General features: G+C 44.5%; 2 protein-coding genes across 3 annotated transcripts; both read left to right on the top strand.

The window, feature by feature from the left end:
* The first annotated feature begins 14,549 nt into the window (after nucleotides 1–14,549).
* Nucleotides 14,550–230,279, top strand: DHX40 (DEAH-box helicase 40). Of its 2 annotated transcripts, XM_069757182.1 has the most exons (18): nucleotides 14,550–14,627; nucleotides 17,423–17,623; nucleotides 30,110–30,255; nucleotides 35,197–35,316; nucleotides 35,998–36,228; nucleotides 39,263–39,329; nucleotides 83,768–83,899; nucleotides 129,268–129,367; nucleotides 135,961–136,047; nucleotides 136,126–136,308; nucleotides 157,481–157,561; nucleotides 160,254–160,411; nucleotides 205,474–205,588; nucleotides 210,628–210,736; nucleotides 215,747–215,841; nucleotides 220,818–220,887; nucleotides 221,674–221,902; nucleotides 228,804–230,279. In XM_069757182.1, exons 2-18 carry the CDS (start codon nucleotides 17,443–17,445, stop codon nucleotides 228,938–228,940), a joined length of 2,241 nt encoding a protein of 746 aa, XP_069613283.1. In that variant the 5' UTR covers nucleotides 14,550–14,627; nucleotides 17,423–17,442; the 3' UTR covers nucleotides 228,941–230,279. The 2 variants fall into 2 exon arrangements, with proteins under 2 accessions (XP_069613283.1, XP_069613284.1); XM_069757183.1 differs by lacking the exons at nucleotides 14,550–14,627; nucleotides 30,110–30,255 and having other exon boundaries at nucleotides 17,496–17,623.
* On the top strand, nucleotides 142,918–144,637 carry LOC138672132 (uncharacterized). The gene is made up of 2 exons (XM_069760165.1): nucleotides 142,918–143,415; nucleotides 143,550–144,637. The coding sequence occupies exons 1-2, from the start codon at nucleotides 143,081–143,083 to the stop codon at nucleotides 144,433–144,435; spliced, it is 1,221 nt and encodes a 406-aa protein (XP_069616266.1). The 5' UTR covers nucleotides 142,918–143,080; the 3' UTR covers nucleotides 144,436–144,637.
* Nucleotides 230,280–262,307: the final 32,028 nt, after the last annotated feature.

Genomic DNA, 262,307 nt, shown 5'->3' on the forward strand with positions numbered 1-262,307 from the left:
TTCCTCTCCGACTCACCGCCAATATTTGTGGGGGGCTGTCTATCCTTTGGGGATTTTCTCTGAGGCAAGATAGTTTTCCTATTTCCATCTTTAGGGGTAATTAGTTCTCAGGCTGTGACGAGGTGTCTAGGTGTGTTAGGTACACTCCACGGCTACTTCTAGTTGCGGTGTTAAGTTCAGGATTGCAGTCAGTACAGTGGCTACCTTCTCCAGTGAAAGTTCTCATGCAGCTCCAAGGTCACCGGATCATAACAGTACAACTGGCCAACAATGAGTTAAATGCATCTCAGAAGAAGGGAAGGAAGCTCTTGAGCCATTTTTTTTTCTCCAGTATGTTTTGTGTTCTTGTCCCTCTTAATATCTGGGTGGCTGAGGAGCCTGGTGCAAGCATGAATGTTCAGGATTTAGCTTCTCATGTAGACCAGATTGCTGCTAGGGTGCAAGGTATTTCTGATTATATTATTTGGACTCCTGCTTTAGAACCAAAGATTCCTACTCTTGATTTGTTTTCTGGTGACAGGTCTAAATTTTTGAGTTTCAAAAACAACTGTGACCTTTTTTTTGCCCTGAGACCTCGATCCTCTGGTGATTCCATTCAGCAGGTAAAGATCGTTATCTCACTGCTGCGTGGCGACCCGCAGGATTGGGCGTTTTCCCTGGAATCTGGGAATCCGGCTTTGCTTAATATTGACTCTTTTTTTCAGGCTTTAGGATTATTGTATGATGAACCTAATTCTGTGGATCAAGCTGAGAAGACCTTGTTGGCCCTGTCTCAGGGTCAAGAGGCGGCAGAATTGTATTGTCAAAAATTCAGACAATGGTCTGTGTTGACTAAATGGAATAATGATGCTTTAGCGGCAATTTTCAGAAGGGGGCTTTCTGAATCCGTTAAAGATGTTATGGTGGGGTTTCCCACGCCTTCCGGTCTGAGTGAATCTATGTCTCTGGCCATTCAGATTGACCGACGCCTGCGGGAGCGCAGAACTGTGCGCGCTGTGGCGTTATCCTCAGAGCAAATTCCTGAGCCTATGCAATGTGATAGAATTCTGTCTAGAATGGAACCACAAGGATTCAGACGTCAGAATGGGTTGTGTTATTATTGTGGCGATGCTTCTCGTGTCATTTCTGTCTGCCCTAAGCAGACAAAGAGGATCGCCAGTTCAATTACCATCAGTACTGTACAACCTAAATTTTTGTTATCTGTGTCCTTGATCTGCTCATTGTCATCATTTTCTGTCATGGCGTTTGTGGATTCAGGCGCCGCCTTGAATTTAATGGACTTTGAGTTTGCCAAGCGTTGTGGTTTTCCCTTGCAGCCTTTGCAGAACCCTATTCCTTTAAGGGGCATTGATGCTACACCCTTGGCTAAAAATAAGTCCCAGTTTTGGACACAGGTAACCATGCGCATGGTGCCAGCCCATCAGGAAGATTTTCGATTTCTGGTGTTGCATAACTTGCATGATGTTGTCGTGCTGGGTTTTCCGTGGTTGCAGGTACATAATCCTGTGTTGGACTGGAAGTCCATGTCTGTGACTAGTTGGGGTTGTCAGGGGGTTCATAATGATGTTCCTTTGATGTCAATCTCCTCTTCTTCCTCTTCTGAAATTCCAGAGTTTTTGTCTGATTTTCAGGATGTATTCGATGAGCCCAAGTCCAGTTTCCTTCCACCGCACAGGGACTGTGATTGTGCTATTGACTTGATTCCAGGCTGTAAGTTTCCTAAGGGTCGACTTTTCAACCTATCTGTGTCTGAACATACCGCCATGCGGAGCTATATTAAGGAGTCTTTGGAGAAAGGGCATATTCGACCATCTTCTTCACCGTTGGGAGCGGGGTTCTTTTTTGTTGCTAAAAAAGATGGTTCCTTGAGACCCTGTATAGATTATCGCCTCTTGAATAAAATCACGGTCAAGTTTCAATACCCTTTACCTTTGCTTTCCGATTTATTTGCTAGGATTAAGGGAGCTAGTTGGTTTACTAAGATTGACCTTCGAGGGGCATATAATCTTGTTCGTATTAAGCAGGGTGATGAATGGAAAACTGCGTTTAACACGCCCGAAGGCCATTTTGAATACCTTGTGATGCCATTCGGACTCTCTAATGCTCCATCTGTTTTTCAGTCCTTCATGCATGATATTTTCCGGAGTTATCTTGATAAATTCTTGATTGTATATTTGGACGATATTTTGATTTTTTCCGATGATTGGGAGTCTCATGTGGAACAGGTCAGGATGGTATTTCAGATCCTTCGTGACAATGCCCTGTTTGTGAAAGGGTCTAAGTGTCTCTTTGGGGTGCAGAAAGTCTCTTTTTTGGGCTTCATTTTTTCTCCCTCGTCTATAGAGATGGATCCGGTTAAGGTTCAGGCCATTCATGATTGGATTCAGCCCACATCCGTGAAGAGCCTTCAGAAATTTTTGGGTTTTGCAAATTTTTATCGCCGTTTCATTGCTAATTTTTCTAGCGTGGTTAAACCCTTGACCCATTTGACGAAGAAAGGCGCTGATGTGGCGAATTGGTCCTCTGCGGCTGTCTCTGCCTTTCAGGAGCTTAAACGTCGATTTACTTCTGCTCCAGTGTTGCGCCAACTGGATGTTTCTCTTCCGTTTCAGGTTGAGGTTGACTCTTCTGAGATTGGGGCAGGGGCCGTTTTGTCTCAGAGGGATCCTGTTGGTTCCTTAATGAAACCGTGTGCCTTCTTTTCCCGTAAATTTTCGCCTGCTGAACGCAATTATGATGTCCGCAATCGGGAGTTGTTGGCTATGAAGTGGGCGTTTGAGGAGTGGCGATATTGGCTTGAGGGAGCTAAGCACCGTATTGTGGTCTTGACCGATCATAAGAATTTGATTTACCTCGAGTCTGCTAGACGGCTGAATCCTAGACAGGCTCGATGGTCCTTGTTTTTTTCCCGTTTTGATTTCGTGGTCTCGTACCTTCCGGGTTCTAAGAATATTAAGGCTGATGCCCTCTTTAGTAGTTTTTTGCCTGATTCTCCTGATGTCTTGGAGCCGGTCGGTATTCTGAAAGAAGGGGTGGTCCTTTCTGCCATTTCCCCTGATTTACGACGAGCTCTTCAGGAATTTCAGGCTGACAGACCTGACTGCTGTCCTGTGGGGAAATTGTTTGTTCCTGACAGATGGACTAGTAGAGTGATTTCTGAGGTTCACTGTTCCGTGTTGGCTGGTCATCCTGGCATTTTTGGTACCAGAGATTTGGTTGGTAGGTTCTTTTGGTGGCCTTCATTGTCACGTGATGTGCGTTATTTTGTGCAGTCCTGTGGGACTTGTGCGCGGGCTAAGCCTTGTTGTTCCCGTGCTAGTGGGTTGCTTTTGCCATTGCCAATTCCTGAGAGGCCCTGGACGCATATTTCGATGGATTTTATTTCTGATCTTCCGGTCTCCCAGAAGATGTCTGTTATCTGGGTTGTTTGTGACCGGTTCTCTAAGATGGTTCATTTGGTGCCCTTGCCTAAATTGCCTTTCTCTTCAGATTTGGTTCCGTTGTTTTTTCAGCATGTGGTTCGTTTGCATGGTATTCCGGAGAATATTGTGTCCGATAGAGGTTCCCAGTTTGTTTCTAGGTTTTGGCGGGCCTTTTGTGCCAGGCTGGGCATTGATTTGTCTTTTTCTTCTGCATTTCATCCTCAGACAGATGGCCAGACCGAGCGCACTAATCAGACCTTGGAGACTTATTTGAGATGCTTTGTGTCTGCTGATCAGGATGATTGGGTGGCTTTCTTGCCATTGGCCGAGTTTGCCCTTAATAATCGGGCTAGTTCTGCTACCTTGGTTTCGCCTTTCTTTTGTAATTTTGGTTTTCACCTCATTTTTCTTCTGGGCAAGTTGAGCCTTCTGACTGTCCTGGTGTGGATTCTGTGGTGGACAGGTTGCAGCAGATTTGGGCTCATGTGGTGGACAAGTTGGTGTTGTCTCAAGAGGAGGCTCAACGTTTTGCTAATCGTCGTCGGTGTGTTGGTTCCCGGCTTTGGTTTGGGGATCTGGTCTGGTTGTCCTCCCGTCATGTTCCTATGAAGGTTTCTTCTCCTAAGTTTAAGCCTCGGTTTATTGGTCCTTATAGGATTTCTGAGATTATTAATCCGGTGTCTTTTCGACTGGCACTTCCGGCCTTTTTTGCTATCCATAATGTCTTCCATAGATCTTTGCTGCAGAAATATGTGGAGCCCGTTGTTCCCTCTGTTGATCCTCCGGCCCCTGTGTTGGTTGATGGGGAGTTGGAATATGTTGTTGAGAAGATTTTGGATTCCCGTTTTTCGAGGCGGAAGCTTCAGTACCTGGTCAAATGGAAGGGTTATGGCCAGGAGGATAATTCTTGGGTTTTTGCCTCTGATGTCCATGCTGCTGATTTGGTCCGTGCCTTTCATCTGGCTCGTCCTGATCGTCCTGGGGGCTCTGGTGAGGGTTCGGTGACCCCTGCTCAAGGGGGGGGTACTGTTGTGAATTCTGCTCTTGGGTTCCCTCCAGTGGTTGTAGGTGGGAATGCAGTTGTCTCTGAGTCACAGCCCTGGCCAGGTGTATCTGATAATTACAATTCGGACTGGGATATTTAGGTGTGCTGGATCCTTTAGCCCTTGCCAGTTGTCAATGTTCCTTGTGAAGTGATGGATCATTTTCTGGCTTCTCCTGCCTGCTGCCAAATTCAGCAAAGATAAGTTTTTGGTTTTTGTATCTGTGGCACACTGGATATTTAGGTGTGCTGGATCCTTTAGCCCTTGCCAGTTGTCAATGTTCATTGTGAAGTGATGGATCACTTTCTGGCTTCTCCTGCCTGCTGCCAAATTCAGCAAAGATAAGTTTTTGGTTTTTGTATCTGTGGCACACTGCTGTGTGCTTGTTTCAGTTTTATTCCTGCTCTGATTGTAGGATTCACTGGAGTTGCAGATTTACTCTCCTACATCTATTAGTTAGATGTGGGAAGTTTTTGTAATTTCTGCTGTGGATGTTTTTGAAGGGTTTTATACTGACCGCACAGAACTCTGTCCTATCCTGTCCTATCTAGCTAGTGTGGCCTCCTGTGCTAAATCCTGTTTTCTGCCTGTGTGTGTTTTTTCCTCTCCGACTCACCGCCAATATTTGTGGGGGGCTGTCTATCCTTTGGGGATTTTCTCTGAGGCAAGATAGTTTTCCTATTTCCATCTTTAGGGGTAATTAGTTCTCAGGCTGTGACGAGGTGTCTAGGTGTGTTAGGTACACTCCACGGCTACTTCTAGTTGCGGTGTTAAGTTCAGGATTGCGGTCAGTACAGTGGCCACCTTCTCCAGTGAAAGTTCTCATGCAGCTCCAAGGTCAACGGATCATAACAAGCAGAGCTCCAACAGGCCGGGTCACCTCTAGTCCCTGTATCAACTAGAACAGTTTGCAGGATCCTGTCTCGAAATGGCCTCCTTGGTCGAATCAGTGCCCTGAAGCCAGCACTAAACAAAAGGCAAATAAAAAACCGTGTGGTATTTGCAAAGTCCCACAGCCTGCTAAACAGATGGACGCTGGAAAAGTGGCAGAAGGTGGATTTCTCTGATGAATCGTCAGTAGAATTACACCACAGCTGCAGCAAATTTGGTGGTGAAAGATCATGGTCTGGGGTTACATTCAATATTGGGGTGTGCGAAACATTTGCAAGGTGGAAGTCAATATCAATAGCCTAAAATATCAAGAAGTATTAGCTACCTCTTGTATTCCAAATCATAAAGGGGTCACATTCTGCAGCAGGATGGTGCTCCATCTCATACATCCATCTCTACAACAAATTTCCTCCAGGCAAAAAAGATCAAGGTGCTCAAGTACTGGTCAGCCCAGTCACCAGACATGAACATCATTAAGCATGTTTGGGGTAGGATGAAAGAGGAAGCTTGGAAGACAAAACCAAAGAATCTAGATGAACTCTGGGAGGCATGTAAGACTGCATTCTTTCCTATTCCTGATGATTTTATTACCTGCTGTTGTCTTCGGTCAAAAACGACCGACCTTGAACTTCAATATTCTTTTAAATATTCAAGATGCGGCTCTGAAACCCGTGGCCGACCGACCCATCCTCATTTAAGTCAATCAGCCACAAGTTTCAGAACCGCATCTTGAACACCCCAAAAAATACCAAAGTTCAAAATCGTTCTCCCCAGACCGAAGACAACAGCAGGGTTAATAAATTGTATGAATCATTGTTGAACTGCATTGATGCAGTCCTTCAAGCTCATGGAAGTCACACAAAATATTAAATATGACTCTAATAGCACAACAACTTCATTCACCAATGTTATGCAACATATATTTGTATTTTAAGTTACTTATTTGTTTGAATATCACATTACATTCTGTGGGCGACAAAACTTTTGTCTTGAAAATCTGACCATTCTGTGTCCATAAACTGATCAATATTTCTGCAGTGATGCCAATTTATTTTCTTCACCTAAACCATATTTCGGAGGGTTTCAGCTTTCAAAAGAATAATTTATACAACCAATGGATGAATTTAACGTCAGGTTATAAGTTTTTATTTACATAACATGGATAAGCGACATAACTTCTGTCAGGGAGTGTATCACCTATATAGCCTAGCCACCTCCCCCACAAATAGCCTATATACAGTATACTATTACCCCCTCCCACACATATAGCCTAGTCCCCACTTTACATGTAGCCTAGTCCCCCCTTAACATATAGCCTAGTCCCCCTCACATATAGCATACATATCCAAGTCCCCACTCTCCTAAAATTGATGCATATGGATCCATTTTTATATTATACAGTTAAGTCCATATATATTTGGACAGAGACAACATTTTTCTACTTTTGGTTATAGACATTACCACAATGAATTTTAAACAAAACAATTCAGATGCAGTTGAAGTTCAGACTTTTTAGCTTTCATTTGAGGGTATCCACATTAAAATTGGATGAAGGGTTTAGGAGTTTCAGCTCCTTAACATGTGCCACCCTTTTTTTAAAGGGACCAAAAGTAATTGGACAATTGACTCCAAGGCTATTTCATGGACAGGTTTGGACAATCCCTTCATTATGTCATTCTCAATTAAGCAGATAAAAGGCCTGGAGTTGATTTGAGGTGTGTTGCTTGCATTTGGAAGGTTTTGCTGTAAAGTAAACATGTGGTCAAAGGAGCTCTCCATGCAGGTGAAACAAGCCATCCTTAAGCTGCAAAAACAGAAAAAAAACCATCCGAGAAATTGCTACAATATTAGGAGTGGCACAATCTACAGCTTGGTACATCCTGAGAAAGAAAGAAAGCACTGGTGAACTCATCAATGCAAAAAGACCTGGGCGCTTACGGGAGACAACAGTGGTGGATGATCGCAGAATAATCTCCATGGTGAAGAGAAACCCCTTCACAACAGCCAACCAAGTGAACAACACTCTCCAGGAGGTAGGCGTATCGATATCCAAATCTACCATAAAGAGAAGACTGCATGAAAGTAAATACAGAGGGTTCACTGCATGGTGCAAGCCACTCATAAGCATCAAGAATAAAAAGGCTAGAATAGACTTTGCTAAAAAAACATCTAAAAAAGCCAGCACAGTTCTGGAAGAACATTATTTGGACAGATGAAACCAAGATCAACCTCTACCAGAATGGTGGAAAGAGAAAAGTATGGTGAAGGCGTGGTACAGCTCATGATCCAAAGCATACCACATCATCTGTAAAACGCGGCGGAGGCAGTGTGATGGCTTGGGCATGCATGGCTGCCAGTGGCACTGGGTCACTTGTGTTTATTGATGATGTGACACAGGACAGAAGCAGCCGAATGAATTCTGAGGTATTCAGAGCCATACTGTGTGCTCAGATCCAGCCAAATGCAGCCAAACTGATTGGTCGTCGTTTCATACTACAGATAGACAATGACCCAAAACATAAAGCCAAAGCAACCCAGGAGTTTATTAAAGCAAAGAAGTGGAATATTCTTGAATGGCCAAGTCAGTCACCTGATCTCAACCCAATTGAGCATGCATTTCACTTGTTAAAGACTAAACTTCAGACAGAAGGGCCCACAAACAAGCAGCAACTGAAAACCACCGCAGTGAAGGCCTGGCAGAGCATCAAAAAGGAGGAAACACAGCGTCTGGTGATGTCCATGAGTTCAAGACTTCAGGTAGTTATTGTCAACAAACGGTTTTCAACCAAGTGCTAGAAATGAACATTTTATTTAAAATGATTAAATCTGTCCAATTACTTTTGGTCCCTTTAAAAACAGGGTGGCACATGTTAAGGAGCTGAAACTCCTAAACCCGTCATCCAATTTTATTGTGGACACCCTCAAATGAAAGCTGAAAGTCTGAACTTCAACTGCATCTGAATTGTTTTGTTTAAAATTCATTGTGGTAATGTCTATAACCAAAATTAGAAAAATGTTGTCCCTGTCCAAATATATATGGACTTAACTGTACATATCAGTTTCACATAAAATAGTATTTAATAATAAAGACTGCTTCTCATACCAGTCTTCTGAGCTCCATGAAGGAGTCTTGTCGATTATAACATTAGCCACCGAAGAGGAAGGAGAGGAGGTCCAGACAGCTGCTGCCATCACCCAGCACCAATCACATCACAGCCTCACCAAGCTCTCACTCTGAGGTGCCGAGGGCTGTGACGGTGTGCATATTGCCCCAGCAAGTGGCTGCTATGGTAACCTCACTGAATCCCTCCCCCCACCAGCAGTCTTATTGCGCAGGGGGAGGGGGGGGGGTCACTGGGGACAATTAAGCTGGTCAGATTGACATCTCTGCAGGAGAGGTGATGTTAGCAGGTTGCGGGATGCAGTGACAGACAATTGGCAGGGCAAGGGTTAACATGATGTAACAATTTGATAAACAAGGTATTCACACCTCACAGGGAGGTTAATGGTTAAAGGAGGGATAATAGGGATAACAACTGTAAAACAATGGCAGTCCAGCGAAAAAGCTTATCGTGTCCTGTATGGTCCTCTGCAGCAGATGATCCCGCAGGAGGGAAGGTTGTAGAACCGTCAGCGGCCAGGCGATGTCTTCAGATGGGGACCTTTAAATGATGGTCTGTCTTCTGGAGGCAGCGGTCGGTCTCTGGTACCTTCCGCTGACCCCTAGTCCATAAGCACGTGCGGCCGAAACACGGCACTCTCAGAGTAAAATGTAGACGGGAGGGAAGCAAGTGGCAGGCTAGGCCGCAAAAGTCTGTCTGGTACTCGGCCTTCCCTCCTCTGCACGGGCGCGGTACTCACAGTTACTGAGCGCATGGCACTTCTGTCTCTGGCAGCTACTGATCGCACGGTACTTCTCTCTGCAGCTACTGAGCGAATGGTACTTCTCTCTACAGCGGTCCCACTGGAGGAGGTAGGGCCCAAACAACGCAGCCCGTCGTGGTGCCAGTGCTCAGAGGACAGAGCATGCTGCTCACCCAGCTGCGCGCTGCTGCAGATTCACGCCGATCTGCCTGCGGCTGCGCGCGCTTTTCTTTTTAAGCTGCCCCTCCTACCCAGGTCATGAGGTCAGTCCGGCTCCTCATTTCTTCCCCCAGGCAACAAGGGAGGCAGCCTCAACAGTTCCGGACCTGGCTCGGTACAGGTACCCGCAGCCCGGTCTTCCTCCTTACACTCCCCCTCTTCTTTAGCTCGCCATTCCACAGGCGAAAGTTCTTGTAGCAGTTGTTGACATTCCTCCATCTCTCGAATGATCCACTGCCAAATAAACTGGACTTGTTCATAACGGTTGGGAGGTATTCCAGCTGTCGTTCATTCGGTGCGACATAAGTCAGGCTGGGTAGTAGAGTCAGGTTGGGCAGTTGAGGACGGGGACGTATTCGGGATCGATGGAGCAGCCATATCAGGAGTTTCAGGTTCTCACACTTCCCCTGTGTCAGTGGGTAACAGACCATCCAGGTCAGAGGGTAATGGAGATTCTTCTTCTTCCTCACAATCGAGGGTTGCTGGAATGGACACTTTGGGAACACTTGGTGCTTCTCCTTCTCTTTCGGGATCTTGTGGCAGGCACGGACATAGCATGCTTTGGTGGACTTACTCGTGTAGGGCCCCCTTCTTTTCCCTCAGGCTGGACTTCATAGACGGGTCCATCAGTTCCAATTCGGCGTTTCTCTCGGTACGGAGTTTGTTCCCATCAATGCTCTAACTTGCCTTGAGGTCGCTTGTCTCGGATCAATTCTCGGTCCACAGCTTTGAGAGCTGTCCCTTGCAGAGGCGTTGTCATGATTTAGGATGGGGGGTTTTCTCCCATCCTGGTTTGGTCGAGGTTAACTTTGTATGGTCTGAGTCAGTGATACTGTCACACTCGCACCCAGACTGGTTGGCGCGGGCGTGCGGGGATGTGGCCCCACTGTGCCACAGACCAGACTACCCTGGAAGGGGTGTAACTAAGTAGCTTCCTTGGTATTCGCTCGAGCCTCTGATGGTGAGGTCAGGCTTGTGCGTCAGGAAGCTACCAGGTGCCACTCCAGGGTGGTGTCTGGCTGTAGCTGCTGATGACACCGGGGAACGGAACATAGACAGGCAAGCGGGCACGGCTGGGACACAGGTAGGCAGACGGGTACAACAGAGACACTGGCAGGCAGGCGGGCACAGCTGGCTCTCTGGTAGGCAGGCAGGTACGGCTGGCACTCTGGCAGGACAGGCTGGTACACTGGAAGAACCGGTAGGGATTGGTCTGCAGACAGGTATGTAAAACAGGTAAGAACCTGTTCAAACAGGAGGACTTAAGAATAGGTAAAGAAAGACCGCAAGAGCAGATGCAGAGCAAAAGCACAGGAGATAGAGCCAAGAACAGAAATGCAGGAGGCGGAACCAAGAGCAGGAAGCGGAGCCTAGCACAGAAATGCAGGAAGTGGAGTCAAGCACAGAAACACAGGAGGCGGAGCCAAGAGCAGGAGGCAGAGCCAAGAGCTGGAGGCGGAGCCAGGTGCAGAAACTCAGGAGGCGGAGCCAAGAGCTGGAGCAAAGTGCAGAAATGCAGGAGGCGGAGCCAGGTGCTGGAGGCGGAGCCAAGTGCAAAAATGCAGGAGGTGGAGCAAAGTGCAGGAGAAGTAGAACCGCAAGGAGCGGAGCCAGGTAGAACCGCAAGGAGCGGAGCAAGGTAGAACCACAAGAAGCGGAGCCGCAGAGCGAGAGCTGAGCGGAGCCGCAGAGCGAGAGCTGAGCGGAGCCGCAGAGCAGGGCCACAGAGTGCAGAGCTGAGAGCAGAGCAAAGTGAGAGTACAGAGCAGAGCTGAGAGCAAAGCCACAGAGTACAGAGCAAGGTCACAAAATGCAGAGCAAGGAGCAAAGCAAGGTCGCATAGAGCGGAGCTGAAAGCAGAGCAAAGCAAGACACAGAGTGCGCACAGCAGGGAAAGGAAACCAAGGCAGTGATATATACGGACACAGGAACAGGACTAGGCTAAGACAAAGCCAGGAACTGGACAAGGCACAGAGACATGGACACAAGCCAGAGGGTACGACGCCCCTCTGGGTGGCAGACATAGGCCAGGGTAGGAAGCCCCGCTGGGTGGCTACACAAGAACATAGGCCAGGGTACTAAGCCCCACTGGGTGGCTACAAAGGACACAGACCAGGGTACAACGCCCCCCTGGGTGGCGGACACGAGAGTAAAAGAGACAGGGCCTGGCACCTCAGCAGCTAAAAACTGACTGAGGGAGTAAGTTGCACAGGCCCCCACCAATGGGTGGGGATGTCTTAAATACAGGAAGCCTCATGGCGATTGGCCAGGGACACCTTAGCAAGGTGCACACAGTCTCAATAAGACACAGGAGTTGCCGGGTACATAGGTTACAGGGATTTGAATGCTGCTCTTAACATCTTCACCAGCCGGACACATGGAAACTGGAAACCTTCTCATAGGGTTCAACTTTTGCCCGACAGGTAGCAGAGATGTTCTTAGGTATGGAACACAAGAAAAGTCATTGGTGATGAGTGTGAAGAACAACACCTCCACCGGGTCAGAGAAAAATTGAGGTGAACAAACTTCTGTTTTGAAATCTTCACCAGCCGGCAGGGGTGGATTAAGGGTAGCCAGGGCCCCGGGCTGTTCAGACACTGTGGGCCCCCCCGGTCATGTCACGGGGGTCATGTGACGGGGGTCATGTGGCGGGGGTCATGATATACCCGAACCAGATTATTCCAGAAAAATGGCCGGGCCCTACTCTACTGTAACCTATTAAATATTTGTTAAAATCAGCAATACAATTTAGGTATATTTTGACCAATAATATCACATACAAGGAACAAATACCACCGCACCATGTCAAGACCACATATTACCACCACTTGGTGACCAAATAGCACATACAAGGGACAAATACCACAACACCATTTCCAGACCACATATTACCACCACATAGTGACTGAATACTACAATACCGATCAGTAATAAAAACAAAACAAAACACAATACTATCACCATAAGTGCCAGTATTCACAGGAGCTCTGTACTTAGTATGCAGTGTCTGTGTAGAGGTAATACAGAGATCACTGGTGGTATTATACACAGGAGCTCTGTATATAATGTATAGGTAATACAGTGATCACTGGGGACATTGTACACAGGACCTCTGTATATAGTATACAGTGTATAGTGTCAGTGTATAGATAACACTGACTCACCAGTGACGTCTCTAGGTGAAGTCCTTCATCTTTCATCCAGCACAGACCGCCATCATTTCTTCCAGCCAGGACTCGTTTCTGCAGGAAATAACAGTTATCTCGAGCTCCGCTTGCAGAACACATTACTTAATTTTTCACAACTTCTACATTACACCACACGAAGAAAAAAAGGCGATATAGTGTCACTCTACACAGTAACAGGACCGCCCCCCCATTTAAAAGTGTCCTCAAAAAATAAAATAAATACATCACTGCAGTAATAATATCCCTTAATTAGCCCCTATGGTAAAAATTTTCCCCACCCTGGTCCCGTTTATCTCATTCCTGGCTCCAGCCATATGTTCTCGCATCCTGCACTCATGAGTATCCATTCTACATTTCTACCCCATATGATCTCCCCATCCTGCCCCATCTGTCTCCATCCTGCCCCATGATCCAATCCTGCCCCATGTCTCCAATCATGCCCCGCATCTACATTCTGCCCATGCCTCCAGTCCTGCCCCCAGTGTGTCCAGCAATCTGCCCCAGTGTGTCCAGCATTGCCCCCAGTGTGTCTGACTCCAGCATATTGCCCCAGTGTGTCCAGCAATCTTCCCCAGTATGTCAAGCATATTGCCCCAGTGTGTCCAGCATTGCCCCCAGCCAGTGTGTCCAGCAATCTGCTCCAGTGTGTCCAGCATATAACCACCAGTGTGTCCAGCAATCTGCCCCAGTATGTCCAATTGTCCAGCATTGCCCACAGTGTCCAGCAATCTGCCCCAGTGTGTCCAGCATTGCCCCAGTGTCTCCAGCATTGCCCCAGTGTCTCCAGCATTGCCCCCAGTGTGTCCAGCAATCTACATCAGTGTGTCCAGCAATCTGCCCCAGTGTGTCCAGCATATTACCCCCAGTGTGTCCAGCAATCTACCTCAGTGTGTCCAGCATATTACCCCCAATGTGTCCAGCAATCTGCCCCAGTATGCCCAGCATTGCCGTCAATGTGTCCAGCAATCTGCCCCAGTGTGTCCAGCATTGCCCCAGTGTCTCCAGCATTGCCCCAATGTCTCCAGCAATCATCTGCCCCAGTGTGTCCAGCAATCTGCCCCACTGTGTCCAGCAATCTGCCCCAGTGTGTCCTCCAGCATTGCCCCAGTGTGTCCAGCAATCTACCCCAGTGTCTCCAGCATTGCCCCCAGTGTGTCCAGCAATCATATACCCCAGTGTGTCCTCCAGCATTGCCCCCAGTGTGTCCAGCAATCTTCCCCCAGTGTCTCCAGCATTGCCCCCAGTGTGTCCGTTAGCTTATAAAAAAAAACAAAAAACGAGTCTCCTCACCTGACCTGGCGCTCCAGCGGCGAGCTCCCTCCAGCAGCGCACACTCGCCGGCGACTGACAATGACGTCAGACGCTGGCGACGTGTACGCTGCACCTGCAGCCGACTTCAGCCGCCAGCCTCCAATTGGCTGGCGGCTGTTGTTGTTAACTATTGACGTGCGGGTGCGCGCCCACACGTCAATAGGAAACCGTCGCAGCGCCGTAAGGGGCACGGTGAGCAGACGAGACGGGGCCCGATGCGGGCCCCCTCTTTCTGCCCACCGGGTCCGGGAGCACATAAACGCCAGCGGGTCATACAAAAGCCACTAAAAAAGCAGCAAAACGCCTAAGAATTGGAGAAACTGCATTGACGTGTAGGGGCCAAAGTCACCTAAACTGCATATAAAAGTCGCCAATCGCCATGAAAAGTGTTTTTCCCTCTGGTTTAATATGACATGCAAAATTGAGCGTGAAGTAGCCTATAAAAAAATAATAAGATTGTCAAGGTTACACTAAAGCGACACCATGTGTGTATGTGGGGAAAAAAACACTGCGCCCCGTGGAAGCCTTGGAGACATTTGCTCACGCAGAACCTTTTAAATGCCACTAGGTGGCGCTATCGGCTTGTTTTCATCCCCAGCACGGAGCACGCTTCCATTCTCCAGGAAGTGTTTGCAGTGTACGGATCCCCGTGGGGGACAAAAAGCTTCAGTCGCTCCGCAGCCTGGAAGGTGGGTATAACTGATGGGATGAGGTTAGGGTTCATCATTAGTGCATCCATTAGTGGTGGGTGAATGTAGAAGGCGTCGTGCTGTTATTATTAGCTTGTTCAGAGGGACCGAGTGCTAGTATCATATTCTGATGGCAGCCAACATGGCTTCTTCCAGTCATGGCTAGCTGTTATAGGAGCTGTGCTAAGATGAACACTTGGGAGATTTCTATGCAATGACTGGTGAGTGGGATAAACACTCGTGACATTCTCACTGTGTACTGTATAGGCAGGGCTTTGTTGTGTAGGCAGGTAATCTGCTGCAATAGGCTGTTGAACTGTGGCTTTCCCCCCCCCCCCCCATAGACTTCTGTGGGGAAAAACAATGTAAAAAACAAACTTGCCGTTTTTTAATGCAGAATCTCAGCGTTTTTGCAGGAAGAAAACACCATAAGCAAAGCGGATTGCTCCTGCATATTTTAGCGCGGACACGCACAGAAGAAAGCAGTGTTGCACATGGGATGTGACCTAACGGCGAAGTTCTTACAAGGAGTATTTGGTGCGTTTTTTGAAGCTACATATTTTCTTTTCAGCAAAGCGGAGCGTTTTACAGTTCCAGCAAACTATGGGATTCCTGTAGCTCTCAGGCCTTCAGTCTGTTATTTTTTATTTTTTTTGCATCATAAACAGAAATTTGCGATATGTCGATATCTCTTGCAGTAAATGTGTTTTATTTGTGGACTTTCCACATCAAATTGAAAGAAGTTCATATTAAATGCTAGTAATGGTTTACCTCACTATTCCCTGCAGTGGACATCTATAATCTATACAATTCATTGTGGTTTTCCAATATGTCCTTACAGGGGTTGTCTGTGATTTTAAGGATAAGTGGTCCAGAAAAAAAAATCCAGTTAGTAACCATGATAACTAGTGATGAGCGAGTGTACTCGTTGCTCGGGTGACCTCCGCTCGGAGATATAGTTTTCATCGCCTCAGTTGCATGATTTACGGCTTCCAGATACGCTGAATACATGTGGGAATTCCCCAACAAACAGGCGTTCCTCACATGTATTCAGTGTATCTGGAAGCCGTAAATCATGCACCTGGGACGATGAAAACTATATCTCCGAGCAATAACAAATACTCGGAGGTCACCCGAGCAACGAGTACAGTCGCTCATCACTAGTGAAAACCACAGCTTAAGGTTATTAATGGTTGTCTGAGGAATGTCTTGAAATTCTGAATGCACTTCAGCACACAAATCATCAAGATCCACTGATGGCAGCTCCATTTTTAATTACCGATCAATGATGTCACAGAGGTGCTCGATGGGAGACCAGTCCAGAGTCGTTTAGGCCATGCAAGCTGTTTACAGTACCACAAGCATTTGACGTGATAAAAAACAGCTCCTGGGACCCTGTAGAGAAATGGCTGTACCACTGGTTCCAGAACCAAGGCAATGTAACTATGAGCTGTTAGTGTGCCTGAAATAAAGACTTGAGGGGTCTGGCTACCGTATGTTCTGTCACCCCACACCATAATTCGGGGAGTGGGACTGGTGTGATGTTTTCTCTTGAAGGTTTCTTTATAGCATTACGGACGTGCATCCAAGACAAACACAAAACTAGTTGAAGAGGATAGACCTCCATTCCACTCTCCATTACTTTTCTGCTCTGCAGTATAATAGTCTTTGAAAGCAGTGGCGTGAGGTCAGTGGAACTCCTATAGCTGAACATCTGGACTGTAGCCAAATGTTGTGAAAACTTCCTTCTCATGGTTTGCGTAGATCAGGGGTGTCAAACTGCATTCCTCGAGGGCTGCAAACAGGTCATGTTTTCAGGATTTCCTTAGCATTGCACAAGGTGCTGGAATCATTCTCTGCAGGTGATTAAATTATCACCTGTGCAATACAAGCAAATCCTGAAAACATTACCTGTTTGCAGCCCTCGAGGAATGCAGTTTGACACCCCTGGCGTAGATACTTTCACACCTTCGGCTTGGTATGTGATGTACAATTTCACATGTAGTGGATCAATTGTGGAACCAGTGATTCTACCATTTCTCCAAAGTGTCCAGGAAGCCATTTTTCAACTTGACAACACTAGGCCACATGTTGCTCGTGCTGCTGTGAGCAGCCTGTGTGCCTAAACATGAAATCATGGCCGGACTTGTCTCCCATCAAATACATCTGTGACAACATTGGTCTTCAATTTCAAAGGGTGCTGCCAGCAGCGGATCTTGATGATTTACGTCCCCAATTGCATTCAGCATGGCAGAGCATTACTCAAACAACCATTAATAATCTCATTGATAGCATATCAAGACTTGGAAGTTCAGTTATTTCTGTGCATGCTGCTCAAACTAAATACTGAATCAATTGAGATGCTTACAAAATTTTGTTTTCATCTTCCCATCATTAACATTACTATCGATCCTGTGATGTCCATGATTCCCCAACTTTTACTTCTTGGTTTTACAATTTCAGTGTTGAGCAGTGTGTTATTATTTGGTTGGTAAGAGAATCATAATACTGTGTCAAGGAGCAGAAATAAGGTATTTTAATCACAAATGAATCCCTCCTACCAGAATATTATTGCTGATATGATGAGTATGATTTGTACTGTTTGTGTGTTGCTCAGTATCCCTGCGGTCCTGTTGAATTCTAGCCAGGATCATTGAAAGGACTCTATGATATAGTTCTCTACATGCTGCTAGGTTTTGCTAAAAGTGCACAGCTGGTACTTTACCGGATCACCTACTTATTGTGTGGGCGTTCTTAACAGCTGAGCTGATGAAATGTTATTCATTGTGTTACAGAACATTTCAAAGCAAGTGCAATGGAGTGTAAATCCAGAGCTTATAAATCGGACGGTCATGGGCACTATTACCCCATTCTTCCTATTCACGAATGCAAAGATAAGCTTCTTCAGGCTGCAAGGGAGCATTTGTTTTTTATTGTGACAGGAGACACCGGTAGTGGGAAGACTACTCAGCTGCCCCAGTATCTCTACAAAGCAGGTAACTCTATTTTATAATTAACGCACCACACATCATAATTAGAGATGGGTGAACTCGAACGGTAAAGTTCAGGTCTGTATCGGACACCTAGTGACTGTGCATGGACCCTGAGCACAGACTTCTCCCGGAAGTCTGTGTTACTTTTGGGTTCAGCAGCCCGAACAAAGCTTGTTGAAAGGCTGGAAAAAAAAGACTTGCTTTGTGGCGCTTTGTCTGGCTCTTCCCACATGCCCTGGTGTGGTGACAATTGAGGTAATATTTTTGGGTTGATGTCAGCTTTGTAATGTTAGCTTACTTAAATCCTAGGGGTTAGTAATGGAGAGGTGTCTATCAAACACCCCCATTACTAACCCAGTTGTCAAATTTAATAGTCACACACAGAGAGAAAAGTCCTTTAATTGAAATGAACACTCCCCAACCCTCTTTTACCCATTTATTATTATTAAGAGCAAAATAAAAAATCAAAGTTATACTCACCTCTCCACTGATATTCCATATGTCCCATGATGAGCTCCAACTCTTCTACATCTGGTTGCATTGCTGAGCTGTGACAAACGTTACCACTCAACCTGCAACCAGATCACAATGAGCTGAGCGTGAGAACGCGGCTGCGAGTGACTGGCCGTTACATATAGTCAGATTTGGAGCTCGTCATGAGACATATGGATTATTAGCAGAGAGGGGAGTATAGCTTTGACGTTTTATTTTGGTCTTCATAAATGGGTAAAAGAGGGTCGGGGAGTAATTATTTCAATTAAAGGACTTTTCTCTGTGTGTGTGTGTCTTTATTAAATTTGACAACTGGTTTAATAATGGAGGTGTCTGATAGCTACCTCTCCATTTCTAACCCCCTGGACTTGATGTTAGATGACATTACAAAGCTGACATCGACCCTAAAATTATTACCCCTCTTGCCACCGCACCAGGGCAAGTGGGAAGAGCTGACCAACGTGCCAGAATTGGCACATCTAATGTATGCGCCATTTCTGGGCCAGTTATGGGCTGCTATTTTTAGGCTGGGGAAGGAAATATCCATGGCCCTTTTGAGTCTGAGAATGCCAGCTGTCTGCTGTAGCTTGGCAGGTTGTAAAAATGGGGGTGACCCCCACTCCATTTTTTATAATTATTTAACCAGCCAAGATAAATCTGACAGCTCAGGGCTGCAGCCCACAGCTGTCAGCTTTTTCTGCACTGGTAATCACGAATACAGGGAATCCCAGTCCAATTTTTTCTTTATTTATTAGCTTATTTGACAGGCGACGGCTGGTGAATACTCTCATCAGCGTACACCCGCTCTTGCTGCTACCAGCGAGACCTGGCATACGATGATGAGTGGTGCTCTCATCAGCCGACACCTGTGAACGGCGGTAACCTTTTCACTGCCGGTCACAGCTACAGGCTCACACACTGTCATCTGTGTGACAGCGTGGGAATCGTAGCTCTGTGACTGGCAGTAACATGTAAGGTACTGCCTATCAGAGTCTGTGTTTCTCGTGCTGTCATAAAGATGACAAGTAGGGAAAAGCCAGATGTTCGGGCCCTCCGTGCATTTCAATGGGTTCCAGGTTTGATTTCGGTTATTGTTCTGGAACACAAACCATACTTTTTGTTAGGCCGGCGTCACACTTGGCGTATGAAAATACGGTCTGTTTTTTACAGGCGTAATACGCAGAAATTATCCCAAAACAGTGTTCCGTATGTCATCCTTAGGCAGGGTGTGACTGCGTATTTTACGCATGTCATCCTCCGTATGTAATCTATATGGCATCCGTACTGCGTTTTTTTCTCACAACCTTATGAATAATAATAATATAATAATAATAATTTTTATTTATATAGCGCCAACATATTCCGCAGCGCTTTACAAATTATAGAGGGGACTTGCACAGACAATAGACATTACAGCATAACAGAAATACAGTTCAAAACAGATACCAGGAGGAATGAGGGCCCTGCTCGCAAGCTTACAAACTATGGGGAAAAGGGGAGACACGAGAGGTGGATGGTAACAATTGCTTTAGTTATTCGGACCGGCCATAGTGTAAGGCTCAGGTGTTCGTGTAAAGCTGCATGAACCAGTTAAAGGGAAGGTACCGCGTTTGTAGATCATTAATTAATCAATGTAATGTAGCATAACATGCTGTTATAACCCAGATATGAATGCATGTAAAACAGATTTCGTGTGTTAAGGTACCGTCACACTTAGCGACGCTGCAGCGATACCGACAACGATCCGGATCGCTGCAGCGTCGCTGTTTGGTCGCTGGAGAGCTGTCACACAGACCGCTCTCCAGCGACCAACGATCCCGAGGTCCCCAGTAACCAGGGTAAACATCGGGTAACTAAGCGCAGGGCCGCGCTTAGTAACCCGATGTTTACCCTGGTTACCATCGTAAAAAAACAAACAGTACATACTTACATTCAGCTGTCTGTCCCTTGCCGTCTGTTTGCTGCACTGACTGCTGGCCGCAAAGTGAAAGCAGAGCACAGCCACAGCGGTGAGTCACCGCTGTGTGACTCACCGCTGTGCTGTGCTTTCACTTTCACTTTGCGGCCAGCAGTCAGTGCAGGAAATAGACGGCAAGGGACAGACAGCTGAATGTAAGTATGTACTGTTTGTTTTTTTACGATGGTAACCAGGGTAAACATCGGGTTACTAAGCGCGGCCCTGCGCTTAGTTACCCGATGTTTACCCTGGTTACCAGTGAAGACATCGCTGAATCGGTGTCACACACACCGATTCAGCGATGTCTGCGGGGAGTCCAGCGACGAAATAAAGTTCTGGACTTTCTTCCCCGACCAGCGACAGCACAGCAGGGGCCTGATCGCTGCTGCCTGTCACACTGGACGATATCGCTAGCGAGGACGCTGCAACGTCACGGATCGCTAGCGATATCGTCTAGTGTGACGGTACCTTTATATGAGTAGAAAGAATGCACTGGGGGCTGACATCTTGGTTTTGCAGCAGTAGTACGTCACTATCCGTGTCAGATTACGGCACCCCATGGACATAGGAGATAATAGACCGGCTCGGACCCTATCTGTAACATTGCAGCAGCATTAGCAGTGAGCTGGGCACGCCTCTGTGGGCTGAACAACTCACTGCTGTAGGTGTGACTAGCTGCCATTTTATTAGAGCCCTGTGCTATCTGCCGAGCTCCACTTGCTCTCTATCACAGGAGAGAAGAAGCCCTCACTTCTCTGTACTCCAGGCACTGCAGGTTCTGGGCAGACATCCTCTGCTCTCACACGCTGCCGTGTACTTCTCCTGCTCTGTCTCCGCCTCCCCACTTGCACAGAGTCCCAGTGATCTCCGGTAAACTGCACTCTCCCCCTGTGTCGCTCTCCCTCTCTGTGCGGCGTGTTGGGGTCTCTGTGCGGCGTGGGGAGGTCTCTGTGCGGCGTGGGGAGGTCTCTGTGCGGCGTGGAGGGGTCTCTGCGGCGTGGGGGGGTCTCTGTGCGGCGTGGGGGGGTCTCTGTGCGGAGTGGGGGGTCTCTGTGCGGCGTGGGGGGGTCTCTGTGCGGCTGGGGGGGGTCTCTGCGGCTGGGGGGGGGTCTCTGTGCGGCGTGGGGGATCTCTGTGCGGCGTGGGGAGGTCTCTGTGCGGCGTGGAGGGGTCTCTGCGGCGTGGGGGGGTCTCTGTGCGGCATGGGGGGGTCTCTGTGCGGCGTGGGGGGGTCTCTGTGCGGCGTGGGGGATCTCTGTGCGGCGTGGGGGGGCTCTATGCGTGTATGCAAGCATCGTCCGATGGGACTACAAGTCCCATCGGACGATGCCTGCTACAATGACAGTGATTGACACATTAGCCAATTATGGGACAGTAATAGTCCCATCATCCGGCTAATGTGTTGAATGAAAAAAAAATACTCCATACATACATGCCACATACATGCCACATACATGCTACATACAATACAGTCATACATTACATACATATAGACATACAGTACATTAAACATAGATTTCATACTCGCCATTACTTGTCACTTTGTTCCCCGAAGCCAGTGTCATCTGTAAAAAAAAATATTAAAAAAAACAAACAACCAATATACTCCCTGTCCGCAGAAATCCATGAGTGTCCCACGACGATCTCCCGTGGAGAGCAGCAGCATCAGATAATGCGACTGCTCTCTAGGGGCTCCAGGAACACAATGACAGCAGGAAGGTATCCTTCCACCACTGTATTCCTCCGCCACTGTAAAAAAAAAAGTCCCTAGTCTCACTTTATGCCATTGCTGTATGAGAAATTTTCCCAGGCAGCAATTGCCATAAAGTGAGACCTTGTCCTAAGGTAACCTCTCAGTGATGCACTGCAGGAGCCATTGTCTCCTGTCAGTGTGTCACTGAGGGTCCTATAGAGTGGTGACATCACCTGATGTCACTGTTCTATAGGGGAGATCGTCGTGGGACACTCGATATTAATTGGACTACGGCGGATAGGTAGTATACGGTTTATTATTTTACGTTTTTTTGCAGGCGCTGAAGTATGGTAAGTATGGTGAAATGAAGAATATTAAAATACTTTTTTCCTAATGTGTGCGTGTTTTTTTTTAACCCTTTCTTACTATTGGATTAATAACGGATAGGCGTCTTATTGACGCCTCTCCGTTATTAACCCGGCTTAATGTCACCTTACAATAGCAAGGTGACATTAACCCTTCATTACCCCATATCCCACCGCTACACGGGAGTGGGAAGAGAGGGGCCAAGTGCCGTAATTGGCGCATCTTACAGATGCGCCATTTCTGGGGCGGCTGCGGACTGGTATTTGTAGCCTGGGGGGGGGGGGGGGCAATATCCATGGCCCCTCTCTAGGCTATGAATATCAGCCTGCAGCTGTCTGCGTAGCCTTTCTGGCTATAAAATATAGGGGGACCCCACGCAATTTTTTTTTTTGGGGGTCCCCCTATTTTAATAGCCAGTAAAGGCTATACAGACAGCTGCGGGCTGATATTCATAGCAGGCTACAGATATTGGCCCCCGGCCGTTGGCTTTCCCCCTCTGGCGCAGAAAATTGCACGGGCGCCCACGCGTTTTTTGTTTTTTTTTTTAATTCAACCCTCATAAAGGCCTCTTTCACACTTGCGTCGGTACGAGTCCGTCGCTATGCGTCGGGCCGACGTACCGACGCACGTTGTGAAATTTGTGTCCGACGTGGGCAGCGGATGCAGTTTTTCAACACATCCACTGCCCATTCTGAAGTCTGGAAGAAGGGGGCGGAGTTTTGGCAGCGCATGCGCGGTAAAAAATGGCGGACGCGCTGGACAAAAAAAGTTCACTTGAACGTTTTTTCGTGCCGACGGTCTGCCAAAACACGACGGATCCGTTGCACGACGGACGCGACCACGCAACGTGTGGCCATCCGTCACGATCTGTCGCTAATACAAGTTTATGGGAAAAAAACGCATCCTGTGAGCACATTTGCAGAATCCGTTTTTTTCCGCCAGATCCGTTTTTTTCCACCGGATCCATTTTTTCCCGCCGGATCCGTTTTTTTCCGCCGGATCCGTTTTTTCCCGCCGGATCCATTTTTTCCTGCTGGATCCGTTAATTCCCGCCGGATCCGTTTTTTTCCACAATTTCCTTTTTTTTCTACCAGATCAGGGTTTTTTTTCCATCGGATCCTTTTTTTCCCGCCTGATCCGTTTTTTTCCCACAATTTCCTTTTTTTTCTGTCAGATCAGTTTTTTTTCCATCGGATCCTTTTTTTCCCCGCCTGATCCGTTTTTTCCCACCAGATCCGTTTTTTTCCACAATTTTCTTTTTTTCTCTGCCAGATCAGTTTTTTTCCATCGGATCCTTTTTTTCCCGCCTGATCCGTTTTTTTTCCGCCGGATCCGTTTTTTTTCCACAAGTTCCTTTTTTTTCTGCCAGATCAGTTTTTTTCGCCTGATCCGTTTTTTCCCGCCAGATCCATTTTTTTTCCGCCTTATCCGTTTTTTTCCGCCTTATCCGTTTTCTCCCACAATTTCCTTTTTTTTCTGCCAGATCAGTTTTTTTTCCATCGGATCCTTTTTTTCCCGCCTAATCCGTTTTTTTCCGCCGGATCCGTTTTTTTTTCCACAAGTTCCTTTTTTTTCTGCCAGATCAGTTTTTTTCGCCTGATCCGTTTTTTCCCGCCAGATCCATTTTTTTTCCGCCTTATCCGTTTTTTTCCGCCTTATCCGTTTTCTCCCACAATTTCCTTTTTTTTCTGCCAGATCAGTTTTTTTTCCATCGGATCCTTTTTTTCCCGCCTAATCCGTTTTTTTCCGCCGGATCCGTTTTTTTTTCCACAAGTTCCTTTTTTTTCTGCCAGATCAGTTTTTTTCGCCTGATCCGTTTTTTCCCGCCAGATCCATTTTTTTTCCGCCTTATCCGTTTTTTTCCGCCTTATCCGTTTTCTCCCACAATTTCCTTTTTTTTTCTGCCAGATCAGTTTTTTTTCCATCGGATCCTTTTTTTCCCGCCTAATCCGTTTTTTTCCGCCGGATCCGTTTTTTTTCCACAAGTTCCTTTTTTTTCTGCCAGATCAGTTTTTTTTCCATCGGATCCTTTTTTTCCCGCCTAATCCGTTTTTTTCCGCCAGATCCGGTTTTTTTTTCCACAATTTACTTTTTTTTCTGCCAGATAAGTTTTTTTTTCGCCGGATCCGTTATTTTCTCATTGAGTTGTATAAGCGCCGGATGGCCACACGTTTCATCCGTTTTTTGCAGGATCCGTCAAAACAGCTGTTTCCGCCCGACGGAAAACACATACAGAGGAACGGTTGAATCGCGATCTCACCCGCCGCTATTGCGGGCACATGTCAGTCATGTTTTTTTTATTGACAGATTGGGCGATTCTGAACGCGGCGATACTAAATATGTGTAGGTTTGATTTTTTTATTGTTTTATTTTTGATGGGGCAAAAGGGGGGTGATTTAAACTTTAATTTTTTTTTTTTTTTCATATTTTTAAAAACATTTTTTTTTTACATTTGCCATGCATCAATAGCCTCCATGGGAAACTAGAAGCTGGCACAACTCGATCGGCTCAGCTACATAGCAGCGAACATCAGATTGCTGCTCCGTAGCTGAATTACAGGCTCGCTATGAGTGCCGACCACAGGGTGGCGCTCACAGCAGGCCGGCATCAGTAGCTATAGAGGTCTCAAGGACCTCTATGGTTACCATCCTGACGCATCGCCAACCCCTGATCATGTGACGGGGGTGGACGATACGCCCATTTCTGGCCGCGCGGCTGGAAGCGGTAGTTAAATGCCGCTGTCAGCATTTGACAGCGGCATTTAACAGGTTAATAGCGGCGGGTGAATTGCGATTTCACCTGCCGCTATTGCGCGCACATGTCAGCTGTACAAAACAGCCGACATGTCGTGACTTTGATGTGGGCTCACCGCCAGAGCCCACATCAAAGGAGGAGACACGACATGCGCAGAACATGTTGCGTTTTTTTACTGCGATGTGTTTTTCCCCCAGAAAAAATGCAACATATGCACAAAAATTGCGGAATGCATTATAAATGATGGGATGCATATGTATGCATTTTTAAATTGTTTTTATCACATTTTTATAGCGAACAAACGCAAAAAAATGCGAAAAATCCTGAAAGTGTGCACACAGCCTCAATGTGTATCTCCCCATCACACTCCATATGTGTCTCACTCATCATACTTCGTCTCTTTCTCTCCCATCAGTCACTCTTAGGCCGGGGACACACACAACGTATAAAAAAAGGTCCGTTTTTGATGGACGAGAATCGCACAAATGTTACCAAAACAGTGATCCGTGTGCAGTGCGAGGATGCGATTTTCTCGCATCCAATGATCCGTGTGACATCCGTATGGTATCCGTATGGTGAGATTTTCTCACACACTTGCAAAATGAGCAAATAATGGCTGAGCCTTTCCTGTCACCTGCCCAATGCCTGAGAATTTCTCGCAAGTCACACGCATGGTCCGTGTGCTGTGCTATTTTTTCTCACCCCCATAGACTTTCATTGGCGATTCTCGGCCTAGAAACGCTGACAATCGCAGCATGCTGCGATTTCACTCGGATCCTGAATACGGCCGAGAAAATATCGGATGATGGGAGCTGCCCCATAGATTAACATTGGGACGAGTGCTATGCGATTTTTTTTTTTTATCACATTGCACTCGTCCGTATTGCGGTCTAGTGTGACCCCGGCCTTAGCCATACAATGCATCTCTCCCCTCCCTCCATAATGCCTGGCTATTCACTGCAGAGCTGGAGCTCCCAGACAGCTCCTAATGCTGCTCCATGCACACCACACGTCTTCACTCTTCTTGGGTCCAGATGCTGCTGAGCCCACTGTGTTCTGCTCCTCTGTAAACAAGCTGTGCCTCTGATGCAGTAACTGCAGGTGACAGCAGGTCACAGGGCAGTCACACACAAAATGGCTCTGCCCTGTGATGCTGCTCTTCATTCTTACTGTTGGGGCAGTAACTGCTGACATCACCATTTCCCTCCCCTTTTGGGTGGTCTAATATCCCTGGGGCAGAGCTGCTAAATCTTACTATAGCTGCTTGAGGTCTAAAACGGAAAATGCTCCCCCTAGTGGTAAATATGTATATTTGTAGAAAAATATATAATATTTTTCATATAGAAATGTTTGCAAACAGTGCAAACATTGCATTAATACATTTTAATTACTATTTTAAGCTTAATTTCACAAAAAAACAAAATACAAGAAAACTGGTGGCACCTTCCCTTTAACTGCCTAAGTATGTAGCAGTACAGACACAGAGGGCTATTAACTGCATAAAGTGTATGAGAACATGTTGCGAGGAACCTGATTTTTTTTTTTTTTAAATAGGCCACACATGGATCGTTAGGTTAATGCATTGAGGCGGTAGGCCAGTCTGAACAAATGAGTTTTTAGGGTACGCTTAAAACTGTGGGGATTGGGGATTAATCGTATTAACCTAGGTAGTGCATTCCAAAGAATCGTCGCAGCACGTGTAAAGTCTTGGAGACGAATAAAGATGAATAAGCGATAAACCAAGGCGCACCACACAGATATGAGCATAATATACCAACAGTATCAAATATAATACGGGGTGCAAGTGAGTGATAAACAGCTATATGGTACCAACAAAGAGACAAGTATCACTCCAGAAATGCACTCCACATATAAAAATAAGAAACATAATATTGAAAAAATACAAGATTTTATTGAAACACTACATTAAAACATAATTAAAAACAGCAAACAAAAAGCCCTGTCCATAACAATCAATGCAAGATACAATAATACGTACAGGCTATAATAAATGTTATGACATGCAATGCTGTAAGCCTGCCTATACCCTAGATAGAGTAGGGACTATATATGGTCAGCTGAGAAACACCAAGCTAGCCAGACAAAATGCGCCCTACACAACCCTATACATAGCGATTGGGAATATGACCCAAACAGGTACCTAAACGTAAGGTAATGCGATAACCTGTGCGGATCATGGGACACTTATAAGCATGTGACCCAAACTTACTGGGCTATAAAGAAGATCCCAAAGTGACATGCTAACAGTGGGACATAGCCCAAAGACCGCCAGACAGGGCCCCCAGAAGATACTGGGATGAAAATTACCCAAAGCAAGGTGGTGACCAGGAAGAAGTCTGTGGGTAGACCAGCAAACCTGCAGGACTAGGGCCATTGCAGCCCCACACGTATCGCCCTCCCAAGTAGGGCTTCGTCAGTTCCGGTTCCGGTCCCAGGGTTGGTATTAGCGCAGGACCTGTGATGACTTCGCGGTCACATGACCATGACGTCATGGCAGGTCCTTCTGCCACCGGAACCTGCAACGGAAGATGGCGGCCGGCGCGAGCTGCAACGGAGGGTGAGTATAGCAGGTTTTTAAATTTTTTTTAAAATTATTTTTAACATTACATTTTTTACTATTGATGCCACATAGGCAGCGTCAATAGTAAAAAGTTGGGGACACACGGGGTTAATAGCGGCGGTAACGGAGTGCGTTACCCGCGGCATAATGCGGTCCGTTACCGCCGGCATTAACCCTGTGTTAGCGGTGACCGGAGGGGAGTATGCGGGCGACAGACACTGACTGCGAGGAGTAAGAGCGGCCATTTTCTTCCGGACTGTGCCCGTCGCTGATTGGTCGTGGCAGCCATGACAGGCAGCTGGCGAGATCAATCAGCGAATGAATAACCGTGACAGAAAGACAGACAGACGGAATTGACCCTTAGACAATTATATATATATATATATATATATATATGTGTATGTGTGTGTGTATATATATATATATATATATATATATATATATATATATATATATATATATATACACACACACACAGATATATATATATATATATATAATCTGTGTGTGTGTGTATATATATATATATATATATATATATATATATATATATATATATATATATATATATATATATATATATATATATATATATATATATATATATATATACACACTAGATGGTGGCCCGATTCTAACGCATCGGGTATTCTAGAATATGCATGTCCACGTAGTACATTGCACAGCCAAGGTAGTATATTGCCCAGCCACGTAGTATATTGCCTAGTGACGTAGTATATTGCGCAGCCACGTAGTATATTTCCCAGTTACGTAGTATATTGCCCAGCCACGTAGTATGTTGCCCAGTGACGTAGTATATGGCCCAGTGACGTAGTATACAGCACAGAGCCACGTAGTATATTGCCCAGCCACGTAGTATATTGCACAGCGAAGTAGTATACAGCACAGAGCCACGTAGTATATTGGCCAGTCACGTAGTATATTGCCCAGCTACGTAGTATATTGCCCAGCCAGGTTTGTCACAGGTGAAAAAATAAACATGTACTCACCTTTCCAAGGGAGCCCTTGTAGTCCACGGCAGGTTCCGGTCCCAGGGTTGATATTAGCGCAGGACCTGTGATGACGTCGCGGTCACATGACCGTGACGTCATGGAAGGTCCTTCTGCCACCGGAACCTGCAACGGAAGATGGCGGCCGGCGCGAGCTGCAACGGAGGGGGAGTATAGCAGGTTTTTTTTTTTTTTATTATTATTATTATTTTTAACATTACATTTTTTACTATTGATGCCGCATAGGCAGCGTCAATAGTAAAAAGTTGGGTACACACAGGGTTAATAGTGGCGGTAACGGAGTGCGTTACCCGCGGCATAACGCGGTCCGTTACCGCCGGCATTAACCCTGTGTTAGCGGTGACCGGAGGGGAGTATGCGGGCAACAGGCACTGACTGCGGGGAGTAAGGAGCGGCCATTTTCTTCCGGACTGTGCCTGTCGCTGATTGGTTGCGGCAGCCATGACAGGCAGTTGCCGAGACCAATCAGCGAATGAATAACCGTGACAGACAGACAGAAGGACAGAAAGACGGAAGTGACCCTTAGACAATTATATAGTAGATAATGTCAGTGAGACTCATACTGTATTTACATATTTATATTTCATACAGCGCTAGATAGCAAAAGCCGGCAATTGAATTACCGGCTTTTATGCTATCTCCTTATCAAACCCAACAGTATATGAGACATGGTTTACATACAGTAAACCATTTCATATCCCTTTTTTTGGCATATTCCTCACTAATAATGTTAGTAGAGTGTGTGTACAAAATTTGTGGGCTCTAGCTGTTAAAATAAAGGGTTAAATCACAGAAAAAACTGGCGTGGGCTCCCGCGCAATTTTCTGCACTAGAGTGGGAAAGCTACTGACTGAGGGCAGATATTAATAGCCTAGAGAGGGACCATGGTTATTGGCCCCCCGGCTAAAAACATCTGCCCCCCAGCCACCCCAGAAAAGGCACATCTGTAAGATGCGCCTATTCTGGCACTTTGCCACTCTCTTCCACCTCCCGAGTAGCGGTGGGATATGGGGTAATAAAGGGTTAATGTCACCTTGCTAATGTTATGTGACATTAAGCCTGGTTAATAGTGGAGAGATATCAATAAGACACCTATCCAATTATTAATCCAATAATATTAAAGGGTTAATAATACACACACACACGCATTAAGAATAAAGTATTTTATTGAAATAAATACACACATGGGGTAGTAAAATCTTTATTGTACGCTCAATCCACCTGAAGACCCTCGTTCTGTAAAAGAAAAAAAAAAGAAAAAAGCAACAATATCCCATACCTTTCCGGCACTCAGTCATGTCCCACGCTGTAAATCCATCTGAAGGGGTTAAATAATTTTACAACCAGGAGCCTGCTAATGCAGCTGTTGCTCTTGCTTGTAAAATCTGGGGAATGAATTGAAAGCAGCGGAACGTAGCATCGTAGACTTTTGGTGATGCGCCCCCTGCTGGCATAAACTCATATGAACTCTAGTGTGGGAATTTTTATGAATATTTTCTCAATTCTAACCTGTCAGTGTGATTTTACTGTAGAATCTTAATATGTGATGTATACAGGTTAAATCTTTCTTGCCTTTTTGACCAGAGACTAATTGTTTAAATTACCCTGCTTTAAGGTTTTGGAAAAAACGGTATTATAGGTGTCACCCAGCCACGACGAGTAGCAACAATTTCTGTGGCACAAAGGGTTTCAGAAGAAATGGATTGTTCGCTGGGGAGTACAGTTGGTTACCAAGTGCGTTTTGATGACTGCACTTCACATGTAGGTCTTTTCAGTTTCTTTATCAGTCATATGCCGTATTGTAATTAAACTTGTCTCCAAGAGAATATACAGTGTTTGATTATTAAAGGTATATTCCAATTTTTTTTTTAAATATCCTAAAACCTGGGAATGTCTTAACTGTACAAACTAACACAATTTAACACTGAAAGGTACGAGCACAGGTCTATTTTAAACTTAGGCAGACTTGATGAACTTTTTGGGTATGTGCACACGAGCGGAAAGGTGTGCGGATTTTTCCTCACTGATTTTGGTAAATCCGCAGGTAAACCGCACTGCGGATTTACTGTGGAATTACCGTGGTTTTTCCGCATTTTTTTTGTGGTTTTTGTGCGGATTCCACTTGCAACGTTCTTATCAGATGGCTTCGTGGACTCTGTCAGGTTGGCGGCAAAAGCAGCGGGCCTCTCAAATGCTGTTTGGAGAGCGTTATGGCTGAAGTGCTAGTTCGGAGATATTCAGGCCAGGTCTAGACTTTGTACTTTTCCTTGCGAGGGGGATTACCTCTTTGGACCGGTCCTGGATGAGCTTCTGGAAAAGGCAGGGAATGGTAAAAAAAGAAATTTCCCAGTCTGTCAGCTCCTTTCTACAAGTGTCCCTTCAGTATTGTGGAAAGCCTTCCAGGGACTGTGCCAAGTGGGATGAGGAAAGGTACAGGGTTCATGTTTGGGAGCTCACCGTGAGAGCGTAAGAAACCACCCCAATGACTGCAGGCCCAGGTAGGCGTGGTATGGACAGATACTCGAGTATCTTCTTGGGAACTCTGCTGCTCCTTCAGGGTTACCTTTGGTCTTTGTGCTGCTCCTCTGAGTAATGCCATCCTTGCCCGGGCTGAGAGTTATGGTGAACTGCCCTCACTTGCCATTTTTGTTGTGGTACCTTGTTCTTTCCATTTCATGATAATGGATTTGATAGTGCTCCAGGGGATCATCAGAGATTGGGATTTTTTATCTGTATAACCCAAACTTGTACTTCTCAATAACTTTGTCCCTGACTTGTTTGGAGATGTCTTTGGTCTTCATGGTGTTGTTTGGTTAGTGGTGCCTCTTGTTTAACCCCTTAACCCCGGAGCTTTTTTCGGTTTTGCGTTTTTCGCTCCCCTCCTTCCCAGAGCCATAACTTTTTTTTTTTTCCCGTCAATATGGCCATTTGAGGGCTTATTTTTTGCGGGACGAGTTGTACTTTTGAATAGGGTTGAGCGAAACGGGCCGGCCATTTTCAGAAGTCGACGACTTTTGGCAAAGTCGGGTTTCATGAAACCCGACCCGACCCCTGTGTGGGGTCGGCCATGAGGTCGGCGATCTTCTGAATCTGGTATCGGAATTCCGATACCGAGTTCCGATATGTTTGCAATATCGGAAATCGGTATCGGAATCCATATTTAAGTGTAAAATAAAGAATTAAAATAAAAAATATTGCTATACTCACCCTCTGACGCGCCCTGGTACTAACCGGCAGCCTTCCGTCCTTAGAATCAGCGCGTGAAGGGCCTTAGATGACGTCGCGGCTTGTGATTGGTCACGCGACCGCCCATGTGACCGCTCGCACGACCAATCACAAGCTGCGACGTCACCGAAGGTCCTTCAAGCGCTGATTCTTAGGAAGGAAGGCTGCCTGAAAGAAGCAGGGCGCGTCAGAGGGTGAGTATAGCAATATTTTTTATTTTAATTCTTTATTTTACACTTAAATATGGATCCCAGGGCCTGAAGGAGAGTTTCCGCTCCTTCAGACCTTGGGAACCATTGGAAACCCAATGCACTGCATTGGGTTTCGTGTTTCGGCCGATCCCGACCCCGACTTTTTTATAGGATCGGCCGATCCTATAAAAGTAAAAGTCGCTCAACCCTACTTTTGAACGATACTATTGGTTTTACCATGTTGTGTGCTAGAAAACGGGAAAAAAATTCCAAGTGCGGTGAAATTGCAAAAGTGCAATCCCACACTTGTTTTTTTGTTTGGCTTGTTTGCTAGGTTCACTAAATGCTAAAACTGACCTGCCACTATGATTCTCCAGGTCATTACGAGTTCATAGACACCAGACATGTCTAGGTTCTTTTTTATCTAAGTGGTGAAAAATGTTTTTTAAAACTTTGCTTTAAAAAAAAAAAAAAATTGCACAATTTTCTGTTACCCGTTGCATCTCCATTATTCGTGACCTGTGGTTGGGTGAGGGCTTATTTTGTGTGAGCCGAGCTGACGTTTTTAATCATATCATTTTGGTGCAGATAAGTTCTTTTAATTGCCCGTTATATCATTTTAATGCAATGCTGCAGCGACCAAAAAAACTTAATTGTGGCGTTTTGACCTTTTTTCTCGCTGTGCCGTTTAGCGATCAGGTTAATTATTTTTTTTAATTGATCGGGCAATTCTGAATGTGGCGATGCCAAATATGTGTAGGTTTGATTTTTTTTTTTTTTTTAATTTCATTTTGAATGGAGTGAAAGGGGGGGTGATTTAACCCCTTTCTGCCATCGGACTTACTATCCCGTCCATGTGATCTGGGACTTAATTCCCATGGACGAGATAGTACATCATACTATGTAGATTGTAAGCTCTCACGAGCAGGGTCGTCTTATTTTGCTTTAATTATTGTATTGTTAACGTTGTTACTTATGACTTTTGTGTTTGAAACTGTTAAACTGTAAAGCGCTGCGGAATATGTTGGCGCTATATAAATAAAGATTATTATCATACGTGATCAGCCACGCTCACAGGGGAGCGCGGCCGATCGTTGCTGGGTGTCAGCTGATTATCACAGCTGACATCTGGCACTATGTGCCAGGAGCGGTCACGGCCCGGCACTTTAACCCCTGGAACACTGCGATCAAACATGATCGCAGCGTTCCGGTGGCATACGGAAGCATAGCGCAGGGAGGGGGCTCCCTGCGTGCTTCCCTGAGACCCTCCGAGGGTCTCCGCTTGTCTCCTCCCTGCAGGCCCTCGGATCCAAGATGGCCACGGGGTCCTTCTGGATCTTGCAGGGAGGTGGCCTGTCAGTGCCTGCTGAGAGCAGGTGCCAGCAAGCCTCCTGCATTGCCTGTCAGATCGCTGATCTGACACCGTGCTCTACAAAGTGTCAAATCAGTGATCTGACACTATATAGTGATGTCCTATCCTGGGACAACGTAAAAAAAAGTAAAAAGAATAAAATTAACATGTGTAAAAATATTTTGTAAAAAATTCCTAAATAAATATTTTTGCAAAAAAAACTTTTCTTTATGTAATTAAAAAAAACAATAAAAGTACACTTATTTAGTATCGCCGCGTCCGTAACGACCCGGCCTATAAAACTGTCCCACTAGTTAACCCCTTCAGTGAACACCGTAAAATAAAAGGCAAAAAACGCTTTATTTATTATCATACCGCCAAACAAAAAGTGGAATAACACGTGATCAAAAAGATAGAAATAAATAAACATGGTACCGCTGAAGACGACATCTTGTCTCGCAAAAAATGAGCCGCCATACAGTGTCATCAGCAAAAAAATAAATGTTATAGCCCTCAAAATAGTGATGCAAAAATAATTATTTTTATAGAAAATGTTTTTATTGTATAAAAGCGCCAAAGCATAAAATAAAATGAGGTATCGCTGTAATTGTACTAACCCAAAGAATAAAAGTGCTTTATCAATTTTACCACACATGGAATGGTATAAACTTCCCCCCCCCCCCCCCCCCCCACAAAAGAAATTCATGAAATACTGTTTTTTGTTCATTCTGCCTCCCAAAAATCGTGATAAAAAGCAATCAAAAAATGTCATGTGCCCGACAACAGTACCAATAAAAATGGCAACTCGTCCCGCAAAAAACAAGACCTCACATGACTCTGTGGACCAAAATATGGAAAAATTATAGCTCTCAAAATGTGGTGATGCAAAAACTATTTTTTGCAATAAAAAGCATCTTTTATTGTGTGACAGCTGGCAAACAAAAACACGCAATAAAAACCCACTATAAAAGTAAATCAACCCCCCCCCCCCCTTCATCACCCCCTTTATCACCCCCTTTGTTAGGGAAAAATCGTAAAATACAAAAATTTATTTATTTCTATCTTCCCATCAGGGTTGGGGATAAAGTTAGGGTTAGGGTTTGGATTACATTTACGGTTGGGATTAGGGTTAGGGGTGTGGTTAGAGTTATGGTTGGGATTGGGGTTAGGGGTGTGTTGGGGTTAGGGGTGTGGTTAGGATTAGGGTTAAGGGCATGTTGGGGTTAGGGGTGTGGTTAGGGCTAGGAGCATATTCAGGTTAGGGGTGTGGTTAGTGTTACGATTATGGTTGGGATTAGGGTTAGGGGTGTGTTTGGATTAGGGTTTCAGTTGTAATTGGGGGGTTTCCACTGTTTAGGTACATCAGGGGCTCTCCAAACGAGACATGGCGTCTGATCTCAATTCCAGCCAATTCTGCATTGAAAAAGTAAAACAGTGCTCCTTCCCTTCTGAGCTCTGCCATGCGCCCAAACGGTGGTTCCCCCCCACATATCATATCATCGTACTCAGGACAAATAGGACAACAACTTTTGGGGTCCAATTTCTCCTGTTGCCCTTGGGAAAATAAAAAACTGGGGGCTAAAATATCATTTTTGTGGGGAAAAAAAAAAGATTTTTTATTTTCACGGCTCTGCGTTATGAACTGTAGTGAAACCCTTGGGGGTTAAAAGTTCTCACAACACTTCTAGATAAATTCCTTGGTGGGTCTAGTTTCCAATATGGGGTCACTTGTGGGGGCTTTCTGCTGTTTAGGTACATCAGGGGCTCTGCAAACGAACGTGACGCCCGCAGACCAATCTGTAGTGTTGAATATATGTGAAATGTTTTTATGTGCAATATTTGTTTTAACTAACCACAGTTAGTTACTATGCCCGGGCAACGCCGGGCTCTTCAGCTAGTATATAATATAATATGAAAACATGTGCCTTCCTCTAGAAAACTGGAATCATGTACATGACTGATGGATGTCTGCTGAGACACACACTGACTGATCCCAACCTCACAAAATTCAGCACAGTTGTCTTGGATGAAGCTCACGAGCGTAGTTTAAGTACTGTAAGTGCAGCTTTAGATACTTCTTGGTGTAAAATATGTGTAATACTTGTCATTGTTTAGCTAAGATGTTTTTGGGCGAAGTAGCAACAAACTACTTTTTCTTTAAGCTCTTCTTGCCTTGCAGGTATATGAAGCTCCCTATACATTGTGGGTGTTGGCAATGTTATACAGCCACCTTCTGTTGCTAACAGATGAGGTCAGATCTAGCTCCGATCTGTGCTGTTTAGCCTCTTAAGACTCCCCAAACATATTAGTTGATAGTTGGTTGAACCCATCCTATTTCAGTGTCACCAAATAACCATCTGATTTGTATGAGCGTCTCCCATCTCTTCCTCGACAGGTGATGTAAAGGGAGAAGCAGGTTTTGGGCATTTTGAATTTCTATGCATTATTTTAAAGGGAGCCTATCACCAGGTTTCCCCAATATAAAGAATGGCCACCACCAAGTCAGCAGTTCAAAAGTTTTGCCTATGTTCTCCTCATAAGGTGGAAACTCACACATAGCAGACAATCTCCCAGAAGGGAATACTGTTTTGTTTTTGTTTATCATTTGCGATTGGTACAATATGATAATTTGGTGCTTGAACCAGGAAATGTTGCACACCCCTTGTTTATAGTATTACAGTTTCTTCACTTGTGACAGACACAATTGACCAATCTGCTTGTTTTTTTTTGTTCCAGGACATTTTGTTTGGTCTTCTGAGAAAACAGTTCCTGACGAAATCCACTTCAAAAAGGAAACACCCTCTCCAAGTTATAGTAATGTCTGCCACTCTGGACATCGATAAACTGTCTGAATTCTTTGGCAGTTGTCCAGTGTGCTCAATTCCAGGAAAGGTATTTCCAATTAAAGAGAAATTCCATAACCTTATTGGCCCCAGAGACCGAGATGGCAGTGCATATGTTACAGAGGTATGTGTTTTAAGTTCTCCTAATTAACTGGTAAGCCTAATTAAGAGATTGTGGGATTTCCTGAGTGTCATGAAAATATACTCTAAGGACAGTTATACCTGCATTACCACTGCACTTTATCGTCAACTCTAGAACTCTATATAGTGCCTGCACCCCTGTGGTTCTACTGAATTAAACTTGGATAACTTTTGGGTACGATTTAATGTGGCATTAACAGCCACCAGTGGAGTGGAGCTCCACCTCAGCTGATAACCTTTTAAATTCCACTGTCAATCTCTGGCTTGATTTAACACGTGCCAGCAGTTGATGCGCAATTCCGTACGCCCACTGTCGAACCTGTGACATGATCGCGGGGTGCCAATTGGTTGCCATGACAGCCAGGGGGCTGTTGATGACCCTTGTGCCTGTCAGTACGATCCTCCTGTGAAAGCCAGCCCGTGCCTGGCGTTCATAGTAACATAGTAACATAGTTAGTAAGGCCGAAAAAAGACATTTGTCCATCCAGTTCAGCCTATATTCCATCATAATAAATACCCTCATAGGAGATCGTTATTTTCTTTCTAAGTAGCAGTGCTGATGCACTATTAGGTATAGCTCAGGCGGTCACAGCTTCAAGTACTATTAATCCCTTCCCGACATTTGGTATAATAGTACTCCAATATCGGGCTCCCCATTCAGCAGACATGGGCCTGTAACAGCTGCGGGTGGAATCGCGATCCACCCATAGCTGTTAACTAGTTAAATACCGTTGTCAATCTCTGACGGTGGCATTTAACTTGCGCTTACTGGAAACGTGTCAAAAATCCTACCCATCAGTGACCCCGTCACATGATCGCGGGTCACGATGGGTTCGCATGACTAGTTCCAACCAGAGGTCTCCAGCCGACCTCTATGCTTGTCATTGCCAGAATGCTGTGAGCGCCATCAGCGCTAATAGCAAGTGAGCATTTTTGCTACACTCAGGCGATCTGATCATCACATGTGTGTAGCAGAAGAGATCAGAGTACTGCAACTTCTAGTCTCCCATTGAAGCATGCAAAAGGTAAAAAAATAAAGTTTTTAAAAATAAAAAAAATATAAAAGTTCAAGTCCCCCCCCCCCCCTTCGGCTCATTCAAAATAAAACAATAAAAAAGTCAAACATACACATATTTGGTATTGTCGCTTTCAGAATCGCCTGATCTATAAACAAAGAATTAACCTGATTGCTTAATGGCGTAACGAGATAAAAGTTCAAAACGTCAGAATTAGGTTTTTTGATCCCCTCTACGGTGCAATAAAATGCAATAACGGGCAATCAAAAGATCACCAAAATGGTATCAGTAAAAATGTCAGCTTGGCGCGCAGAAAATAAACCCTCACCCAGTCCCAGATCACGAAAAATGGAGACTCAATAGGTCTCGAAAAATGACACCATTTTCTCCTTCGCCTCATTGGGGGACACAGACCGTGGGTGTATGCTGCTGTCACTAGGAGGCTGACACTAAGGCTACTTTCACACTAGCGTCGTGCACTGCACGTCGCAATGCGTCGTTTCGGAGAAAAAACGCATCCTGCAAAATTGCTTGCAGGATTCGCTTTTTCTCCATTGACTAACATTAGCGACGCATTGCGATGCTTTGCTACACGTCGCAACCGTCGTGCGACGGTTGCGTCGTGTTGTGGCGGACCGTCGGCAGCAAAAAACGTTACATGTAACGTTTTTTGCTGCGTTGTGTCCGCCATTTCCGACCGCGCATGCGCGGCCGGAACTCCGCCCCCACTTCCCCGCAACTTACAATGGGGCAGCGGATGCGCTGGAAAAATGCATCCGCTGCCCCCGTTGTGCGGCGCTTGCACAGTATGCGTCGGTACGTCGGGCCAACGCAGCGCGACGGCCCCGTACCGACGCTAGTGTGAAAGTAGCCTAAGTGATACAAAGAAAGTGATCTCCTCCCCTGCAGTATACACCCTCCTGCTGGCTCTCAGCTAACCAGTTCTTGCTTCGTGTCCGTAGGAGGCACACGGACGGGTCTGCTATTCAGACCCAAAACTCTTTTTATTATTTTATTTTTATCTTTTACATTTTTGATTTTTACCTTCTACAACGAAGGGGCGACTGATCCTTTCAAGGTTCTGATCTCCCTGAACCATCAACAGGCGAGCACGGAGAGTGTTGCTTCTCCGTATCCTCTCCTGCGACATGCCACACCTGAGCTGATTCTTACTGTAGGGGTGACGGGCCCCTTCATATATATATATATATATATATAATCACAAGTTAAATTTCCCCTCTTTTGCTCCATTAAAAATAATACAAAAACCACCCTCATATCTTGGTATCTTTGCGTTCATAAAAGTCAAATCTATGAAAATATAAAGTAAATTTCATCTTATCGGTATACGGCGTAGTGAAAAGCAAAAGTCCTACAATTATGTATTTTTGCCAAATTGCAATAAAATGTAGTAAGAGGTGATTAAAATACCCCAAAAATGGTATCAGTAAAAACATCAGCTCAGGGTGCAAAAAATAAGCCCTCTTGCAGCCCCAGATCCTGAAAAATGAAAATGTTATGGGCTTCTTAAGATGACGACAAAAGCAGCATTTTTACTCTGACTGATTTCCCCCCACCCCCCCCCCCACCCCAATTTTTAAACACTTAAATTAAAAACTACAACTACGGCCTGCAGAAATCAATCCCTCATATTGCTGTATCAAAGGAAAAATAAAGGGGTTGTAAAGTACTTTTAGGGTGCAGTCAGACGGCCATATAACATGGACCTCTTTGTCTTAAAGGGGCCTCATTCATATTTTCCCGCTGGGCACATGCAAATGAGATGACTCTTCATTTCAAATATATACACACAGATGATGTCAAAAACAAAAACACAACACACAAACTCTTATGTCATACATTCGACGAATATGTAGAAGTGATCAACATAGTGTGTCAGTGGACAGCAACATGATTGTTCAGCTCTTAGTGACATACTGTTAGCCAAGGATTTTTAAATGTTCTTGTTAACAAGTTTTTGTTTTTTTTTGTATACCTCAGACTGTGAAAATAACACTGCAGACACACTTAAATGAACCATCAGGGGATATTCTTGTTTTTCTTACAGGTAAGCTATTCTCATAATTTTGGTTTTGGCAATCAAAACATTTTACAGTCATAAAGTCATAACAATTCTGTTGTAATGTAGTGTGTCTCATCCCACCTAAGCTAAGTGCCCCCTGCTCAAATAAATTAAACAAAAGTACCCTCAACGCTGACCATGCACCCGAAATTCATGGTAAGTACCCACATACCACTTTGGATACAGCACTGTGCAATACTTTTGGCCACAAATGGAAAAATATGCTGGTTTCTAAAAATGCTGTGTGAAATAGAAGTGTTAATTAGTTTTATTTTTATCATTTAGCAAATTGCAAAGTGAATGAACAAAAGAGAAGTGTAAATCACATCAATCTTTAGTGTGACCACTCTTTGCCTTCAAAGCGATATTGATTCTTTTAGGTACTCTTCCATACAGTTTTTGAAGAAATTCAGCACAGCCTTTTGTGGAAGTGATGATATTGCCCCCCAAAGAACCCTGATTTCAACATCATCAATTCTGTTGGGGACAAGATGAAGAGCCAGAAGGATTTGCTCAAGCCTACATCCACAAATAATCTGTACTTGGTTCTTCTATATGTTTAAAACAACCTCCTTGTCAAGTTCCTTCAAAAACTGTGTCTCGAATCTGCAGGAATTGATGCTGTTTTGAAGGTGCTGCCATATATTGATTTGATTTACATTTCTTTTGTTCATTCACTTTTTGTTAGTTGATAAAAATAAACTATTAACACTTTCATTTTTTAAAGCATTTTTACTTTGCAGCATTTTTTCTCACTCCTGCTTAAAACTTTTGCACATTACTGTAGATGTAGTGTAACTGCTCGTTTGGCAGATATCCATTCCTGCCATCCCTACACATCTTGTTCAGTGCAGCAAAGATGGTATGTATTCGGTAATGGCAGCCAATCTTCCCGGAGAACAAATTTGGATTGGACATGTTGAAATGCAGCAATCCGATCATTACCTCCTACTGCCCCTGCCATCTGGTGTCAGAAAAAAAGTGGAGCACACACATTATCTGGTTGTCTGATATGTCCAAAATCATCAGGTTTGGCGAACATTCCTTTTTTTTTTTTTTTTTTAATCAAAAAAAGTTTTTTGTAACTATTTGTCAGGGTTAACAGTATTCTAAAACCTTATCATTATACATCTCATACATGTGTGCTACAAATATTTGCATTTTCCTTATAGAAAAATTAAAAACTGAAAAACAAGCTACCACCTCCCCTCCCATGTTCCAACAAATCCCCCTCCGTTCCAGATGTGCAACCTTAAACAAGTTCAGTTTTCATTTAAAGTATTAGCAAGTTAAAAAGCACATCCCTCACCAACTCCTCGGAGACTAGAGCATCTAATCCAATTGCCCCATTGTTTACCAAATTTTGTCATTTCTTCCCTTTTAACTCCTTCACCTTGAAGCCAGTTTTCACCTTCCTAACCAGGCCAATTCTGACCAGAGTCATGTCACACAAAATAGTTAACAAATAACATTTCCACATGTCTACCTTACATCGGCACAAATTTTGAAACATAATTTTTTTGTTAGGAAGCTAAAAGGGTTAAAAGTTTATCAGCGATTTCTCATTTTTCCAACACAATTTATAAAACCATTTGTTTTAGGGACCACATCACATTTGAAGTGACTATCAGGGGTCTATATGACAGAAAATAAACAAAAGTGACACCATTCTAAACACTGCACCCATCATGGTGCTCATAACCACATTCAAGAAGTTTATTAACCCTACTGGTTCTTCATAGGAACTGAAGCAATGTGAAAGGAAAAAAATGAATTTAACTTTTTTCACAGAAATGTTCTTTTTTTTTTATTTTCACAAGGGTAACAGGAGAAAATGGACCCCCAATCTTGTTGTTCAATTTGTCCTGAGGACGCCGATACCCCATATGTGGGAGAAAACGACTGTTTGGGCACACAGCAGGGCTCGTAAGGGTAGGAGCAGCGTTTGAATTTTTTAACACAAAATTGGCTGGAATCAAGAGCTGACGCCATGTCGCGTTTGGAGAGCCCCTGATGTGCCCAAACAGTGGAAACCCCCCCCACATGTGACCCTATTTTGGAAACTCCGCCCCCCCCCCACAAAAAAATGTTTTTTTAGCCACAATTATTCTTTTTTTAGTTTCACAAGGGTAACAGAAGAAAATGAATCCCAAAAATTGTTGTGCAGTTTTCCATGAGTGCGCCAATACCCAATATGTAGTGAAAAACTACTGTTTGGGCATCCGGCAGGGCTTTGAAGGGAAGGAGTGACGGTTTAGAGCGCAGAGTTTGATGTAATGGTCTGCTCGCACCATGTCACATTTGGAGAGCCCATGATGTGCCTAAACAGTTGAAATCCCCTACAAGTGACTGGTTTTTGGAAACTACACCCCTCAATGAATTATCTAGATGCATAGTTATAGTAATGATGATAATAATTTTTCTCTTTCCTCCATGACGGCACCACGGAGAGCGGAGATCCGCCCCACAGGGACAGGAAACCTACAGATAACCTCTGTCCCGCATCAATTGGTTTCCTGTCCTTGATGGGGAACCTTTAGTCGACATACCTGTAAGAGATCGTGGAAGGCTCACCAGTCCGATCCAGACAGCGGGGGGGGGGGGGTCCCTGCCTCGGCTGGGGTGGTTGCCCGAAGCTCCACCACTGGGGTCAGGAGACTTTGAGGGTGTGCGAGGAGAGGCAGTGAAGGAACAGACCAAAGCCTGCCTCTCCCGAATTTATTACAGCAAGCAAAAATCACCGGGTGCGCTGCAGAGGTGGCAGGAGGCGAATAGGGGATAGCGGTCGCCTCCCTGGAACGCCGCCGGTCTGTGCACAGCGAAGCATGGCTACAGCGACGGGGGCGACCAGGTGATAGCGGTCCCCTTAATTGGAACGCCGCGGGACTCTCCACGTGTGCCAGCGTGGAGCTATGCACACGCGTCAACTGACGCCCCCCTATGACACGAGCAAACCGCAAAGCACTACTGCGAAATTAGTAATGCGCATGCATGGGGGCCAATGATGCGATTAGTGCAAAGCATTACTAGGAAATCCAGTAATAAGGTTTACTGCATCGCCAGAAGTAGTGGGTTGGCCCTGAAGGGGATTTAAACAAACAGTCACGGGGAACAGTGCTTCAAAGAGCTGATCACTATGAGTGATCAGGAGCAGCTAGAGGAGCAGGTTTCACAAATCCAGTCCCCTCATCATGGGAGCAGCTAGAGGAGCAGGTCTCACAAATCCAGTCCCCTCATCATGGACATCAACCACAGTGGCAGTGCCAACAGCAGCAGCGCCAGTACCTGCAGCGGCAACAGCGGCAGGCGAAGCAAGTAGGAGAGCCTTCTTCCCAGCAACGCAGGGGCGGCAGTCATTTGGGGTCCCAGTGCAGCAGACGCTCCAGTGGAGCCACCATGCCAAAAGAGAATCCATCCGTGAAAACGGTCCTGGGCACAAAGTCGGTATCTTTCTTTCTACAGGAGGGTAAGTGAACTTTGTGAAAGTCTGCTCTTTGATCAGGGCCTGTTGTCTTCTCTCATAAGGGAAGAAATGTATGGCAAAGTCCAAGCATAGGATGTGTGCGCTCAGCACAGAGGAGCTACCCACCACGTGGGAAAAGAGGCTCTGTAATACCTGCATAGAGCAAACAATTTTTGAAGAGACTCCAAAATTTGCATCAGACCTGAGAGCGTTAAAAATCAGGTAGAAGACACCTTCAAAGCCCTTAAAGGAAAAAAACCCAGATCCAGATCCAGGCACAGGTCCCCTGAATCAAGTGCTAGTGAGGGGGAGAGTGATTTGTCTGACTCAAATAACTCATCATCTTCCCTTTCCTCTTCATCCTCAGAAGGGAGTCGCAGCTGCTTCCTGATAGCTTTAACAAGGGCGTCTGTCTCTTCTATAAAAACAACCATGGGCCTAGTAGACTCACTGCCCAAGAAATCAGTTCAAGACTTAATGTTTAGTGGTCTAGAGCAGAAAAAGCGGAGAGCATTCTAAGTGAATTAAAAAATCCAGTCCCTAATTAAAAGGGAGTGGAAGAGACCGGAAAAAAAAGGGCCTTCTTACCCCAAAAACAAAATACCCCTTCGAAGACCCAGCATGCTCTTTTTGGGAAAAGCTCCAAAGCTGGATGTGACGATAGCAAAAACCTTCAAGAAATTTGCCCTGCCTTTTGAGGACATGGGGACATTGAAAGACCCCATGGATAAAAAGGCAGAAGCATTCCTGAAAGGCTCCTGGGAGTTATAGCCGCCACATATACAGTCACAATTGAAAGAAAAAGTCCCTAGAGAGACAATTCTAGATTCGGTCCCTGTAATGAGGTGCAGCAGCATTTCTAGCACATGCATCGGCGGACTCGGTCAGGCTAGCGGCCAGGTCCGCTTCCTTTTCTAATGCTGCAAGGCGAGCCCTATGGCTCAAGTGCTGGCCAGGGGACCTGCAGACAAAATCAGAATTATGCTCCATCCCCTGCGAGGGCGAATTCCTGTTTGGACCTACACTAGATGGCATTTTGGACAAAGCAGGAGATTAAAAAAAAATCTTTTCCTGGGTTCTCCAGTCAGTCCTACAGACGGCCTTTTCGGAGCAGAAGGTTCATTTGGAGAAAACCCAAAAAAGGCCACAAGGATGAGTGGGAGGATAAAAAAAATAGAGGCAAGGGGCTCATGTTCAACAGACCCTTTGACAACAAAAAACAACCCTAATGAAGGTGTTCCCCAGATTGGAGGGAGGTTGGCTTACTTTTTCCCGGCCTGGGAAAAAATATCCAGAAGTATGTGGATCCTGAATATAATAAAACTAGGTCTAAAACTAAAATGTCATTCTCCCCAAACCCCCTTCCTTCATAGTAACTCCACAAAGATCAGCAAAAGACAAACAATTAGTCCTTCAGAAATAAATTCTAGGTCTTATAGAGAAGGACGTGCTTCAAGAAGTCCCCACCCAAGAAAGAGACAAGAGTTTTATTCCCCTCTTTTCTTGAGGAAGAAACCAGATGAGATGTTCAGGACAATTGTAAATTTAAAAAGTTGAACAAATTTCTGGAAACACAACACTTCAAAATGGAAACAAGAATATCATCTGTAAGAATGCTTTTTCCGGCCTGTTTCTTGACTGTGTTAGACTTAAGGGATGCGTACTACCATGTACCCATCCAAAAGGACCATCGCAAGTTTCTCAGGGTGGCAGTCAAATTTCAGGGGGAATTAAAACATTACCAGTTCAGAGCTCTCCCATTCGGCCTGGCCATCGCTCCAAGAGTATTTACCAAAATAATGGCGGAAGTTATGGCCCACATAAGAGAGCAAAATATTCTAATAGTTCCATATCTGGACGACCTCCTGGTAATAAGCAATTCCCCTCATCACTGCAAAGAACAACTAGACAAAGTTATCAGGTCACTGATGAGTCTGGGATGGCTACTAAACTTATCCAAATCCCGAATCATATCGAGTCAGGTGCAAGGGTACTTGGGAATAATTCTAGACTCGAACAAACAAGAATGTCTTCTCCCACAGGGAAAAATTCAGAACATGATACAACTGGCATCACTTATGAGAGACTCCCCTGTCACTACCTTACGGAGGGCAATGTCACTTCTGGGATCAATGACAGCTTGTATTCCGGCAGTCCAGTGGGCTCAAGCCCATACCAGAGAACTACAATGAGAAATATTAGCAGCAGGAACATCTCTAGGCAGAAATTTAGAAGGACGGTTAAACATCTAGTCAAGAACGGCCCGATCTCTAGAATGGTAGATGGATACAAGCAATTTAGCCAGAGGCGCTCCCTGGGTATGGCCAATATCCCAAATCCTAACCATGGATGCAAGCCCCTGAGAGATCAGATAGCCCAGGGACATTGGTCAGAAGAACAAAAATTAGCTTAATCAAACATGAAAGAGCTGTTAGCGGTAAAACTCACCCTTGTTCACTTCAAAGCTCCCTTCAGTCCCACCATGTAAGGGTGTTCTTGGACAACCGAGTGGTAGTAGCATATCTGAACCACCAGGTGAGCAACAGATCTCGGTCTCTGATAGACGTGACAAAGTCCATCTTTCATCTAGCAGAGGCCAATTTAGACTCTGTCAGCACTTCACATAAAGGGTACAGAAAATTGGACGACAGATTTCATAAGTCGAACATAACTGAGACGGGGAGTGGGAGCTCAGCCAGACAGTATTCAATCAGATCGCAGAACATTGGGGTTGGCCAGAAATAGACCTTTTCACAAACAGCCGGAACCGGAAAGTAGAGGCTTCTGCTCGATCGATCCCTTGGGGAGCACAGTTGCTCTAGATGCCTTTACGATACCTTGGAATTACCATATAGCTTACGCCTTCCCGCCAATAGCCTTGATTCCCTTAGTACTGAGAAAAATTTGGGAGGACAACACGAGGGTGATTGTAATAGCCCCTTTCTGGCCGAGGAGGACATGGTTTTCGTGGCTGAGGATGATGTCCATCTCAGACCCTTGGGTTCTCCCTGACATACCGGATCTGCTGTCCCAAGGGCCGGTGGCTCATCCGCATGTAGAAAACTTTCATATGACAGCATTGAACTTGAAAGGTCACTTCTGAGAAATAAGGGGTTCTCTCCAAACTTAGTTGCCACTCTAATACAAAGTAGGAAACCTGTAACTACTAAGGCGTATGGGAGAATTTGGAAAAAATTTATTTCGGTCTCAGGTGCCAATCTAGTCTGGGAAGTTCCAATAAGCAAAATCTTAGAATTCCTACAGAAGGGTTTAAAGCAGGGTCTGTCCACAAGCATCCTGAAAGTTCAGGTTGCAGCGCTAGGGGCCCTACACAACCATGACCTGGCCGGGAACCGTTGGGTACCAAGGTTTATTAAGGCTTCAAGTAGATCCAGACCTATTTCCCTTCACTCTACTCCACCCTGGGACCTAAATTTAGTCCTTACTGGGCTAACTAAGGCGCCCTTTGAACTCCTGTCGAATCCCCACTGAAAATTATATCTCTTAAAACCTCCCTGCTCGTAGCTTTAACATCAGCACATAGAATTAGCGATATTCAGGCTTTGTCAGCATACCCACCTTTCACACAGATACTGGAGGATTTTAGTTGTCATTAAAACCGACCCAGCCTATCTTCCGAAAGTGGCATGACTGTTTCACAGGTCACAAGAAATATCCCTGCCTTCTTTTTGCCCCAATCCCAAAAATAAGGGAAGTCGTCCATATGATAGATATAAAGAGATGCCTAATCCAGTACCTGGTAGCTTTGAGGGAGTGTAGGAAGGATAGGTTTCGTATGCTTCCAGGGTGGATGGAAAAGACAAAAGCATCGAAAGCCACGCTGGCAAGATGGATAAGAGATGCTATCACCATATCATATTCCTCATGTGGGGCAGCCATTCCGGAGGAGATAAGGGCCCATTCAACCAGAGCAGTGGCGACTTCCTGGGCAGAGAGAGCCGGTGCCTCGATAGAGCAGATATGTAGAGCCGCCACTTGGTCTTCTCACTCTACATTCTTTTTCCATTATCGGCTAGACCTGGCCTCTTCTTCAGATCTTACCTTTGGGAGAAGGGGTTCTGGAGCCAGTGGACCCCCCCCCTTCCCCAATGTACTAAATTGTGTAATTCTCTCCGTGGTGCCGTCATGGGGGAAAGAGGATAACAGTATTTCTCTGAGCCCATGACGGCACCCGTACATTCCCTCCTTTCACGTGTGGATGTGCACACCGAAATTAGGTAGTTAGTTTGGAAAATAGCCCCGCGGTGCCTCTATTAAGCTTATATTAACGTTAAATATTTTGTGTCGCTGTTCATATTGCCAGTCTGAAGTTCGGTTAATGATCTGTAAACCATCTGATGCGTTAGAGAGGTACAGCCTTTTTCTCTGTAGGTTTCCTGTCTCTGTGGGGCGGATCCCCTCTCTCCGGTGCCATCATGGGCTCAGAGAAATATCGTTATCAGTAAGTAAGTATGTTTTTGTTTTAGTGGTGTATGAATTTATAATGGGGTGGTATGTGTAAGTTGTGCGAAACACATCAGATTTTAAAAGTGTGTTGTGTTAACAGGGTGAAAACAAATTTTATTTTGTGGACGTGTGGTACACTTTGAATCAATCCTTAATGCAAAGGCCAGGTTTTTCAGGGCAGTTTTCAAAATGCTAAATTGTGTCGTTTCGGATTACGCTCTTGGAGCATATTCTGCTCTTTTTTTTGTTACAGAGGAAGATTTGTGGATTATGTCCGCGCTGCTAACCAATTCAAAGCCAGTCGTAGTGAAGGTATTAATGGTGGTTTATTCAACGAGTTTCAGAGTATATGACTCCTTCTTCAGGATACCACATCAACACCAGAGTAGAAAGAGAAGTGGGAGACTGCACAACTGAACAACAAGACAAGTACATTAGAGTCTGTATGAGAAATCGATGCCTCACAGGTCCTCAACTGGCAGCTTCATTAAATAGTACACGCAAAACGCCAGTGTCAATGTCTACAGTGAAGAGGCGACTCTGGAATGCTGGCCTTCAGGGCAGAGTGGCAAAGAAAAAGCTATATCTGAGACTGGCTATTAAAAGGAAGAGATTAATATGGGCAAAAGAACACAGACATTGGACAGAGGAAGATTGGAAAAAAAGTGTTATGGACAGACGAATCCAAGTTTGAGGTGTTTGGATCACACAGAAGCACATTTGTGAGACGTAGAACAACTGAAAAGATGCTGGAAGAGTGCCTGACACCATCTGTCAAGCATGGTGGAGGTAATGTAATGGTCTGGGGTTGCTTTGGTGCTGGTAAAGTGGGAGATTTGTACAAGGTAAAAGGGATTTTGAATAAGGAAGGCTATCACTCCATTTTGCAACGCCCTGCCATTCCCTATGGACAGCGCTTGATTTTAGCCAATTTCATCCTACAACAGGACAATGACCCAAAGCACACCTCCAAATTATGCGAGAACTATTTAGGGAAGAAGCAGGCAGCTGGTATACTATCTGTAATGGAGTGGCCAGCGCAGTCACCAGATCTCAGCCCCATTGAGCTGTTGTGGGAGCAGCTTGACCGTATGGTACGCAGAAAGTGCCCATCAAGCCAAACCAACTTGTGGGAGGGGCTTCTGGAAGCATGGGATTAAATTTCTCCAGATTACCTCTGCAAATTAACTGCTAGAATGCCAAAGGTCTGCAATGCTGTAATTGCTGCAAAGGGAGCATTCTTTGATGAAAGCAAAGCTTGAAGGAGAAAATTATTATTTCAAATTAAAATCTTTTTTTCAAACCTTGTCAATGTCTGGATTAGATTTTTAATTCATTTGGCAACTCATTTGATTACTAATGGTATGAGTTTTCATGGCAAACACTAAATTGTCGGGGTGACTCAACTTTTGAACGGTAGCATATTATAATCCAAGAAACAATCTGGCTTTGGGACTTTTGTGTGGTACCTTGGACAGTGACAAGGGAGCTGTTGTCACTGTGTATGGTGGTCAAGATAAGGACATCCCTCTTGTCCTTATACTTGACAACCAGCATGTTGTCACTGTATTGGACCCTGCTTTCGCTCCTTTCTCAGCGGTTGCCCAATTAGCGGCTTATCCCCTTCATGACCTAGCCTATTTTGACCTTAAAGACCTTGCCGTTTTTTGCAATTCTGACCAGTGTCCCTTTATGAGGTAATAACTCAGGAACGCTTCAACGGATCCTAGCGGTTCTGAGATTGTTTTTTCGTGACATATTGGGCTTCATGTTAGTGGTAAATTTAGGTCAATAAATTCTGCGTTTATTTGTGATAAAAACGGAAATTTGGCGAAAATTTTGAAAATTTCGCAATTTTCACATTTTGAATTTTTATTCTGTTAAACCAGAGAGATATGTGACACAAAATAGTTAATAAATAACATTTCCCACATGTTTACTTTACATCAGCACAATTTTGGAAACAAAATTTTTTTTTGTTAGGAAGTTATAAGGGTTAAAATTTGACCAGCGATTTGTCATTTTTACAACGAAATTTACAAAACCATTTTTTTAGGGACCACCTCACATTTGAAGTCAGTTTGAGGGGTCTATATGGCTGAAAATACCCAAAAGTGACACCATTCTAAAAACTGCACCCCTCAAGGTACTCAAACCACATTCAAGAAGTTTATTAACCCTTCAGGTGCTTCACAGCAGCAGAAGCAACATGGAAGGAAAAAATGAACATTTAACTTTTTAGTCACAAAAATTATCTTTTAGCAACAATTTTTTTATTTTCCCAATGGTAAAAGGAGAAACTGAACCACGAAAGTTGTTGTCCAATTTGTCCTGAGTACGCTGATACCTCATATGTGGGGGTAAACCACTGTTTGGGCGCACGGCAGGGCTTGGAAGGGAAGGAGCGCCATTTGACTTTTTGAATGAACAATTGGCTCCACTCTTTAGCGGACACCATGTCACGTTTGGAGAGCCCCCGTGTGCCTAAAAATTGGAGTTCCCCCACAAGTGACCCCATTTTGGAAACTAGACCCCCCAAGGAACTTATTTAGATGCCTAGTGAGCACTTTAAACCCTCAGGTGCTTCACAAATTGATCTGTAAAAATGAAAAAGTACTTTTTTTTCACAAAAAAATTCTTTTCGCCTCAATTTTTTCATTTTCACATGGGCAGTAGGATAAAATGGATCATAAAATTTGTTGGGCAATTTCTCCCGAGTACGCCGATACCTCATATGTGGGGGTAAACCACTGTTTGGGCACACGGCAGGGCTCGGAAGGGAAGGCGCGCCATTTGACTTTTTGAATGGAAAATTAGCTCCAATTGTTAGCGGACACCATGTCGCGTTTGGAGAGCCCCTGTATGCCTATGCATTGGAGCTCCCCCACAAGTGACCCCATTTTGGAAACTAGACCCCCCAAGGAACTTATCTAGATGCATATTGAGCACTTTAAACCCCCAGGTGCTTCACAGAAGTTTATAACGCAGAGCCATGAAAATAAAAAATAATTTTTCTTTCCTCAAAAATGATTTTTTAGCCTGGAATTTCCTATTTTGCCAAGGATAATAGGAGAAATTGGACCCCAAATATTGTTGTCCAGTTTGTCCTGAGTACGCTGATACCCCATATGTGGGGGTAAACCACTGTTTGGGCGCACGGCAGGGCTCGGAAGGGATGGCACGCCATTTGGCTTTTTAAATGGAAAATTAGCTCCAATCATTAGCGGACACCATGTCACGTTTGGAGAGCCCCTGTGTGCCTAAACATTGGAGATCCCCCAGAAATGACCCCATTTTGGAAACTAGACCCCCAAAGGAACTAATCTAGATGTGTGGTGAGGACTTTGAACCCCCAAGTGCTTCACAGAAGTTTATAACGCAGAGCCATGAAAATAAAAAAAAAAAAAATATTTTCTCAAAAATTGATCTTTTAGCCTGCAATTTTTTATTTTCCCAAGGGTAACAGGAGAAATTTGACCCCAAAAGTTGTTGTCCAGTTTCTCCTGAGTATGCTGATACCCCATATGTGGGGGTAAACTACTGTTTGGGCACATGCCGGGGCTCGGAATTGAAGTAGTGACGTTTTCAAATGCAGACTTTGATGGCAGAGCCCCTGATGTGCCTAAACAGTAGAAACCCCCCACAAGTGACCCCATTTTGGAAACTAGACCCCGAAAGGAACTTATCTAGATGTGTGGTGAGCACTTTGAACCCCCAAGTGCTTCATAGAAGTTTATAATGCAGAGCCGTGAAAATAATAAATACGTTTTCTTTCCTCAAAAATAATTATTTAGCCCAGAATTTTTTATTTTCCCAAGGGTTACAGGAGAAATTGGACCCCAAAAGTTGTTGTCCAGTTTCTCCTGAGTACGCTGATACCCCATGTGTGGGGGTAAACCACTGTTTGGGCACACATCGGGGCTCAGAAGGGAAGTAGTGACTTTTGAAATGCAGACTTTGATGGAATGGTCTGCGGGCGTCACATTGCGTTTGCAGAGCCCCTGGTGTGCCTAAACAGTAGAAACCCCCCACAAGTGACCCCATTTTAGAAACTAGACCCCCCAAGGAACTTATCTAGATATGTGGTGAGCACTTTGAACCCCCAAGTGCTTCACAGACGTTTACAACGCAGAGCCGTGAAAATAAAAAATCATTTTTCTTTCCTCAAAAATGATGTTTTAGCAAGCATTTCTTTATTTTCACAAGGGTAACAGGAGAAACTGGACCCCAGTAATTGTTGCGCAGTTTATCCTGAGTATGCTGGTACCCCATATGTGGGGGTAAACCACTGTTTGGGCGCACGTCGGGGCTCGGAATTGAGGGAGCACCATTTGACTTTTTGAATACGAGATTGGCTGGAATCAATGGTGGCGCCATGTTGCGTTTGGAGACCCCCTGATGTGCCTAAACAGTGGAAACCCCTCAATTCTACCTCCAACACTAACCCCCCCACACCCGTAACCCTAATCACAACCCTAACCCCAACACACCCCTAACCCTAATCCCAACTGTAGCCATAACCCTAATTCCAACCCTCACCCTAAGGCCATGTGCCCATGTTGCGGATTCGTGTGAGATTTTTCAGCATCATTTTTGAAAAATCCGCGGGTAAAAGGCACTGCGTTTTACCTGCGGATTTTCCGCGGATTTCCAGTGTTTTTTGTGCGGATTTCACCTGCGGATTCCTATTGAGGAACAGGTGTAAAACGCTGCGGAATCCGCACAAAGAATTGACATGCTGCGGAAAATACAACGCAGCGTTTCCGCGCGGTATTTTCCGCACCATGGGCACAGCGGATTTGGTTTTTCATATGTTTACATGGTACTGTAAACCTGATGGAACTCTGCTGCGGATCCACAGCCAAATCCGCACCGTGTGCACATAGCCTAATTCTAAAGGTATGTGCACACGCTGCGGAAAACGCTGCGGATCCGCAGCAGTTTCCCATGAGTTTACAGTTCAATGTAAACCTATGGGAAACAAAAATCGCTGTACACATGCTGCGGAAAAACTGCACGGAAACGCAGCGGTTTACATTCCGCAGCATGTCACTTCTTTGTGCGGATTCCGCAGCGGTTTTACAACTGCTCCAATAGAAAATCGCAATTGTAAAACCGCAGTGAAATGCGCAGAAAAAAACGCGGTAAATCCGCCATAAATCCGCAGCGGTTTAGCACTGCGGATTTATCAAATCCGCAGCGGAAAAATCCGCAGAGGACCAGAATACGTGTGCACATACCGAAACCCTAACCCTAGCCCTAACCCTACCCCTAACCCTACCCCTAACCCTACCCCTAACCCTAACCCTATTCTAACATTAGTGGGAAAAAAAATATTTCTTTATTTTTTTATTGTCCCTACCTATGGGGGTGACAAAGGGGGGGGGGTCATTTATTATTTTTTTTATTTTGATCACTGACATATAATCTATCTCAGTGATCAAAATGTACTTTGGAACGAATCTGCCGGCCGGCAGATTCGGCGGGCGCACTGCGCATGCGCCCGCCATTTTGGAAGATGGCGGCGCCCAGGGAGAAGACGGACGGTACCCCGCAGGATCGGTAAGTATGATGGGGTGGGGGGGAGCACGGGGGGGGGGGATCGGAGCATGGGGGGTGGAATCGGAGCGCGGCAGGCGTGGAACGGAGCACGGGGGCGTGGAACGGAGCACGGGGGGGCTGGAACGGAGCACGGGGGGGGGGGGGGGGTGGAACGGAGCACGGGGGGGGGGTGGATCGGAGTGCAGGGGGGGTGATTGGAGCACGGGGGGAGCGGACAAGAGCACGGGGGGGAGCGGAGCACTGGACGGAGGGGGGCTGGAGCAGTGTACCGGCCAGATCGGGGGGCGATCGGTGGGGTGGGGTGGGGGCACATTAGTATTTCCAGCCATGGCCGATGATATTTCAGCATCGGCCATGGCTGGATTGTAATATTTCACCCGTTATAATAGGTGAAATATTACAAATCGCTCTGATTGGCAGTTTCACTTTCAACAGCCAATCAGAGCGATCGTAGCCACGGGGGGGGGGTGAAGCCACCCCCCCTGGGCTAAACTACCACTCCCCCTGTCCCTGCAGATCGGGTGAAATGGGAGTTAACCCTTTCACCCGATCTGCAGGGACGCGATCTTTCCATGACGCCACATAGGCGTCATGGGTCGGATTGGCACCGACTTTCATGACGCCTACGTGGCGTCATGGGTTGGGAAGGGGTTAATGAAGCCTCGCTGATTTTTTTTTTTTCATACTGTGATGCATGCAACCATATTTCTGACAATGTTTTGAAGAGTGGGATGCTGGTTTAAAAGTTATCTATGTAGAAGTGATAACCCTTATCCAACATCGAGTGCATCAATTTCCACACAATTTTCCCACTCATCCCTAGGACAGGGCGGCATTAGGGGCTTCAATCTGGGTGTCCTTCCCTGCTTAGACCCTAAATCTGTGGTTGTACCCTGAGTTACTCTCGCACAGCTTGTACAGTTTTTAATTCCGTACCTGGCCCTCTTACTGGCCAGGTTTTTTTTTTAATTTTAGCCTCCCTTTGCAATGAACCAGAGATTCACCTGTACAGATGTCCCTTTGGGAGTTGTACGCCTCAGCAAATTTTCTGCTGAAGTGGTCAACTACTGGCCGAATTTTATATAGACGATCAAGGTTAGGATCGTCTCTAGGAGGACACTGCATTATCACTATAATGCAAAAATTTTTGGATTTGTTTCAAATAGTGTCCTTGTCATGGTCACATGGAATACCGATGTGCTGTTGAGTATATCAGTACTCCAGTATTGCCAAACCTCTGGTTTTCTAATTATGGCCATATGCAGCACAGTGCTCCAAAATTGCTGCTGCATTTACAGGGCTCCTTCTGGCGTATGATGACGTGGGATTTTGGGTGAAAAATTGATGGACATTCAAATTTGTCTGGCCAACAAGAAGATTTATTACTTCCTCGCCGAAAAAGAATTTGAAAAAGTCAATTTCAGTGAGGCCAGTAGTGTCAAATTGGATTCTTTAACTGCCGATGAAATCCGGAAAAACAAGCTGATAATTTTTGAGGGGTGGTGGAGTCCATATGGGATCAATTGCTGAAGGAGTTGCCTGGTTATTAGGGCACCTTTCTGGGCTGGGGTCCTTCCTCACTGGATGAGCAGGACGCAGAAGAGAAATAGAAGAATGTGGGTTCTTCTTCACTGCCTGCATTTGTGTTGGAGGCAAGGAAAGCTTATTTCTCCTAGGCTGAATAGCGTCTTCTTGACAAATGTTCCATTTTTATTTTATTCTTCAAAACACTGGGATGTGTGTGTAAGTGGTGCTTTTACACATGTAGTGTAAGAGGCTTGAGTAAAGGGTACTATTTATTATTATCCCCCCATTTCCTTGTAGATTGTAAGCTTGAGAGCAGGGACCTCACCCCTAATGTCACTGTTTAACCCCTTCCCGACCCATGACGCCACGTAGGCGTCATGAAAGTCGGTGCCATTCCGACCCATGACGCCTATGCGGCGTCATGGAAAGATCGCGTCCCTGCAGATCGGGTGAAAGGGTTAACTCCCATTTCACCCGATCTGCAGGGACAGGGGGAGTGGTAGTTTAGCCCAGGGGGGGTGGCTTCACCCCCTCGTGGCTACGATCGCTCTGATTGGCTGTTGAAAGTGAAACTGCCAATCAGAGCGATTTGTAATATTTCACCCATTATAACGGGTGAAATATTACAATCCAGCCATGGCCGATGCTGAAATATCATCGGCCATGGCTGGAAATACTAGTGTGCCCCCACCCCACCCCTCCGATCGCCCCCCCACCCCCCCGATCTGGCCGGTACACTGCTCCGGCTCCCCTCCGTCCAGTGCTCCGCTCCCCCCCCCGTGCTCGTGTCCGCTCCCCCCGTGCTCCAATCACCCCCCCGTGCTCCAATCACCCCCCCTGCACTCCGATCCACCCCCCCCGTGCTCCGTTCCACCCCCCCGTGCTCCATTCCAGCCCCCCCGTGCTCCGTTCCACGCCCCCCGCGCTCCGTTCCACCCCTCCCGCGCTCCGATTCCCCCCCCCGTGCTCCGATCCCCCCCCCCCCCCCGTGGTCTCCCCCCACCCTATCATACTTACCGATCCAGCCGTGGTCCCGTCCGTCTTCTCCCGGGCGCCGCCATCTTCCAAAATGGCGGGCGCATGCGCAGTGCGCCCGCCGAATCTGCCGGCCGGCAGATTCGTTCCAAAGTGCATTTTGATCACTGAGATAGATTATATCTCAGTGATCAAAATAAAAAAAATAATAAATTACCCCCCCCCCTTTGTCACCCCCATAGGTAGGGACAATAAAAAAATAAAGAAATTTTTTTTTTCCACTAATGTTAGAATAGGGTTAGGGGTAGGGTTAGGGTTAGGGGTAGGGTTAGGGCTAGGGTTAGGGCTAGGGTTAGGGGTAGGGTTAGGGTTAGGAATGTGCACACGTATTCTGGTCCTCTGCGGATTTTTCCGCTGCGGATTTGATAAATCCGCAGTGCTAAACCGCTGCGGATTTATGGCGGATTTACCGCGTTTTTTTCTGCGCATTTCACTGCGGTTTTACAATTGCGATTTTCTATTGGAGCAGTTGTAAAACCGCTGCGGAATCCGCACAAAGAAGTGACATGCTGCGGAATGTAAACCGCTGCGTTTCCGTGCAGTTTTTCCGCAGCATGTGTACAGAGATTTTTGTTTCCCATAGGTTTACATTGAACTGTACACTCATGGGAAACTGCTGCGGATCCGCAGCATTTTCCGCAGCGTGTGCACATACCTTTAGAATTAGGCTATGTGCACACGGTGCGGATTTGGCTGCGGATTCGCAGCAGTGTTCCATCAGGTTTACAGTACCATGTAAACATATGAAAAACCAAATCCGCTGTGCCCATGGTGCGGAAAATACCGCGCGGGAACGCTGCGTTGTATTTTCCGCAGCATGTCAATTCTTTGTGCGGATTCCGCAGCGTTTTACACCTGTTCCTCAATAGGAATCCACAGGTGAAATCCGCACAAAAAACACTGGAAATCCGCGGAAAATCCGCAGGTAAAACACAGTGCCTTTTACCCGCAGATTTTTCAAAAATGGTGCGGAAATATCTCACACGAATCCGCAACGTGGGCACATAGCCTTAGGGTTAGGGTTGGAATTAGGGTTGTGGTTAGGGTTAGGGGTGTGTTGGGGTTAGTGTTGTGGTTAGGGGTGTGTTAGGGTTAGGGTTGTGATTAGGATTATGGCTACAGTTGGGATTAGGGTTAGGGGTGTGTTGGGGTTAGTGTTGGAGTTAGAATTGAGGGGTTACCACTGTTTAGGCACATCAGGGGTCTCCAAACGCAACATGGCGCCACCATTGATTCCAGCCAATCTCGTATTCAAAAAGTCAAATGGTGCTCCCTCACTTCCGAGCCCTGACGTGTGCCCAAACAGTGGTTTACCCCCACATATGGGGTACCAGCATACTCAGGACAAACTGCGCAACAATTACTGGGGTCCAATTTCTCCTGTTACCCTTGTGAATCTAAAAAAATGCTTGCTAAAACATAATTTTTGAGGAAAGAAAAATGATTTTTTATTTTCACGGCTCTGCGTTGTAAACGTCTGTGAAGCACTTGGGGGTTCAAAGTGCTCACCACACATCTAGATAAGTTCCTTTCAGGGTCTAGTTTCCAAAATGGGGTCACTTGTGGGGGGTTTCTACTGTTTAGGCACATCAGGGGCTCTGCAAACGCAACGTGACGCCCGCAGAGCATTCCATCAAAGTCTGCATTTCAAAACGTCACTACTTCAATTCCAAGCCCCGGCATGTGCCCAAACAGTAGTTTACCCCCACATATGGGGTATCACCGTACTCAGGAGAAACTGGACAACAAATATTGGGGTCAAATTTCTCCTGTTACCCTTGGGAAAATTAAAAAATTCTGGGCTAAATAATTATTTTTGAGGAAAGAAAACGTATTTATTATTTTCACGGCTCTGCATTATAAACTTCTATGAAGCACTTGGGGGTTCAAAGTGCTCACCACACATCTAGATAAGTTCCTTTGGGGGTCTAGTTTCCAAAATGGGGTCACTTGTGGGGGGTTTCTACTGTTAAGCCACATCAGGGGCTCTGCAAACGCAACGTGACGCCCACAGAGCATTCCATCAAAGTCTGCATTTCAAAACGTCACTACTTCACTTCCGAGCCCCGGCATGTGCCCAAACAGTGATTTACCCCCACATATGGGGTATCAGCGTACTCAGGAGAAACTGGACAACAACTTTTGGGGTCAAATTTCTCCTGTTACCCTTGGGAAAATAAAAAATTGCAGGCTAAAAGATCATTTTTGAGAAAATAATTTTTTTTTTTATTTTCATGGCTCTGCTTTATAAACTTCTGTGAAGCACTTGGGGGTTCAAAGTCCTCACCACACATCTAGATTAGTTCCTTTGGGGGTCTAGTTTCTAAAATCGTGTCATTTCTGGGGGATCTCCAATGTTTAGGCACACAGGGGCTCTCCAAACGTGACATGGTGTCCGCTAATGATTGGAGCTAATTTTCCATTTAAAAAGCCAAATGGCGTGCCATCCTTTCCGAGCCCTGCCGTGCGCCCAAACAGTGGTTTACCCCCACATATGGGGTATCAGCGTACTCAGGACAAACTGGACAACAATATTTGGGGTCCAATTTCTCCTATTATCCTTGGCAAAATAGGAAATTCCAGGCTAAAAAATCATTTTTGAGGAAAGAAAAATTATTTTTTATTTTCATGGCTCTGCGTTATAAACTTCTGTGAAGCACCTGGGGGTTTAAAGTGCTCAATATGCATCTAGATAAGTTCCTTGGGGGGTCTAGTTTCCAAAATGGGGTCACTTGTGGGGGAGCTCCAATGTTTAGGCACACAGGGGCTCTCCAAACGCGACATGGTGTCCGCTAACAATTGGAGCTAATTTTCCATTCAAAAAGTCAAATGGCGCGCCTTCTCTTCCGAGCCCTGCCGAGTGCCCAAACAGTGGTTTACCCCCACATATGAGGTATCGGCGTACTCGGGAGAAATTGCCCAACAAATTTTATGATCCATTTTATCCTACTGCCCATGTGAAAATGAAAAAATTGAGGCTAAAAGAATTTTTTTGTGAAAAAAAAGTACTTTTTCATTTTTACGGATCAATTTGTGAAGCACCTGGGGGTTCAAAGTGCTCACTATGCATCTAGATAAGTTCCTTGGGGCGTCTAGTTTCCAAAATGGGGTCACTTGTGGGGGAGCTCCAATTTTTAGGCACACGGGGGCTCTCCAAACGTGACATGGTGTCCGCTAAAGAGTGGAGCCAATTTTTGATTCAAAAAGTCAAATGGCGCTCCTTCCCTTCCAAGCCCTGCCGTGCGCCCAAACAGTGGTTTACCCCCACATATGAGGTATCAGCGTACTCAGGACAAATTGGACAACAACTTTCGTGGTTCAGTTTCTCCTTTTACCATTGGGAAAATAACAAAATTGTTGCTAAAAGATAATTTTTGTGACTAAGAAGTTAAATGTTCATTTTTTCCTTCCATGTTGCTTCTGCTGCTGTGAAGCACCTGAAGGGTTAATAAACTTCTTGAATGTGGTTTTGAGTACCTTAAGGGGTGCAGTTTTTAGAATGGTGTCACTTTTGGGTATTTTCAGCCATATAGACCCCTCAAACTGACTTCAAATGTGAGGTGGTCCCTAAAAAAAATGGTTTTGTAAATTTCGTTGTAAAAATGACAAATCGCTGGTCGAATTTTAACCCTTATAACTTCCTAACAAAAAAAAATTTTGTTTCCAAAATTGTGCTGATGTAAAGTAAACATGTGGGAAATGTTATTTATTAACTATTTTGTGTCACATATCTCTCTGGTTTAACAGAATAAAAATTCAAAATGTGAAAATTGCGAAATTTTCAAAATTTTCGCCAAATTTCCGTGTTTATCACAAATAAATGCAGAATTTATTGACCTAAATTTACCACTAACATGAAGCCCAATATGTCACGAAAAAACAATCTCAGAACCGCTAGGATCCGTTGAAGCGTTCCTGAGTTATTACCTCATAAAGGGACACTGGTCAGAATTGCAAAAAACGGCAAGGTCTTTAAGGTCAAAATAGGCTGGGTCTTGAAGGGGTTAAATTGTCTTAACTTGTACTGAATTTGTCTGTACATGTCCCCGCTTAATTGTAAAGCGCTGCGGAATTTGTTGACGCTATATGAATAAAAATTATTATTATAATAATTATTATTATTATTATGAAAAGTAGAGAAAAAAGTAAAAATGAAAAATTTAGAAGAAACACTTAGAAGAAAAAAATGAAAACAAAAATCAGTAGATGGGGGGGAAAAAAAAGTTTGTCTAAAACAAAGTTTAGTGTCATTCACTACACTAATGCCCTACCTAAAAATGTACTCAGTGCTATTATTTTGTTTTGCAAAAGAAAAACAGACTTCACTAACACGACTTGCGCTCCCCTAGTGCAATAGCTAACAAATTACCCTGTGATAAATAGTTTTTTGGGGATTTTTTGCAAAAGATAAATGCCACCTCCATACCTATAAAGCTACCCTGTACGAACTATTTTTTTTTTTTTCTAAAAAAAAAAAAAAAAAAATCAAACGACACTTACAATACTGCGACGTCCGCTACTCTAACTTGCTAAAAAAGAAAATATCTCTTGGCGCAGACTCTAATCAGCAGCAATGCTGATCACGGCGCTGCGGCCATGGGAAGAGTACAGATGCTCAGGGCCGGACCCCACGTATATGAAAAAAGTGCAAAAAATACAATTGAGTGGAAGGGATTGGGGGTGGGACATTGGGAGGGAGTTAGAACAGGGATTGGGGAACTGCTGCTGACAGCAGAGATCGCAGGAGACACAGCACAAGAGATGGCAGGAGACAGATCGCGGGTGGATCGCACTGGTCACCAATGATTTTTTTCTTTCTCTCGGGTAACGGGGGGGTATACAACCACTCTACACGCCAATACTCAGGTAAAGACAGCGTGCAGAGTAGTGATCTCTATTTTAGATTAACCCCTTTGGTGCTGGTTGCTGAACAATAGTTACTGACCAATCAGCGCCAAAGGGGTTAATGAAGAGATGTGACGTTGCGATTACGCCATCCATTATGACTGCTGTGATTGGTGCTGTCTCAGACAGCACCAGTCACAATGGATGGAACAATTGAAACAGGACCAAAACATATGGATTAACCCCTTAACGACCGCCGACACGCCTTTTCACGGCGGTAGTTAAGGGTATTTAAACCTCAGCGCCGTTAATTAACGGCGCTGTGGAAAAAGTGTATAGCACCCTGTAAGACTCATGCTGGTGTGGTAGTTGGAGGCAGGTATATCTCGCCCAGGTGTTTGTCCTATGTGAATTAGGCCACTCAGTATCTTCAGGGTGCTAATGGGTTAATGATTGCAGGAATAAAAGATGACCAGCTGGGGGTTTCCAGCGTCTGCCTGGGGCACACAGATTGCCTGTATGTGTGAGACAACCGTGAGTGAGAGCTCTGCTCAAGAATTGTGTGATGTTAGCTGGGTGGGAGAAGCCCCCCCAGTTGTTAGTTAGCAACGTGTTTGTTTAGTTAGTGCCGGACAGGCTAGGATTTATTTTTATGTTTTGTTTTTCTGTGTTGCTTTCACTTTGACCTGAGGTCAGCCTACTTGGAAACCTGCTGTACGCCTCAGAAATTCAATGCACAAACCACATGACCTTTGACCCCAGCAAAGGCGATCCCGGAGTGTTTTGTCACATTGTGGTGGAGAACGCGGGCATACCGTGGCACAGGCGACAGCATGGAAGACGTGGTGAAAGCCTTAGTACAGTCCACTGCCGTACAGCAGCAGGCCACTGCCGCACAGCACGAAGCTAATCGCTTGATGGCCGCACAGCTGAAGGAGTTAGTGGACATGACGGTTGCAGACCGCCAACTTCTCCAACAGGTGGCGCAGCGCCTGGTGAGCATGCCTGACGCTGACCCGGAAGCAGAGTCCAGAAGGATCCATGTGAGTCGGTACTGGCAAAAGCTGACTGCAGAAGATGACGTCGAGGCATACCTGACAACGTTTGAGCGGACGGCATTGAGAGAGAAGTGGCCGAAGGCACGATGGGCCGATTTGATTGCCCCGTTTCTCTCCGGCGAGGCCCAAAAAGCTTACCATGATTTGGATCCGGAGGTTGCTCAGGACTTTGAGAAACTGAAAGCTGAGATCCTGGCCCGGCTGGGTGTGACGACGGCTGTCCGGGCACAGAGGGTACATCAGTGGACATACCAGCAAGATAAACCGGCGCGGTCTCAGGTGTTCGACCTGATCTACTTAACAAAGAAATGGCTGCAACCCGAGGTACTGACAATACCCGAAATAATCCAGCGGGTTGTCCTGGACAAGTACCTGAGAGTACTACCCCCAGCGCTGAAAAGGTGGGTAAGCCAAGGAAATCCCACGACAGCGGATCAACTTGTGGAGTTGGTCGAGCGTTATTCCGTGGCAGAAGGACTTCCCGACGACACCGCCAACCCCCGGTCTGTGCCTCCTCGTGGAACCGGTAAGACTGTTCCAGGGACTACGGGTGAAGGAAAATTGCTTAAAACTGTGGGGGAGGAGTCCGGGACTGCTCGCACTCTGAGACCAAGAGTATTGGACGGTGGTCTCAGTAGGGGACCTGTTAGGTGTTTCCGCTGCCATGAGAAGTGTCATGTTTCTGCGAACTGTCCTGTTACCGCTGAACCCATGCAGTGCGACGTTATAGACTCTAGAAAACGCATGTCTTTGGTTACACAGCTAGTGAGTGTGAATGCGGGTCAAAATGATACAGCGAAACACCTGTGTGAATTATCTGTTGATGGGAAAAATGTTGTGGCATTACTAGACTCTGGAAGTGTGGTGACTCTGGTGAAAGCTAGTCTGGTGGCACTTCCGTCTGGTCCGTCTGACAAGTTTTCTGTGACGTGTGTGCATGGTGACACCCGCTCGTACTTAACAGCGGTCATATGGATTTCTACTCCCTATGGGTCAGTGCAGCACAAAGTGGGACTCGTTCCTGCATTGTTACAGGATGTAATCCTGGGCAGGGATTTTCCCTATTTCTGGCAGTTATGGGAGAATCAGTTGCTCCTTCACGGTAGCTGTACCCGTGAATCTTCTCCCATGCCATCTGGAGGTCCCGAGTCCCTAGAGGAGACCCCACAGGAAGATGTTGCTGGGGAGGTTAGTGAATCTAACCTTCAGTACCCCTTCTCCGTCATGGCGGGGAAAACAGAGGAAACTGAGGAACCTCAGCGAGAGGCGGAGGCAGACAGCCATCCGGCACCCTGCCTGCCAGATTTGGGAGTCCAGGTGGATGACTTCCACAGCGAGCAAATGAAAGATCCTACCCTGACTCCGGCTAGGAAAAATGTAAAAATGATAGATGGGGTACCCGTAGAACCTGACACTAGGCTAGCGTACCCGTATATGGTTCTTGAAAATGATTTGCTCTACCAGGTAGAAAAAAAAGGGGAAGACACAGTGCAACGGTTAGTGGTACCCAAACCTTATCGGCGGAAGGTACTGGATTTGGCCCACGGACATATAATGGGTGGACATCTGGGGGTACAGAAAACCACAGAAAGGATATTGCATTGTTTTGTGTGGCCTGGAATACATTATGATATGCGTAACTATTGTGAGTCCTGTCCAGAGTGCCAAATCGCGGCCCCTAAATCTCAGTTCCGTAGCCCTTTGGTACCCCTTCCTATCATCGGGGTCCCGTTTGAGAGAATTGGGATGGATTTGGTTGGGCCCCTTCCCCGATCCGCACATGGGCACCAACATATCCTCGTCATCGTGGACTATGCAACTCGTTACCCGGAAGCCGTCCCTTTGCGTAACACAGCTACCAAGACGATCGCCAAGGAATTGGTACAAGTGTTTAGTCGGGTGGGAATTCCAAATCAGATACTCACCGACCAGGGGACTCCCTTTATGTCGAGGGTAATGAAGGAGCTCTGCAGGCTCTTACAAATAGACCCGTTGCGTACGTCTGTCTATCACCCTCAAACAGATGGCCTGGTTGAGCGCTTCAACAAAACCTTAATACAGATGCTCCGGAAGGCGATAGACAAAGATGGGAAGAACTGGGATTACTTGTTACCCTATTTGCTGTTTGCCATTAGGGAAGTTCCCCAGTCTTCCACAGGGTTTTCGCCTTTCGAACTGTTGTAAGCCCGTCGTCCCCGGAGACTGCTGGACGTCGCAAAAGAAACCTGGGAAGGTCAAGTCACTCCCTTTAAAACGGTGATTGACCATGTAACACAAATGCAGGATCGTATTGCCGCTGTCATGCCCATTGTTAGGGACCATATGTTACAGGCCCAGGGAGCCCAGAGGCAAAGTTATGATAGAGGCGCTAAGGTCCGTACATTTGCACCCGGCGATAGGGTGTTGGTCCTAATCCCTACGGTGGATAGTAAATTCTTGGCAAAATGGCAGGGCCCATTTGAGGTCCGAGAAAGAGTTGGTGAAGTGAACTATAAAGTGTACCAGCCGGGTAAGAGAAAACCGGAACAGATTTATCATGTGAATCTGATAAAATCCTGGAAAGACCGCTCTGCCCTAACGGCGGATCTGCCCCGTCCGGTTTGTTCACCTACTGTACCGGAGGTGCAGGTTGCCGAGACTCTCTCAGAACGACAAAAATCTGAGGTTAAGCAATTTTTGTTACAGAACCGACAGTTTTTCTCCGAAAAACCTGGCCGGACTAAGTTGGTGAAACATGAGATTGTCACAGAGCCTGGCGTCACTGTTCATGTGAAGCCCTACCGGATTCCGGAAGCCCGCCGTGAAGCCGTCTCCCGGGAAGTGAGGGCATTGTTGGACTTAGGAGTCATTGAGGAGTCGCACAGCGCCTGGTCCAGTCCAATTGTGTTGATACCTAAATCGGATGGCTCCATCCGGTTTTGTAATGACTTTAGGAAACTGAATGCAGTTTCTAAATTTGATGCGTACCCTATGCCCCGGGTCGATGAGTTGATCGACCGGCTTGGTAAAGCCCGATACATTACGACCCTGGATTTAACAAAGGGGTACTGGCAGATTCCTCTGGCCGAGGCGGCCAGAGAGAAGACGGCATTTGCTACACCGGAAGGTCTGTTCCAGTATGTCTATATGCCGTTTGGACTTCACGGAGCTCCCGCAACGTTCCAGAGATTGATGGATCGAGTCTTGAGGCCTCACAGACAGTACGCTTCTGCCTACCTGGATGACATCGTAATTTACAGCATGGACTGGGAAACTCATCTCCAGGAGGTACAAGCGGTGATTGATGACCTGCGAGATGCAGGTTTAATGGCAAACCCCAAGAAATGCCACATCAGGCTTGAAGAAGCCCGATACTTGGGCTACGTGATTGGCCGAGGAGTGGTTAAACCCCAGATCGACAAAATACAGGCAATTCAGGGCTGGCCACAACCAGTGAACAAAAAACAAGTACAGGCTTTCCTGGGGATTGCCGGCTATTATCGCCGGTTCATACCCAATTTTGCAGCCATGGCTACTCCCTTGACGGATCTTACCAAGGGGAAGGGTTCCGTCATGGTAAAATGGACCTCAGCTGCTGAAGAGGCCTTCCACAGCCTGAAACGGGCTTTGTGCTCTCAGCCCGTACTAGTGACTCCTGATTTCAGCAGCGAGTTTGTGGTACAAACTGATGCCTCTGATACTGGTGTCGGAGCTGTACTTTCCCAGGTGAGGGACGGAGTCGAACACCCGGTCCTCTATCTCAGTTGGAAACTGAATGTACATGAGCAGAGGTATGCGGTGGTTGAAAAGCGTGCCTAGCCATTAAATGGGCTCTCGACTCCCTCAAGTATTACCTGGCCGGTAGGAAGTTTAGGCTGGTCACAGACCATGCCCCTCTCAAGTGGATGCACCTCCACAAAGACCGTAATAGTCGGGTAACCCGGTGGTTCCTTGCCCTGCAGGCTTACTCTTTTACGGTGGAGCACCGACCTGGTGTGCAGATGGGGAACGCCGATGCCCTATCCCGAGTGCACTGTTTCAAGAGTGTTCTTACTCGACCGGAGTGGTCTGAGCAAGGGGGGGGATATGTAAGACTCATGCTGGTGTGGTAGTTGGAGGCAGGTATATCTCGCCCAGGTGTTTGTCCTATGTGAATTAGGCCACTCAGTATCTTCAGGGTGCTAATGGGTTAATGATTGCAGGAATAAAAGATGACCAGCTGGGGGTTTCCAGCGTCTGCCTGGGGCACACAGATTGCCTGTCTGTGTGAGACAACCGTGAGTGAGAGCTCTGCTCAAGAATTGTGTGATGTTAGCTGGGTGGGAGAAGCCCCCCCAGTTGTTAGTTAGCAACGTGTTTGTTTAGTTAGTGCCGGACAGGCTAGGATTTATTTTTATGTTTTGTTTTTCTGTGTTGCTTTCACTTTACTAAATCTGACCAGAGGTCAGCCTACTTGGAAACCTGCTGTACGCCTCAGAAATTCAATGCACAAACCACGTGACCTTTGACCCCAGCAAAGGCGATCCCGGAGTGTTTTGTCACAACCCCCCCCCCCCCAGAGTCGTATTTTCTCCGGGGTCTCCCGAGACTCCAGTGAACATGATTCGGGTTGGTTTTTACCGACCTCGCGGTTGTGATCGCCGTTATTAACGGTATAACAGCGACCGCAAAAAAATGTCAGGTTTTGCATTTAACTTCTCTCTCCTCTGATGTGATTGCACATCAGAAGGTAGAGAAATAGGGTCCCCCCGAGCCGCCCACGGTACTTTATGTACCGGATGAGCTGTCTCCCGGCCCCCCCTCTTTCCTTTGCAGAAAGAAAATGGCGGGCGCATGCAAAGTGCGCCCGCCAAGATCTGCCGGCCAGCAACCAGTGAGATTATTCTCATTGGCTGCTGCGTTTTGATTACTGTAGTAGACCCCATCACATTGATCAAAACCCCCAATATTTGATAAACATGGCAGCACTTGGGCTGTACCTCTCTCTTCTCTCCTTGTAGTTTTTCTGCGAGAGATAGACTACAGTTGAAGTGCTGCCCTGTCAGTCATAAAACATAATTTCTGCGTCCGCAATCATCCTATTTACCCACCCCTGTTCTCTGCAATCCCTACATCATCGTCAGAGGATTATAAGAAAAAAAAAAAATTTATAATTTTTTAGAGTTAGCAGTTAGATTAGGGTTAGTTTTTTGTTAGGCAGGGAAAAAAATAAAATGGCCCGCAGAAGTTTCAGGGTATGTGCACACGTCAGGATTTTTTCCTGACAAAATCCGGAGAATTCTGCCAGAAATCCACGTGCTTTTTTCGCGCGGATTTCTCGTGGAATTTGTGCATTTTTGACGCGTTTTTTGCGCGGATTTATTTGCGGAATTTTTGCGGATTTTTCCGGAATGTCCATTTTGATAGGAAATCCGCAAAAAGATAGAGCATGTCCGGATTTTTTGCGGTATGCGTTGTTTTTTGCGGAAAAAAACGCTAACATATGCACAAAAAATGCGGAATGCATTATAAATGATAGGATGCATAATGTTAGCGTTTTTTTAGCGGATTTATAGCGTTTTTATGGCGAAATTCCGCAAAAAAAAAACCGCTAAAAATCCGGACGTGTGCACATACCTTTAGAGCGGAGCAAGCTTACAAGCCTGCTTTGCTCCAGAAGTGAAAAAGAATCTGTCCCTGAAGCAGATCAGTTTTCAGACAGTGAAGACGACTCTTCCTCCATGGGATCCCCCGGCCCAATGGTAGCGGAGTCGGTCGTCACTGCTGAAGCTTCAGAGGCAGGACCAAGTACCGCAGTTCCCCCTCCGCTGTGGTATAATGACACCTCATTTTCCCCTCAAATTCCCCCTTTTTCTGCAGTCCCTGGAATAAGAGTAGATATCTCCAATGTTACCCCCATTGTTTTTTTCCAAATTTTCAATCCTTCCGAAGTCCTAGAATTTCCCACCAAACTAACCTATATGCCTGACAATATATTTCCCAAAAACCCAGTGCCTTTCATTCCCGTTTCTGGATCCCACAAATGTCCCCAAAATAAAAAAATTTTTATGCCTTACCCTGATTATGGGTTTAGTAAAAAAAAAGCACACACCGCTCTTACTGGGCAACAAAAGCTGTCCACAGCACCCCTGTATTTGCAGCCGTTATGTCCTTAGTCCGTTACGAAGCCCTGATGAGATTCCTCCACTTCAGTGACCATTCCCAAGCCCCCCCAAGAACTGACCCCAACCATGATTGGCTAAATAAATTGAGACCCCTAATTTCCCTCCTACAAACTTCATTTCTAAATTCTTATACCCCAGAAAATAATCTGGCAGTCGACAAGCCTTGATGAGCTGCAAGGGTCTTCTGTCATTCCTCCAATAAATCCCCTCCAAGCTTGCCAAATACGGTGTAAAATTATACAAAACTTGGGAGCGCTCATCAGGGTACACTTCCACCTTCCTAATTTTAAGAAGGTAGGGACCACCAAATAAACCCTTCAAACTGCCCCCAGACACTTGGCATCCCAGGCAAAATTGTCTGGGGAGCTAATGACGCCCTTTCTCCATCAAGGGTACCATGTCTATATGGACAACTATTACTCAGCAATCCCGCTATATAAATCCCTCCAAGTTGCAAATACAGTGGCCTGTGGGACAGTCAGTAAAAACAGAGTGGGATTTCTGTCACAGTTGGTGTCCAGACGTTTGGAAACGGGGGCGTCATTCTCACTCGCAAGTGAACAACTTTTTGCAGTGAAGTGGAGTGACAGGAAGGACGTCTACATGCTGACCACACTGCATGCGGACACTACTGTGACGGTCAGAGAAAGGTGTGCCACCAGGGACACGGAAAAACCGGTCTGCGTCACAGACTATAACAAATACATGGGTGGGGTTGACTTGTCAGACCTGGTTCTGCAACCATACCTGGTCAAGCGGAAGACCAGGGCCTGGTACAAACAATGGCAATCTACCTTATTCAAACTGCCACATACAACAGCTTTTTCCTTTTATAAAACAATCCCAAGGACCACTTGCTTTCATCCAATTTCAGGAAAAAATTGTAGAGGGCCTCATGTTTGAGTCAATGGCACCGGGGAAAGCCTTCGAGTCTGAGGATTCCCGGAGACTTGCAGAGCGCCATTATCCTCACCTAGGCCCTGTCACTCCCACCCAAAGGTAGCCTCAAAAATGATGCCGGGTTTACAGGAAGCACGGCAGACTGAATAATTCCCGCTACTATTGCCCCACGTGCCCATCCCAACCAGGCCTTTGTATCTCCCCCTGTTTTGAGACCTATTACACCATCTACAATTATTAGTTGGGTTTTTTTTTTTTATAATTTTTATTTTCTGCTTAGTCGCCCCAGTAGAGTAATTTAGAACAAGTAATAGAAAATATTTTCATTAGTAGATCCCATTTTACCCCGTTTCACAATTAATTCCAGGACTTGATCAATCCCATACCAAACTACTATTCCAACAAATTCTCATCCACGTACCCACGTCTGTACACCCCAGAGTGTGGACCCCACAAATGTTCTTGAAAAGTCAGGTCATCTAAAAATTCTAGTGCATGTAGAAAAGCCGTGGAGACACCATCACGTGTTTCTCAACGTAAGCAATAAATAGCCAGGTCTTTCACCGGGAAGGAACAACCACGGGAAGGGCAGCATCCAAAATGGAAAACCACCTATGCCAAAACATGGTATCCATCAACAGACAGCTGTTTCGGGGTATTTGCCCCTCATCAGTGTGGAGTAGGAAACTGGCTATTAGGAGCAGTGCCTAGTAAAAGGACTATAAACATAAGGATGAATGACCTCGGGGAGATTAAAACATCCAACACCGCGGAGACACCATCACGTGTTTCTCAATGCAGTGATCCAGAACACTGCTCCCATCCCTTTGGCATAGGTGGTTTTCCTTTTTGGATGCTGCCCTTTCCGTGGTTGTTCCTTCCCGGTGAAAGACCTGGCTATTTATTGCTTGCGTTGAGAAACATGTGATGGTGTCTCCGCGGCTTTTCTACATGCATTTGCATATTTCCCATAAGGGAAATTCCTTACGTATTTTTATTTTTACGTCTCTACGTTATAAATTTCTGTGAAGCACATCTAGATATGTTCCTTAGGGGGTCTAGTTAACAAAATTGTGTAACTTGTGGGGGGTTTCCATTGTTTAGGCACATCAGGGGCTCTCCAAACGCGACATGTCGTCTGATCTCAATTCCATCCAATTCTGCGTTGAAAAAGTCATTGCACAACAAATTTTGTGGTTCATTTTCTCCTTTTACACTTGTGAAAATAAAAAATTTGTTCTGAAGTAAAATTTTTGTGAAAAAAAAGTTCATTTTTTTCCTTACACATTGCTTTAGTTCCTGTGATGCACATAAAGGGTTAATAAACTTCTTTTAATATGGTTTTGATCAGCTTGAGGGGTGCACTTTTTAGAATGGTGTCACTTTTGGGTATTTTCTGCCATATAGACCGCTCAAAGTGACTTCAAATGTGAGGTGGTCCCTAAAAAAAAAAAAAAAAAAAAAAGGGTTTCTCCTACGCCTCATTGGGGAACACAGGACCATGGGTGTTATGCTGCTGCCACTAGGAGGACACTAAGTGAACACACAAAAAATTAACTCCTCCTCTGCAGTATACACCCTCTGTCTGGCTAAGATTGAACCAGTTCTTGCTTAGTGTCTGTAGGAGGCACTTGGGTCTGCTTTTAGACCCCAACGTTTTTATTTTATTTTTACTTTTCTGTAAATTTTTATTTTTAAATTAACGGAGTGAAGGGGGCGACTGATCCTTTCAAGGTTCCGATATCCCCCGAATCATCAACAGGCGAGCACGTGGAGTATACCTCCCCGTACCCTCTCCTGCGATGTGGGATGCCATACCTGAGCTCACTTCAGGGGCGACGGTTCCTTCACGGTCCCGATCTCCCCACACTAGCAACAAGCGACCACATGGAGTGTCGCCTCCATGTATCCTTTCCTGGAGCCAGGTCTACAGCCAGATATTTTGCCCAATACAGAGGCCCCCACTATTGCGTCTGTGCAGCCCCCACTGCATCACCACTGACAGAAAGCAGGTGATGGAAGGAGGCAGTCCGTCCCTCCCCACCTCCCTATCAAAGCGATGGTGGATTGAGTGGTCTAAGAGGCACAGCACCCTTTTGGCTCTGCTACATCTGCGCTGCAGCATCTGACTGTGAGTAAGCTCAGCGTCCAGCGGCGACAGGAGGGCTCTCCTCAGGCACAGTGAAGGTCCTGACCCCTGGGGGTGGGTGTCCCGTATGTCCGGCGGCATTTTCGCCGCTTCCACGCTCTCCTCTCATCACGCGCCGGCTGGCGCCGGACTAGGCCGCGGTTACCTCTTACTATGCCCACCCGGGCGCCTCCGCCCACGGCCCAAAAATTGAGTCCCCGGCTTCTGTCAGGGCTAGGCCCGACTCTGCCCTTAATTCCACCCACAGGGGCGGACCTCTCTGTGCTTCAGGCACTTCTCATACCAAACGAAAAGCGCCACTGTAATCTCGGCAGCCATCTTGGACACACACGTGTGTCACTGCGTTTTTTCATTGCGATATCTGACACAGCAGAGCGGGCAGGAACAGCAATAAACAGCGTGGACAAGGGACACCGACCTTGGGGGCACAAGACACAGGACCTGGGTAAGCTACAAAACTGCGCTTAACCCCTTCTCTGCTGTACACTACACTTTCTGCGCAGCCTGTCATCCGGCATGCTTCCGTCAGCCAGCACAGGTCGTTCCCTAGCAAGATCCGCACAAGATTCTAGGAAGGGGACCCATACTACGCCTCCCGCACACTCTTGTGCTTCAGGGTCCGTGAGTCCCATTTCCTGCTCCCCCTCTGAACGGGTTCACAGCAAATATGACTCAAAATAGAGTCTGACGTCTCCATAGATCCGGACTCAGGAGTGTCAGGAGACGGTCGATACCCTCATCGAGGCAGTCAACAAGACTCTGAGGGGGAAGGAAAACTCTTCCGCTATACCACATCACGCGGTGTCCTTCAAAAGGGCTATCATCCCCATAGGGTGTTTGTCAATCACCCCGAGTTTATGGACATTGTTCAGGGACATAAGAATCAGCCGGACAAGCGTTTTCACCTGGGCAGAAGCCCCTTGAAACAGGAAATCCCTTTGCTCCTGATCTAAGGAAGAGCTGGATAGTTCCCGTCAGTAGATCCTCCCATATCGCGCTCTCATCGATTTAAAAATCCTACTAACCGACAGATTAAAAATCTTGCTCGGTCAGCCTTTGAAGCCTCCAGCTCTGCACTTTCTCCATCCTTTGCTGCGATGGGTGGCTAAAGCTATGGCCATTTGGGCAGAGGACCTTTCTAAATTGATTCAAGAGAGTAACCTCCCTCCTGAAGCAGCCAGTCTAGCTAATCAGATTTCCCGACCAGGCGATTACTTGGAACACGCCTCTCTAGATGCAGCCAATTGCGCTGCGTTGGCAGCTGCAAATGCCATCAGCATCAGGAGGGCATTGAGTCAGAGAGTGGCGCGCGGATTCCGCTTCAAAAAAGTCCCTAACCTCTCTGCCTTTACAGAGCGGTCGTCTATTTGGAGAGAAACTAAATCAACTTACAGTATCTCCGATGCTACTGGAGGGAAAAGTAAATTCCTTCTCCAGCGTAAGCCTAGCCGGCCTTTTTCGGAGTCAACAACAGACTCGGTTCCGGACTTTTCACGGCAACATGAGCTGGCCCTCTACGTCTGCTTCTTCCGGCTCGGGACGTCCTTCGCGTAAAGACAGGGGCTCCCCAGGTCTCATATAGACCCAGTCCCTCATGGAAAAGCAGACGAAAACTGTCTAGCCCCTAGGGAATTTTCTGCGCAATGACTCCTTTCGGTATCAGACGGACACCAGCAAATTTAAGCGGCCGTCTGCTTTTTGTTCTGTCAGACCCGGCTGTCGGCCGTTCACGACATGTGGGTCAGGGACCTGGTGTCTTCTGGATACAAAATAGAGCTCTCTTTTTCCCCGCCCCCACTTTTTTCCAGTCTCGTTCCCCCAAAATAGAATCGCAGGTGACGGCTTTCTACCAAGCCATAGACACACGCCGCAAAAACGGAGTCATCATTCCAGTGCCCAAAGACGAAGGGTTCAAAGGGTTTTACTTGAACCTGTTCGTGGTTCCAAAAAAGGACGGAACAGTGCGCCCCATACTGGATCTAAGGCTCTTAAACTAATTTGTCAGAGTTTGTCACTTCCAAATGCAGTCCCTCTGCTCGGTGATCACCTCAATGCAGAAGTGGAAGTTTTTCGCATCTATGAACATCCGAGATGCTAATCTCCATATCCCGTTTTATTCCACCTCACAAAGATTCCTACGTTTCGTGATTCACGACGAACACTTCCAGTTTACTGCTTTGCCCTTCGGCCTCGCCACTGCCCGAAGGGTGTTCACCAAGGTCATGGCGGCAGTCATATCCTTTCTTCATTCTTGGGGCATGGCTGTTCTACCTTACATAGACGACCTATTAATCAAAGGTCCATCTTTTCAGGCCCGCGCAGACTGCGTAAGCATCACGGTGGATACTCTTTTTATCAGCTGGGTTGGATGATGAACTTAGACAAATCGTCGCCGGTACCAGCTCAGCAGATACCCTTCTTAGGCATGATCCTAGACACCTCCCAGGGGTTGGCGCCCCTTCCTCCAGAAAAAAAAAATTGTAGCTTTACAACAGGGAGCACTCATGCTCTCCCGACAGCCTAGGACAGGACCCCATTCTCTTTAGACCGTCGGATCCGGATGTGTCAGCGGGTCAGACTGACCCTCAGACGGTGGACGGTGAGGTCTTCTCTGGACCAGAGAAAGTCCTTTTTTTCCAGTACACTGGTTGGTGTTGACCACTGACGCCAGTCTCCTGGGTTGGGGAGTGGTCTTCTGTCATCACACAGCCCAGGGACGCTGGGCTGCTCTGGAATTGCGTCTCTCAATCAATCTCTCGGAAATACGAGCAATCAGATTAGCCCTTTAGTGGTTTTTTCATCATCTTCTGGCAGGTCACCCCATCTGCATTCAATTGGACAACGCCACAGCTGTGGCGTACATCAACCGTCAGAGGGGGCACCCGCAGCAATCTTGCGATACTTTAAGTAAAGTTACATTCCCCGATGGGTCGAGAGGAATCGCTCGATCATCTCAGCACATCCCGGGAGTAGAACATTGGGCGGCAGACTTTCTCAGCCATCAGGGTCTCACCTCGGGAGAATGGCCTCTTCATCTCGAAGTCTTTCAGCATCTCTGGGGGACGCCGGATGTCAATCTTATGGCCTCAAGGCTGAATGCGCAGGTTCCAAAGTTCATAGTCTGTTCTTGCGATCCGTTAGCCATCGGGGTGGACGCACTAGTTCTCCCGTGGCATCAGTTTCGCCTTCCTTATGTGTTCCCCCCCCCCTCCCATTACTCTGAGGGTCATCAGGAAGATCAGAGCGGAAGGGATCCCGCTGATTCTGGTCGCGCCAGATTGGCCCCGTCGAGCGTGGTACACGCAACTGGCACAGCTCGGCGCCGACGTTCCCTGGAGGTTGCCAGATCGTCCCGACCTGCTTTACCATGGGCTGATTTACCACCAGAAATCGGGGGCCCTGCCTTAAACAGCTTGGCTGTTGAAACTTGGGTTTTTAGCCTAAACCATTTTTTCCCAACAGGTGGTTTCCACCCTGATTAGCGCTCGGAAACCTATGTCAATGCACGTTTATCATCGCGCTTAGAACACTTTTTTTCTCATGATGCCAGGACCGTGGTCGGTTCCCCCTCGTGTTTTTCAATTCCTTCCATTTTGGAATTTCTCCAGACTTGTCTCGGGTCAAGTCTAGCGCTTCGTTCTCTGAAATGCCAGATTTCTGCTTTATTCGTCCTAATGAGATGAACGAGTATTTCAATAGATTTAGCAGTACATGTGCACTGCCAACTGATAGTGGATGGGAATTGGGTGCAAATTCTGCAACATCGATATTGAAGGATGAGCAGACTAAATTTAAAGTATCCGGAAATGATGTGAGGGGGCAGTTTAAATCACTTAACATTGGTAAAGCAGCAGGACCTGATGGACTCAGCTCACGTATCCTTAAAGTTTGTGCAGACCAGCTGTGTACTGTCTTTACACGCCTATTTAATGGAAGTATACAAACACAGAGGGTACCTGTATTATGGAAAACTTCCTGTCTGGTGCCGGTACCCAAGACTTCTTCTCCTGCAACCCTAAATGACTATCGTCCTGTAGCCTTAACATCTCACGCTATGAAGGCCTTGGAAAGATTAGTGCTTGCTCACTTAAGACCAAGGGTCAATGCTTTTATCGATCCCCTTCAGTTTGCCTACCGACATAGATTGGGGGTGGATGATGCTATTCTTTCTCTGTTACATAGGGTACACTCATTTCTGGAGACTGACGGAACCATGGTGCGAGTGATGATCTTCGATTTTGTCGAGTGCATTTAACTCCCTGCAGCCACTTTTACTACACAAAAAGATGACTGATATGAAGGTTGAGGAGGGGATGAGAAATTGGATAACTGACTACCTATCAGATCGGCCACAGTTTGTACAGATGGGAGCAGTGGTGTCAAGCAGATTATTGAGCAGTGTAGGTGCCCCCCAGGGAACGGTGCTTGCGCCCTTTCTATTCACACTGTATACTTCAGACTTTCAGTATAAATCTGAACTTTGCCACCTTCAAAAATTTTCGGATGACTCTGTGGTTGTGGGATGTATTAGGGGAGATCGGGGGGATGAGGAATACAGAAGGGTGGTGTCGAATTTCGTGGATTGGTGCAATGGTAACTATCTACAACTAAATGTTAAGAAAGCTAAGGAGTTGGTGGCCAACTATAGCAGGCTAAAGATAGAATGCTTACCGATCACTATTGCTGGTCAGGAGGTAGAGCAGGTGGAGAGTTACAAATATTTGGGGGTCCATTTGGATTGCAAACTGGACTGGAGATGCCACTCAGAGTTTGTCTACAAGAAGGGGATGAGCAGACTGTATTTCCTAAGGAAACTGAGGTCTTTTAATGTGTGTAGCAAAATGTTAGAAATGTTCTACCAATCTGTAGTGGCAAGTGCGATCTTTTTTTGCAATCACGTGCTGGGGTAGTAGTGTGCGGGCCTCTGATGCTAATAAGCTGAATAAGATTATTAAGAAGGCAAGTTCTGCTGTCGGCTGTAATCTGGACTCTTTTGGGGAGGTAGTGGAGAAAAGAACTCTGAAAAAGTGTATGACAATTATGAACAATAATGCACATCCACTATATGAGCTATTCATGAGACAGAAGAGCACCTTCAGCAACCGGCTAATACTTCTGAGGTGTAAGAAGGAAAAATATAGGAAATCGTTTGTGCCAACTGCCATGGGGATGTACAACAATAACATTAGGGTTAAACCACCAAGGTGAATGTCTACTTATTTCTCTACATTTCAGTTCACTCGTTGTGTATGTCCTATTCTAATGTATAATGTTTTTCTGTCAACAAACTGTCATGTCAACTATGTAATTCCTTTATGATTTTTATGATTTAAGTTGTGCTGCTGTGATACCATAATTTCCCACGGGATCAATAAAGTGTATCGTATCGTATCGTATTCCAACGCAGGATAGTGACCAGATTGCAGGTGAAGACCTACATTCAGGAGGTAGTCTACATGGTACCTCCTTATGAAATACCATTGGAATCCTGGGATCTTAATATGGTCATAGGTGTTCTTCAGGAGACTCCTTTCAAATCATTGCAGGATGTATCACTAACCTTGCTTTCTTGGAAGGTAGCGTTTCTGGTGGTGGTAACGTCGGTCAGACGGGTCTTGGAGTTAGCGGCTCTATCCTGCCGAACTCCGTTCCTCATTTTCCACCAAGACAAGGTAGTCTTGAGAAAGGCTCCGTTCTTCCTACCGAAGGTCGTCTCTTCTTTCCACCTAAACGAGGACATTCTCTTGCCTTCGTTTTGTCCAGTACCTGTCCATCGTATTTAGAGGGCTCTTCACACACTCGTTGTGGTGAGAGCTCTTAGAAAGTACGTCTCACGGACGGCGCCTTTCCGCAAGCCGGATGCCCTGTTTGCGCTTCCAGAGGGGCTCAGGAAAGGTCTCCCTGCTTCTAAGGCCACACTAGCTAAGTGGATACGCCTGGCTATGTAGGAATCCTACCATGTCAGGAACACTCCTGTCCCAGCAGGTATTAAGGCACATTCGACTCGGGCAGTGGGCGCCTCTTGGGGCATTCGGCACCAGCATCAGCACAACAGGTCGGCAAAGCTGCAACTTGGTCCAGTTTGCATATTTTTACTAAACATTACCACGTTAATTCTCAATCCTCAGCAGATGCTGCCCTTGGCAGGCACATTCTGCAGTACCTCAGCTACAGGTCCTTCTCAAAAAATTAGCATATAGTGTTAAATTTCATTATTTACCATAATGTAATGATTACAATTAAACTTTCATATATTATAGATTCATTATCCACCAACTGAAATTTGTCAGGTCTTTTATTGTTTTAATACTGATGATTTTGGCATACAACTCCTGATAACCCAAAAAACCTGTCTCAATAAATTAGCATATTTCACCCATCCAATCAAATAAAAGTGTTTTTTTAATAACAAACAAAAAAAACAACAAATAATAATGTTCAGTTATGCACTCAATACTTGGTCGGGAATCCTTTGGCAGAAATGACTGCTTCAATGCGGCGTGGCATGGAGGCAATCAGCCTGTGACACTGCTGAGATGTTATGGAGGCCCAGGATGCTTCAATAGCGGCCTTAAGCTCATCCAGAGTGTTGGGTCTTGCGTCTCTCAACTTTCTCTTCACAATATCCCACAGATTCTCTATGGGGTTCAGGTCAGGAGAGTTGGCAGGCCAATTGAGCACAGTAATACCATGGTCAGTAAATCATTTACCAGTGGTTTTGGCACTGTGAGCAGGTGCCAGGTCGTGCTGAAAAATGAAATCTTCATCTCCATAAAGCATTTCAGCCGATGGAAGCATGAAGTGCTCCAAAATCTCCTGATAGCTAGCTGCATTGACCCTGCCCTTGATGAAACACAGTGGACCAACACCAGCAGCTGACATGGCACCCCACACCATCACTGACTGTGGGTACTTGACACTGGACTTCAGGCATTTTGGCATTTCCTTCTCCCCAGTCTTCCTCCAGACTCTGGCACCTTGATTTCCGAATGACATGCAAAATTTGCTTTCATCAGAAAAAAGTACTTGGGACCACTTAGCAACAGTCCAGTGCTGCTTCTCTGTAGCCCAGGTCAGGCGCCTCTGCCGCTGTTTATGGTTCAAAAGTGGCTTTACCTGGGGAATGCGGCACCTGTAGCCCATTTCCTGCACACGCCTGTGCACGGTGGCTCTGGATGTTTCCACACCAGACTCAGTCCACTGCTTCCTCAGGTTCCCCAAGGTCTGGAATCGGTCCTTCTCCACAATCTTCCTCAGGGTCCGGTCTCCTCTTCTCGTTGTACAGCGTTTTCTGCCACATTGTTTCCTTCCAACAGACTTACCATTGAGGTGCCTTGATACAGCACTCTGGGAACAGCCTATTTGTTGAGAAATTTCTTTCTGGGTCTTACCCTCTTGCTTGAGGGTGTCAATGATGGCCTTCTTGACATCTGTCAGGTCGCTAGTCTTACCCATGATGGGGGTTTTGAGTAATGAACCAGGCAGGGAGTTTATAAAAGCCTCAGGTATCTTTTGCATGTGTTTAGAGTTAATTAGTTGATTCAGAAGATTAGGGTAATAGGTCGTTTAGAGAACCTTTTCTTGATATGCTAATTTATTGAGACAGGTTTTTTGGGTTATCAGGAGTTGTATGCCAAAATCATCAGTATTAAAACAATAAAAGACCTGACAAATTTCAGTTGGTGGATAATGAATCTATAATATATGAAAGTTTAATTGTAATCATTACATTATGGTAAATAATGAAATTTAACACTATATGCTAATTTTTTGAGAAGGACCTGTATAAGCTAGCGGTACATGGGGTATTAGCAGTTGTGTTATTTCCCACCCAGGGACTGCTTTAGGACGTCCCATGGTCCTGTGTCCCCCAATGAGGCGTTGGAGAAATAGGGATTTTTGTGTACTCACCGTAAAATCCTTTTCTCCGAGCCAATCATTGAGGGACACAGCACCCACCCTATTAGCCTATTTGCTTGTTGTTAATCCTTCAGTTTTGACATAGTTTATTGTCTTTTGTTTAATGCTCCTACTGCTTTGCTACCAAACTGGTTCAATCTTAGCCAGACAGAGGGTGTATACTGCAGAGGAGGAGTTCATTTTTTCTGTGTTCACTTAGTGTCCTCCTAGTAGCAGCAGCATAACACCCATGGTCCTGTGTCCCCCAATGATTGGCTCGGAGAAAAGGATTTTACGGTGAGTACACAAAAATCCCTATTTTGTAAAGTTTGTTGTAAAAATGAGAAATCGCTGGTCAACTTTTAACCCTTATAACTTCCTAACAAAAAAAAAGTTTCCAAAATTGTGCTGATGTAAAGATGACATGTGGGAAATGTTATCTATTAACTATTTTGGGTGACATATCTCTCCGATTTAAGGGGATAAAAATTAAAAGTTTGATAATTGTGAAATTTAAAATATTTTCACCATATTTCCATTTTTTTTCATAAACGCAAGTCATATGGAAGAAATTTTACCACTGACATGATGTACAATATGTCATGAAAAAACATTCTGAGAATCAGCGGGATCCGTTAAAGCGTTCCAGAGTTATAACCTCATAAAATGACAGTGGCCAGAATTGTAAAAATTGGCCTGGTCATTAAGCTGCAAATTGGCTCTGTGACTAAGGAGTTAAGTCTGCTCCTTCCTCCCTGCATCTTGGACAGGCATCATCTCCTCTAAGGCCCTTCTTACATAATGCTTTGGGGGGTCCTGTAAACTCTGTACACTTTAAATAATTGAGATCTTTTCTGTGCCATATTGATCGAGATCTTCCCTGTCAATGGAAGGACAACCTCCCATTCCTCCATAGAAAATTCTTCCCACGTCTCTCTACCATCTATCTTTAACCGAGACCATGGGGTCTCCCAGAAGTTTTAACAACAAAGATGTATACAGTAGTGAGAGCAAATGTTTAAAATTAACAGAAATACCCATATTTCTGTATATAATTGTTACACATATTCAAGCTTTTCTTTTCCTGTTGCCAAATTCTTCCAAGTGCAGAAGTTCCTTCACATAAGGTTATGCCATGTAGGGGTATATTTAGAGCACACTTTCATTCCTAGCAAACATTTACGAGTCCTCCATATATTTTGTATAAGTAATAGAGCTTTTGGAATGTCATTCATCTGAAGGTAGTTTAGGACAGTTTCCTACTCTAACAGGTTGCTCACTTTCACCCAGGTATTTCAACACTGATATCTCTGCCTCATGTGTCACCTCCAGGGTCCACCGTGTAAAGCAGGGGTGTCAAACTGCATTCCTCGAGGGCCTCAAACCATGCGTGTTTTCAAGATTGCAGGTGATTAAATTATCACCTGTGCAATGCAAGGAAATCCTGAAAACATGACCTGTTTGCAGCCCTCGAGGAATGCCGTTTGACACCCCTGGTGTAAAGTGTAGGAATTAGGAGGCAAAAAAGTATCCCCATATATGTGGCATTGCTAATTTCACTGATCCTTAGGTAGCTATAACATTTCCAACTTAATTATGGGAATGCCCCTCTTCCAAACAAACTCTCTAAAAATGTAATGCATTTTTCGAAACCAATGTTTAGGAATCCATAATGAAGAGTTATGGAAAATGTATAGAATTGAGGACTAAAGGCACATTTTAATTAAGTTTGTTCTACCTAGCGCCAACAGCGGTAGTTTTTCCCCAGGCACTAACTTTACTCTTCATTTTAGTCACCATAGGCCTGAGATTTAGGGTGATATAATCATGCGTTTTCCTTGTAATGTGAATACCAAGATATTTAAATTTATGGACTTCTGAAATATCTGAAATATTTTCAAGAATTAAGGTGTCTCTGTTTTCTAAAGGAAGTAAAGCTGATTTGGACCAGTTAATATTTAATTCCAAGAATAACCCAAATCTCTCTATAGCTTCCATTATAACGGGGAGTGAAGTATTAAAATTAACAAATAAAGGTAGATCATCAGCATATAATGCAATCTTTTGTTCCCTATCCCCATATTTAAAGCCTTCAATTCCAAGATGTCTTCTAATAATGCAGGCAAGAGGTTCAATCGCTAAGACAAAAAGTAACGGTGATAGAGGGCATCCCTGCCTTGTACCCCTATGCAGTATTTGACAATCAGAAATATTTCCATTAGCCCTTACTCTAGCTGTCAGAGCCATATATAGTAGCATAATCAATTTAATGAAATTAGGACCAAAGTTAATTTCTTTTAGAACAGTCCATAGATAACCCAACCCCACTCCACTCCACACTATCAGCAGGCCTTAGGGGCATGAAAGAAAAGAATAGCCCTATTTCTCAGTTACGCCTGGAACACCTGTATATGTAGGAATAGCCTACATCAATTAATAGCTGTAGATTTATAGGGCATAAAGCATGCAAGATCGGAGTGAGGTTATAGCTGTATTAAGTGTTGTTGTGAGGATCTGGCACAGAATCTTGACATCCAACATCAATAGCGAGATAGGCCTGTATAAAACCGGTACTTCCTTATTCTCTTTGGGTAGCGCCACAATCACAGTCTCCGGTAAGGATCTTGGATGTTCTCCAGGCAGAAATGTACTACACCACTCAAAAAAATAAAGGGAACACTTAAACAACAGAATATAACTCTAAGTAAATCAAACTTCAATGAAATCAAATTGTCCACTTAGGAAGCAACACTGTTTGACAATCTATTTCACAAGCTGTTGTGCAAATGGAATAGACAACAGATGGAAATTATTGGCAATTATCAAGACACAGTCCATAAAGGAGTGGTTCTGCAGGTTGGAACCACAGACCACATCTCGGTACCAATGCTTTCTGGCTGATGTTTTGGTCACTTTTGAATGTTGGTTGTGCTTTCACACTCGTGGTAGCATGAGACGGACTCTACAACCCACACAAGTGGCTCAGGTAGTGCAGCTCATCCAGAATGGCACATCAATGCGAGCTGTGGCAACAAGGTTTGCTGTGTTTGTCAGCATAGTACCAGAGGCTGGAGGCACTACCAGGAGACAGGCCAGTACACCAGGAGACGTGGAGGGGGCCGTAGGAGGACAACAACCCAGCAGCAGGACCGATACCTCAGCCTTTGCGCAAGGAGGAACAGGAAGAGCACTGCCAGAGCCCTGCAAAATGACTTGCATCAGGCCACAAATGTGCATGTGTCTGCACAAACGGTTAGAAACCGATTCCATGAGGATGGTCTGAGTGCCCGACGTCCACATGTGGGGTTGTGCTCACAGCCCAACACCGTGCAGAACGCTTGGCATTTGCCACAGAACACCAGGATTATCAAATTCACCACTGTCGCCCTGTGCTCTTCACAGATGAAAGCAGGTTCACACTGAGCACTTGTGACAGACATGACAGAGTCTGGAGATGCCGTGGAGAGCTATCTGCTGCCTGCATCATCCTTCAGCATGACCAGTTTGGCAGTGGGTCAGTAATGGTGTGAGGTGGCATTTCTTTGGAGGACCACACAGCCCTCCATGTGCTCGTCAGAGGTAGCCTGACTGCCATTAGGCACCGAGATGAGATCCTCAGACCCCTTGTGAGACCATATGCTGGTGCGGTTGGCCCTGGGTTCCTCCTAATGCAGGACAATGCCAGACCTCATGTGGCTGGAGTGTGTCAGCAGTTCCTGCAAGATGGAGGCATTGAAGCTATTGACTGGCCTGCCCATTCCGCAGACCTGAATCCGATTGAACACATCTGGGACATCATGTCTCGCACCATCCACCAACAACACGTTGCACCACAGACTGTCCAGGAGTTGGCGGATGCTTTAGTCCAGGTCTGGGAGGAGATCCCTCAGGAGATCATCCGCCGCCTCATCATGAGCATGCCGAGGCATTGTAGGGAGGTCATACAGGCACGTGGAGGCCACACACACTACTGAGCATCATTTCCTTGTCTTGAACCATTTCCACTGAAGTGTAATCAGCCTGTAACTTCATTTTTCCCTTTGATTTTGAGCATCATTCCAACTCCAGACCTCTGTGGGATATTAGTTGTGATCTACTTTGATAATTTTTAGGTTTTATTGTTCTCAACACATTCCACTATGTAATGAATAAAGATTTACAACTGGAATATTTCATTCAGTGATCTAGGATGTGGGATTTTAGTGTTCCCTTTTTTTTGAGCAGTGTATTAATCATTTCTGAGTAATGTTGCAGTAGTTCGCCCTCAAAAAGCTTATACATTTCTATTGGAAGGTCGTCTGATTCAGGGGCTTTTATCATTAGACATTGACCCCACCGCTTGTTGGATTTCTTTCAACGAGATCGGCAAATCCAAGAAATCTTTATTTTTAACCCCCTGAGAAGCGGGGCCAATCCCTGTTAAGCAGGGGTGTCAAACTGCATTCCTCGAGGGCTGCAAACAGGTCATGTTTTCAGGATTTCCTTGCATTGCGCAGGTGATAATTTAATCACCTGCAGAGAATGATTCCAGCACCTTGTGCAATGCTAAGGAAATCTTGAAAACACGCATGGTTTGAGGCCCTCGAGGAATGCAGTTTGACACCCCTGCTGTTAAGTACTCTGAGAATAGTTAACTCTAAAGGATTATAAAGTAGAGAAGAATCCAAGTACAATTTGCAATATTCTAGGGGTTTTAATAATGATATTGCACTTTGTTAGTTGATAAAACATTTTCTCTTTGTGCATGTGCTTGCTTACCTTATAATCGTCCAGTAGTTTCTCCTTTGTCAGAAAATTGTTGCTTTAAAAACGTGTTTATTACCTGTTTGTTCCAGTAGAAATGACCTTAGATGTTTTTGGACATCCTTCCACCGTGACAAGTTTTCAGGGCATTTTTATTTTTATTTTGCATAGAGCCCAGTTCAGTTGTCTGATATCTTTCCTCCAGCTCCACCCCCCTGTTTCTGCACATTATCTTTTACTATGTTTATTTTGCAAATTAGCGCCCCCATCAAAAAGCTGTTATAGCGTCCATCACTACATTACTCTTGTAGCAAAAGAAATCTGTGGCTAGGTCTGGGCTTCCATTAATAGAATGCTGATCTGACATTCTGCATGAACGACGTTTCATCAACCATACTCAACAACAAATAAACAAAGCAAACAAACATCTGCCATCGGTCAGTGTCTATAACACCTGATAGTCTGGCAGAATGCTATCTAAATTAACTTTTTTGAATGTCCTAAATCTCTGTTGTATAGAATACTTAGTAACACTCATTATCAATATCTTCTTCTTTTTTTTTTTGCCCAACTGAAATTGTGTCCAATCTCATTAAAGGGTTCATTCCAAGTATTTTGTTTATGTATTGCAGGACAGTCAGAAATTGAGAAGGCTTGTGATGTATTGTACCAAAAAGCTGAAATGATAGACTACCGGCATGATGTATTTGACTCTACTGTGGAAGGGCTTCTTATCTTGCCATTATATGGTTCTATGCCAACAGGTAAGACATTGTTTTTCTGTTATTTTTGGTGTAGATACATAAAGAAACACATAATAGCCATATTTTACATGTGAGAGGGTTATATGTTGCTTCTTATGGCCTCGCATACCTGCCAGGACACATGTACACTCAGCAGGTATTATGCTAATTTCGCTTTCATTGTGCATTTGTCTTGGCAGCTAAGTGAGGTCTTAAAGGGAACCGGTCACCCCCCCACCCCAGGCGTTTTTTACTAAAAGCCACCTTGTGATGCACTAATGCTGCATTCTGACAAGGTGGCTCTTTTAGTTCGGGTCCCTGCCACTGCTGAAATAATCGCTTTTATAATTTGTCCCTGATATCTTGAAATAGACTTGGGGGCATGTCTTTTCCCTGGACAGAAACTCATCCCAGCCATCACTCAGGGCCTCTGCGCGCCGGGCTCCGCCTCCTCTGCCTTCACTAACGTCTCACATGGGGGTTCCTGGATTTACCGCTTTGTCAGTGACCACCGCGGTGCGTCCCTCGCTCGCCAAACGACCTTCCACGGTCGGAGCAGCAGACGCAACAGCGACCAATTTGAGGAAGTGAACACACAGCAGTCTCCGTGTGTTCTGCTGCCGCCCTGGCGCCTGCGCTGTAAGTTTTTTTTGTCGGGCATGCGCAGTTTGACAGAATGCAGCATTAGTGCTGCACAAGGTTGCTCTTTTAGTTAAAAAGCCTGGGGGGTGACAGGTTCCCTTTAATATAATCAACACAGCTCACCTCCAATACGGAAGTTATCAGCACTGGAATATCACTCTAAAACTTTGTTATATATTAATACCAATTAGATACCTCTCTAATGATTGACAGTGGCGTTCAAATTGCTTGCTAGTGTGTATGTGGACCGGCAACTTTCCTGCTCACTCCACAATACGGTACCGATAAGTTCCCTTGGTAGCCGGGGGCCTACTGAAGACACTCATTGCTGCTATCTTTGTCATACTATGAGCCAAGTCTTTGATTAGGCTTCAATGAAGAAAGTGAATTTCACAGTATACACCGTGTTCCAAATTATTTTATTTAAATAGATTTTTATTAACAATATAAAGAACATCAGAATGCCATTTACATTGCAATATATCACATACACATTTTCTTATTTAATAAACCCCAACATTACCCCAACTACCCCCCTCCCCCCTAAGACAGCTCAATCCCAATCTTCACCCCACTGAGGCCTTCTCTGCCTCGTGCAATTTATCCTTATCCAGGTCTTAAGGTACCTTCACAGTAAGCGACGCTGCAGCGATACCGACAAAGATCCGGATCGCTGCAGCGTCGCTGTTTGGTCGCTGGAGAGCTGTCACACAGACCGCTCTCCAGCGACCAACGATGTCGGTAACCAGGGTAAACATCGGGTAACTAAGCGCAGGGCCGCGCTTAGTAACCGATGTTTACCCTGGTTACAATCCTAAAAGTAAAAAAAAACAAACAGTACATACTTACCTACAGCCGTCTGTCCTCCAGCGCTGTGCTCTGCTCTCCTCCTGTACTGTCTGTGTGAGCACAGCGGCCGGAAAGCAGAGCGGTGACGTCACTGCTCTGTTTTCCGGCTGACCGACGCTCACAGCCAGTACAGGAGGAGTGCAGAGCACAGCGCTGGAGGACAGACAGCGGTAGGTAAGTATGTACTGTTTGTTTTTTCTTTACTTTTAGGATGGTAACCAGGGTAAACATCGGGTTACTAAGCGCGGCCCTGCACTTAGTTACCCGATGTCTTCACTGGTAACCAGGGTAAACATCGCTGAATCGGTGTCACACACGCCGATCCAGCGATGTCAGGAGGAGTCCAGCGACGAAATAAAGTTCTGGACTTTATTCAGCGACCAACGATCTCCCAGCAGGGGCCTGATCGTTGGTCGCTGTCACACATAACGATTTCATTAACGATATCGTTGCTACGTCACAAAAAGCAACGATATCGTTAACAATATCGTTATGTGTGAAGGTACCTTTAAGAAACTCGACGTCTATACTCCTCAATCCAATTCAAGCCAAGGAGACCACATCTTATTAAACATTTCTATTTTCCCCCTTTTTTTGTACACCCCCTTTTCCAATTTTAGACCATGTTGAACATATTGGAGAAATTCCCTTCTCGCAGGTGGTTCCGCATTTATCCAATTTCGTGCTATTACTTTCCTGGCCATGTATAGTAGCCTAGCGATTGCAATCTTCCAAGTATTGTCAACTCCAATTTCTTCCACATATCCCAGCACGCATACTATCGGCTCTCTAAGAACTCTACACTTATACGCTACTTCAACCCGGCTCAAAACCACCACCCAAAAAGCAGCCAGCCTAGGACACGTCCACATCATGTGATATATTCCTGCATTCTCACTCGCACACCTCAGGCACTCAGAATTGGCACGCAATCCCGCTTTGTATAGCACTTCCGGAGATTTATATACTCTATGCAGAATATATAGCTGCGAGAGTCTATATGGTTCACTCAAGGATAGTCGCGGAACCCACTCCATCACCGATTCCCAGGTTTCATTCTCCATCGGCCCCACGTCCCTCTCCCACTTAGCTCTCGCCTTTATAGGGAAATCTAGCAAAAACGTGTGCATAAGGTCCTTATACAGAGTGGAAATAACTCCCCTTGTAGTCCCGTCACCACACACATACTCCAACACTATATCATCTTGAACACTGATATCAACCTTTTTATTCTGAGCTCTAAAGGCATGTCTCATCTGCGCATACTGATATTCCCCTGTGGATCGCAGACCAAATTCTACCTGCAGTTGGGAAAAGGACTTCAATGCCTGCTGCTGGATTATCTGGTGAACAAAGCAAATTCCCTTATTCTGCCATTCCATCAGTCCCCCCAAGGCCTCAAATTCCTTTAAATTGTTGTTAGACCATATCGGTGTGAATCTAGTCAACCCTGTAACCCCGCGAATCTGCCTTAGTCTATTCCATCATTTGCGAATCAGGAACAGGGTTGGGTATACTCTCCCCAAAGCGCCCAAGGAGCCATCCTCCAAACACCTGACCACCGGTCGTCGGTCCGTCACCTCTTCCATTAGATGTTGTACTGCACTGGATGACGCCCCTCGCGCCCAGCCCTTCAAATGCTGGCTCTGGGCCGCAAGGAAGTATATTTCCGGGATGGGCAAAGCCAATCCACCATCTTCCTTGGGTCGCTGAAGCGTCTCCGGGCTAATACGTGAATATTGTCTTCCCCATATCAAACTTCTAAAGAGGGCATTAATCTGCCTGAACTTCCCCCGAGGGATCCAAATTGGTGCGTTATGTAGAACATATAGAATTTTTGGCATCAGGACCATTTTAATAAGGTTTACCCTACCGACGACCGATAGATGTAGTTTATTCCAGGCATCTACCTTCGCCTTGAGTACCCCCATAACAGGAGTCAAATTCCTTTGCAGGAACTCCTCAATTGGCACCGAAATCCATATTCCAAGGTATTTAAATTGGGAAACCACCTTTAGCCTCTCATCCCCAACATCCTCACTCACATTCTCTCCTACGTCATCCACCCTAAAAAGAACCGACTTATCCCAATTAATTGTTAGTCCCGACACAGTACCAAATCTCTCAACAATTTCAATGGCCCCTCTTAGTGAATCGTCTGGATCCGCCAGGAACAGCAAAACATCATCCGCGTATAACGCTATTTTTTCCTCTGCTTTCCCATACCTAAACCCAGGGACCCTATCAGACTGCCGAATCTTAGCAGCAAGAGGTTCTACAGCCAACGCGAACAGGAGGGGTGAGAGCGGGCATCCCTGCCTAGTGCCCCTAGCCAGCTCTATAGGTCGAGACAGCTCCCCGTTTACTCTAATTCTAGCCGACGGTAATGAATACAACAGCTCTATCCAGGCCACAAACTGCGGACCAAACCCCATACGTTCCAGCACCTGCCAGAGGTATCCCCATTCAACACTGTCAAACGCCTTATGCGCATCTAGCGATGCAATCACTCTTCGACCACAGTTATCAGACTCTACCTGCAAATTTACATATAATCTCCGCAAATTGATCGCCGTTGATCTATCAGGCATAAAGCCAGATTGGTCCGAGTGCACCAGACTCTCAATAACACTAGAGAGGCGGAGAGCCAACACTTTGGCCAGAAGCTTGACATCAATAGTAAAGAAATTGGGCGGTATGACTCCGGTTTCCCCAAGTCCTTATCCTCCTTTGGAATAACCACTATTATGGCCTCTGTCATAGAGGCTGGCAAGCACCCACAGGACCTAGCTTCCTCCAGTACCATTTTTAATCTAGGAATCAACACTTCTACCAAACCTTTATAGATCTCAGCGGGTAGCCCATCAACCCCAGGCGCCTTCCCATTAGCCATGGACATCAATGCCCGACTCAATTCCTCCTCAGTGATAGGGGCCTCAAGGCTCTCCCTATCTGCCTCATTCAGTCTCGGCAGATCCAGACCCTCCAAGAAGGTCAATGTGTCCTCGACCGATTCATCAACCCGAGAGGAATACAAATCTGCATAGAAGTCCGCGAAGGCCCTCAAGATTTCAGGCGTTTCCGTTATTCTACCTCCACTTGCAGATTCCAAGGAGTGTATATATGAAGACCCTCTCTGAGCAGTAGCCACTACCGACAGCATATGTCCCACTGTTTCTCCCTCCTGATAAAACAATACCCTTTGGAAATCCCGTTTCCTCTCAGCTTTGCCTAACAGAATTTTTTCCAAATGATTTTGTGCGTTTTTCATCCTTCTCTCTGCCTCAGGGGTTCCCAGTGTGGCCATCCCGTCTTCTGCTTCCTTCAACTCCTCAATTGCCGCTTTTTCTGCCTCCCTCGTCCTCCGCTTACATCTACTAATGTCCCTAAACAGTAGTCCCCTCAGATACGCCTTCATTGCATCCCAACGTGTTCCAAATTATTATGCAAATGATATTTTTCTCGGATTTTCCTAAATGGTCGATGCAAATGACAGTCAGTCTAATAAAAATCATCACCCGTTAGAGTATACATCAAATTTTATTGAAGACACCTCCCAATGATAACAGTATAATCTCCAAAATAAATAAAAACTCGAAATGCACTGTTCCAAATTATTAGGCACAGTAGAATTTCTAAACATTTGATATGTTTTAAAGAACTGAAAATGCTCATTTGTGGAATTTGCAGCATTAGGAGGTCACATTCACTGAACAAAAAGCTATTTAACTCCAAAACCTCCTAACAGGCCAAGTTACATGTTAACATAGGAACCCTTCTTTGATATTACCTTCACAATTCTTGCATCCATTGAATTTGTGAGTTTTTGGAGAGTTTCTGCTTGCATTCCTTTGCATGAAGTCAGAATAGCCTCCCAGAGCTGCTGTTTTGATGTGAACTGCCTGCCACCCTCATAGATCTTTTGCTTGATGATACTCCAAATGTTCTCTATAGGGTTGAGGTCAGGAGAAGATGGTGGCCACACCATGAGTTTATCTCCTTTTATGCCCATAGCAGCCAATGACTCAGAGGTATTCTTTGCAGCATGAGATGGGGCATTGTCATGCATGAAGATGATTTTGCTCCTGAAGGCACGTTTCTGCTTTTTATACCATGGAAGAAAGTTGTCAGTCAGAAACTCTATATACTTTGCAGAGGTCATTTACAGATCTTCAGGAACCTTAAAGGGCCCTAACTGCTGTTTTCCACATGATTCCGGCCCAAAACATGACTCCTCCACCTCCTTGCTGACGTCGCAGCCTTGTTGAGACATGATGGCCATCCACCAACCATCCATTACTCCATCCATCTGGACCATCCAGGGTTGCTCAACACTCATCAGTAAACAAGACTGTTTAAAAATTAGTCTTCATGTATGTTTGGACCCACTGCAACGTTTCGGCTTGTGAGCACTGTTTGGGGGTGGCCGAATAATAGGTTTATGCACCACAGCAAGCCTTTGAAGGATCCTACACCTTGAGGTTCGAGGGACTCCAGAGGCACCAGCAGCTTCAAATAACTGTTTGCTGCTTTGTAATGGTATTTTGGCAGCTGCTCTCTTAATCCAATGAATTTGTCTGGCAGAAGCCTTCCACATTATGCCTTTATCTGCATGAACTCTGTCTGTGCTCTGTTTCAGTCACAAATCTCTCAGTATGATGATCACTCTTACGTTTTCGGGAAATATCTAATGTTTTCATATTTCGACCAAGGCATTGCACTATTTAGCAGTAAAAAGATCCTTTTTATTTCCCATATTGCTTGAAGCCTTTGGCCTGCTTAATAATGTGGAACATCATTTCTAAGTACCGTATATACTCGAGTATAAGCCGAGATTTTCAGCCCAAATTTTTGGGCTGAAAGTGCCCCTCTCGGCTTATACTCGAGTCACGGTCGTCGGCGGGTGAGGGGGTGAGGGCGCTGAGGCATACTTACCTGCTTCCAGCGATCCTGGCGCTCCCCCTGCCGTCCCACGGTCTTCGGTGCTGCAGTTCTTCCACTGTTCAGCGGTCACGTGGGACCGCTCATTAGAGAAATGAATAAGCGGCTCCACCTCCCATAGGGGTGGAGCCGCATATTCATTTCTCTAATCAGCGGTGCCGGTGACCGCTGATAGAGGAAGAAGCTGCGGCACCGAAGACAGCTGTCCGGGAGAAGGAGCCGGACGCCGGGACCAGGTAAGTATCGCATATTTACCTGTCCACGTTCCAGCTGCCGGGCGCCGCTCCATCTTCCCGGCGTCTATCTGCACTGACTGTTCAGGTCAGAGGGCGCGATGACGCGTATAGTGTGCGCGGCGCCCTCTGCCTGATCAGTCAGAGCGGAGAGACACCGAGACCAGACGCTGGGAGCTGCAAGCAAGAAAGGTGAGTATGGCATTTTTTTTTTTTTTTTATTGCAGCAGCAGCAATGGCACAGATTTATGTGGAGCATCTATGGGGAAATAATGAACGGTGCAGCGCACTATATGGCACAGCTATGGGGAAATATGAACGGTGCAGAGCACTATATGGCAGAGCTATGGGGCAATAATGAACGGTGCAGAGCACTATATGGCACAGCTATGGGGCAAGAATGAACGGTGCAGAGCACTATATGGCAGAGCTATGGGGAAATATGAACGGTGCAGAGCACTATATGGCACAGCTATGGGGCAATATGAACGGTGCAGAGCACTATATGGCAGAGCTATGGGGCAATATGAACGGTGCAGAGCACTATATGGCACAGCTATGGGGCAAGAATGATCTATTTTTATTTTTGAAATTCACCGGTAAATGCTGCATTTCCACCCTAGGCTTATACTTTCCCAGTTTTTTGTGGCAAAATCGGCTTATACTCGGGTCGGCTTATACTCGAGTATATACGGTAGTTTTCCTTTATTTAGAATCACCTGGAAAACTAATTATCACGTGTTTAAGATTGATTTCAGTGATCCACTGAGCCCTAAGACACAATACTATCCACGAGTTTATTTGAAAAACAAAACCATTAAATGTTTGACACCTAAATCCAATTTGCATAATAATTTGGAACACACTATACTGTAGAACTGTAGTCTTGCAGTACCTTAAAGAATGAATCGAACTATCCTTAGGAGGACTAAAAATAAATTGTAACTTAAAATTAAATAATAAAGAAATAATACTAAAAAAGTGTTAAAATAATATATATAAAACGCCCCTTTTTCCAGTAAAAAAAAAATGTAGGCATATTTGCTATTGTCGTATCCCTAAGGATTCATGCAATGACCGTATTTGCGGTCCAAGTGCTATCTATTGGAGAAAGCAGATCGCCCTTTGACCAATGTTATTCAATGCAGCAGTACAGAAAAACCATTGTTTTCACAGACTAAATCTGTTTTGCATGTGAAAAAAGTGCAGCGTACATGATTTTCCTCCAAAATTTGGATAAAACTCACCCATTCAAGTCTATGGGTGTGAGAAAAAAAATCTGATGTTTTACAGAGCAACAGTATGGCATCCGATTTTTATGGATATATTGCAATTCTGTAACATAGAAAACTGTAAATGTCCCTGTAATTGATTAATAGCTGCAGATGTAACAAAAAAAACAAAAAACGGATTGTATACAGAAAGCACACAGATGACCAGTGAGAAAAAAGTCATCCCACTTTTCTGAATTCAACGCTAAACTATTTTTTATACAGTCATGTGAACCTGCCCCTGATGGTTCTAACTATCAAAATATAGAATATTTTAACACTTTCTTGTCCAGGCGATTTACTCATTTTTGCTCTTTTTTATTTTTGTGGGCCGAGGTATAGTTTTAAATAGCACCATACATTTTAGCATTCATAGTAGTGGAAAATGTGAAAAAAAAAACCTCCAAGAGCAGTGAAATTAAAAAAAAAAACAATAACAACAACCTGCATTTCCGCAGTTTTTTTCTTTATAGTATAGTAAGGGCTTGTGCGGTAGTTTTTGTTCCAGTGCAATTCATCAAAACGTCGGATCACACTTGGACCAATGTTATTCAATGAGGAGTGCACATGTCCGATCCTTTCTTTTTCCTCAGACCAAGTAACCTGAGGAAAAAAGTTGTGGCATGCACGATTTGCCTCTCATATCGGATGGCACTCACCTACTCATGTCCATGGGTCCGTGCAAAACATATGACTGCACTCGGATGAAATCTCGCTGTCCCATATTCACAGACAGATTGAACAGAGAGGAGAAGATGGAAAAAGGTGTTTTGGTTTTTTTGTTTGTTTTTATAATTACCGTATATACTCGAGTATAAGCCGAGACCCCTAATTTTGCTACAGAAAACTGACTTGAGTATAAGCCTAGGGTGGAAAATGCAGCAGCTACCGGTAAATGTCAAAAATACAAATAGATACCAGTAAAAGTAAAATTAATTGAGACATCAGTAGGTTAAGTGTTTTTGAATATCCATATTGAATCAGGAGCCCCATATAATGCTCCATAAAGTTTATGATGGGCCCCATAAGATGCTCCATACAAAATACGCCCCATATAATGCTCCATACAGTTTATGAAGGGCTCCATAAGATGCTCCATATTAAAATATGTCCCATATAATGCTGCACAAATGCGGATTATGGCCACAAAAGATGCTCCATAAAGATATTTGCCCCTCCACAAACATTTATTATGGCCCCATAAGATGCTCCATACAGACATTTGCCCCATATAATGCTGCACAAATGCTGATTATGGCCCCATAAGATGGTCTATACAGACATTTGCCCCATATAATGCTGCACAAATGCTGATTATGGCCCCATAAGATGCTCCATACAGACATTTGCCCCATATAATGCTGCACAAATGCTGATTATGGCCCCATAAGATGCTCCATACAGACATTTGCCCCATATAATGCTGCACAAATGCTGATTATGGCCCCATAATATGCTCCATACAGACATTTGCCCCATATAATGCTGCACAAATGCGGATTATGGCCCCATAAGATGGTCTATACAGTCATTTGCCCCATATGCTGTTGCTGCGATAAAAAAAAAAATCACATACTCATCTCTCAGGCCCCCGACACTTGCTATATTCACCTGCTCCTCATTCCACCGCCTCTGGGTGCCGCTGTGTCTTCCATCCTCTGCACTGACGATCAGGCAGAGGGCGCACACTAATCGCTTCACCGCGCCCTCTGACCTGAGCGTAAGTGCAGAGGACGGGGAAGACGTGGCGGCTGGCGGCGGTACGAGGAGCAGGTGAATATCGCGCACTGCGTTATATTCACCTGCTCCTGGCGCGGTCCCTGGTTCCCCCTGGCGCCGCAGCTTCTTCCTGTAGTAAGCGGTCACATGGTACCGCTCATTACAGTAATCAGTATGTGGCTCCACCCCATATGGGAGTGGAGTGGGGTCCATATTCATTACTGGAATGAGCGGTACCATGTGACCGGTCACTACAGGAAGAAGCTGCGGCGCCGGGGGAACCAGGGACTGCGCCAGGAGCAGGTGAGTATTATTACACAGCTGCTGCTCCCCTGCCGACCCCTGGGTATGACTCGAGTATAAGCCGAGAGGGGCATTTGCAGCCTAAAAAAATGGGCTGAAATTCTCGGCTTATGCTCGTACGGTACTCTCCACATTCAAGAAACACGGATTCCACTTTGTGTGATTATCATAATCGGACCATTTTTATTGGATGGCGAACATACGGTCGTCTGCACCTGCCCTAAAAGTGAATTGTCAGCATGATTCTCCAGGTCGGTACAATTATGACAATGGGAAAAAAATACAGGGTCCTTTGTAGTGCAGATATCCTTATTAAATGAGTGGTAATTAGTGATGAGCGAGTGTGCTCGTTACTCTAGTTTTCCGAGCATGCTCGGGTGTTCTCCGAGTATTTTGGGCGTGCTCGTAGGTTATGTTTGTGTCCCCGCAGCTGCATAATTTGCGGTTGTAGAAATCCTGAATACATGTGGGATTCCCTAACAACCAGGCAATCCCCACATGTGTTCAGGTTGTCTAACAGCCGCAAATCATGCAGCTGCGGGGACACAAACATAATCTACATAATTGTCCTCACACTCCATTGTCCACTGTCCCACTGCTTAACCGAAGATGTTTTAAAGGTGACTAAATAAAACATTGGATTTTATTCTGGTGAGTGTCACCCTTTACGAGCATGCCCAAGATACTCGTGAAGAACACCCAAGCACGCTCGAAAAACTTCAATAGCGAGCACAGTCACTCATCACTAGTGGTAATGGCAAAACTATCAAAGGTGTAATGTAATATGCTCGCCTTATGAGGATGTCTTACTACCAAGGACAATGCAGTTTCAAGGTCAAAGTATGTATATATATATACCGTATATACTCGAGTATAAGCCGACCCCCCTAATTTTGCCACAAAAAACTGGGAAAACTTAATGACTCGAGTATAAGCCTAGGGTGGAAAATGCAGCAGCTACCGGTGAATTTCAAAAATAAAAATAGATGCTCCATACCGTTCATTATGGCCCCATAGCTGTGCCATATAGTGCTCTGCACCGTTCATTATTGCCCCATAGATGTACCATAGAAAGGTGTGCCATATAGTGCTCTGCACCGTTCATTATTGTTGTGAATTCTGTGGCTGAGTTCACTTCTGTGGTCACAAGTGGTATTGCAGTCTCTGGGCTTCCTCCCTCAGGTGTTTTGGTGAGCTCGTTGGCTGCCTTGCTATTTAGCTCCACCTGAGTCTGTCTTCCTTGCTCCTTGTCAATGTTCCAGTGTTGGATCTGAGCTACTGCATCTTTCCTTGGGCCTGCTGCTCTGCTAGATAAGTGCTTCTAGTTTGTTTTCTGTTTTTTCTGTCCAGCTTGTTATTATCTTTTGCTGGAAGCTCTGAGAAGCAAAGGGGTGCACCGCCGTGCTGTTAGTTCGGCACGGTGGGTCTTTTTGCCCCTTTTGCGTGGTTTTCGTTTTAGGGTTTTTTGTAGACTGCATAGTTCTCTTTGCTATCCTCGCTCTGTCTAGAATATCGGGCCTCACTTTGCTGAATCTATTTCATTCCTACGTTTGTCTTTTCATCTTGCTAACAGTCATTATATGTGGGGGCTGCCTATTCCTTTGGGGTATTTCTCTGAGGTAAGTCAGGCTTGTATTTCTATCTTCAGGCTAGTCAGCTCCTCAGGCAGTGCCGAGTTGCATAGGTAGTTGATAGGCGCAATCCACTGCTGCTTCCAGTTGTGTGAGGATAGATCAGGTACTGCAGTCTACAGAGATTCCACGTCTCAGAGCTCGTCCTATTGTTTTGGGTTATTGCCAGATCTCTGTATGTGCGCTGATTACTGCACGCTGTGTTGCCTGATTGCCAGCCATAACAGTACAAGGAGCCCTTCAATGATTTCCAATAGAGGGAAAAAAGAAATCCTGACATCATTTTTTTTTTCTTCTTAGCTCTGTCTTCAGTCTTTTTTTTCCCCTAGACATTAGAGTGCTTCAGGACACAGCTGTGGACATGGATATTCAGGCTCTGTGCTCCTCAATGGATAATCTCGTTGTAAATGTACAAAAGATTCAAGATACTATTGATCAGAAATCGATGCTAGAACCAAGAATTCCAATTCCTGATTTGTTTTTTGGTGACAGAACTAAGTTCCTGAGCTTCAGAAATAATTGTAAGCTATTTTTGGCCTTGAAACCTCATTCTTCTGGTAATCCTATTCAACAGGTTTTGATTATTATTTCTTTTTTGCGCGGCGACCCACAGGACTGGGCGTTTTCTCTTGCACCAGGAGATTCTGCATTGAGTAATGTTGATGCATTTTTCCAGGCGCTGGGATTGCTTTACGATGAGCCTAATTCAGTGGATCAAGCTGAGAAAAATCTGCTGGCTTTATGCCAGGGTCAGGATGATGTAGAAGTATATTGTCAGAAATTTAGAAAATGGTCAGTACTCACTCTGTGGAATGAATCTGCACTAGCGGCTTTGTTCAGAAAGGGTCTCTCTGAAGCTCTTAAGGATGTAATGGTGGGATTTCCTATGCCTGCTGGTTTGAATGAGTCTATGTCCTTGGCCATTCAGATCGGTCGTCGCTTGCGCGAGCGTAAATCTGTGCACCATCTGGCGGTATTGTCTGAGAGTAAGCCTGAGCCTATGCAGTGCGACAGGACTATGACTAAAGTAGAACGGCACGAACACAGACGTCTGAACAGACTGTGTTTCTATTGTGGTGATTCTACTCATGCTATTTCTAATTGTCCTAAACGCACTAGGCGGTTCGATAGCTCTGCCGTTATTGGTACTGTACAGTCCAAATTCCTTTTGTCCATTACCTTAATGTGCTCTTTGTCATCATATTCTGTCATGGCGTTTGTGGATTCAGGCGCTGCCCTGAATCTGATGGATTTGGATTATGCTAAACGTTGTGGATTTTTCTTGGAGCCTTTGCGGTGTCCTATTCCGTTGAGAGGAATTGATGCTACACCTCTGGCCAAGAATAAGCCTCAGTACTGGGCCCAGCTGACCATGTGCATGGCTCCTGCACATCAGGAAGTTATTCGCTTTTTGGTACTGCATAATTTGCATGATGTGGTCGTGTTGGGGTTGCCATGGCTACAAACCCATAATCCAGTATTGGATTGGAACTCTATGTCGGTAACCAGCTGGGGTTGTCAGGGAGTACATGGTGATGTTCCATTTTTGTCTATTTCGTCATCCATTCCTTCTGACATCCCAGAGTTCTTGTCGGACTTTCAGGATGTATTTGAAGAGTCCAAGTCTGATGCCCTTCCTCCGCATAGGAATTGTGATTGTGCTATCGATTTGATTCCTGGTAGTAAATTCCCTAAGGGTCGTTTATTTAATTTGTCCGTACCTGAACACACCGCTATGCGCAGTTATGTGAAGGAGTCCCTGGAGAAGGGACATATTCGCCCATCGTCGTCACCATTGGGAGCAGGGTTCTTTTTTGTAGCCAAGAAGGATGGTTCGCTAAGACCGTGTATTGATTACCGCCTTCTTAATAAGATCACTGTTAAGTTTCAGTATCCCTTGCCATTGATTTCTGACTTGTTTGCTCGGATTAAGGGGGCTAGTTGGTTTACTAAGATTGATCTTCGTGGTGCGTATAATCTGGTGAGAATCAGGCAGGGAGATGAATGGAAAACGGCATTTAATACGCCCGAGGGTCATTTTGAGTATCTGGTGATGCCGTTCGGACTTGCCAATGCTCCATCTATTTTTCAGTCTTTTATGCATGACATTTTCCGTGAGTATCTGGATAAATTCTTGATTGTTTACTTGGATGACATTTTGATCTTCTCAGATGATTGGGAGTCTCATGTGAAGCAAGTCAGAATGGTTTTCCAGGTACTGCGTGCTAATTCCTTGTTCGTGAAGGGATCAAAGTGTCTCTTCGGTGTGCAGAAAGTTTCATTTTTGGGGTTCATCTTTTCCCCTTCTACTATCGAGATGGATCCAGTTAAGGTTCAGGCCATCCAGGATTGGACTCAGCCGACATCTCTAAAAAGTTTGCAGAAATTCCTGGGCTTTGCTAATTTTTATCGTCGCTTCATCTGTAATTTTTCTAGCATTGCCAGACCATTGACCGATTTGACCAAGAAGGGTGCTGATTTGGTTAATTGGTCTTCTGCTGCCGTGGAAGCTTTTCAGGAGTTGAAGCGTCGTTTTTGCTGTGCCCCTGTGTTGTGTCAACCTGATGTTTCTCTTCCGTTCCAGGTCGAGGTTGATGCTTCTGAGATTGGTGCAGGGGCGGTTTTGTCACAGAGAGGTTCTGGTTGCTCAGTGTTCAAACCATGTGCTTTCTTTTCCAGGAAATTTTCTGCTGCTGAGCGTAATTATGATGTGGGCAACCGAGAGTTGCTGGCCATGAAGTGGGCATTCGAGGAGTGGCGTCATTGGCTTGAGGGTGCTAAGCATCGCGTGGTGGTTTTGACTGATCATAAGAACCTTACTTATCTTGAGTCTGCCAAGCGCTTGAATCCTAGACAGGCCCGTTGGTCGTTATTTTTTGCTCGTTTTGATTTTGTGATTTCATACCTTCCGGGCTCTAAAAATGTGAAGGCGGATGCTCTGTCTAGGAGTTTTGTGCCCGACTCTCCGGGGTTATCTGAGCCGGCGAGTATCCTCAAGGAAGGAGTCATTGTGTCTGCCATCTCCCCTGATTTGCGGAGAGTGTTGCAGAAATTTCAGGCTAATAAACCTGATCGTTGTCCGGCCGAGAAACTGTTCGTCCCTGATAGGTGGACTAGTAAAGTTATCTCTGAACTTCATTGTTCGGTGCTGGCCGGTCATCCAGGAATCTTTGGTACCAGGGAGTTGGTTGCTAGATCCTTCTGGTGGCCATCTCTGTCACGGGATGTGCGTGCTTTTGTGCAGTCCTGTGGAATTTGTGCTAGGGCTAAGCCCTGCTGTTCACGTGCCAGTGGGTTGCTTTTGCCCTTGCCGGTCCCGAAGAGGCCTTGGACACATATTTCGATGGATTTCATTTCTGACCTTCCCGTTTCTCAAAAGATGTCTGTCATTTGGGTGGTCTGTGATCGCTTTTCTAAAATGGTCCATCTGGTGCCCTTGGTTAAATTGCCTTCCTCCTCTGATTTGGTGCCTTTGTTCTTCCAGCATGTGGTTCGTTTACATGGCATTCCTGAGAATATTGTTTCTGACAGAGGTTCCCAGTTTGTCTCGAGGTTCTGGCGAGCCTTTTGTGGTAGGATGGGCATTGACCTATCTTTTTCCTCGGCCTTCCATCCTCAGACTAATGGCCAGACCGAACGAACCAATCAGACCTTGGAAGCATATCTGAGATGTTTTGTTTCCGCTGACCAGGATGATTGGGTGTCATTTTTGCCGTTGGCTGAGTTCGCCCTTAATAATCGGGCCAGCTCGGCTACCTTGGTCTCTCCATTTTTCTTCAATTCTGGGTTCCATCCTCGTTTCTCTTCAGGACAGGTTGAGTCTTCGGACTGTCCTGGTGTGGATTATGTGGTGGACAGGTTGCAGCAGATCTGGACTCAGGTAGTGGACAATTTGACCTTGTCCCAGGAGAAGGCTCAGCTTTTCGCTAATCGCAGACGCCGTGTGGGACCCCGACTTCGTGTTGGGGATCTGGTTTGGTTATCTTCTCGTCATATACCTATGAAGGTTTCCTCTCCTAAATTTAAACCTCGTTTTATTGGTCCGTATAGGATTTCTGAGATTCTCAATCCGGTGTCTTTTCGTCTGACCCTCCCAGACACCTTTTCCATACATAATGTATTCCATAGGTCGTTGTTGAGGAGATACGTGGCACCTATGGTTCCATCTGTGGAGCCTCCTGCCCCTGTTTTGGTGGAGGGGGAATTGGAGTATATTGTGGAGAAGATTTTGGATTCTCGTGTCTCTAGACGGAAACTCCAGTATCTGGTCAAATGGAAGGGTTATGCTCAGGAAGATAATTCCTGGGTTTTTGCCTCTGATGTCCATGCCCCAGATCTTGTTCGTGCCTTTCATGTGGCTCATCCTGGTCGGCCTGGGGGTTCTGGTGAGGGTTCGGTGACCCCTCCTCAAGGGGGGGGTACTGTTGTGAATTCTGTGGCTGAGTTCACTTCTGTGGTCACAAGTGGTATTGCAGTCTCTGGGCTTCCTCCCTCAGGTGTTTTGGTGAGCTCGTTGGCTGCCTTGCTATTTAGCTCCACCTGAGTCTGTCTTCCTTGCTCCTTGTCAATGTTCCAGTGTTGGATCTGAGCTACTGCATCTTTCCTTGGGCCTGCTGCTCTGCTAGATAAGTGCTTCTAGTTTGTTTTCTGTTTTTTCTGTCCAGCTTGTTATTATCTTTTGCTGGAAGCTCTGAGAAGCAAAGGGGTGCACCGCCGTGCTGTTAGTTCGGCACGGTGGGTCTTTTTGCCCCTTTTGCGTGGTTTTCGTTTTAGGGTTTTTTGTAGACTGCATAGTTCTCTTTGCTATCCTCGCTCTGTCTAGAATATCGGGCCTCACTTTGCTGAATCTATTTCATTCCTACGTTTGTCTTTTCATCTTGCTAACAGTCATTATATGTGGGGGCTGCCTATTCCTTTGGGGTATTTCTCTGAGGTAAGTCAGGCTTGTATTTCTATCTTCAGGCTAGTCAGCTCCTCAGGCAGTGCCGAGTTGCATAGGTAGTTGATAGGCGCAATCCACTGCTGCTTCCAGTTGTGTGAGGATAGATCAGGTACTGCAGTCTACAGAGATTCCACGTCTCAGAGCTCGTCCTATTGTTTTGGGTTATTGCCAGATCTCTGTATGTGCGCTGATTACTGCACGCTGTGTTGCCTGATTGCCAGCCATAACAGTACAAGGAGCCCTTCAATGATTTCCAATAGAGGGAAAAAAGAAATCCTGACATCATTTTTTTTTCTTCTTAGCTCTGTCTTCAGTCTTTTTTTTCCCCTAGACATTAGAGTGCTTCAGGACACAGCTGTGGACATGGATATTCAGGCTCTGTGCTCCTCAATGGATAATCTCGTTGTAAATGTACAAAAGATTCAAGATACTATTGATCAGAAATCGATGCTAGAACCAAGAATTCCAATTCCTGATTTGTTTTTTGGTGACAGAACTAAGTTCCTGAGCTTCAGAAATAATTGTAAGCTATTTTTGGCCTTGAAACCTCATTCTTCTGGTAATCCTATTCAACAGGTTTTGATTATTATTTCTTTTTTGCGCGGCGACCCACAGGACTGGGCGTTTTCTCTTGCACCAGGAGATTCTGCATTGAGTAATGTTGATGCATTTTTCCAGGCGCTGGGATTGCTTTACGATGAGCCTAATTCAGTGGATCAAGCTGAGAAAAATCTGCTGGCTTTATGCCAGGGTCAGGATGATGTAGAAGTATATTGTCAGAAATTTAGAAAATGGTCAGTACTCACTCTGTGGAATGAATCTGCACTAGCGGCTTTGTTCAGAAAGGGTCTCTCTGAAGCTCTTAAGGATGTAATGGTGGGATTTCCTATGCCTGCTGGTTTGAATGAGTCTATGTCCTTGGCCATTCAGATCGGTCGTCGCTTGCGCGAGCGTAAATCTGTGCACCATCTGGCGGTATTGTCTGAGAGTAAGCCTGAGCCTATGCAGTGCGACAGGACTATGACTAAAGTAGAACGGCACGAACACAGACGTCTGAACAGACTGTGTTTCTATTGTGGTGATTCTACTCATGCTATTTCTAATTGTCCTAAACGCACTAGGCGGTTCGATAGCTCTGCCGTTATTGGTACTGTACAGTCCAAATTCCTTTTGTCCATTACCTTAATGTGCTCTTTGTCATCATATTCTGTCATGGCGTTTGTGGATTCAGGCGCTGCCCTGAATCTGATGGATTTGGATTATGCTAAACGTTGTGGATTTTTCTTGGAGCCTTTGCGGTGTCCTATTCCGTTGAGAGGAATTGATGCTACACCTCTGGCCAAGAATAAGCCTCAGTACTGGGCCCAGCTGACCATGTGCATGGCTCCTGCACATCAGGAAGTTATTCGCTTTTTGGTACTGCATAATTTGCATGATGTGGTCGTGTTGGGGTTGCCATGGCTACAAACCCATAATCCAGTATTGGATTGGAACTCTATGTCGGTAACCAGCTGGGGTTGTCAGGGAGTACATGGTGATGTTCCATTTTTGTCTATTTCGTCATCCATTCCTTCTGACATCCCAGAGTTCTTGTCGGACTTTCAGGATGTATTTGAAGAGTCCAAGTCTGATGCCCTTCCTCCGCATAGGAATTGTGATTGTGCTATCGATTTGATTCCTGGTAGTAAATTCCCTAAGGGTCGTTTATTTAATTTGTCCGTACCTGAACACACCGCTATGCGCAGTTATGTGAAGGAGTCCCTGGAGAAGGGACATATTCGCCCATCGTCGTCACCATTGGGAGCAGGGTTCTTTTTTGTAGCCAAGAAGGATGGTTCGCTAAGACCGTGTATTGATTACCGCCTTCTTAATAAGATCACTGTTAAGTTTCAGTATCCCTTGCCATTGATTTCTGACTTGTTTGCTCGGATTAAGGGGGCTAGTTGGTTTACTAAGATTGATCTTCGTGGTGCGTATAATCTGGTGAGAATCAGGCAGGGAGATGAATGGAAAACGGCATTTAATACGCCCGAGGGTCATTTTGAGTATCTGGTGATGCTGTTCGGACTTGCCAATGCTCCATCTATTTTTCAGTCTTTTATGCATGACATTTTCCGTGAGTATCTGGATAAATTCTTGATTGTTTACTTGGATGACATTTTGATCTTCTCAGATGATTGGGAGTCTCATGTGAAGCAAGTCAGAATGGTTTTCCAGGTACTGCGTGCTAATTCCTTGTTCGTGAAGGGATCAAAGTGTCTCTTCGGTGTGCAGAAAGTTTCATTTTTGGGGTTCATCTTTTCCCCTTCTACTATCGAGATGGATCCAGTTAAGGTTCAGGCCATCCAGGATTGGACTCAGCCGACATCTCTAAAAAGTTTGCAGAAATTCCTGGGCTTTGCTAATTTTTATCGTCGCTTCATCTGTAATTTTTCTAGCATTGCCAGACCATTGACCGATTTGACCAAGAAGGGTGCTGATTTGGTTAATTGGTCTTCTGCTGCCGTGGAAGCTTTTCAGGAGTTGAAGCGTCGTTTTTGCTGTGCCCCTGTGTTGTGTCAACCTGATGTTTCTCTTCCGTTCCAGGTCGAGGTTGATGCTTCTGAGATTGGTGCAGGGGCGGTTTTGTCACAGAGAGGTTCTGGTTGCTCAGTGTTCAAACCATGTGCTTTCTTTTCCAGGAAATTTTCTGCTGCTGAGCGTAATTATGATGTGGGCAACCGAGAGTTGCTGGCCATGAAGTGGGCATTCGAGGAGTGGCGTCATTGGCTTGAGGGTGCTAAGCATCGCGTGGTGGTTTTGACTGATCATAAGAACCTTACTTATCTTGAGTCTGCCAAGCGCTTGAATCCTAGACAGGCCCGTTGGTCGTTATTTTTTGCTCGTTTTGATTTTGTGATTTCATACCTTCCGGGCTCTAAAAATGTGAAGGCGGATGCTCTGTCTAGGAGTTTTGTGCCCGACTCTCCGGGGTTATCTGAGCCGGCGAGTATCCTCAAGGAAGGAGTCATTGTGTCTGCCATCTCCCCTGATTTGCGGAGAGTGTTGCAGAAATTTCAGGCTAATAAACCTGATCGTTGTCCGGCCGAGAAACTGTTCGTCCCTGATAGGTGGACTAGTAAAGTTATCTCTGAACTTCATTGTTCGGTGCTGGCCGGTCATCCAGGAATCTTTGGTACCAGGGAGTTGGTTGCTAGATCCTTCTGGTGGCCATCTCTGTCACGGGATGTGCGTGCTTTTGTGCAGTCCTGTGGAATTTGTGCTAGGGCTAAGCCCTGCTGTTCACGTGCCAGTGGGTTGCTTTTGCCCTTGCCGGTCCCGAAGAGGCCTTGGACACATATTTCGATGGATTTCATTTCTGACCTTCCCGTTTCTCAAAAGATGTCTGTCATTTGGGTGGTCTGTGATCGCTTTTCTAAAATGGTCCATCTGGTGCCCTTGGTTAAATTGCCTTCCTCCTCTGATTTGGTGCCTTTGTTCTTCCAGCATGTGGTTCGTTTACATGGCATTCCTGAGAATATTGTTTCTGACAGAGGTTCCCAGTTTGTCTCGAGGTTCTGGCGAGCCTTTTGTGGTAGGATGGGCATTGACCTATCTTTTTCCTCGGCCTTCCATCCTCAGACTAATGGCCAGACCGAACGAACCAATCAGACCTTGGAAGCATATCTGAGATGTTTTGTTTCCGCTGACCAGGATGATTGGGTGTCATTTTTGCCGTTGGCTGAGTTCGCCCTTAATAATCGGGCCAGCTCGGCTACCTTGGTCTCTCCATTTTTCTGCAATTCTGGGTTCCATCCTCGTTTCTCTTCAGGACAGGTTGAGTCTTCGGACTGTCCTGGTGTGGATTATGTGGTGGACAGGTTGCAGCAGATCTGGACTCAGGTAGTGGACAATTTGACCTTGTCCCAGGAGAAGGCTCAGCTTTTCGCTAATCGCAGACGCCGTGTGGGACCCCGACTTCGTGTTGGGGATCTGGTTTGGTTATCTTCTCGTCATATACCTATGAAGGTTTCCTCTCCTAAATTTAAACCTCGTTTTATTGGTCCGTATAGGATTTCTGAGATTCTCAATCCGGTGTCTTTTCGTCTGACCCTCCCAGACACCTTTTCCATACATAATGTATTCCATAGGTCGTTGTTGAGGAGATACGTGGCACCTATGGTTCCATCTGTGGAGCCTCCTGCCCCTGTTTTGGTGGAGGGGGAATTGGAGTATATTGTGGAGAAGATTTTGGATTCTCGTGTCTCTAGACGGAAACTCCAGTATCTGGTCAAATGGAAGGGTTATGCTCAGGAAGATAATTCCTGGGTTTTTGCCTCTGATGTCCATGCCCCAGATCTTGTTCGTGCCTTTCATGTGGCTCATCCTGGTCGGCCTGGGGGTTCTGGTGAGGGTTCGGTGACCCCTCCTCAAGGGGGGGGTACTGTTGTGAATTCTGTGGCTGAGTTCACTTCTGTGGTCACAAGTGGTATTGCAGTCTCTGGGCTTCCTCCCTCAGGTGTTTTGGTGAGCTCGTTGGCTGCCTTGCTATTTAGCTCCACCTGAGTCTGTCTTCCTTGCTCCTTGTCAATGTTCCAGTGTTGGATCTGAGCTACTGCATCTTTCCTTGGGCCTGCTGCTCTGCTAGATAAGTGCTTCTAGTTTGTTTTCTGTTTTTTCTGTCCAGCTTGTTATTATCTTTTGCTGGAAGCTCTGAGAAGCAAAGGGGTGCACCGCCGTGCTGTTAGTTCGGCACGGTGGGTCTTTTTGCCCCTTTTGCGTGGTTTTCGTTTTAGGGTTTTTTGTAGACTGCATAGTTCTCTTTGCTATCCTCGCTCTGTCTAGAATATCGGGCCTCACTTTGCTGAATCTATTTCATTCCTACGTTTGTCTTTTCATCTTGCTAACAGTCATTATATGTGGGGGCTGCCTATTCCTTTGGGGTATTTCTCTGAGGTAAGTCAGGCTTGTATTTCTATCTTCAGGCTAGTCAGCTCCTCAGGCAGTGCCGAGTTGCATAGGTAGTTGATAGGCGCAATCCACTGCTGCTTCCAGTTGTGTGAGGATAGATCAGGTACTGCAGTCTACAGAGATTCCACGTCTCAGAGCTCGTCCTATTGTTTTGGGTTATTGCCAGATCTCTGTATGTGCGCTGATTACTGCACGCTGTGTTGCCTGATTGCCAGCCATAACACATTATTGCCCCACAGCTGTGCCATATAGTGCTCTGCACCGTTTATTATTGCCCCATAGCTGTGCCATATAGTACTCTGCACCGTTCATTATTGCCCCATAGCTGTGCCATATAGTGCTCTGCACAGTTCATTATTGCCCCATAGCTGTGCCATATAGTGCTCTGCACCGTTCATTCTTGCCCCATATCTGTGCCATATAGTGCTCTGCACCGTTCATTCTTGCCCCATAGCTGTGCCATATAGTGCTCTGCACCGTTCATTCTTGCCCCATAGCTCTGCCATATAGTGCTCTGCACCGTTCATTCTTGCCCCATAGCTGTGCCATATAGTGCTCTGCACCGTTCATTATTGCCCCATATCTGTGCCATATAGTGCTCTGCACCGTTCATTCTTGCCCCATATATGCTCCTTATAAAGCTGTGCACCGTTCATTCTTGCCCCATATATGCTCCTTATAAAGCTCTGCCATTGCTGCTGCTGCAATAATAAGAAAAAAAAAAGCCATACTCACCTCTCTTGATTGCAGCTCCCGGCGTCTCGTTCCGGCGTCTCTCCGCACTGACTGTTCAGGTAGAGGGCGCCGCGCACACTATATGCGTCATCGCACCCTCTGACCTGCACAGTCAGAGCGGAGCGGCGCCGGGAAGACAGAGCAGTGCCGGGAAGATGGAGCGACGCCCGGCGTGTGGAACGCGGACAGGTGAATATAAAATACTCACCTAGTCCTGGCGCTCCTGACGCTGCCCCTGCCTGTCACACTGTCTCCGGGTGCTGCAGCTCTTCCTGTCAGCGGTCACTGGCACCGCTCAGAGGAATGAATATGTGGCTCCACCCCTATGGGAGTGGAGTCCATATTCATTTCTCTAATGAGCGGTCCCACGTGACCGCTGACAGGAAGAGCTGCGGCACCCGGAGACAGTGTGACAGGCAGGGGCAGTGTCAGGAGCGCCAGGACTAGGTGAGTATGCCTCAGCGCCCTCACCCCCTCACCCGCCGACCCTGCCGCCCACCGTGACTCGAGTATAAGCCGAGAGGGGCACTTTCAGCCCAAAAATTTGGGCTGAAAATCTCGGCTTATACTCGAGTATATACGGTGTCTACTATATAATTGTCTAAGGGTCACTTCCGTCCGTCTGTCTGTCTGTCCTTCTGTCTTTAACGGTTATTCGTTCGCTGATTGGTCTCGGCAGCTGCCTGTCATCAGTGACGCGCACAGTCCGGAAGAAAATGGCCGCTCCTTACTCCCCGCACTGACTGCCCGGCGCCCGCATACACCCCTCCGCTCACCGCTCACACAGGGTTAATGCCGGCGGTAACGGACAGCGTTATGCCGCGGGTAACGCACTCCGTTACCGCTGCTATTAACCCTGTGTGACCAAGTTTTTTACTATTGACGCGGCCTATGCAGCGCCAATAGTAAAAACATCTAATGTTAAAAATAATAAAAAAAATAAACGATTATATACTCACCTATGCCGCCTTTCCCGCTCCTCGCAACCGCCACGTTCCATTGGCACAGATGGTCTGGCAGAAGGACCTGCCGTGACGTCACGGTCATGTGACCGCGACGTCATCACAGGCCCTGCGCGCCTGCGTGAGCAGGACCTGCCATGACGTCATGGTCATGTGACCGCAACGTCATCACAGGCCCTGCGTGCCTGCGCGAGCAGGCTGGGGCCGGAAGCTGCCGCCTGTACCTCGCACAGGCGACAGAACTACAAGTATGGTGAGTATGTTACAAGTACAATGGGCCCTCGGAACGGAAAGTGAGTATGTTTATTTTTTTTTTTTTTTTGTTTAAATAGTTTTTTATTGAAAGCAAATGTGAACAATACAATTTATGCATTTTCCAGTATTTTGCAAAATTTTAACATTTTCCAAGCCCCCAACAATCCCAACAAAACCTAACCCCCCCCCCCTCCCCTGACAGCTCATACCCAGTTATACTTTTGTTACCAGTATTGATGGTTCTTTGAGCCATTTGACTCACTTATGTCCGCTTGTTCCTCTAGCACTCTCTTCCTTTCAGAGGCCCTCATCCTCCCATTTCCCATAACTACTCATCCTAGCTCGAGCCACGGAGACCACATTTTGTCAAATGTTTCTATTTTCCCACGTCTTTTATAGACCCCCTTTTCCAAATTGAGACCATATTTAACATAATTCAGGAATTCACCCCTTGTAGGCGGTTCCTCTTTGATCCAGTTCCTTGCTATTACCTTCCTTGCCATATATAATAGCCTAGCTATTGCTATCTTCCAGGTGTTATCCACTCTGATTTCCTCTACATGTCCCAGTATACACACTATCGGATCCCTCGGCACTCTGCATTTATACGCCCCTTCCACACGGCTCATTACCACCAACCAGAAAGCAACCAGTCTTGGACATGTCCACATCATGTGGTATATTCCTGCATTCTCAGTCCCACATCTCGGGCATTCGGAGTCAGCACGCAACCCCGCTCTGTGCAACACTTCCGGTGATTTATAGACTCTGTGTAAGATGTACAGCTGCGATAGTCTGTACGGCTCACTCAGTGACACTCGTGGAACCCACTCCAACACCGACTCCCAGGTTTCATCCTCCATTGGGCCTAAATCTCTTTCCCATGTCGCTCTCGCTTTTAAAGGGAAGTCTAGCAAATGTGCATGTAGAAGGTCCTTATAAAGGGTGGTAATGACTCCCCTTGTGGACCCTTCCCCACACACGTATTCCAGAACTATGTCCTCCTGGATCTCAATACCACCACCCTTGTTCTGAGCTTTAAAAGCATGTTTCATCTGAGCATATTGATATTCCCCAGTCGGTCTCAGTCCAAACTCCCCTTGCAGCTGCGAAAAGGACTTTAATCCTTGTTGTTGAATTATCTGAGCCACCAAGTGGATTCCTTTGGCCTGCCACTCCGCCAGCACTCCAAGGGCCGCAAACTCAACCAAATTATTATTAAACCATATCGGTGTAAATTTAGTCAGCCCCGTGACCCCCCGAATCTGTCGCAGTCTGGTCCATAATTTATATATCAAAAACATAGATGGGTATAATTTCCCCAATGCAACCAAGGAACCATCCTCCAGACACTGCGCTACCGGTCGTCGGTCCGTCATCCCCTCCATCAAGTGCTGTACCGCACTGGAAGACGCCTCCCGCGCCCAGCCCTTCAAATGTTGGCTCTGGGCTGCAAGAAAATATAACTCAGGATTAGGTAAAGCCAATCCTCCATCTTCCTTGGGTCGCTGAAGCGTCTCCAGGCGAATACGTGGGCACCGCCTCCCCCATATCAGACTTCTAAATAGAGCATTAATCTGCCGGAACTTCCCACGTGGAATCCAAACTGGCGCATTATGTAGGACGTAGAGTAATTTGGGCATCACAACCATTTTAATGAGATTAACCCTACCTACCACCGATAAGTGTAATTTATTCCACGCATCCACTTTTGCTTTAAGAGCGCCCATGAGAGGTGTCAAATTCCTATATAAAAACTCTGTAACTGGCATCGAGATCCATATTCCCAGGTATTTGAAAAGGGATACTACCTTAAGCCGCCCCTCTCCCAATGGCTCACTTCTACTCTCCTCCACCTCATCCACCTCAAAGAGGACCGATTTATCCCAGTTTATCCTCAATCCCGATAAGTCTCCAAATTTCCCAACGATCTCGATAGCCCCCTTCAAGGCTTCATCCGGGTCCGCCAGGAACAGTAAGATGTCATCTGCATATAATGCAATCTTCTCCTCCACACTCCCATATCTGAACCCAGGGACCTCCTCCGATTGCCGGATCTTGGCGGCCAGTGGCTCCACAGCTAAGGCAAACAGAAGGGGCGACAGTGGGCAACCCTGCCTCGTACCTCTGGCCAGCTTTATAGGCTGAGAAAGCTCCCCATTCACTCTAATTCTAGCTGTTGGTAGTGAGTATAACAGTTGAGTCCACGCCACAAATTGCGGGCCAATACCCATACATTTCAACACCCGCCAGAGATATCCCCACTCCACACTGTCAAACGCCTTATGGGCATCCAAGGATGCAATAACCCTTCGGCCACAATTGTCAGACTTCAGCTGCAGGTTCATATGCAGCCTCCGCAGATTAACCGCTGTAGATCTGTCAGGCATAAAACCAGATTGATCCGGATGTACAAGGTTAGCAATGACGCTGGACAAACGGGTAGCTAACACCTTGGCCAAGAGCTTGACATCGATGGTTAACAGAGAGATTGGCCGATATGACTCAGGCTTCCCCAGATCCTTATCCTCCTTCGGAATAACCACTATATTAGCCTCCCTCATAGATGCTGGGAGAAACCCTTGGCATCCAGCCTCCTCCAGTACTAACTTTAATCTGGGAATCAGCACTTCCTCCAAACTTTTATGGATTTCGGCTGGTAACCCATCAACCCCAGGTGCCTTCCCATTGGCCATAGACTTCAGCGCCCGACTCAGTTCCTCCTCGGTGATAGGGGCATCGAGGCTCACCCTATCCTCCTCACTCAATTTCGGAAGACCCAGACTCTCAAGGAAAGTCTCCGTTTCTCCGGCTGACTCATTGACCTTGGAGGAATATAAGTCCGCGTAAAAGTCCGCAAAGACCTTTATAATATCCGGTGTTTCAGATACCCTGCTCCCCCCATCCGAAACCAACGAGTGTACATACGAGGTACTACGCTGAGCCGCGGCTACCACCGATAGCATGTGTCCAACTGTCTCTCCCTCCTGAAAATAAGCCACCCTCTGAAACTCCCGCTTCCTTTCAGCTTTCCCCAGCAGAATCTTTTCCATACAATTTTGCGCTGTTCTCAATCTTTTCTCTGCCTCGGAAGTCCCCAGCACAACCATCTCGTCCTCCGCGGCTTTCAGCTCCTCCAACGCCACTCTCTCCGCTTCCCTCGTCTTCCTCTTACACCTACTAATGTCTCTAAATAGTAACCCTCTCAGGTACGCTTTCATTGCATCCCAAACGGTTAGAGCATCTGTACTCCCATCATTTAACGCAAAGAATTCCGTCACCTCCTTCCCTATACCGTCCAAGTCAATGCTCTGTAACCAGTTAGGATGGATCTTCCATTCTCTCCCGCTTGCGGTCCGTGTCCCCAACAACCTAACCTCTACCTCAATTGGACTATGATCCGAAAGGGCCCTCGGCAGATAACGCACCTCCCCCACCATTGTGTCCAACAGGCGATTACCCAGTGCCATATCAATTCTGGATAGCGTAGCATGAGCCGGTGAATAGCACGAGTATCCTCTCTCCCCAACATGTCTGACTCTCCATAGATCAATCATGCCTAATTCACGCACATAGGTTCCAAATGTTGTAGTGTGCCCCTCCGACCTATTCTGGGTGTTCTTATTTTTATCCCAAAAGTCATCACATATATTGTTCAAATCCCCAATAATTAAGATTGGCAGTGGTTCCCATCGTCCCACCCTCTCCAATACCTCCCTGATCTTCTTACTTGAATATGGAGGTGGAATATACATTGCCGCAACACACAATCTCACTCCATACAATATACATTGTATCACCACATACTGACCCTCAGCATCCACGCATACTTTCACCTCTTCATATTGCACTCCCACCGGCACCAACACTGACACACCTCTTGAGTACGTCGAAAAGGTAGAATGATACCCCTTCTGTATCCAACGTCTATTCAGTACGTCCACTTTCTCCTGTATCAAGTGCGTCTCTAGCAAGCATATCATAGAAGCCCGTTGATCCTTCGCATATTGCAAGCTCGCAGCTCTCCTAGACTTATCCGCCAGGCCTCTCACATTCCAGCTCAATATCTTAAAGCGGTCCCCTATTATGTGACTCATCATCTTTAGTTGTGTCGTTACTCCCGGTTCTGAGCTGTCTAACTTCCCTTCCCACCCTCACCCCACTCCCCCCTCCCCCACACCCCCCAATACTATACATTCTGCCTCTTATCAAGAGTGGGGCACCATCACCCATTGCGAACACTCTTGTTAACGTAACCTTCTCCTTCCGCCTCCCGCTACCGTTTATAACAGAATTCGGCGCAATTCTTAGAAGAACAATATAATTGAACCTGTATTGTATTACAACTGCAAGAAACTAAATAAACTTTTAGTACGCTGCACACCCTTCCTCCCTCGTACTTCGCCGCCGCATCAGCACTCCCAGTGCTTTCCCTGAGTAATACCCAACTCCACCCTCCAACCTTCACATTTCAATTACCAGTGTACTGTCAATCAATCTCTTTTTTTCCCCCCTTTTTGAAAGATTTAAGATATCTCCCGACCAACCCGCCTCACATTTTCAATCTCCTTTCCCTTTAAGTTTTTTAGCGTTAAGATCTATCCACTGGGTAGCGTCCTCCGGCGTCTGGAAAAAATGAATCTTATCCAACGCTACCACTCTCAGTCGTGCCGGAAACATCATGGAGTATTGCACTCCCAGTTCTCTCAGCCGTCTCTTGATACCCGTGAACATCATCCGTTGTTTCTGTACCAGGGCGGAATAGTCAGGGTAAATAGCAATTCTTTGACCTCCAATTGTCAGATCCGTCATGTCTCTAGCCTTCCTCAGGATAATGTCTCTGTCTCTGTAGTTTAGGATTTTGGCAAGCACGGTACGGGGACTTGCTCCAGGGACAGGTGGTTTCGGTGGGACCCTGTGGGCTCTCTCTACCGCAAATACTTTTGTCAGTGCTGCATCACCAAAGGTCTCAAGGAGCCAGCTTTCAATATACTCCGTGGGATTCCTCCCCTCAGTTTTTTCAGGGACACCCACTATACGAATGTTATTTCTTCTGGACCTATTCTCCAGATCCTCATTTTTTGCAGCTAGCTCCGATATTGTTTGAGCAAACTTCCTCTCCGCTTTCTGCAGCTGCACTATATGGTCTTCTGCAGTGCTCACTCTTTCCTCCACAGCCCCCACACGTTTGTCAATCTTCTGCAGGGCTGCATTTATCTGGGCTGTATCCCCTTTAACCTCCTGTAGCTGCTGGGTCAGGGATTGTTTGCAGGATGATACCAGTGCAAAGACATCTCTAAGGGTGGGCTCTGCTCCTGACTCCTTATCTTCAGGTCCCCCCGCTACCACCGCCATGTCACCATCCCCACTCTCCTGTTGTACCTCCTGCTCCTCTGCTGGGCTTTCCTCCTCTCCTTCTGTGTCTGTGTCCCCTCCGGCGTCCTCTGCTTTTCCTGTGTTCCCTGCGGCTTCCACTCTAGCAAACTGCTGGAGCTTTGCCGCCACCGCCATTCTTTTCTGGCATGCCGCGTTGTCCTTCTCCGCCTTCTCCCTGGCGTCGGCGCCATCTTGGCCGGTCCCTGCCTCGCCGGCTCCGGCGTCTCTTTGTCTCCTCCTGGTCATGTTTGCCGATCTCGGGGCCGCCGCTATTCACCGCCGCACTCCCGGGACTCTCCTGCAGCCGGTAAGCGCTTTGAATCGCCGCTCAGCTGCGGCTTATCAGGATAAACTCAGCGTTAGCAGCGGGAGCGCTCTGTCACGCGTCCGCTTACATGGACGTTCAGGCCACGCCCCCGAGTATGTTTATTTTTTATTTCCAGGACGTCCTCCTGACAGCACCCTGGAGGACGTCCTCCTCCCCTTGCTGGGACAGGAAACACACGAGTTTAAAAGGTCAAGTCCCACCCACAGACCTCAGTGTTTTTCCTGTCCCTCCAAGGAAGGGACGCACGAGTGAGAAGCTGCGCAGGACTTACCGGAGCTCAGGGGGATCGTGCGGCTTGCCAATACCCTTCCCCCTGTCAAGAGGCTCAGGGCAGAAACCCTCCGGTGGGGGGTCCCTCTGCTCCAAAGACCAGGAGTGGGACGAGGCTCTCGGCTGCGGACGCTATCCACGCGGTGTGCGGCCATCCTGGGCAGCGTGGTATCCAGAACGGCGTCTCCAGGCAGGAAGTCGTCAGAACACGTCACTTCCGGTCCGTCGGCATTTCGTTACCGCTACTTCCGGTAACGCTGTATGTGCGGGGGAAAGCGTGCAGGGAATCGCACAGCGGCAGAAGCGCTCCTGATCTGGCGCTGAGAGCTGCGGGGACCTGCTACCCTCATCATGGAAGCGAGCACTCCAACCGAGGAGGGGGTAAGTGCGCAGGGCGCAAGTTCCCCTATCTATATGCAGAAGCAGGCTCACCCCAGTGCTTATCCCTTCTTATGTCATTTAAGGACAAGGGAAACCCCGCGGGTCCTCCTGTTCAGATTAAGAAATCCGGCAAGGCATCTGGGAAATCCTTTAGATGTCCCCTTTGTAATATGAAGCTCCCGGACTCCCATGGGAAATCCTTATGCGGGGACTGCACAGCTAAGGTCGTAAGGGACGAGCAACCCACACTGCTGGCTGAAATGAGATCCCTTATACGCGAAGAAGTACAAGCTTCTTTGTCCACCATGGTGCAGAAATCCAGTCCTATCCCAATCCGTAAGCGGGCCAGACGGGAGCAGGATTTAAGAGAACAGGAGGTTACTTCTGAGGACAAGTCTAACTCAGAGGACTTTGTCTCAGAGGAAGAGGGAGAGCTTCCGTCAGGAAGCCAAGATTATCAAAGAAAATACCTCTTCCGGGCAGAAGACACAAATGATCTGGTGCAGGCGGTGCGATGCACTATGCAAATAGAGGAGACATCTAAACCACAAACCAGGCAGGACTTGATGTTTGGGGGACTTATGTCACGTCAGCAGACAGTATTTCCGGTTAGCGAGCACATTAAGGCCATGATTCTGGAAGAATGGAAAGAGGCAGAACGCCGGCTGGTGTTATCCAAGGACTTTAAAGCTCGTCTACCTTATGAGCCTGAGGACATAAAATTATGGGACGAAATTCCCAAAATAGACGTTCCTGTGGCAAAGGTGGCTAAGAAAACGGCCATACCTTTTGAGGACTCATCAAACCTGCGCGATCCTATGGATAGGAAGGCTGACATATTGTTAAAAAGAGCCTGGGAATCTTCTGCGGCTCTAATAAAAACAAATATAGCTGCTACTTCGGTAGCTCGGTCTATGTACCTATGGATGGGTCAATTGGAGGAGCACCTATCCAATAAGACCCCGAGATCCGAAATCATAAAGTCTCTTCCTATAATGAAATCTGCCACGGCTTATCTGTCTGATATGACTGCTGAGTCAGTCAGATTTTCGGCCAGATGCAGTTCCTTATCTAATGCGTCTAGGAGGGCGGTCTGGCTAAGGTCCTGGTCAGGGGATAATGCTTCTAAATCTAAATTATGTTCAATTCCCTTCTCAGGTGAAAGGGTTTTTGGACCCTCTCTGGATACTATTCTGGAGTCAGCCTCCGACAAAAAGAAGGGGTTTCCAGAGGAGAAATCTAAGAAGCCCCAGTCCTTTCGGAGAGGATTCCCCTTCAGAAGGCAGTCTGAGTTTAGAGGAGGCAGATCCAATAGAGGATCTTATAGGGGCTCCCGTAGCCAGGGCTATAGAAACAGAGGTTTCTTCTTCAGCCCTTCCTCAAAATCTAAATCGCAATGACGCCAGTCTTATAGGGGGTCGGCTCCGCCAATTTTCGCACAATTGGGCCCGGAGCACCCAAAATCAGTGGGTCCTTCGGACCATCTCAGAAGGCTACAATATCGAGCTCTACTCCCCCCCACCAGACAGATTCATCAGTCCTACGGTAGTATCGCGAGACTCTCCCATGTTGATAGACCTAATGGAGATGCTCTCCTCAGAGGTCATAGTTCCGGTACCATCTCTGGAAATAGGCCTGGGGCATTACTCCTCCCTTTTTTCCATAATGAAACCATCCGGCGAATCTCGCACTATAATAAACCTGAAACCTCTGAATGCCTGGGTCAGGTACAAGAGGTTTCGTATGGAATCCATCCTTTCGGCAATACTCCTAATAGATCAGAATGCTGTGATGTGCACTCTAGATCTAAAGAGTGTCTATTATCAGGTTCCCGTTCACCCTTCTTCTCAGAGGCTTCTGAGGTTTGCGGTAGTTCTGCCGTCCGGGACCTGTCACTTCCAGTTTCAGTGCCTTCCATTTGGTCTTGCCTCAGCACCTCGTATCTTCACAAAGCTGGTGTCGGAGATTGTCGCTTTCCTAAGAAATCAGGGGATCAGAATAATCCCTTATCTCGACGACTTTCTCCTGGTGGCAAGAACGCCAGAAATTCTATCAGACCACAGGAACCGAACTATTTCGGTGATGGAAGAACTTGGTTGGGTCATAAATTGGCGGAAATCCGATTTAACTCCAGAGTGCAGGAAGACTTTTCTGGGAGTATGTCTGGATTCAATGAACAGAATATCCCTCTTACCCGAGTGTAAGCTGATGGCAATACAGTCTCAGATTCGGCTCCTGCTGGAGCACAGGGTGACAACAAGGACGGTCATGTGAGTCCTCGGCCTAATGACGGCCTGTATTCCGTGCGTAAGATGGGCTCAGTTCCATTCAAGACCACTGCAGAAATTGATTCTTGCCAGATCGGACAGGAGTCTGTCTTCTCTGGACAGTACTTTAGAACTATCACATCGTGTAAGAAGGTCTCTCCTCTGGTGGACAGAGCCAGAGAAGTTAAGAAAAGGAGTGTTATGGTCCGCAGATCCCTACGTAGTAGTTACTACAGACGCCAGCGCTTGGGGCTGGGGAGCTCACCTAGAAGACAGGATCCTTCAGGGGAGATGGCCGGAAGACGTCATCCACAGCTCCTCCAACTTCAAGGAACTATACGCGGTCTGGGAAGCCTTAAGAAGGAACCGACACATCCTGGAGAATCGGCATGTCAGGATAATGTCCGACAATGTGACAACAGTCTCTTTCCTGAAACATCAAGGAGGTGCAAAACACCATGCGCTCCAGGAACTGACAGAAGATATTTCGTTGGGCAGAAAGATCGGTCCTTTCTATCTCAGCAGTCCACCTGGAGGGCTCCCAGAACGTTATAGCGGACTATCTCAGCAGAAGAAAGGTGTCGGCAACAGAGTGGGAACTCAACCAGGACGTCTTCCAGGACTTATGTCTTCGCTGGGGAACCCCCTGTATAGACCTATTCGCAAGCAGGAGAAATTCAAAGGTCTCAAAATTCTTCTCTCTGAACCCGCAGGATCTGCCGGAAGGGATAGACGCTCTGAGCCAGGACTGGACGGAACCTCTCTCGTATGCATTTCCCCCTCCGGCGTTAGTTCCGGCTGTTCTCAGAAAAATCAAGGAGGATCGAGCTCTTGTCATATTGATCGTTCCATACTGACCAAGAAGGAGTTGGTTTTCCCTTCTACTAGAGCTAGCAATCGAGAATCCAGTAGAGCTCCCTCTCAGAGCGGACGTAATCCACCAGGGTCCGGTATTCCACCCAAACCCAGAGAAGCTCCATCTCTCGGCATGGATCCTGAAGGGTCCATCTTGAAGGCAAAGGGTCTATCAAGCCAAGTAATATCTACTATGAAGTCTAGTAGGAAGCCTGTTACGTCAGCAATTTACTTGAAAATTTGGAGACGGTTCTGTCTGGAGGGTGGCAGGTCTGAGGTTACGGCAGGCACTCCCGACTTACCCAGAATTTTAGATTTCTTGCAGGCTGGGTTTGACAAAGGTCTTAAACCAAGCACATTAAAGGTGCAGATCTCGGCACTTAGTTCTTTCCTTGACTATCCCCTAGCGTCACACCCGTGGATAGTTAAATTCATCAGAGCCACCCAGAGGTTGCGCCCCACTATCAGACATATGTCACCTTCTTGGGACCTTAACCTGGTCCTCAGATTTCTCTGCAAAGACCTCTATGCGTCAGTGGATAATATGCCCATTTCCATTCTTACATGTAGAACGGCATTTCTGGTGGCAGTGACTACGGCTAAAAGGGTGGGGGAAATTCAGGCCCTGTGTACTAGGGACCCATACCTCCAAGTTAGAGAGGATTGTATAATTCTTAAACTCGACCCCTCTTTTATTCCAAAAGTAGGAACAACTAAAAATAGAAATCAAGAGATCGTGTTACCATCTTTCTGCAATAACCCTGCTAATGCTAAAGAAATGGCCCTTCATTCGCTGGATGTCAGGCAGGCAGTTCTAGACTACCTGGCAGCCACCAACGCTTGGCGCATTGACCCAAACCTATTCATTTTGTATGGGGGCAAGAATAGGGGTAAAAAGGCCTCTAAGGCCTCTATTGCACGGTGGATCACGTCGGTAATCTCTGAGGCCTACCAATCTGAAGGGCTCTCTCCTCCGGAGGTTTTCCATGTACATTCGACTAGAGGGATAGCTACTTCTTGGGCAGAGAGGGCAGGTGCCTCTCTAGAACAGATTTGTAAGGCCGCGACATGGGCTAGTGCCAATACCTTTTGCAAACACTATAAACTTGATGTTTTGTCTGGTCAGCATACTGCATTTGGGAGAAAGGTTCTCCAAGCGCTAATCCCACCCTGAGGAGGTGCTTTGGTACTCTCCAGGGTGCTGTCAGGAGGACGTCCTGGAAAATAAGTATTAAGCTTACCGTTAATGATGTTTCCAGGAGTCCATCCTGACAGCACGGGTAGTTCCCTCCCTGTATTATTATATTATGCATGGTATTCTAGCATGTTTGTAACCTATTCCTAGCATATGAGGTAATATGTTCCTGGTTATAATGTAATATGTTTGTTACCATTAAACAAAATTTTTTCTGCATTTCCTTGAGGCGGTTCTTGTTACAACACTGAGGTCTGTGGGTGGGACTTGACCTTTTAAACTCGTGTGTTTCCTGTCCCAGCAAGGGGAGGAGGACGTCCTCCAGGGTGCTGTCAGGATGGACTCCTGGAAACATTAACGGTAAGTTAAATACCTATTTTTTTAACCTGTGACATACGTGGCTAGGCTGTTATGAACAGGTAATTCAGAACCACAATGGACATAGAGGTACTGAGCACACAAAGTGACCTGACAATTACCAAAAACAAAGGACGAGCTCTGAGACGTGGGAACTCTGCTGACCGCAATCCCTAATCCTAACACACCACACTAGAGGTAGCCGTGGATTGCGCCTAACGCTCCCTATGCAACTCGGCACAGCCTGAGAAACTAACTAGCCCTGAAGATAGAAAAAAAAAGCCTACCTTGCCTCAGAGAAATTCCCCAAAGAAAAGGCAGCCCCCCACATATAATGACTGTGAGTAAAGATGAAATACAAACACAGAGATGAAATAGATTTAGCAAAGTGAGGCCCGACTTACTGAATAGACCGAGGATAGGAAAGATAGCTTTGCGGTCAACACAAAAACCTACAAACAACCACGCAGAGGGGCAAAAAGACCCTCCGCACCGACTAACGGTACGGAGGTGCTCCCTCTGCGTCTCAGAGCTTCCAGCAAGCAAGAAAAACCAAAATAGCAAGCTGGACAGAAAATATAGCAAACAAAAAAATAACACAAGCAGAACTTAGCTTATGCAGGATAGAGAGGCCACAGGAACGATCCAGGAGGAAGCAAGACCAACACTAGAACATTGACTGGAGGCCAGGATCAAAGCCTCAGGTGGAGTTAAATAGAGCAGCACCTAACGACCTAACCTCATCACCTGAGGAAGGAAACTCAGAAGCCGCAGTACCACTCTCATCCACCAAAGGAAGCTTATAGACAGAACCAGCCGCAGTACCACTCATGACCACAGGAGGGAGCTTGGCCACAGAATTCACAACAGTACCCCCCCTTGAGGAGGGGTCACCGAACCCTCACCAGAGCCCCCAGGCCGACCAGGATGAGCCACATGAACGGCACGAACCAGATCAGCAGCATGGACATCAGAGGCAAAGACCCAGGAATTATCTTCCTGACCATAACCTTTCCACTTAACCAGATACTGGAGTTTCCGTCTCGAAACACGAGAATCCAAAATCTTCTCCACAATATACTCCAATTCCCCTTCAACCAAAACCGGAGCAGGAGGATCAATAGATGGAACCACAGGTGCCACGTCTCTCCGCAACAATGACCTATGGAACACGTTATGGATGGAAAAAGAGGCCGGAAGAGTCAAACGAAAAGACACAGGATTAAGAACCTCAGAAATCCTATATGGACCAATGAAACGAGGCTTAAATTTAGGAGAGGAAACCTTCATAGGAATATAACGAGATGACAACCAAACCAAATCCCCAACACGAAGTCGGGGACCCACACAGCGCCTGCGGTTAGCGAAACGTTAAGCCTTCTCCTGGGACAAAGTCAGATTGTCCACTACATGAGTCCAAATCTGCTGCAACCTATCCACCACAGTATCCACACCAGGACAGTCCGAAGACTCAACCTGCCCTGAAGAGAAACGAGGGTGGAACCCAGAATTGCAGAAAAACGGCGAAACCAAAGTAGCCGAGCTGGCCCGATTATTAAGGGCGAACTCAGCCAAAGGCAAAAAGGACACCCAATCATCCTGATCAGCAGAAACAAAACATCTCAGATATGTTTCCAAGGTCTGATTGGTTCGTTCAGTCTGGCCATTTGTCTGAGGATGGAAAGCCGAGGAAAAAGACAAATCAATGCCCATCCTAGCACAAAAGGCTCGCCAAAACCTCGAAACAAACTGGGAACCTCTGTCAGAAATGATGTTCTCCGGAATGCCATGTAAACAAACCACATGCTGAAAAAACAATGGCACTAAATCAGAGGAGGAAGGCAATTTAGACAAGGGCACCAAATGGACCATCTTAGAGAAGCGATCACAAACCACCCAAATGACCGACATTCTTTGAGAGACGGGGAGATCCGAAATAAAATCCATAGAGATATGCGTCCAAGGCCTCTTCGGGACTGGCAAGGGCAAAAGCAACCCACTGGCACGAGAACAGCAGGGCTTAGCCCGAGCACAAATCCCACAGGACTGCACAAAAGAACGCACATCCCGTGACAGAGACGGCCACCAAAAGGATCTAGCTGCCAACTCTCTGGTACCAAAGATTCCAGGATGACCAGCCAACACCGAACAATGAACCTCAGAGATAACTTTATTCGTCCACCTATCAGGGACAAACAGTTTCTCCGCTGGGCAACGGTCAGGTCTATTAGCCTGAAATTTTTGCAGCACCCGCCGCAAATCAGGGGAGATGGCAGACAAAATTACCCCCTCTTTGAGAATACCCGCCGGCTCAGGCAAACCCGGAGAATCGGGCACAAAACTCCTAGACAGGGCATCCGCCTTCACATTTTTAGAGCCCGGAAGGTACGAAACCACAAAGTCAAAACGGGAGAAAAACAGCGACCAACGAGCCTGTCTAGGATTCAACCGTTTGGCAGACTCGAGATAAGTCAAGTTCTTGTGATCAGTCAAGACCACCACACGATGCTTAGCTCCTTCAAGCCAATGACGCCACTCCTCGAATGCCCACTTCATGGCTAGCAACTCTCGATTGCCAACATCATAATTTCGCTCAGCAGGCGAAAATTTCCTGGAAAAGAAGGCGCATGGTTTCATCACCGAGCAATCCGAACCTCTCTGCGACAAAACAGCCCCTGCTCCAATTTCGGAAGCATCAACCTCGACCTGGAACGGAGGCGAAACATCTGGTTGGCACAACACAGGGGCAAAAGAAAAACGTCGCTTCAACTCCTGAAAAGCTTCCACAGCAGCAGAAGACCAATTGACCACATCAGCACCCTTCTTGGTTAAATCAGTCAACGGTTTAGCAATGCTAGAAAAATTAGCGATGAAGCGACGATAAAAATTAGCAAAGCCCAGGAACTTCTGCAGACTCTTCAGAGATGTTGGCTGAGTCCAATCATAAATGGCCTGAACTTTAACAGGGTCCATCTCGATAGTAGAAGGAGAAAAAATGAACCCCAAAAATGAAATCTTCTGAACACCAAAGAGACACTTTGACCCCTTCACAAACAAAGAATTAGCACGCAGGACCTGGAACACCATTCTGACCTGCTTCACATGAGACTCCCAATCATCCGAGAAGACCAAAATATCATCCAAGTATACAATCAGGAATTTATCCAGGTACTCTCGGAAGATGTCATGCATAAAGGACTGAAACACTGATGGAGCATTAGAAAGCCCGAATGGCATAACCAGGTACTCAAAATGGCCTTCGGGCGTATTAAATGCTATTTTCCATTCATCGTTCCGTTTGATACGCACAAGATTATATGCACCACGAAGATCTATCTTGGTGAACCAACTAGCCCCCTTAATCCGAGCAAACAAATCAGACAGCAGCGGCAAGGGGTACTGAAATTTGACCGTAATTTTATTTAGAAGGCGGTAATCAATACAAGGTCTCAGCGAACCATCCTTCTTGGTCACAAAAAAGAAACCCGCTCCCAATGGCGACGATGACGGGCGAATATGACCCTTCTCCAAAGACTCCTTCACGTAACTCCGCATAGCGGCGTGCTCAGGTACAGATAAATTAAACAGTCGACCCTTAGGAAACTTACTACCAGGAATCAAATCGATAGCACAATCACAATCCCTATGCGGAGGTAGGGCATGGGACTTGGGCTCATCGAATACATCCCGGTAATCAGACAAGAACTCTGGGAACTCAGAAGGGGTGGATGATGAGATAGACAGAAATGGAACATCACCATGTTCTCCCTGACAACCCCAGCTGGACACAGACATAGATTTCCAATCTAATACTGGGTTATGGACTTGTAGCCATGGCAACCCCAACACGACCACATCATGCAGATTATGCAACACCAGAAAGCGAATATCCTCCTGGTGCGCAGGAGCCATGCACATGGTCAGCTGGGTCCAATACTGAGGCTTATTCTTGGCCAAAGGCGTAGCATCAATTCCTCTCAATGGAATAGGACACTGTAAGGGCTCCAAGACAAACCCACAGCGCCTAGCATACTCCAAGTCCATCAAATTCAGGGCAGCGCCTGAATACACAAATGCCATGACAGAATAGGAAGACAAAGAGCAGATCAAAGTAACGGACAAAAGAAATTTCGACTGTACCGTACCAATGGTGGCAGACCTAGCGAACCGCTTAGTGCGCTTAGGACAATCGGAGATAGCATGAGTGGAATCACCACAGTAGAAACACAGCCCATTCTGACGTCTGTGTTCTTGCCTTTCAGCTCTGGTCAAAGTCCTATCGCACTGCATAGGCTCAGGTTCATGCTCAGATAATACCGCCAAATGGTGCACAGATTTACGCTCGCGCAAGCGTCGACCGATCTGAATGGCCAAAGACATAGACTCATTCAGACCAGCAGGTATAGGAAATCCCACCATGACATCCTTAAGGGCTTCAGAGAGACCGTTTCTGAAAATAGCTGCCAGCGCACTTTCATTCCATTGAGTGAGCACGGACCACTTTCTAAACTTCTGACAATAAATCTCTATCTCATCCTGACCCTGACACAGAGCCAGCAAATTTTTCTCTGCCTGATCCACTGAATTAGGTTTGTCGTACAGCAATCCGAGCGCCAGAAAAAACGCATCAATATTACATAATGCCGGATCTCCTGGCGCAAGGGAAAATGCCCAGTCTTGAGGGTCGCCACGTAATAAAGAAATAATGATCTTAACTTGTTGAACTGGATCACCAGAGGAGCGGGGTTTCAGAGCCAGAAATAGTTTACAATTATTTTTAAAATTCAAAAACTTTGCTCTATCGCCAGAAAATAACTCAGGAATAGGAATCTTGGGTTCCAACATAGGATTCTGAACCACTAAATCTTGAATATTCTGTACATTTATAGCGAGATTATCCATCAAAGAGAACAGACCTTGAATGTCCATGTCCACACCTGTGTTCTGAACCACCCTGATGTAAAGGGGAATAGAGAGACAGAACACAGTGCAAAGAAAAAAGCATGGTCTCAGAACTTCTCTTTTCCCTCTACTGAGAAGCATTAGTACTTTGGGCCTCCAGTACTGTTATGAACAGGTAATTCAGAACCACAATGGACATAGAGGTACTGAGCACACAAAGTGACCTGACAATTACCAAAAACAAAGGACGAGCTCTGAGACGTGGGAACTCTGCTGACCGCAATCCCTAATCCTAACACACCACACTAGAGGTAGCCGTGGATTGCGCCTAACGCTCCCTATGCAACTCGGCACAGCCTGAGAAACTAACTAGCCCTGAAGATAGAAAAAAAAAGCCTACCTTGCCTCAGAGAAATTCCCCAAAGGAAAAGGCAGCCCCCCACATATGACTGTGAGTAAAGATGAAATACAAACACAGAGATGAAATAGATTTAGCAAAGTGAGGCCCGCTTTGCGGTCAACACAAAAACCTACAAACAACCACGCAGAGGGGCAAAAAGACCCTCCGCACCGACTAACGGTACGGAGGTGCTCCCTCTGCGTCTCAGAGCTTCCAGCAAGCAAGAAAAAACAAAATAGCAAGCTGGACAGAAAATATAGCAAACAAAAAATAACACAAGCAGAACTTAGCTTATGCAGGATAGAGAGGCCACAGGAACGATCCAGGAGGAAGCAAGACCAATACTAGAACATTGACTGGAGGCCAGGATCAAAGCCTCAGGTGGAGTTAAATAGAGCAGCACCTAACGACCTAACCTCATCACCTGAGGAAGGAAACTCAGAAGCCGCAGTACCACTCTCATCCACCAAAGGAAGCTTATAGACAGAACCAGCCGCAGTACCACTCATGACCACAGGAGGGAGCTTGGCCACAGAATTCACAACACTAGGCAATATACTATGTGGCTGGGCAATATACTACGTGGCTCTGTGCTGTATACCACATCGCTTTGCAATGTACTGCGTGGCTCTTTGCTGTATGCTGCGTCACTGGGCAATATACTACATGGCTGTTTTCCAACAAAATTTCCAAAACCATTTTTTTTTTTTTTTTGAGGGACCACATCTTGTTTGAGGTGACTTTGAGGGGCTTATATGACAGAAAGTACCCAAAAGTGACAACAATCTAAAAACTGAGCCCCTGACGGTGCTCAAAATCACATTCTAGTAGTTTAACCCTTCTGGTGCTTCACAGGAACTGAAGCAATGTGGAAGGAAAAAATGAACTTTTAACTTTTTTTTAACCAAAAATTTACTTTAGACCCAAACTTTTTTATTTTAACAGGAGAAAATGGTCCCCAAAATTTGTTGTGGAAGTTCTCCTAAATATGTTGATACCTCACTTGAGGGACAAATCTACTGTTTGGGCGCATGGCAAGGCTCAGAAGTGAAGGAGCGCCATTTACCTTTGTCCGTGTAAAATTTGTTGAAATAATTAGCGGATGCCATGTTGCGTGTTGAGAGCCCCTATTATGCCTAAACAGTGGAAACTGCCCACAAGTGACCCCATTTTGGATGCCACACACATCAAGGATTTTATCCAGGGGTATAGTGAGCATTTTGAACCCATAGGTATGGCACAGAATTTATAACATTAAGTCATATTGAATATGTTGTCATTAGTGTTGAGCGCAAGTGCTCGCTACTCCAATTAGCATAGGGGGGTTGGGTATGCACCGAATATCGTGGTTGCTCGAGTGACATGCTTGAGTCCATACCCGCACGTTTCACAGCTGTTAGATACCCCCTAATAAATATGTCGGGATCCGCTAAACTCTGTGCCTACCGGGGCACCCATTGTAAACTCGAGTAGTGAGCACTTTGCTCAAAACCAGCTGTCATATTGGTTTTTTTTTTTTCATTGTTGAAAAAAACAACCAATCCTAACCCTAACCCTAACCCCAACTGCAACAAATTAAAAAAAATAATTAAAAAATATTTTAGCATTTTTATTAGTGATGAGCGAATATACTCGTTACTCAAATATTTTTTTTGTGCTCGGAAATTGTTTTTTTTTCTGCAGCTGAATGATTTACATCTGTAAGCCAGCATAAGTACATGTGGGGGTTGCCTGGTTGCTAGGGAATCTCCACATATACTTATGCTGGCTAACAGATGTAAATCATTCAGCTACGGCAATAAAAACTAAATTTCCGAGCACTAAAAAATACTCAGAGGACACCCGAGCGTGCTCGGGAAATCTCAAGCAACGAGTATATTCGCTCATCACTAATTTTTATCTAACTAAGGGGGTTACAATGGGGGGTTAGATATACTATTTTTTTATTTTAATCATTGTCATAGGGTCTATCACAGTGATCAAAAGGAACTAATAGGAAAAATTTCCTATTGTTACCGGGCAATGCACATTCACCCGCCATTTTTCTTTCCAGGAAGATAACACCGGGGTGGGGGACGAATCAGGAGGGATTGGGGGATAGCGGAGCTCTCAGGGGGCATCATGTCTCTCTCCCCTGACATGTATATCATGTCAGAAGAGAGAGAACTCATTATCACAGCCAGCACACTTACTTTTTTATTGTGTTCACCGTTCTTCGCTAAATAACAGCAATCACCGGACAATCTGGCCCTGATCATGTTCTCCTGGGTCTCAACTACCCCCAGTAGCCAATACCCCAGAGATTTTCGAACTCTTGGTGGCTTTATTCCCGATCGTCATTTTAAAATGGTAATGAGGGAATAAGTGCCCTTAGCGAAACTCTCTTTTTATTGCGTATTGGCAGTTGCTAATGTGTTAAATAAAGCTACTTTGTTTTCATGCTGAAGACACAAAAGAGAATAGTAAAACCAAAAACACTCAGTTTGAAAAAATGTTGCAGTAATCCGCAAGTGCTAGTAAAAGATGTAAAAAACAGGGTATTTGGTTGATACGTATTTTGCAAAAAATGTATACTAAGCTGCTCTACCAATCTTCACGGTATACCCTTATCAGAGCAGTCCTAACTAATGTATGCAATCCCTATCTGATGTATTTAAAAACCTGATCATCTGTATATAACCTGTGTGAACAGGGTTCAGAGAGGAAAAATCCATGTGTGCATACAGAGTAGAACAGCTTTTGTGCAGATAGCCCAAGAGGAGTGGTGGAACTCCCCAGTCTTGTAGACACAAGAGAACAATTATGGAAACAGGAACACATGGGCTACTTGCACAGTGAACAAGTCTGTATGATCATGTTCACACACCACCAAGAAACCTGAAGACACAAAAGAGAATAGTAAAACCAAAAACACTCAGTTTGAAAAAATGTTGCAGTAATCCGCAAGTGCTAGTAAAAGATGTAAAAAACAGGGTATTTGGTTGATATGTATTTTGCAAAAAATGTATACTAAGCTGCTCTACCAATCTTCACGGTATACCCTTATCAGAGCAGTCCTAACTAATGTATGCAATCCCTATCTGATGTATTTAAAAACCTGATCATCTGTATATAACCTGTGTGAACAGGGTTCAGAGAGGAAAAATCCATGTGTGCATACAGAGTAGAACAGCTTTTGTGCAGATAGCCCAAGAGGAGTGGTGGAACTCCCCAGTCTTGTAGACACAAGAGAACAATTATGGAAACAGGAACACATGGGCTACTTGCACAGTGAACAAGTCTGTATGATCATGTTCACACACCACCAAGAAACCTGAAGACACAAAAGAGAATAGTAAAACCAAAAACACTCAGTTTGAAAAAATGTATACTAAGCTGCTCTTTTTCCTCTCTGAACCCTGTTCACACAGGTTATATACAGATGATCAGGTTTTTAAATACATCAGATAGGGATTGCATACATTAGTTAGGACTGCTCTGATAAGGGTATACCGTGAAGATTGGTAGAGCAGCTTAGTATACATTTTTTGCAAAATACGTATCAACCAAATACCCTGTTTTTTACATCTTTTACTAGCACTTGCGGATTACTGCAACATTTTTTCAAACTGAGTGTTTTTGGTTTTACTATTCTCTTTTGTGTCTTCAGGTTTCTTGGTGGTGTGTGAACATGATCATACAGACTTGTTCACTGTGCAAGTAGCCCATGTGTTCCTGTTTGTTTTCATGCTGCCTGGTATTTGGCGTTGGCAAGGACTGGAGCAGATCACTCAACAACCCGCAATACTGGGTACATACTTGAGCACCCAACGCAAACTGGAGTAGCGAGCACTTGCGCTCAACACTAGTGACGACGTATTCAGTATGACGACGTAATGTTATTAAATTCTGTGTCGTACCTGTGGGTTCAAAAAGCTCATTCTACCCGTGGATCCTTTAGGGATTTCGTTTCCAAACTTGGGTCACTTGTAGGGGGTTTCCACTGTGTAGGCACATCAGGGGCTCTCCAAACGCGACATGGCGTCTGCTCTCGATTCCAAACAATTTTGCTTTCACACAGTTAAACAGTGCTCCTTCTTTACAAGCCCAGACGTGCGCCCAAACAGTCGATTTTCCCCGCATATAAGGTATCGGCGTTCTCAGGAAAAATTACACAACAAATTTGTGTGGTCTGTTTTCTCTCATTTCCCTTGTGAAAATAAAAAAGTAAATTTTTTTGTGGGGGAAAAAAAAAAAGTAAAACGTTCATTTTTTTTCCTTCCATGTTTCTTTAGTTCCTGTGAAGCAACTGAAGGGTTAATAAACTTCTTGAATGTGGTTTTGAGCACCTTGAGTGGTGCAGATTTTAGAATGGTGTCACTTTTGGTTGTTTTCTGTCATATAGACCAGGGGTCCCCAACTCCAGTCCTCAAGGCCCACCAACGTCATGTTTTCAGGATTTCCTTTGCAGTGCACAGGTGATGCAATTATTACCTGGGCAAGACTAAGGAAATCCTGAAAACATGACATGTTGGTGGGCCTTGAGGACTGGAGTTGGGGACCCCTGATATAGACCACTCAAAGTCAGTATGTAATGTAATGTGGTCCCTAAAAAAAATGGTTTTGTAAATTTTGTTGGAAAAATGACAAAGTGACTTGTTGATCAACTTTTAACCCTTATAACTTCCTAACAAAAAAAGTTTCCAAATTTGTGCTGATGTAAAGTAGACATGTGGGAAATGTTATTTATGAACTATTGTGTGTGATGTAACTCTATGATTTAAGGGCCCAAAAATTAAAAGTTTTAAAATTGTGAAATTTTCAAAATATTGGCCAAATTTCCGTTTTTTCCATTAATAAACACAAGTCATATTGAAATTTTTTTACCACTATCATAAAGTACAATATGTCAAGAAAAAACAGTATCTGAATTAGTGGGATCCGTTGAAGCGTTCCAGAGTTATAACCACATAAAGTTACACTAGCTAGAATTGTCAAATTTGTGCTTGGTCATTAAGGTCAAAATTGGCTCTGTCTCTAAAGGGTTAAGGATTTACACTTTTACCCCTTATGTAATTATTTGAAATGCCACCAATTGATGACTTGTTAATTACTGTGGAAGCCTTGACTTGTTGAGATGGTTGTATATTGCTAGACAACAATTAGCATTCCCTGAAACTAAAGAAAACTGCAGAATCCCATTAAAGCTATTCATTAGGCAAACCTTCACACTCCCTAAAGAATCATTTTCTGGTTCTGCAGTTACTTGGAAAAATGTTTGCTCAGTTTGAGAGCAAACTGCCTCAGTAATTGTGTTTTTTAATATTTAAATGACCCAGGGTATTTCTCCACAGTTATATTTGGTTATCAAAGTTTGTGGATATTCACATACATAAGTTGTAATGTGATATACACATTTTTGTCTCATGCCACCTTTTAATGGGCTTACTTAAGTAATAGCAGCAGTATAAGCCTATATTGATTTAAGGACATTAATGTATAAATATAACTGCAAGGGATATGTTTATTACTATCTGAGACAGTATGAATGTTTATGTAGTTTTGAAGAGGGGATATTCTAATGGAATTTGTGTAATAAAGCACTGAACTACATTTCCTGTTTTTATATCCTGTGTCAATTTGCAGATCAGCAAAAAAGAATTTTTCTCCCACCTCCAAAAGGCATCAGGAAATGTGTAGTAGCCACAAACATTGCTGCAACATCGGTAACAATTGAAGGCATTAGGTACATAGTAGTTTACAAGTTGTGTATGTTGTTACAAATTCCCTTATTTATGTGCTTGCTGGTGTGGTATTTCTTTATATTCCTGGCTTTTTCCAAGGTATTGTTTCACCAAGATGGCATTGAGTCCTCTGGTTTCTGCGTTTGGTAAAGGCCCTCATAGATATTAGATTGAAAGGGTTGTCCATGCACAAGATATTGATGTAAGTACAATAAAAGTGAGACTTGTGCTTACCTGGTAGTAATTTGAAGTTTTCAGCCGTTCATCCTTATCAAACAGAGCCTGCAGGCGCTCAGGACATGAAGCAAATTGGATACATCCCATCACACAATCCAGTGCTTCTTTAAAATACCCATTTTTATAATTTCATAATGATAAATGGGTGTTTTGAAGTCTAACAGTTTTAACTCCTGATATGATTCATTATGAAATAAAGCAGTTATCAATTTTAAGAAGTGCTGGATTGCGTAATGGAATTTATCCAATTTACAGGATATTGTTGACCTATCCCTTGGATTCGTTATGAATATCAGATCATGTGGGTCTGACACCTGACGCCCAGACCAGTCACCGGATTTAAGCACTCAGTGGAGCAACAGTGTGAAAATCTTTTGTGTGTAGCAGCCACTGCTATGTACTACAGAGCAGCTCATTTTGACTTGAATATGAGCTCTTCTGCAGTACTCAGCAGCGGCCACTACACATTGAATAGAGCTGCAAAGTGAAGATCTGTTCAATGTCTTCAGGGTTATCAATATTTTGTTACTGGACAACCCCTTTAATGTTGGCTGACTCCCAACTGTGTGTACATGGGTTTTTTGACTGTACTCCGACGAAAGATGTCGGGTGAGATAAGAGTGGTCAATTTTGATTCAGGTGCTAAATCTTTTTACGCTCCCTAATGAAACTTAAAGGGACACTGTCACTTGAATTTGGAGGGAACAATCTTCAGCCATGGAGGTGGTGTTTTTGGGTGTTTGATTCACCATTTCCTTACCCGCTGGCTGCATGCCATAGGACACGCCTGCGCAAGGCAAGATTGCACTGTGCAGGCGTGTACTACGGAGGACAGAGAATGAACTTCAATCCAATATTGCAGCCAGCATGCAGCCAGCGGGTAAGGAAAGGGTGAATCAAACACCCCAAAACCCGCCTTCATGGCTGAAGATTGTTCCCTCCAAATTCAGGTGACAGAGTCCCTTTAAATGCCAAGCATTCATATGTGAGGGAGTCTGGAGGGGTAGCTATCTCAGACCTACTGCAATGGTGTGTTTCTCCCACAAAATCATTGCCATTGCACATGTTTTGTTATGCACATGTTTATTTCCTTTGTGTGTGTTGAAACAACACAAAAACAGCGAGGGACAAATGGCAAATTGGACATAATTTCCCACAAAACTCAGCCAGGTAAAATTGTTGGCACGCTCAACTAAATATTTGGTTGCACACCCTTTCTAATAAATAACTGCAGTCGATCACTTCTTATAACCATCAACAAGCTTGAAGGAAAAGCTGAAGTCCAGCGTGGGTGATGTCCATAAAAAATACCTTTTATTCCATTTTCGTTAAAAGCACATAAATCCAAAGTCCATCTTCATATCCATAGACACAAAACACGGGTGATTCATACCAGTGACAGTCACAGGCTTAAAGTGCATTAAAATCAAACGCGTTTCAACGGTCGTGCCGCCTTACTCATTGTGATAAAAATAAAATGAAAGAGGGCTGCCATATAGGACTAGGCCCATTAGGTTACACCCCCTGATCTTGCAGACAACAGAAACAGGGCAACACCTATAGGTAATTAATGAGTTTAGCCTGAAATTTGCATGTACAAATACTATGCTTAAGGCAGGAGAAAGAAAGAAAGAAGAAGAAAAAAAAAAAAAGTCTATGGACTTTTATATGGATGTTATATACACAAGAATTATAACTTATCATTCATAATAATTCATAAGATCCTGCCGGATATTCATGCCTAGGGGGGCTCTGGACTTAAGTTGATACATCCACCATATCTCTCTGTTGGTTATTTTTCTTTTTATATCTCCCCCTCGAAATGGAGCTTTAACCCTTTCAATCCCGCGGACCTCCAATGAGCTGACATCCCCATTGTGTTTATGGATGAAGTGTTTGGATGCAGCAGAGCTCTTATGAGTAATTTTATTCACTGCATCAGACCGGTTCCCTGCTTATTCTCACCTTCAGGGGACCCCCTGTGCACCCCACATATTGCTGGTCACAGGTGGTGCAATTAATCAAATACACAACATTGGAGGTGTTGCAGGTAATGTAGTGGTTAATTTTGTACGTCTTTTTAGTGACAGATGAGTGGAATTCCTTACTGTTCACCATATATTTACAGCAGGTGCAGATATTGTGCCCACATTTGTATGTGCCTTTAGTACTAAGCCAGTTTTCTTTCTTTATCTAAAAGAATCCCTATGCTGAGCCAGGATAAAAAGCTGAACCAAATCCTGTCCAAACCAGTGCGCTATATCGCTAAAAAAGCCCCTAGTCTGAATGACATCTTATCCCCCAGCCTTTTTGTTAGTGAGGACAAAAGGTTAAAAGCGAAAGAAAACTGGCTTAGTACTAAAGGCTGTCTCTTGGCAATTTGGAGCTTTATCTCCCTCCATAAGTTTTCTATGGGATTATGGTCTGGAGACTGGCTAGGTCACTGTATCACCTTAATGTGCTTCTTTTTGAGCCACTCCTTTGTTGCCTTGGCTGTGTATTTTGGATCATTGTCTTGCTGGAAGACCCAGCCACAACCCATTTTTAATGTCCTGGCGGAGGAAAGGAGGTTGTTACTCAGGATTTTACGGTACATGGCTCCATCCATTCTCTCACTGATGTGGTGAAGTAATCCAGTGCCCTTAGCAGAAAAACACCCCCAAAACATAATGTTTCCTCCTCTTTGCTTGATAATGGGGACAGTGTTCTTTGGGTCATAGGCAGCATTTCTCTTCCTCCAAGCACAGCGAGTTGAGTTAATGCCAAAGAAATAAATTTTTGTCTCATCTGACCACAGCACCTCCTCTCAATCACTCACAGAATCATCCAGGTGTTCATTGGCAAACTTCAGACGAGCCTGCACATGTGCCTTCTTGAGCAGGAGGACCTTGCGGGCACTGCAGGATTTTAAACCTTTACGGCGTAATGTGTTAGCAATGGTTTTCTTGGTGACTGTGGTCCCATGTGCCTTGAGATGATTAACAAGTTCCCCCCGTGTAGTTTTAGGCTGATCGCTCACTTTCCTCATGATCAAGATTACCACACGAGTTGAGATTTTGCATGGTGCCCCAGATCGATGCCGATTGACAGTTATTTTGTATTTCTTCCATTTTCTTACTATTGCACCAACAGTTGTCTATACGAGGTTGGGGCAGGCAGCATGGGTTCACAAAGCTAAGCCGAGGTGAGGAGTGGAGAGGTAATAACGGGTTAACAAACAGGGTTAAGGTACCGTCACATTTAGCGACGCTCCAGCGATATAGACAACGATCCAACCTAAACTAGATTGCTGGAGCGTCACTGTTAGGTCGCTGTAGAGATGTCAAACACAGCAACTCCAGAACGATGCAGGAGCGATCCAGTGACGTACTTATCGTTCTCGCTGGTTGTTAGCTCCGTGAAAAAACATTGCAGGCATCGTTGCTTTTGCTCTCAAACATGACCAATCACGCCGACCTGACGACCAAATAAAGTTCTGGACTTTCAGCTACGACCAGCGATGTCACAGCGGGATCCTGATCGCTGCTGCGTGTCAAACACAACGAGATCGCTATCCAGGACGCTGCAACGTCACGGATCGTTGTCGTTCTCGTTGTAAAGTTGCTCAGTGTGAAGGTACCTTTAATAACAGGATAAGACGAGACAAAAACACTAGACTGTACTCTGGAGACGGACAAGAACAGGAACCTTAGTTCAGATGGGGAACAGGAGGAGCAGCCCAATGTATCCCCTACTGGCAGGGGATAGGCTGGGAAACCCATACTCTATAGAACACCGCATGGTTAAATTCCTGCAGGATCTGGCTGTGCCTCCCTATAGGCAGGTGTAGACAGCAGGAATATGTAACAGCATGCAAGATACTGCTGTGACAGGTCCCCCCCCCCCCACCTTATGCCTATTCCTTACTTGGCCAGATTGACAGAGAAACCTTTCTAACTTGACTGGCACAGATGTTTTCGCAGTCTCCTCAGGACCAAAGCTCTTCCAGTGCACCAGATAGAAAGTCCTCCCCCAAACCTTAGAGTCGAGGATGTCCCTAACCTCAAAGACATCTGAGGAACCCTCAGGAAAAGAGGTAGCGGAAGAAGATCGGGGCTTTCGAAAAGCGATTCAGGACCACCGGCTTAAGGAAGGAAATATGAAAGAAGTTTGAGATACGTACATTAACTGGGAGTTAAAGACAGTATAACACTAGATTAAGTTGCCTGATGATCTTGTATGGAGGTATCCCAGTATCAGGGGGCGAACTTGTAAGAAGGCACCTTCAGGTGAATATTCCAGGATGACAGCCAGACTTTTTGTCCAAGTTGATACTGGTGCAGAGAACCTCTCTTCTTGTCCACATGAGTCTTCATCCGAAAAAATGGCCTTAAGGAGGGAGACCTGTGTTTGTCGCCAGATCTTCTGGAAGTCGCCATAAGAGAAATCGGCTGTTGGTACCTGGATAGACTGGGGAAACCAAAGCCTACCTGACACATCAGAGATATATTCTTGTAGGATCTGGCCATGCCTCCCTATAGCCAGGTGGAGATAGCAGGAATATGCAGCAGAGTTGGAAGATCTGTATGAGGTACTCACCGCTGCAGTCAGACACGGGAAGGCGCAGAGCAGCAAATACAGTGTGTAGCATGGTGTTAGGAACAAGGTACAAGTTACTGCCATGACAGTAGGATTTTCTTGACCTTTTCTTAGTTGCATTTTACAGCAAAAGCCACGGTCTGTAAACAGCTTACAACACAGCAAAGTATTGTAATCTTATTGCTAAAAGTAATTAGGTGAAGGGTACAAAATAAATTCCAAGGCATTAGATATACCATGGAGCACTGTGATGATGATGATCATCAAGATGTGGCTTAACTTTGGTGCAACAGTGACATTATCTAGAACTGGATGTGCTTAAAAAAATTAACAAAGAGGCCAGAAGAAAGTTGATCAAGGAGGCTGCCAAGAGACCTACAGCAACATTAAAGGAGCTGCAGGAATTTCTGGGAAGTACAGGTTGTGTACTGCATGTGACAACAATCTCCTGTATTTTTTATATGTCTAGCCAGTGGGGTATGGTGGTAAAAATAAAAGCCTCTGCTTACAAAGAAAAACATCCAAACCCAGATAAATTTTACTAAAACCTACATCAAGTCTGGCAAGTGCATGTGGGAAAACAGTGTTCTGGGCTGATAAGTTCAAGAATGAACCTTTTGGCCATAATTCCAAAGGGTATAGTAAAGCATGGTGGAGGTAGCCTTATGCTTTGGGACTGTTTTTCCAGCTGGAATTGAGGCCTTAGTCAGGTGGAGGGGAATATGAACAGTTCAAAATGTATGTCAATTTTGCTTTAAAACCTTCAAGCCTCTGCTACAAAGTTGAAGCTGAAAAGGGATTCCAACTTTCAGAATGACAGTAGCATACATTCAAATCAACAAAAGAATGGCTTCCCCAGATGTAAATTACATGTTCAGAATGGCCCAGACCCAAATCCAATTTGAAATCTGTGGGTTGACCTGAAAAGAGCTGAACATAGGGGATGCCTTCATCATCTGGCAGATTTGGAACACTACTGCAAGGACTAGTGGGTAAAGATTGGCAGTTCTAGATGTGTCATACTAATAGATTCCTACCCATGAAGACTGAATGCTGAAGAAAATTCAAAGTTACTTCAAAAAATTAAGGGTGTCTTTATTTATGGAACCCCATTTTTTTAGTTGTTAATTTTCAACACAAAAAAAATTCAGTTTTGTGTGCCATGAAAAGTGGAAAAAATTCTGAAATGACCGTCTTTGGTGCATTTTTTATTTACATGGAAAAAAACACTTTGCACTTTAACAGGGGTGTATATAGCCGTGTGTGTATATATAAGTCCTTCACCTATCAGACATTTATGACATAGCTCGTAAATATGCCATAAATATCTGAGCATGTTTGCATCTAGTCTTGGCCACAAATATGTACCGCTGAAACCCTGAAAAATGGGATTTGGACGTTACATCAGTGGAGCCATAGACTTACATTTTCAAATGAAGTGACAAGCATTCAGCTTTATTTTTGGGGGGTTGTATCCTTCCTTGAAGTTTGAAATATTAGTGCAGTATACTATATTATTGTTTCTAACCTATAAGATGAATACAACTAAAAAAAGCTCAAATGTAGTCCTCCAAAGTTGAATTTTTTTGGAATCCATTTGCTAATTTATGTCTATGCTCCTTTGGGGACACGAGAATCCTGTTTTTTTTGTGGTTTCAGACAGAAACCCTGACAGAATGACAAATGTGTAGCTGAAAGGTGAAGTGAACATGGCTTAATGTAGATTTTAGATATATACCCTGTTATTTAAAATTTGAGAACTTCATCTTTTTCTTTTCAGGTATGTAATAGATAGCGGATTTGTGAAACAGTTAAACCATAATCCTAGAGCTGGTCTGGATGTGTTGGAAGTTGTGCCTATTTCAAAGTAAGTGAAAATGAATATCATAATGTAACTTTTTATATTATGAGCAATTTTTTAAAATGTTTATTTTGTTTTCTAAAGAAGTGAAGCAGTACAGAGAGCCGGCAGGGCTGGTCGGACAGCTCCTGGAAAATGCCATCGGATTTACAGTGAGGAGTTCTGGGACAAATGTATGCCAGACCACATGATCCCCGAGATTAAGCGAACAAGCCTAACCTCTGTCATTCTGACCCTTAAATGCCTGGAGGTAAATGATGTAATCAGGTAATCCAATGTTTCCTTAAACTTATGGTACCTTAGGGTACCGTCACACTATAACATTTCGATCGCTACGACGGTACGATTCGTGACGTTCCAGCGATATCGTTACGATATCGCTGTGTCTGACACGCAGCAGCGATCAGGGATCCTGCTGAGAATCGTACGTCGTAGCAGATCGTATGGAACTTTCTTTCATCGCTGGATCTCCCGCTGTCATCGCTAGATCGGTGTGTGTGACACCGATCTAGCGATCTAGCGATGCGATCCAGCGATGCGTTCGCTTGTAACCAGGGTAAACATCGGGTAACTAAGCGCAGGACCGCGCTTAGTTACCCGATGTTTACCCTGGTTACAAGCGTTAAACTAAAAAAAAACAAACAGCACATACTTACATTCTGGTGTCCGTCAGGTCCCTTGCCGTCTCTGCTTCCCGCACTGTGACTGCCGGCCGTAAAGTGAAAGCAGAGCACAGCGGCTGTGCTTTCACTTTCACTTTACGGCCGGCAGTCACTGAGTGCGGGAAGCAGACTGCAAGGGACCTGACGGACACCAGAATGTAAGTATGTGCTGTTTGTTTTTTTTAGTTTAACGCTTGTAACCAGGGTAAACATCGGGTAACTAAGCGCGGTCCTGCGCTTAGTTACCCGATGTTTACCCTGGTTACCCAGGGACCTCGGCATCGTTGGTCGCTGGAGAGCTGTCTGTGTGACAGCTCCCCAGCGACCACACTACGATTTACCTACGATCACGGCCAGGTCATATCGCTGGTCGTGATCGTAGGTAAATCGTATAGTGTGACGGTACCCTTAGACTGGCAGGCTTGTTGTAAGATTATCCCTGGAATGTTATTATGTGACGGTGGCCGCTTTAATGTAAATATTGTCCTGATTCATTTAAGCTTGAGGACCACTATTATAGGTTCAGGACCATTTATTCCTAATATTTTTTTACAACCCCAATCTAAAAAAAAAAGTTGAGACACTGTAAAATGTAAAAAGAACAAGAATGCAATAAATGTTTTGGAAATCCCTTACAGCCATATTTTATTCAGAACATTGAACACCGATCAGAATTTGAGTCAGACATTTTTCAACTTGCCGTATATACTCGAGTATAAGCCGACCCCCCCCCCTAATTTTGCCACAAAAAACTGGGAAAACTTATTGACTCGAGTATAAGCCTAGGGTCGAAATGCAGCATTTACCGGTGAATTTCAAAAATAAAAATAGATCATTATTGCCCCATAGCTGTGCCATATAGTGCTCTGCACCGTTCATATTTCCCCATAGCTCTGCCATATAGTGCTCTGCACTGTTCATATTGCCCCATATCTGCCCCATATAGTGCTCTGCACCGTTCATATTGCTCCATATCTGCCCCATATAGTGCTCTGCACTGTTCATATTGCCCCATATCTGCCCCATATAGTGCTCTGCACTGTTCATATTGCCCCATATCTGCCCCATATAGTGCTCTGCACTGTTCATATTGCTCCATATCTGCCCCATATAGTGCTCTGCACCGTTCATACTGCCCCATAGATGCTCGATATAAATCTGTGTCGCCGCTGCTGCTGCTGCAATAATAAAAAAAAAAAAGCCATACTCACCTCTCTTGATTGCAGCTCCCAGCGTCCGGTCCCGGCGTCTCTCTCCGCTCTGACTGATCAAGCAGACGGCGCCGCGCACACTATATGCGTCATCGCGCCCTCTGACCTGAACAGTCAGAGCGCAGATAGACGCCGGGAAGATGGAGCGTCGCCCGGCGGCTGGAACGCGGACAGGTGAATATGACATACTTACCTGGTCCCGACGTCCGGCTACCCCTGCCGTCCCACGGTCTTCTGTGCCGCAGCCTCTTCCTCTATCAGCGGTCACCGGCACCGCTGATTAGAGAAATGAATAGGCGGCTCCACCCCTATGGGAGGTGGAGCCGCTTATTCATTTCTCTAATGAGCGGTCTCACGTGACCGCTGAAGAGGGGAAGAAGCTGCAGCACAGAAGACCGTGGGATGGCAGGGGGAGCGCCAGGATCGCTGGGACTAGGTAAGTATGCCTCAGCGCCCTCTCCCCCTCACCCGCCGACCCCACCGCTACCGTGACTCGAGTATAAGCCGAGAGGGGCACTTTCAGCCCAAAAATTTGGGCTGAAAATCTCGGCTTATACTCAAGTATATACGGTAATTTGAAAAAAATAACTCATTTAGAAATTTATGGTAGCAAAACATCTAAAAACTGGGACAGAGCCATCTTTACCATTCTACAGCAACGTCTTTTCTTTTAAGGGTATGTTACCACGGTCAGGAATCGGCAGCGCATTGGACGCCGCACATATTTGCTGCGTCCAAAGCGCTGCCGGCTTTTGAACGCTGGTGATCCCGCATGTGTTCATTGTTGTTTTACTGGTAGCATATTTTGTTCTAAAACCTCTATGTAATGCTATCATTGATGGTGCCTTAAGTTTTAAGATGTGTAAGCTGTCCATGTCACAGGCGCTAAGGAATCTCCATTTCAAATTTTGTTTCATCTCACCACAGAATAGTTTTCAATTTTGTCTCAGTCATTATTAATTGAGCCTTGGCCCAAAGAAGTCTATTGTGTTGATTGATATATGGCTTCTTCTTTACATGATAGAGCTTTAACCCCTTTATGACCTTAGGCATATCCATGCGTCCAGGCGCCTGGTACTTACCGACCTTGGACATATGGATATGTTCTGGCAATTTTGTGCTCACAGAGGCTGTGCGCACATGATCTCCACCAGGTGTCAGCTGATTCTGGCAGCTGATACCCGATACTTTAACCCCCTAAATGCTGCAATCACAACATTTAGGGAATCGGCAGAGGGAAGAAAACCCCTCTGCCTTTGGATCGGCACCGATCGTTGGCATGGTGGCCCAAAGTTGTCATGATGACATCTGGGTCACCTGGCACTAGCAAGTTAGTTACATCATGCACAGTGCATAATCTAGCTAACTTGCACTGACCCGTTATAAGGTATAGCATTGCTATGCCTTATAACTGCGATCAGACTGTAGAAAGTGAAAGTTCCATTGTGGGGGGGCCATCAACCTTTATGGAGCAGCGTACAGGGCATATGGATGGGAGCAGCACATGACAGGATGGGGGCGCAGGATGGGAGCAGCACATGACAGAATGGGGGCGCAGGATGGGAGTAGCACATGACAGCATGGGGCGAAGGATGGGAGCAGCACATGACAGGATTGGGGTGCAGGATGGGAGCAGCACATGAAAACGGAGCAGGATGGGAGTAGTACATTACACCATGGCGGCGCAGGATCGGAGCACATGACAGGATTGGGGCGCAGGATGGAAGCAGCACATGAAAACGGGGGCACAGGATGGGAGCAGCACATTACACAATGGCGGCGCAGGATCGGAGCACATGAAAACGGTGGTGCAGGATGGGAGCAGCACATGACAGGATTGGGGCGCAGGATGGGAGCAGCACATGACAGGATGGGGGCGCAGGATGAGAGCAGCACATGACAGGATGGGGGCGCATGCGCCATACTGCTTTTCGGCTTTGCCCGCAATTGGGCAAAGCATACTGCGCACGCGTGAGGTCTGTACACGCTCTGCGAGATTCACAGCGAAGCATGCGTACAGCAAGCCGAGGAGGGGTGGAGTGAGGGAACAGAGGCAACGCCCATCGGACCGGACCAAATAGATTAACACAGTGCGGGACAAATAAAAAAGGTTTTTATGGGTGATGCATGTGGTGTCGGGGGATTTCAAATGTAGATGTGGAATGCATACCTGGCAATCAATTAAATGATATTATTAGCTGGAAGAGCAAAAAAGTGGTGACAGGTTCCCTTTAAATTCGGACAGTAAGATGGACCCCCATCTTATAAAAATCTTTTTTCTGTTATTTTCCACCCAAAATTTGGGGTGCGTCTTATGGTCCGGTGCATCTTATAGTCCTAAAAATATGGTAAATAAAAAATGGTATCACTGAAAATGTCATCATGTCCCACAAAAAGCAAACCGCCGTACAGCACCATTAGCCGAAAAATAAAAAAGTTGTAGCTCTCAGAATAAAGCGATGCAAAAATAATTATTTTTTCTGTAATATAGTTTTCATTGTGTAAAAGCGCCAAAACCTAAATAAAATATAAATGTGGTATTGCTGTAATTGTACTGACCTGAAGAATAAAGCTGCTTTATCAATTTTACCGCACAAAAAACGGCATAACCCCCCTCCACTCACCCCCCCCCAAAAAAAAAAATCCTGTATTGTTGTTTTTTGTTTATTTTGCCTCCCAAAAATTGGAATAGAAAGCTATCAAAATATATCATGAGCCCGAAAATGGTACCAATAACATCAACTCCCGTAAAAACAAGCCCTGAATTTGTCAGCAGAAATATGGAAAAATTATAGCTCTCAAAATATGGTGATGCAAAAACTAGTTTTTTTTGGGGGAAAAAAAAGTATTTTCGTGTGTGACAACAGGCAATCATATAAACCTTATATAAATCTGGTATCACTGTAATTGCATCGACCCTAAGAATAAAGAAGTCTAATCACGTATACCACACGAGGAACAGCGTAAAAAATAAATAGAACCAATTCTTCATCTTTTTCTTCACATTTATCTTGCGCTCTACGCTGAGCGCTTACATTGGGGTTTCCGTGTACATCTCTGAAATACGTGATTCTGACAGAACCCCCTGGCGGAAGTTTCCCTATAATCTGGCATATGAAGGCACTGTGGATGCTGTCTGACCTGTGATCCGGCAGTGTCCGCCTTTTTATTAAGAGTGCATAAGAGTGCCGTCGGCCAGCGTTTTGTACACCTCTGAATAAAATTACACGGTGAACAGAGACCAGACGGAGTCCTGAGTACCTCAGCTGCTTCATTATAGTGAATGGATCCCTCGGGGGCTTCTTTTGAATTACATCACTTGGAGATTTAGGCTATGTGCACACATTGCAGATTATTTGCGGTTTTTTAGCGTTTTTGCGCTATAAAAACGCTATAAAACCGCAAACAATCTGCATACATTAAGCATCCCATCATTTATAATGAAATCCGCAATTTCTGTGCACATGATGTGCGTTTTTCCGCATGAAAAACGCATTGCGGAAAAATAATGAACCTGTTCATTAATTTGGCGTTTTTTTTTGCGTATTTCCCACTGTCTAATTCATTGGTAAATGTCTGGGAAAAACCGTGCAAAAAATGTGCAAAAACCGCGCAAAAAACGCATGCGGATTTCATGTGAAAATCTGGCAGAAATGTCCGGATTTCCACAGGAATTTTCTGCATGAATTCCTGAACGTGTGCACATAGCCTTAAAGGGAAACCCCAACATAAGTGCTCAGCGTACAGTGCCAGATAAATGTCATCCAAGATGTTATGTAAAATGTTCCCAATAAAAGCTTCAATTCAGTCCACCAAAAAAGCAAGTGTTCACACAGGTCCATCATCTGTTAACGGAAATATAGGGGTCTTCCACGTTACTAGTAGCACAAAGGCTCTGGAAAAAGCTAAAGGTACCTCGCCCCCCACAAAAGAAATTAGGCAAATTCTGTGCTCCCAAATCCAAATGTGCCCCAGTGTGTCTATCTAAACTGCAGTTAGTGTCCACATTTTTGGCATATATGTAGCGATGAGAGCCCGCCTAATTTACATGTGCATGAGCTTCGGCACAATGTACTGGTCACTACAGCATATTGGTCACTACAAATGCAGTTTGCAATTTTCACTCTGCAACATCCACTGCTATTTGTTTCTGGAAAACATCCATGGAGTCAAAATCATCATGACACCTGTAGATAAATTCCCAAAGGGGTATAATTTCCTAAATGGGGTCACGTGAGGGGGGTTTCTTTTTCTAGCACTTACGGGCTCTGTATGTGGAGTCCGCAAACTATTATTGAAAATTCGGCCCTCCAGGATGTTTCCTGTATAACAGTACTGCTTAGCCATACAGCGAGACTCGGGAGGGAAGGAGTGTTATTTGCCAATAGCGCTCCATCCCTCCCGAGCCTCACTGTATGGCTAAGCAGTACTGTACAGCCACATATTGGGTATTTCCAGATTCAGCAGAAATTGTAGTACAAATTTTGGTGCGTTTTTTTAATTTTTTTTTAACCCATTTCCCAGTGTGAAAATATAAAATCTGGGGCTAAAACAAAATTTTGGTGGTAAAAACGTAATTATTTTGTTCTTCATTGCCCAATGGTATAAAACCCACCTGTGGTGTCAATATGATTACTGCACCCCTAGTTGAATATATTGAGAGTTGTAGTTTTTAAAATCGATTCTCTTATTAGGGAGTCTGCTGTTTTGGCACCTCAGGGGCTCTGTCAATATGACATGGCATCCTCCAACCAGTCCAGCAAAATGTGCCTCAAAAATAGTGTTCAACCACATATGGGGTGTTGGTGTACTCAGGAGAAATTGCACAGTTAGGCTAGTTTCACATTTGTGGTAGAATCCGCAGCGTTTAATCCGCAAGTGCAGGAAAAAACGCATAGAAACACGTACAAACGCGGCGTTTTTTAGACACATGCAGGGAACGCATGCAGTTAAACTCCGCGTTTGTACGTGTTTCTATGCGTTTTTTTCTGCGTTTGCATTTTTGGTGCGCAGGGTGAAAAATTTAACAGGAGAAAAATCTAGATAACCAGACAGCGCCAATGGGACTGTAGAGGGCGTGTATTATGGGATCTCTATATATAGACCCTTGAACAGCTGAAATCTTCAGATTTTACTCCTGTATGCTGTGTCATAATAGATCTTCGCATGGAGAGCTTTTATTTCAACCTGGATTTAAGCATCAAGCTGTTTCTTGCATGTGCGTTTGCTTGGGAGCAAGACAGAAATCGCGAAAGATTGAGAAGGAGACGGCGTAGGCGTTTTTGGAGACACCCCATTATTGAATTACGTGAGAGACGTGGAGCTTATCACACTCTGTATGGCGAGCTTAATGCCACCCCGGAGAAATTCCAAGAATATACAAGGATGTCGCAAGACTTGTTCCGGGATTTGCTTGCTCGTGTCCAAGGAACCATATGGAGACAGGACACCCAGCTCCGTACAGCGATTCCACTCGAGGAACGTCTGCTGGTTACATTAAGGTACGTTCCAAATCTAAACCAATGACAGTCCAAATTTTGGGTGTTCAGACATGTATTTTTGAGGTATTTTCCTTTCTGTCTTTAGCATAACCACACCATAAATAGAATAGATTGTAATTTTTTTTTTCTTCCAGATTACTGGCAACCGGAGAGAGTTTATCATCCTTCCACTTCCAATACCGGCTTGGAATTTCCACCCTGTCTGGAATAGTTGCGGACACCTGTCTGGTTTTGTGGAATGTTCTCCGGGATGAGTTTATACCCCTACCCACCTTGGACATGTGGCTTGAAATTGCTGAAAAATTCTGGAGTGTGTGTGATTTCCCCAACTGTTTGGGAGCGGTTGATGGAAAGCACATCCACATTATAAAACCAGCCAGAACAGGATCGGAGTACTTCAATTACAAAAAATATTTTTATGTTGTGCACATGGCAATAGCCGATGCGGACTGTCTCTTCATCTCCGTGGACATTGGAGCTTTTGGCCGTGGCAACGATTCCCAGACTTTTAAGAACTCTGATATGGGCTGCCGTGTGTATCGCAAAAAGTTTAATTTTCCACGGCCACAACCGCTCCCCAACACTCAAGGTGCACCGATGCCATTTGTTATGGTTGGGGATGAGACCTTTCAGATGTGTGAAAACCTACTGAAGCCATATTCCAGTTGGGACTTGAACCACACTAGAGGGATCTTTAACTACAGACTGACCAGGGCCCGAAGAACAGTAGAGTGTACCTTTGGCATTCTAGTCTCAAAATGGCGCATTCTTGCATCAGCCATTAATCTAAAAATGGAGACCGTCGACGAGGTGGTCAAAGCCTGTGTGGTTCTGCACAATTACATAATGGCTAAGGAGCGACCCAACATTGAACTGGATGAACCAGTTGCACACCCACTGCCCGATTACCATCATCACCCGCTGCGGTCAACTGCTGAAGTTGGTCACATGCGGGACCAATTTGCCGCCTTTTTTGATTCTGATATTGGACGTGTGTCATGGCAGGACAATGTTGTGTAAATGTCCTGTTGTAATTTAATCTGTACCAGTAATTTTCTTAAATGTTAATAATATTTCTCATTAATAAACTTTATTTTTTGTTGTCTTGACCGTGTCTCCTATGTATTTCCTCTACAAACCAAGGCTGTCCTCAAACTAGCAGTATTTGGTCTGTATTTAATATCAGTATTTGTAATCCAAAACCAGGAGTGGGTGATAAAGGCAGAGGTGCTAGTTATGTTAATATTATAATTTACCTCTAATTGTTTCACTCCTTGTTTTGGTTTACAAATACATATTATATATGTAAAACACTGACCACATACTGCTATTGTGACGGCAGCCATGTTGCTTTAGTGGTAAGGTTGTTGACGTCATTGCGTCCTGATTCTGTTCTGCTAAGCAGTATCCATTGGACACAGACTAAAGAGACAGTGACTGTCATACAAAACAGATCTATGCTCATCAAGTCAGGTGTCAGAAATAATGAATTCATGATGCACGTATAACAGCCTCATGAATTAACTATTTCTGACACATGTCCAGGTGAGCATAGATATGCCGTGTTTATGACCACCATCGTCCCTTCACTTTGTGTGGAATATTACGTACACAGACGAGAAAATGGAGGTTATACAAGGCAGTTCTCTACTCACCAGGTCAGGTGTCCTAACTAATGAGTTTTTGGACACCTGACCTGTTGAGTATAGTTCTGCATTGTATTTCCGCCATTTTCTCTTCAGTCTGCAACACTAGTCACAGACTAAAGGAAGAGATTATGGAGATAATACATGAATTATTTTTTTGGCCCACTTCATATCTCTATACTAAAGACAAACAAAGCTGCAGTCATTTATTTGCTAACTACTGGAGCTATGATGTGGCCAAAAAATTAAGTGTTTGGCGCACGGTGTGTGTTGATGGCGACGAAAGACACAATAAACCACACATAATTGGGGGCAAAACATAATATTATTTTTTTTTTTTTTACACAAACTTTAAATTTAACTGCGCCTGCTTGGTGTAGAGTGATGTAAACGGGGGGTGTGAGGCCTGGCTAACAGTGGACGACGCTGGGGTGGCAGGAGAAGGGGCAATGAAACTTGAGGGGTCTGGTAGTTCGGGGATAGGGCTTAACACATGAGAGGCTTGAGACGCACTGGATGGGTGAGACAAACCTGACATTACAGACACACTGGGAGGTGAAGGGGGAGGAATACTAAGAGTCCGCTGTTTTTTTTTTGTTTTTTTTTTTACTTTCTGGGATTGCCGTGTTCTGGGAAGCCTCGGAGGACTCATTTGTTGTGGCATGGTCGTGGTGGGTGACCTTTTAGGGTCCGGCTGCACTGTGCCAGAGTCCATAGTGCTCGTAGAGCGTGCAGCCATGCCAGAGTCCATAGAGCTCGTAGAGCGTGCAGCCATGCCAGAGTCCATAGTGCTGGTAAAGCGTGCAGCCATGCCAGAGTCCATAGTGCTCGTAGAGCGTGCAGCCATGCCAGAGTCCATAGTGCTCGTAGAACGTGCAGCCATACCAGAGTCCATAGTGCTCGTAGAGCGTGCAGCCATGCCAGAGTCCATAGTGCTTGTAGAGCGGAAGGCCATGCCAGGGTCCTGCTGCATCGTGGTGGTTGAGGTATGGAAGGCCATGCCAGGGTCCTGCTGCATCGTGGTGTCAGTGGAGGAGGTCCAAGCAGGAGCAGCGGTTGTCATGATGGTGGCGGTGGGCTGTCCAACAACACTCGGCATGGTGGTGGTGCTGTACTGGTGTCCGGCAGTGCTAGGAATAGAGGTGGCCGTGCAGTGGTATGCAGCAGAGGTCGGCATTGAGGTTAATCGTGACAGTGAAGGCACAGGTGGATATGCTGCCACTGTCTGCTGAAAATACTGGCTCTGCTGCATAGCCTGCACGTAAGCAGCATTGCAGGCCTGCATGACACTCAGCTGGAGATCAGGAGTAAGGTGTTCCGACATGCCCTGCTCAATTTGGTTAAAAAAATGATGTGCTGGCCTCTGGAGGTTGGCTTTTACTTGGTCAAGGCTTTTGGTGACCTCCTGGATACGTGTATTCATCTGGCTAAGGGAAATATCCATTCAGTCACCCAAAGCCATGAGTCCTTCGTGAAAAACCGAGCTCAAGTGTAAAAACTCGGGCATGAGGGACCTGTCCGATGCCCTCTGCCGCTGCCGGGAGGAGCCCCCAAAAAATGGGGCATTGGCAGAGGACTGGGAAAGGGGAAGACCTGGTGGACCAGCTTCCTGGTCTCCAGTTTGTGTGGCAGGCCCACTTGCTGCAGCGCTGCTGGATGGCTGGGACGGGTCCGTGGCTGTTTGATGAAGGACTACTCCAGAACCTGGGCCAACAGTAGTGCTCTATGTGCTGTGAAAAAAGGAAAAAATAAATTAATACCAAAAATTAAATAGACGACAACTCCTGTGGAATAGAAACATACAGATTATGGCAATACAGCACAACCTAATGCACGGGATAAATACTTACGTTCTCTGGGCAAGGACCGATCTTAAAAATGCCAGAACACGATGGTATTTGTACTTTCGGATCCTTGCTCCTGAACCACTGGGAACACGGCTCTCTTGACGCAGGTCCTTGTTGAAGCGGTCCTTCATCGAACGCCAACGTGTTTTGACTTTGGCCACTATTAACCCCTTCCCGACCCATGACGCCACGTAGGCGTCATGAAAGTCGGTGCCAATCCGACCCATGACGCCTATGCGGCGTCATGGAAAGATCGCGTCCCTGCAGATCGGGTGAAAGGGTTAACTCCCATTTCACCCGATCTGCAGGGACAGGGGGAGTGGTAGTATAGCCCAGGGGGGGGGGTGGCTTCACCCCCTCGTGGCTACGATCGCTCTGATTGGCTGTTGAAAGTGAAACTGCCAATCAGAGCGATTTGTAATATTTCACCTATTATAACGGGTGAAATATTACAATCCAGCCATGGCCGATGCTGAAATATCATCGGCCATGGCTGGAAATACTAATGTGCCCCCACCCCACCCCACCGATCGCCCCCCCAGCCCCCCGATCTGGCCGGTACACTGCTCCGGCTCCCCTCCGTCCAGTGCTCCGCTCCCCCCCGTGCTCTTGTCCGCTCCCCCCGTGCTCCAATCACCCCCCCGTGCTCCAATCACCCCCCCTGCACTCCGATCCACCCCCCCGTGCTCCGTTCCACCCCCCCGTGCTCCGTTCCAGCCCCCCGTGCTCCGTTCCACGCCCCCCTTGCTCCGTTCCACGCCTGCCGCGCTCCGATTCCCCCCCCCATGCTCCGATCCCCCCCCCCCGTGGTCCCCCCCCACCCCATCATACTTACCGATCCTGCGGGGCTCCGTCCGTCTTCTCCCTGGGCGCCGCCATCTTCCAAAATGGCGGGCGCATGCGCAGTGCGCCCGCCGAATCTGCCGGCCGGCAGATTCGTTCCAAAGTACATTTTGATCACTGAGATAGATTATATCTCAGTGATCAAAATAAAAAAAAATAATAAATGACCCCCCCCCCCCCCCTTTGTCACCCCCATAGGTAGGGACAATAAAAAAATAAAGAAATATTTTTTTTTCCACTAATGTTAGAATAGGGTTAGGGGTAGGTTTAGGGTTAGGGGTAGGGTTAGGGGTAGGGTTAGGGCTAGGGTTAGGGTTTCGGTATGTGCACACGTATTCTGGTCCTCTGCGGATTTTTCCGCTGCGGATTTGATAAATCCGCAGTGCTAAACCGCTGTGGATTTATGGCGGATTTACTGCGTTTTTTTCTGCGCATTTCACTGCGGTTTTACAATTGCGATTTTCTATTGGAGCAGTTGTAAAACCGCTGCGGAATCCGCACAAAGAAGTGACATGCTGCGGAATGTAAACCGCTGCATTTCCGTGCAGTTTTTCCGCAGCATGTGTACAGCGATTTTTGTTTCCCGTAGGTTTACATTGAACTGTAAACTCATGGGAAACTGCTGCGGATCCGCAGCGTTTTCCGCAGCTTGTGCACATACCTTTAGAATTAGGCTATGTGCACACGGTGCGGATTGGCCGCTGCGGATTCGCAGCAGTGTTCCATCAGGTTTACAGTACCATGTAAACATATGAAAAACCAAATCCGCTGTGCCCATGGTGCGGAAAATACCGCGCGGAAACGCTGCGTTGTATTTTCCGCAGCATGTCAATTCTTTGTGCGGATTCCGCAGCGTTTTACACCTGTTCCTCAATAGGAATCCGCAGGTGAAATCCGCACAAAAAACACTGGAAATCCGCGGAAAATCCGCAGGTAAAACGCAGTGCCTTTTACCCGCGGATTTTTCAAAAATGATGCTGAAAAATCTCACACAAATCCTCAACGTGGGCACATGGCCTTAGGGTTAGGGTTGGAATTAGGGTTATGGCTACAGTTGGGATTAGGGTTAGGGGTGTGTTGGGGTTAGGGTTGTGATTAGGGTTATGGCTACAGTTGGGATTAGGGTTACGGGTGTGGGGGGGTTAGTGTTGGAGTTAGAATTGAGGGGTTTCCACTGTTTAGGCACATCAGGGGGTCTCCAAACGCAACATGGCGCCACCATTGATTCCAGCCAATCTCGTATTCAAAAAGTCAAATGGTGCTCCCTCAATTCCGAGCCCCGACGTGTGCCCAAACAGTGGTTTACCCCCACATATGGGGTACCAGCATACTCAGGATTAACTGCGCAACAATTACTGGGGTCCAGTTTCTCCTGTTACCCTTGTGAAAATAAAGAAATGCTTGCTAAAACATCATTTTTGAGGAAAGAAAAATGATTTTTTATTTTCACGGCTCTGCGTTGTAAACGTCTGTGAAGCACTTGGGGGTTCAAAGTGCTCACCACATATCTAGATAAGTTCCTTGGGGGGTCTAGTTTCTAAAATGGGGTCACTTGTGGGGGGTTTCTACTGTTTAGGCACACCAGGGGCTCTGCAAACGCAATGTGACGCCCGCAGACCATTCCATCAAAGTCTGCATTTCAAAAGTCACTACTTCCCTTCTGAGCCCCGACGTGTGCCCAAACAGTGGTTTACCCCCACACATGGGGTATCAGCATACTCAGGAGAAACTGGACAACAACTTTTGGGGTCCAATTTCTCCTGTAACCCTTGGGAAAATAAAAAATTCTGGGCTAAATAATTATTTTTGAGGAAAGAAAACGTATTTATTATTTTCACGGCTCTGCATTATAAACTTCTATGAAGCACTTGGGGGTTCAAAGTGCTCACCACACATCTAGATAAGTTCCTTTCGGGGTCTAGTTTCCAAAATGGGGTCACTTGTGGGGGGTTTCTACTGTTTAGGCACATCAGGGGCTCTGCAAACGCAACGTGACGCCCGCAGAGCATTCCATCAAAGTCTGCATTTCAAAACGTCACTGCTTCAATTCCGAGCCCCGGCATGTGCCCAAACAGTAGTTTACCCCCACATATGGGGTATCACCGTACTCAGGAGAAACTGGACAACAAATATTGGGGTCAAATTTCTCCTGTTACCCTTGGGAAAATTAAAAAATTCTGGGCTAAATAATTATTTTTGAGGAAAGAAAACGTATTTATTATTTTCACGGCTCTGCATTATAAACTTCTGTGAAGCACTTGGGGGTTCAAAGTGCTCACCACACATCTAGATAAGTTCCTTTCGGGGTCTAGTTTCCAAAATGGGGTCACTTGTGGGGGGTTTCTACTGTTAAGCCACATCAGGGGCTCTGCAAACGCAACGTGACGCCCACAGAGCATTCCATCAAAGTCTGCATTTCAAAACGTCACTACTTCACTTCCGAGCCTCGGCATGTGCCCAAACAGTGGTTTACCCCCACATATGGGGTATCAGCGTACTCAGGAGAAACTGGACAACAACTTTTGGGATCCAATTTCTCCTGTAACCCTTGGGAAAATAAAAAATTCTGGGCTAAATAATTATTTTTGAGGAAAGAAAACGTATTTATTATTTTCACGGCTCTGCATTATAAACTTCTATGAAGCACTTTGGGGTTCAAAGTGCTCACCACACATCTAGATAAGTTCCTTTCGGGGTCTAGTTTCCAAAATGGGGTCACTTGTGGGGGGTTTCTACTGTTAAGCCACATCAGGGGCTCTGCAAACGCAACGTGATGCCCACAGAGCATTCCATCAAAGTCTGCATTTCAAAACGTCACTACTTCACTTCCGAGCCTCGGCATGTGCCCAAACAGTGCTTTACCCCCACATATGGGGTATCAGCATACTCAGGAGAAACTGGACAACAACTTTTGGGGTCAAATTTCTCCTGTTGCCCTTTGTAAAATAAAAAAATGCAGGCTAAAAGATCATTTTTGAGAATTTTTTTTTTTTTTTTTCATGGCTCTGCGTTATAAACTTCTGTGAAGCACTTGGGGGTTCAAAGTCCTCACCACACATCTAGATTAGTTCCTTTGGGGGTCTAGTTTCCAAAATGGTGTCATTTCTGGGGGATCTCCAATGTTTAGGCACACAGGGGCTCTCCAAACGTGACATGGTGTCCGCTAATGATTGGAGCTAATTTTCCATTTAAAAAGCCAAATGGCGTGCCATCCCTTCCGAGCCCTGCCGTGCGCCCAAACAGTGGTTTACCCCCACATATGGGGTATCAGCGTACTCAGGACAAACTGGACAACAATATTTGGGGTCCAATTTCTCCTATTATCCTTGGCAAAATAGGAAATTCCAGGCTAAAAAATCATTTTTGAGGAAAGAAAAATTATTTTTTATTTTCATGGCTCTGCGTTATAAACTTCTGTGAAGCACCTGGGGGTTTAAAGTGCTCAATATGCATCTAGATAAGTTCCTTGGGGGGTCTAGTTTCCAAAATGGGGTCACTTGTGGGGGAGCTCCAATGCATAGGCACACAGGGGCTCTCCAAACGCGACATGGTGTCCGCTAACAATTGGAGCGAATTTTCCATTCAAAAAGTCAAATGGCGCGCCTTCCCTTCCGAGCCCTGCCGTGTGCCCAAACAGTGGTTTACCCCCACATATGAGGTATCGGCGTACTCGGGAGAAATTGCCCAACAAATTTTATGATCCATTTTATCCTACTGCCCATGTGAAAATGAAAAAATTGAGGCGAAAAGAATTTTTTTGTGAAAAAAAAGTACTTTTTCATTTTTACGGATCAATTTGTGAAGCACCTGAGGGTTTAAAGTGCTCACTAGGCATCTAAATAAGTTCCTTGGGGGGTCTAGTTTCCAAAATGGGGTCACTTGTGGGGGAGTGCCAATGTTTAGGCACACAGGAGCTCTCCAAACGCGACATGGTGTCCGCTAACGATGGAAATTATTTTTCATTCAAAAAGTCAAATGGCGCTCCTTCCCTTCCGAGCCTTACCATGTGCCCAAACAGTGGTTTACCCCCACATATGAGGTATCGGCGTACTCAGGAGAAATTGCCCAACACATTTTAGGATCCATTTTATCCTGTTGCCCATGTGAAAATGAAAAAATTGAGGCTAAAAGAATTTTTTTGTGAAAAAAAAGTACTTTTTCATTTTTACGGATCAATTTGTGAAGCACCTCGGGGTTCAAAGTGCTCACTATGCATCTAGATAAGTTCCTTGGGGCATCTAGTTTCCAAAATGGGGTCACTTGTGGGGGAGCTCCAATTTTTAGGCACACGGGGGCTCTCCAAACGTGACATGGTGTCCGCTAAAGAGTGGAGCCAATTTTTGATTCAAAAAGTCAAATGGCGCTCCTTCCCTTCCAAGCCCTGCCGTGCGCCCAAACAGTGGTTTACCCCCACATATGAGGTATCAGCGTACTCAGGACAAATTGGACAACAACTTTCGTGGTTCAGTTTCTCCTTTTACCATTGGGAAAATAAAAAAATTGTTGCTAAAAGATAATTTTTGTGACTAAAAAGTTAAATGTTAATTTTTTCCTTCCTTGTTGCTTCTGCTGCTGTGAAGCACCTGAAGGGTTAATAAACTTCTTGAATGTGGTTTTGAGTACCTTGAGGGGTGCAGTTTTTAGAATGGTGTCACTTTTGGGTATTTTCAGCCATATAGACCCCTCAAACTGACTTCAAATGTGAGGTGGTCCCTAAAAAAAATGGTTTTGTAAATTTCGTTGTAAAAATGAGAAATCGCTGGTCAAATTTTAACCCTTATAACTTCCTAACAAAAAAAAATGTTTCCAAAATTGTGCTGATGTAAAGTAAACATGTGGGAAATGTTATTTATTAACTATTTTGTGTCACATATCTCTCTGGTTTAACAGAATAAAAATTCAAAATGTGAAAATTGCGAAATTTTCAAAATTTTCGCCAAACTTCCGTTTTTATCACAAATAAACGCAGAATTTATTGACCTAAATTTACCACTAACATGAAGCCCAATATGTCACGAAAAAACAATCTCAGAACCGCTAGGATCCGTTGAAGCGTTCCTGAGTTATTACCTCATAAAGGGACACTGGTCAGAATTGCAAAAAACGGCAAGGTCTTTAAGGTCAAAATAGGCTGGGTCATGAAGGGGTTAAAAAAACAAAAACAAAACATAATGGTCAGAAAATGGACTTTTGCCCATGCTCACACAACTGTGTGTGATGAGAGAAACTCCTGAGAGTTTCTTTCATCACACACAGTTGAGTGAGCATGGCCAAGGTCTCTGCTGCTTCACACTGCAGTGCAATACTTACCAAACGCATTTCAGACCCGAGTCGGGGCGTTGTCCCAGCCATCCCACATCGCTTTGGTCACCTCATTCCATAGGCGCCTGATCGTCATGTTGTTTGAGTGCAGTGGATCCCGGGTGTCCCACAGCAGGACTCGCTCCTGGACCAGGGAGATGAGGAGGTCATTTTCTATGAGGTCTTCATCCCGTTCTGGAACCTAAAAATTAAATAAAGACTTTAATGTTGGATACATTAACATAAGGTAAAGAAAGAAAACAGAGGCTGAGAAATGGCATGAATAAGGAAAGTAAAGATACTATAGTAGTCCAGAAGAGAATTAAAAAGAAAGAGTAAAGTACAGAAAGGAAGATTAAAGAATACAACAGTGAGGATACAGCAATCATCCTTGTATACGTACACGCTGCCGCCTTGCCACCCGACTGTGACTCCGCTGTTCCTGCCCAGTCTCTGCCACAGTAGAAGTGCTCTAAAAAAAATGAAAAACAAAAAATTGTCATATGTGTAGATTTGACAGTGAATACTTACCAATCTGAGGGGGTGAGTACTCACTTCACTGACATGTTCTTCTTTGGAAGGCCCAGGACGTTGCTCCTCATCAAAAGAATAAGACATTCTGATGCATGCAGAAAGAAAGATATGGCAGAAATTAGGACATGTAGAGACAGAAAATAGAAAATAAAGGCATTGGCTAGGATATACTCACATTGTTCAGAGGCTTGTTTTCTCAAAGGTGCTGTGGTCTGTATGCTCTGCTTGGCTGTCTGCTGTGGTCCGTCTGTTCTGCTTGGCTGTCTGCTGAGTAGTGACCTGCAAATGTCCACTACCTCCCTTTATCACTTTGTATGTGGCGGGTGGCTTATCAGTGTCTAGACATGTTTTTCTCTGGTGCAACGCATGCTTTTACGAACGCAAGCAAACGCATGCGTTCACATAGACAGCAATGCGTTTTTTTTTGGTGCATTCCTTACGCAATCGACCGCATACTTTTATAGGTGGCAAATTGATGCCTCTAAAAATTTCTACATGTTGAATTTCCGCGCAAAACCGCAGATGACGAAACGACGCATGTGTCGTCAAACGCGGCAAGAAGCAAACGATCGCAGACGCATGTGTCCCTAATGTTAAATATAGGAATACACAACGCATGCGGATATATGCGGAAGAAACGCTGCGGACACAACCGCAAATGTGAAACCGGCCTTAGTCTTACGGTCCATTTTCTCCTGCGATCCTTGTGAAAATAAATAATTGGGGCTAAAATAACATTTTTAGGGAAAATTTTTTCTTTTTTTTTCTTTTATTTTCATGGTTCTGCGTTATAAACTTCTGTGAAGCAGCTGGGTGTTCAAGGTGCTCACCACACATCTAGATACATTTTTTGAGGGGTCTAACTTTCAAAATGGTGTCACTTGTGGGGGTTTTCCACTGTTTAGGCACATCAGGGGCTCTCAAATTAAACATGACACTGGCAGATCATTCCATCAGTCTCCATTCCAAAACGTCACACCTTTCCTGAGCTCTGACGTGAGCCTAAGCAGTAGTTTACCCCCACATATGAGGTATCGGTGGACTCAGGAGAAATTGCACAACAATTTTGAGGGTCGCTTTTCTCCTGCTGTCCTTGTGAAAATAAAAATTGGGCTAAATAATATTTTTGTGGGAAAAATTAGATTTTTGGCGCTTTAACCCCTTAACGTCCAATGACGGGCATAGCTAGTCATGGCAGGGTGTCCGTTCCCACACAAGTAAGGTCCATTTTCTCCTGTTACCTTTGATAAAATAAAAAATTTGGATCTAAAAGAAAAATTTTGCTGGAAAAATTTGATTTTGTTTTCTTCAATTTTCTTAGCTCTGTTATAAACTTGTATAAAGCACCTGGTGTTTAAAGAAGCTCACCATACATCTAGATAAGTCATAAGTCCTTGAGGGGTCTAGTTTCCAAAATGGTATTACTTGTGGGGGGTTTCCACTATTTATCAAGAGAGTAAGAGAAAGAACCATGCATATAGAGTGCACTCCCAAAATACAGTCAAATTACAAAATTGCAAAAATTTATTGAAGAAAACAGGAAACACAATAAAAGCATATTAAAACACAAACAACAACACCACTGGTCCTATGATAAATCAGCATATAGAGACGTCCTTAGGGCACAAAAATGTGTCACAAGTAATATCACACATATGCACAGAAAATGGCTAGTTCATGTATAAAAATACAAAATGAGGCAATAGGCATAGTCTGGGCGTCCCAGAAAAAATGTAGTAGAGGGGTGCCCCTGTATAGATAAAGAAGCTGATGCTAGCTATAGGGACCCAATAAGCCTAATGAATAACAGCAAAAAGTAAGTAGGAACCATCTTAGAAGCGACTCCTAAGTGTAAGGAAGCAAGGCTACAAATATAGTAGAAATATCAGCCCAATAAATAGTATGGAGACGCTTAGGGTTCACACGTCATCACAATGAAAAAATAAGGAAAGAACCTATGCCGAAAGGTAAAGCCGAGAAGCTGCATGTAGAGAAAAGATCACCATGTCAGGCGGTCCAGTACGTGGTGTCAGCCGTCAAGGGGGGAATGGTCCCGGGACCGAAGTAGTGTGGGGGCTTCCTTAGGACAAGGCTTGCCCTAAGGTCGTCTCTATATGCTGATTTATCATAGGACCAGTGGTGGCGGTGTTTGTGTTTTAATATGCTTTTATTGTGTTTCCTGTCTTCTTCAATAAATTTTTGCAATTTTGTAATTTGACTGTATTTTGGGAGTGCACTCTATATGCATGGCTCTTTCTCTTGCTCTCTTGATACATTTTGTTGCTGTGCATCGGGTTGCACCCCTGTTCATACTTACCTCATAGGTTGTGATTGGTCTTCTGCCCACTGGTAGTGCCCCCTGGCTCTTTTTTCTCTGTGGTTTCCACTTTTTAGGCACATCAGGGGCCCTACAAAAGTGACATGGCGTCGGCTCTCGATTCCAACCAATTTTGTGTTAAAAAAGTCAAACCTTGTTCCTTCCCTTCCGGGTCCTGCCGTGTACCTAAACAGTGGTATTCCTCCTCACATGGGGTATTGGCGTACTCAGCAGAAATTGCACAACAATTTTTGGGGTCCATTTTCTGTTGCTACCTTTGTTAAAATAAAAAATTTGGTGCTAAAAGATGATTTTTGTTGAAAAAATTTGATTTTTAATTTTCACAACGCTATGTTATAAACTTATATGAAGCATTTGGGGGTTCAGGGTGCTCAATAAACATCTAGATAAGTCCCTTGAGGGGTCTAGTTTCTAAAACACGGTCATTTCTTGGGGATTTCCACTGTTTAGGCACATCAGGGGCTCTCCAAACATGACATGGCGTCCGCTCTCGATTCCAGCTAATTTTGCTTTGAAAACCTCAAATGGTACCCTTCCCTTCTGAACCCTGCTGTGTGCCCAAACAGTGGTCTTTCTCCACACATGGGGTATCGGCGTACTCTGGAGAAATTGCACAACAAATATTGTGGTTAATTTTCTCCTGATACCCTTGAGAAAATAAAAAAAATTGTGTCCGAAGTAAAATTTTTGTGAAGAACGTTAAATGTTCATTTTTTTCTTCCACATTGCTCCAGTTCTTCTGAAGCACTTGAAGGGTTAATAAACTTCTTGAATATGGTTTTGAACACCTTGAGGGCTGCAGTTTTTACAAATGGTTTTACTTTTGTTTTTTTTCTGTCATATAGGCCCCCAAAGTCACTTCAAATGTGAGGTGGTCCCTAAAAAAAATGGTTTTGTAAATTTTATTGGAAAAATGAGAAATTGCTGGTCAATTTTTAACCCTTACAACTTCCTAACACAAAAAAAATATGTTTCCAAAGTTGTGCTTATGTAAAGTAGACATGTGGGAAATGTGTGGCATAACACTCTGATTTAGGTGCATAAACATAAAAAATTAGAAAATTGTGAAATTTTTACAATTCTTGCCAAATTTATATATTTTTTTTTTTTTTTACAAATGAACACAAGTAATTTTGAAGAAATTTTACCACTATCATAAAGTACAATATGTCACGAAAAAACAATCTCCGTATCAGCAGGATCCGTTGATGAGTTATAACCACATAAAGAGACAGTGGTCAGATTTCAAAATTTAGGCCTGGTCATTAACCTACAAATTGGCTTGGTCCTTAAGGGGTTAAGGTGCTCACCTCACATCTAGATAGGTTGTCTCTCTCGTGGCTGTGTACTCGCTCTTTTCTGCACTCACTCTCTTGCTTGCTCGCTCTTTTGCTTTCTCGCACTTTATCGCACGCGCTCTCGTGCTTTTACTTTTTCTTATGCTCTCTCTTGCGCGCTTGTGCTCTTTCTCTCTTGTGATCTTGCTCTCTCTCGTGCGGTCCCGCTGTTGCCTTCTCCCTCTGTTTTGCATTATTGACGTCTAATGTTATCCACAGGTTCCCCTACTTGGATCCACCTGAAGAGAGATTTATTTTAGAAGCCCTTAGGAAGCTCTATCAATGCAGTGCAATTGACAGGTGATAAACTTTCTAACTAATATAGGCTTATTAACATCTATTATTAACCCCTTCATGACCGGAGCTTTTTTTTGTTTTCGCTCCCCTCTTTCCCAGAGCCATAACTTTTTTAGTTTTCTGTCAATATGGCCATGTGAGGGCTTATTTTTTGCGGAATGAGTTGTACTTTTTATTGACACCATTGGTTTTACCATGTCGTGTACTCGAAAACGGGAAAAAAATTCCAAGTGCTGTGAAATTGCAAAAAAAAAGTGCAATCCCACACTTGTTTTTTGTTTGGCTTTTTTGCTAGGTTCACTAAATGATAAAACTGACATGCCATTATGATTCTCCAGTTCATTTTGAGTTTATAGACACCAAACATGTCTAGGTTCTTTTCTATCTAAGTGGTGAAAAAGAATTCCAAAGTTAGCTTAAAAAAAAAAAAAAAAAAAAATTGCGCCATTTTCCGACACTTGTAGCGTTTCCATTTTTCGTGATCTCAGATTGGGTGAGAGCTTATTTTTTGCGTGCCGAGCTGCCGTTTTTATTGATACCATTTTTGTGCAGATACGATCTTTTGATCTCCCGTTATTGCATTTTAATTCAATGTCGCGGTGATAAAAAAAACACGTAGTTCTGGTGTTTCGATTTTTTTGTTTTTTTGTCGCTACTCCGTTTAGCGATCAGGTTAATTTTTTTTTTTTATTGATATATCGGGCGATTCTGAACTCGGCGATACCAAATATATCTGTTTGATTTTATTTTTATTGTTTTATTTTGAAATGGGCGAAAGGGTGGTGATTAGTGATGAGCGAATATATTCGTTACTCGAGATTTCCCGAGCACGCTCAGGTGACCGCCGAGTATTTTTTAGTGCTTGGAGATTTAGTTTTTATTGCCGCAGCTGAATGGTTGCTAGGGAATCCCCACTTGTACTTCTGCTGGCTAACAGATGTAAATCATTCAGCTGCGGCAATAAAAACTAAATCTCCGAGCACTAAAAAATACTCGGAGGACCCCCGAGCGTGCTAGGGAAATCTCAAGTAATGAGTATATTCGCTCATCACTAGTGGTGATTTAAACGTTTATATATTTTTTATTTTTTTCATATTTTTAATCACTTTTTTTATTTTACTTTTGGCATGCTTCAATAGTCTCCATGGGAGGCTAGAAGCTGCCACAACTTGATCGGCTCTGCTACATAGAGGCGATGCTCAGATCGCCCCTATGTAGCAGAATTACTGCATTGCTATGAGTGCTGACCACAGGTGACGCTCATGGTAATCCTACATCAACAACCATAGAGGTCTCAAGGAGACCTCTAGTTGTCATTCCGATGCACTGCTGATCCCCTATCACGTGACCGAGGTCAGCGGTGCGCGTATTTCTGGCCCGATGGCCGGAACCGCTCGTTAAATGCCGCTGTCAGAGTTTGAGCGACATTTCACTAGTTAATAGCTCCTTTTGCGGGGCTTCTGACATTGGACTTACTATCCCGTCCGACGTTACAAAGGGGTTAACATTACAGCTTGCAATGTCTTATTAATACAGTTTATAGGGAACCACACAGGTCCCGTGTGCTCTCAGAACCACCACCAATTGTGATCACCTATCTAAATTCCCTGCCTACAGTCCCATTATTATATTAGACACATAAACCGATCTTTAGAAAAAGTATTTCTGAAGCCCATTTATTTTATATAGGATATTGATATGTGATATCATATATGGATTTATGATATGACAGGGCAGCATGGTCACTCAGTGGTTAAAACGGCAGCCTTGCAGCGCTGGGATCCTGGGTTTAAGTCCCACCAAGGACAACATCTGCCAGGAGTTTGTATTTTCTCCCCGTGTTTGAGTGTGTTTCCTCCGGGTTCTCCGGTTTCCTCCCACACTCCAAAGACATACTGATAGGGAATTTAGAGTGGGAGTCCCAGTGGGGACAGTGATGATAATCTGTAGTGGGTGTACATATATCCTGGCTTTAGAGAGGAGCACTGCGCATGATTGGAAGTACATGAGACTAAGGTGGTCTAGCCTGGGTAAGCTAACGCCCCATCAACTAGTTAAAGGGTTCATTTACATATCCTAAACGGACTGTAGAAATACTTTTTCTAAAGATCTGTTTATGGGTCCAGCGTAATAAAAGGACTATTAGACAGGGAATTTACATAGGTGGGCACAATTGCTGGGGGTGCGGGAGACCTGTCAGGTTCCCCTTAAATACTTTATTGTTTTCTGCAGATGTTGTGTTTATACCATTTGTTCTTGATTTCATATCTTGAAGCTGTGTAAATATTAGCAAATGGTTTTTGACACAGAGACAACACCGATATACCTGGAAGGGTTCGCAGTACATTTATTTCCCATTGAAGAGTTATTTTTCATTTTCTCATTCATATGTGGCAATTAGTGATGAGCAAACATGCTTGGATAAGATATTATCCGAACATACTCGTGTGCTAACCAATTGTCTTTGGTGTGCTGCAAAAATTGGTTTGAGTCCCGTGGCTGCATCTCACCTGTTAGACAGCCGCAACACATGCAGGGGGGATTGCAACCAAACAGCTGCAGGACTCAAACCTATTTTTCAAGGACACTCGGTTAGCATACGAGCATGCTCGTACACCTTATCCGAGCACGTACGCTCATCACTGATGTCAATCTGTCAGAATTGACCACATTTTTTATTTTCTCTTTAATAAAGGAGCGGCAATGTTACAGATCTTGGACGTTTCATCATTGAATTTCCTTTATCTCCAAATTTGGCCTGTGCTCTCATTAAAGCAACCTCTTTTGGGTGTGAAGATGTTCTTGTTCCTGTGGCAGCCATGTTATCTGTGGAACATGTGTTTATACAATCAGGTATCTTGTAGGGATTGCTACCAAAATATTTCCATCCTCATTTGTGGGTGCATTTGTTTAGAGATAACTGTGCTCCGCTGGTAAAGTCTGACACTGCTTAAAGGGAACCTCTCAGGTCATGATTATTTATCTAAGTAAAGTCAGAGCAGGCTAGGGGTTATAATTTGCATCCAGATCATGTCCGTCATAGGTAGCACTCTGGTGAAAGGAGAAAATCTACATTAAAATGGCGCTGTCCTACGATCCGTTCCATTCATCAGGGCGAGGTGCTGCACTGAGCTCTCGTAGTTGAGCACTTTCAGAGGATGAACTAAACATGTGACAAAATTGGAGAACTTGGAGTGCTTCCTCTGACACGAACATGATGTGGATGACAGTTATAATCAGAGGTTGTCAGACCTGTCATGACTACTGAGGACTGACATATACCGCTGACATGAGTTGAACAGGCCTAAACCGGTGATGCAGGACAGCATCAAACAACTATTGCATAGGGCTGTAATATATAAGGCCGTGTAGCGGTTAATGTCAATGTACTTGGTGTTCTATAGCAGTGAAGGGATTTGCTTTAGGATCCCTAGTGGTCGACGGTAATGAAGACAGTGAAGGTGTTATCCGGGACTTTTGTATTTTTTTTTTTTCTTACGAAGCGAAGAATTTTCAGACAAGTAGTTGCTAATTGGTTGTTCTGCCTGTGGCCGATCTCTGCCAATTCCAAGCGATCACAGACTGTTCTTGCTTACGATTCTGCTTCTTCATTTGGCCTCACATCCGCAGAGCAGCTCTTCTTCTTTCAGTCTGCTCTGTTGATGGGGAGTCACTGCTGATATCATATGGATTACCAGCCGCCTCCCCGCCGTTAGGCAACAGGGAGATGGCTCTCCAATACAGATATTTGCAAAGATGTCCCATGGACAGAGCAGAACGGAAGGAAATATGCTGACGCGACGTCAACAGAAGCTGTAGAATTAACATCAGGAATGGTTTGTGACTGTTCTGAGCTGGCAGAGATCGGCACTGGGCAGAACAGGCATGTAGTTAGCAACTACCTGCCTGTAAGTTATTAGCCCCATAAGATAAAAATACAAAAGTTTTGAACAAGAATGTTCTGTGCAGTATGTGCTTGAGACTTCTGAAAATCACTGTTATTGTAGTATGCAGTACATTTTCTGAACTGCAGATCCCTTGCATATGTGCACTGTGGGGACGTATCCATAGGTTACAACCTAAAAGGAAGCGTTTTTAACATTTCTATGAGAAGCAAGAATAATATATTAGGCAAGGACTTCACGGTGACATGTTTCATGCTACAATGAAAACATACTATCTCATTACATCACGTCATGATTTCCCATGTTATCGCATTGTGGACTATCACAACTCTGATACAGAGCCACAAATAGTTTCTAATGTGTTTCATTTTTTATCGCTGGTTGCTAGTCTCATGCAACCATCTTGCTGTACACTTCAATGCAAGTTCCATGCATCTGGAAGTTGCCTGCGATTAAGCTTTTTTTTATAGAGCAAACTCCCAGCAGTAAAATAGTCAGATGAAAAAAGTCACCGACAAGTTGCTCATTAATGAATGTAAATCTCCAAATGACATTAAAGACTTATTTCCAGAATTGAACTTTTTCCTTATCCAGAGGATGTAAGGCCCAAGATCCCTAGAAATAGCTGAAACTGCTGCTGAAATAACTGCCAGGCCCTATATTTATCTTCCTAGCACAGTCTTGTAGACAATCAATGGAGCAGAGGTTGGACTGGACTGCTGGGCATCTCAGTGGTAGGACCCCTAGTGATCAGTGAATTATCTTATGGACACTGGATATCTTTCAGTTCTGGGAATACTCCTTTAAATGTTTACTATAAATGAAGACCTTTGACTTCTGTTCTGTATGGCACCAAAAGTATCTGTTAAAGAAGTGATATAGTAACTATCATTAATTTCTTAGGATTTAGACATGAGTTAAAATGTACCTTATTACACCAGTAGCTCTGCAATACATTAAACAGGGTAGATACTCACTACCTAGTATTGTACTATTGGCAAATACTTATTTTAAAAGGATTTTTTTCATTTAACCAGAGTACCACTTAAGGACTGCTGCTCTACTAATTTTGGGACCTTATTTTTTTATGCCCTTTTTTAAGTCATGTTCGCCTATAATTAAAGATGCCCAATATGCAAATTTTCTCTTTAGCCAACTTTGTGTATACCACAGAACTTCTGCTTCTTTGTGTGTTTTTGCTTTTTCTCCTCTATGATGCTGGTTAATCAAAACATTTAACACATCATAGAGGGGGAAAAACAAGTGCCCACAGAGAAGGTCACAACCTGCAGCTTGATCTCCTAAACAAACTGAGCACTCCGCTGTCACAACTTTTCTTTCTGCTATTGGAGTTACCAAGCACAGAGGAGCAGCAAAACAGGAGAGCCGGACCCAACTGAATTACAGGTGATGGCTACTATTCTACTGTACTCCAGTGCTACAGTAGCAGAAAAAGACACTGTGACTGCGGAGCTCTATGCGTGTTCATGTGAGACAAACCTCATCTCTGAAGGACCCAATTGTAATCTACTCTGTGGGTGTTTTCTTATTTCCCTCTATGACACAGTCATGTTTTGATTGGACAATGTCATAGAGGAGAAAAAGGCTATGTGCACAGAGAAGTACTGTAATATATATGCTCAGTTAGTTGAAGGAAAAAAAAATTGCACGTTGGGTACTCTTTATTGTTGGAGTTTAGCGGAATAATTGGAGTGTAGTGGCACAGAAAAGATAAAATAAAAACTTCTAGAATTAATGGAACAGCACCAATTGATTCAGGTGGGTTTGAACGAGCATCATATGCTAGAAACAAAATTGTTTACCCACAATTGTGGAAAGGGTCCAACAATTTTGTCTAGCCCATTTTTGGGATTTAGTGTGAAATTTTGTTAAATTTGCCTTTTCTTCTTTTTTTGTGATGTTCCAATACACACAAAGGAAATCAATGTGTATAATACAACATGGGTAATTTCAATAATTTTCTCGGAGAAATACTTCATTCTCTGGAACAATTTCAAGGATGCCAACACTTTCTATCATGACTATGTGTGATACTGACACTTTTAGCTGTCATATCCAGATAGGCAGTGTGGGACACAGGCAGTACAGCAAAACTGGCAGTTCTAGGAGAGGAGCAGAGCTGATAGAAGTGTTTGTAATTTGGCACAGTCAAACTCAGCTGCAGTGCAACTCCCTCCAAACTGTCTCATGCAGGAGGTTAGACCAGGAGATCAGAGCTATATCATTACATCTCTCTCAGTGAAATCTATAAAGCAATGGGGTAGGCATGTTTTTTCCTTTGAGAATTGTTGCCTGCTTGTGATTGGTCAGCGTCATACAGGGAGAAGAAATACACACCATATTTATATGATAAAAAAATTAGAATATTGCTTTGTGTCGTCGTTGTCCAAGACTCATAAAATGTTGAGTTTTCTATTCATGGGGCTGGTGAGGGAGGGCTTATGTTTGCACAGCAAACTGACGTTTTTATCTATACTAATTCTGTGTTTAAAATAAACACAACAGTAGCACCTTATGGAATTATACGTTTAGAAAAGTTCTATACACTGCTCAAAAAAATAAAGGGAACACTTAAACAGCAGAATATAACTCCAAGTAAATCAAACTCCTGTGAAATCAAACTGTCCACTTAGTAAGGAACACTGTTTGACAATCAATTTCACATTCTGTTGTGCAAATGGAATAGACAACAGATGGAAATTATTGGCAATTATGAAGACTGTTATGATCAGGTGACCTTGGAGCAGCATGAAAACTTTCACTGGAGTAGGTGGTAACTATACTGACCGCAAATCCTGATCTTAACACCGCAACTAGAAGTAGCCGTGGGGTGTGCCTAACAAATCCTAGACACCTCGACACAGCCGGAGGACTAAATACCCCTATAGATGGAAATAGGAATTCTACCTTGCCTCAGAGCAGAACCCCAAAGGATAGGCAGCCCCCCACAAATATTGACTGTGAGTAGTAGAGGAAAAGACACACGTAGGCAGGAAACAGGATTTAGCAAAAGAGGCCACTCTAGCTAAAATAGGAAAGGATAGGACAGGATACTAAGCGATCAGTATTAAAATCCTTCCAAAAATATCCACAGAAAATACAAAAACTCCACCATCTAACTAAAGATGTAGAGCGTATATCTGCAACTCTAGAGAATCCAACAAGACTGAGAAAACACTGACACAGTCTAAGCTGGACAAGAGAGAACAAATGAATAGCACAGAATATAAGCACACAGCTTGTGTGCCACAGAAAAAGAAACAGATACTTATCTTTGCTGAATTGGCAGCTAAGCAGGAGAAGCCAGACAAAGATCCAACACTTCCCAAGAAACATTGACAACTGGAAAGGGCCAATGAGTCCTGCAAACCTAAATACCCCAGTCAGAATTGCAATCAGTAGATACACCTGTCCAAGACTGCAGCCCAGGGACAACTGCATTACCATCTACAACCACCGGAGGGAGCCCAAAAGCAGAATTCACAACAGAAGACACACTCAATAAAGGTGTCCAGAGACTGGAGGCACTACCAGGAGACAGGCCAGTACACCAGGAGACGTGGAGGGGGCCATAGGAGGGCAACAACCCAGCAGCAGGACCGCTACCTCAGCCTTTGTGCAAGGAGGAACAGGAGGAGTACTGCCAGAGCCCTGCAAAATGACCTTCAGCAGGCCACAAATGTGCATGTGTCTGCACAAATGGCCAGAAACCGACTCCATGAGGATGGTCTGAGTGCCCAATGTCCACAGATGGGGGTTGTGCTCACAGCCCAACACCGTGCAGGATGCTTGCCATTTGCCACAGAAAACCAGGATTGGTAAATATGCCACTAGCGTCCTGTGCTCTTCACAGATGAAAGCAGGTTCACACTGAGCTCATGTGACAGATGTGACAGTCTGGAGATGCCGTGTAGAGCAATCTGCTGCCTGCAACATCCTTCAGCATGACCGGTTTGGCAGTGGGCCAGTAATGGTATGGGGTGGCATTTCTTTGGAAGGCCGCACAGCCTTCCATGTGCTCGCTAGAGGTAGCCTGACTGCCATTAGGTACCGAGATGAGATCCTCAGACCTCTTGTGATACCATATGCTGGTGCGGTTGGCCCTGGGTTCCTTCTAATGCAGAACATTGCCAGACCTCATGTGGCTGGAGTGTGTCAGCAGTTCCTGCAAGATGAAGGCATTGAAGCTATGGACTGGCCTGCCTGTTCCCCAGACCTAAATCCGATTGAACACATCTGGGACATCACGTCTCGCCCCATCCACCAACGTCACGTTGCACCACAGACTGTCCAGGAGTTGGCGCATGCTTTAGTCGAGGTCTGGGACGAGATCCCTCAGGAGACCATCCTCCGCTTCATCAGGAGCATGCCCAGGTATTGTAGGGAGGTCATACAGTCACGTGGAGGCCACACACACTACTGAGCATCATTTCCTTGTCTTGAGTCATTTCAATTGAAGTTGAATCAGTCTGTAACTTCATTTTCCACTTAGATTTTGAGCATCACTCCAACTCCAGACCTCTGTTGGATATTAGTTCTGATTTACGTTGATAGTTTTTAGGTTTTATTGTTCTCAACATGTTCCACTATGTAATGAATAAAGATTTACAACTGGAATATTTCTTTCAGTGATATCTAGGGTGTGGGATTTTAGTGTTCCCTTTATTTTTTTGAGCAGTGTATTTCACAAATGTATATTAAATTATTTATATAAAACAAATATCTTTATTAAATAAAATGACACAAAGTGGTACTATATAGAAATTCTGCATGTATCAAGCATATATAAATGGTTAACATTAGAAAAAATGTACAATAAAATATTTTTTATATATAAAAAAAATATTGCAAATGGCGTATGAAAAGTATTAGTAGCATGATCTATCTCCTCAAAAGGCACCTAAAATATAAATAAAATTGCATATGTGAATACCATAAAAATTCATCTAATTTAGCACCAAAGAAAGGAATTACTTGTAATACATGATTCCATACAAGTTTATAGGTGTAAAAATAACAGGAAGTAAAAAAAAGGTGGGGATCAAAAAAGAAGAGCCTCAAATGAACGCAAAAAACTAAGTGTCAAGGTAAACATACCACAATACCACTCTAGAAGTGCATAGTGCTAAAGTGCCATAATGGTAAAAAAAAAAAAAAAAGGTTAATATACCTTTAAGGACCGCGTGGTCTTGATAGCGTGCACCCCAAGACCAGGCTTACCCTCACTGGTATTGTGGTATGTTGTTTTCCTTGACACTTGCACTTTAGTTTTTTGCCTTCATTTGAGGCTCTTCTTTTTGAACCCCCCCTTTTTTTACTTCCTGTTATTTTTTCATGTATACACTTATATAGAATAATTTATTACATGTAATTCCTTTCTTTGGTGCTAAATTAGATGAATTTTTATGGTATTCACATATGTACGGTAATTTTATTTATATTTTAGGTGCCTGTATAATATCATGCTGCTAATACTTTTAATCCGCCATTTGTAATATTGATATATATATATATATATATATATATATATATATATATATATATGTGTGTGTGTGTGTATGTAAAATATTTTATTGTACATTTTTTTCTGATGTTAACCATTTATATATGTCTTGATACGTGCACAATTTCTATATAGTACAACTTTGTGTCGTTTTATTTAATAAAGATATAAAATAAAAGGTATATCTGTTGTTTGGATATTTCTTGGCTTTCCATGGTTTTGGGTTAGTTAATTCTGTGTATATAAGGTGCTCTAATTGCTTATTATAACAGTTTCTTACAAGGTGACTAAAACAAAAAAACACACTGCTGCTTCTTATGATTTTTTTATTCTTATTACGGCATTATCCAATTGTGTTAATTCCACATTTTAAGAGATCAGACTTTTACGAATGTGTTTGAACTGAATGTTTATTTTTTTCCTTATTTATTTTTATTTGGTGAAAAGGGGTGATTTTAGTTTTTTATAGCTTTTTTTATTTTGTATATTTTTAAAACCTTTTTACTATATTTTTAGGGGACTTAAAAATTGCTTGCACTGTATACTGCAAAACCATTATATTGCAGTATATTATGAAAACCTTGGTCTCCTATGCAGCTCAGTCTTAAGGGTAGATTCACACAACCATGTAGAAGCGGCTTTCAAATGCAACCTGTCGCCCCCCCAGGCGTTTGTAACTAAAAGAGCCATCTTGTGCAGCACTAATGCTGCATTCTGACAAGGTGGCTCTTTTAGTTATTGGTGCTGTAACTTCAGAAATAATCCATTTTATAATTTATCCCAAATACCTTGAATCCGTTTTGGAGGCAGGTCTTTCGCCCCCTGCTGCAAACGCAGCACCGCCGTCACTCATGTCCTCTTGGCGCCGGGCGCCCCTCCTCAGTGCTGTTTTCAAATGAGGCGGCGCCTGCGCTCTTTTCTCATGCCTTGGGCATGCGCAGTGAGCGCTGCCCGTCTTCTGTCCTCCTTTGCCGTCTAGCTGACTGCGCCTGTGCGGCCACCCCGCAGTGTCTTCTGATTTATTCTCACTGCAGGACTGGGATTCCTGGGCATGCGCAGTGCATATCTTCACCTCTCACTCATCTCCCTCCGCCTTCTTCAGCTGATCCCTAATCGGATGCCACGGCCGTGACGCCGCACAGTCTGAAGAAGGCGGAGGGAGATAAGTGAGAGGCTTAGATGTGCACTGCGCATGCCCAGGAATCCCAGCCTCGCATTGAGAAATCAGAAGACACTGCGGGGCGGGAAGTTAAAGCACCAATAACTAAAAGAGCCACCTTGTCAGAATGCAGCATTACTGCTGCACAAGGTGGCTCTTTTAGTTTCAAACGCCTGGGGGGGGGGTGACAGGTTCCCTTTAAGCAATTACAAGACCATTGATAATTTGTTAGAGAATTGCTTATGTAGCTGTTAAAATAGGATGGTATACTGTGGCATCTGAGTCTCATCTGATTCCAGGAAGAAAATCGTGCATGCTGCGACTTTTTTTTTTATTTTACACATGCCAATTTGGTCAGTGAAAAGAATCGTTCATCTACACTGCCTCATTGAATAATATTGATCTAGTGCGAGCCGTTTTTTTTTTTTTTGTTTTGTTTTTTTTTAATGGCTATCACCTCGGACTGAAAATACAGCTGTGTGTGCGAGCCGTAAGGCTAAGCTTCAAAGGACGACAGCAATGTGAGTCTTCAGCAGACCCCAGCTGTCATAGTAAACCATTGGTCTCAACAATCTTGTCATGGGGGGGCGAGAAGAGCCGGTGCACACAAGCACCAGCGCACATCTGTTTAAATTTTGCGATCAGAGATTGGCAGCTGCATTTAAATGGTTAAGAGCCATGGTGGAACTGTTACAGGCAGATGCTGAGCCTCCTTCGCACCTGAGGACCCTTTTAAAACCCTTCATGACATCTGACGTACCTATATGGTCAGATTGGGGTTCCCGTCCAATGACATATAGGTACATCATGGAAATCGTGCTTGGTACAGGAGCTGTACCAGCTCCATTGCCGCCGGGATCTCAGGTTAATTGATTGCTGACCCCTGGCTGTCCCCACCTCCCCCCGCTGTTTAACCCCCTAAATGCTGCAGTCGATATTGATCACAACATTTAGGAAGCTATCAGAGGGAAGGGACTCCCTCTTCCTTCCGATCGGCGCTCTCGTGACATCATCTTGAGTGCCTGATGGTAGTCATGGCAACCCAAGGTCATCATGACAACCTTAGTGGCTGCTTAATCCATGACAGCATGGTTTAAGAGGCTTCTGTCAGTGCAATATTGACATGTATGGGTCAGGGAATTGAAGTTGTGATACTTTGGGTTTTTTTTTGTTTTTTTTTTAACCAATTAACTTTTTATTGAGCAAAAAAAGGGAGAACATATCACATCACATATCACAAACCACCATCAAGGGAAGGAAAGAAGAAAGGAGAGAGCAAGGGGAAGAGAGGGAAAAACAAAGTAGATGGTGATCAAGAAGCCACAGTACATCCAATACAGAAATACAAGGTTACATTGCAAACCAAATCATTCATTACAGAAAGATAACTGTTAAATGAGAGTACGAGCGGACAAGGATACATAGGGAGAGGACACCCAAGGGTCCCACCAGGAGAGGACCTTATTCTTCTTAGGGAGATCTTGAGCCATAATTACTTCATAGCTGAAGTGCAAGTTGATTTTAGCAACCAATTCAGCCCTAGAGGGAAGAGCCGAAGATTTCCAACAACTCGCAATGCATTGTCTAGCGGCGACCAAAATGTTAGAGATCATGGGACGGAGAAGGGAGGGTAGCTCTATAAGGGAAATACCCAAAACAGCCAGATGCCCACTTAGGGTAAGGGGAAGATGAGTTACCTCAGCAATCAAGGATTCTACCTGGCGCCAAAAGACCTGAACCTTCGGGCAAGACCACCAAACATGAGAGCCAGAGCCCATAGCCCCACACCCCTTCCAGCAGAGAGGGGAGGAGGAAGAAGTGAATTTCGCCAGACGGACAGGGGTAAGATACCAATGCAGCTGGATCTTAGATGGATGCACCATGGCAAATTGCCAGTCTTCCAGGGGAGCCTCGAAATCCAGCGAAGACTCCCAGGAAGTCATAAAAGGAAGCTTATCAGGAATATCATGTGAAACCAGGGCTTTGTAAAGGATAGAGATACCATGGGGCAATATAGTAGACGGTCTGAAGAACCGGTGAGCCGAGTCCTCTGTCGGTGGCGGGGGCGCACCAAACAGCCGACGCGACCTAAGGAAACTACGAAGTTGTAGATATTGAAAAAAATCTTTGTTAGAGAGAGAAAATCTACCTGCGAGGTCCTCAAACGATAGCAGGCCGTCCGAGCCGAACAGGTCAGCCACCCGGTGCACCCCACGCCCCCCCCAGGAGGACAGGGAAATGAACCCAATAGCATACTCCAGAGCTTGGACAGAGACATAGTCATACATAAATAGGAAATGAGAGGAACAAAGTGACGCCCAAAGTTTAGTAGCAGTCTTAATGGTACGAAGAAAGGGGCCACCAGGGGGGGGCACGAAGTAGCTGGAGCTCTAAGAGTAATTTAAGAGAGTTCTTGGGGGCAAAGTGGGACTCAATGAGAAACCAGGGTAAGAGTGAATTCCCCTCCCACCATATTTTAAGAGGTTCCAGAACCGCCGCCCTGTAATAAAACTGAATCGAAGGAGCGCCCAGCCCACCCATAGAGTACGGAAGGGACATGACACGATGCTTGACCCTGTGAGGTTTTTTGTTCCAGATGAACCAATCAATAAGCGATTGAAAAGCCGAGATAAATTTCGAGGGGATGGAAAGGGGGAGGCAGCGAAATAGGTACATAATTTTAGGAAGGAATAACATTTTCGAAGTTTGTATACGGGACATCCATGAAAGCGAGGAGCACGATAACTGATCCATGCCCATCCTGACCGATGAGAGGGTCTCTTCACAGTTAGAACGAACGATGTCGTCCAATCTAGTTATCCGGATACCTAGGTACGTAAAGCCCAGATGAATGCATATTTAGATTGGATTTGGATTTGAAGAGCGACCGGAAGGGAGATGGGAAAAGATGAATGCATATTTAGATTGGATTTGGATTTGAAGAGCGACCGGAAGGGAGATGGGAAAAAGTGTGGATTTAGTCAGGTTAAGTTTGTAATACGAGACCGCAGAAAATTGGGTTAGAATCGAGGTGATCGCATTTAACGAGGCCAAAGGCGAGGTGCATGTCAGAACCACATCGTCGGCGTAGAGACCAATTTTGTGTTCAGTTCCCCCAACCCTCACTCCCTTTATATCTGCACATTGTCTAACCATGGCAGCCAAGGGCTCCATGATCAGAGCAAAGATGAGGGGCGAGAGGGGGCAGCCCTGGCGCGTGCCATTCAAAATGGGGAATGTCCGAGACTTAAAACCGGCCGAGCGAACCGACGCACAGGGATTGGAATATAACGCCATGATGGCTCGGGATATTTGCCCAGTCAGCCCAAATTTTCCCAACGTAAGCTCAATATAACCCCAGTGCACCCTGTCAAACGCTTTTTCCGCGTCAAGTGACAGGAATACACTGGGGAGACCCTCCCTCTCCACCACATCCAGAAGATCGATCACCTGCCTAGTGCCATCTCGGTCTGTCTGCCGGGAACAAACCCAACCTGGTCAGGGTGTATAAGGCTGGGAAGCACCGAAAGTAATCTATTGGCCCAAATTTTAGCATAGATTTTAACGTCGCAGTTCAGGAGGGCTATAGGACGAAAATTCCCCGGAGAGGTTGTAGGTTTCCCCTGCTTAGGAAGAGTCGCAATGGAAGCCTCCAAACGCTCAGCTCTGATGCTGCCTGCCGACAACCAGTTGTTAAATAGGCGTAGAAGGTAAGGGGAAAGGACAGGGAAAAACTGTGCATAATAAAGGAAAGGAAAACCATCTGGTCCAGGAGAAGAACCCTTATTGGCATCCCTAATAATTTGAGACAGCTCAGATTCGGCAATGGGAGAATTCAGGAAGGAGAGGTGCTCCGTGCTGACCGAGGGTAGATTAGCTTTTTACAAGAATGCCAAAATTAACTCCCGCGAGGGCTGAGGGACCCCCAAATCAGATCCAAGATCATAGAGAGAGAGGAATAGTAGGAGGCAAACTCCTCAGCAATATGAATAGGATTGTAAATGTGGGAACCATCAGACCCAAGCAGGAATGGAATCTTGGACTGGGCCTCTCTCCTCCTTACACGCCTACCCAGAACAGCTCCCGCCCGATCCCCCATGGCATAGAATTTGGCTCTGGTTTTCCTCAGGGCATTCTCAGTTTTATGCAGGAGCAGTTGACAAACATGCATGCAGGCCTTAGAGAGATCAGCCAAGAGAACCAGAGTGGGAGAGACTTTATGGGCCGATTCAAGACGAGCTATTTCATCTAGGGCAGACTGAAGGGCCGAATTATATTTCTTCTTAGCTGTTGCAGCCATTTTGATAAAGCAGCCTCTGATCACCGCCTTATGGGCGAACCAGAGGGTATCATCTCGTACATCTGGAGTATCATTGGAGGAAAAGAATTACTGCAAGGCTCTCTCTATAAACTGTGAGTTTGATTGATCTGCAAGAAGATGAGTGTTGAGACGCCAATGAGAAGGGGGCCTAATAGCAAGAGGATCTCTGAGTGAGGGACACCGGGGCATGGTCTGACCAGGTGATATTATCTATATCTGCTGAAATATATCAACAGTCTTACAATAACCTGAGACCCAATGGGCTATGCGATAGAGAAGATAACATGTGACTTGCGGGTCCGAGCACCAGTATTGGGAAACCAGGAGGAGGGGAAGGAAGGAGGGAGAACAAACAAGACAGACAACAAGTAACAAATAAACCAAAAGACCAAGGTCCATTCAGGAATACCCTGAGTCCAAGAGGTGAAATTAAAAAAAAAAAACAGTTCACCTGTAGGGTCGAAAAAGCGCTGCAGAATAGCAGTGTAAGGCCCAAAAGCCCTGCGGAGAGCCAAAGTGCCCGGAGAGAGATCAGGAAAGACAGTGATGCGGGCAAACCTTTCAGGTAAAGCTGGCTTCTTTCTTAATGCTTGAAGAAAATCCTCCTTCATTTCATAGAAGTGTATGCGTGCGAGCACATCTCTTGGGACTGAAGGACCCAGACCAGGCGGCTTAGGGATCCGGTGAATACGATCAATTGTAATATCTTTGGAGGCACACTGAGGGAGAACAGCTGCAATAAAATCCTGTAGGAAAGCCCTCAAGTCCCCTGTCATGATAGATTCTTCAATGCCTCTGATTTTAACGTTATTCCTCCTGGACCTGTCTTCCAGGTCCAGGGTCTTAGAGTGAGTTTTAGTGGCCAGACTTTGCAGGGTCTCATGTGCGTCCCAGAGCTCAATGTGGGAAGAGACCAGCTCCGCCATCTTGCGTTCCAGGCGGTCAGTGCGGTTCCCCAGCTCCACTACCTCTCCCCTCAGATCTGCTAACATAGTGCGCATATCCTCCTGTATGTAGGTCCTAAGGTCTCCAAGAAGACCCCTGAGCAGAGCGGCTGTCACCGGTGCATCGGCAGAATCCAACGCTGCAGCGCCAGTTAGCGACGCCTGAGCGCCGCATTGTGAAGAGCAGGAAGCCCTGGGAGAGGACGGCGCCATCTTGGGGTCCTGCGGCGGCTGAGGAGAGGCCGCGAAAAAATCAATAATCCGCCTGGAGGGATCTCGGGTGCCAGCTCTAGACTTCCCCATACACTCACCGCCGCTCTGGGGATCGATGTCGGCACTGTGGGACAAGGAGGCTGCCGGAAGGTAGATATAATCCGCTTTAAGGTTCCTGGACACGGAGCTCCCGCTCTTTGCAGCCTACTCCATCGGCAGATAGGCCACGCCCGATACTTTGTTTTTTATACTATGGAATTATGTCATACATGTTATTTTAAAAGATGGAAAATCTGTATTTGGAGTTTTTCAATAAAAATGATTTGATTTATATAAATATAAAAAAATTGACATGTATTATACATTGTAATGCATTATACCAGTGATCAGAATAATGAAGTTAGAATCCCATAGCAAGACTAAATAAAACAGGCTTTAAAAACAAAGTTAAAAATTTTAAAATTCTATTCTTTAAAAAAAATCAGAAAGCAATTAAAAACTGAAAGAAAATATACCTACAAATAGGTATTTCTCCTTCGCCTCATTGGGGGACACAGACCGTGGGGTGTATGCTGCTGCCACCAGGAGGCTGACACTAAGTGATACAAAAAAAGTGATCTCCTCCCCCGCAGTATACACCCTCCTGCTGGCTCTCAGCTAACCAGTTCTTGCTTAGTGTCTGTAGGAGGCACATGAGTCTGTTTCAGACCCCAACGTTTTTATTTTATTGTTTACTTTTCTTTAAATTTTTATTTTTTAATTAACGGAGTGAAGGGGGCGACGGTTCCTTTCAAGGTTCCGATCTCCCCCGAACCATCAACAGGCGAGCACGGCGAGTATACCTCCCCGTACCCTCTCCTGCGACGTGGGAAGCCATGCCTGAGCTCACTTCAGGGGCGACGGTTCCTTTCATGGTCCCGATCTCCCCACACCAGCAGCAGGTGACCACATGGAGTGTCGCCTCCATGTATCCTTTCCTGGAGCCAGGCCTAATGCCGGACAACTGGCCCTGTCCACCCGGACTGAACTCCGTGGCTGTACAGAGGCCCCTCTCTATGGCGTCCGAGCAGCCCCCACTGTCCCACCACCGTGAAAGCGGATGGCACAAGGAGGCGGACGGGTCCTCTCCACCTCCCTAACAAACGGATGATGGATTGAGGCTTATCCCTGCACTGTCCACGCTGCACAGAACAGCGCTGAAACCCACATCCGCGGCGGCTCCATGCCGGGACGCGCACCAATTGTGAGTGGATCCATCTTCAGTGGGATATTCACATGCTCACATTACCTCTCTGAGGTAACGCTCTGGATGGCTGCAAAAATTTAGTCCCCGGCTTCGGCCGATTTGTAGGCCGCATCCTGGAAGTCTTGCCTGGAACGACCCACTGGTGACGTCCGCCGGCTACAGAAATTTAGGCCCCAGCTTAGGCCTATTCAACATCGTGTCTGTGGCTCCGCCCCCCAAATTGGCGCTTCTCTGCGAGATTTTTATCAACTCTGCAGCTCCCGGTGGCCATCTTGGTCCACCCGGCCAGCTCACACTGGGGTGACAGTATTTTTGCATTAAAGGGGCACATCGACTCATCAGTACCCGGGTAAGGAAGTACCTGGTCTTAAAGGCACATGACCAGTATTTCCTGGTCTTAAAAGCACATGACCAGTATTCCCTGGTCTTAAAGGCATATGACCAGTATTCCCTGGTCTTAAAGATGCATGACCAGTATTCTCTGGTCTTAAAGGTGCATGACCAGTATTCCCTGATCTTAAAGGTGCATGACCAGTATTCCCTGGTCTTAAAGGCGCATGACCAGTATTCTCTGGTCTTATAGGCGCATGACCAGTATTTCCTGGTCTTAAAGGCGTATGACCAGTATTTCCTGGTCTTAAAGATGCATGAACAGTATTCCCTGGTCTTAAAGGCGCTTGATCAGTCCGAGGAGCCCTCCGCCGCCGACCCCAGCTTTATCCTCTAGTTCCCCTCAGTGGACTTCTTCACTGACCAATCCATGGTTCTCTGACCAAGAGATTGAATCCCTCTGTGTACCCTCTGTGTTTGGAGTGCTCGCAGGACCAATATACATGGTCCCTATCCTACATGGGAGCCGTCGGCTAGCAGGGGCCGCAAGTATTCTAGAAACGTGCTCCCTCACCAATGATTTGATGACAACAAGGCTCTGAATATGGATTGGATATTGCCTGAGCTTGCCAGAGCTTCAGAGACTAAACTCCCTCGAGAGCATTTGCCATTCAATTCGGATAAGCGATTCACTGGACAGAAGCCTCTACGTGGGATGCCATGCCTGGCCTGTTTTTTAAGGGCGGCGGGTCCTTTAAAGGGCACAGATCTCCCCACACCATCAACAGACGAGCACACGGAGTGTCCTCTCCATGTTTCCCCTTCTGCATCCAGGCCTAACGCCAGACAACCTGTCCTGTCCACCTGGAGACCTGGACTCTGTGGACATATAGAGGCACCCTTTTTGGCGTACGAGCTCCCCCTTCTGCATCACCACTATTTAGTGGATGATGCAAGAAGGCGGACAATTCCTCTCCCCTTCCCTGTTAAGAGGTTGATGGATCGAGGGTTCCTAATTTTTATCTCTGCACCGTGAAAAGAGGAGATGGCAAGAGACTATGACCTGCTGGATGCAGCCGCACATTCTGCCATGGGGCAGATTAACCGGGTAGAATCTCCTGTGGTATACCTACCAGTATCCCTACCTGATGGGTCATCAATTAAAAATACCACGGACTGTCAGATAGCAAATCTGGTTCGTTCCGTCTTGCGGCTTCGGGTCCAGCGCTCTATCCTCCCTAGCGGCCGCATGGATTGCTAGAGCAATGGTCTCCTGGCTGGAGACCTTAACTACCTTGATTCACACCAGCAACAACTGGCCAATCAAATCCTTTGAGCGGGAGACTGACAAAGGATTGTATAAGGATTGTCCAGCACAGTCTAGATCTAAGGGATCTTGGTTCCAAACAGGGGAACGAAAAGTAAGATCGACCCTGGACCTCAAACTTCTAATAACCTTTGACATGGTCCTCCTTCTTTGGATGGAGTTCCTCCGCTCAGCCATTACTTCAACAGAAAAAGGTGCATCCCTGCATCGATCGACATTCGGGTTGCTTGCCCTCTGCAAAAATTCCTTCGCCTTTCCATTCGTCAACAGCATTTTCAAGTCACAACCTTGTCCTTCGGCCTTGCTTCCGCACCCAGAGTGTTCGCTCGGGTCATGGCAGATGTCATGTTTCTCTTGCACTCTAGAGGCGTGCTCGTCCTGCCCTGTTTGGTCTGTCTAGCCGCCCTTCCAGGACTACGCTGAGTCGTCTATATTTCTTGCGATACCTTCTCTCCTGGGCTGGCAGCTACAATTAGACAAGTTCTCCTCATTTCCAGCCCAGCAGATATCCTTTTTGAGGATGATCCTGCACACTTCTAGAAGGATGGTAATTTTTCCTCGAGACAAGGTCATGGCCCTTCAACAGGGAGCTCGCGCAAGGAGAGTTCTGAGGACTTGATTACTCACCCCCTCATTTCATTCGATTTGCTAAGAGAGTTCTGAGGAAAAATGGTGACGACAATGGAAGCGGTTTCCTTCGCTCCGCTCGTTTTCAGCAAGTCAAACAGACTTTCAGACAATAGTCTCTGAGCTCCTTTTTCATCCAGGGCCTTTCTCCCGGTTCAATGGTTATTAGTAACTACCAATGCCAGTCTTCTTCTTCCCTCATCTCTTTTGGCTCCAGTCCACAAAATGGAATAAGATCCCCCATATTCTGGACGAAGTGAGTGCTCTGAGTAGGTACGTCTTGAGGACGGCGTCCTTCTGAAGGTTGGACGTTTTATTTGGGCTTCCTGACGGTAGAGGAAGGCTTCCTGACTTTTTCAGGAAGGGTTTAGCCGTTTCATCGACCATGATGTCATGGTGAATTCTTTTCACCATCCAGGAGTCCTTCCGTGCTAGATGTCAGCCTATCTCCCTGTCTATCAAGGGTTCTAGGCACCAGGCGTCAGCAAGGCACGCCTGCAAGCTTGCGGATTCGTCCAGTCCGCATGCATTCTTGAAGCACTATAATTCCCACACTTCCACAGATGTGAGTCTGGGCAGGCGGACTCTGCAGGCCGCGGTGGCGCACTTGTAAGTAGCGGTCACACAGGGCCTGATCTATTGTTGTCCCCACCCAGGGACTGCTTTGGGACGTCCCACGGTCTGTGTCCCCCAATGAGGCAAAGGAGAAATAGGAATTTTTGTGTACTCACCGTAAAATCCTTTTCTCCGAGCCATTCATTGGGGGACACAGCTCCCACCCTGTTATTAGCTTATGCTTGTTTTTTAGAATATGACATGCTATACGCTCATATATTGTTATTGATCTCCTACTGCTTTTGCACCGAACTGGTTAGCTGAGAGCCAGCAGGAGGGTGTATACTGCAGGGGAGGAGCTAACTTTTTTTGTATCACTTAGTGTCAGCCTCCTATTGGCAGCAGCATACACCCACGGTCTATGTCCCCCAATGAATGGCTTGGAGAAAAGGATTTTACGGTGAGTACACAAAAATCCCTATATTTATGTAAAAAAAAAGTGCACATATTTGGTATCACTGTGTCCGGAATGACCTGATTTAATAAACTGTCACCACTACTTAATCCCTTCTGTGCACACTGTAAAAATCATAAATAAAAAAACTATGCTTCTTCATCATATCGCCAAAAAATTGGATAAAACACAACCAAAAAGTCAAGTGTGAATAAAAATGGTATCTCTGGAAACGTCATCTTGTCCCTCAGCACACAAGAACCCATCCAACTCCTTCAGTGGAGAAATAAAAAAGCTATAGCTCTCAGAATATAGGGATGCAAAAGCATTTCTATAAAATAGTTTTTGTGTAAAATCTGCAAAACATAAAAAAGTTGTATAAATGTTGGATCGCTGTAATTGTACTGACCCAAAGAATAAAGCAGTCTTGCTACTTTTACCACATGGTGAACGACATTAAAAAAAAAAAAAACGATTCCTGAATTGCTTGTTTTTGTTCATTCTTCCTCCCAAAAATTGTAATAGAAAGCAATCAAAAAATGTTATGTGACTGAAAATGGTACCAACACATCCGGCAAAAAACAGCCCTCACATGATGCTGAATAGAGGCCAGGCAGAGTCCAGAGTAACTATGTTTCCGTCAGGAGTTTCATCTGAATCACGTCATTCGGAGATTTAGATGAGACCCCAAAGTAAGTGCTCACCGTAAAGCACCGTATAAATGTGATCCAAAATGTTATGTGAAATGTTCCCAAAAAAAAAGCTTCAACTCAATCCACAAAAAAAGCAAGTCCCCACTCGGGTCCATCATATGTTAATGGAAATATAGGGGACTTCCATGTTACTGGTAGTAAAAAGGCTCTGGAAAAGTGAAATGGCTCCCCCAAAAAGAAATTCAGCTAATTATGCTCTACTATATCCAAATGCCCCTTCCCATCTGAGCCCAAGTGTGCCTAAACCACATTTAGCGTCCACAAGTTTGGCATTTCTGTAGCAATGAGAACATGCTTTGTTTATGGGTGCGTGTCTCCAGAAGCATGAGCTAGTAATAATGTACGGGCACTACAATGTACTTGGCAGATTTGCAATTTTCTCTTAGCAGCATCCATTTCTGCTCGTTTCTGGAAAACATACATAAATTCACAGAGGGGTGTAATTTGCAAAATGGGTTCACTTGAGAGGGAATTCTTATCTTCTGGCACTCAGGGGCTCTGTATATAAAATCTGTAAACTATTCTAGGAAAATCTATTTTCCAAGAGTCAAATAGCGCTCCGTCCCTCCCAAGTTTCGTGGCGTGGCTAAGCAGTACTGTACAGCCACATATTGTCACATTCAGCAGAAATTGTGGGACACATTTTGGTGCCATTATTACTCATTTCTCTGTGTGAATGTAAAATCTTGGGATGAAGCACAATTTTTGTGGTAATAATGTAATTATTTTTTCTTTACTGTCCAGTGGTATAATAATCTTTGACACACCTGTGGAGTCAATATGCTCACTGCAACCTTGGATTAATTCATTGAGAGGTATACTTTGTAAAGAAAAGTTACAGGTCTGTGAGAGCCAGAAATCTTGCATGTTTTTAGGTGACCAAATACCGTATTTTTCTCTTACCCCCATGACAGCACCAAGGAGGGAGAGGGATCCGCCCTCAGGGACAGGAAACCTACAGGTGAAAAAGGCGGTACCTCTCTCCCACATCAGTTCCTGTCCCTGACGGGGAACCTACAGCTTACCTGATAACCCAATATCTAGCAGCCACGAGGGAGTGTAACATAGTCATTAAGGTTGAAGGAAGACTTTAAGTCCATTTAGATCAACCCATAGCCTAACATAACATGCCCTAACATGTTGATCCAGAGAAAGGCAAAAAAAACCATGTGGCAAAGAGTAAGCTCCACATTGGGGAAGAAATTTCCTTCCCGACTCCACATACGGCAAATCAGACTAGTTCCCTGGATCAACGCCCTGTCAAGGAATCTAGTACCGTATATACTCGAGTATAAGCCGAGATTTTCAGCCAAAATTTTGGGCTGAAAGTGCCCCTCTCGGCTTATACTCGAGTCATGGTAGCGGTGGGGTCGGCGGGTGAGGGGGTGAGGGCGCTGAGGTATACTTACCTAGTCCCAGCGATCCTCGCGCTGTCCCTGCCGTCCCACGGGCTTCTGTGCTGCAGCTTCTTCCCCTCTTCAGCAGTCACGTGGGACCGCTCATTAGAAAAATGAATAGGCGGCTCCACCTCCCATAGGGGCGAAGCCGCCTATTCATTTCTCTAATCAGCGGTGCCGGTGACCGCTGATAGAGAAAGAATCTGCGGCACCGAAGACAGCTGTGACAGGCAGAGGGAGCCGGACGTCGGGACCAGGTAAGTATGTAATATTCACCTGTCCGCGTTCCAGCCGCCGGGCGCCGCTCCATCTTCCCTGCGTTGCTGCGCTCTGAATGTTCAGGTCAGAGGGCGCGATGACTCATATAGTGTGCGCGGCGCCCTCTGCCTGATCAGTCAGAGCGGGGAGACGCCAGGACCGGACGCTGGGAGCTGCAATCAGCGAGGTGAGTATGGCTTTTTTTTTTTATTGCAGCAGCAGCGGCCATGGCACAGATTTATGTGGAGCATCTATGGGGAATATGAACGCTGCAGAGCACTATGTGGGGCACAGCCAAGGGGGAATATGGACAGTGCAGAGCACTATATGGGGCACAGCCAAGGGGGAATATGGACAGTGCAGAGCACTGTATGGGGCACAGCCAAGGGGGAATATGGACAGTGCAGAGCACTGTATGGGGCACAGCCAAGGGGGAATATGAACAGTGCAGAGCACTATATGGGGCACAGCCAAGGGGGAATATGAACGCTGCAGAGCACTATATGGGGCACAGCCAAGGGGGAATATGAACGCTGCAGAGCACTATATGGGGCACAGCCAAGGGGGAATATGAACAGTGCAGAGCACTGTATGGGGCACAGCCAAGGGGGAATATGAACAGTGCAGAGCACTGTATGGGGCACAGCCAAGGGGGAATATGAACAGTGCAGAGCACTGTATGGGACACAGCCAAGGGGGGAATATGAACAGTGCAGAGCACTGTATGGGACACAGCCAAGGGGGAATATGAACAGTGCAGAGCACTGTATGGGGCACAGCCAAGGGGGAATATGAACAGTGCAGAGCACTGTATGGGGCACAGCTATGGGGCAATATGAACAGTGCAGAGCACTGTATGGGGCACAGCCAAGGGGGAATATGAACAGTGCAGAGCACTGTATGGGGCACAGCTATGGGGCAATATGAACAGTGCAGAGCACTGTATGGGACACAGCCAAGGGGGAATATGAACAGTGCAGAGCACTGTATGGGGCACAGCCAAGGGGGAATATGAACAGTGCAGAGCACTATATGGCACAGCTATGGGGCAATATGAACAGTGCAGAGCACTATATGGCACAGCTATGGGGAAATAATGATCTATTTTTGTTTTTGAAATTCACCGGTAAATGCTGCATTTCCACCCTAGGCTTATACTCGAGGCAATAGGTTTTCCCAGTTTTTTGTGGCAAAATTAGGGGGGCGGCTTATACTCGGGTCGGCTTATACTCGAGTATATACGGTATATATAACCTGTAACATTATACTTTTCAAGAAAGGTATCCAGTCCCCTCTTAAATTTAAGTAATGAATCACCCATTACAACATCATATGGCAGAGAGTTCAATAGTCTCACTGCTCTTACAGTAAAGAATCCGCGTCTGTTATTATGCTTAAACCTTCTTTCCTCCAGACGTAGAGGATGCCCCCTTGTCCCTGTCTCAGGTCTATGATTAAAAAGATCAGAAAGGTCTTTGTACTGTCCCCTCATATATTTATACATTAAAATAAGATCACCCTTAGCCTTCGTTTTTCCAAACTAAATAGCCCCAAGAGTAATAACCTTTCTTGGTATTGCAGACCCCCCAGTCCTCTAATAACCTTGGTCGTTCTTCTCTGCACCCGCTCTAGTTCAGCTATGTCTTTCTTATACATCGGAGACCAGAACTGTACACAGTATTCTAAGTGTGGTCGCAAAAATGACTTGTATAGAGGTAAAATTACGTTCTCCTCATGAGCATCTATGCCTTTTTTAACCTACAAGATCATTAATAAATATGTTAAAAAGAAGAGGGCCCAATACTGACCCCTGTGGTACCCCACTGCTAACCGCTACCCAGTCCGAGTGTGCTCCATTAATAACCACCCTTTGTTTCCTATCCCTGAACCAGCTCTTAACCCACTTACACATATTTTCCCCTATCCCCATTATTCTCATTTTATGTATCAACCTTTTGTGTGGAACCATATAAAAAGCTTTTGAAAAGTCCTTATACACGACGTCCACTGGGTTCTCTTGGTCCAGTCCGGAACTTACCTCCATAGAAATTGATCAGATTAGTCTGACAGGAACGGTCCCTAGTAGACCCATGTTGGTATTGGGTCATGAGCTTATTCCTCTTCAGATACTCCAGCATAGCATCCCTTAGAATGCCCTCCAGGATTTTACCCACAGTAGAGGTTAAGCTTACTGGCCTATAATTACCGAGTTCAGTTTTTGTCCCTTTTTTGAATATTGGCACCACATTTGCTATACGCCAGTCCTGTGGTACAGACCCTGTAATTATGGAGTCTTTAAAGATTAAAAATAATGGTCTATCAATGACTGTACTTAATTCTTTCACTGCTCGGGGGTGTATCTCATCCGGGCCCGAAGATTTGTCAATTTTAGTGATTTTTAGACGCCGCCATACTTCCTGCTGGATTAAGCAGGTGACATTTAATGGTGAATTTTTGTTATCACTGATCATATTGCCTGCCATGGAATTTTCTTGTGTAAATACTGATGAAAAAAAATCATTTAGCATATTGGCTTTTTCCTCATCCTCATCCACCATTTCACAAAAATAAACAAAACCTAATACCTTAACATTAATTTTATGTAATCAAAAATATACAAAACAGGACTTATAAAAGCATACACAACACTCAACAACTCTCAAAAAGAGTGGGTAAATAAAAACCTGGCCCGATCAGAAGAAGGCGGGTGGGGATTATATATATGTTATTTCTCTTACCTGTCCCTAATTGATCCCTGCCTGTCTGCGGAGGTTGGCACCCTCTTTGACGCAATATGGCGCCCCCGCTCCTCGACGGCTCACCCTGCCAACAGGGTGCCAACCTCCGCAGCCTATGATAAGCCTAAAATTAAACTATTTTTTGTTTAAATAACCATTTAAAGATACAGCTGAAGTTCTGTTAAGGCTCTGTAAACCAACTGATGTGGGAGAGAGGTACCACCTTTATCACCTGTAGGTTTCCTGTCCCTAAGGGCGGATCCCTCTCTCTCCGTGGTGCCGTCATGGGGTCAGAGAAATACCGTTATCGGTAAGTAACTATGATATTCGGATTAGAAGACTCACTTTTTACAACAAAATTTGGGGGGAAAATGGAGGTGCGTCTTGTAATGCAGATATACTTTACCGATACCGTTGCTGCAGGCTGTAATGAGGGGTGTCGGCGCTGCTGCCAGGGTGTCTGGTGCTGCTGCGGTGTCTCCGATGCTGTGGGGGGCTCTGCTGCCTTTTTGTGAAAGGCCAGAGCCCCTCGCAGTTCCATGGTTTCCTGTGTGGTGGACTCCGGGAAAATGGCCCCCGAGGGGGGGGGGGCGGCGGCGCATGCGCAGATGGAGATCTCGCCACCAAGATCTCGGGAGATGAGATCTCTGAGAGCCCCTCGCCGCAGCTCCGGACACCCGCAGCGGCACGCCGCACATTAGAACACCCCCTTATCCCAGCCTGCAGCATCACCCCACTCCTGACAAGTCCAGCAGCAAACTTGGGACCCCGCTTCACCGCAGCCACCACCCCTGGTAAGCAGTAAGATGCATGGATTATAAGAAGCACCACCATTTTATAAAAAAAAAAATGTTTTCCTATTTTTCTCCAAAATTTGGGGTGTGTCTTATAATTTGGAGCATTTTATAATCCGAAAAATACGGTACTTACTTTCCACCATAATTTGAAAAATAAATCTTGCCAAATTAGACAAGGTGATTTTTTTTTCTGGATTTGTTTTCTCATTTTGACTCTCATAGTTGTGGTCTACCTATGATGTCAATTACAGGCCTCTCTTCTCTTTTTAAGTGGGAGAACTTGCACAATTGGTGGCTGACTAAATACTTTTTCCCCACTGTATAGGGGAGGATCTGCTGTTCTTGCATGTCAGGGGTTCTGCCAATGTGACATGACAGCCCCAAACCATAATAGCAAAATCTACACTAGAATATGGCGCTCCTTCCCTTCTGAGCTTTGCATTGTGCCTCAAAAGTATTTCCCGATTACATGTAGGGCATTATTAGCCCTTATAAAAAATTTTTTGGCTAAAACAACATTTTAGGGGTAAAAATGTAATTATTCTTTCTTCACTGCCCAATGATGTAAAATTGTATGAGATACATGTGGTGTCAACATATTCAATTCACCCCTAGATTTGTTGGGGGGTGAAGTTTGTAAAATGGGATCACTTAAAAAGGGGGTCCGCTATTCTGGCACTTCAGGGGCTCTGCCAATGTAACGTAGCACTCAAACCATTCTAGCAAAATCTATACACCAGTATGACGCTTCTTCGATTCTGAGCTTTGCACTGTGCCTTAAAAATGAAAACTTTCGGGCAAAAACATCATTTTTGCAGGAGCAATGTGTTTTTTCATTTTCTTGCCTCAGTGATATAACGTTCTGTGAAGCACCTGAGTGTTCAAGGTGCTCACAACACCTCTAAATAAGTTCCTTGGCGTGTATAATTTCCCAAATGGGGTCACTTGTGAGTAGTTTCCATTGTTTAGGAACATCAGGCTTACAGCAAATGCAACATGACTAATCACTATATCTCAAAATCAACATATAGTGCGCTAGCCAATTCAAGTCAAGTTAGATTCGTACACTATTGCTAGCAGCTTGAACTATTGCTACAAGCAATCAGAAGAGACTCTAGCTAGATTAAAATGACAGTAAATTTTATTTAACCCCTTAGTGACAGAGACGATTTTTACCTTAAAGACCAAGCCAATTTTTATAATTCTGACCACTGTCACTTCATGAAGTGTTAGCTCTGTAACATTTCAGCATATCCCACTGATTGAGATTATTTTTGTGCTTCATGTTAGTGGTAAAATTTCATTAATAAGACTTGCGTTTATTTCTGAAAGAAAAATGAAATTTGGTAAAAATGTTGAATATTTTGCAAGTTTCACATTTTCAATTTTTGTGCCTTTAAATCAGAGAGTCATATCACACAAAACAGATAATAAATAACATTTCCAACATGTCTATTTTTACATCAGCACAATTTTGGAAACAATTTTTTTTGTTAGGAAGTTATAAGGGTTAAACGTTGACCAGCGATTTCTGATTTTTCTAACAAAATTTACAAAACCATTTTTGTTAGAGCCCACTTCACATTTGATGAGACTTTGCGGAGTGTATATGACAGAAAATACCCAAAAGTGACACCATTTTAAAAACTGCACCCCTCAAGGTGCTTAAAACCACATTTAAGAAGTAAAATAACCCTTCAGGTGCTTTACGAGAACTAAAGCAATGTGGAAGAAAAAAATTAACATTTAACTTTTTTCACAAAAAATTACTTTAGACTTATTTTCACAAGGGTAAAAAGAGAAAATGGACCACAAAATTTGTTGTGCAATTTTTACTGAGTACACCAATACCCCATATGTGGAGGAAATTCACTGTTTGGGCGCATGGCAGTTCTCAAAAGTGAGCGATCACCTTTTGACTTTGTGACCCAAAAATTGGCTGGAATCAGTGGTGAAGATGACGTGGAGGTCCGGGGGACAGAGCAGAAGGATTTATGGATGGCAGACGTACCGAAGGGGGCTTGGGGGGACCCCATTTATCTCTCTTCTGGTATACTAGATCATATCAGAGGAGAGAAAAATGAATAGGAAATCAGACTTTTTTTTGTGATCGCCATCATTCGGTGAATAATGGTGATCACGTTACAGGGGATGGTAAAAACCGACGCAAATCATGTTCTCCGGGTTCCCTGGAGATTTTCCGACGTGTGGGGGGGGGTCTGGAAGCGGCGCTGAGTAGTAAGTACCCTTAACTACCACCGTTAAAAGGCGTATCGGTGGTCATTAAGGGGTTAAGGTATACATAAAACAAGATAATATCAGTAACAGAAAACCAAAAACAACAAGCAACAGGGTGAGGATAACCTCCTGAGGGGGAGGTGCGCTTTAGCTTTGCAGCCTTATATGCCTGGATATACTCAAAGGTGGGAGCCCTATGTGTAATGAGTCCAATGCAAAATGTAGCATGATATGAATCAGTAATTCCAGGATATGTGGTCCTTAAATATAGAACACCACATATACATAGATTCACAGGCGTAGCTAGGGTTTTGGTTCAGGTGGAGCGAAACTGCTGAGTGGGCCCCAAACCTGGTAACCTGGATTACAACACGATGACGCACCCTAATAGTGGAGTAGAACCTCAGCAGATGACCGCGCTGTTGCTGAAAATAATCTCTATATAAAGACCAATATAGATATTACCGCCATAGTCAGTGGTAGATACCAGTCCTACAGAACATATAAGAGATCACAGCACATTGATGGTGACTTACAGCTAATGTTCTTTCTGATGGAATCACTCACTTTTCACACCTTTTCCATAATGCAGCCCCATAGCCACCCTCTGTAGTATAATGCACCCCATAGGCAGCCTCTGTAGTGTAATGCACCCCCATAGCCACCCTCTGTAGTATAATGTACCCCCATAGGCATCCTTTATAATGTAATGCACCCCCATAGCCTCCCTCTGTAGTATAATGCACCCCCATAGCCACCCTCTGTAGTATAATGCACCCCCATAGCCATTCTCTGTAGTATAATGCACCCCTATAGCCACCCTCTGTAGTATAATGTACACCCATAACCACCCTCTGTAGTGTAATGTAGCCCCATAAACTAAATACTCACCTCTCTTCCTCCTGGTTCCTGCTCTGCTCCCGCTCATCTCCGACTGCAGGCACCGAGTGGTGACGTCATCGCTGTCAGTGTCGGCGTCTGTGACGGCAGACGGTAACGGGAATGATGGGAGAGGGAGCGTTACGCTCCCTCTGTCATCACTGCGGTCAACTGTATCTGCATCCAGCCGATACAGCTGACCCTGCGATGACAGGCGGCACAGGGCCCCCGCCTGCTCAGAAGCCCCATAGCATCCGGGCGGCAGTGCAGGGAGATCAATTCTCCCTGCTCTGCCGCAGAATGTAACTGTATTGGCGCAATGTGCACGTCGATACAGTTACAGTAGCGTAGCTCCAGGTATGCCCCCTCAGCGCGGGGCCCTGGGCAACCGCCCCCTCTGCCCCCCCGTAACTACGCTACTGCACAGATTACTAAAGTGCAAAGTGCTGATATTGAAGAGTGACTACATTATTTATATTAATCTGTACAGACCATACAGGCATTCTCCCCACAGGTATAAGTAGCCAATACATAAACAGAGCCAACTGCAAAGTAATGAAAGAACTACCAATGATATAGTAAATTATAGCTAAAGTAGTATAAGTATCGGCATGACATAATGTTAATAAAATCAGGGCATAGAAAATAGGTACATCAATTGAATGGTTGAGGAAACCGTCAGCCAAAGGGAAGCTTGTGTATAGCCGCACCTCCCCAAACCCCTACGCTATTTCGCCTACTCTTCTTCTGTGGGATGTGATTTCTGCTCAATAGTGACGTCAAATTGCTTCTTCCCTTCCAAGCCCTGCCATGTGCCTAAACAGTAGTTTTCTGCCACATATAGGGTATCTGAGTACTCAGGAGAAATTGCTCAGCAAATTGTATGGTCCATTCTCTCTTGTTACCCTTGTTAAAATGCAAAATTTGGGGCTAAAGCAACATTTTTGTGGAAAAAGTAACATTTTATTTTTTTTTCTTCCAAGTAGTTTTATTTCTTGAGTAGCACCTGAAGGATTAATAAACTTCTTGACTTTGGTTTTGAGCAATTTGAGGGGTGCAGTTCTTAAAGGGAACCTGTCACCTGAATTTGGCAGGACCAGTTTTTGGTCATATGGGCGGAGTTTTCGGGTGTTTGATTCACCCTTTCCTTACCCGCTGGCTGCATGCTGGCCGCAATATTGGATTGAAGTTCATTCTATGTCCTCTGTAGTACATGCCTGCACAAGGCAAGATTGCGCAGGTGTGTACTACGGAGGATATAGAATGAACTTCAATCCAATATTGCGGCCAGCATGCAGCCAGCGGGTAAGGAAAGGGTGAATCAAAGACCTGAAAACTCCGCCCATATGACCAAAAACTGTTCCCGCCAAATTCAGGTGACAGGTTCCCTTTAAAATGGAGTCAATTTTGTGTATTTTCTGTCTTATAGGCCCCTCAAAGACACTTTAAGGGCTCGCTCACACTAGCACTCGCATATAATAAGGAGGAGTTTAATATGAGAAAACAACGCATTGCACTCTGACCAATGATATTAAATTATTCTGTGCTCATCTGGATCTTTCTCTCAGCTCAAACTGGACTGAGGAAAAAAAAATCACAGCATGCATGAATCGGATCGCATTCGTCAATGTAAGTTAATGAGTGTGAGAAAAAAAAATCGATTTTTACGCACACATCTCAAATGAAACACAACATTTCATCAGTCAAGTACAGTAAAATCACAGCCCGAACCATCAGAATAGAATAGATATATGGATGGATTGATAGAATAGATAGATGTCCTGTAGATATTTAAGGTCACAAGCCCCCTACATATAATAAACTAGCACCCTTTAATGCCTTTCATGTGGCACTAAAGGGTGTTTTTAGTCTTATTAAACCAAATTAAATATATAAACAATTTTTTGAAAAATGGCGTGGGGTCCCCTCTATTTCAATTATCAGCCAAGGTGAAGCAGACAGCTGTGGGCTCATATTATCAGCCTGGGAATATCCCTGGATATTGGACCCATCACAGCCTAAAAATACAAGCCCCATTTGCCCCAGAATTGGTGCATCACATGAGATGCGCCAATTCTGTCACTTGGCCCAGCTCTTCCCAATTGCCTTGGTCCAGTGGCAAACGGGGTAATGGTTTATGGGTTGATGTCAGCTTTGAAGAAATACTCCCTCGTTCCCAATTTATTATTAACAAAGAATCTCTGCAGCTCCGACGTAGTTGATGGTGCTCCCACGATGTCCATCAATTCAGTATTAAAACCTACGGAGCATCATTCTGGGAATGCTTCATAGGTCACTCCTGGTCATGTTTCATGAGTGATAACTTTATTGAGTCACTGACATCATCGCTTGTGAGACATGACAGAGTGTGACCTATGATGCGTCGGTCACTTTGGTTTTGTAAATTTTGTTGGAAAATTGAGAAATGGCTGATAAACCTTTAACCTTTCTAACTTCCTAAAAAAAAAAAAATAAATAAATGATGCTGTTGTAAAGTAAACATGTGGTAAATTTTATTTATTAACTATTTTGTGTAATATATCTGATTTAAGGGCATATAAATTGAAAGATTGAAACTTGCAAAATTTTCTAAATTTTTACCAAAATTTTGATATTTTCACAAATAAACGTAAAAAATCAGCCTATGTTTACCACTAACATAAATTACAATGTGCCACTAAAAAACAATCTCAAAATCGTTGGAACATGTTGAAGTGTACCAGATTGCCACATAAAGTGACATTGGTCAGAATTGTAAAATTTAGCCTGGTCAGGGAGGTGAAAACAAGCTTGAGGGTGAAGGGGTTAATCACAGGGGCGGATTATCAGAGGGTCAATATGGGCGGTAGCCCAGGGCCCAGTGGTCTGGGGGGGCTCTGGGCTACCGCAGATTAACCCTCTGATAATCATCTGTGAGTCTGACTGCCCGCCGCCGGGCGGCGTTTGTGCCCCCGGACCCGGTGGGCAGAGAGAGGGGGCCCGCATCGGGCCCCTTCTCATTTGCTCACCGGGCCCCTTGCAGCGCTGCGGCGGTTTCCTATTGATGTGCGGGTGCGCGCCCACACGTCAATAGTTGACAACAACAGCCGCCAGCCAATTGGAGGCTGGCGGCTGAAGTCGGCCGCGCGCACACGTCGCCGGCGTCTGACGTCATTGTCAGTCGCCGGCGAGTGTGCGCTGCAGAAGGGAGCTCGCCGCCTGGAGCGCGGACAGGTGAGGAGACTGTTTTTTTTTTTTGATCAGTTAAACGGTGGACTGTGGACACACTGGGGGCAATGCTGGAGACACTGGGGCAGGTTGGAGGACACACTGGGGGGCAATGCTGGAGACACTGGGGCAGGTTGGAGGACACACTGGGGGGCAATGCTGGAGGACACACTGGGGGGCAATGCTGGAGGACACACTGGGGGCAATGCTGGACACACTGGGGCAGGTTGGAGGACACACTGAGGGCAATGCTGGAGGACACACTGGGGCAGATTGCTGGAGGACACACTGGGGGGCAATGCTGGAGACAGTGGGGCAGATTGCTGGGGGGCAATGCTGGAGGACACACTGGGGCAGATTGCTGGAGGACACACTGGGGGGCAATGCTAGAGACAGTGGGGCAGATTGCTGGAGGACACACTGGGGGGCAATGCTGGAGACACTGGGGCAGATTGGAGGACACACTGGGGGCAGATTGCTGGAGACAGTGGGGCAATGCTGGAGACAGTGGGGCAATGCTGGGGACAGTGGGGCAATGCTGGAGACAGTGGGGCAATGCTGGAGACAGTGGGGCAATGCTGGAGACAGTGGGGCAATGCTGGAGACAGTGGGGCAATGCTGGAGACAGTGGGGCAATGCTGGAGACTGTGGGCAGATTGCTGGAGGACACACTGGGGGGCAATGCTGGAGACACTGGGGCAGATTGGAGGACACACTGGGGGCAGATTGCTGGAGACAGTGGGGCAATGCTGGGGACAGTGGGGCAATGCTGGGGACAGTGGGGCAATGCTGGAGACAGTGGGGCAATGCTGGAGACAGTGGGGCAATGCTGGAGACTGGGGCAATGCTGGAGACTGTGGGCAGATTGCTGGAGGACACACTGGGGGGCGATGCTGGAGACAGTGGGGCAGATTGCTGGAGGACACACTGGGGGACAATGCTGGAGGACACACTGGGGGGAAATGCTGGAGACACTGGGGCAGATTGGAGGACACACTGGGGGCAGATTGCTGGAGACAGTGGGGCAGATTGCTGGAGACAGTGGGGCAGATTGCTGGAGACAGTGGGGCAGATTGCTGGACACACTGGGGCAGATTGCTGGACACACTGGGGGCAGGACTGGAGGCATGGACAGAATGTAGACACGGGGCATGATTGGAGACATGGGGCAGGATTGGATCATGGGGCAGGATGGATACGATGGAGACAGACGGGGCAGGATGGGGAGATCATATGGGGCAGGATGGATACTCATGAGTGCAGGATGGGAGAACATATGGCTGGAGCGAGGAATGAGATACATGGGGTGGGGAATAGTATTACCATAGGGGCTAATTAAGGGATATTATTACTGCAGTGATGTATTTATTTTATTTTTTGAGTATACTGTTTTAATTGGGGGGGCGGTCCTGTTACTGTGCAGAGTGACACTATATCGCCTTTTTCTCTTCATGTGGTGTAATGTAGAAGTTGTGAAAAATTAAGTAATGTGTTCTGCAAGCGGAGCTCGAGATAACTGTGTTATTTCCTGCAGAAACGAGTCCTGGCTGGAAGAAATGATGGCGTCTGTGCTGGATGAAAGATGAAGGACTTCACCTAGAGACGTCACTGGTGAGTCAGTGTTACCTATACACTGACACTATACACTGTATACTATATACAGAGAACCTGTGTACAATGTCACCAGTGATCTCTGTATTACCTCTACACAGACACTGCATACTAAGTACAGATCTCCTGTGAATACTGGCACTTATGGTGATAGTATTGTGTTTGTTTTTTGTTTTGTTTTTATTACTGATCAGTATTGTAGTATTCAGTCACTATGTGGTGGTAATATGTGGTCTGGAAATGGTGTTGTGGTATTTGTCCCTTGTATGTGCTATTTGGTCACCAAGTGGTAATATGTGGTCTTGACATGGTGCGGTGGTATTTGTTCCTTGTATGTGATATTATTCGATCACTGTGGTTGTAATTTGTGGTCTGGTCACGGTGCGGTTGTATTTGTTCCTTGTATGTGATATTATTGGTCAAGATATACCTAAATTGTATTGCAGATTTTAACAAATATTGAATAGGTTACAGTAGAATAGGGCCCGGCCATTTTTCTGGAATAATCTGGTTCGGGTATATCATGACCCCCGTCACATGACCCCCGCCACATGACCCCTGCCACATGACCCCCGCCACATGACCCCCCGTCACATGACCCCCCGTCACATGACCCCCGTCACATGACCGGGGGGGCCCACAGTGTGTGAACAGCCCGGGGCCCTGGCTACCCTTAATCCACCCCTGGTTAATCATACATACTTTTGCAGGAAAGGGTTGAAGGAAAGCTCAACTTTTGCAAAAAGCAGTAGGCTAGGTTGATATTTTGTTTTACCCTAACATTTTGTGGCTCCATCAGGGATTACATCCAAGGCCCTGCAAAACGTATACGCCTAATTGAGGCGTATACAGCCAAAAACGATGCACAGCACACATCATTCTAATCAGTAGCCCCGTCAGCACATACGCATGAATCCTGTTTTGCGGGGATTCGGATGTAAACCCTGACCTAGCCATTGAGCGTAGGGTAAAACACTATGTAAATATAAGCCTTTACTATTTTTGCAAGCTTATTAATTTTGAAGTGTTTTGTTTTCTATTAGCTACAGTGGTAAGTTGCAGATTTTAAAAAATTGTGTGCTTCGGATGACAATTGCATGATTACAGCTACTTATTGTTTGTGAAGTGCACAAAAACTGAATTCTGAGTCTAGCAGAAATGTGGGTGTAAATTGTGTATAAGAAAACCACCTCCAAATCAGTAAGAAAAGGAAAGTAGTTACAAATGTATTACACTTTTTATGTAGACCTGTATTGTTAAAAGGGAGTTTGTCTTACAGAAGATTTAACAGGAATATACTCTGCAGTGAGTCACTGCTGAGTCTTAAGTCTTAAAACTAGTGAGTAAAATTGGAGAATATAAGTAAGGTGGATCACTTCTTTATTATTCAGAAACAGGTATAGGAAGTGATGACTTGAGTTTTGTTACCCCACTGCATTAGGGGAAGTAAACCTAACGGCATACACATACAGAACTACAGGCATATGTCAAATTTTTGATGGACTCTTTAAATTACATTTAGGCCATGTGCACACGTACAGTATTTTTCACGTTTTTTTCGCGTTTTTTCGCTATAAAAACGTGATAAAAATGCGAAAAAACGCTTACATATGCCTCCTATTATTTACAATGTATTCCGCATTTTTTGTGCAAATGTTGCATTTTTTTTCCGCGAAAAAAATCGCATTGCGGAAAAAAAGCAACATGTTCATTAAATTTGCGGAATTGCGGTGACTCCGCACACCTAGGAATGCATTGATCTGCTTACTTTCCGCATTGGGCTGTGCACACCATGCGGGAAGTAAGCAGATTATGTGCGGTTGGTACCCAGGGTGGAGGAAAGGAGACTTTCCTCCACGGATTGGGCACCATATAATTGTTAAAAAAAAATAAATTGTGATATACTCACCCTCGATGTCTTCCCGCCTCTCAGCGGTGCACGCTGACGGTTCCATTCCTATAGATGCTCTGTGTGAAGGACCTGCGATGACGTCGCGGTCCTGTGATTGGTCGCGCGACCGCTCATGTGACCGCTCACGTGACCACGACATCATCGAAGGTCCTGCGCGCACCATCTATAGGAACGGACGCCGCTGAGGACATCGGCTGTCTGCAGAGGGTGAGTATAACCATTTTTTTTATTTTTTTTTATTATTTTTAACATGATATCCTTTACTATTGATGCTGCTTAGGCAGCATCTATAGTAAAAAGTTGGTCACACTTGTCAAACACCATGTTTGACAAGTGTGACCAACCTGTCAGTCAGTTTTCCAAGCGATGCTACAGATCGCTTGGAAAACTTTAGCATTCTGCAAGCTAATTGCGCTTGCAAAATGCTAAGAAAACCGCAAAAAAACGCAAAAAAAAAAATGCGGATTTCTTGCAGAAAATTTCCGGTTTTCTTCAGGAAATTTCTGCAAGAAATCCTGACGTGTGCACATACCCTGAATGGGTTGTTCCCAGAATCACACGTTATTCCCTATCCAAAGGATGGGGATAACTAGCTGTTCGCTGAGTTTTCAATTGCTGAGACACCCAGTGATTGTGGCTCTGCAGCCCCATCTTCAATTGAGTGGAAATGCACATACTCAACCTGGGTCCATTCCTATCTATGGCATGGCTTGGAAAAGCTGAACGCTGTACTTGACTGTTCAACCACCACATTGAGCATGCACACCATTGCGTTATTTATTGTCCATTACACCGCTGGAGCTAACCGAACTCTATATTTCTGCGTGTCTGCACAGGCTGCCATTACTTAGCTCTGTTATTTTCTAGTAAATGAGACTAATCAGCAACACTAGACACAGCCGCACTCTTGAACAGAACTAAACCTGCGTAAACAATTCCACTCATTGTACTTCTACCAGCCAAACATTGATCTTTCCCAAAAGTTAAGTCCTTGTTTAAGGCCTAGAAAACCTTATAATTCTGGTATTCTTACTGTAAAAAATGGAGGTTCCCACATCAGGATGTACTACAACCCCTGGCAAAAATTATGGAATCACCGGCCTTGGAGAATGTTCATTCAGTTGATTAATTATGTAGAAAAAAAGCAGACCACAGACATGGCACAAAACTAAAGTAATTTCAGATGGCAACTTTCTGCCTTTAAGAAACACTAAAGGAAATCAAGAACAAAAAATGTGGTAGTCAGTAATGGTTACGGTACTTTTTTTAACCAAGCATAGTGGAGAAATTACAGAATCGCTCAATTCTGAGGAAAAAATTATGGAATCACCCTGTAAATTTTCATACCCAAAAATAACACCTGCATCAAATTTGATCTGCTCGCTAGTCTGCATCTAAAAAGGAGGGATCACACCTTGGAGAGCTGTTGCACCAAGTGGACTGACATGAATCATGGCTCCAACACGAGAGATGTCAATTGAAACATAGGAGAGGATTATCAATCTCTTAAGAGGGTAAATCATCACGCAATGTTGCAAAAGATGTTGGTTTTTCACAGTCAGCTGTGTCTAAAATCTGGACCAAATACAAACATGGAAATGTTGTTAAAGGCAAACATACTGGTAGACCAAGGAAGACATCAAAGTGTCAAGACCGGAAACTTCAAGCAATTTGTCTCCAAAACAGGAAATGCACAGCAAAACAAATGAGGACCGAATGGGTGGAAACTGCAGTCAACGTCTGTGACCGAACTGTAAGAAACCGCCTAAAGGAAATGGGATTTACATACAGAAAAGCTAAACGAAAGCCATCATTAACATTTAAACAGAAAAAAAACAAGGTTACAATGGGCTAAGGAAAAGCAATCGTGGACTGTGGATGACTGGATGAAAGTCATATTCAGTGATGAATCACGAATCTGCATTGGGCAAGGTGATGATGCTGGAACTTTTGTTTGGTGCCGCTCCAATGAGATTTATAAAGATGACTGCCTGAAGAGAACATGCAAATTTCCTCAGTCATTGATGATATGAGGCTGCATGTCAGGTAAAGGCACTGGGGAGATGGCTGTCATTACATCTTCAATAAATGCACAAGTTTATGTGATATTTTGGACACTTTTCTTATCCCTTCAATTGAAAGGATGTTTGGGGATGATGAAATCATTTTTCAAGATGATAATGCATCCTGCCATAGAGCAAAAATTGTGAAAACATTCCTTGAAAAAAGACACATAAGGTCAATGGCATGGCCTGCAAATAGTCCGGATCTCAATCCAATTGAAAATCTTTGGTGGAAGTTGAAGAAAATGGTCCATGACAAAGCTCTAACCTGCAAAGCTGATCTGGCAACAGTAATCAGGGAAAGTTGGAGCCAGATTGATGAAGAGTACTGTTTGACACTCATTAAGTCCATGCCTCAGAGACTGCAAGCTGTAATAAAAGCCAGAGGTGGTGCAACAAAATACTAGTGATGTTTTGGGGTGTTTATTTTTTGTTTGTTTGTTTGTTTTTCATGATTTCCTCAGAATTGAGTGATTTCATAATGTTTCCCCTATGGTGGTTAAAAAAAGTAACCATTACTGACTACCACAATTTTTGTTCTTGATTTTTTTTAGTGTTTCTTAAAGCCAGAAAGTTGCCATTTGAAATGACTTTAGTTTTGTGACATGTCTGTGCTCTGCTTTTTTTCTACAAAATTAAACAACATTATAAACATCCTCCAAGGCCGGTGATTCCATAATTTTTTGCCAGGGGTTGTATAATTCCAGGAATGGTGCACAGCGGTGGGCACCGGGGTTGTGCCCAGGCCATCCCCAGTGGGAGTAACCTGTAATATACACAATAAGCTCCTGTTGCCTGTGCTGGGAATAGAGCAGCTTGCTTTCATCCCAGCAGTTTAACCCCTTTCTGTGTTAGCCTACCGATGCATTAGCAATAATAATAATAATCTTTATTTATATAGCGCCAACATATTCCGTAGCGCTTTACAGTTTATAAAGAGTATAAACAAAAATTGGCGCGCACTCGGTTTAATGGGGGAGCGAGGTGCTGGTATAGTGGGCTGTGCAAGCCCTACGTATATGATAAAATATAGTACACCGCACACTCTATGTGTATATTTGCAAGGTGATGGAAAGTTTATTAACAAGTATAATTATAGTACAAGGAAAGCGACCAGAAGTAACTATGACGTTTCGGCCCAACCAGGGCCTTAATCATATAATCGCTTTACTATGTTTATAGTAGGGGAGGAGAAGGTCCTTGTGGACGAAGCTACACACTGGAATGCCAGATAGTGGTGCGTGTAATAACGCAATATCAGCCCTTGGGTGGATGCTGGTGTATAGTGGTATTAAGCGGCGCTCCCGCGCCCTGCTGCCGGTATCACAGTTTAACAGTTTCAAAATACAAGTCATAAGTAACGTCAACAATACAATAATTAAAGCAAAATTAGACAACCCTGCCCGTGAGAGCTTACAATCTACAATGAGGTGGGGGAGATACAAAGTACAGGTGTGTATTTACAGTGATGGTCCAGCCATCTTGAGGGAGTGGGGAATAGATGGGGATAGTGAATGGGCTACACATGCATACTTCCACATAAAATGACTTTGATTAGTGAACGTGATAGGCCGCTCTGAACAAATGTGTTTTGAGGGAGCGCCTAAAACTATGAAAATTGTAGACGGTCCTAATTTCTTGGGGTAGAGCATTCCAGAGGATTGGCGCAGCGCTTCAGAAGTCTTGGAGTCGGGAGTGGAAGGTACAGAGTAGTGCAGAGGTTAGTTGAAAGTCGCTTGCAGAGCGCAGCGTTTGGTTAGGCCGATAGACAGAAATAAGGGAGGAGATGTAAGGAGGAGCTGCAGTGTGGAGAGCTTTGTGGGTGAGAACAAGTACTTTGAATTGGATCCTATAATGAATGGGCAGCCAAAGTAACGACTGGCGAAGAGTGGACGTGTCCAAGTACCGATTAGCCAGATGGATGACCCTAGCTGCTGCATTAAGTATGGACTGGAGAGGGGAAAGTCGAGTAACAGTGAGGCCAATTAATAGAGTGTTGCAGTAGTCTAGGCGGGAGTGGATGAAGGCGACTGTGAGGGTTTTTTGTTGTTTCCATGGTGAGAAAAGGGCGGATTCTAGAGATGTTCTTTAGGTGTAAGCGGTACGAGCGGGCAAGAGATTGTATATGGGAGTTGAAGGAGAGATCGGAGTCAAACATAACACCCAGACAGCGCGCCTGCTGCCGGGGTGTTATTATGGTGCCACCCACGGAGAGGGAAATGTCAGATTTAGGGAGGTTAGTAGATGGCGGGAGCAGAAGTAGTTCAGTTTTGGAGAGGTTGAGTTTCAGATAGAGGGCTGACATGATGTTGGAGACTGCGGACAGTCACTGGCGTTCTGTAGTACAGCGGGGAGTAATGTCAGGGGATGACGTGTATAGTTGTGTGTCATCAGCATAAAGATGGTACTGAAAGCCAAATCTGCTGATGGTCTGTCCAATTGGGGCCATGTAGAGAGAGAAGAGAAGGGGGCCAAGGACTGAACCCTGAAGTACCCCGACCGCGAGAGGAAGAGGAGATGAAGTGGAGCCAGCGAACAAAACACTAAAGGAGTGGTCAGAAAGATAGGAAGAGAACAAGGGGAGAGCAGTGTCCTTAACCCCTTACCGGCATCGAACGTACTATACCGTCCGATGCCGGCTCCCCTGCTTTGATGCAGGGCTCTGCGGTGAGCCCGCATCAAAGCCGGGACATGTCAGTTGTTTTGAACAGCTGACATGTGCCCGCAATAGGTGCGGGCAGAATCGCGATCTGCCCGCACCTATTAACTAGTTAAATGCCGCTGTCAAACGCAGACAGCGGCATTTAACTACCGCTTCCGGCCGGGCGGCCGGAAATGACGTCATCGCCGACCCCCGTCACATGATCGGGGGTCGGCGATGCTTGTATATTGTAGCCATAGAGGTCCCAGAGACCTCTATGGTTACTGATGAGCGGAGGCTGTGAGCGCCACCCTGTGGTCGGCGCTCACAGCACACCTCCATTTCTGCTACATAGCAGCGATCAGCAGATCGCTGCTATGTAGCAGAGCCGATCGTGCTGTGCCTGCTTCTAGCCTCCCATGGAGGCTACTGAAGCATGGCAAAAGTTAAGAAAAAAAGTTTAAAAAAATGTGAAAAAAATAAAAAAACATAAAAGTTTAAATCACCCCCCTTTCGCCCCAATCAAAATAAATCAATAAAAAAAATATCAAATCTACGCATATTTGGTATCGCCGCGCTCAGAATCGCCCGATCTATCAATTAAAAAAAAGTATTAACCTGATCGCTAAACAGCGTAGCGGGAAAAAAATTAGAAACGCCAGAATTACGTTTTTTTGGTCGGCGCGACATTGCATTAAAATGCAATAACGGGCGATCAAAAGAACGTATCTGCACCAAAATGCTATCATTAAAAACGTCATCTCGTCACGCAAAAAATAAGCCCTCAACCGACCCCAGATCATGAAAAATGGAGACGCCACGAGTATCGGAAAATGGCGCAATTTTTTTTTTTTTAGCAAAGCTTGGAATTTTTTTTTACCACTTAGATAAAAAATAACCTAGTCATGTTAGGTGTCTATGAACTCGTACTGACCTGGAGAATCATAATGGCAGGTCATTTTTAGCATTTAGTGAACCTAGCAAAAAAGCCAAACAAAAAACCAATGTGGGATTGCACTTTTTTTTGCAATTTCACCGCACTTGGAATTTTTTCCCCGTTTTCTAGTACACGACATGCTAAAACCAATGATGTTGTTCAAAAGTACAACTCGTCCCGCAAAAAATAAGCCCTCACATGGCCAAATTGACGGAAAAATAAAAAAGTTATGGCTCTGGGAAGGAGGGGAGCGAAAAACGAACACGGAAAAACGAAAAATCCCCCGGTCATGAAGGGGTTAAAGGGAATCGGACACCCCAAAATTCGCCTATAAGCTGCGGCGACCGGCATCAGTGGCTTATCTACAGCATTCTGTAATGCTGTAGATAATCCCCAATGTCACATGAAAGAGAAGAAAAACAGGTTATATTATACTCACCCAGGGGCGATCCCGATGCGATCAGGTCCGATGGGCATCACAATCCGGGTCCAGCGCCTCCCATCTTCATACGGTGACGTCCTCTTCCTGCCGCTGCTCCTGCGCAGGCGTACTTTATCTGCCCTGTTGAGGGCAGTGTAAAGTACTGCAGTGCGCAGGCTCTGGGCCTCTCTGACCTTTCCCGGCACCTGCGCACTGCAGTACTTTGCTTTGTCCTCAACAGGGCAGATAAAGTATGTCTGCGCAGTAGCCGCAGCAGGAAGAAAAGAAGAGGACGTCATCGTATGAAGATGGGAGGCGCTGGACCCGGACCGCGACACCCATCGGACCGAACCGCATCGGGACCGCCCCAGGGTGAGTATAATCTAACTTGTTTTTCTTATCTTTCAGTTTACAGCTGGGTCTTATCTACAGCATTACAGAATGCTGTAGATTAGCCCCTGATGCCGGTGGCCGCAGCTTATAGGCGAAGTTTGGAGTGACAGATTCCCTTTAATGCCTAGTGGCTGGAGCCTAGGGAGTAGGAGACGGTGGTCAACAGTGTCAAAAGCTGCAGAAAGGTTGAGAAGAATGATCAGAGAGTGTTCACCATTACATTTTGCTGTCAGAAGGTCATTGGTAACTTTGATGAGTCCAGTTTTAGTTGAATGAAGGGGACGGAAGCCGGACTGTGAAGGGTCTAGGAGGGGGTGAGTGGAGGGTCTAGGAGGGGGTGAGTGGAGTGGTAACGGTTAAGGCGGGAGTAGACCAGGTGCTCCAAGAGCTTAGAGATGAAGGGGAGATTGGAGACTGGTCTGTAGTTGTTTGTGCAGGATGGGTCGAGACTGGTTTCTTTAATAACGGAGTAACGATAGTGTTTGATGGAGGATGGGAAAATGCCCGAGGAGAGGGAGAGATTAAAAATTGTAGTTAGGTGAGTTGTGACGACAGGAGAGACAGACTGGAGGAGATGTGAGGGAATGGGGTTAGTAGTGCATGTAGTCGGACGAGAAGAGGAGAGGAGCCTGGAGACTTCTTCTGTGATGCGATCAAATGTGGCGAGTGAGCCAGGGCAAATGCAGGGAGGGATGGGAGTCACAGCACTTAGTGGTTTGGAGCGTTTTTCCTGACGGATGTTATCTATTTTCTCTATAAAGTGGGGAGGCCAGGTCATCAGCACAAATGTTTGTGATAGGGGCTTGTGCTTTTGGCCTGAGGAGGAAATGAAAGGTGTCAAAAAGTTTCTTGGGGTTGTTGGACAGTGATGAGATCAGGGTGGTGAAGTAGGTCTATTTGGTGATGTGAAGGGCAGAGTTATAGGTTCTTAGCATAAATTTGAAGTGAATGAAATCTTCTGGTGTGTGAGTTCTGGTGTGTGAGTTTTCCTCCATAAGCGTTCAGCACTCCTAGAGCATCGCTGGAGAAGTCGAGTTTGCGATGTGAGCCAGGGCTGTTTTACTCTGTGTTTGGAGCTTCTGAGGGTGAGGGGCGCTACTTGGTCAAGGGTGCATCTGGGAGTGTCACTGTAGTGATGTACAGCCAGATCAGGACAGGAAAAAGAGGAGATTGGGGACAGTGATGAGTGTATGGAGTCTGAAAGTGTATGAGGGTTAATGGCTTGTAGATTTCTGAATGTATGGTAGGTAGGAGTATGCTGGGGTGAGCGAGGATTTGTGAGCGTGAAGGAGAGAATGTTGTGGTCAGAGACAGGAAGCCGTGAGTTATTTAGGTAGGCGATTGAACAGAGCCGGACAAAGACCAGGTCAAGGGTGTTACCATCTTTGTGTGTCTCAGTGGTTGAGAGCTGTGAGAGGCCGAGCAATGCGCACACTGTGTATTGTCTAAGTGATTAAAGGATCACATATTGAAGTCTCTTCATAGTCTTAAATAAATATTAGAATTGCAAAACAATGTAAAAGAAAAATACTTAAAGTGTTTTGTTGTTTTTTTAAACAAACCCCTCATAAAATATGTTCATATTTGGTATTGCTGTGTCTGTAACAACTCATACTAAAATACTTATTCATTATTTAACCCACAAAGTGAAAGCCATAAAGAATACATATGAAAAACTATGCTAGAATTGCTCTTTTTGTTCATCCCATCTCAAATATAGTGAAATAAAAAATTAATCAAAAAGTCATTTTTATCCCAACATGATACCATCAAAGACAACAGCTTGCTATGCAAAAACAAGCACTCACATAGCTCTGTTTGACTTGTGGCTCAATATACTTTTTATGTTCTTTTCTGGCCGTACATAAATAATTGTATTTGTATTTAATTTCTTGTTGCCAGTTCTTGTAGGCTATGAATATAGTTAAAACACCAGTACATATGATAATAATTGTTAACAATGTAACAGAAAAAAACAAGATGGTAGAGCAAGATTGTCAAGAACATGTTCCGAATTTGATGTTTTGTATATATATATATGTGGAGTCCCACAAGGTTCAGTCTGTGGGCCCCTGCTCTTCTCCATTTACACCTTTGGCCTGGGACAGCTCATAGAATCTCATGGCTTTCAGTATCACCTCTATGCTGATGAAACACAGATCTACATCTCTGGACCAGATATCACCTCCCTACTAACCAGAATCCCTCAATGTCTGTCCACTATTTCATCCTTCTTCTCCGCTAGATTTCTGAAACTTAACATGGAGAAAACAGAATTCATCATCTTTCCCCCATCTCATGCGACCCCCCCAACGAACCTATCCATTACAGTAAATGGCTGTCCACTCTCCCCAGTCCCACAAACTCGCTGCCTCGGGGTAATCCTTGACGCTGATCTCTCCTTCAAACCACATATCCAAGCCCTTTCCACTTCCTGCCGACTTCAACTCAAAAATATTTCACAAATCCGTTCATTCCTCAACCAAGAATCTGCAAAAACCCTAGTCCATGCCCTCATCATCTCTCGCCTTGACTACTGCAACCTCCTGCTCTGTGGCCTCCCCTCTAACACTCTCGCACCCCTCCAATCTATTCTAAACTCTGCTGCCCGACTAATCCACCTGTCTCCCCGCTATTCCCCTGCCTCTCCCCTCGGTCAATCCCTTCACTGGCTTCTCATTGCCCAGAGACTCCACTACAAAACCCTAACCATGATGTACAAAGCCATCCACAACGTGTCTCCTCCATACATCTGTGACCTCGTCTCCCGATACTTACCTACACGCAACCTCCGATCCTCACAAGATCTCCTTCTCTACTCCCCTCTTATCTCCTCTTCCTACAATCGTATACAAGATTTCACTCTCGTATCTCCCCTACTCTGGAACCCTCTACCACAACACATCAGACTCTCTCCTACCATCGAAACTTTCAAAAAGAACCTGAAGACCCACCTCTTCAGACAAGCCTACAACCTGCAGTAACCACCGATTGACCAAACTGCTGCATGACCAGCTCTATCCTCACCTACTGTATTCTCACCCATCCCTTGTAGATTGTGAGCCTTCGCGGGCAGGGTCCTCATTCCTCTTGTACCAGTTATGACTTGTATTGTTCAAGATTATTGTACTTTTTTTTACTATGTATACCCCTCCTCACATGTAAAGCACTACATGGAATAAATGGCGCTATAACAATAAATAATAATAATAATAATATATAGAATTATTATTAATTATTTTGGCTTTGTGTTTGTTATTACAATGGACATTTAATACCTTTGGCATTGACCTACTAATAGTGGCAGTCCTTGCGGCCACTATAGCATCTATAGCTGGAGGAATCCCAGTGCAGTGTTGGGATGTACAGTGGGGCATCATACTTTATTGTGGTTGGTGCATCATACTGTGCTGCGGAGCACAGTGGGGCATCATACTGTGTTGTGGAGCATCATACTGTGTTGAGGAGCACAGTGGGGCATCATACTGTGTTGTGGAGCACAGTGGGGCATCATACTGTGTTGTGGAGCACAGTGGAGCATCATACTGTGTTGTGGAGCACAGTGGGGCATCATACTGTGTTGTGGAGCACAGTGGAGCATCATACTGTGTTGTGGAGCACAGTGGGGCATCATACTGTGTTGTGGAGCACAGTGGGGCATCATACTGTGTTGTGGAGCATAGTGGGGTATCATACTGTTTTGTGGAGCATCATACTATGTCGCGGACGACAGTGGGGCATCATACTTTGTGGAGCATCATACTGTTGTTGCTGAGCACAGGGGGGCATCATACTGTGTTGTGGAGCATCATACTGTGTTGAAGATCACAGTGGGGCATCATACTGTTGTGGAGCATCATACTGTGTTGTGAAGCACAGTGGGGCATCATACTGTGTTGTGGAGCATAGTGGGGCATCATACTGTGTTGTGGAGCACAGTGGGGTATCATACTGTGTTGTGGAGCATCATACTGTGTCGTGGAGCATCATACTGTTGTTGCGGAGCACAGTGGGGCATCATACTGTGTTGTGGAGCATCATACTGTGTCGCGGAGCACAGTGGAGCATCATACTGTGTCGCGGAGCACAGTGGCGCATCACACTGTGTTGTGGAGCACAGTGGGGTATCATACTGTGTTGGGGAGCACAGTGGGGCATCATACTGTGTCGCGGAGCACAGTGGAGCATCATACTGTGTCGCGGAGCACAGTGAAGCATCATACTGTGTCGCGGAGCACAGTGGAGCATCATACTGTGTTGTGGAGCACAATGGGGCATAATACTGTGTTGTGGAGCACAGTGGGGTATCATACTGTGTTGTGGAGCACAGTGGGGCATCATACTGTGTTGTGGAGCATCATACTGTGTCGCGGAGCACAGTGGGGCATCATACTGTTGTGGAGCATCATGCTGTGTTGCGGAGCACAGTAGGGCATTATACGGTGTTGTGGAGCATCATACTGTGTTGCGGAGCACAGTGGGGCATCATACTGTGTTGTGGAGCATCATACTGTGTTGTAGAGCACAGTGGGGCATCATACTGTGTTGACGTGGGTACAGTGGGTGACACTCTGTTGGAGCATCATAATATGCTTGGGGGACTGTGAGGGCAAATTATGTAGAGGAATTCACAGTGGTGGTATCATACTATGTTTGGGGTGGGGCATTTTAGAGGGCATAATACGGTTGGAGGGACATGAAAGGGTAACGTAGTAGGTGAGAATATTAAGGGGCTTCAGCAGGTGCACTATTTCTGTCTTTGTGTAAATGCATATATGCATAGAAATTTATTGGAGGGAGAGAGGGGGGCCCAATTTGCATTTTGTTATGGAGCCTCGTGATTTCTTTTTATGACGCTGACCGTTGGTACATACATTCACAAATACGAAGTAATTCTTTTTAGGAAAAATAATTTCCATCACTTGTTTTCCCACTAGTGTCCAGAGCAATAGTGACAAACTGGAAATGAGACTTCAATAAAGCCTGCTAGAGGCCATGTTTTTGTGCTGCGCCACAACGTTTGTAATCTTCTTATTTGGCCTTCTGCAATTAAGTCCTTGTAACTTATTATAAAAGAAAAACAAAACACCATCTGTTTATTTTAGCAGTGACTCAGAAACAAAAGGAAGTTGAAGAAAGTCACAAAACAATATCTGAAATGGCTGGGGGAAACAATGACTTTGCCACTCTTTTTTTCATTTTTGAACAGTGCAAGTCTAGGTAAGTTTAAAGAGCGTCTGTCACCAGTATTGAATCGTAAAATGAATATATTCTACTCTACGTGATTTTGTTCTAGTAGATTATTTTATAGTTGTCCTCTATGTTATGTCCACACGATAATAAACTAATACTGATGACCAGCTAAAAATTGGTGACACGTGCATTTTAATAAACAGAAAACATTTATGAGCACATTCTTAACATATAATTTGTATTAAAAGGAGTGCATCAGATCACAGTTGGTCATTAAAGGGAGTATATCACCCTGCATGTTAGATTAGCTGTACAGTGATGTAGGGGACTTGGCCCCTATAAAAATTACACTAGAACTGTATATTTTGGTGATGGAGTGCTTGGGAAAATTACTTCTAAAGGCCCCTTCACACTGAGCGACGCTGCAGCGATACCGACAACGATCCGGATCGCTGCAGCGTCGCTGTTTGGTCGCTAGAGAGCTGTCACACAGACCGCTTTCCAGCGACCAACGATGCTGGTAACCAGGGTAAACATCGGGTAACTAAGCGCAGGGCCGCGCTTAGTAACCCGATGTTTACCCTGGTTACCATCCTAAAAGTAAAAAAAAACAAACACTAGATACTTACCTACCGCTGTCTGTCCTCCAGCGCTGCGCTCTGCTTCTCTGCTCTCCTCCTGTACTGTCTGGGAGCCGGAAAGCAGAGCGGTGACGTCACCTCTCTGCTTTCCGGCTCACAGACAGTACAGGAGGAGTGCAGAGCGCAGCGCTGGAGGACAGACAGCGGTAGGTAAGTATCTAGTGTTTGTTTTTTTTTTACTTTTAGGATGGTAACCCCCGGATTTAAGGTCCCCCACTGCGGTGGAGGGACTCTGCACGAGTTTCCCCTGATGAGTATTCAGATTACGAAACGCGTAGGGAATATGTGTCCGTGAATATTGGGGTTAAAACTATCTTCCAGACAGCGTGGATGGGTACAGGTGTGACCGGATTTACAGGCTCCCCCCTCCGAGATGCTGTATACGTGAGTGATCCTACCCTGGCGTGTTAAGAAGCTCAGAGGTGAGATCGTTCCTGTTTTTATATCCTGTGTCTCTGAGAGAGCTGAGAAACAGGATTTACATTAATTGTGGTCTGCTAACAATTCATGTGTGCACCCCCCCTTTTGGGAGATTTTTCCTGCCTCATATATTGCACGTAGCTTACCACATATACATGTCATATACTCCTGTTTTGGAGATATTATCTCCCCTTTGGAGGTTGATACTGATAGGTTTATCTAGGTAACCTCGGGGGTTTGACGAGTTCTAGATAGATTCCTTTCGAGGAGGAATCTTTTTCTGTGAGTCCTTTATGTTTTATGTTTTTTTTTTTGTCTTATGGTGAATTATACCAGTTTTTAATGCATATAGATTAAAGGTTATCTTTTAATATTAGTCACACCCTGCTTCATAATACATTTTTTCGATTGGTGGATACATAGCTTTTTTCGATACCTTTAGTCTTATACTAGACTAATTTCCTGAAGACTTTTCAGCAGGCATTATCATCTCAGACAGGATTACAATGAAAGGTAACACCTCTATATACAAGACCTCACAATGGATCCGCCTAGGTGATATTACAGCTCCCCTCCTGCCCCTCCCATCACAATGACCTTTGCCTGAATTAGAGCATGTTCAGATTAGAAGCTCAGAAGGCTTCTATATAAAGCAGTAGGTTCTCAGTCAGTCCATTGCTGCTAATGTCTATGTGCCCAACAGGAAGTAAGCTTAGAGTCTAATCTGAAAATTACAAGATTTTTTAATATAGTTATATGAAAAAAAAACAACTTTAAATTAAAAAATACATTTAACATAAAACGTGATTTAAACAATAGGTAATTTTATTGTCATGGTCCCTAAAAGAAGAAACCGGTACAGATGACTAAAGAGAGCGAATGAAAATTATGAGACACTGCTGTTTTTTTCCTTTAAAAGAATATGTCACTAGGCCAAAAGAGGCCAGTGTTTGCTGTTTTCAAATACACCAGGGATATGGGCCTTTTTTATTTAGTGCTAATTTTTGAGGTCTTTACAAGGTGACATTGCATAAAGGGCAATAATGCAGAGCAGCATAAAGTAACACCCCCACAGAATCCTGTGAACACCGCCCCCTTGTTTCAACCATCAAAATTAGCACAAAGTAAAAAAGGCTAATTATTTTTGGAATCATAGGGCATATTAAAATAGTGAAAAATGGCCTCTTCACCTGGTGACAGGTCCTCTTTTAGTATAGGCCATCAATGAAAAGTCTGTGATACAAACATTTATAGAAAATGACCCAGACATCATTCAAACATATTAATGTTTTCTGAAAGGAACTCTGCCAGCATGATTTCAGACCACAGACTATTTATATGCACATATAGCACTTTTAGACAAGTCCAGGAATACGTTTACGTGGCCCATCCTTTCCTCCATCACTGAGAAATCAGCCTGTAAACTGTCACTTCAGCTTGCTCTATACCCCACCCAGCACTGCCTCCTAATGCTCGTGTAAATCTAGAAGTGGGAGACAGAGGGGGAAATAAGTATTTGATCCCTTGCTGATTTTGTAAGTTTGCCAACTGACAAAGACAATTATATCAATTTATTTGCATTTTGCAGTGAGAAATATGTATTTGCAAAATTCCTCTGGCAAACAACACTTAATACTTGGTGGCAAAACCCTTGTTGGCAAGCTCAGCAGTCAGACGTTGTTTGTATTTGATGATGAGGTTTGCGCACATGTCAGGGGGAATTTTGGTCCACTCCTCTTTGCAGATCATCTCTAAATCATTAAGATTTTGAGGCTGACGCTTGGCCACTCGGAGCTTCAACTCCTTCCATAAGTTTTCTATAGCATTAAGGTCTGAAGACTGGCTAGGCCACTCCATGACCTTTATATGCTTCTTTTTGAGCCACTCCTTTGTTGCCTTGGCTGTATGTTTTGGGTCATTGTCTTTCTGGAAGACCCAGTCACGACCCATTTTTAATGTCGGAGGGAAGGAGGTGTCACTCAGGATTTACGGTACATGGCTACATCCATTCTCCCATTGATGTTGTGAAGTAGTCTTATGCCCTTAGCAGAGAAACACCCCCAAAACATAATGTTTCCACCTCCATGCTTGACAGTGGGGATGGTGTTCTTTGGGTCATAGGCAGCATTTCTTTCTCCAAACACGACGAGTTGAATTAATGCCAAAGACCTCAATTATTGTTTCATCTGACAACAACACCTTCTCCCAATCACTCACAGAATCATCCAGGTGTTCATTGGCAAACTTCAGACGTGCCTGCACATGTGCCTTCTTGCGCAGGGGGACCTTGCGGGCACTGCAGGATTTTAAACCTTTACGGCGTATTGCATTACCAATGGCTTTCTTGGTGACTGTGGTCCCAGCTGCCTTGAGATCATTAACAAGTTCCCCCCCGTGTAGGTTTAGGCTGATCTTTCACCTTCCTCATGATCAAGGATTCCCCACGAGGTGAGATTTTGCATGGGGCCTCAGATCGATGTCGATTGACAGTCATTTTGTATTTCTTCCACTTTCTTACTATTGCACCAACAGTTGTTTCCTTCTCACCCAGCGTCTTAGTTATGGTTTTGTAGCCCATTCAGCTTTGTGCAGGTCTATGATCTTGCCCCTGACATCCTTATAAAGCTCTTTGGTCTTGCCCAGGTTGTAACGGTTATATTCTGACTAATTAATTGAGTCTGTGGACAGGAGTCTTTTATAAACGTGACTATGTAAGACAGCTGTCTTTATTGCAGGTAACGAGTTGATTAGGAGCGTCTAAGTGGTTTGTAGGAGCCAGAACTCTTAGGGTATGTGCACATGTCCGGATTTTTAGCGTTTTTTTTTTGCGGAATTTCGCTATAAAAACGCTATAAATCCGGTAAAAAAACGCTAACATTATGCATCCTATCTTTTAGAATGCATTCCGCATTTTTTGTGCATATGTTAGCGTTTTTTTCTGCAAAAAAAACGCATTCCGCAAAAAGAACGGACATGTTCATTCTTTTTGCGGATTTTTTGCAGATTCCATATAAAAAGACATTCAGGGGAGAAAAAAAAAACGCAAAAAATCCGCACAAAAAACGCGCAAATTTCGCGAGAAATCCGCGCGAAAAAAGACGCGGATTTCTGGCAGAATGCTCAGGATTTTGTCAGGAAAAAAACCTGACGTGTGCACATACCCTCAATGGTTGGTAGGGGATCAAATACTTATTTCTCACTGCAAAGTTCAAATAAATTTATATAATTTATGCCATGTGACTTTCTGGATTTTATTTTTGATATTCTATCTCTCAATGCTAATATTATAGACTGTTCATGTGTTTGTCAGAGGGCAAACTTACAAAATCAGCAAGGGATCAAATATTTATTTCTCCCACTGTACCTATGCAGGGAGAATAGGAGGAGTGCTGGTTACGCTCACCTGGTGGTGTTGTGATAGACACAACTCCTATGTAGTCATGAAGTAAAACAGCTGCTGCTGCCCCGGGCTGGTGGATAAATCCTCCAGGAGATATTGGATCCAGTTGGATGAACATGTAGGTGGGCTACGCTGCTGTAGTAAATCAATTTTTCAGAAATTATGATGATAATAAGGTTTTTTTATTCACAACACGTTTCAATGCAGTATCGGTGTCTTTATCAAGTGAAAAAAACACTTGTGACATTTGTTTCTTTTATTTGATAAAGACGCAGGTACAAAACGCGTTGTGAATAAAAAGTTATTCTCATCATCATTTCTGAAGAATTTATTTACTCCAGCAGCGCAGCCCACCTACGTATTCATCCAGCTGGATCCAATATCTCCTAGTGCTTGACCAATGATTTCTCAGTAACACAGGAATGGACTGGCCATGCAAAGATATTGCTGAACTTGGCTTTGAAAGAGCTACATGTACATATAAATAGTTTGGTGGGTGAAATCCTGGTGACAGCTTCCCTTTAATTTTTGTTACAATATATATGCATCAATGTTGGCCTTTTATGCAGTAGGAGATAAGATTACCATATATTTCTGTTTCCCAGTGACAATCCTGTTTCCTGGTGTCACAAACATGCCATTCACTGGAGAGCTGTAAAATCTGCTTTCAGTGTGGAAAAGCAGCTTAGAGATATTACAACTAAGCTAAAACAGGTTTGTACTTTACTTTCTGTAATTACTGTTGTCAAGAAATCTGTCCTCCGCCCTTTCTTGTAATTCATACATTGACCCATATGTATCCATACCCATTTCTATGAGTATACAAGGGTCAATATAAAATAGAACATGCTGGGGGAAAAACAATTCTGGAGACTTCAAATAGCTCCCTATACTTTACAAATGTACTTCTAATTTGTACATGTTCCTGACTTTGTAGTGCTAAGTGTTTTGTATATATACCAGCAAAGTTGGGTCAAAGCCCAATTTCTCTCTCATTAAACAATATTCAGCAAAGAGAAAAAAATAAAATATAACTTTTAATAGTATATTTCTTTAAAACTACCCAAACAAACAAAAATAGAAAAAGACGTGATATGGTGCACATTAAAATCACACTCAATCAATTATAACGTCCATCCGGACCGACATATCATAGGGATATAAAAACTCTCATAAATCAGAGTCCCTAAAAGTATGAAAGAAAACCAATTCTGATTAGATAGAATGCCCAATCAAAAAAAGTTAGTAGATAGACCGGGAACTAATAAATCCCGGCATCATACACGATGCTCTTATTAGAGGGATATAAGCACCGTCTATATGTAGACTTCTGTAGCCTGATAGCATATGTTTAAACTAACATCAATAGATCAGAAAAAAAGGAAGGATCTCACCCATCAGCCGAATAGGTACCGATCATCTCCTCTGAATTCCCAAACAACCAGGCTCTATAGAGGGAGTGTCCACCTTGGACTGCCCTTGTAAGGGCGGGAGTTTGGGGATCAGGGCCATATTAGCCTATACAGGGCATACTAGGTCTAAAAGTGATCCACTCCCTCTATGGAGCCTGGTTGTTTGGGAATTCAGAGGAGATGATCGGTACCTATTCGGCTGATGGGTGAGATCCTTCCTTTTTTCTGATCTATTGATGTTAGTTTAAACATATGCTATCAGGCTACAGAAGTCTACATATAGACGGTGCTTATATCCCTCTAATAAGAGCATCGTGTATGATGCCGGGATTTATTAGTTCACGGTCTATCTACTAACTTTTTTTGATTGGGCATTCTATCTAATCAGAATTGGTTTTCTTTCGTACTTTTAGGGACTCTGATTTATGAGAGTTTTTATATCCCTATGATATGTCGGTCCGGATGGACGTTATAATTGATTAAGTGTGATTTTAATGTGCACCATATCACGTCTTTTTCTATTTTTGTTTGTTTGGGTAGTTTTAAAGAAATATACTATTAAAAGTTATATTTTATTTTTTTCTCTTTGCTGAATAGTGCTAAGTGTTTGGAATAAATTGTAAGCTCTCAGCCAGAGTTCTTGCTCTCATTGCACCTGTCTGCCACTTACAGCTCTGGCAAAAATTAAGAGACCACCACATCCAAACCCTGTCGTGGGCAGCCCAATCTCCAGACCTGAACCCCATTGAAAACCTTTGGAATATTATCAAGAGGATGATTGATAGTCACAGGCCATCAAAGAACTGCTTAAATGTTTGCGCCAGAAGCAGTGTGAAAGACTGGCGGAAAGCATGCAAGACGCATGAAAGCTGTGATTACAAATCATGGTTATTCCACAAAATATTGATTTCTGAACTCTTCATGAGTTAAAATATTAGTGTTGTTGTTTGTAAATGATTATGAACTTGTTTTCTTTGCATTATTTGAGGTCTGAAAGCACTGGGGTTTTTTTATGTTTAATTTTTACCATTTCTCCTTTTCAGGAAAAAAAAAATGTATTGCTTGAAAATTCGGAGACGTGTTGTCAGAGGTTTATAGAATAAAAGAACAATTTACATTTTACTCAAAAACATACCTATAAAGAGAAAAATCAGACACTGAAAATTTTGCAGTGGTCTCTTAATTTTTGCCAGAGTTGTATTTAGCTGCGCTTAGTTATCATTTTTGTATCTTATGTGTTGTACAGTGATTATTATGTATTCAAAACCCTGTTTCCCAATATGCTGAGCCCCGGAATTAAGGATGCTATAAAATGAATCATTTGGGTATGCTTACCCACACATCCTTACATGTCCTATTGATCTGTTGAATGTCACAGACACTGCTTTATGAAGCACATACAATTCTGTATGGATCATTTCTTACATTAGGTTCTCTGTCCAAAGCATTTTCATAGAGTCTTCCTTTCTAAATAAGCTCAGGACAGAATATATATATATATATATATATATATATATATATATATATATATATATATATATATATATATATATATATATATATATATATATATATATATATATATATATATATATATATACATATACAGTGGGGCAAAAAAGTATTTAGTCAGTCAGCAATAGTGCAAGTTCCACCACTTAAAAAGATGAGAGGCGTCTGTAATTTACATCATAGGTAGACCTCAACTATGGGAGACAAACTGAGAAAAAAAAATCCAGAAAATCACATTGTCTGTTTTTTTATCATTTTATTTGCATATTATGGTGGAAAATAAGTATTTGGTCAGAAACAAACAATCAAGATTTCTGGCTCTCACAGACCTGTAACTTCTTCTTTAAGAGGCTCCTCTTTCCTCCACTCATTACTTGTAGTAATGGCACCTGTTTAAACTTGTTATCAGTATAAAAAGACACCTGTGCACACCCTCAAACAGTCTGACTCCAAACTCCACTATGGTGAAGACCAAAGAGCTGTCAAAGGACACCAGAAACAAAATTGTAGCCCTGCACCAGGCTGGGAAGACTGAATCTGCAATAGCCAACCAGCTTGGAGTGAAGAAATCAACAGTGGGAGCAATAATTAGAAAATGGAAGACATACAAGACCACTGATAATCTCCCTCGATCTGGGGCTCCACGCAAAATCCCACCCCGTGGGGTCAGAATGATCACAAGAACGGTGAGCAAAAATCCCAGAACCACGCGGGGGGACCTAGTGAATGAACTGCAGAGAGCTGGGTCCAATGTAACAAGGCCTACCATAAGTAACACACTATGCCACCATGGACTCAGATCCTGCAGTGCCAGACGTGTCCCACTGCTTAAGCCAGTACATGTCCGGGCCCGTCTGAAGTTTGCTAGAGAGCATTTGGATGATCCAGAGGAGTTTTGGGAGAATGTCCTATGGTCTGATGAAACCAAACTGGAACGGTTTGGTAGAAACACAACTTGTCGTGTTTGGAGGAAAAAGAGTACTGAGTTGCATCCATCAAACACCATACCTACTGTAAAGCATGGTGGTGGAAACATCATGCTTTGGGGCTGTTTCTCTGCAAAGGGGCCAGGACGACTGATCCGGGTACATGAAAGAATGAATGGGGCCATGTATCGTGAGATTTTGAGTGCAAACCTCCTTCCATCAGCAAGGGCATTGAAGATGAAACGTGGCTGGGTCTTTCAACATGACAATGATCCAAAGCACACTGCCAGGGCAACGAAGGAGTGGCTTCGTAAGAAGCATTTCAAGGTCCTGGAGTGGCCTAGCCAGTCTCCAGATCTCAACCCTATAGAAAACCTTTGGAGGGAGTTGAAAGTCCGTGTTGCCAAGCGAAAAGCCAAAAACATCACTGCTCTAGAGGAGATCTGCATGGAGGAATGGGCCAACATACCAACAACAGTGTGTGGCAACCTTGTGAAGACTTACAGAAAACGTTTGACCTCTGTCATTGCCAACAAAGGATATATTACAAAGTATTGAGATGAAATTTTGTTTCTGACCAAATACTTATTTTCCACCATAATATGCAAATAAAATGTTAAAAAAAACAGACAATGTGATTTTCTGGACTTTTTTTTCTCCGTTTGTCTCCCATAGTTGAGGTCTACCTATGATGTAAATTACAGACGCCTCTCATCTTTTTAAGTGGTGGAACTTGCACTATTGCTGACTGACTAAATACTTTTTTGCCCCACTGTATATGAAATGGATGCAATGGTAGTGCTTCTAGCCTCTGGTTTACCTGCAATGCGTATAATCGTGGCCAAAAGTTTTGAGACTGACACAAAATTTAGTTTTCATAGAAAAATACACCAAGTTTATGCAAAGACTCCATATTTACAGAACCGCGAAGTCTTACTGTATTTGCAGAAGTTGAAACTTTCTTTGAAGTTCTTGATGATCCAATGAATGGTTGATTTTAGCGACCATTTTACAAGCAGCAATGTGCTTGCCTGTAAAGCCCTTTTGATGCAGGGCAATGAAGAATTGGTGTGTTTCCTTGGAGGTAACCATGATTAACAGTAAAAGATGATGATTTCACGGATCAGCCCCTTTTTGAGGCCACGTTCACATGTTCAGTACTTGGTCAGTATTTTGCATCCGTGTTTAAAATCCAAAATCAGGAGTGGGTGATAAATACAGAAGTGGTGACGTGTTTCTATTATACTTTTCCTCTATTTGTTCCGCTCCTGGTTTTGGCTTATAAATACTGATGTAAAATACTGACCAAATTCTGAATATGTGAACTTGGCCTAAATCAGTCAGTCTGCTGTTATAATTCAGTCAGCATGGCAAAGTGGTGCCAATTTGTTTGTCCTTGTTAACACTTTCTCCTGAGCTAATGAGAAGTTCGCTGATATGATGCAAGTAGGTAATTTTGTGGCAGAGTTGAAATTCAGTAGAAATGACGTTTTTGTGATTAAGTTAATTTTTAAGGCAAGGAATGTCTTTGCAATTGTTTGCAATTCATCTGATCACTATTCATAACAATCTAGAGTTAAAGCAAATTGCTACTCTGAAAACTGAAGCAAAAAAACTGTGAAAAACAAAATGTGGGTCACTCAATTTTTGGCAACGACTGTACAATGATAAACCAGCCTAATAATATATTATTGTGATGTCATGCACCATATTTATCCACTTGTTCTTCAATACTAGCTTTTTCTTCTGATAGAAACACATTTATCTGTGCATCTTTCCTTTATTTCTGATCTTTTAAAGATAGATCTATAGAAACTTATATGTGTGTTTAACGCTAATGCCTCTATTACCCATATTTATTTACCGGTATTTAGCTAAAGAATTTTCCAGTGCAGAGCAGTGATATTCCCAAGAATGAGATACTTCAGCGATGTCTATGTGCTGGATTTTTTTCGAATGTGGCTAGAAAGTAAGGCAATTAATATTATTTTGCATACTATTCATACATAGTCTCCTAATTTATTAGACTACAAATGGCAAATAAAAACTACGTATCTATAAATTGTCTACAAATTTACAGGGCCATATTTTCCGCTAAGCCCTGGAGGGCCAGTGCCTAGGGCATCAAGCAGGTCAGCTTCGACACCTTACAGTGGACTAATAGCAAAATTGGCAGCTTTCAGAGAGGGTTCCAATGAGGTAGAGAGTTGGAGCACTGGGTTGAGGAGCACAGAAGTATAAAGATGAGCATTGCTATTTCCTCTCCTCTGCAGCACAAGTGCCGATTAGTGGAGCAGCAGTTAGCAGGCTGACAGCAAGCACTGCTGAGTAAATGATGGCTGCTAGTGATGAGCTAATAGCTTTGGAAAACTCCTTATCCGAAGAGCTGCATCAGGAACCTGGATACCTGGAGCGCTCCCGATAATCAGGTGTCCGGCACCGCAGCTGCATGTGTCGCGGCTGTGTGACTGTCACAACACATGAATGGAGAGCCTGTGAGTTGTGACTGTCACACAGCCGTGACACATGCAGCTGCGGTGCCGGGCACCTGATTATTGGGAGCGCTCCAGGTTCCCGCTGCAGCTATTCGGTAAGCGCTATAGCTATTCGGATAAGGAGTTATCCAAAGCTTTTCACTCATCCCAAATGGCTGCCTCTCTGTCAGACCAGATCCCACGCAGATCACAGCATTAATTTTGAGGTATTGGAAAGCATTCAAAAGCATCTGTCATTTGATCAAAAAATTGAGTTAAATAACTTGTAAAAATACCTGAGGTCCTGATTCTCCTGCTCTTTTCCGTTTTACACAATGTCGCTCCATTGCTGAGATGTTTGCATTTGTTTCTTCTGGAGCACACCATGTGAAATCTCTGCTATGTCATCCAACTGGGCGTTTCTTCAGAGTTTTCGCTTTACGGATGCATTTTCACTCCTCCATCACAAATGCTGCTAATCACAGCTCACCAATTGATGTAACGCACTATCATTCTCAGATGCTGCTGATATGATTTTGGCAGCGTCTGGGAGCAAGGGGTGAAAGACTCTGCCCCAAGAGAAGACTCTGAAGAAATGACCAGTTGGACTGCAAAGCCAAGATTTCATGGAGTGCGCTCCGTAAAAAAACAAATGTGAATATCTGTGTAATGTAGTTACATGGCAGAATCAGGGATTTATACAAGGAATAAACTCAATTTTATTATATTCTATTAACTCAATTTTTGTGCAAGTGATGGGTCCTTTTTAAATGCTTCATTCACTGCTTGTTAAAGGGAACCTGTCAGCCGAATTTGCTGAGTAACCTACAATCTTTTTCAGGTGCGTTATACTGATTAAAATGATACCTTGGCTGATTAAATCAATCTTATGGTTGTTGTTTAATCTTATTTACAGTTTTGAGTTAATGCTATGCTCGTGATTCGGGGCAGCCTGTAGAGGGGTCTTCATGTGGTACTCTTATTAGGTATTCATCAGTATGGCTTCTGACAGGTCATTGATCCCTCACTGACCTGCCCCCTAGTATACATAATGCATATTATAGATATTGAGAAAAAAAATCACCTTCGTCAGGCAGGCTTCGGCACCTGCGCTGCAGCATGATCGCATTTGTAATGTGCAGTTAATTCTTTTATTTGATGCTATAGCTAAATTCATTAAAAAAAAAAAAGTGTCTCCAAATGGCACCGGCCGTGCCGGCACAGTAGCAGCTATCTGCTATCCGATAGCTGCTGCTGCGCCATCTTGCTAAAGAAAAAAAAATTGCCTCTAAGATGGTGCCGCCTGCGCCTGCCTGCTGAGGGTGATTTTTTTTTTCTCCAATATATAATATTCAGTATGTAAGCTAATAGGCAGGTCAGTGAGAAATCGGTGATCTGTCAGCAGTCTGCACAATAAATAATACCTAATCAGAGCACCACATGCAGACCCCCCCACAGGCCGCCCCGGAGCAGGAGCATATCATTAACTGAAAACTGCAAATAAAGATTAACCAACAACTACAAGACTGATTTAATCAGTATAACAGCACCAACCTGACAGTGTCTGTAGGTTACTCAGCACAATTTTTTTTTTTTTTTTTGGGGGGGGGAGATGGTGACTACAATAACAATCCTAGGGAGGTGGAGAAATGATGATATCTCGGTCACTGAGAGGGAGGGTGGGCACAGGTGGCACATGAAGACAGTAATTTACTTCAAACCCACTACATAAGAAGGAGATTTCACAGGGCGTTTTTTTAACGAACTTTTTAAGTGATTTTCACATATGTTTGTTATAAAAAGCGATCATTGTGTGTGGATATTGCAAAGGTCTATGTGGGTTACACTATGCATGACCCATACTGGCAATCAGCACTCCACAACTGTCTAATATTACACTGGTCACAAAACCAATATTCGGGCGGTTTATTCCACACTCATGTCTGGGCTTACTGCACATGCTCAGTATTCATTTCCACCTGCCGAGTTGTTTGTTTTTATGTGAATGTTATATGGCTATGATCACAGGCAAAACTGCATTCAAAATGGATCCATTGAATAGCTGATGCAAACTGAAGCACAGAGACCCCATTGGTTATTTTGGAGATTGTTTTGGTTCCTTTTTTGTCAGCGTTTCCAACAGAAGTAGAAAGATTTGTATGATGCGCTTTTTCTTAAAATTCTAAAAATTGAGACATAATCAAATCAAGGCGGACCTCATAATAAGCAATGGGGTCCATCTGCTTTAGTTTGCATGAGTTATGCAATGGCTCCATTTTTGGTATGTTTGTCTGCCTTATTTTACTTAACTCCACCACAAAAAAAAAAAAAGATGATACTTGGTCCCAATGGAGTAACAAAAGTATAACAATTTTATTGATAAAAATATATCAAAGAACAGGTGTACAAACAGGTGAAAAATGCAGCGACATCTAAAAAATGCTGTACAAATAGCAGGAGACAGGTACCCAAGAGCTGAAGATTGCTAGTATAATTAGTCTATTCCAATAATAATCATGATAATACTCCCTATACTAGTAGTCAGTAGGGGTTCACATCCACTATCCTAAAGACATAGCAATCAAATGACTGTTCAACTGGCAGTAAGATGTTATAAATAAAGTACTAAGGCCACATAGCAGTGGACTAATCCCACCGTTACACACTTAGGGGTGATGAGCATCGCCACAGTCTGGATATTACCAATATAACTGCAGCCAGCACATGCCTAATGACGCCATCATAAGATGATAGGTCTAAAAAGTCCTGTTATACAAGGGTACTAATGATTCAATATAATTTATGTACTATGTTGAAGCGCCATATAAGTTACTATATACTTATTTTACTAAAACAGAGCAGACAATCAGAATTCATAAATGCATGTGTGAACATTAGATTGTCATGGGCAACTGTCTCCAAGTAACACATACATATGTAAATATTTTCTGATTTTTACAGTTATGTGCACTAATTGGATATAATTATCAGCTATTTAACACCTTAATGAAGGTGGATGTGCACTAGCACTGTATAGAACAGGCTATACACAATTTGATGGGGTCACAACTCCCCTGAAACAGTTATCAGCCCAAAGTGCCACTGTTCATGGTATAATGGGCCCACACCTCCACTGTAAACAGTATAATGGGCTCACAGTTCCCCGGTACACTGTTTGATGAGCCCATAGCTTCCCTGTACTCAGCATGACTGGTGCACAGGTCCCTTATGCAACACTATGGACCCCCACAGCTCCCTTATGCACAGTATTATGGACCCACATCTCCCCTATACACAGTATCATGCTTCAACAGCTCCCCTATACACAGTATTATGGGTTCATTGCTCTCCTATTTACAGTATGATGACCTCCCAGTCCCCTAAATAAAATATAATGCCTGCACACTGTATGATGCCTCTGCAGCAAATTCCACTCACAGTAGCCCCCATGCTATACGATGGTCCCCACAATATATGATGCCCCCCACGCTGTATGATTGTCCTATCACAAGTAATATTAAAATAAAAGCATCACATACTCACCTAACCTCGGATCCTGGCAAGTTCACCGGCATACAGCAGCTAGGCGTGGGCAGACAAATGTGATTATATCATCGCTGCGTGGCATACACAGGATGTCAGCACTTAGAGCAATCTGCAGATTACAGAACGGAGAGCGCTAGTGCAGCAAGAAAGACCATTACACTTAAAAGTGGCGGTTGCTCTGGGTGGACCCCTCCGAGTCGGTGACCGCCCTTTCTGCCACTATAAAGAGCAAGAAGAGGTCAATGCACTGTGGTGCAAACTAGCACTAACTCTGAATTGTGGAACAGCAGAGACTACAGAGAGAACCAATGCCCTTAGGGTACCGTCACACAGTGGCATTTTGATCGCTACGACGGCACGATCCGTGACGCTCCAGCATCGTAACAATATCGCTCCAGCGTCGTAGACTGCTGTCACACTTTGCAATGTACGACGCTGGAGCAATAATTTCATGACGTATGTGCGATGTAGAAGCCGTTGGTTACTATGCGCACATCGTATACAATATCGTGCACACCTTTGTTACACCATGCGATCATGCCGCCACAGCGGGACACTAGACGACGAAAGAAAGTTTCAAACGACCTGCTACGACGTACGATTCTCAGCGGGGTCCCTGATCGCAGGAGCGTGTCAGGCACTGCGAGATCGCTGGAACGTCACGGATATATCGCTGGAACGTCACGAATCGTGCCGTCGTAGCGATCAAAATGCCACTGTGTGACGGTACCCTTAGAATAAAGCATGTGAAAGATAGTGAATGAAAAAAATATTTCGTAATATTTATTGATCAAAGTTGGGTAAAAATATTTAATATTGGTGTTTCTGATCTCTGCATCATGCTGTATGCATTTGCAAATAATTTGTCTAAATGTTAGTAAAATGCTTAATTTCCATTGTGTACGCTTCTGTTATGTAATTGTAGGTCAATAGGAAGAACATTCTGCACAATGGATGGAAATGGCAGCATGGTGCATATCCATCCTTCTTCCGTTGTAAGTATTTGACGCCAAGCATAGACAGACACATGCTGATTCACGTTGGTTACTTGTCTACTACTAAGGAAACTATAGGCAGTTCGATATTTGTTGGAATAGATGCATTGTTGTTTTCCTTTAGTTCCTTTGTAATAAATGTGACAAACCATTTTTAGAAATGAGTCCGTTATGCATTTTTCTGCTACCGCTCCATAAAAGGATTTCCAGCATTGTTATAATAGCTTGCTTTATTGGTGCAGCGCTATGACATGATGTAGTACGCACCTAAGCAGCAGTAATAGCATGCTAACCCATTTCCAGCCTAGGCCCCTCAACTCTACAGTGTATAATGTCACAGTAGCAGTGTACCTAATTTCCTTTCATCTCCTCCCATAGACCTCCGTATCTTCTATCACCTCTGTAGTGAAACAGACACAATCACACTTGGATGGCAGCGTATCTGGTTTCCTAACCGTAGATCCCTTCCTTTCATTGTGGTGTGTTGTCATTTTACCATGTAAAATTCACTGTCTTTTTAGTAGCACATTCACATCCCTTCAAACCTTTTTCCCACTCCCTTTTTACCCAAAACCTAGCAGCAGAAATTTTCACTTCCCTCCACCCCTTTGTTCTCACTACTCACCTGCTGCTCCTCTTACCCGAGACGCACTCTTCTCTTCCGCGCTCTCTTTGATGTACATTATAAAAGCTGCTGACCTCTAGATATTGGAGGGCAGGTAGCCTTTGAGTTATTCAGTGCAATAGTCTAATTTTTTTTAAATTTATTTTTCTTTCAACATGAAGTTGTTTGGACGGGAGGCCCACCTGGAGTGGATTTTATTTCACAATGTTCTGGTTACATCCAAGATATTTGTTCGAACGGTGTGTCCTATCCGCTATGAATGGGTTAAAGATTTGCTTCCTAAACTACATGATGTTGATGCCTATGAACTGAGCAGTGTTGCCAGAGAAGAGGTGACTGAAGAGGAACTAGCAAAATGGGAATCAAGAGAACAAACCAAACGGAACGACGGTATGATTTCTTTTTTCTATCAAACAGTTACTAATAACCGATAAGGGACTCACTTATCCTAACTCGTGTATTCAACTCCTCTTAGTGTCCGGCATCACAATCAAGTAATAGTTACAGTACTCTACTTTATTTCATCTGATTAAAAACATGGCAGGGGATCAATAATTCTAGTATATGGACTCAACGGACGTATGGACTTAGACCACATACTAGGATTATTGTTTACCTGCCATGTCTATAAGCGGATCATCTGTTTCTTTTTTACATACCATATGCTGTCAACATGGAGTATATTCTCTTTCGTCATCCATAATGTAGAGCCTACTATTAATTTAGTTGGGTGAGATTAAATAACTTACAATTGCTCAGCTCAATATATTTAATAATGTACAGCAGGTTGACAGAAGTATTTAACAAGTCACCATTTTTCTGAGTAAATATATTTCTAAAGATGCTATTGACATGAAATTCTCATCACATGTCGGTAACAACCCATCCAATCCACACATGCAAACAAATCAAACCATAGATGTCTATAAATTAAGTTATGTGTTTATGATGAGAAATTGCACAGGGAAAAAAAATATTGAAGACATGAAGAAAGAGGTGCAAAAGCCATGGAAGGTCATGACACTAGCTTAAATCTATCAATAATTAGAAAGCAATCCTGCCACTTTGTGCAAAATATTAGCTGATTCAACTTATGGCCAATAAGAAGGGGTCTCATTACCCAGGTGAGCTGTGTCAAGACCTTCACAACTTTGTCGTAAAACATACTGATGGCATTGGTTACAGAAGAATTTTTAAACTACTGAAGGTTCCAGTGAGCACTGTTGGGGACTTAATTTGGAAGTGGAAAGAGCATCATTTCACCTTCAACTAGCAACGACCAGGTGTTCCTTGCAAAATTTCAGACAGACAAATTAAAAAGAATGATCAGAAAAGTAGTCCAAGAGCCAAGGACCACCTGTGGAGAGCTACAGGAAGACCTGGAATCAGCAGGTACAATTGTTTCAAAGAAAACTATAAGTAATGCCCTCAACCTGCATAGCCTGTGTGCATGCAATATACCATTGCTGAACAAAAAGCATGTTCAAGCAGGTTTAAGGCCATGTTCACACGATCCTTTTTTTCATGCGGAATTGCCGCGATTTTCCCGCTGCGGGTCCGCAGCTGTTTTCCATGCAGGGTACATTACATTGTACCCTATGGAAAACAGGAACTGCTGTGCCCACAATGCGGAAAATAAAAAAAAAAGCTGCGCTGAATAGCTGCGGGAAAAAAGAAGTACCATGTCACTTCTTTTTTCGGAGCCGCAGCGGTTCTGCACCCATAGACCTCCATTGTGAGGTCAAACCCGCAGTAAAACATGCAGATGAAAATAATATCTGCGGGTTTTACTGCGGTTTGTGGTGCAGAACCGCTGCAGCAGGAAGTGCGGGGAAGCGGGCGGAAGTGCGTGGGCGGAGTGTGGCTGCCCCCCCGTGCTCCGATCCCGCCCCCCCGTGCTCCAATCCCACCGCCCCGTGCTCCGATGCCCCCCAGTGCTCCGATGCCCCCCCCCCCCCCCGTGCCCTAATCTCCCCCCCTTATACTTACCCGGTGTCCGTCCGGCCGTCTTCTCCCTGGGCGCCGCCATCTTGCAAAATGGCGGGCGCATGCGCAGTGCGCCCGCCGAATCTGCCGGCCGGCAGATTCGTTCCAAAGTGCATTTTGATCACTGAGATATAATCTATCTCAGTGATCAAAATAAAAAAAAATAGTAAATGACACCCCCCCCTTGTCACCCCCATAGGTAGGGACAATAAAAAAAAATTAAGAATTTTTTTTTTTTTCCACTAAGGTTAGAATAGGGTTAGGGGTAGGGTTAGGGTTAGGGGTAGGGTTAGGGTATTTTCAGCCATTTTAACCCTAAAAAACTTCCTAGAAAACACACAGACTCTGCATAGAAAACTGCATAAAAAAAAGGATAAAAAAAAGGATCAAAAAACGCATCAAAAAACGCACCAAAAAAAGACAAAAAAAGGACCAAAAAAAGGACCTGCGTTTTCTGCCAAGAGCTGCAGTTTTTTAAAAAACAGTCCTGAAAAAAAAAGGATGGAAATCAGGAACGTGTGAACATACCCTAAAGTTTGTTCAGCATCATTTAAAAAAGCCTGTGAAATACTGGAAGAATATAGTCTGGTTAGATAAGACCAAAATTGAAGTCTTTGGATGCCATAATACACACCACGTTTGGAGGCCAAAAGGCACTGCATATCACCCCCAAAACACCATAACAACAGTGAAGTTTGGAGGTGGGAACATCATGGTGTGGAGCTGTTTTTCAGGATACGGCACTTTGAAACTTCATATCATTGAAGGAAGGATGAATGGACAAATGTACCAAGATAAAAATCTGCTGCAATCTAGTGATGGGTGAGTGTACTCGTTGCTCGAGATTTCCCGAGCACGCTCAGGGGTCCTCCGAGTATTTTTTAGTGCTCGGAGATTTAGTTTTCTTTGCCGCAGCTAAATGATTTACAGCTACTAGCCAGCATAAGTACATGTGGGGGTTGCCAGGGAATCCCCACATGTACTTATGCTGGCTAACAGATGTAAATCATTCAGCTGCTGCGAAGAAAACGAAATCTTCGAGCACTAAAAAATACTTGGCGGACACTCGAGCGTGCTCGGGAAATCTCGAGCAACGAGTATACTCGCTCATCACTACTGCCGTCTACTAGGAAGATAAAGATGAAATAACGGTGCAAATTGCCTCTTTAGAAAAAAAAAAGAGGACTTAAACTCTATAGCGCCACCTGTTTGAAGTGGCGATCCTACAAGTCACAATCAACCCTTTAATGAGTCTTGTAATATGACTTATGATAAAACTCAAATCAGTATCTCAATTCACAGAAACGGTGTTTCGGGCTGTTGGCCCTCGTCAGTGCAAAGCATGAGAACTGATTTGGCTAGGTGAGAGGCTCTGGACTGCGGTCTAAGGGGTAAGGTTTCTCCTTGTGGAGAGTGACATACCAGCTCTGGCTTGTCAAGGTAAGGAGGCTTATTCGCCGTGCAATGCTCCTCTGGGAAATTTATTATGCAAATTGCCTCTTCTGAGAAAAAGAGGACTTGAACTCTATAGCGCCACCTGTTGGAAGTAGCGATCCTACAAGTCACAATCAACCCTTTAACGAGTCTCCTAATATGACTTAGGATAAAAGCATTTCAGCAAGACAATGATCCCAAACACATTTTAGAAGGTTTTTTTTTTCTCTGAAACCAATAACCTAAACTGAATTCAATAGAAATTTATGGAATGCACTAAAGCTCAGAGTTCATAGGAGTCCACTGAACGTTTAGGATTTGAAGAGTGTCTGTGTGGAAGAATAGGCCAAAATCACACCTGAGGCGTATTGAAGTTGTCATAACCAATAAAGGCTTTTGTACAAAGTGTTAAATAAATTTCAGTAAGCCTGTTCAATAATTGATGAGAATTTAATGTCAATAGCAACTTTTAGAAATATATTTACTTAGAAAATTGGCAACTGTGTGTCCACTTTACTTAGAATAATACTGTATAAATGTCCTTTTTAATGTAAATAATTAGTGAGAATGATTTTGCACTGTTTTATATTTAATTCGATTATTCTTGCAGCTTTCCACACTTTTCACGGGAATATTTAAAATGTATTTGTGCTAGTTACAGAATAGTTCTCAATAAAAACTGATGTCACAGTATTTGGTTAAAAGAATGTAAATATTAAAATAGTCCCAGCACTTTGCAGTCAGATATATCCATGCAATTTTTGCATCAGATTAATGTTTTGTAAGAAATACATGCAAATTCAGCTTTGTGTCTACAGATCTAACACTTGGATACACAAAACTATTAAAAATGTACCGTACGTTAAGAAGGTGTGAAGTTCATTCATGTGAAAAAAGAATCCCACCTAAATGTGACAGTCCGAACTCCACCGATCAAACATTGATAACCTATCCTAATTATAATAAGTGATTCTTCTGTACGTAAGCATAATTATTTACTTTTAAAGGGAAGCTGTCACCACATTTGACCTATCTAAACTATTTAATATGGGCATACAGGCTATAAAATACTGAGAAAAATACTACCTGTGTGTCTCATCTTTTTAGAAATCTGATAAATCCTCTTTTATCACTTATATATATATATATATATATATATATATATATATATATATATATATATATATATATATATATACATATATATATATATATATATATATATATATATATATATATATATATATATATATATATATATATATATATATATATATATATATAATATATATATCCTCTTCCAGGCTCTGGGGAGGATGGTGTCTGGAAGATAACTCTGCCTCCAGAGATTGTTTTACATGAAGGGGAAGTTACCAGTGAGAGAAGTAATCAACACAGAACAGGAGAAATTAAATTTGTCTTCTTGCAAACTCGTTTTCTGCTTCTCTGTGATCCTTGCTGTATTGTAACATTATTACAGCCCTGTCTGTCTATAAGCTGGAAGCTGAGAGGAACCTGCAGATGTGTCAGTTATAACCACACACAGCTCTGCAGTGAGATCAGGAGCAGAGAGCGGCCATTACAGGTCACACTGGGAATGCCCCCTTCTATGAAAAACAAGCTGTGGAGGCAGAGTTATTTTCCAGGTGGCATCCTCCCCAGAACCAGAAACAGGTAATTTATATAAAGTGATAAAAGATGTTTTCTCAACCACAAGGCATCTGATGTGAGGCACACAGGTAGGACTGTCTTCAGCATTCTATAACCTTTATGCTCATATTAACAGTTTAGATAGGTCAATGTGGTGACAGATTACCTGTAAAGTTGCGTAGAAGTAATGTGTGGTGTGCCTACTTTATCCTTGTTGGTCCTGTCATAACTTACACCCACATATTATAGGGAATCTGTCACCCCCAAAATCGTAGATGAGCTAAGGCCACCGGCATCAGGGGCTTATCTACAGCATTCTGTAATGCTGTAGATAAGCCCCCGATGTAACCTGAAAGATGAGAAAAAGAGGTTAGATTATACTCACCCAGAGGAGGTCCCGCTGCGGTTCGGTTCGATGGGTGTCGCGGTCCGGTCCAGTGCCTCCCATCTTCTTATGATGACGTCCTCTTCTTGTCTTCATGCTGCGGCTCCGGTGCAGGCATACTTTGTCTGCTCTGTTGAGGGCAGAGCTAAGTACTGCAGTGCGCACGCGCCGGCCTCTCTGACCTTTCCCAGCGCCTGCTCACTGCAGTACTTTGCTCTGCCCTCAACAGGGCAGACAAAGTACGCCGGAGCCGCAGCGTGAAGACAAGAAGAGGACGTCATCGTAAGAAGATGGGAGGGCCCGGACCGCGACGCCCATCGGATCGGACCGCCTACCCAGGCGAGTATAATCTAACCTCTCTTTCTCATCTTTCAGGATACATCGGGTGCTAATCTACAGCATTCCAGAATTCTGTAGATAAGCCCCTGATGCCGGTGGGCTTAGCTCATCTACGATTTTGGAGGTGACAGGTTCGCTTTAAATGGGTCACATCCCCATACTATAAAATCAGCCACAAATAAACTGTGTTATTCCATACCCAGTTTAATAATATACACCGCTTCCAGCTAAATGGTGTCCTGCAACATCCAGATAATGTAGGGGCGCGTGTCTGCCCGTACTGCTATGACCACACATGTAATCACCTCTTAGGGCAATACACTTGTCATCTGGTTTCTATCTTGCACTCCCTAAGGGTCATTACCCGCACAGTGCTCCGGTCTCCTATTGGAAATATGGAGATATATACCTTATCTCCATCAATTTGACTACCCATTGTGGTTACATATATTTCCAAGCTTACGGCACATGCACTTTATTGCTATTTTTTACACCTGGTGTTACTACACGTGTTTTGAGTTGCAAGGCCCCTTTACCTGTCTTAAACAATTGTGGCATTTGCCATACTGTCTCTTACTGCATGTATCTTCAAATAGACATACATGACCCTCTACAATTCCTATCTGGTGTCCTTTAATTCTATCTCTTGCAAACTGCAGATCCACAGTGAGATTATTCATCTATTCATGTATGCATGCCATGACAACCTGTAAGCACACTAATGTATATACATATATGTACAAATATAAATATATTCATTCACTCTATGTTGGATTAATGTGTACACTCGGTTTTTTTGAATTAATGAGTACATTCAGTGTTCTATCTATGCTACGTGTCCATCGATGTCAGCATTGTATTGGACTTTTGTTTTGCTCATTTTGTATAACTGGCAGATATACACTTTGTGTCGCTATCACCGTTGTTATCATCCTGTGCTTCCCTCTTTTTTGTCTTTAATAAATTTTGTATTTTAGTCATTTATTGGTTCCTATTCCTGTTCATTGGACTTTATAGTTTGTTTTTTCTTTTTGGTTTCAACATCCAGATAAATAGTCTCTTATGGAGTCCAGATAAATAGCAGTAAACTTCTGGATTAGTGGTGCATATGTCCATACAGTTGTTTTCAATGACATGAAAAGACCTTGTCAAAACACAACCTATAGCTCATATTGCAGTTTTTGAAAATGACGTGTGATGTTAAAGGAATCCTATTTTATCTATCTGATGCACAAATTGGATAGGTGTTGAGCGGTGACTGTCCTGGCCTAATATACTCCTGAGTGAAGCTTCTCACCACATGGCATAAATTGTTGTAGCAGTGCTCGTATACATAGGAAAAGAAGGCACATTGGAAAACGTCCATAGCCAAAAATTGGGGGGACTAGAAGGAAAACAAATGTGTGTATCCTGGCCTGTTGGCAACTATGAATAAGAATACCACAGCACTAATTTACTAGCCACTGAATATAGTTTTGTTTTTCCACTTGTTTGTAGGAGGACTAGAAGCCTCATTGAAGAAAATGCAGAAAAGAAACAATGACAAGTCGATATCTGATGCGAGAACACGCTTTCTTCAACGAAAACAGCAGAAAATGTTGAATTCATATGCTCACCAAGGAGAAAAAAGTTGACAAAAGTGAAGCTGTGCTCTTTTTATATAATTACCAGTTACATCTAGATCATAAAACATATGACTATTCCGTTATTTGGTGAAATAAGCTTAACACTGCTGTTATATTGATGACCTGTCCTTAGGATAGCTAATTAATATCAGATCGCCTGATACTCCCATCCCATAGATTAGACGCCATCCGCTCCAACAGCAGTCTGGAAGAAAACTGTGTACAGCGCCTGAACGCCACTGCTGACCACACTGTGTCTTGGCTGTTCCCAGGTGCTACCGCTCAGCTCCTATTGATAGGAATGTGATCTGAGACACCGCACCTGGGAAAAACCACTATATAGTTTACAGCGCTGCAATATTCCGACTACATACACCGTTTACATCCAGCTGATTGGGTTGCCAGTTGTCAGACCACCATTAATGTTATATTGATGACCTAATCCAAGGATAGGCCAATATCTAAGGAGTGGTCTGTATTTTACCTATCTTCCACAAGAAAAATGAAAAAGAAATGGTGATTATACACTTTTCCAACATCCAAATTTATTTTCATCCTAAATCTGTATCTATTTAATGCCATAATCTAAACTATTTTCTAATATACTTTAATTAAAAATTCCCTTTCCTTTCCTTCCCTAACTACACTATTTAACTTTTTTTTCCACTTTTTGATAATGCTTAGATTGAGAATCCCAGTGCATTAGTGAATATTCCAAAAATATAAAACATTTGACTATGCCATTAAGTTGTTTTTTTAAGGAAACTGATATTTTAGTGTACATTTACAGTACATGACTTATCTCTACATGACAATCCAAATGTCTGTGGATTCTGTGTATTGTCCTCACTTCAACTGATGGTGTAAACAACAGGAAAACCTAATGTGCTTGTGCATTGTTCCTTCCTTTTGTAAGATAAACTGAGGTGGATGTGAATGTCATTAAGCTTGTAGGTCAAAAATTCTGTCAATATATTGTTATGAAAATTGCATTTTTTCTTACAGAAATCCCTTGCTTTCACTCAAACAGCTATAATGTTAAAGAAGAACTCCTTCTTTCATCAGTTAACATTGCAATCATCATATTATATAGTGCTGTGTACTTACAATTGCTCAATTTGCCTTTCTACCCAGCTAATTCTTCTCTTTTCCATTAGGTCTATGACATCACATGATTAAAACCTGAATAGCTGAATCCTTCTAATCTCTATGTAGAAACAGGAGGTCAATTTTCCCTGTATGAGTCATGAGTCACTGCAAATGTCCCTGGCAGTGGGGAGGAAGCAGCTGGGTCAGGAGGTGGAGAGAGGAAAGATTTATATGGAAAAGAGACATCCTGTTTCTATATAGAACCAAAAAGACATGGGCTACTTGCACAGTGAACAAGTCTGTAGAAACCTGTTCACACCACCAAAGAACTTGAAGACACAAAAGCGCACAGTGAGGTAAAAAAAATACTCTGTTGTAAAAAAGTCACAGTAAATAAGCAAGTGCTAGTTTAAAAAATACAGGGTATTTAGTTAATACGTTTTTTTTTGCAAAAAAAGTATGTTAAGCTGCTCCACCAATTGCCAAGGTAAACTAAATACCGTTTTTTTCCATCTTTTGACTAGCACTTGCTTATTACTGTGATTTTTTTTTTTTTTTTTACAACAGAGTATTTTTGACCTCACTATGCTCTTGTGTCTTCAAGTTTCTTGGTGGTGTGTGAACAGGTTCCTACAGACTTGTTCACTGTGCAAGTAGCCTATGTGTTTTTGGTTTTATAATTGTTCTCTTGTTTCTACAAGGCTGGGGAGTTCACCACTCCTCTGTGGGTCATTTGCATTGTAGCTGTTCCATCCAGCATGTCCACATGGATATTTTCTCTCTGAACCCTGCTCATACAGGTACTATACAGATGATCAGGTTTTTAAATACATCAGATAGAGATTATATACATTAGATAGGACTGCTCTGTTATGGGTATACCTTGGCGATTGGTGGAGCAACTTAACATACTTTTTTTGCAAAAAAACGTATTAACTAAATACCCTGTATTTTTGTATTTTTTCATTTTTTGACTAGCACTTGCTTATTTACTGTGACTTTTTTTTATAACAGAGTATTTTTTTACCTCTCTGTGCGCTTTTGTGTCTTCTTGTTTCTATATAGAGCAGAAAGAACAGAATAATTTACTGGATAGAAAGGCAAAATTAGCAATTGTGAGTACACAGTGCCATATGATATGATAATTGCAATATATTAAGAGGATAAAAACTTTGATGGGAGGAGTGCTTCCTTAAATTCAGCTGCCACTAGGGTAAGCTTACTGCATATTGTTTTTAAAGGGGTGTTTAGACATTGATCGCATATCCTCTTGTTATGTTCTAAACATCTGACCCCATATCCTGTTGCCCAAATTGGATAGGTGCCTTAAATGGGTTGTCCATGAACAAGACAACCTCTTCTTGATCAAAATGTTTGGCCCCCATAAAATAAGAAAGCCTATACACCTGTCCCGTGCCCATGCAATTCCTGAGGTGTCAGCACTCGCTCTCTCTGGGGCTGTCATGCGGTGTTGTGACATATGACTCCAGCACCCAATCAGCGTTGGCGCAACTGTCTCCACCTTCGGACGTTTTGAACATGAAGTCAGGGCTAGAGCTGATCTTGTATTTTCCTCTTCATGTTAAAAACATCTGAAGGAGGGGACAGTGACGCCAGCGCTGATTGTGCACCAGCGTCACGTGTCACAACACCGCCCTGGGAGAGCGACTGCAGACACCCCGGAAATGGCGCCGCCACAGGTGGTGAATATAAGCTTTATGTTATTGGGCCAAGCTAGGGATATGACAAGAAGTTGTCCAAGCAGTAGACAACTTCTTTAATTTGAATGTGGATTTCCTATGGATATGACTTAAATGCCCAGGGTGGGACATCACCTTTAGGCAACTCCTTTTAAACACCATGTTCATTTATCTCTTGGCAATGCCCACAGGCAGGCAGAATGTTATCATTTAAAGAGGAAACTGTGGACAAAGCCTTCTGTTGAAATGGCATGTGTCAGTGGATCACATCAGTTAAATTTTTGAGTTTAGATCAATAGTTAATTCCAATAGAAAGAGACTAAATCTCTGCAGAGTGCATAAACCTATTGGGCCTGGCCCTGAGATTGCATTCACAATATTTTAATTGAATCTTTATTGATTTGAATGGCCACGTTATCAGAAGTTTGTGTGAGATATCCAGTGATGAACAGAGCTGAATGGGTTTGGCAAAATATAGATCTTAACAATAATCCAAGGTCTAAGCTTACATACTCCATGAATATGACCTGTCATCAGTTTAAATGGGTAAGGATTTGTCATCTATAAACTGGATAAATATTATAGATTATTGGCGGTGGCGCTTAAACTGCTGAAACTTCCTCCAGCCATATGAAAGATGAATCCTATATTCCTTCCTCCACCTCAGCTAGAAGTTTAAATGAAGTAGTGTTGAGGTATGTGCCATGCTGCTCCATAAATGTTTATGGCAATGAAAGAAACTGAGAAGAATTAAAGGGGTTTACCAGGCCTGGTATATAATTACAGACCTTGGATTCTGCTGTTTAATAATGTAATGTGACCGCCCATATGAAATGTGAATATTTGCTGTCAGATGCCAAACGCATTCTCTTCTGATTCTCTCAAAGCAGGATTGACCAAAGCAAAAAGAAAAAAAGTTAGTATGGGGTCGCACATATGCAAATTCCCTATAAGCACTCACATGACTAATGTTGGGAGCGTGAAACGCAGCTGTATCCTAACCGTGTATAGTACATTTCCCTCAATAGACTCCCTAGAGGATTTTATACCTGCGCCTGGAAATCCCTTTTAAACCCTTAATGACCACCAATACGCAATAAAACAGCGGCTGTTATGAGGCCTTATTCCTGATCGCCGTTTTAAAAAAGCGGTGAGAAATATGTGAATAGTGACCCTCCCACCCGCAGTCGCAATTCCCGCAGGTATCGGCCTTGACCAGTTTTGGAACCAATCAGGGCTGATTAACCCACGACAGCAGTATCTAAATGGCAGGATCTACCTCTCACGATCGTAATCATGGGTGCTAATCGTTGCCATGGTACCCATGCGTCATCTGATGACCCCAGGATATGGTGGCCAGTGAGATCCAGCTATAAGCAGGGTCTCACAGGCTGTCAGTGACTCACTGACCGGTCTCTTCCACTATAGTAAACGAGAACTGCAATGCATGACACCAGCGATCAAAGTAAAAAAAATATACAGGTCCCACAGTTGAACTACGTGGAAGAATAAATAAAATTAGATAACATCTGTAAAAAGGTACAAAAGCACACACAAATTACAAAAAGTAATTTTGCCACTAAAAACGCAGCTTTTGCATGTAAACAAAGTACTCATACACATAAAGCCAACCCTCGATCCAACTGCTATGTCCAGCTATCGCCCAAAATCGCTGCTCCCATTCCCTTCCAAACTCTTGGAGCAGCACGTCCACTCTGAACTTTCCTCCCACCTCTCATCTAACTTGCTTTTTGACAATCTACCATCTGGTTTCAGCCCCCATCACTCAACTGAGACAGCCCTGACCAAAATCACTAACGACCTACTTACCGCTAAAGCTAACGGACAATACTCTGTACTCCTACTTTTAGACTTGTCCTCTGCTTTCAACACAGTTGCCCACTGCCTCCTACTACAGATCCTCTCCTCCTTTGGCATCAAGACCTCGCCCTATCCTGGATCTCCTCGTACCTTTGCAACCGCACATTCAGCGTCTCCCACTCCCACACTACCTCCTCATCCCACCCTCTCTCTGTTGGAGTCCCCCAAGGCTCTGTTCTAGGACCACTACTCTCCTCAGTCTATACACTTGGCCTGGGACAACTCATAAAGTCCCATGGATTCCAGTACCACCTCTATGCTGATGACACTCGGATCTACCTCTCTGGCCCAGACGTCAGCGCTCTGCTGTCCAGAATCCCAGAGTGTCTATCAGCCATATCCTCCTTCTCCTCTCGCTTCCTCAAACTCAATGTGGACAAATCTGAACTCATCATCTTTCCTCCATCCCATAGATCTTCCTTACCTGACCTATCTATCGCAATCAATGACATCATGCTTTCGCCCGTACCGGAAGTCCTCTGCCTCGGAGTAACCTTTGACTCTGCCCTGTCCTTCAAACCGCACATCCAAGCTCTCTCCACCTCCTGTCGCCTCCAGCTCAAAAATATCTCCAGAATTCGTCCTTTCCTCTACCGTCAATCTACTAAAATGCTTGTGCATGCCCTCATCATCTCCGGCCTTGACTACTGAAACATCCTTTTCTGTGGCCTCCCTGCTAACACCCTTGCACCTCTCCAGTCCCTAACTCTGCTGCCCAACTAATTCATCTCTCTCCTCGCTACTCCTCCGCTTCCCCCCCCCTCTGCAAATCTCTTCACTGGCTCCCATTCTTTCAGCGTATCCAGTTCAAATTACTAATACTGACCTATAAAGCCATCCATAACCTGTCTCCTCCATATATCTCTGAACTAATCTCCCGATATCTTCCCTCTCTTAATCTCCGGTCCTCCCAAGACCTCCTTCTCTCCTCCACACTTATTCGCTCCTCATCCAATCGCCTCAAAGACTTCTTCCGAATATCCCCCATCCTCTAGAATTCTCTGCCCCAACACGTCCGACTATCAACCACATTCGGATCCTTCCGACAGAACCTGAAAACCCATCTCTTCAGGAAAGCCTACAGCCTGCACTGACCCCGCTGCCTCCTCATCACTACCAAAGCTACCGCCTCACCAACACCGAAGCTCCTGCAACCCTCAACCTATTGTCTCCTTCCCCATAATCCTGTAGAATGTAAGCCCGCAAGGGCAGGGTCCTTGCCCCTCTGTATCAGTCTGTCATTGTTAGTTTGTTTACTGTAAGGGAAATCTGTAACTTGTATGTAACCCCTTCTCATGTACAGCACCATGGAATCAATGGTGCTATATAAATAAAAATAATAATAATTAGGTCATTACAGAAGCGCTGATACCAATCTATAAAACTGTAATATTATTTATTCTGTACGGCAAACACTTAAAAAAAAAAATAAATACAAAATGCCAAAAATTTAGGTTTTTCTTCATACTGAGACATATAAAAAAATAGTTAAAGCAATCAAAAAGACATGTAAAAATAGTGGTCTAAATTGGTCTTATCACTTTTACCACATGGTGAACTGCACAAAAAAAAGTAACAAACAACAAAAGGTTCAGTTTTCCTTAACATGAAAACACAGCTCTGGAGCTCCCAATTCCAGACACACCCACCACCGAATTAGCTAGAATAAGAATGAAAACAATAATTGAAAATCTGAATAAAAAGTGATCAAAAAACATTATGTACTTCAAAAAAATACCAAAAAATCTCCAACTCGTTGTGCAAGAAATAAGCCCTCATACAGCTCTGTTCACCAAGACATAAAAAAGGTACAGCTCTCAGAATATGGTGACAAAAAGAACGATTTTTTTTCTTTATAGAAAAAAAAACATTTTTACTGTGTGATGGCAGCAAAACATGATAACTAGCATATATACTCGTGTATAAGCCTAGAATTTCAGCACATTTTTTTGTGTGCTGAAAACGCCCCCTTTGGCTTATACACGAGTCGATGTCCAGAAAGCCGGCCGTGGAGCAGGGAGCCGGAAGCTGTAGCACAGTGACAGCTGCAGCCGCCGGCTTCCAGAAGACGTCAATACTCACCCTCTGTGGCTGTGTCTCAGTCCCTGCATCTCTGTCCCGCCGCCGGCAGCTCTTTCTGTTCCTGTGCTCAGAGGTCAGGTGGTACCGCTCATTAAAGAAATAAATATGGACGAATCTCCACTCCCATAGGCGTGGAGCTCATATTCATTAGCTTAATGAGCAGTACCACTTGACCGCTGAGCACAGGAACAAGGAAGAGCTGCTGGCGCCTGGACAGAGATGCAGGGATGCACGAGGAGAGTGAGTAGGACGGGGGGGGGGGGAGCAATGCGGGTCCGTGGGAGCCATGTGGGATGTGGAGCCATGCATACAATTGGGGGAGCCACGCATACATGTGGGAATTCCCTAACAAACAGGCGTTCCTCACATGTATTCAGCGTATCTGGAAGCCGTAAATCATGCAACTGAGGTGTTGAAAACTATATCTCCGAGCAATAACAAATACTCTGAGGTCACCCGAGCAACGAGTACACTCGCTCATCACTAGTCATCACCGCATTCCGGAGTAATTGCACAATAAATTTGGGGTCCAGTTTCACCTATTAACCCCAATGTAAGTGACAAATTTGCAACAAATAAAAAAAAAAATACCTTTTTACCACTGAAATGTTATATTTCCACAACCCAATGTTATAAACTCTTTGTGGCACATGTACACTCAAAATGCTCACTACACCCCCTAGATGAATTGCTTAAGCAGTGAAGTTTCCAATATTGGGTCATTTGTGGGGGTTCTGCTGTACTGGCACCTCAGGGGTACAATGGTGCCCACAATCTATTCAAACGGAATATGCGTTCTAATAACCAAGTATCGTTCCTTCCCATCTGATCCCTGCCAAGTGCTCAAACAGTAGTGTACAACCACATATGGGGTACTGCCACATTTGGGAAAAATTGCATAACAATCTACGGGGTCCATTTTCTCTAATTACCCCTTGTAGAAATGATAAATTTGGTGCTAAAACAGTATTTTAGTGGAAAAAATGTAATGTTTTCTTTTCACAAAAATGTTTCAAAATGTTATGAAGTTTCATGAATCGCCTGTAGGTTAAAAATGCTTAGTACACTCCTAGATTATTTCCTTGAGAGCTCTAGTTTCCAAAATGGGGTCACTTTGTGGGGATTTCTGCTGTTTTACCATGTCAATGGCTCTGCAAAAGCAACATGGCATTTACAATCTATTCCAGAAAAATTTACGCTCCAAAAATCAAATAGTGCTCTTTCCTTTCTGAGCCCTGCCATGTGCTCAAGCAGCATTTTGTTGACCACATATAGGGTATTTTTGTGTTCTGACAAATTGCATAACATATTTAGGGGATTTTGTTTCCCATTATCTGTTGTAAATATTACAAATTTGGGGCTAAAACAACATTTCAGCAGAAAAAAAAACGAATTTTTGTTTTCATATGCACATGTTAAAAAGTTGTGTGAAGCACCTACGGGTTCAACAACCTCCACACACCCCTATATGAATTCCTTGGTGGGTCTAGATTCCAAAATAGTCACTTGTAGGGGTTCCTGCTGCTTTGGTACCTTAGGAGCTCTGCAAATGAGACTGTCGCAGTCTATTGCAGACAAATTTACATTCCAAATACCAAATGTCACTTCTTCCCTTCTGAGCTTTGCCGTGTGTACAAACAGAACTTTTTGACTACATCTGGGGTATTGCCACCCTTATAAGACAGTGGGTAACAAACTACTTTTTCATGTTGCCTTTTTTCAATTTGGAGCTAAAGCAACATTTTCGTGAAAAAAAAATTAAAATTGTCAATATGACGACCTTGATTTATCAAATTTTGTGTAGTACCTGTGAGTTCAAAATGCTCACTGTACCCCTGGATAAAATCATTGAGGGATGAAATTTCCAAAATATTTCTCTGCTGTTTGGGTGCCTTAGGGGCCCGGCAAATGCAACATGGTGTCAGTAATCTATTTCAGCCATATTTGTGTTTAAAAATTCAAATTGTTCTCCTTCCCTTCGGAGCCCTGCTATTTGTCTAAACAAAAGTTTCTGACCACATATTGAGTATCCTCATGCTCAGTAGTAACTTGGTAAGAAATTGTGAGGTCCATTTTCTTGTGCTAATCCTTATAAAAGTGAAAAAAAATTTCGGCTAAAGCTACATTTTAGAATAAAAATTACTTTTTTTTTTTTTTTCCGTCGACTTTGTGTGAATTCCTGTGTAACACCTGAAGGGTTACAAAAAATGTACTGACAGCCATTTTGAAGGATTTGAAGGGTGCGCTTTTTGAAATGGTATCACTTTTGGGGAGTTTCCAATATATAGGCCCCTTAAAGTCAATTTAAATCTGAATGGGTCTCTAAAGAAACAGGCTTTGTAAATTTCTTGAAAAAATAAAATTGCTACTAAACTTTTAACCCTTCTTACAGCCTACCAAAATAAATTGATGTTTGAAAAATAATGCAGATGTAAAGTAGACATATGGGAAATGTTATTTATTAATTATTTTGTATAAAATGGCTAGCTGGTTTAAGGATCTAAAGATTGAAAGTTTGAAAATTGTGAATTTTTCTAACTTTTTGCAAAAATTCCAATATTTTCACAAACGCAAAACATATTGACCTAAATTTCCACTAACATAAAGTACAATGTTGCACAAAAAAAAAAAAACAATCTCAGAATCACTGGGAGATGACACTGGTCAGATTTAAAAAAAAAATTGACCTAATCCTTTACCCCTTGACGACCTGGGATGTGTATATCCGTCATAGGTCACCTTCCCCCTATTACTCACCTTTCGCGACACTCCGGTGACCTCCGGCAGTTCCGGTGCCAAGGATGATATGGGAGAAGGACCTGCCATGACGTCACGGTCATGTGACCAGGACGTCATCACAGGCCCTGCGCGAGAAGGACCTGCCGTGACTTCACGGTCATGTGACCGCGACGTCATCACAGGCCCTGCGCGAGAAGGACCTGCCATGTCACGGTCATGTGACCGCGACGTCATCACAGTGCCTGCGCGAGAACAACCTGCCGTGACGTCACGGTCATGTGACCACAACGTCATCACAGGTCCTGCACGAGAAGGACCTGCCATGACGACACGGTCATGTGACCAAACTACAAGGGGCCCTCGGAAGGTGAGTATATGTTTATTTTTTAACCTGTGACATACGTGGCTGGGCAATATACTACGTGGCTCTGTGCTGTATACTACGTCGCTGTACAATATACTATGTGGCTCTGTGCTGTATACTACGTCACTGGGCAATATACTACGTGACGTGACTGGGCAATATACTACCTGACTGGGCAATATACTACCTGACTGGGCAATATACTACGTGGCTGGGCAATATACTACGTGGCTGGGCAATATACTACGTGGCTGGGCAATATACTACGTGGCTGGGCAATATACTACGTGACTGGCCAATATACTACGTGGCTGGGCAATATACTACGTGACTGGGCAATATACTACGTGACTGGGCAATATACTACGTGACTGGGCAATATACTACGTCGCTGGGCAATATACTATGTGACTGGGAAATATACTACGTGACTGGGCAATATACTACGTGGCTGAGCAATATACTACGTGGACTGGGCAATATACTACGTAGCTGGGCAATATACTACGTAGCTGGGCAATATACTACGTGGTTGGGCAATATACTACGTGGCTGGGCCATATACTACGTGGACATGCATATTCTAGAATTCCCGATGCGTTAGAATCGGGCCACCATCTAGTCTATTACATAAATGCTAAGAACATTTTGGTTGATTTACTGTTACAAATGCTAACAAGGTTTGGTAAAGTCGCTCATGGTTTTCAAGTCTCACATTTCAGAAGCCCTTTGCAGTTTGGTTGGTTACTGTCAGCATTCCCTTCACCCTATTTTTACACTAGTTTTGATAAATTTCCCACAGTTTTATTTTTCATTGTTTTCATGATAATTATCCAAGTTTTGTAAATATTATAAATATTATTTTTTTATGCAGTTTAAATAAAAAATGTTTAATATGCTTGAGTGTCTCCCTTCTATGTGTATTTGCAATGTTAAACAATAGTTAATCACTTTTTTATTATTATTTTGCATATTCTGTTGGTGGGAGTATTGATATCTGATTTGGAAATCTCCAGTCTGTGTTCTCTGAACTTGGAACACGAGAGCATTGAATACCTTTTTTTATGTGTCTTACAGATGTTTTGAAACAGGACTAGATTTTCAAGTACGGTATACTTTATGGTCATTTGTGTTAGTGACTACTGCTAAAAGTTTTCCTTATCCCTTTTTCCTAGTTTAAGAAGAAAAAATAATTCCATGCATGAAATCTTATGTAAAATGTAGACTTCTGACTGTTCTTACAGGGCCGGACATGATTACAATGAAGCTGTCCTTTTCCTAGAAGAGAGAAACAGTTTGCAGTTATCATATAATGCACCTTGTGGGTATTATCAGACGAAACTACCATATGTAAATATAGGCTTTCCACGTCTTTATTCTAGACTAAAATCTACTACGTTCCTGTCCAGCTGACTATATATACAGTTATATGAAAAAGTTTGGGCACCCCTATTAATCTTAAGCTTAATGTTTTATAAAAATTGTTTTTTTGCAACAGCTATTTCAGTTTCATATATCTAATAACTGTTGGACACAGTAATGTTTCTGCCTTGAAATGAGGTTTATTGTACTAACAGAAAATGTGCAATCTGCATTTAACCCCTTAGTGACAGAGCCAATTTGGTACTTAATGACCGGGCCAATTTTTGCAATTCTGACCACTGTCACTTTATGAGGTTATAACTCTGGAACGCTTCAATGGATCCCGCTGATTCTGAGATTGTTTTTTCGTGACATATTGTACTTCATGTTAGTGGTAACATTTCTTCGATATTACTTGCGATTATGTATGAAAAAAACAGAAATATGGCGAAAATTTTTAAAATTTTGCAATTTTCAAACTTTGTATTTTTATGCCCTTAAATCAGAGAGAGATGTCACGAAAAATAGTTAATAAATAACATTTCCCACATGTCTACTTTACATCAGCACAATTTTGGAAACAAAATTTTTTTTTGTTAGGGAGTTATAAGGGTTAAAAGTTGACCAGCAATTTCTCATTTTTACAACACCATTTTTTTTTAGGGACCACATCACATTTGAAGTCATTTTGAGGGGTCTATATGATAGAAAATAATGAAGTGTGACACCATTCTAAAAACTACACCCCTCAAGGTTCTCAAAACCACATTCAAGAAGTTTATTAACCCTTTACGTGCTTCACAGGAACTGAAACAATGTGGAAGGAAAAAATGAACATTTCACTTTTTTTTGCAAACCTCTTAATTCAGAACCATTTTTTTTTTATTTTCACAAGTGTAAAAACAGAAATGTAACCATAAATTTTGTTATGCAATTTCTCCTGAATACGCCAATACCCCATATGTGGGGGTAAACCACTTTTTGGGCGCACCGCAGAACTTAGAAGTGAAGGAGCGCCGTTTGACTTTTTCAATGCAGAATTGGCTGGAATTGAGATCGGACACCATGTCACGTTTAGAGAGCCCCCGATGTGCCTAAACAGTGGAAACTCCCCACAAGTGACACCATTTTGGAAACTAGACCCCAACCCTAACCCTAAATTTAGCCCCAACCCTAACCCTAAATTTAGCCCCAACTCCTCTAGCTACCCCTAACCCTAATTTTAGCCCCAACTGCTGTTCTCCTGCCGGCCGGCAGATGGAGACAGATGGCGGGCGCACTGCACATGCGCCCGCCATTTTCTTTTGCCCAGAAGATGCCGGCGGCCAGGAGGAGCAGCAGGAGGATCCAGGGACACAGGTGAGTATGGCAAGGTCCCCGAATCCCCCTATTTCTCTGTCCTCTGATGTGCGATCACATCAGAGGACAGAGAATTACACTTAGCTTTTTTTTTTTTTTTTGCGGTCGCCGGTAAACAGTTAATTACCGGCGATCGCAAAACAGGGGTCGTTAAAACCGACCCCGATCATGCTCTTTGGGGTCTCGGCTACCCCCGGCAGCCGAGACCCCAAAGATTCTCGCGGGGCCGGCCGGCGGGCGCACTGCGCATGCGCCCGCCATTTTCAAGATGGCGGCGCCCACCGGGAGCCACGAGGAGCATCGGGGGAGATAGGTAAGTATTGGGGGGCTACCTGGGACCCCTTTTCTCTATCCTCCGATGTGCGATCACATCGGAGGATAGAGAAATTAAAAAGAGATTGCGTTTTTTTTTTTTTTGCGATCGCCGGTAAACGGTTAATTACCGGCGATCGCAAATGCGGGGTGGGTTAAAAACCCCCCGAATCATGTTCTCTGGGGTCTCTACTACCCCCGGCAGCCGAGACCCCGGAGAAAATCCGACTCTGGGGGGCGCTATTTACTTTTTCCACAGCGCCGTTAATTAACGGCGCTGTGGTTTAAGTACCCTTAGCGGCCGCCGTTAAAAGGCGTATCGGCGGTCGCTAAGGGGTTAAACAAAATTTGACAGGTGCATAAGTATGGGCACCCTTATCATTTTCTTGTTTTAAATACTCCTACCTACTTTTTACTGACTTACTAAAGCACTTTTTTTGGTTTTCTAACCTCATTGAGCTTTGAACTTCATAGCCAGGTGTATGCATTCATGAGAAAAGCTACTTAAAGTGGCCACTTGCAGGTTGTTCTCCTGTTTGAATCTCCTCTGAAGAGTGGCATCATGGACTCCTCAAAACAACTGTCTAATGATCTGAAAACAAAGATTATTCAACATAGTTGTTCAGGGGAAGGATACAAAAAGCTGTCTCAGAGTTTTAACCTGTCAATTTCCACTGTGAGGAACATAGTAAGGAAATGGAAGAACACAGGTACAGTTCTTTTTAATGCCAGAAGTGGCAGGCCAAGAAAAACATCAGAAAGGCAGAGAAGAAGAATGGTGAGATCAGTCAAGGACTCGAGATTTCCTGAGCATGCTCGGGTGTCCTCCCGAGTATTTGAAAGTACTCAGAGATTTAGTTTTCAGCGCCGCAGCTGCATGATTTAGAGCTGTTAGCCATCTTGATTACATGTGGGGATTCCCTAGCAACCAGGCAACCCCCACATGTACTTATGCTGGCTAGCAGATGTAAATCATTCAGCTGCGGCGATGAAAACTAAATCTCCGAGCACTAAAATATATTCGGAGGACCCCCGAGCGTGCTCGAGAAATCTCGAGTAACGAGTACACTCGCTCATCACTAGTATCTAGGTTTTCCAACCCCAAGGGGCAAGAATTCAGTTTGGCACCCCTCCATCCCAAGCACATATGCAATTTGCACACTTAGGCTGGTGTCACACTAGTGTATGGCATTGGATGCGATATGCTAATGACCCTCGGCTCCTGCTCTGCTGCGAGCAAGAGCCGAGTGTGATGCTACTGTGCTCCAATCCTCTCATATGACAAGTTCGGAGCACAGCTGCGGAGGAGACAAAGAATGTCATTTCTCCATCTCCTCTGCGGCCGGTGTCGGTGTATATTGCACCATACTCAGGTGATATCCGAATGCAGTGCGATATTTTAGTTGCACACATAGACTTGTATGGGTGCGAGCGAGTCACGTCTCGCTATCAATCACAGCATGCTGTGATTGTTCTCTCGTGCCGAATTGGCATGAGAAAATAATCGCAGATCTGAGCTGCCCCATAGTGTAACACTGGGCCGAGTGCTATTCCATGTTTTATCGCATAGCACTTGGCCGTGTTATACAGTAGTGTGACCCTGGCCTTAGTCACGCTCCTCTCCCTAATTCTCTCAATGTTCAGTGAAAAACTGAGAGAAGCTAATTGTCACGTGACCATAAGTATGAAAATCACATATGACTGAAGTGGCCATGTGATAACTGCTGGAACCTGCAAACAGAGCTGAATCCTGACAGTGAGTATATTACATTAGCATTAGGATTAGCATGCTACAGAGTTTCATTTTACAATTAAAGTTTTGAGATTTAGGATCCTCCCTTCCCGGTGGCAAGAATGGAATGTCATGTGAGCACAAGTATGCGATTTGTATACTTCTGACCACATTCCAAGTAGTTGTGTCTGGCCTCTCTCAATTAATTTTCATTGCGTGAGGTGATGCATGTCTAGTCGGCTTGTGATCACATGTATGCAAATCACATACTTGCGGTTTCGTTACCTCCCACTCTCAATGCCGCTTTTAATGACTACTTAATTTGGCTATTATGACCTGCAGCATACATGATGCCAGACATCAGCTTCTGGCAGTGTTGCTGGGAAACTTTCCATTTTTTATGGGCACTGACCTGCCACACCATGCCCACGCCCTCTGTCCGTTCTCTGCCGCCCACTGTCATCACAATCCACAACCTCAGGATGCAGTGGTGAATAAATGGGTGGGGGACGGAGCTGCCAGCTCCTCCCACCGATCAGCGTGTGCCACTGAGCCAGCAGGCGCTATGATGTTATTACATCGAGTCTGCTGTGCGGAGAGTCAGTGGACAGACCAAGGCGAGTTTTTTTTTTTTTTTTGCTTTTTTCACGTGTACGGAATGTTTGCATTTGTATAAGAGCCTATGTGGGATGGTCATACTGCATATTGAGAGGCTATATGGGGCTTATACTGTATATAGAAGGCTTGGTAGGGGCTCACACTGTATATAGAGTATGTAGGGGTTCATACTGTATATAGGGGGCTGTAAGGGCTCATTGTATATAGAGGGGCTATGTGGTGGCTCATACACTCATACTGTAAATAGGGTCCGGCAGGGATGGTGGCTTGTGAGCGCCTGCTAAGAGCTGGCATGCCTCTTTCCCTGCCTGTCAGATCCTGATCTGATACTCTGCAGTGCAGAGTGTCATATCAGCGATCTGAGGTAATATAGTAATGTCCCCTCCTGGAACAATGTAAAATATATATGCATTTTCATATCTATGAAAATTGTAAATTCACACAGAAGGCATAAAACCTACGAATTAACACGTGGAATTATATACTTAACAAAAAAGTGTGAAACAACTGAAATTATGTCTTATATTCTAGGTTCTTCACAGCAGCCATCTTTTGCTTTGATGACTGCTTTGCACACTCTTGGCATTTTCTTGATGAGCTTCAAGAGATAGTCTCCGGGAATGGTTTTCACTTCACAGGTGTGCCCTGTGAGGTTTAATAAGTGGGATTTCTTGCCTTATAAATGGTGTTGGGACCATCAGTTGTGTTGAGCAGAAGTATGGTGGATACACAGCTGATAGTCCTACTGAATAGACTGTTAGAATTTGTATTATGGCAAGAAAAAAGCAGCTAAGTAGAGAAAAATGAGCGGCCATCATTACTTTAAGAAATGAAGGTCAGTCAGTCCGAAAAATTGGGAAAACTTTGAAAGTGTCCCCAAGTGCAGTTGCAAAAACCATCAAGCGCTACAAAGAAACTGCCTCACATGAGGACCGCCCCAGGAAAGAAAGACCAAGAGTCACCTCTGCTTCTGAGAATAAGTTTGTCGAGTCACCAGCCTCAGAAATCGCAGGCTAACAGCAGCTCAGATTAGAGACCAGGTCAATGCCACACAGAGTTCTAGCAGCAGACACATCTCTACAACAACTGTAAGGGCTTGTTTTCACATGCGAGGAACACGTCCGTGTCTCGCATGTGGAAACGAAGCTCTGGCGCTGGCACTCCGGAGCGGAGCGTGCGGCCGCATAGCAACACATGCAGCCGCACGCTCCGCTCCGGAGTGCCGACACCAGAGCTTCGTTTCCACATGCGAGACACGGAAGTGTTCCTCGCAAGTGAAAACAAGCCCTTAAGAGGAGACTTTGTGCAGCAGGCCATTATATGGTAAAATAGCTGCTAGGAAACCACTGCTAAGGACAGGCAACAAGACCAGTGGACACTAGACCAGTGGAAATCTGTGCTTTGGTCTGATGAGTCCAATTTTGAGATCTTTGGTTCCAACCACCGTTTCTTTGTGCGATGCAGAAAAGGTGAACGGATGGACTCTACATGCCTGGTTCCCACCATGAAGCATGGAGAAGGAGGTCTGATGGTGCTTTGCTGGTGACACTGTTGGGGATTTATTCAAAATTGAAGGCATACTGAACCAGCATGGCTACCACAGCATCTTGCAGCGGCATGCTATTCCAACTGGTTTGCGTTTAGTTCGACCATCATTTATTTTTCAACAGGACAATGACCCCAAACACACCTCCAGGCTGTGTAAAAGCTATTTATATTACAAAGTGTAAAAATATTTTTGTTAAATCCCTAAATAAAGAAGAATTTTTTTTCCAATAAATACATTTATGTAAATAAAAAAACACAATAAAAGTACACACATTTGGTATTGCCGCGTTGTAACGACCCGCTGTATAACACTGTCCCACTAGTTAACCTCTTCATTGAACACCGTAAAAAAAATGAGGCAAAAAACAATGCTTTATCATCATATCGCCAAACAAAAAGTGCAATAAAACTTCTGCTTTATCAATTTTACCACACGCGGAACGGTATAAAAAAAAAGTAAGTCCTGAATTGTTGGTTTTTGTTTATTCTGTCTCCCAAAAATCAGAATAGAAAGCGATCAAAAAATGTCTTGTGCCCGAAAATGGTACCAATAAAAACATCCGCTGGTCCCGCAAAAAAACAAGCCGTCACTTGACTGTCGGCCGAAATATGAAAGAATTATAGCTCTCAAAATATGGCGATACACAATAAAAAGCGTCTTTTAGTGTGTGACAGCAGCCAAACAAAAACCCAATATAAATCTGGTATCGCTGTAATTGCACCGACCCAAAGAATAAAGTGACCTAATCACTTGAGGAACGGCGTAAAAAATAAATAAAACCAATTCTTCACATATTATTGATTTTTTTATTCTGCCTCCCAAAGATCGCAGTAAGGCTTGGCGCACATTTATCCTGTTCTCTATGCTAAGTGCTTACATTGGGGTTTCCGTGTAAATCTCTGAAATACGTGATTCAGTCAGAACCCCCGGCGGAAGATTCCCTATGAAGAGGCAGATAGAGGCACTGTGGACGCCATAAGACCTGTGATCTGGTGGTGTCAGTCTTTTAAGGATTACATAAAAGTGCCATCGGCCACAGTTTTAAGCACTTCTGAAAAGGTCACCGCTGAACAGAGGCCAGATGGAGTCCAGAGTAACTCTGCTGCCTCATTATAGTGAATGGATCCCTCAGGGGTTTCAACTGTCATGTCACTCAGAGATTTAGGCTGGCGTCACACCTAATATTTAAAAATACGGTCCGTTTTTACAGCCGAGCTACGCAGAAATGTTCATGAACAGTGATCCGTATGTCATCCGTATTCAATGTGAGGATGCGATTTTTTTTCTCAAAAAAGTATCTGTGTGTCATCCATATGGTGAGATTTTCTCGCCGGCTTGCAAAATGGATATATAATGGATTCATGGGCTCAAGGATTCGTGAAAACATATATACAGGGGTTGTCAAAATAATGGAAACACCTGGAAACATGAACAAAAGTTAGTTTAATATGGTGTAGGTCCACCTTTTGCGGCGATTACAGCCTCAATTCTCCGAGGTATGGATTCATACAAGGTGTGAATTGTTTCCAAAGGAATTTTAGCCCATTCTGCAGTTAAAACACCCTCCAGTTCTTTGAGCGACACTGGCGGCGGAAATCGACCATAAATGCTCAATAATGTTGAGGTCTGGGGATTGTCGGGGCTAGATGAGATGCTCAACTTCATTAGAATGTTCCTCGCACCATGCTTTAATGATTCTAGCTGTATGAATTGGTGCATTATCATCCTGAAAGATGGCGTTCCTCTCCGGGAACAGTGCTTGAACCGTTGGATGCACTTGGTCGCCCAAAATGCCTAAATAATCTCGGCTGTTAATTCTTCCATGAAGGGATATCATTGGCCCGGCGGATCTCCACGAAATAGCACCCCTGATCATCACAGAACCTCCACCATATTTTATGGTTGGGAGAAGGCAGTCTGGATGGAATGCTTCTTTTGGCTGTCTCCAAACGTACACTCAGCCGGAGGTCGGAAATAGGGTAAACGATGATTCGTCTGAGAATATCACATGTTTCCACTGCTCGAGAGACCAATTCTGGAGGTTTCTACACCACTCTAAACGCTTGGAAACATTTGTCATTGAGAGCAGCGGTTTTCTAATTGCAGCTCTTCCGTGGAATCCAGATTTGTGCAGCTCCCAATGAACAGTTTTCATGGAAACTGGGTTCTGTAGGTGTTCCTTGAGCTCAGCAGTGATTTTCGGAGCCGTGGTCTTGCGATCCTCTCTCACAATTCGCTTTAGAGTCCGACAGTCTCTCTCAGTCAACTTTGACTTTCGGCCGGACCTGTGCTTTGCTGAGGACGTTTTTCCTTCTCTTTCAAACGCAGTCATTACTTTGGAGACAGTACCTCTTGACACACCAAGCATTCTGGCACTTTCTGTTACACTAGCGCCTGCTATACGAGCACCAACAATTTGGCCTCTTTGAAAATCCGAGAGGTCTGCCATTGGTATCAGGTTCTCATCAATGTTCTTACAATTATGCAAAATAAACAGATCATGCACATCACATAACACAAATAATCAATTACAAAACATTACCATGTGTCATGGTTTCCATGTTTATCACATGTTCGAAGATTATGATGCCAAAACGTTAGGTGTTTCCATTATTTTGTCCAACCCCTGTGTGTATATACAAAGGATAACGCATCCGAAACGTTGCCACGCCGTACAGGCATTAAAGTCCACTTTTTTTCTAATATTTTGTGCTGCTTTTCTTTTTTTTTAGTTTATTACTTTTTGACCATTGGATTGCAGGTCGGGAGAGCTCTGCATGCCTTGTAAGGTAGTAATTTGATGCTGTTCCAATTTATATATATATATATATATATATATATATATATATATATAGTGCCTTGCGAAAGTATTCGGCCCCCTGGAGCTTTTCAACCTTTTCCCACATATCATGCTTCAAATATAAAGATACCAAATGCAGGGGCAGCATGGTGGCGCTGTGGTTAGCACCGCAGCCTTGCAGCGCTGGAGTAATGGGTTCTAATCCCACCAAGGACAACATCTGCAAAGAGATTGTATGTTCTCTCTGTGTTTGCGTGGGTTTCCTCCGGTTTCCTCCCACATTCCAAAGACATACTGATAGGGAATTTAGATTGTGAGCCCCATTGGGGACAACGATGATAATGTGTGCAAACTGTAAAGCGCTGCAGAATATGTTAGCGCTATATAAAAATAAAGATTTATTTATATTTTATTTAAATGTAAATTTTTGGTGAAGAATCAACAACAAGTGGAACACAATTGCGAAGTTGAACGAAATTTATTGGTTATTTTAAATTTTTGTGGAAATTCAAAAACTGAAAAGTGGGGCGTGCAATATTATTTGGCCCCTTTAACTTAATACTTTGTTGCGCCACCTTTTGCTGCGATTACAGCTGCAAGTCACTTGGGGTATGTCTCTATCAGTTTTGTACATCGAGAGACTGAAATTCTTGCCCGTTCTTCCTTGGCAAACAGCTCGAGCTCAGTGAGGTTTGATGGAGATCGTTTGTGAACAGCAGTTTCAGCTCTTTCCATAGATTCTCGATTGGATTGAGGTCTGGACTTTGACTTGGCCATTCTAACACCTGGATACATTTATTTGTGAACCATTCCATTGTAGATTTTGCTTTATGTTTGGGATCATTGTCTTGTTGGAAGACAAATCTCCGTCCCAGTCTCAGGTCTTTTGCAGACTCCAACAGGTTTTCTTCAAGAATGGTTCTGTATTTGGCTCCATCCATCTTCCCATCAATTTTAACCATCCTCCCTGTCCCTGATGTAGAAAAGCAGGCCCAAACCATGATAATGCCTCCACCATGTTTGACAGTGGGGATGGTGTGTTCAGGGTGATGAGCTGTGTTGCCTTTACGCCAAACATATCATTTGGCATTGTTTCCAAAAAGTTCGATTTTTTGTTTCATCTGACCAGAGCACCTTCTTCCACATGTTTGGTGTCTCCCTCAGGTGGCTTGTTGCAAACTTTAAACAACACTTTTTATGGATATCTTACAGAAATGGCTTTCTTCTTGCCACTCTTACATAAAGGCCAGATTTGTGCAGTGTATGACTGATTTTTGTCCTATGGACAGTGTTGTGAATTCTGTGGCCAAGCTCTCTCCTGTGGTCGAGAGTGGTACTTCGGCTGGTTCTGTCTATGAGCTTCCTTTGGTGGATGAGAGTGCTACTGCGGCTTCTGAGTTTCCTTCCTCAGGTGATGAGGTTAAGTCGTTAGGTGCTGCTCTATTTAACTCCACCTGGTGCTTTGATCCTGGCCTCCAGTCAATGTTCTAGTATTGGTCTTGCTTCCTCCTGGATCGTTCCTGTGGCCTGTCTATCCTGCATAAGCTAAGTTTTGCTTGTGTTATTTTTTGCTTGCTATTTTTTCTGTCCAGCTTGCTTTGTTGGTTTTTCTTGCTTGCTGGAAGCTCTGAGACGCAGAGGGAGCACTTCTGTACCGTTAGTCGGTGCGGAGGGTCTTTTTGCCCCTCTGCGTGGTTGTTTGTAGGTTTTTGTGTTGACCGCAAAGCTATCTTTCCTATCCTCGGTCTATTCAGTAAGTCGGGCCTCACTTTGCTAAATCTATTTCATCTCTGTGTTTGTATTTTCATCTTACTCACAGTCATTATATGTGGGGGGCTGCCTTTTCCTTTGGGGAATTTCTCTGAGTCAAGGTAGGCTTATTTTTCTATCTTCAGGGCTAGTTAGTTTCTCAGGCTGTGCCGAGTTGCATAGGGAGCGTTAGGCGCAATCCACGGCTACCTCTAGTGTGGTGTGTTAGGATTAGGGATTGCGGTCAGCAGAGTTTCCACGTCTCAGAGCTCGTCCTTGTTTTTTGGTAATTGTCAGGTCACTTTGTGTGCTCTGAACTTCAATGTCCATTGTGGTTCTGAATTACCTGTTCATAACAGAACAACCTGTCCCACCTCAGCTGTAGATCTCTGCAGTTCATCCAGAGTGATCATGGGCTTCTTGGCTGCATCTCTGATCAGACTTCTCCTTGTTTGAGATGAAAGTTTAGAGGGACGGCCGGGTCTTGATAGATTTGCCATGGTATGAAACGCCTTCCATTTCAATATGATCGCTTGCACATAGCTCCTTGGGATGTTTAAAGTTTTGGAAATCATTTTATATCCAAATCCAGCTTTAAACTTCTCCACAACAGTATCACGGACCTGCCTGTTGTATTCCTTGGTCTTCATGATGCTCTCTGTGCTTCAAACAGAACCCTGAGACTATCACAGAGCAGGTGCATTTATACGGAGAATTTATTACACACAGGTGGATTATATTTATCATCATTAGGCATTTAGGACAACATTGGATCATTCAGAGATCCACAATGAACTTCTGGAGTGAGTTTGCTGCACTGAAAGTAAAGGGGCCGAATAATATTGCACGCCCCACTTTTCAGTTTTTGAATTTCCACAAAAATTTAAAATAACCAATAAATTTCGTTCAACTTCACAATTGTGTTCCACTTGTTGATTCTTCACCAAAAATGTACATTTGCTATCTTTGTTTGAAGCATGATATGTGGGACAAGGTTGAAAAGTTTTAGGGGGCCGAATACTTTCGCAAGGCACTTTGTGTATGTACTGTATGTATATATGTGTGTGTGTGTGTGTGTATGTATATATGTGTATATAATATATATATATATATATATATATATATATACATAGAAAAAAACTTTTTGTTTCTCCAGCGATCAGTCTAATGGTAGAGAAAAATATAGAGCAAACAGGAAAAGAGAAAATCCAGCTTCCAAAAATATCCAAATTTTATTGAGAAGTCCAATGACATGGTTCACAGGAGAATGAGTAGCAGCATTTTCTCAATAAAATTTGGATATTTTTGGAAGCTGGATTTTCTCTTTTCCTGTTTGCTCCATTGTTCCACGTGATGACTGCACGGTATCCGGGCTTCCCCACAATACATGCCTATTAGGTGAGCTGGTTTTCCACCTTTTTTTTTTTCCTTTGTCTGGATCAGAGTAAAATATACCTTTTATTTCTCCATTACAAAGTTCCAGATTTCTTCAGTTACAATATTGCATACATTCAATCCTTTATGGACTATTCAATCCAATAAGGGATTGAATGTATGCAATATTTTAACTGAAGAAATCTGGAACTTATTAATGGATAAATAAAAGGTATGTTTTACTCTACCATTGGACTGATCGCTGGAGAAACAAGAAGTTTTTCCTTTACATGTGTGGATTTGTCCCAATCCGTTTTCTGTGCGAACTGTAACCACAGGTTGGATGTATACCTGTTTCTTTAATGCGGTAAGCTGGCTTTGCCAAAAACATATATACATATATACATAGATAGTGAGATTTCTCTCACTAAGTGTATTGGGGGACACTCACTTGGCACGGGACTGACGTAGTCAGGCACGATTTTTCGCTTAAACACAGTCTATACGGTTTATTAAAGGGTTATAAACCGGGTTATGCACAGTTCATATTATACTTTTCATCAAACACAATAGGCACAAACTGGTGATATTAACTTGCAGCTTTGTCTTAACACTTCATTTATGGCTTTGACTCACGGACACTAAACATGCTGGACCTCTCACTTCGCCCAGTTACCATGGGTGTCTGTACGCCGTACACTTCACCAATGTCCCAAGTCACATACAGTGCATATGACACTGGGTCGCGGTCTCTAAACACGCCGAACTTCACTTCGTTCAGTCACCGTGGGAGACCACACAGTTCATGGAACATCACAAGCACCAACAGTCTGTATAGGTACCTGACGGGAGCTCCTGCTCCACCTGCTGACTCCTTGTCAGTCCACTCCTCCGGGTAAGCTGCCTCACAGGGATCACCAACTTGCCTGGCCGGCACACATTAGTCAGTCCAGACCCACCGAAGGACGGTAGCTTCCCCACATGAACCGCACATGTGACCTGTCCAGGTGCTATTCAGAACCTCGTCCAACACCCCAGGCCACCCACAAGTCCAAAGCCCTACCATATGCTCTTCAGGACTCCTACTCCCAGGAAATCCAACACAGGCTGTTCAGTATGCTATTCAGGACTCCTACTCCCAGGAAATCCAACACACCATGCTCTATTCAGGACTCCTACTCCCAGGAAATCCAACACAGGTGGTTCAGTGTGCTATTCAGGGATCCGGTCCTACTCCCAGGACCTCCCAACACACAGGCTCTCCAGGACCTTCCATTGGAACCACACGGGAACATGTGACCCACACCCTGGTCACATTATATATCCTTAACCACTCCCCTGGGTGGGAGTGGATGTGTGGCTAGTTTGTCCCGCCCATCTCACACAACTAGCCTAGTAAGTCTCCCTTACAGCTACACCATACATATACACTCCTGAGGGACTACAGGTCCCAGAACACCAACATTGCATCAGACTTTCTACGCAGACTCCCTCTGCGACACATATCAGCCATTCACAACACAGCCAGTCACTGTTTCACCACGATTATCACAATAGATATGCCTCTATGCACATCCCAAGGAGCACTCACAGCGCCCCCTAGCTGTCACAGGGGTCACTGCATCACAATATATATATATATATATATATATATATATATATATATATATATATATCATACAGAGCTAGATAGCAGAAAGGCCGGTAATTCATTTGTCGGCTTTTGCTAAATTATTATTGAACCCGACAGCATATGAGGCATGGTTCACATACAGTCAACCATTGTAAAACCATTATATTTTTATATATCCCTCACTAATAATGTTAGTAGTATGTGTGTAAAATTTTGGAGCTGTAGGTGTTAAATTAAAGGTTTAATTCACGGGAAAAAACTGGTGTGGGCTCCCATGCAATTTTCTCCGCGAGAGAGGGAAAGTCAGTGACTGAGGGCAGATATTAATAGCCTAGAGAGGGTCAATGGTTATTGGCCCCTTCGGCTATACAAAGTATGCCCCCAACCACCCCACCCCTGTAAGATGCGCCTATTCAGGCACTTAGCCTCTCTCTTCCCACTGCCCTGTAGCATTGGCATATGTGGTAATAAGGGGTTAATGTCACCTTGCTATTGTAAGGGGACATTAAGCCTGGTTAATAATGGAGAGGTGTCAATAAGACACCTATCTGTTGTGGATTCTGTTTTTGGGCTCCCTCTGGTGGTTACAGATGGTACTGGGTGACTTGTGTTCTCTGCGGTCTCTAGTGTCCACCTGTTCTATCAGGATATGGGAGTCTCCTATTTAACCTGGCTTTCTTGTCATTTCCTCGCCGGCTATCAATGTAATCAGTGTGTCTTGTTACCTCTGCTTCCCGCTTCTGTAATCTTCAGGACAAGCTAAGTTTTTGATTTTCCTGTTCCACGTTTTGCTTAATTTTTGTCTTAGTCCAGCTTGCAGATATGTGATTCCTTTTTGCTGGTTGCTCTAGTGGGCTGATATTACTCCTCATGTTCCATGAGTTGGCACATGAGTTCAAGTAATTTCAGGATGGTTTTTTGTAGGGTTTTTCGCTGACCGCGCAGTTCACTTTTGTATCCTCTGCTATCTAGCTTTAGCGGGCCTCATTTTGCTGAATCTGTTTTCATAACTACATATGTGCTTTCCTCTCATTTCACCGTCATTACATGTGGGGGGCTGCTATTTCTGTGGGGTGTTTCTCTGGAGGCAAGAGAGGTCTGTGTTTCTTCTAATAGGGGAAGTTAGTCCTTCGGCTGGCGCGAGACGTCTAGGAATCATCGTAGGCACGTTCCCCGGCTACAGCTAGTTGTGTGTTTATGTTCAGGATCGCGGTCAGCTCAGTTTCCATCACCCTAGAGCTTGTTTTGTTTTTTGTGCTTGTCCTTTTGTGATCCCCTGCCATTGGGATCATGACAGTATAGCCGGCCAAAAAGTGGTAATCGTATTGGCTGAAGTAGGAGGAAAAGTAGTCTGAGGAAGTTTTTTTTTTTTCCTCAGAGTTTGCTGCCTAGCCTTAATTGCAGCCTGGCTGCGTCTTACCTCCTCTTAATCCTTGAATGGCTCTGACCTCAGCTGTTTATCATGGACGTCCAGAGTTTGGCTTCCAGCCTGAATAATCTTGCTGCTAAGGTTCAAAATATACAAGATTTTGTTGTACATGCTCCTATGTCTGAACCTAGAATTCCTATCCCAGAGTTTTTTTCTGGAGATAGATCTAGTTTTCTGAATTTTAGGAACAATTGCAAGTTGTTTCTTTCTTTGAAATCTCGCTCCTCTGGAGACCCTGCTCAGCAAGTCAAAATTGTTATATCTTTCCTGCGGGGTGACCCTCAGAATTGGGCATTTGCATTGGCACCAGGGGATCCTGCGTTGCTCAATGTGGATGCGTTTTTTCTGGCATTGGGTTTGCTCTATGAGGAACCTAACCTAGAGATTCAGGCTGAAAATGCTTTATTGGCTCTCTCTCAGGGGCAAGATGAAGCAGAAATATATTGTCAGAAATTTCGGAAATGGTCGGTGCTTACTCAGTGGAATGAGTGCGCCCTGGCTGCAAGATTCAGAGATGGCCTTTCTGAGGCCATTAAAGATGTTATGGTGGGGTTCCCTGCGCCTACAGGTCTGAATGAGTCTGACTATGGCTATTCAGATTGATCGGCGTTTACGGGAGCGCAAACCTGTGCACCATTTGGCGGTGTCTTCTGAACAGGCACCTGAGACAATGCAATGTGATAGAATTCAGTCCAGAAGTGAACGGCAAAACTATAGGCGGAAAAATGGGTTGTGTTTTTATTGTGGTGATTCAGCTCATGTTATATCAGCATGCTCTAAACGCACAAAAAAGGTTGATAAGTCTGTTGCCATTAGTACTTTACAGTCTAAGTTCATTCTGTGTGTGACTCTGATTTGTTCATTATCAGCCATTTCCGTCGATGCCTATGTGGATTCAGGCGCTGCCCTGAGTCTTATGGATTGGTCATTTGCCAACCGCTGTGGGTTTAGTCTGGAGCCTCTGGAAGTCCCTATTCCTTTGAAAGGAATTGACTCTACACCTTTGGCTATGAATAAACCTCAGTACTGGACACAAGTGACCATGCATATGACTCCCGTTCATCAGGAGGTGATTCGCTTCCTGGTACTGTATAATTTACATGATGTCTTAGTGCTTGGTCTGCCATGGTTACAAACTCATAACCCAGTCTTGGACTGGAAAACGATGTCTGTGTTAAGCTGGGGATGTCAGGGGGTTCATGATGATGCACCTCCGATTTCTATCGCTTCATCTACTCCTTCTGAGGTTCCTGTATTTTTGTCTGATTATCGGGATGTTTTTGAGGAGCCTAAGCTCAATTCGCTTCCTCCTCACAGGGATTGCGATTGTGCTATAGATTTGATTCCTGGCAGTAAATTTCCTAAAGGTCGTTTGTTCAATCTGTCAGTGCCAGAGCATACTGCTATGCGGGATTATGTTAAGGAGTCCTTGGAAAAGGGACATATCCATCCATCTTCGTCCCCTTTGGGAGCAGGTTTTTTTTTCGTGGCCAAAAAAGATGGTTCCTTGAGGCCTTGTATAGATTACCGTCTTTTGAATAAGATTACAGTCAAATATCAGTATCCTTTGCCATTGTTGACTGATTTGTTCGCTCGCATTAAGGGGGCTAAATGGTTCACTAAGATTGATCTTCGGGGTGCGTATAATCTTGTGCGGATAAAGCAGGGTGATGAGTGGAAAACCGCATTTAATACGCCTGAGGGCCATTTTGAGTATTTGGTGATGCCTTTTGGACTTTCTAATGCTCCTTCTGTCTTCCAGTCCTTTATGCACGATATTTTCCGTGAATATCTGGATAAATTTATGATTGTGTATTTGGATGATGTTTTGTTTTTTTCTGATGACTGGGAGTCCCATGTTCAGCAGGTCAGGAAGGTGTTTCAGGTCCTGCGGGCCAATTCTTTGTTTGTAAAAGGTTCAAAGTGTCTCTTTGGAGTCCAGAAGATTTCTTTTTTGGGGTATATTTTTTCCCCTTCTACTATTGAGATGGATCCCGTCACGGTTCAGGCTATTTGTGACTGGACGCAGCCTACATCTCTTAAGAGTCTACAGAAGTTCTTGGGCTTTGCTAATTTTTATCGTCGCTTCATAACTAATTTTTCTAGTGTTGTTAAGCCTTTGACGGATTTGACTAAGAAGGGTGCTGATGTTGCTGATTGGTCTCCTGCGGCTGTGGAGGCCTTTCAGGAACTTAAGCGCCGGTTTTCTTCTGCTCCTGTGTTGCGTCAGCCAGATGTTTCGCTTCCTTTTCAGGTTGAGGTTGATGCTTCTGAGATTGGAGCGGGGGCGGTTTTGTCACAGAGAAGCTCCGATTGCTCAGTGATGAAGCCATGTGCGTTCTTTTCTAGAAAGTTTTCGCCCACTGAGCGGAATTATGATGTTGGTAATCGGGAGCTTTTGGCCATGAAGTGGGCATTTGAGGAGTGGCGTCATTGGCTTGAGGGTGCTAGACATCGTGTGGTGGTCTTGACTGATCACAAAAATCTGATTTACCTTGAGTCTGCCAAGCGTCTGAATCCTAGACAGGCTCGTTGGTCACTGTTTTTCTCCCGTTTCGATTTTGTGGTTTCATACCTGCCAGGTTCAAAGAATGTGAAGGCGGATGCTCTTTCTAGGAGTTTTGTGCCTGACTCCCCTGGAAATTCTGAGCCCACTGGTATCCTTAGGGATGGGGTGATTTTGTCGGCTGTCTCCCCAGACTTGCGACGTGCTTTGCAGGAGTTTCAGGCGGATAAATCTGATCGTTGTCCGCCTGAAAGACTGTTTGTTCCGGATAATTGGACCAGTAGAGTCATCTCCGAGGTCCATTCTTCTGCGTTGGCAGGTCATCCTGGAATATTTGGTACTAGAGACTTGGTGGCCAGGTCTTTTTGGTGGCCTTCCTTGTCGAGGGATGTGCGTTCTTTTGTGCAGTCTTGTGAAGTTTGCGCTCGGGCTAAGCCTTGCTGTTCTCGGGCCAGTGGATTGTTGTCACCTTTGCCTATCCCGAAGAGGCCTTGGACGCACATTTCCATGGACTTTATTTCGGATCTCCCTGTCTCTCAAAAAATGTCCGTCATCTGGGTTGTGTGTGACCGCTTTTCTAAGATGGTTTATCTGGTACCCTTGCCTAAGTTACCTTCCTCCTCTGAGTTGGTCCCTCTGTTTTTTCAGAACGTGGTTCGTTTGCATGGGATTCCGGAGAACATCGTTTCTGACAGGGGATCCCAGTTTGTGTCTAGATTTTGGCGGACGTTCTGTGCTAAGATGGGCATTGATTTGTCCTTTTCGTCTGCATTCCATCCTCAGACGAATGGCCAGACGGAACGAACTAATCAGACCTTGGAAGCTTATTTGAGGTGTTTTGTTTCTGCTGATCAAGATGACTGGGTTACCTTTTTGCCGCTTGCCGAATTTGCCCTTAATAATCGGGCTAGTTCTGCTACCTTGGTTTCTCCTTTCTTTTGTAATTCGGGGTTTCATCCTCGTTTTTCCTCTGGTCAGGTGGAGCCTTCTGATTGTCCTGGAGTGGACATGGTGGTGGATAGGTTGCATCAGATTTGGAGTCATGTGGTGGACAATTTGAAGTTGTCCCAGGAGAGGGCTCAGCAGTTTGCTAATCGCCGTCGCCGCGTGGGTCCTCGACTTCGTGTTGGGAACTTGGTGTGGTTGTCTTCTCGTTTTGTTCCTATGAAGGTCTCTTCTCCTAAGTTCAAGCCTCGGTTCATCGGTCCCTATAGGATCTTGGAAATTCTTAACCCTGTGTCGTTTCGTTTGGATCTCCCGGCATCGTTTGCTATTCATAATGTGTTCCATCGGTCGTTGTTGCGGAAGTATGAGGTACCTGTTGTTCCTTCGCTTGAGCCTCCTGCTCCGGTGCTGGTGGAGGGAGAATTGGAGTATGTTGTGGAGAAGATCTTGGATTCTCGTGTTTCCAGACGGAAACTCCAATATTTGGTCAAGTGGAAGGGTTATGGTCAGGAGGATAATTCTTGGGTGGTTGCCTCTGATGTTCATGCTGCTGATTTGGTCCGTGCATTTCATGGGGCTCATCCTGGTCGCCCTGGTGGTTCTCGTGAGGGTTCGGTGACCCCTCCTCAAGGGGGGGGTACTGTTGTGGATTCTGTTTTTGGGCTCCCTCTGGTGGTTACAGATGGTACTGGGTGACTTGTGTTCTCTGCGGTCTCTGGTGTCCACCTGTTCTATCAGGATATGGGAGTCTCCTATTTAACCTGGCTTTCTTGTCATTTCCTCGCCGGCTATCAATGTAATCAGTGTGTCTTGTTACCTCTGCTTCCCGCTTCTGTAATCTTCAGGACAAGCTAAGTTTTTTATTTTCCTGTTCCACGTTTTGCTTAATTTTTGTCTTAGTCCAGCTTGCAGATATGTGATTCCTTTTTGCTGGTTGCTCTAGTGGGCTGATATTACTCCTCATGTTCCATGAGTTGGCACATGAGTTCAAGTAATTTCAGGATGGTTTTTTGTAGGGTTTTTCGCTGACCGCGCAGTTCACTTTTGTATCCTCTGCTATCTAGCTTTAGCGGGCCTCATTTTGCTGAATCTGTTTTCATAACTACGTATGTGCTTTCCTCTCATTTCACCGTCATTACATGTGGGGGGCTGCTATTTCTGTGGGGTGTTTCTCTGGAGGCAAGAGAGGTCTGTGTTTCTTCTAATAGGGGAAGTTAGTCCTTCGGCTGGCGCGAGACGTCTAGGAATCATCGTAGGCACGTTCCCCGGCTACAGCTAGTTGTGTGTTTAGGTTCAGGATCGCGGTCAGCTCAGTTTCCATCACCCTAGAGCTTGTTTTGTTTTTTTGTGCTTGTCCTTTTGTGATCCCCTGCCATTGGGATCATGACACCTATCTATTATTATTCCAATAGTATGAAAGGGTTAAAAATACACATTAATAAAGTCTTTTAATGTAAAAAAAATGCAAAATAAAAAAGCAACAATATCCCATACCTGTCCACTGTACAGTCAAGTCCCACGCAATAATCCATATCTGGGGGCATTTACATTTTACAACTGGGAGCGCTGCAAATGCGGTCGCTCCCGGCTGTAAACGACTGGGGAATAAATGAAATGCAGGGAACGGAGCTTCGGTGACTAGCGGTGCAATCACCGGAGCTGCGCCCCCTGGCGGCATGAACTCAAATGAACTCTTAGTCTGGGAAAATGCTAGCTGATTTTCCCACGCTCCAAATTTTCACCAAATTTGTTTTTTTTTCACAAATAAATGTGTCCTATCAAATAAATTTTACCACTATCATAAAGTACAATATGTTGCGAGAAATATCTCAGAATCAGTGGGATCCACTGAAGCGTTCCAGAGTTATGACCTCATAAAGTGACAGTGGTCAGAATTGTAAAAATTGGTCTGGTCAGGAAGGTGAAAATAGGCTTCGGGGCGAAGGGGTTAAACAACCACCAATCGGTTACATTTTTCATGACCTGCCTGCGAGGGCTCACAATCTACCAAGACTGTGGCCTTACTGACAATTCAGCAACAAATCTGCTGTGTGTGATGATAGGAGAAGCCTAAGTGCATCCTATTTTTTTGTTATACACATAGGGAAACTTTTCTTTTTTTATTTTTAATAGGCAGCTTTTTAAATCCATGTTTTTTTTTCTGTGAAGAATTGGTGTTTTATGGAATGGAATGTATGGAGAGGTAGTGTACATGCTCAATCACCGCTCCATTGTAAGGACTTGCTCACCTGAGTGAATAAATCGAATGAGTGCAATCCAATAAAAATCGGATTGCACTCGGCCTAGTGTTACTCTATGCGGTAGATCACATCTCTGATTATTTTCTCATGCTGATTCGTCCCGCAAAAATAATTGTAGCATGCCGCAAATGGCTACAAGTGTCAGATTGCACGCACCCATACAAGTGTGTGTGTGTGTAACATTGCACTGCACTCGGATATCACCTGAGTGCAGTGCGATTCCCGTGGATAAAGGCAATGGATAAATCAATCCAATGAAGAGAGAAAAAAAGCGACAACACTTCGTTCTTTCATGGCATGTAAACCTTAGTCCTTTATTGCAGCAAGTCTTTAATAGACATGGTTTTACGGGCAGGACAAGTGCAGATAAAACAGGCAAAAGGACAGGACGGCGGCCGTTTCGCGTTAAGATACGCTTCCATGGGTCCAGGTGCAGGCAATGGATAAATCACTCTCCATCCCCTCCGTACCTGTGCTGTGATTCTCTGATGCGAGAGGATGGGAGCACAAAGCACTGACGCCCAGTCAGACTAACAGCAGAGCAGGAGCCGAGTATCATTAGCATCTTGCATTCAATGCTCACAGATCGGATGCCATAGGGTAGTGGGACCCCAGCCTAACATGCAGCAATCCCTCATTCTAGTGATTAGGGGGTCCTTGTGGTCAATCCTGTAGATAGATGATAACTTGATTTTCCTGGAGTATTTCTTTAAGGCTATGTGCACACGTTGCGGATTTTTCCGCACAGAATCCGCATCTCTTGGCAGAAAACGCAGGCCAAAATGGTTGTGGAATTAATGTGCAATTGATGTGGATTGTCTTGCGTTTTTTGATGTGCGGATTTGCCTTACTCAATGTATAGTCAATGGGTGCAGAAATGCTGCGTTTCCGCACAAAGAAGTGACATGCTGCGGAAAATAAACTGCTGCATTTCTGCGCTTTTTCCGCAGCATGTTCAAAGCGGTTTTCCATAGGTTTACATAGTACTGTACACCGCATGGAAAACTGCTGCAGATCCGCAAGGCCAAATCTGCAACGTGTGCACAGACCCGTATGCCATGTGCCCACGATCAGGAATAGTAGCGTTTTGGATGTAGCATATTTTCATTGCTTTCTAATTTACCGCACTTGTGTTTAGATACATGCGGATTTACATCATGTAATGACATGCTATTGCTGAAAATACGCAGCGGCCACGTGTCCACTACAGAAACTAACATGCGGCTCATAAACCCATGCCGCAGGTGAGGTCACGCAGTGTTAAATAGAAGCACAGTGGGCATAGGCTTTCTACATTCACAGCGCTTCTACTGTAGAATGCGAAAATACGCCAATATTCAAAAAGGGCTCTAAAAGTGAACCTGGAAATTATAGGCCAGTAAGTCTAACCTCTATTGTTGGTAAAATATTTGAAGGGTTTCTGAGGGATGTTATTCTGGATTATCTCAATGAGAATAACTGTTTAACTCCATATCAGCATGGGTTTATGAGAAATCGCTCCTGTCAAACCAATCTAATCAGTTTTTATGAAGAGGTAAGCTATAGACTGGACCACGGTGAGTCATTGGACGTGGTATATCTCGATTTTTCCAAAGCGTTTGATACCGTGCCGCACAAGAGGTTGGTACACAAAATGAGAATGCTTGGTCTGGGGGAAAATGTGTGTAAATGGGTTAGTAACTGGCTTAGTGATAGAAAGCAGAGGGTGGTTATAAATGGTATAGTCTCTAACTGGGTCGCTGTGACCAGTGGGGTACCGCAGGGGTCAGTATTGGGACCTGTTCTCTTCAACATATTCATTAATGATCTGGTAGAAGGTTTACACAGTAAAATATCGATATTTGCAGATGATACAAAACTATGTAAAGCAGTTAATACAAGAGAAGATAGTA

This window comes from Ranitomeya imitator, chromosome 3, assembly GCF_032444005.1.
Source record: "Ranitomeya imitator isolate aRanImi1 chromosome 3, aRanImi1.pri, whole genome shotgun sequence".
NCBI lineage: Eukaryota > Metazoa > Chordata > Amphibia > Anura > Dendrobatidae > Ranitomeya > Ranitomeya imitator.

Excerpts from the sequence above, each read along its gene's own strand:
- LOC138672132 (XM_069760165.1), top strand. The coding sequence starts at position 143,081 with ATGGAGAGCTTTTATTTCAACCTGGATTTAAGCATCAAGCTGTTTCTT. Across the intron at positions 143,416-143,549 it reads CGTCTGCTGGTTACATTAAG|ATTACTGGCAACCGGAGAGA; the intron begins GTACGTTCCAAA and ends TTTTTCTTCCAG.
- DHX40 (XM_069757182.1), top strand. The coding sequence starts at position 17,443 with ATGGAGTGTAAATCCAGAGCTTATAAATCGGACGGTCATGGGCACTAT. Across the intron at positions 83,900-129,267 it reads ATATGGTTCTATGCCAACAG|ATCAGCAAAAAAGAATTTTT; the intron begins GTAAGACATTGT and ends GTCAATTTGCAG. Across the intron at positions 220,888-221,673 it reads ATATCCATCCTTCTTCCGTT|TTGTTTGGACGGGAGGCCCA; the intron begins GTAAGTATTTGA and ends TTCAACATGAAG.